The 278,708-nt window shown below is 39.4% G+C and overlaps 10 protein-coding genes across 15 annotated transcripts in view; 4 read left to right on the top strand and 6 right to left on the bottom strand.

Moving 5' to 3' along the window:
* Positions 1-32,270: 32,270 nt before the first annotated feature.
* irs2b (insulin receptor substrate 2b) lies at positions 32,271-47,792 on the bottom strand. 2 transcript variants are annotated; one of them, XM_032566940.1, is made up of 3 exons: positions 44,194-47,792; positions 42,876-42,948; positions 32,271-35,128 (listed from the first exon to the last, which is right to left on the bottom strand). In XM_032566940.1, the coding sequence occupies exons 1-2, from the start codon at positions 47,525-47,527 to the stop codon at positions 42,929-42,931; spliced, it is 3,354 nt and encodes a 1,117-aa protein (XP_032422831.1). In that variant the 5' UTR covers positions 47,528-47,792; the 3' UTR covers positions 32,271-35,128; positions 42,876-42,928. The 2 variants fall into 2 exon arrangements, with proteins under 2 accessions (XP_032422831.1, XP_032422832.1); XM_032566941.1 differs by lacking the exon at positions 42,876-42,948 and having other exon boundaries at positions 44,194-47,791.
* Positions 47,793-72,943: 25,151 nt separating this feature from the next.
* On the bottom strand, positions 72,944-116,283 carry col4a1 (collagen, type IV, alpha 1). Its single transcript, XM_032568326.1, has 52 exons — positions 116,075-116,283; positions 94,735-94,788; positions 92,359-92,448; positions 91,790-91,834; positions 91,636-91,680; positions 91,382-91,444; positions 91,196-91,249; positions 91,051-91,077; positions 90,885-90,959; positions 90,736-90,798; positions 90,614-90,649; positions 90,496-90,534; positions 89,553-89,642; positions 89,423-89,458; positions 89,251-89,310; positions 89,086-89,121; positions 88,943-88,987; positions 88,798-88,830; positions 88,385-88,445; positions 88,207-88,242; positions 87,078-87,224; positions 86,901-86,984; positions 86,645-86,722; positions 85,980-86,050; positions 85,652-85,843; positions 85,083-85,251; positions 84,912-85,004; positions 84,660-84,764; positions 84,432-84,529; positions 83,397-83,547; positions 83,187-83,300; positions 82,746-82,913; positions 82,028-82,117; positions 81,786-81,938; positions 81,606-81,704; positions 81,418-81,507; positions 80,890-81,029; positions 79,153-79,279; positions 78,967-79,047; positions 78,492-78,590; positions 77,728-77,778; positions 77,451-77,636; positions 77,190-77,323; positions 77,002-77,074; positions 76,496-76,567; positions 76,279-76,407; positions 76,082-76,180; positions 75,785-75,997; positions 75,510-75,687; positions 75,308-75,422; positions 74,237-74,409; positions 72,944-73,980 (listed from the first exon to the last, which is right to left on the bottom strand). Exons 1-52 carry the CDS (start codon positions 116,159-116,161, stop codon positions 73,893-73,895), a joined length of 4,935 nt encoding a protein of 1,644 aa, XP_032424217.1. The 5' UTR covers positions 116,162-116,283; the 3' UTR covers positions 72,944-73,892.
* Positions 116,284-116,332: 49 nt separating this feature from the next.
* Positions 116,333-173,725, top strand: col4a2 (collagen, type IV, alpha 2). 2 transcript variants are annotated; one of them, XM_032568323.1, is made up of 48 exons: positions 116,333-116,572; positions 116,792-116,912; positions 116,999-117,050; positions 136,530-136,610; positions 154,645-154,779; positions 154,869-154,913; positions 155,006-155,122; positions 155,216-155,284; positions 155,384-155,419; positions 156,145-156,198; positions 156,281-156,316; positions 156,474-156,515; positions 158,047-158,109; positions 158,206-158,250; positions 158,352-158,408; positions 158,497-158,532; positions 158,613-158,657; positions 159,006-159,060; positions 160,498-160,611; positions 161,490-161,639; positions 161,719-161,790; positions 161,870-162,021; positions 162,110-162,182; positions 162,299-162,405; positions 163,519-163,702; positions 164,070-164,114; positions 164,410-164,484; positions 164,565-164,663; positions 165,725-165,946; positions 166,035-166,196; positions 166,285-166,455; positions 166,558-166,701; positions 166,801-166,917; positions 167,026-167,207; positions 167,590-167,653; positions 167,755-167,829; positions 167,934-168,041; positions 168,123-168,230; positions 168,332-168,403; positions 168,882-169,007; positions 169,105-169,221; positions 169,722-169,883; positions 169,996-170,094; positions 170,674-170,820; positions 170,941-171,057; positions 171,270-171,461; positions 171,979-172,265; positions 172,891-173,725. In XM_032568323.1, exons 2-48 carry the CDS (start codon positions 116,863-116,865, stop codon positions 173,143-173,145), a joined length of 5,016 nt encoding a protein of 1,671 aa, XP_032424214.1. In that variant the 5' UTR covers positions 116,333-116,572; positions 116,792-116,862; the 3' UTR covers positions 173,146-173,725. The 2 variants fall into 2 exon arrangements, with proteins under 2 accessions (XP_032424214.1, XP_032424215.1); XM_032568324.1 differs by lacking the exon at positions 164,070-164,114.
* A 1,215-nt stretch (positions 173,726-174,940) lies between these two features.
* On the bottom strand, positions 174,941-184,544 carry rab20 (RAB20, member RAS oncogene family). Its single transcript, XM_032568327.1, has 3 exons — positions 184,099-184,544; positions 178,362-179,598; positions 174,941-174,976 (listed from the first exon to the last, which is right to left on the bottom strand). Exons 1-2 carry the CDS (start codon positions 184,286-184,288, stop codon positions 178,979-178,981), a joined length of 810 nt encoding a protein of 269 aa, XP_032424218.1. The 5' UTR covers positions 184,289-184,544; the 3' UTR covers positions 174,941-174,976; positions 178,362-178,978.
* Positions 184,545-186,456: 1,912 nt separating this feature from the next.
* Positions 186,457-193,409, top strand: naxd (NAD(P)HX dehydratase). Of its 4 annotated transcripts, XM_032567128.1 has the most exons (12): positions 186,507-186,603; positions 186,701-187,837; positions 188,978-189,460; positions 190,547-190,697; positions 190,789-190,834; positions 190,919-191,007; positions 191,431-191,539; positions 192,327-192,377; positions 192,452-192,556; positions 192,634-192,754; positions 192,845-192,968; positions 193,103-193,409. In XM_032567128.1, exons 2-12 carry the CDS (start codon positions 187,324-187,326, stop codon positions 193,251-193,253), a joined length of 1,944 nt encoding a protein of 647 aa, XP_032423019.1. In that variant the 5' UTR covers positions 186,507-186,603; positions 186,701-187,323; the 3' UTR covers positions 193,254-193,409. The 4 variants fall into 4 exon arrangements, with proteins under 4 accessions (XP_032423021.1, XP_032423020.1, XP_032423019.1 ...); XM_032567132.1 differs by lacking the exon at positions 188,978-189,460 and having other exon boundaries at positions 186,515-186,603; positions 186,701-186,779; XM_032567130.1 differs by lacking the exons at positions 186,701-187,837; positions 188,978-189,460 and having other exon boundaries at positions 186,457-186,603.
* A 679-nt stretch (positions 193,410-194,088) lies between these two features.
* Positions 194,089-199,747, top strand: ing1 (inhibitor of growth family, member 1). The gene is made up of 5 exons (XM_032567133.1): positions 194,089-194,244; positions 195,300-195,474; positions 195,826-195,974; positions 196,917-198,652; positions 199,637-199,747. The coding sequence occupies exons 2-4, from the start codon at positions 195,336-195,338 to the stop codon at positions 197,541-197,543; spliced, it is 915 nt and encodes a 304-aa protein (XP_032423024.1). The 5' UTR covers positions 194,089-194,244; positions 195,300-195,335; the 3' UTR covers positions 197,544-198,652; positions 199,637-199,747.
* A 424-nt stretch (positions 199,748-200,171) lies between these two features.
* On the bottom strand, positions 200,172-204,852 carry ube2al (ubiquitin conjugating enzyme E2 A, like). Its single transcript, XM_032567134.1, has 6 exons — positions 204,638-204,852; positions 202,511-202,591; positions 202,388-202,413; positions 201,968-202,057; positions 201,799-201,887; positions 200,172-200,912 (listed from the first exon to the last, which is right to left on the bottom strand). Exons 1-6 carry the CDS (start codon positions 204,679-204,681, stop codon positions 200,784-200,786), a joined length of 459 nt encoding a protein of 152 aa, XP_032423025.1. The 5' UTR covers positions 204,682-204,852; the 3' UTR covers positions 200,172-200,783.
* Positions 204,853-205,909: 1,057 nt separating this feature from the next.
* On the bottom strand, positions 205,910-222,840 carry ankrd10b (ankyrin repeat domain 10b). Its single transcript, XM_032566804.1, has 6 exons — positions 222,643-222,840; positions 221,821-221,973; positions 220,059-220,150; positions 210,376-210,641; positions 208,312-208,419; positions 205,910-206,415 (listed from the first exon to the last, which is right to left on the bottom strand). The coding sequence occupies exons 1-6, from the start codon at positions 222,838-222,840 to the stop codon at positions 206,225-206,227; spliced, it is 1,008 nt and encodes a 335-aa protein (XP_032422695.1). The 3' UTR covers positions 205,910-206,224.
* Positions 222,841-226,902: 4,062 nt separating this feature from the next.
* Positions 226,903-228,989, bottom strand: LOC116722830 (WEB family protein At5g16730, chloroplastic-like). Its single transcript, XM_032567162.1, has one exon. The coding sequence runs from the start codon at positions 228,987-228,989 to the stop codon at positions 227,085-227,087; it is 1,905 nt and encodes a 634-aa protein (XP_032423053.1). The 3' UTR covers positions 226,903-227,084.
* Positions 228,990-270,599: 41,610 nt separating this feature from the next.
* Positions 270,600-278,708, top strand: part of sik1 (salt-inducible kinase 1) — a 10,592-nt gene continuing 2,483 nt past the window's right edge. Inside the window, exons 1-14 of the mRNA XM_032567585.1 lie at positions 270,600-270,872; positions 271,258-271,457; positions 271,570-271,686; positions 274,522-274,585; positions 274,881-275,042; positions 275,288-275,412; positions 275,494-275,617; positions 275,714-275,934; positions 276,114-276,263; positions 276,356-276,466; positions 276,876-277,098; positions 277,181-277,435; positions 277,522-277,711; positions 278,276-278,708. The exon at positions 278,276-278,708 is cut by the window's right edge and continues 2,483 nt beyond it. Of these exons, the coding sequence (XP_032423476.1) occupies positions 271,305-271,457; positions 271,570-271,686; positions 274,522-274,585; positions 274,881-275,042; positions 275,288-275,412; positions 275,494-275,617; positions 275,714-275,934; positions 276,114-276,263; positions 276,356-276,466; positions 276,876-277,098; positions 277,181-277,435; positions 277,522-277,711; positions 278,276-278,708 (2,328 nt within the window). The 5' untranslated portion in view covers positions 270,600-270,872; positions 271,258-271,304. The remainder of the gene's footprint in view (positions 270,873-271,257; positions 271,458-271,569; positions 271,687-274,521; positions 274,586-274,880; positions 275,043-275,287; positions 275,413-275,493; positions 275,618-275,713; positions 275,935-276,113; positions 276,264-276,355; positions 276,467-276,875; positions 277,099-277,180; positions 277,436-277,521; positions 277,712-278,275) is intronic.

Here is a 278,708-nt window from a genome sequence, read left to right as displayed (position 1 = left end):
TTGATTGTTAAAGACAAAACCTATGAAAGAAAACCACACAGCTGCAATGAAGATTTGGAAAATCGATGAAAAAGTGTGTGAGGACCAATTTCTTTTTGTAAAATATACAAAAACCGTTAAGTATCTCATGTTTTCACAAATAATACAGCGGAAGAAAAATACCTGCCGCCTTTGTATGTATTCTGTGTATTTCTGTCAAACATTTTTCACGTCATTTGGAATAACTATGACATAGTAAATAGTGTACCAAGAAGAAGAGTTAATGAAAACATATTAAATATAAATGAATAAAGTGACACTTTTCCCTTACTGAGCAAATTTTCCATAGATTCAGGGAAAGGATCACCTCCATAAACTAAGTTAGGTCACTAAAATCATCAGTACTCTGGCTCACAGTGAACACAGCTGCTTTCTCTATGCGTAAATGTTCAGAAAACATTGTCCGATATTGGAAAGCAGGGAGCATAAATCTGTACATCAAAACAATTATTAAAGATTCGTACAGTCATTTTCTCACACACTTCTCTGTGTACTTCCTTTCAAGTCTTTCGGTGTGGAATGCATGTGTGAAAACAAGCACATCTTGTCTAAGTGAAGTGACATTTCCCAGAATGATGAGCGACTGCACCTCGGGGCATCACGTACGCCACAGTGGTTTCTGTTCAAAATCAGGTCAAGACAAGCACATCTTAGCCATCTAATTGCTTTAAAGCGAAATAAATTTGCCGCTGTAATTTATTAGAACGCCTCTTCGAGCAGCAGTAGGTCGAACGCGCTGCCTCGCAGTGTGGGAGCCTGTGTTTGAAGTTTATGTCATTGTGTGCCACTGTAAACATCTGCTGCTTCAGGGCACTGAGTCATGCACTGCTGGGTGTGTACAGTGCGTTCTTTGAAGAAACAAAAACAAAAAAAAGGCATTCAGCAGCTTTGATCTGCCAGTACTGTGCCACTGGAATTTTTGAACATTAATATTATTCAAGCTATTTAATCAATGACAGGAGATTAGTAAGGAGTCTGAACAGGACACAGGTAGAACAGATTGTTTCACTGAGGAGGCGGTGTCATGTGGAGTTGTGGTTATTTCAGCAAATAATCAAGAACACTGCGACACCTACACTGCCTTAATATACAGACAGAGCCACAATGGAACAGTTTGGTTCAAAGCATATTTGTCTATCAGAATGGCTCAGTCAAAGTCCAAAATTGAATCTGTACCAAATCTGAAATATTGCTGTACACAGGCACTCTCCATGCAGCTAGACTGAACTTGAGCCATTTTTCAAAAATGAATGGGGGAAAAAAAATAAATCTGTCTCTAGATGTGCAAGAATCCTGAAAGCCTTGAATCTGTACCAAATCTTTAGCATCATTTCACAATGAGTCACAAGAAGCCACGCCAACAAAGGTTGCAAAACTCTGCGGCTTTTCAAATTAAATAAATTAACTCACTCATTGATCTTTACTTTTAAAATATATATATATAAATCATTTTAAGCTGTTGTTTTTCTTTAAAGGGATTGAGAAATTTACCTATATGCCAGTATTTAACGGCCTAAAATACTCCAATATTGGAACAACTACACCTATAGGAAAAAAAATATTTCTTTCTTCCAGATAGCAATAGATGAGAAAAACAGTCTGAATTTTTTTTCAGTAGTCATCAAAGTTGTCCAAAGTTATTACGTTGTACATGTGAATGAAGGAAAACAGCCTTTTTCAGAGGTTTTAGATCAATTAGGCACATGTTAATTGATGTGGTTTATCAGGGTATAATTTAAAATTGTGTGAGAAGAAATCCAGCATAATTACCACAATCACTGAGGTAATGATTCCTCCCCTCCCTTATCTGCCTTTTTTTGTTTGTGATATAATTTTCATTATGTGGATTTTGTAATTACGCATGCATTTATGCATGTGAGCTTGACACATCTCTATGTATGCAAATTTCCCTCCATAGCATTGGTTTTTGTAAACAGGGTCTCCATATTCTCCATTTTCCAATAGATGAATGAAAATTGAAAAAATATTCTGTATTGTAATGTTCTGCTATAAGGTAATGTACATTTATAGAACAGTAATGGTGAAACATAAACAACTCTCCTCTTTGAAAGTGAGATTGTTTAAGTTTTAAAACTATAAACTACTTGTGCAGTTTTGTTAGAATCCCAACTGGTTTCCAACAATCAAATACTTTAAATAGCCTTCTCTGACACATAGATTGTTTTTCTTTCGCTATTTAGGGCTTTCTGTTCTAGATTTGAAGCTCTAGATTCATACATGAATCCGTAGCTTGCTAGTTAACTTTTCGTGGCTACTTGGTCCTTCATGAAATGAAACATTGAGATTTAATAAGGATTAGATTTATGTTGTGTTTATCATCTGACTTCCTTGTGCTAATGTTTATGGATATGTTTTCTGAAATGTTTAAGAAATATTTTCTAACATTTAGATACCCTAGTTAGCGTAATGAGATTAGATAATTGCATTAGGTCATTAGGAGTTCATTTTTCCACTTGCTTTGTTTTTCTCATAATTTGTTTTAGTGTTGTCATGGGAGAAAAACTAGCAAATTTTTCTTGCATTTGATTGTTTCTCTATTTCTCTGTAGAAGAATCCATTTTGATTCATCCCATATTGCTGAAATGTCTTTTATTAAAAATGTTTGTACTGTAAAACTGTAGCAGAGGCGCTGTGGTAGACATAAAACAGTCCACAAAAATCACAACTCTGTTTGTTGGGTTTTAATTCAGACGCCGAGATCGCGTCTATTCATGTATTCATCGATTCATCTATTTGCATATTTGAACAGTTTTTTGTGGACTATTATGTTTTCACATCATTCTCTGAAGCTCATCTTCAGCAATTGTGAAAAATGTTATATTTTCCTTGAGTCGCATTTGTTTTTATGTGTTTTTTTGTTTGTTTGTTTTCTGTGTTTGAAAGAGCGCCTTGGTACCATTTTTGTCAACTAATTGACAGCTGAAGATCCTGATGAGAGGGGATTTTGTAATGCAGTCTGTTCTCTGAAGTGATTTGTTTGAAACTGGTATTTTACAGCATTATAATTTGCCAGATGTTTGATGGCTTCAGCCAGGTGTGAATTGTTTATGAAGATCAGTTGAATGTTAGAAGCTGCTGATTTTGCAATTTGACTTTGAATTTGCATTTAGGTTTATTTCATATTTCATATTTCACATTGAACCATAGTGCTACTCTTACTTGATTACACATTTTTTTTGCAACTCTCCCTAACTCTGAATGCAAGTCATGCAATGTTTAAATAAACTGACTCCAGAGAATATTTACATCAACTTTTCTATCACTTCTTCCTAGGAGAAACCAGGTTGTTGTTCTTCCCAAGAAATGCTGACCTGCCAGGAGGTGAGAAGGGGTGTGTGTGGGTGTGTGGGCGTGCGCGTGTGTGTGTGTGTGTGTGAGCAAGTGCTGAAGAGGGGGGAGCTGCTGTCTGTGGCTGACACAATGAAAAGGAAGAGGCAAAGTATTGATCACATGTGCTTGTTTTGTTTCTGAGGCCACCAGTCCAGAGGGAGTCACACATGGTCCTGTTTGTCCACCAGTCTATGTGCTTGTGTTTGGAAAAAGCAGAAAAAAAATTATTGAGAGAGAATATTTGAAGACTGAGAGAGACCCTGTGTGTGAGGCACATAAGCAGATTGTAAAACACATGTGTAAACACGCCTTCCACCTCTATTGATTCACTCAGCACAGGTTGGAGGGTTGGTTGGTTTGTGTTGACTTGCAAACAGCCGAGGGGACTGGCTTGCTCCAGACTGATCAATGCAGATAGAAAAAGACACATCTGAAGGGTTGTCCCCTAAGCTGTGAGCATTCACAGGTTTTAGAGGCATTTTACTATAAGAACAAGTTACTTGAGCAACAAGCTGCTAAAGGAGCAATAATGTCCGTCATGACTATCACCCTCACCTCTTTTTTGGCTCTCTTCGCTCTTCCTCCACCCACATCTTGTTTTGACTATTCCTCTCTGACCCTGTTGCTGTTCTCACATTCACCTCTTCACCCATTTCTGGTAGTGGCACAGACCTCCTTGCGCCGCTCTCTGTAAGTGTGAAAAATCAATATCATCTCAGCACTGCTTCAATTTTCAATTAACGACTTTTAGGTCAGCTTCCCCAGACACATCCATCACATCGGTTCAGCCTCTACCCCACTAGAGCAAAAGAAAAAACTCAGACAAGGTTGCTCTTCAACTATCACAGCTCATAGGCTGTTTTCACAACGTATAATATGATAAAAAATATGAATCACAATATGAAAATATTCTTGTTTAAGTAGTAGCGAAAATGTCCTAAAAATTAAAGCCTGCCACAGCTCAGCTCTAATTAGTGTTTCAGTATCTTATCGGTTGTTTCTTTGTGGTACTCACTCATAGCTACTGTCAGTGTGGCTTACACAATGATTTTATTAAAATGTTTTTTTTTTAAATGTTTTTACTTGTTATGTTATTCTCCTTTTGATCACAGTCACAGTTACCCTGCAGTGAGAATTTCTCTGGTCCAAATCCTGCCTGAATCCTTCCGATGTGGAGTTTTGCATCGTCTCACCAAAATCTGCTAACATGCGGTTTAATGTTTGGCATGTCTAATAACTTTTTTTCACATGGGTGTAAAAATGAAGACATGACACATTTTGTAAAACATCAAGTCCAGACACCATGAAATCCCTCCTTTGTTTTCCATTTATCCACACAGACTGAGAGGTCAAGACGGGAGCCCAGACATGTCTTCTCAACAACACTTCATTTCCAAAGTGACATGAATTCAAATTTCTTTCTCATTAAACCTAAGACAAGGATTGTCTGTTGTGAAATTAACACGTTGTCAAAAACACCCATCATTTAAATTTTTTTATTTATCGCTTCCCGTGTTTAAAGTCGGTACACTTCCAGTTAACTCTCCTACGCGAACCCACCGTGATCTGATGCTCCCGTTCTTTTAAGAAAGCAAAACAAAGCTGTGGATTAATGACAGCAGATCAGAGGCAGAAAGTGAATCGTATCTGCTCCACCCTCTGTGGATCCAGACTGCAGGAGCTGAATCATCTTCCTTCTGCGTGCCTTTTAGCTAGCAGTCAGCAGACACTGTCTGATACTGTCCATAACGGAGCTAATTAATGTGACAATTAAAGTAGCTCTGCAGAGCTGACGATGTTGGACTGCAACACCCTGCGACATAGGAATTAAAATGCACAAAGAGGCCCAAAGAAAACAAATAATCTGGAACTCGGTTCATTTTTTTTCATAATTGGCGCCATAATGATTTAAATTTTACAGCGGGAGCTTAATTCATCACATAAGTTGTTTGAAGATGGATCCTTCTGAAATGATGCCAACAAACTCACGATTGTTTCCATTTAAATGCTGGCGAGTCTTCTGCAGTAATGTGTGCTTGGGTTATTTCTCATATTAACTTATTTTGCTTCAGTTTGAACAAAATATCAACAATAAATACATGCATAGTTTGACTTGACATTATCCACGCTTTCTCCCAATTTTCAGAAGAAACGTACACGGTGAAAAGTCTGATATGAGCAATGAGCTCTGTTGGCAGTAGAGCCGGATTCGAAGGGAAAATGTCAGATGTTTCTCTGCTCAGTCCCAGGGGTCTTTTCTTTATGTGGTGGCCAAGCTTTTACCCGCTCATTTGTCTCTGCTGTCAGCGGTAAAATGAAAGATTTGAGAAAATCCCTCAACACCACACATTTATACACTTTGTGTCCAAAGGAGACACAATGAGAAATGCAGGAAGGTAAACGCCCCATAATTCTCCTCGGATCCTATAGTCATTTGTTTCGACACAAATAGAGCTGAGAGCCCCGCAAACATCCAGCGGACCATCCCCCCACTCGAAACTGACCATCAACACCACATATTACCGTGACACTTTTTAATCAAGCTTTAGTTAACTAGCTAATCAACCATTTGCCAACCAATTAAATCTTGTAATTGCCCTACTTAAGAGGTGAAAGTAATTTAATTACCATGGCTATCTTCACTTTACAGCTGGAAGAAGAGCTGCTGAGCAGTTCCACTGTACCATAATCATTTACTGTTAAGTCAACTACAGGCCATCTGCATTTACAATCTGTTAAGACTGTAACGCATTAGGATCTGAAATTGCAAACTTGGTACTGTGACTGCGTAAAATGTAGATGTGAATGTTTTCAAACCGGTTTAAAAATACGATTTGACCACATCGATGTTTTTCTCAGTTAATATATTTCCAATTATGAAATTTAAAAATACTTGGTCCATAAATTAAGTTTTCTGTAATAAAGTGGATGTGCTAAAGGCACATGGAAGTCGAGAAAATCAACTAAAATCTTCCAGTATTTAGAAAGCAACGGATGGACGGACGGACAGATGGACAAGATTAGCTTTTATATAGGGGGATTTGATTTACTGATTATCAACTCTTAGATCTCAGCGGCGTGTAGAAGTCTAAGATTATTTCCTCTCCATATTCCCACACAAATCAAAAAGGTTAAGAGAAGGAGCTCCAGACATGGGCGGTCATAAACAGGGGCTGACGGGGGCCAGTGCCCTTGTAAAACTGGTCCCTGCCCTGTTAAGGTTCTTGTACTGAACAGATATTATGAATTCAGTTTCTGATGATGTTTGCTGGGACAGAAGCCATAATTAATTGGTTCCCTGGAACAACCAGCTTCAAAGTTTTACTTAAATAATGAATTAAAAAGTAAGGTGTTGCTCTTTTAGATTTAACAATCTAAAAGATTTATTGCCTTGCTTTTTTGTTCCGTGTCCTCATGGAAAAACAACGAGTCCACCCTGGGTCCTCTGGTAAATGTAGCCTTGAGCTAACACTAGAGAATAAAAACAGACATTAATTTCTTGGTATAGGGGGGAGGTTTTGTAAAGACACTTTAAATGGTAATATTTTTTCTGTAAATTATTGTTTCACTCAATATTTTCTTTTTTGTGGCAGTGTAATGCTGCCTTAAGGGATTGGTGGCATCTTTAGTAGATTTTTCTTATACCGCCCATGAATGTGTGAGGTTATTTCTGGGTACTCTGGGTTCTTCCTCCTTCTGAATGACGTTAGGCATGAGTATGTACACTGCTCAAAAAAATAAAGGGAACACTCAAATAGCACATCCTAGATCTGAATGAAAGAAATATTCTCATTGAATACTTTGTTCTGTACAAAGTTGAATGTGCTGACAACAAAATCACACAAAAATCATCAATGGAAATCAAATTTATTAACCAATGGAGGCCTGGATTTGGAGCCACACACAAAATTAAAGTGAAATAACACTACACGCTGATCCAACTTTAATGTAATGTCCTTAAAACAAGTCAAAATGAGGCTCAGTATTGTGTGTGGCCTCCACGTGCCTGTATGACCTCCCTACAACGCCTGGGCATGCTCCTGATGAGGTGGCGGATGGTCTCCTGAGGGATCTCCTCCCAGACCTGGACTAAAGCATCCGCCAACTCCTGGACAGTCTGTGGTGCAACGTGACGTTGATGGATGGAGCGAGACATGATGTCCCAGATGTGCTCAATCGGATTCAGGTCTGGGGAACGGGCTGGCCAGTCCATAGCTTCAATGCCTTCATCTTGCAGGAACTGCTGACACACTCCAGCCACATGAGGTCTAGCATTGTCCTGCATTAGGAGGAACCCAGGGCCAAGCGCACCAGCATATGGTCTCACAAGGGGTCTGAGGATCTCATCTCAGTACCTAATGGCGGTCAGGCTACCTCTGGTGAGCACATGGAGGGCTGTGCGGCCCTCCAAAGAAATGCCACCCCATACCATTACTGACCCACTGCCAAACCGGTCATGCTGAAGGATGTTGCAGGCAGCAGACCGCTCTCCACGGCGTCTCCAGACTCTGTCACGTCTGTCACATGTGCTCAGTATGAACCTGCTTTCATCTGTGAAGAGCACAAGGCGCCAGTGGCGAATTTGCCAATCCTGGTGTTCTCTGGCAAATGCCAAGCGTCCTGCACGGTGTTGGGCTGTGAGCACAACCCCCATCTGTGGACGTCGGGCCCTCATACCATCCTCATGGAGTCGGTTTCTAACCGTTTGTGCAGACACATGCACATTTGTGGCCTGCTGGAGGTCATTTTGCAGGGCTCTGGCAGTGCTCCTCCTGTTCCTTCTTGCACAAAGGCGGAGGTAGCGGTCCTGCTGCTGGGTTGTTGCCCTCCTACGGCCTCCTCCACGTCTCCTGGTGTACTGGCCTGTCTCCTGGTAGCGCCTCCAGCCTCTGGACACTACGCTGACAGACACAGCAAACCTTCTTGCCACAGCTTGCATTGATGTGCCATCCTGGATGAGCTGCACTACCTGAGCCACTTGTGTGGGTTGTGGAGTCCGTCTCATGCTACCACGAGTGTGAAAGCACCACCAACATTCAAAACTGACCAAAACATCAGCCAGACAGCATAGGTACTGAGAAGTGGTCTGTGGTCCCAACTGCAGAACCACTCCTTTATTGAGTGTGTCTTGCTAATTGCCAATAATTTCCACCTGTTGTCTATTCCATTTGCACAACAGCAGGTGAAATTGATTGTCAATCAGTGTTGCTTCCTAAGTGGACAGTTTGATTTCACAGAAGTTTCATTTACTTGGAGTTATATTGTGTTGTTTAAGTGTTCCCTTTTATTTTTTTGAGCAGTGTATTTCTCTCTGTGGGTCACTGTGTTTACCCAATAAAAGACTGGCAACCTGCTCAGCAGACACCCTGGCTCGCCCTATCAATTAGGGCGAGCTAATCAATACTTGGAACTAAGTCAGGTTCCAAGTATTTGAGGGACACGTCCAGCACCCGCATGAGCATGCATAAGATTAGGTGAGTATAAATAAAGACCTGGATAATGAACATAGCTTGACTAAAATTACAACAAATTAAACCAAGGATTTGAAATGCAGCATGTGTTTATATCAGGGTGTTATATCTGGGTACGCTGTGCTCTCCGTGCAAACTTCACAGCATATCTTTACACACCATGTGATATTAATGACATGATGTAATAGGTGATAGCATCTGTTATGTTATTTCCTTTAGCCATTTATACCTTCATCTGTTCACTCCCCATACTTCTGAGGTATATTCTGTACTGGCATCCGTCCAGCTTAAATTTTCCCTGTTGATAGTTCTAATAACTCGATCCTGTGGGAGTGGACCAATCCTAATGATAACACTTTGCTAGATCTGTGTTTTATTCAACAGGGAGCGTATCACAAAACACTTCTCTGTCCAACAGACTAACAGCACTTCCAAAGATACACTCAGACTGCACGCACTCCTCTATCATCTGATGTTTATCGCGTTGTGATTCCAGCTCTTTGTGGTTTTGTATAAGCAAAATATATAGGAAATGAGCGCAAAAAACTGATTGAGTTCCTGTTTAATTGAAATACTAAATCCGACTGGATGTATCACAAATAATGCGATCGACTAGTGGTGGGGATTTGAGGCTCCACTTTGGTTATACTGTTGAACTTTATAGCCATTACTATTCCACTTGGAGGCTGTAACTAGTGATATAAAGACATTATACATATTTATAAGATGCTGCATTGAGGAATATGTGTGAATAGATCTGAGAGACAGTTAAATATTTGTGAAACATCACAGTTGGTGTTTGGTGATGACTTCCACATCTCAGAAAATGTGCAAAATGGAAGAATGTTGAAGATTAATAAGTGACTCTTTTCCAACGACATGAAATTGTTAAATTATTTAAATAGGGAGCCAAGGTGTTACTGGGAAAAAATTCTCATCAACTCACATCTAAAAATATCTTCTACCTGTCTTCATGGAAATATAGAAATTAAGGAAGCATTTTTGTAATGTTTAGTTTACAAAGAACAAAAAAGGAAGTACATCAATCCTTGTTTGAATTTAAGAGATTTTCTGATTTATGACTGATTTATGCATTGAAATATGTTTAGTTGATGGGAAATTTATCTTTTAGGCAAAGTTATTATCATGGATTTGAATTCACACACTGTAACAATACTGAATGATCAATGTATATTTACAAACATTGCAAGACTATTAATACACCTTAAATTCAAACTGCAATCATCAATGCAAATTAATATGATTTTATGCCTTTTTATTTATTAACCACATTTTTCTCCAACTCAAAACTGCAATAAAGGACATTAGGTTGTTTAAAAATAATACTTCTGATAACTTATTCTTTTCTGCAAGCAGTCTCATAGCAAAGAAATATTCATTTTATGATAAAAAATATTTTCTGATTTTGTTCATTTAGAAACTCCATATTTGCTCATGTACTTATGAGCAAATAAGTACAGTACCATCTGTACTTCATCGCTTGGAACAACTTTACTATTTAGACTGGACAACAAAGGTTTTAAATTTAATAATAATGATGCATTTTATTTGATAGTGCCTTTCAAAACACCCAAGGACACTTTACAACATTAAAAACACAAATTAAACAGTAAAAAAATGACTGCAAGACACAAAACCACAAAATTACTACACAGTTAAAGTGAGAAGGCTAACTTGAACAGATGAGTTTTGAGTTGTGCTTTGAAGGTCAGAAGAGAGTCAATATTATGGAAGTCAGGGGGAAAAGCTTTCCAGATTTGGGGAGCCGAATAAGACGAGGCTCTTTCCCCCGTGGTGCCGAGACGGACAAGAGGCACACAGAGGTGGATGGAAGAAGAAGAATGAAGGAAACATATATGGGTAGTGATAAGCAGAAGATCAGACAAATAAGGAGGAGTAAGGTTGTGAACTGAAGATTGTCAAATTTACATAAGTTTGGAACATTAATAACATTATAAATCATCCTACAGAGTGATTAGAAGAAAACTCTCGAAACGTTGTATATACAGCCTGATAAAGCAGTGGACAATCTGAAGTCTTGAAAAATTGTAGACTTGAGACTTGACTTGGATGTACGACTCAAAAATGTGCGACTTGGATTTAACTTGCTCTTGAAAGACTTGAAACCTAACTTTGACTTGTGACGAAAAGACTTGTGAACATCTATGGATTTTATTCTCTTCGCTTCGCTGTGCTGCATTTATCAGAGCTTTCTGTTTCTTGATGATTTTGTTCACTTCTGTCAGCCATGATTAGTAGCACACATCCTTAGCTTTTATTAGAAAGAAGAAGACTGAACTATCTTCTTTCCACAAATGGCTGACATGAAATTTGTAGGTCACCTTGCCCTGCTTGGATAAGGTGTTGAGAAGAACTCACACTTATATCTGACAGAGTGCCAGGGGTCTCACCGTACTCAGATAGGGAACAGGACGTTATGCAGCTGCAGGCACGTTTAATTTGGGCTGCCTAACACTCTGTCCTCTCCAGAGCTACTAGCAGCACTGAGAAAATGCCTTTGCCTCACCTTAATAGTGAGGAAAAAATAGTAAAAGTTGCTCAGTTGTTCAGAAGAAGTGAATGAAGTAGATTTCTTGCAGATGTAAGAAATCTACATAGGAGGCATCTCTCTACAGCGGGGGAGACACCCTGGACAAACTCAACATTTATTCATGGACAACACAAGGACACCCAGGACAAACCACCATCCACACACACACTTGTAAAGAAGGGCATTTTGGAGTAAACAATTAATCTAACAATCAGTGTTTTCTGACTGCGAGGAACAACAATCCTAAACACATTTGATTATTAAATTCTACCCTTTTCAGATTTCTAGATTTTTGTTTTCTAACACATATCACTTTATCTGTACAGATGACAATAAATAAATAAATCTTCAGTTTGACCACAAATTATTTGTCTATGTTTAAGAAACATTACAGACATTTAAAAAAAAAAAAAAAAGAATAGCTTTCTCTGAGAAAAGATAAGAGACTACAAATATTTCAGGTGATTACCTCATAAAACACAGAGGGAATTCAAGGATCTTTAGGTTTCTGATGGCCTTGAAATGTATTGTTGGGACAAAAGAAAAACCTTTTAAAAATTATTCCAGCAACAATAAAGGAATGAAAAGGAAAAAGAAATGGCATGAATTATGTTGTATAAACCTTTGAATGAGAAAGAAATTCTAATGAAGAACTTGTAATTGAAATCAGTCAATCAATCAATCAAGTTTATTTTTGAAGCAAATTTCAGCAAGAAGGCAGTTCAAAGTGCTTTACATCATAAAAACACAAAAATACGAAGTGAGAACACACAGTCAACTACTGAAACATGACATTTTGTCTGGTGGCATTGTTACACATCAGAATGTTTATCAATGTTTCATTTATAATGTTTCAAAAGCAACTTTAACCAGGTGTGTTTAAGACTTGATTTCAGCTGTTTTGCAGTTTTCAGGACGTTTTTTGCAGATTTGTGCTGCAAAGAATCTGAATGCTGCTTCTCCATGTTTAGTTCTGGTTCTGGGGATACAGAGCAGGCCAGAACCAGAAGACCTAAAAATAAATATATAGAGTAAATAAAATTTTTGTTGTGCCATATAGGACTACAAAATCTGCTGGACACCTCATATAAAGTATGTAAGAATAGCCTGATGATTGCCTTCTTGTGCAGTTCCACTCGATTCTCATCTCCCTTCAGTGCTCCATCTTGGATTTGTCCCATTGAACTCTATTTCGCTGAATTTCAATCGGGTCAGTTAGCGAACAGAAGAAAGAGTTGTGAACGATAATATGAGTTTTCTGCTCTGCTTTAAAACTTGCCAAACTATACCCCTGCACAGGTATTTAGTTTGGCAATGGCCCTTTATTGACAAGTCTATGTATGTATTATTTGAACTATAGATATAATATGTACTATAATGTGTATTTTGAACAAAGAACAACAAATAGTATAAATAGCTGGAATTGAAAAAGTGCAAACTTCTCACGACTTTTTGAAAAAAGCAGCTAAAATGACTGATGATTCACAAAACATTGTTTTGTTTTCTTGTGTGTGTGTTTATACGTATGTGTGCCTGTAAGTATGTATATTTATTCTTGTTTTGCTTTATTATTTCATACAAAGTTGTTCAAAAATAAATAATATCTAAAAAAGACTGGCAGATGTAGCTACTAGTTCTTATTCATTACTATCTAGACCCAAAACACATTTTTTTTGAGGTAGACATAACAAGAGGTGAGAACCCAGCCCCCACAGTCTGCAATGCTCCGCAGACAAAAAGGTCGGCCAGAGTCGTGCACCATAAAGGGAGACCACGGTCAATGAGTTCCTCTAAAGTTCAACCACATTCAGCAGAGGCCCACCCTGTCTCCTCTGTCTCTCTACTCTGTGCTTCCAGAGTTTTGTGCCAACATGTGCTTCATTGTCTTCACGTGTTTGTGTGGGACTCAGCGCCAGAGACAGAAAGAGCAGAAATGACTGAGATTTTAAACATTTTCTTTAATGAACAAAGGAGGTGTTGTCAAGTGGGGGGAAGGGGCTGTATACTGACCCTGAGGCAGAGTGACCCCAGGGTCGGAACAACAGGAAGGAAGTCACATGACACATTGCAAACCCAGTCTGTGAGAGTGTGTGTGCAAAGTGCAGACAAACAGCGAGGGAGCAAAAAGCAGGGGTGACTGGGGGAAGGGGCCGAGTCTGTTCTTTGCACTCTTGTTTTTTTCAGTCTGACGCAGGTGTCTGCAGACATCACTGGCACCGCCCCAGGTGTGGATTACAACATTAAGACCACTGCAAGGGTTTGACGCATGGAGACAAATTTGAAGCAGATAAAAGAAAGAATTGTTTTCTGTAACATTTTTGAATTTTATGCAAAATACATTTTTTCTCTTATCTGCTCAGGTTAATTAGAAAAGCAATGAAACTGCCCACCTATGGTTGCTTTACAACCACCCTCCACAAAACAAATTATAATATGTTTTCACATTTTGACACTATAAACACAAACTTTATTATATTTCATTGTAATACACTAACACAAAGCATTGTTTAACTGCTGTGCATGTAGATTGTTAATGTGCAGCACTAAAATATAAAACCTTCCGTTCCAGCAAAATAAAGCAAAAATACTTTTAACTATAACTAAAGTCTGCTAATTGGCAGCATTAAGATTTTTCATTAATCTACCATGACTGTTACTGCTTTTGCTCCTCTCTGGATGTAATTACTCATCTAAAACAAAGTCAGGCCAAACATAAACATCACTGGTACGAAGAAACATCCAGCAGCCTGCAACTTTCAATGCATCCCAAAGACCTTGAAGGTGTTAACAAATCATACATTGGACTATTTATACATCCAAAGAACTCCAAAATGTAAACACATATTTTCAGTATAAAATGTCAGCTCAGTCTTAGTAAAAAAAAATCCCCAATAACATTAATTACCATTGGATTTATTGTTGTATGATTATTTTAATAACTGACAAATATAAGCTGAATCTCTGGCCTCTTTTCGAAATGTTAGGATATGTTATATAATCAAGCTGTTGTCAGAAAATAGCAAGAAAGTTTATTTTGATTGGACCAAACATGTACTGAGCCATGACTTTCAGCATTGGTGTCTTCAGACATTTTGGGGGTCAAGTGTTTGAGTGGAAAAAAGGACACCTTGTTTGGCACCTGTTTAATAATATTCAACACTCTGCATATCGGTTTCCCGAACAATGAAATTGGCATCAACAGAACACAGTATAGCAATACCACGCTACATGTGTGCATGCCACTGTTGGTCAGTCACATAAAATGAGAATAAAACACAGTGAAGTTCATAGATTTAACATGTCAAAATGTGAAAATACTCAAACATTTTTAAATTTTTTTTACAGTTCCCAGGATACACGCCAGTCAAGAACATGTTTGGGTGTTGGCTTGGGAATTGTATTGGAAGTGTCAGCCTCTTCTTCCATGAGAGACAGAGCATCGCAAGCAGTGGTCATTAATGACAACATTTATTGGTCCCTTGTGTCATAACAGAGCCATGGAATAATGTAGGGTCATATAAAAGCAGGTTGGAGGAAGTGTTGGTTTATTGGAGGGTTATTACACTTTGACTTTTTAATGCATTCTATTACAGAAATCTCTTAGTGACTATTAAGACATTTCACCTAGATATCTGACTTTACTGACATAAAGAGCATTTCTATATAAAAATTATTTCTTGGCTTATCCTGGTTGACAGTGAACCAAATACAGTCAACTTATGTTATTAACAATCTTTAAGGTTCAAAAACCTTCGATGCGAGACCATGATTCTCTACTGTCTAATTGATAGTAGATGTTTACAAGTAGGTAAATATTTCTGGAACAGGGATAACTTACTCAGTAAGTTATTTACAGTTTTTAAATCTAATAAGATACATTTTATCATTATGCATTTCTGTTTTATCTTTTGTATCTTTATTTTTACATATTTTACAGCTACTGCTTGAGCGTTCAATATTATTATTTATTCATTGCAGCACCAAATGGTTGGATAAGATTGTGCCTTGCTACTTATTTAGTTTAAAAGAAAAACCCAATGTATTTTTGGATAATTGTATAACTTTCCTGTGAGAGCTTGTGCAGACTTGAAATTGGTGCTAAACCAATTGCTAAATTGGTTTAGCAACTTAGCTAAATTGCTAAATTTAGCACATTACCTGAGCTCAGGTGATGTGTCAAATCGAATTATGGTGCAATGCACGACATTATCTGCCAAAGAGATGCCAACTCCTCTGCAACAATCCACAACAAAAATATGTTTTTAAAAAAAATGGCTTGGCTTGTATTGTTGAACAATCACTCCACAGCTGTAATCTATTCATTTAAATTGTCATGAAACTATAGGAAACTTACACAAACTGATATTTAATGACCTTTAGAAATATTGTGAGGAATCTCTCGGCCTCGTACGCAGCAGCTGTGTTTGGGTGTCACTATGACTCTGGTCTAGTTTTGCGTATTTACCCTCCGGCTGTTTTATCTCTCCACTCCCTCTGTCGACACTGATAGTGATCAGCGGAAGTCTTTATGACTTCCGTTATGGCTGAATAATCATTGTCCTTGGACTTGCACACGCACGTACTCTCGTGCACGTGCACCCTTCCCACGGAAGGCCCTGCTACTGGCCGCCACGTTCCGTGTCAAATAAAGGAAGGAGGTTATTAGCTTCCTGAAGGGCTGATAGGAGTGGCGAGGACAAGATGGGGTCAGCGGTGTACTGCATAGCCGTTAGTCAAAACACTACCTCCTCCTTGACCTTGATTTTGTTTAAAGCCATTGTTGTAGTTGTAAATCATTGTCTAATCAAGATGAAATATACCCCACCAAAAACATATGTCCATATAGGGAACCAGTGTAGTTGCTGCTGGAGAATGTCCATTTCTGTTTTTCTTGTATTTTCCCCCTCTTTTCATACAATTTCTTATTTACAACTGCTGTATTCTGTTTGACTTATTATGAATCAAAAACTAATCAGATGGAAACCAACAAAAATATAAATTGATTTAAGTTAAAGTTAAAGTAAAGAAGTTAAAGTTTTGGATTGTTGGTAGTATGTATTATTGCCCATGGGATGTTGACTGGTGACAAGTTGAGCTCCTTGCAGCTCAAATGCTAATTTGATGAAGGGCTGCAGTTTATATCTTTCTTCTGGTTTTGCTTTTTTTATTGCATGTAGATGTTTCAGATGATCAAACAAATTTTAATATTAGATATGCATATCAGAATGTTAATACAAAATGTAGTTTTTAAATAAAACCTACATTTATTAAGGGAAACAATCTATTCAAGCAAAACCAAGAGGGGAAATTACATTAAAAAAATGATAGATCATGTCCTTACCTAAAGAAACTCAATAACAGGGAAATTCACTGACATCTATCAGTCTGGAGTAGGTGACAAAATAAAAGTAAGGTCCGAGTTCATGATTCAACAATAAGACAGAGCAAAGTGTGTTTTTAACAGTTTTGGAAGACAAAAAAATGTCCATCTCACATTTCCAATAAAAAAACATCTTCACGATATCTAAAGACTGGACCTGACTGTAATGCTGTAACCTGACCTCAACTGTGATATTCAGCCTCAAAAAAAAAACAAAAAAAAACATCCAGCATCAACAACAAAGGAAGAAATTAACCTCTGGTGTGAATCTGAAAGTATCTTTTTAATTACCAAAAAGTCTTTAGAAATGTGCCTCCTGTCAGAAATTACTTTGGAATTAAGTTTTGAAAATATGCAGCTGTTAAATTAAAACACCCAAACAGGGGATGTCTGACAGACATCATGGAGGCTCCCAAATAACAAGTGGATAGACAGGATAGGAGGTTGAGAGGCTCTCTGAGCAAGGATACGTACATCAGGGCTGAAACACTAAAACATTAAAACTGCCCTGACCTTCAACCTGCCACTGCTGTCAGAGACTGTTGTTTGTATGGATAATCATCAGGGCTTCGGTGCATGTTTGCACATGGACACATGAAAGGCCACCCACCACAACAAACATGTAGCATGCCAATTTTCAAATAACCAAAATATCAAGCCCTCCTTTTTACCATTTGCCCAGTGGCAATTCAATTGTGGGTCTGATTTTATGTGCATGAGTGTGATAGTTGAAAGTGCAACAGGTTCAAATTGTCACGGGTGGTGCATTGTAAAAATGGTACAAAAAATAAAAATTGTGACAAGGTGAACTAAAAAGACAGTTTTTACCTTTAGTTTATGAAGGTGTATGGAAACGCCCCAATACCATTACCACAGGAGAAAAGAAAACTACATACAACACACATGGCACAGAGTCTCATAAACAGAAAACATCCCTTCCACTGTCTCTTTCGCAGAAACACATTTGCCCAATCCTCCCCTCAGCACAGCTTTGTTCCAGCCAGCAAGTGGGTTTAAAAACAAATGACGTGCTCGGCCTTTTATTATGTTCTGGACACTGTTTTTCCCTGAGGCTGGAATGCGGACAGGAATGTGTTGTTGCTCTGCTACCGCTCAAAGGGTGAAAAAACCTACCACGCTATCAAGCTCAAGGAGAAAGACCAGAACCAGCGAGACAAGAGGAGAGAGAAATCAAGTGAGGCGACTTAAAGAGAAGCTGGGGGAAACGCGCACTTGGAGAATAACAATCCATTACTGTTTGAGCGTAAACTGAGGGGGGTAGGGAGCTCTCAGAGTATTTGGAGTTGTCATTGAAGGCTCACTGTTTTCCACTGGTCTACTCTGTCTTTCAGTCAGTCTCTGGCTTTCATTACTGCTGTTGTGATGCTTCGCTCTCAGACCTTGCCAGGCCTTACATAACTCCCTCTGTGTCTTTGGATTGCCCATCTAAGCATTACTCCTGTTATTTTCCCACTTTGTACTCTGTAGTTGTGCATGCTGGATGTACCTCTGCTTCCCAAAGTCTTTGTTGAAACGAGCTTTAATAGTTAGACCAAATCTTTCAATTTATATTGCATAGAAACTCTTGTTACTCTATATAGGCATAATGTCACAAACTTTCTTCTAGTTTGATATTAAATGCGGACACATTCACTCCTGAAGACAGATTAGAGTGAATGTTGAACTTCTATTTTATTTGCCAGTGATAACCCAGAGTATCTACAGAGAGTCCACAGATGCACTGGAAGAACATGCAAAGAACACCCTGCTGCTGGTATTTGAATGAGAACCTTCCAGCTGCAATGCAACTGGAACGGTGCAGTGTTAAAAACTGCACTGTTGTAAAGTTACACTGAAAATTTTGGAAAAAATTCACTTTTAATCACAGTGCATGTATTCCATGGACCATTTCACAATTTTTCTTTCTTTTATTCTCTAGATGGAGCAGAGACAGAGACTTTCTCTCATGTTTTTCTACAAGGTGTACCAACAGATATAGGACTGAAAGAAAGATTATTTTATATTAGGACACTTATTTTTGTTCCAGACATTGTGGATCATTTTTCTGCTGGAAGACCCACTGATGAACACTTTTTTTTTTTGCTTTCTCATAGAAATCACCAGATTTATTGACCCACCATATTAATCAGTGGGCATGAGATCATTTTCCCAAAGCTTTTTCTTGTCATTTCTTCCAAATACCAAATTCGGTTCATAGCTAGTGCCTAGAGGTTGTTATAAACAATTGGTGATTTTGATTTCTTTTACATTCTTGTCGCTGTGTCTGGTGCCAAGATAAAAAATAAGTCCTTGTCCAGATTAGTTTTTCACAGTGTAGGTTTTTTCAAACTTTTTGATTGTCCTATTTCAATGGTATGTTCCCGGGTATTTCCCATTTTTAAGAGAAATGGGTCTGTAAGTGTCAAATCACAAATCGTTAATTTAATGGTTCTACAAAATCTAATCAGCTCAAAAAGTAAAATTTCCATTATAAAAGCTCCAGTTCCATTTATTTTATGGGACTTGTTAGATGTACAGATAAGAAAGACACACACTGATGCTGTGATTTTGTACAGCCAGCCTCATATGAGTGACTGAAGTTCTCTGGAAATCAGAAAAATTACAGGACACTCCAATTAAGACTGTAAAACTTTGTAGGTGAGGCAATGTGTGGATATCCATCAGGCTTTTTAGCATAAACATATTGAGAAAGGGATTACACTAGGTGTTGCAAACAAGTCTTCCCTGCAGTTTCCTCTTTCTCAATGTTTTCCTAAAAGTTTTCTCCAGACTTTCCAGGTGAACTAACATAGATACTGAGATCACTTATGGCAGTGATTTGTGGTTAAAGTTGGACGATCTAGAAAGATTCTTAAATTATGCCTCAAAAACACAGAACAGTTGAATAATGCATTTCTCAATTCTTAAAGGGACACAAGCAAATAGATTTTAAAAAGTCAAAATAAATATCTCAGTTTGCAAAGTAGCTACCAGTTCTCTTTCCTGATTTCTGTGAGACTGCTCAGTCCAGCCAGAAATACAGTATAAAGTTTCTTCCCAGAAGTCATACTTCCCAGAAGTTGTGGTTCGCCACAGCATATAGGATGATGGAATGTTATAGCTTCTCGCTGTAGTAGACACAGGCTGGCCTTACTGGAGTAATAAGGGGAATGTACTTTTCCTACATTTTTAGAAATACAACTCTGTTTATGTTTGTATCTTTTTTCTTTTTCTTTTTTTTTACTGTGGTTAAATTTTAACCATTTATTTCTTCTCATTTATCTAATTTATCAATAAGGAGGATTTTTATGACTAAAAGTATAAAATTCTAGTTTTTGTAATAGATTCATTGAGTTGGAGGTTCTTAATTCCAATCAAAATAACTACTAATACTTCATCAAGTTCCCAAAAGCATTTTGGATAATTTTATGCTTGCAACTTTGTGTGAAGAATAATCTCTTACTGTTCTAACATGACTGCACAGAAACAAGGTCCATAAAGACTGGAGAGAGAAGATTTCATGTGGAAGAGCATTTCTGTGCTGTTCAGAGACGTAATCTCAACCCAGCTGAACAACTTTGAATAAATTCAATAAATAAAATAGAATTGTAACCTTCCAATTGCCTTCAGATTGTAATAAAACCAAGTTTAAAAGCAGAAAAAAACTTTTTATTATATTTTTCCAACTTCAAATTTGACAACTTTTCCTAGATTGACCCCAACATTTTTTATATTCCCATGTAAGCTGTGCAAAAAAAAATATTTCCAATGGGCTACAGTCATATTGCATTGAAGTCATAATCACAAAGTCAATTACACACCACAAAGATGTGAAAATGCTCGAGTTCGACCAAAAATTTGTCAGTACCAGACAAAAATATGACAAATCATGTGGTTTTCTCCAGCTGAAGTCATTGCCTGTACACGGCCTGGATTAAGAGTCAAAGGGATGGCTCTATAGATGAGGGCGTCTCAGAATGTGGGAAATTAGAAACTCACGATCGAAATAACAACATGGCCACCTGGTCAGTATTTGTGCCTTTTTTGTCATTCTCAATGCTTCTGCACCATTCATATAAGTCAGGTGATTGAAAGCAAGGAGAGACCTAAAATATGCAGGGCAGGGGTACTTGAGGATCAGGTTTGGAAACCACTGCTCTGTGTCTCATCAGAATGTCAGAAACTCTGGAAATAGCAGAAACAGCCATGATGGTGCTATAAAGTGAAACTAGGTGAATCAAAGCGTGTGTGAGGCTGGCTGAGGAGGGGAGGATGGTGGGAATGGGGGGGATAGGATGAGGAATGCATGGATGGCCTTTCTTTTGATCCTTCACTGAGTGATGCTTCATTCAGTGTGTTGACTGAGACCACCTGGGGGACCCTAGGGGAGGCTCTGTGTTTGTTTATTGGCACTCGGGGGGGAGGGGATTGGTATCATTCGGCCATAGAAGGCTGTCAGCTCCACGGCCTTCCACATTGAGGTGATTGAAGGAAACCGATGGCCCAGTTCCAGAGAGTGTCAGTGTCTCAGGGGTTCTCACCAAACCTGCTGTGTGATTTCAATGATGGAAACAGCTTTCATTACACAGATATTGGAGAAGCCAAACAAGAGAATCTTTTGTGCCTTTGAGTTTCATTCTGGCATTGTTGCCAATGAAATTAATAGTGAAGTGGGGGGAAATTAATCCACACCTCTGTTAAATGAATGCTTGGGCTCTGCTATCTCTTTGCCTTGAAAACAAGAGACCTTGTGCAGTTCACTTGTGTGTTTCCCTAATTATTTATTTATCTCCCCCTACCACTACCAGTCTCCATCATTCAGCGGATAGGGTGGTAATTCCCAAATGAGAAACCCATCCCCCTATTTGCCTTGTGCCCCTCCACCAAATCCTGTTCAACACCTGAGTGAGCAGCTTTGTGGAAGACTCTCTCAGACCTTATATAAAGGTCATCACTGGCTGAATAAGTTTTTTCGTGACCAGAGGTGAAGTAAATGAGTGTGTAAATAAAAATAATGGGACAATTGTCCTTAACTTCTCTCTTTTTCCGTCTCTCCTCCCATCCCTTTGTGGCTTTCAAACATAGCAACTGTAGAGACGAACATAGAGTTATCTCAAGATTGACTTTTCGAGGACGCCGTCCCAGTGTGGCATAGAAACAGCACGACCTTCATTGACTCTGTGCGTCATACTGAGAGTGGCTGAGATAAGATGCAGACCCTGAGAATTCAGAATATTATCAAAGATTTAAAAAAATGTAGATGAGGAGATGCAGAGACTGGAGAAAGCAAAACCTTTGACATCTATTAACTTGGTAAATAAAAGGAGAGGCAAGAAGTCATGATTCTGCATAGGAACACAAGGAGAAAAAAAAGTTATGTATGGTTATGTAGGTGTGTAGGTATGAAAAACAGGCAGCTCTCCTTGATTCAATTGGCCAGGTACACAATATTCCACTGCACAGTGTTCCTGTTCTCTCCCAAGTAATTATTGAGTAACATTACTAACTGTCTTGTTTGTGTCTCCCTAAAGAATTTCCTGGAAAAAAAAGCTTGTGAAATTTTCCGCAGAGGAACAACACTGCATTCCAAGATGTCTTTTTATAGAAGCTCATTTTCTACCTGAAGTTTTACGCAAAACAAAGACACAACAGCTTCAGTCAGACAACAGTCAAATTATTACTAAGCAAGGGAAAGAGCTCTTTTGCTGCCACTGCTTTTAACAGCGTAATCAACAAACTCCTCACGTTCATTTGCCAAGTAAACATCAGAAGGCAAATACAAGAAGTTCATTTGAGATTATAAAAAAAAAAAACCACAGGCATGACAAACAGAAATGTGTGTGTTTCCATATTTCTCTACAATACTACCTATGGAGATTTCAATTTGTAAGTAGAGTATTGAAAATCAGTTGTGTTTTTCATTCGTTTCAGTTTTGAACTTGTGGTTATAATGCAATAAAATGTGGAAAGCTTCGAGTTACGTCAATTCTTTTGCAAAACATTGTACAGCTTATGCATTTTGCATGTACAAATGCACGTTTTATAGAAGACATTTGCAAAAATGTTGTCAGAGATTGAAAAGAGCAACTAACAAATGAGCAGAATTATACCAGCAGAATATTTACCATGTGCTCGTAGCAGGGGGAAGGAGCGTTGCTAAGTTTTGGAGCATGCTCTTAAAAATTATGCAATACACCACAATATCACATGTCTAAATTGGCATAGACAACCCTTTTATAGTTGAAAATATACTTGTATTTTGTTCGTGTCATGCCCACTGTCACAATGCTCGCCAAGAAGAATTTGACCTTGTACCATTTTAGAGGATGAGGACTGAGACGGTTTTGGAAGATGCTTAATTTTGTGTCAAGAAAACAATTTCTGTGTTGAGTGGGCATTATTTTAAAATGGACCGAAAGTATCAGATCCCTTATCAGACTTAACTAAGGCCCTGAGTACTATCCATCCTTTGTGTTACACCAGACCCACCTGAAATGTTTTGACTTAAGGCTCATTTGACCAATTCACATGGTTTCATGGTTTCAATTATCACAGATAGCAAATGGTTTTCCCCTCATATGCTTCTCAAAATGGTGGACAAATGGTATAAAAAGCTGCCCAATATTTCCTGCCTAATTGTTCCTTAGTATATTTCCTGCAGCTAGCTTTGGATATTTGTTTACACGCTTTGACATCATGACCTCTGTGTGCGGTAGCAAGATTTACTTGGAACCCGATCTGGAATTGGTTGTCAAAGTTATTTCTTTTCCATTTCTCTAACTCTACAGATGGCCAAGTTTAGATAAATAGCCCTTTCCTGACTCACAAAGATCAACACATATCTGCTTCACTTGAATATCATGTTTTTTTGTTTTTTTTTCCTTTCTTGCTCTCGGTGAAGGCGGACGCTTTTTTCCTCTGCTCCCTCCCTGCCCTGCTTGCTCTGATTTTGTCCTGTTTTTTTTTCTATATTTTTGGAGCCTTTCTTTGCACATCCTCCAAATCTACAAATTATGGATCTGGTCAACCGGTCTCTCAATGCAATTGATAAAAAAAATTTCGACAAGAAGACTGGGCACAGGAGAGCCCTCTTGTCCTGCAGTGACACACCAGGTGGGATATGCCCTGGATTTATTCATGATAACAGGATTTCTGCTGTTTGGAGCTTCTGGGTACCTGGCTTCTCGACAAATTTGTGACGGACTTGGCCGAACTAGCGAACACTCAGACTGTTGGTGTGGACAGAGATGCAAGTTGGATGTGAGTCTTGCTGAGACTCACAGCCCAGCTGAGGACTCCAAAACTCACTAATGGGATGCAATCGATCTTGGAGAAGTTGCTAGTTTTGGTTAAGTGGAACGACCAAACTAATTTGGATGATTGGGAACTGAGATGACCAGACTTTAGGGAAGATTGGAATTTAGAATCTACTCGACCTAAGACATTCTGTATCTGTATTGGCTTTCCCCGTGTTGCCTTGGAAGGGCTGCATATTTCCAATCTCCTTGAAGATATGTAAACATAACGCTCCTTCCCACCTCACTCCCTCCTGTTATCCATGCAGCTGTGGAGCTGAGTGCTCCAAGGACATTCCTCGATAACAACATCTTGTCGGACTTCTGCCGGGAGGCTGAGCAACGTGGATTCATGGCCCTGTGATGTCACCGCCTTCACTCATGTCTTTGTGTTGCCCTTTGTTTTGTCTGAGTGTTGCCATTTGCCCCAATGTGTCCTTTCCTCTTTTCTATTTTATTTTGTTAGAAACTGTGGAATACTCACTTTTAACCCAGAAAAGGAATTAGAACAAACTTGGAATCCAGAGACTCTAGTTTATTAGTCACTCTTTAGCTTATTTTTTAGAAACTGTAGAGTACTCACTATTTAGATGGAGAGAGACTCCTATTATTGCACAGAAAAGGAATTAGAACGAACTTAGAATCCAGAAAAAATTCTTCCAGAACAGGAACATTTAGTTTTTATTATTACTTAGATACTGTGGAGTACTCATTACTTTTACAAATTTAGAGCACATTTAGAAAGTTCAGAGAATACTTACTGATTTACACTTATTTAGCAACCCAAAACAGGAATTAGAACTTGGAACCCAGAAAAACTACCTTAGCAATTACTTTTTAGACTCCTATTCTTCCAAACCAAAAAAGGAATTAGACCAAAGGATACTTACTTATACTCATCTACCAACCCTGAATAAGAGCATCTAGTCTATTTACTTTGGAACAACATTATTAGCTTTTTCTTCTTTTGCTCTTTCTTTCAGTTTGTTATTTTGTTTGTATTTCCTTTTAAATCCTGTAAAGCACTTTGTATAATGTCCTATATAAATAAAATTACCTTTACCTTTACTTTTTTTGCCTTTTTCCATTTTGAAAACTAGTTATGAGAAATTAATAAAACACAACCATAGCCAGTTGATCACAAAATGTAAAAACGTTATTCATCTGAGGCAACCAGGAAGAATAAATGAATCCTGAATTTGCAGTATGTGATATAAAACCATCAGAAAATGTTACAGCATCTGAAGCTTCCTTGATTTCTCTTGTCAGTAATCTTGCTAACATTGATAAAAACACAGAATAAAGACAAGATTGCTACAATGTCAGATAAAAGAACGGCAAATACTGACTTATGTTACAGTGTAAACAGGTGACAGTGAATAGATTAAAATGAGTTACTGTCCTTACTGGAGCAAAATGTTTCCCATTGCTCTGGAAAGAAAATGCCAAAATGTTCTTTGATATCTACTTAAAAGGTGATACAAACAAAGGTTTGTCCAAATATTTATACACTTTAAATCTGTCTATTGTCTGTCCAATATAAAATTCTGTCAGCTGTGATAAAGGTATGAGACCAAGGTTAAAAGATGTAATCGCTTAGTGTCCAAACAGAACCTTATTTCCATCTCTGCTTGGGCAAAATCCGAAAAAATATGAAAATAATAATGTAGGTTTTGATTTAAACTCTCTAACGTTAGCATCAAAGTGGATCTGAACCCATTATTCTTTCTCCATGTTGGCCACAAAGAAAACCCCACTGCTGAAAGGCACACCAGCAGATCATGGACACTCAGCAGCCAAGAAAGCAGATGTTGCTGCCTTCTAAGGAACTTGTGGCTGTCCACAGGTTGTGTGCTGTGTCCACTGACCACATCCATCACTTTGAGGCCTAAAGTAGAGAGGGAAAGAGACGGAGAAATGCCTGTCGTACTGTGCTATTCGAGATGTTCTCATTGAGTGTGGTTGCTTTCAAGGGATAACAGACTAAAGAGTTTCCAAATTTAAGACCGTGACATCATAACCTTAGCTTAAAGTTTTCTGAATTTATAGTACTATGCAAAACTCTTTAGCCACAAGATTGATTTTTTTTACTACTACAAAGAGAGGTAGACTTTCTTGGAATATTTAACATTGCCTTATTGAAAAGTTCTTTCAGTTTCGTTCCTAATTTTCACCTTTTTACTGTCTTTGTTTAAATTCCCATTCTTAAAGAGAAGAGTCACAGTTGCGTGTACACATAACAGAAGCAAAACAAAATTCAGAAAACAAAATTCTTGTGTGTTGTCAGTTTTCGTAAATGAGAAATTCCCAAAAAAGATGGTTTGACAAGTAAAATTATTTTTGCTCCAATGCAGTGAGTCATAAAGATGTACACCATTAGCCAAATGCTTGGCACACAGTGGCTTTGCATTTTATTCATTGTGTCCTAAGCTTTCTATACTAAAACTAAATGAGTGGGATAAAAAGCTGTGGTTAGACAAAATAAAATGCTTAAAGCTGTTGAACAGAGCCTGAATTTATATTATGAAAAATTGGGGGGAAATCCAGCAAAGACCAAGAACAAGTATCATCTTTAGTCCATCCATTGTGTGCTGGAACCCCCTCAGAAAGAGTATGACTTTAAAGATTTGGGTTTTGTTTTGCTTTTAGAAAGGAAAACTGAAAGTAACAGGTTTGGTGAAGCAAACAGCCCAATGTTTACTTGGTCTAAAAGGGAAGGGTAACAGGTCGATGGTGGACACCATAAAGCTTTGCTCAGTTCTTGAGCTAATCAAAAAAGGTCTCATGAAGCAGGAGGTTTATAGCTGTTAACTATGCAGAAAGTTGATGCACACTATGCAAAACAACACCCTCCGCTTGGCTCACTCTGGAATATTTAGTGGTTAGGACAGCCAGACACTATTTTATCCCCGTACCATCCTGCAATACACTGACTCATTCTTTCACAAATGTTTGTTTTATACATCTGTGACCAAAGAAGTGATTGAAACAGCTGAATTCAATGACTGGGATGAGTTAGTGACTGCTCATAAGTGAAAAGCATTTTTTTAATTATTATTTTAACAATGTTTGTACATTATTATACCACTGATAAAAAAAATGTCAGTGGTTTGTTTCCTGTTTTCCATCCAAACACTGATAACAAACTGAGTGGTAGCTCAGAACAGGTATTGTATGGCAGAGCATGTTTGTTGAAGCACTTCTCTGTCTTCCTCTCTGCTCTTTCTGATTGTGACTTTGATGATGCCGGCAGGGTTGTAATAAATCTGCAGGAACACTGATGTAATGAAAAGCTCTACCTGTGCTTGAGAAAACATGTTCACCGGCAGAGACACACCCTGAGCTGACCTGCAGCTGTAAACACACGTTCAACGCCACCTGTGAAGTGTGAGTCACACAGAGTGGGCGGAGCCAGAGGACAAACGTGAGCTCATCCTGTTCCTGTACCTTCTCACTGCTTTCTTGTTTTTCCACCTCTCCTGCCTATTCTTTCCATTTCTCCCCTTTACATCACTTCATTTATTTTCTCTACCATTGTGTGTGTCAGTGTGTATTATTCTTTTCCTTTACCCTGTCTTTATTGTGGCTGCCTCTCTATCATCAGTTACAGAAAGGGGTGTGTGAGTGTGGCTTTTGAGTGAGTGTGGCCCAGGTAAATGGCTGGCCAGTCTGTGTGCGTGTCGGCGTGGGCGTGTACGTGTGTGTGCGTGCGTGCGTGCGGGGGTGGGCGTGCGTGCGTGTGTGTGTGTTCATATTGGTAGGGATTACAGCTAAAGCAGCCAGCGTGAGAAACAGGAGATGCACACGAAGCGTGAGAACGCTACCTGGGAAACAGCTGGGAATGTCTTCGGAAGAAGCTGACCATGCACACACTCGTCCACACCAAGGGAGGGATATGAACTGAACACACATTTTCATGCATGTTGAATCGGACCCAGCTGGGTCTTCTTTTGTCAAAAAATCATGCTATCCATAACGCCAGTCATTCTGAACTAACATCAGTAACAATCAAACCCTGTCTTCTCTTGATAATAGTAGCACTACAATACATTGAGGGAAATGAGAGTGCACAGGAAGGATTAATTTGTGTGACAGTCCACATGTAAACACAGAGAGAAAGATATCATCAGAAAGCGGAAAGCATTCTTTGTTTACTCCAGCTTTGCTAGCTTGTAATGAAGTGCAGAGAGGATGATACAACAATGTAAACATGTTCCAGAGCGCCAGCTTGAAGAATCGGGTGTGTGTTATTGTAAAGAAAAAAAAAAAAACAGGAACGAGAAATAACTGTTGACCACTGATTCACAAGTAGGAAGTGGTATTCAAATAGATTTTCATTATTGTCATGTCTGTCAGTCAAACAGGCCTGAGCATTTCTCACCTCCTGAACAGGCTGTGTCTCATTATCTGTTCAACCATTACAGTCAGAACTAACAGGTGCCATGTTTCATTTATGCACAGGCAAGATGAGCTTTAGTACCTTTCAAAAGTATTCAGATTTTTGCTAAAAAAGCCACATAAAGAAAGTTATAATTATAAACCAATATATGAGTGTTCTTTGATCAAAACCCTTCCATTGTGTTGCTGGAAGGCAAACCTCCATCACAGTCTGTAACCTTTTTGTAGACTTTTTGACAAAATGTCCTTTATTTAACTCCATCCATCTTCCCATCGGTTTTGACTGGCTTTCCTGTAACTGCAGAAGAAAAGTGTCATCATAGCATGATGATGCCACCACCAGTGTTTCACAAATGAGGTGGTGTGTTCATGATGGACAGTGTTTGCATGAAGGCCGAAACATTCATTTTCTTGTCTGACCTGAGAAGCTTCTTGTGGACTTCACAACAAGCCCTGCACTAATAACCAGAAATTGATTAAACCTTATAAAATACTTAAACCTTATGGCATATGTGTGCATAAAATAGTTGTGGTTGTGGTTAATGTAATGGGTGACTCAAATTTTAGTCTAATTTCAGGTTAGGCCAGTTGCATTAGTTGTAGCAAGTCATTTAGGTCCTTAAGCAAAGCAGCTCAAGGCCATCACTACCACCAACATGTTTGACTGTTGTTATGGTGTCTTTTTTCTGAAATGCTGTATTAGTTTAACACCACACATAATAGGCTTTTCAAAAGACCGTCGTCTGTCACTTCCATCCACAGAAAACTGTGTCAGATTTCTTAGGGACCATCAAGTTTTTTGGTTAATTGTGAGACCAGAGTATTTTCTGTTAAAAAAATTAACATTAACCTTAACTAAGGGAAGTGAGGTTTAGATGTTTAGATGCTTTAGATGTTGTTCTTGGATTTTTTTTCTATCTTCTTGAAGCAGATTTATGACATCAATCACATCATACTTATTTTCTTTACTTGTGCATGTTTGTGTAAAATGACTATCACAGTGTTTCTTTGGAGTCCTGAAGCTGGAGAAATTACTCTGTAGCCTTTTCTAGACTGATAGATATCTAGAGATTCCAGTATTTGGACCTGGTTACAGATGATGGAGATCATCTGTAACCAGGTCTTTCCAACAGTCATGGTTAATCACAGTTAATTCACAATGCAATAGGGGTGGAGCTAGATTGCCTTGGATGAGCTTTTACCCTGCATAAATAAAATTCTCATTCGAAAGTTCAGATTACCTTTATCTAATATAAGATTTGTTTAATACTCTTAAACATTTTAGTGTGACAAAAACACAAAACAGAAGAAACTTGTGATTCACACCACCAATCCAGTATTATACTGAAAATATGTCAGCTATTAGTGGTCACTCAGGACAACTGAAGGCTGTCTGTTTTGATTGGGTGGTGGGGATGGAGAGTGGGATTTGTGGGGATGTGGAGCGTTACATCCACAAATGGCCACACAGCCTGCTTGCTTTTAAAAGCACACACACACTTATACACTCAGTTGCTAATGTGGTGTCCCAGACAGCTTTTCCGGAAGCGTACCATTTCCTTTGGAACCACTGAAGGTCCCTGTCCATAAGTCGGATGACCCCCTTGGGGCCACAGGCTACTTTATGCTACTCATGTGGACCTCTCCATTCTTACATCTGCCCCAGCCCACCCCCACAAACCCCAGATAACACATATGCTCACTTGTGTAAATGGATACAGGGACTCGTGCACATGCAGACATACAGGCGCTATTCACACACAATGAAGTTCATTGGGTTCGCAATTGCGATTTGCATGGTCTTATCGAGAATGTCTTTATTTGAGTCTAAGGTAAAGTACCACATGTCTTCCATATTTGACTCAGTCAACATAAAGCACTGAAAATATCACTCTTTCAGCAAACAAGCCACGGAACAGGAGACCTGTCAGGACGGAACATGCCTGCAGCGTATTTTCTACACTATATGACATTTTAGCAAACTGAAATAGTCTTAACTTAAACATTAGCAACAAATCAAGCAGGGGATGGACTCAGTAATTAAATAACAGTGACATGATGTTTGTTTTACAGACAATATTTTCCACTTTACTCTCAAGGATTTTGCCCTCGCATTAGCCCTCTATCTGTGCTTCTGGGACATCTGCCTAATGTATGACCTCCACCCCAGGGCTATTATTCTATACCTTCTGCACTGTCAGTCAACCAGCACATCGCTGCGGCTCAACCCGTCTTTTTTCAGCTGCACCAAACAATTCCTCCACAACAGCTACAAAACTTCAAGGACAAATATATCATTTTCAGCTCGAGTGTAGGGCTTCATAAACAGTATTTGCACTACTTTTGAACTTTTTTGAGTATGCTACATCTGTCGATATTGATGATTTTTGTTGGAATTGTTTCTGCTTGCTCAACATGAAAGAGTGCATAATTTTAACGTAGAAGGAACATCTTTTTAAAAGTCTTTTTTATACAAATATGAAAGGTGTTACTTGACCTTACATAAAACCCAGTGCAACCAGTTCTCTGCAGTAATCACCCGGTCAGAGTCCTGTTGTGTGTAATTTAATCTCAATATAAATTCAGATGTTTTTAAAGGCGTCAGAGGTACAGTACATTAGAGAACATGAGAACAGCATCATGAAGAACAATAAACATAGCAGACAGAGCAGGGAGTAAGTATTAGAGAACTTCGAAGCAGGGGTAGAGAATGATAAACCCATCTATCACCTGACCTGAGAGCAGAGCATTAATCAGAGAAGAGCCCCACGTTGTCAGGGCAACGGTTGTGCACTCCTCAAATTCAGCCTTTATGACAACGTGGCATGTTAAAACCACGCTCTCAGTGAAAAAGTGGTGGCAGCATGATGGTTTGAGGATGGTTTTCTTTAGCAGTGACATGAAAACTGCTCAGATTTGATGAAGAAGAGGACAAAGCTAAAAAAAAAAAAAGGATAATCCTGGATGGAAACCTGAAGAAGAATTGCAGCTAGAGGAGAGATTAAGCTTTCATACCACCAGCGATACAATGAAATGGTTTAGGTGAAAGCATGTTGATGGCCCAGTCAAAGTCGAGACAGTAGTGCAACAGAAAATCTGTAGCAAAACTTGGAAATCTGTGTTCATAGATGCGCTAGCCTCAATCTGTCTAACCTTAAGCTGTATTGCCAAAAATGGAATGGGAAACATTTTCTGTCACTTTTATCTCTAAATGTTCAACACTGTTTGAGACATACCAATAAACTAATCAGGGCCAAAGGTGGTTTTGCAAAGTATTAAGACCATTTGCAGATTTTTATTTATAATAAAATAAAATGCAACTAGAAACAATGTTTTGTTTTCCTTCCACTCCCCGTTTATGTTCTACTTTGGTTTGGTTTTAACACAAAAATAATCTTAATAAAATATGTTGAGGTTTATAGTTTTCACCTGACATTATGTGAAAAGTTCAAAGGTGTATAAATATTTCTACAAGTGCACAAAAACGTGGAACCTTGCCTGTCATTCAAACAAAGAATCAGCATGATATTAAATCCCTCCAGCTGTTTCAACATGGCTGGGGGTCTCGACAACCAGGCACAAAAACAATGACAATGCTAATACTGCAACTATTGCTAGATAAGCTCTAAGCCCAAGTTTTAGAGTTATGTTTATAGACGAAGAAAACAAGATGTGCTCAATTTTTATTCTTTTTTTTTCATGAATTAGAACGAGTTGTAAAAACAATCTTTTTGGAGAAGATGATCAAGAAACACAAACCAGTCTTCAATTTTCTTAAATATCATTTATTGCATGTATCTATAAAGAATCAATACAATCTAAAGCAATAAGCTAAGTTTAAATTATCATTTCTTAGTAGCATCACAATGTGCATGATATGAAATATTTACAATGAAGACACAGCAAGGCAAGCCAAAGCCCATGTCGTAACCTTTTTCTGATGCTGAATAAAAACATTTTCCAAAATGCAAAACACTGCTCAAAACGCCAAAAATATTTCATTAGCTAAAAGAAAATGAAAAAAAAAGCCAAAAGGTTTTCCATTTCAAAATTGGAGGACAAAAATTGTACAAATGGCAAACATTTTTGATTTAATTTTTTAAAAACATTATCAACATTATTTCTACATTTGGTTCATCTCTGTAAACTAATTTTTTCGAAAGGTGTAAATATTGCATAGATGCCATGTGTGTCGTACCTAAGTATCAAGAAGTAATTGTGTCAAGTATTAATCATTTTTTTCTTTCTATTTTTTATTTTATATTCCAGAACTACAGCATTAGAAAATGTCCTCATAGTGGCATCCATTTTGCAAGACATGACAGTAAAAAAAAAAAGAAAGAAAAATAATCAAAAGCGAAACCTTGTTGGTCATCGTATAACTTAATTAGTGCTTTTGTTGTCAGGAAAAAAAAATCACTCAAACACATACTATGTACAGTACAAACATATTATTTAACTTAACACCTCTGAAATTTTCTCAGCATTTGCTCAGATGTAATTCTCTGTAACGCCGCACTATCTACAGTATATAGGCGAAGGTACCTGTGATTTGAGATAAATAAAATGCTTCCCTTGGTTTTCGTTCGGCGAGTGTAAGTGTGGTGGTTTCCGGTGAGTACATCTGGATGTTGCCTTGTTGAAGCCTGCGTTCCCAGGCTCAGAACACAGCACGTACTACATTCAGCGTGTCTTGTGTTACAATCTGGAAAGTTTGAAAATGCAGGACTGCGCAGAGAAGCCTAATCAAAGGGCGGGGCCCCGTGGTCCCTGCGAGGCTCGTGTGCCACATTGCTTTGGTGACGGAGCGCTGCAATGAGGCATCACATGAGGGGAAAAATACTATCCTAGGCTGTATAAATCGCTCGCAAACATTCATTCTCCTGACGCTTGTCCTGACTGGCCATGGACCGGTTTCTGTTATCAAGGCTTTCAAAAAGTTGAACTTTTATAGCTGTCAACGTGTTCTGCCACATTTTCGTTTTCAGCGATTGCCACTGCAGGTTAGCTGGCTGAAGAAAGGGTGCCACGGTTTTCCCTCGCTTACTAGAAAGACAGATTCAGCTGTTTGGTTTCGATATTTATGGTTGGCAAAAACAAGGACAGTCATGCTGTGGAAACAGCAGTGTTCATTGCTCTTGTTAAAGTAAAAATATATCTACTGGCAAACTGAGCTATAATTAACCTGCTCATTAATATCTTAGTCTACATAACACACCCTTGAAAATGATCCCAACATTTTATGTTCTTATAATAAAATGTTTGTGTAGCTCTTTGTCAAAATAACTTTAAATGAAAAAATGACAGATAGCATTATTATAATTGTCTCTACATGCTTGATTTAAATAAGAGTATTTTCCTTTAGGGTTTCCTTGGTACAGTGAAACTGGTATTTTTCTCCAAAGTTGTCATCACATTAGAATCTCACGCCGGTCCATGCCCAGTCCAGGTGGGTCATCGTTTCCTGCAGGACTTGTGCAGGATGTCACAGGTGAAATGAGACTTGTGCTCAGACAGGCAGACACAGATCTGATGCTCTGCTGCGTGCGCCTGTGGTGCTACTAAGGTCCTCCTGGCATTAATTCTCTCTGTGTGAAAACACCATGTTATGGATCATAATAAATATATTACTCTGGACTTTGAATACATCACTTTTGTTATAGATGTGGCAAGATAAGGAACTTAATCTCAGAGAGGCTGGCTCTGATAAACATTCAGTCAGTTAAAATGATCAGGTAAATCTTTGATACTGTGTATTTAAAGGTCCAAACTAAAAGGGTCCATCAGAATGAGACTGATGGCTAGAGTAAGGCTTTGGATTGATGTATTTTTTTTTTTTTGTACTTTTTTGCATTTTATTTTAACATTCACCTCTGAAAATAAATATTTCATATATATTTCTACTGTTTGACTCAGTGCTGAGGTAGGGTTTTTTTTTCTTGTGTAAGTAGACATTACCTTTGACTTTTAAATATGCTCACAAATGCCGTCTTCTTTTTGCAGCTCAACCCTGTATGCAGATTCTCACACCCTTTTCATTTAATACATACATACATCATAGATAAATAAATAAATACATGTTATCAGTATTCATGGATACTGATAACATTTTTTTTTTCTTTGCATGTAATTGCGTACGCATGCTCTCCAGGTTTGGTTCACAGGTTTTCAGGTGAGAAAAATCTGACAACTACTTGGCTGAAGCCAAAATAAAATCCGATCCTAAGTCTGTAAATGGAATAAACTACAACAGTAAATGCTCTAATAATGTACTGCAGAAGAGATCGAAGGCCTAGGAAATGAGATAAAGTTACCTATCTAGTGTTAAGAGTTTCATATTCTGTTGGAGTTCTTGGTCTAGCACTACAGCAGCAATGGCACCTGGATGTTTGGGTGCTGAGAAAAAAGGAGAGGAGGGAATTAGGTCAAGGGTCAAATGTCTGTGTTTCCGTGGTTATGGCCGTCTCCAAACTCCCCACAGAGGGCAGCGAAGAGGTTAAGGGACGTCAGCTGTCCAGCTGTTGCAGTGGTGACCTTATCATCTGGATACAGCGGAGTTTCACTTTCACAGGAAGGGGAGGAAGAAGAGGAGGAGAGGCGGGAAGACCCATCAGTCTTCATTCTGGAAGAAGAAGGGAAAAAAAAAAAACTTTATAGAACCAGATGTCATACTGTGATAAAAAACACACGTTTCCATTCAGTATCTTTTTAATGGAGAATGAAAGAAAAAGTCCACAATGGGAAAATGTCAGGTCTGTGTTTTGGGTAGAGCTGTGTCGATACCTCCACAACACCGGAACCACTCGGGTGTTGTTTATTGACTGTGTAAAACTGTGTAAAAAAATAAGAAAAATTGATGATGTGGTACATTGTTTTAAAGAAATACAACCTCTGTTTGTTTAGAGGGGCATTCTTTTTGTTAACAGTAATTAAAAGCTGTTCGGACATATGAGAAACGCCCTGAAATTACACACCAGATCAACTCAAAGTTGTGTCACTTCCTGCTACAATAGCCTGTGCCTTCTGTAGTAAAGAAGCGGTACGTAGAGTTGGAATATGAGTTTATGTATCTTTCAGGCTGTTGCAGGGAATTAAAACAGATCAATTAGTAGATGTGTCCCTTGGTTTATCTCTTATGTTCAGCAATTATAAATGTGGTGGTTCAATCGTCATAATACTGAAGACAGAAGGTATTATCGTTTAGCCTGTCTGGAACTGGGTGAAAACACCTCAAACTCCCAAAACTCATTGATTTGCTTATTACATGCTTTCATTATGTAAAACACTTCAGACTTTCCATTAAGGAAGGTATTTTCTTCCCTCAAAAGAGAGCAAAACCAGGGCAAGGACGTTCAAATCCTCCTTTAGGACACTTCAAAAACAGATGCTAACTTTAGCCTCATCAGTTAGCCAATCACAGATCGCACCTCTCCTTCTGTCACTGTTGCTTTTTTCTACAAAATGCTGCCAGATAATTTAAAAGTGGTAGATACTTCTTCAGTGATTTTTACAACACAATCTGAGAAACATAAATAAGATTTCCAATATTTTGGTGGCAATAGAACCATGTAGTAATTAGAAAAGGGCAAAAATCAAGTTAAACCTGGACTGAATAATTATACAGTGAATGCCCTGGTATTTGTAGGGGTAAAGTATGACAGCAATACAGCAAAAACCTAAAATCTGCAAATACTAGCAATCATTTCTATAAATGCTTATAATTGTTCATTGTTTTTTTAACTTCAGAATCTAGCATCTGCTGTCTGCCTTATTTCCGCTCTGAGAGAACAACCAATCAGTGCCAAGAATCTAAAATATTTTGCTTGTAAACAAACTTTCATCTATTCTTTCCACCTCCATATTTTGAAGTTGCTAATGTTTTCTACCCTTTCTTTTATTTTTTTTTATAAATAATCAGTTTAAAATAAATATTCCTTTGTGTAGACAGGGCTTGATGGTCCCACTTTAAACAACAGTTGCTCTTCGAGGAGTTTGCTTTTGTGCTGTATATGCCTCGGCTGGTGAACACTGAAGTGGCAGGGGGATAAAACAGTGAGGCATTTAACACTATGCTGCTGAAACACGACAAGACTCTCCTGACGACTAAAAGAAGGGAAAATACCAACGCTGTACCTCAACAGAACTTTCATCTGTCCCTCGCACTCAGACAAACGCATGTGCTTCCAAATACTCTGAGAGCACGGTGTTTGACGTCTAGCATGTCTCTCAGTGGAAAGCTGTGCTGACCTTATGCCCCTGTGTACATGTTTGTGAGGTTTCATTTGCATGCAAGGCTATCAGATAGGAGCGGAAGTCTTGGCTGGCTGACACAAACACGCACGCACACACACACGCAGAGATAGTAGCTGCATTTCTTCTCTCGTTCGCTGCCTCCTCTGCTTCTTCCTGGCCGTGAAGAACAAGAGCTGTTTTCACAAAGCTGGATGTGATCATCATTCTCTAAAACAAACCTTTCATTCAGAATTCCTGTATACTCCCCTCCCACCCTTCCTCCACCCCCTTCCCACCATAAACATACAAACACACACACTTCTGTTCTCTATCTCTGCTCTATATATTCTGCCTTGAAGGAAAATGTAGATAGTAATATTAGTTCTAAAGAGGGGGGAAAAAAAGCACAGGGAAGTTGGTTGAGGGGGAGTTGTTGTCCAGGATGCAAAAATATGGATCTGGAAAAGCTCGTTTGAATAACCGGATAATTGATTTTACTCCTGAGGCCACCTGTGCTGGCGGAGAGAGAGGAAAACAGACATGGTGGGGTGGGAAGCGGTGGAAAAACCACAGTAACAGAACGAACCTGACAGAGAGGAACGGGAATGCAGTGAGGTCATGGGACTCGGAGACCATACCGATCCAAATGTGTGTGAGGGGATGGGCTAGTCAGCAGCCTGTAGAGGCAAGCACTTGGGTGAGAATGACTGCGATCTGCCGGGAAGGAGAATTGAATCACCGTACCAGCTCAGATCAACAACCAGGTGTGGCTGCTAAAACCAAAGTGATGCATCACCCCTCTTCTATCTATTTTATTTTGTTTAATTCCTTCTAAGAACAATAATTGCAACGACGGCTATCGGCCACACACAGCGCTTTTCAAACCCAAGAAGATTGTAGCGAAGAAAGGAGTAGGCTGGAAGGTTTGGGAAAGTGGGTGTGTTACTGGGAGGAGGGGATCCAGCAGGGGGGGATGAACCCAGTACCCCCTACCCCTCCTCCTTTTTACAAGCACATGCACACACACCCCCACCTCTCCCTGCAACAAAAAAACCACCCTCCTGCCCCCCACTCCCGGCCCCATATCTGCCCACCCACACCAACACAGACACACACAAGCTCTGTTCATTATTTATTTAGTTCACTCAAGCTAAAATTAGCCCCCTGCTTCATTCAGAGACACAGTTATGTATTAGCAGACTCCTCTCCGGCTCTTCACTGTCTGTTTGCAGATGAATTGCCAGTTTATGTCACCATCTGTCTGAAAAACGGGCCAGTAAACGAAGGAGCGGACAGGTCCGCTTTGTTTACATTCCTGAACCTGGTCAGCTCCTCCCTGATCTACAGCAGCGCTCAGGCCAAACAAACACCGGCTGACCTCCCACACCTCTCTCTGCCTGACCAACAAAACAAAAACAGCAACATCAAGGCAGGCTGTTGTCCCACACCAACTCTCGCAAAAGCACAGAATCAAATTTGAAAAATTTGAATCTTTTTCTTTCCCATTCAACAAATGTGTATAAACAAATTATTGACATCATTAGCAGTCAATAAATTAATATACATTTACTTTAATCTGCATTTGAGCGTAAATATGAATAATTGTTCATCATTTTGACTGGTTCAAAACTTCTCCCTAAAATTAAAGGACCTTACTTTTTTTTTTATTTGTTAAAATATCTGTCCAAAATCAGAATCAGAAAGTCAGACTATTGCAACAGCAAAGCTCAGCTTATCTTTTTTTGCTGAAGCTTGTTGTTAGGTTTCAAGTCCTTGTACGGAAATGCCAAAAAAGAGTCAGACTGATTGGACCTGTCTCCAACTGATCAGAGCAGAGAGGTGCAGCCCCTCACTTATTATTCTATCAATTATTCTGAAAATTAATTGATTAATCTGATAAAAAAGACTGGCACATTTTGCAGGTTTTCCATTTAACCACGTAAGCCTTTATTGTACAATATTAGAAACATATTAAAACATGCAAATAAACAAATAATCTAATACTTTTTTGTAGCAAAGGATGCATCTGCAACTAAAAAAATACTTCCAACATAAATGTGAAAATTTCAGCCATTTCTGCTTTCTACAACGTTTTTAAAAAAATGCTGATATTTTATAATCAAGATTTTTATGGCGCCAGAATCTCATACAGGCAGATGTTTAGTTTGCAGTTATCCAATTAAATTAATACAAAGAAGAAACCCTCAGAGCTGAAATGAGGCAACACCTACTTGTTTGGCTTAGAGTAATTACCTAATCCATCAATCAATTATCACAGCAACATGTGCTCTAATTTTAATTCAGGTGTCTGAGATAATGGATGTGACAGCTCCATTCTCCACTAAAACAAACAACTGGCAGAATTCCAGTCCAGAAACAGAAACAGAAAGTCATCATACACGACTTCAGAACGCCGCATGTTCCTAAACATCAGATATGCGAGCTGTCCTTACATTAGAACCCTCTCACCTGGCGTGTGTTTGGGTACATCACACACACAGAGCCACTGTCACTGCTTCACCTTTCGGAAAACAAGCTACTGAACAATGTCTAATCCTGAAGAGAATGTAATCCGTCTTACCTCCGAGCTAAATTGAGGATACGTGAGGTTAACTTTGTTTTGATCTCGCGCTGGAACATCCCGCCCTACTTTGCTCAGAGTTATGTATCAGAGACGCTGCTTATGTGAGTCTGCAGGCCAGGTGGTGTTGGGGACAGGTGAGGATGCACACAACCCCGTGTCCTAAAACCGAGATGCACGTAATATGAAGGAAATGAGACTGAAATGAGAAGCGGGACCACTTTCAAATGTGCACAAACAACTGCCAGTGACTTGTGTGTAAAACCTAATCAGAGATTCAATAAACAACAACAAGCACCCATGTGCACTGGATGTGTGAATATAAAAAGGTTCAGGGACAGTGGAATCACATGGCTTCTGAAAAACAGAAGAAACAGTTTTGAAGAGCGACAACGAGGAGAAATGGGGGGGGGGAGGACGCACACGAGGAGAGAAAGGGGGGAAGGGTTTCAGGTCGGCTTCTTGAAACTGCTTGGCCACACCCCCACCTCCCCTCTCTATCCCTCTCTCTCACACACACACACACACCCCCTCTCCCTCTGTTGTTGTGGTGGCAGATGGTGGCCAGTCACTGCCGTATTGTCACTCTCCTCGGAGGGGCCAGATAACCAGTGAGTACTGCTTGGCGGGGCAGGTGCAGAAACCCCTGACCCCACCACACCCCCACTACCCACCATCTGCTGATAGCTGTATATCTACGCACATGGTAGTGGCACACAAAGTCAGAATGTGTGACTGGTGGGTGTGTGTATTTTCGAGGATAGGGGGTGGGCGAGCAGTCTGGGCCCACAAATGGAGAGCGTGAGTCAGTTTTCCCCCTCCGTCTGCACCCGTGCAGGACTGCTTTAATTCAAAGAACCAAATGTTGCGTATAAAAAAATAGGAAACAAAAAAAATGGAAAGTTGGGGGTTAGAAATGACAGAAGGATGATGAAGAACGTTAGCAGGTAGTCTACAAAAGGGGAAAACAAAAGGAATAAAGAGAAGGTGTTAAAACACCAGACATGCCTCCTTTACCTGTTCTGACCGAAACATAGAAATTTAAGTGAGTGGATTTCTCATAATCCTTTCAACACAACACCACCTGACACCCAGACGAGTAAATGACAAAAGCTGTGTTTCCATCAGAGTTCACTTCAGGGCATTAGGAAAATCTGACAAAGCAGTCTAAATTTGGCCGAAAGCCTCCTCTACATTTTCAAAACATGTTTTTACGCGTCCTTCAGGTAGATTTAGTCTCTTTTGAAAAAGAGCCGTGGTGCATAAACAAAGGTGGACACACCTCTAAGAGTTCACATCAAAAATTATTCAACTTGCGGTAGGAGGGAATTTTTAGATTCTGCAAAGGAAAGGTCAGTAAATTGAATCTGTAATTGTGTAAGGTAAGGGTTCACTGATCAGGCTTTTCCTGACTGATATGCATCTCCTTTCTTTGACAAAATGGCATTCTGACCTTTCTTTCCAACTAACCCTTATAGGGAGAATGTGCTGCAGGTTCTTTAATAGAGGTGTTTGTTTTGACAAAACAAGTGAATTTAAAGACTAGTTCCCTTTATCTTTAAGTGATTTTTGTATTAAATTCAAAAAATGCATCAAAGTACATGCAATTGTTTGATGTATTTATAGATGGAGAATCATCATCAAGTATTTAGTTTTGAGGTATTTAATCAACAAGAAAAAACAGATTTTTGGTTTGGCTTTTTCTGATCAGGGTAGATAAAGGGAGAATCAATTAGAAAAATTCATTGGTGCCTCTCTAATGTAATAATTTTTAACTACTACTTTCAACAAAACAAAATATCACTCTGTTTTATGCTCATTGCAGGAATTTGAGCGCAAACTTTCCATTGGTACAAAGAGCAAAAATAACATGGTAATTTGACTAATTTGCTTCATCTTTGTGAAAAGTCTGAAAGGGTCAGTCTGAAATTTGCAACACAAATAAAGAGAAATGCGGCTACTGTCCGCAGGCCAATAACGTTTCCAACTGAAACCTGCAGAACTTCCTCCGTGCACTGACAGACAGGAAGTGCTAACAAATTAGCAGCATCTTCCTTCTATGATCTGGGATGACAGATTACAGCAGGTGATGGCCAAATGTACACGAAGAATGGCAGGAATGCAAACAACAGTGTACCCAGCGAACATGGGGAATGTGGCAAAGCCTGTCAACTTGTAGTAAACAGGTGTGGCTTTTTTTTTTTAAAGAAATATTTGCTATTTTGATGCGGAGGTCAATCATCTTTAAATGGGCAAAGACTGATTAACATTTCTCCCTGATTATTTTCTCTGTCTGCTTTCTAGCTAGGCCTTTTATGTTCCATTAATCAATAAAACGTAGTCAAAGCACTAAAGTTTTTTTTTTTTTCTAAGTTACTATTACTCCTACTGCAGTTAAAGTAATATAACATGTTAATTATAATACTGCCACATTTATCAGTAACAGACACATGCAACATTATTCTTACTTTCCTCTGTAAGAATAACAAACTGATATTAACAAGTTAGTCAGGCTACCTGCTCTGGTAGCTGTTTATTTTTAAGTCTATTTTAGTGTTTAAAAAAGCATTGTGTAGATGAAGGTATAACAGTTTTGTTTTCCTACTAGAAACATTTGCAAACAGCAGACTTTCTCATTCTTGTAAAAAAGTTCAAACTGTAGTTCACCTTATTTGACTGCCACTGTGTAGCAACAGGTGGGGGCAAGGCAGTTATTAATGCTCCAATAAACAAACAGGCAGCACATTTCCAGGTCATTTCACCGTTTTGGTAATTTTTTTACCTGACTTTTTGGTATGTGAAATTGTGATGTCTACTGTGAGATGTTCTATCACGTGTCAATTTGTAATTCATTATGTTAATGTCTGTAACATAATAAAGTTAGTTGACTCCAATAAATTATCACTCAATTGGACATTTATTGTGTGAGGAAACAGCTCCAAATGTGGATCAAAACAAATGGAAAAAGACTGTAATACAAAGTTTTCAACTAATAACATTCAACTGAATTAAACATAAAATTTTAGAATCTTTATGACTATTAATCTCTTTATAATTCCAGTAAATAATAATCAATAGAGAAAAGAACTAATACAACTTAGGATGTCTTAAAAACGGGAAAAAAAATTCCTACCAAGCAGTTTGTACACCGAGGCAGGTACCAACTGTCAAAAGGATGAATTTACCCGAAACCATCCCCATACCGGGAGGAGTTTCAATATTTTTGAAAAATCCAGGAACATTTTCAACAGGTCGGAAAGTACACGTTTACAGTGCACGTGTGTCTCTTTCAAGTCAACTATCCCCATACAAAACATGTTTATCAGAGCTTGTTCTTGTAAAAGAACATTTCATTGGCATGTTTGTGAAGTTGCTCACAGAGGGGGAAAAGAAAAGAATCCTCCCATCACCCACTCCTCCTCCTCCTGCTCCTCTAAGTCCATCCCACCAGGTTAGAAAAACAAGTGAGCATTCACCTCTCCCAGCAACCTTTGCACACTGCCCACATTCCAGCTCTGAAACCCAGTACCTGACAATTGATAAACAACTGACTCACTTGTTTTTCTGGGGAACCCGATGACTTGAACTGAGCTCCACGCCGGCTGCGGCTCAGAGAACGAGAGCCTTGGCTGAGACCAGAAAGGGGAGACAAGCCCAGTTGTGAAAGCACAAACACTAATTAAACTCTACTATTTCACCATCAGGAACACAGATTTTTGTGACTCATGATGATCCCGTCTCTCTGTATTTTCTTTTCAGGCAAACAACAACTTCTAACATGCCCCTGCCAGGTCATCAATCTCTGTAAATAAACCCCTTCCATCTACACATGTACGAAAAGCCACTGATGCAACACTGAACAAAATGAGGGGAAAGGTAATATTTTGATGGGGGGGAATACCGCTACTGCCCCTCTCCCAAATGTTAGCCGTTTCATGGTTACAAAACACAGCGCAAGACACTTTAAATAAAACATATTCTAGATCCTTCTACAGTAGGATCGTAATGTGGTGCGTCACTGTATAAGATTAGATTTTTTTTTCTGACATACTGACGTGGTCGAAAACTGCGTCACTGAGGGAGCTCAGAGCAAACCATTCACACAAAACACACGATGGAAGCGTCAAGCCAAACAGAATACAACCATAAGAAGCTCTTTCAAAATAAGATGGCTGCAGAGGAAGAATACAATAAAGTGTGACTCTTCTTAGCTAATTTAGTAAACTAATGAAAGAGCAAAAAGACAATGTGCTGCACCCAAAATAGACACTATTTTCTCCATTTGTATCCTTCGTTTACTTCATAATAGTAATTCAAACTCTCTTATTTGGGAATTGAAATAAAACTGTTTCCAGCACACTAGCTCTGCAGTTTCAAACAAGATAAAAGACTACCTCAGAATCACACAGCCTTGGGATTTTTCAGTGATGGGTGGAACGAGTAGGTGACTAATCCTATCTAAACATCGCAGCCCACACCCAGCAGTCATGTTAATAACTGGTTTACTTCTGTGAGACTTCTGCAGCCTGTGTTTACATATCACTATATTAGCAGTGGAGGAATAAAAAAAGACACAGCTGATGACCGGGTGCTGGTTATTTTCAACACACTATAGAGTCAGAATTATGAGGTTATGAAAGATCTGCAAGGTAAAAAATAATGGCCAAACAAGCTCGATGCAGATGAAGATACATGTTTTGCTGCAGGTAATGTCAACATAAAGAAGTGTAAAAGATGTAGGAAGTGATGTTATGCGTGGCCAATCTCTGGCTCACTGAGGCGGATCATGATCCTACTCTAGCCTTACACCACTCCCTTTATGAATGAAAAACCTACTGAATGAAAGGGCGTGTGCAATAAGGACAAACACTCACCTTTCACAGCAGCAGTAGTAGTCTCCTTGAATCCCAGGCTGGCATAGGGGCTGGCGCTGAACCCATTTAGACCCCCTTTGCAGCCGCAAGTCGTCTTGAACCTCAGGAATTCGTCGCATCTGCCTAACCTGCCCCCTCCGAGGTTCCCTTCCATCAAGTTTAAGGCAATGTAGTTCAGTCCGTTTTGATACCCCGCTGACGTTTCCCTGCACATGGGGCTGGTGTGGTCCTCGCCGGGCTCCTCAGAGCTGTGGACAGAGCGGGACACGTTCTCCACAGATGCGGAGCTGTGCCGCTTGGTGTCATGGGCGAAAGACGGGCACACGGGCGTCACAGTGGTGGTGGAGGAGAAGGTCTCGGAGCTATGGCGGCGACGCCCCTGAGGGTCAGCCCGGATAACCTTGGCCCCCCGGTCTGGATCTACAACACTGAGAGATAACGATGGTGCCCCAAGTAGGAAAGAATCCACTGGCACAGGGGGCACCACATCCACTAAGCTGCTTTCAAGACTGAGTCTCTTCACACATGCAGTGGGGCTGGTGGGGAGAGGGGTGGCATCAGTGGCGCAGAGAACAGATAAAGGAGCAGGTGGACCAAAGGTCATCTCAGTGTAGTCACTTTTGGTAATAGCAGGCTCACTTACAGGACTCCCTTTCTGTCCCATTGTCTTTGTCTCTCCCTCCGTTCTCTTTTCATCCTCCTTCCCTTCAACTCTCTGTGTGTCCTGCTGGTTGCTCACCATGCTGGAGCACATCAAGACTTCAGATGTATGGTTAAGACACCCCGGTGGGTGGGAACCTTCTACTTGGTGTGATTCAAGATGAACCGATGACTTGATGTCAATGTTAGCATAGTTTGACAGAGACAGTGATCCCTCCTCTGTACACATTACGCTTCCAGCCTCTGAGCTCTCCAACAGTGGGACGTCGGCAGAAGTACCAAAATCAATATTGATGTACTCTCCAGGGCTGCGAGGTTCTGAGGGAAGGGGATGCTCACTCATACATGGTAGTGTTCGAAGGGATTCCAGAGCCAGGCGGGTGGGCCGGCACACCCTGCTGCGATGCAACAGGCCTCCATCTGACCGAGTCAGTTTTAGAAGAGAAGGGAGAGAAGATGGAGTGGTTGGCGTACCTGGGGAGCTACTGGTTCCAGATTCTCCAGGTGAGACGGGACCACCATTTGACTCTTCTTCTATCCGTTGTCTCTGTAAACTCATTACAACATACTGGTCGGTGTCAGCAGACCCAGTTCGCTGCAACTGTCCTTTGACTGATCTTGGTAGGGAGCTGTAACAATAAGGCTGTCTGTGGTGGAAGTGTGGGTCTCCTGAGAGGCTGAGAAGGTACTCTGGAGGTGTGAGAGAAACCAGAGCATCAACGGGAGACATGTACAGGTACTCTCCATTGCTTGGCTTTCCATCACTGCTTTCCACTGACATCTTGTGTCCGCACCACATAGGCATGTAGCCATTGTCCTCCAGAGAAATACTCCCAGGGGAGTCTGTGCGTGGGGCTAGCCCTGCGGTGCAGGAGTGTGAACGTGGATTGATGATCTGCTTTGGAGCAGAAACACACATAGGGCTCATGGGCATGTATGGGTCGTCCTTGGACCCTGGAGTCTGGGGTGCAACTCCAGGCATCATTGGCATGTAGCCGCTGTCACCTTGGAGACTGTTAGAGCTGATGTGAACATCCCTGTAATCTTCTAGCCCGCTTCCTTTAGGTGATGCCGTGTGACACCTCAAAGAAGACCGGCTTCCACTGGTGTATGTGGCCCTCATGAGAGTGTATTCATCCAGAGAAGCTGAGGACACCTGAGGGGGTCGCCTCTGCTGACGGGGGGTAGTGAGGGAGTATGTTCGCTTTCGATACACTTTATCCAGCTCTGACAGCCGCCGGTAGCCATTCTGATTTTGCCTCTCCATCACCATGTAGCCATCAAGTTCACTCCCATCCCTGGAGGGAGGGGTTTCTGCTTTCAGAGATTCAGGAGTGTTGCTGCGAAGGGTTAGGGGTAACCTGAGGTCCCGTGCATCAGCAGGGCTGGAGCCATATTCTTCACATGATATAAAGCCTGCATCACTGGGAGAGCCTGAGAATGATGCACTGCAGCTGGAGGGGCGGGGGACACTGCTGTCCACACAGTTGGACACATGTCCTGAGCATGGGTTGGCCACAGGCGGAGAATGAGACAGGGGCATAGACATGGACTTACTATGCTGGAGAGTAGAAGATTCAAAAGTCAAGGAGGGCCGTGTTGTTAGGGTGTGAGACCGGCTCAGGAGGGTCCTGTGGACCCCTGGGCTGAGGGGGCTCCCAGTGACAGACATTGGGCGTGTCATGGTGCCATCGCCCTCGCTGGCCGTGCGTATACGACAAGACAGGCATTTACTACTCACAGGAGATGTGGCAGAGGTGCTGTCAGTACGGGACCTCCGGGGGAGGCCGGTCTGGCTCGGTGGGAGATTATTCAGATGCCTCCTTGTTGGCACAGAGATGGGGTTGGTGCTAGATGACTGACTTTTGCTGCGAGGGCGGAACTCCGACAGCTCCTTCATGGCTTTCATGGCCTCTAGGATAGTTTCGTGGATATTCTGAGCCACTACTGAGTCATCAGCTTGCATCCACAGCTCCCCTGGACCGATGGCTGCAGATCGACCCACCTCGATGAAGAAAAAGCTGTCGGAATGGCCGCACCTTCGGATGTTCATCAGCTGTAGTACGACAGAGGCGACCTCCGAGTTGAGCTTAACGAAGCTGATCATTCGGCTGGAGAGACAGAGCCTGTACACCCCGGTCAGATTCCTACTCTGTCCCAGTCCCCTGGATTTGAGGTTAACCTGCCATACCTCCTTGTAGGCGGCGGCCACCGGCGTTATTACACCGTAACTCGTCTCGTCGAAGCCAACCAGTGAGGACGCAGAGTTGGACGCCGAGCCGTCACACACTTTCCCCTCGGCCATTAGGTCCGTCAGCGCCCGGTACCAGTTCTCCTGTTCTTGCTCGTTTTCCGCCGCCACGGCAAAATACTCGTCCTTGGTGTAAAGAGCAATGAGATACTTGTGTTTCGCGTCCGCTCTCTTGCTGACGTTGAGGCAGCAGTCCAGGGGAACAACTCTCTTAGCGGCGGACTTGTTTCTCCATTTCTTCTCGTTCTCGTAGTACTCCAGCCGGGCAGGGAATCCTTCACACGGCTCCTTTAAAACGAAAAAGCGCTTGTGTCCGTGTTTCTGCTTCTTCAGATATCCACATTTTTTCGCGCTGTTATTGACGTTTGCATTACTAGTGCTGGTCATCAGCGCCTGACCGCCCGTGGTTGGCGGACTCGCCATTCTCGTGTTCCTCCAGACCAGACCAGACCAGACCGCAGCGCTTGAATTTCCAGGAGTCGCTTGAAGAAAAAAAAAAAAGAAAGAAAAACTCCGCGCTTTATTTTTAATCCTCTATTTCCAGAGCCGTACGTGCGCTCGTCTTCTCCCGCAGCCAAGCAATAAATAACACATGCCGGCTGATGTTCAGACTGAAGAGAGGAAACAACATGTGACGATCTACACATCCAGCTTTGGCTTAAAAAAAGGAAGGGAAAAGCGAAGGAGAAAAAACTCACTCACTCACACTCACACACACACCGGCAGTGGGCGGTGCGCCCTGAGCTCATTGTGCTCATTGGTGGAAACGGGATGAATGCTGGAGAGAGAGGAGGAGGAGGAGAAAGCCCTCCTACTATCACTCTGCCCTCTTCCGACTCATTTACGCGTAGTCACACAGCAGCGTAGCTTTATTTATAGCCTCTACTCCCATGATCCATCCAGCCTTTTTTTTTTTTTTTTTTAGCAGGATATGGATCCAAAAAGACAACCGAATAAGATCTTGTTGTATAAATCTTTGGGTGGATTATAAAACACCGACTGATACACGTTTTTTTTATATTATCATTTTTGTAATGATAGTATATTGATAGTATTTTCGCAAAATAAAAGATCAAAACTATGAATTAGACAAAGATCAATTAAATGCTAAGTTGTTTTGTAAACAACCTTGTAGAAACAAAACACCAACATTATGAATCTGGATTGATTAGCCAACATGTGCCTTTTTCTTTGCTATTTAAGTATTTGTATCATTAATATGTTGCATTATATAAAGTAAAGTAAAGACAATTAATTCTGTAACTAGCTAGTTACTTCTTATTTCAGTTTTAGTTTTGAATTTACTTGTGTAAGTGGTTATGTTTTATATGTTATTTAAAATGATGTATTAATATTAACATTAAGGATGAAAAACTAGAATAATATTTGGCAGACAATATTGGAAGTTATTCTTTGGAAATAGTAACATAGTAATAGTATTTAATGTTTTGTTTAAAGATAATACATATCTAATAATCATTTCATAATGTTTTTCTTACATAATTTATGTGTTTTGCATTATTTTGTTTTTAAATAACCTAAATTAGTATTTACAGTATAAATATTAAATGTTACTACAGTTTTGTTTGCAAAAAATAATCCCATTCATATGTAATCAATTTGAAGAATTATTATACATTTTATATAATAACTTTCTGGCACTTGGATGCTGGCACTTGGTCAGAAGTTCATGAAACTCTATGTTATTTTCCCTTCCACTCCAGCTATTACAGGAACTCGTGAAATGTGTGTTGTTGTATAACATAACCTGTTAACCTTCTGCATATTTGTGTTTGCCTGGAGCTGTTCAGAGACAGTCCGTGTCCATCTGCACAAAAAGGCAGGGTAAGGAAGGCTCAAGCATAATTCACATATTCAACATCAAAACAAAATTACTGTGTGCAACTTAAAAAAAAAAAAAAAAAAAAAAACACCCATACATGGTCAAGCTAAAAATGACGCAAAAAATAAATCTCCCCTATTTACTGCGTCACCAGCTGACAGCGTGCGTCATGATGAAATGCAGGAGCCAGCTTGGTGTGCTCTGCTAGTCATGCAGCCTGAGAGAGGCAGAAGTTTGTCAGGCAGCCTGACTTCCTGTGGAGAGGGAGAGAGAAAGAGAGATGCAGCTCATCCTGCTCAGCAGAAGGATGGTGCTGTTTCACTGACGAAAGCAAGTAGTACACTGTGTCCTAACAGTTATGAATGCAGGTCAAACACAGGAAGCAGGGAGAACCGTATTAAAGTAGGGATTCATTTTCATGTTTGTTTTCACTAAAGGTGTGAACAAAACCCAGCCATAATAGACATCATTTTGAACAATAATGATAATGATGAGAACCTGCAATAGTGACAGGTTCTTCAGTGTAGATCATCATCATTTACTGTACATCCAAGGTGCTGGCTCAGCATCTGAGTGTCCTTGGCGAGGCACTGTGCAGGTTAATTAGTCCACCTATTCCCTGATCTTAACCCTTTTTCATTCTTACCTCTATACTTACAAACTTAGGGGTGTTTTGGTAATTTGTTCTGTGACATATGAGTAACAAATTTCAAGGGGTCTTGCAGAAGTATTCATACCCTTTGACATTTTTGCATTTTGTCATATGCCAATCAAAATCTTAACATATTTTATTGTAATTTTACTAGCTAGACAACAAAGTGGTGCACAGCAAGTGAAAGAAAAATAGTAGGGCTGCATGATTTTTTTTTTAATTAAACTGTTCTGCTATTGAGGATAGCAATTTTCAAGAACTGCTAATGATTCTTGATTTGGTTTGGCTGTGGGCTTTGAATTGCTCAGTCTAAAACAGTGATACGCTTTGATCTCTAAACAATTTCACTGGGACTCTGACTGACCGTTGCAGGTTTTCCTTTTGTTTGGTGAACCTCAGTCGAGTCTTTTGCAGCTTTTTACATGATTTGTACCAGCTTTGACTTGTTTTGAGTTTCCATCAACTCCCCATGTAGTCTCATCAGTATCCCCACAGCATAATGTTGCCTCCACCATGTTTGTCAGAGTAGATAGTGTGTTCAGGTGGATGTGTAATGAAAGTGTTTCATTCTTTGCGTGTAGGCTGAAAGGTTGGACTGCATTCACTAATTAGGTTTGAGAATAAAGAGGGATGGATATATGCTATTCTCTACAGATTTTTTTGTCTGAAGCACACACATATGTTTCACAGTTACACGTTCGTGTTTGTGATTGCAACAAAATCTGAAGAATTCAAAGAATGTGAATACTTTTGTGAAGCAGTTTCTAGCAGGCAAATGCTTTCTTGCATGTCACATAGGTAAACTGTTACACACGGTGCAAGCAAAAAAGAACAATATCAGTGTAATGAATATGCTGCTCTACATCAATTTTAGCTTGCTGTATTTTTCTCTTATTAGACTGTCTATGTCAGAAGTATTTCAAGTAGATGAGAACGTGGCTTGTATAATATCATGACCTGACACAGCCAGTATAAACAGAAATACAGTGGGGGTGGTGTGAGGAGAAAGCAGGGGCAGGGAGAATGACTCCTTCCTTTTGCATAATCCATGAAGCATAAGAAATTTAATGTATCTTTAAAATACCAATACAATGTTTATTTGAGTGGCCAGCCCGGTGGTGTCTGTGATACGTCCTTGCCCTTTTCTTAGTTAACTACATGAATATTTATTTCCTTACACTTCATGGCATGGCGCATTAATTTGCAAGTAAATTAAACAGCCAGCCAAACCTGATTTACAAGGCTTGAAATGGGCCATCTCATTGACTCACACAGCTACCTCAAATAGTTTCATTTATTCTGGTTCCCCATCCAAAATATGTGGATATTTTACCTTCTGTTGTTCAAAATCTTATCGCTTATGCAAACAAGCAAACAGCCCTAACCTGTCAAAAGAAAACTGATACGGGAGAAACTTCATCCTGCTGATCTAATTGTGGCTGATGTTCAGATACAAACAGCTGAGTCACGAACACGTAACATTCCAGTCATCCCTCCTGCACTGTCACTGTTTGTAACGATTAGTTTGATAAGCTTTCAAAAAGTAGATTAGAATAGCACGAACTGATGAGATAAGATTAGGGACAAAGTGATGGTTGGAGGAAAGGATTAGACCTGGTCATGCACCACTGACTGCCACATTAGACCCCTCCTCAAATGAGCAGTACAAACATGTATTGTTGGCATCAAAACATCACACACACTCCTCACCCCGCCTCCGCCTCATCTCATTAGTCAAAGCCAAAACAGATTATAGTCGAAGCCTGTGGTGTCTGATTCATATTGTTGTGGCACTGCTGTTTTGATGTTTTTGATCTCAGTATAATCCCCATGTTATTTATTGACTTTTAATTTCTTTCTTTCTTTTTCCTCTGTCTTGTTTGTTACTGACGTTTTGTTTGTTTCTTTTTGGTATCATAACACAAGGGTTTTCTTTTAAAAGCTTTTTTTATAAAAAGAACTTTATTCAACATTACTTAATGTTCATTTAAAAAAAAACAAATGTTTTTGTATTTGGGCAAAATGGAGGGGACTATTTCAAGGAAGTGGTCCTTTCTTGTTAAAGGGATGACCACTTCAAAAGTCCGGTTTCTTGCCTTTGTTATTACTGTTTTTATTTATACAACACACCGACTGTGTGGTTCCCAAACAATAAAGAAGTGAAGCCAATGTCAGCAAAACACAAAGCTGCACAACATGAAAAACATGGACGTAACATTACCGCCGATGACATTACTCTGTTCACATGTCAAGCTTGAGTCGAACATGTTACTTTTTCTGTGAGCATTTACATGCAGTCCCTTGCACACATTACATCCACTAACATTGATGTATTTCACATAAAACAAGTCATAGTTTAAAAGCATCTTACACATACAAATCCCCCAAAAAGGTGCAGGTTTTTATACAGCTATTTCAGTGTCATAAACACATTTTACTGCATCCAGTTGCTTTTTTATTAGAAATTAGAAAAGAGTTCATAAGAGTGTAATGTATCACTCTGGAAACACCCCACAGTGAAACTTGGTAGTGGTAATATAATGCTTAGGGGATGCATTTCTTCAGCAGGCAAAAGAAGCTGAGTAGAGATGATATAAAAATAATTCAAGCTAAATATAGAGCAATTCTAGAAAAAAATATATTAGTTGACTTGAGTCTCAGTCTTGAGACTGGGGCTTTCTGCTGGATAATGTCTCTAAGCATACTTCCAAAGCTGTAATTTTATTGGTTAAAGTATAATCACGTGTTAGAGACATTCTGCAAAAGTCTACAGTTACAGTGATAGTGAAAATAGTACAATGACTCGACCAAACTTTCAGTTTTTTTAAGGAAACAATGTGTCCTTTTCCTTGCACTTCAAAATTTTGCGGTACTTTGTGTTGTTCTGTTACATAAAATGTCTGAAAATACATTGAAGTTTCAAGTTGTAAAATGCAAAACCGTTTAAATGGGTCAAACACTTCCTTATCACCATGTAGCTCCTCAGTAAATCTATAAATTCTGAAAGAAGAAAGCAAGTATTGATAAGTGAAGTAGTTTTTGTGCTCTTAAGCACATATGGATCACCCTGTTCAGTCTCTCATTGTCGCCGGTAATTAACTCAATGCCTGAATCAATGCACCAACATAAAAGTGAAAATTCACCTCTGGTTGATTTTTGAGCTGATTGATCACAACCGGGTTGACTGGCCTGAAGGAAAGATAACATGTGCTGATGGGTGGGATCATTGTTGTTGTTGAACATCTCTGTGGGAGCTCATATTGAACCACAGCACAAGTGAGTGCAGTTTTGATTGCTTTGGCTGACTAACTCATTGGTATGGCTTTGTTCTTTTGCATGTTAAGCTGCTCACTCAACAAAATGAATGCATTGCCAGAAACTCCATTATAGATTGGAGAAGTGTCAGCGATACTGTGCTTTCTTAATGTAATAACAGCTTTGCATGTTTGATTAACTGTGAAGGTGAAGTACTTTATGATACTTTATGATAATCTTTTCCATTCCTTAAAGAGAGGTAATAACCTCCACTCATCTTTTGCTTTGCAGACTTTTAATACTATTAAAATTTCCATTTTACTGATTAATGATTTTGGTGTTTAGTTAATAAGTTCATTGAAAACAGAGAAGAATTATCCCATAACTGTGACTTAAAGAGAAATCGATAACATCATGTAGGTTGAGTATATAAAAATAATTTTCCAGTCTATCCATCCATTATCTATTCCAGTTTTTCCTTGTAGAGTCATGGAGGAGCTGCCCGTCTCCAGCGGTCATTGGGCAAGAGGCAGTTTACACTCTGGACATGTCACCAGCCCATGCACACACACTTATACCTAAGGACAAATTAGAGAGACCAATTAACCTACCAGTTATGTTTTTAGATTGTGGGAGTCTGAGCACCCAGAGAGAAGAATGACGATTCAGAACATGCAAACTGCATGCAGAAAGAAAGAGCTAAGGATTCAAACCCAGGACCTTCATGCTGAAAAATGTCAGCATGTTTGGATGGCACAATAGACATACTTTACACTTTTTGGGAAAGCTGTGTTAAATTTAACCAGTCACACTCAGGTTAGATTACTGTCAGACCTGCAGAGTCAATTTCTTAAACAGGTTCCTTCAGATCACGTGAATCAGATAAAATGATCTCAAAAAGCTACACATAATGCTGGGATCTAACACAATTCAAGAGCAGATGAGGAACAAACTCACTGAAATCCAACTGTTTGGAAAGGGTTACAAACACATGTCCACATCTGGAGGATTAAAAAACACAGCAGTTTCACTGAGTTTAAGTTTGGTCTTTAATCTGACAAATATTTTTGCTCCCTTATTTAATGAAATCATAATTTTAAAAAATCTGGTTTGTACTTCTGAGGTTATCTTTATCTGATATTACCATTTGTTTGAAGCTCTAAAACATTTAAGTGTGGAAAAAAAGGTACAAACATGAGAAATAAGTAAGTAAGGGAGCAAATACTTTATCACAGCACTCTATAGTGACATTTTTTATTTATGGACACTTCTTCTTCAAATGAATTACTCTTGCCCTCCTGGAGAGATATAACAGCACCACAGTCATCTGAATACTCAGCTCAGAGTTGCTGTGATTAAACAGATATGAATGCATGTGATATTCAGGCTCCATAATGCCATCATCCATCATATGTCATAATTATGTGTTATTAGATGTCACATGGTTTGATGTAGATGATAAAAGAGAGGTGGATCTTTTATGCCTGTCTCTGTCAGAACAGGGAGGAAGTTGATGAGTGTGACATGAGGGGGCTCATTAAATATGAAGATCAAGTTTCTCTCTGTTCATACTGAATAATCTTATATTCAGCAAGTGAAAACATAATTTCAAATCTGAGGCGAAGCAGTGAGAGAACCATGAATGATTTAGAGTTATCCTTTCATTTAATTGCATTACATAGGTTTAAAGGCTTCATTTACTATGCAAATAACTAACTAAAAAACAAACAAAAAAGAAAGCAAGCACAACTTTATCAACTTATTGACTAGAAGAGAAACATCCTCTGGCAGTGTTTGGCTCATGGTGGCATTAGCCTCTTAGTCTCCTTATCCTCTGCAGCTTAATGACACTGTGCAGATGTTATTGTGTTGAGTTGCTCCGTTCCGCAAGGCAAGATTAAAGGGAAGTGTGTAGGTGTACATTATTTACAAAGGAATTGTGCAGGTTTTAAAAAGGAACTGTGTAGGAGTGTGTAGGTAGCTACCCATTTCTGTTTGTTTGCGTGTGTGTGTGTGTGTGTGTGTGCGTGTGTGTGTGGGGGTGTGCGTGTGCGTGTTGTGCATTGATTGCTGCTTCTACTTAGTCTGAACTGACCTTCTGATTTAATATTCATTGCTCTCCCTTGTCATTGTGCCATCTTCTCCTATTTGCTGTGGCCAACACAAACATGGACACATTATTTTTTGTGCAGAGAACCCACAAATAAACACAGTTAAATATGCATAATTAGTGCTCTTTTCATATTAGGGGATTATTTCTTCATAAATGTTGTACATTAGTGGTAAAAGCAGTGAGAAGAAACGTGTAGAATTTAAATACTGGTCAAAGGATTTGTAGATATGTGACAATAATAAAAGGTGTTTTGAAAAATGCCATTTTAGAGAATTAAAATGATGCTTAAAAACACAAACTAACAACAATAAGAACCATACAACTTAAAAAAATTTGATTCGTGGCTCTAAAAACAAATTTACAGAGCTGTTCAGAAATTTACATAAACTTGTCATCAGCAAAAATTTCATGGTAATTTTTGGTTATTATAAATGGAATTGAATTGTTCTTTTCCCAGCATGGATTGGTTATAAAATATCAATTAACTTCTATTAATTTTAAAAACTAGAACTGAATGTACAAATGTGAAGGGCCTGTGAATTTTCTCTAATCCAAAGAGGATTGAATATATTTATACACCTTTAAAATATGCCTAATTCTCTCTGACTAAGTTGCAAACAGTCCCTTTAACAGCAATTTTAAAAGTCTGCTGGAACATTTGACAACTCTTAATATCAGAAATGAACAATCTTATTCCAACTGACTGGTTTCCTGGCATTAACCAGCCTATAAAACGCAGTGAGAGGTCAGGGTAATCCCTGAATTTCCCTTCAAGCTTGAATGAAATTTGCAGCTGCCCACATGGAAGAGTCACTTATCTTGTAAGGAAACATTTTATGTCAAGAGACAAATATTCAGCTGGAAACCAATTGATTTATTTCCAGAAAGAAGAAAGATACAACCAAAATAATGCAATTAGTTGTTGTTCATGACAAAAGTGTGTGATTTTTCCACAATTTCTGAGAATATATTTGATCAAATTGAAGTGAACATGTGTGTAAATATTTGAGTGTGTATGGATTCAATCTGAGCCTGTCTAAAGTAGAAAAATTATAGTTTTTAAAGTTGTACACAATTTTTTTTTATTCAGTTAAGTTTTTTGTTGTTGTTGTGGGGCTATTGCCAAAACGAATAATCCAAAAGTGTAATTGGCTTACACTTTTGGATCCAAAAGTGTAATTGGATTACACTTTTGGAATCCAATTGGGGCTTTAATTATTGACCAGAGGGATCAATAATTAAAAACCCCAAAATAAAAGACTTCCATACTGATGATAAGTTTATGTAAACCTCTGACTGGAAGTGTAATGATACCACAACTCCTAATATGAGAAAAATATATTAGGAAAAAATATAATTAAATTTGAAGTATTATCAGAAATACTGCATATATTTCCATTTCATTTTCTACACAGAAATGTGTCCTAGCTGATCAGATTACAAAAGATCAGATCTGATTACAGCAAACAGTTTAGGACTTTCCAAAGAAAGCCTCAAATAGCAACCACTGAGGTCTGAATTGGGCCCAGCAGCCTGTGTGTCCCTGTAATAGGCACAACATGTTTTTTAGGGTGTTTCCAGAGGCCCAGATCAATTTATATTATCTTGCATTGAGCCAAGCCAAACCACAATGACATCTATACACAACAGGCTTACAGGAGGCAGTATCTGAGCAGTTAATGGTTTGACTTTTCACATTTTCACAATCTATTTTAGGCCATGTTTAATGAAATTATGTTCAGGCAGGCCGATTTTCTATGTGGCTGCAAATCTGAAGCGGTATTTTTATTCAGACAAATTTGTTTTCTAAATGATAGAGACACAGGACTTCAGAGCAGTTGTTGCTGTTCAATGCAATCAAGCTGAAAGTCTGTGTTTTTGTACTCCCTTTGGTTTTCTCCTCATGTGACAGCACCCACTGCGACCTGTGACAAATACACCTCCATCCTGTCATCATAGTAAACATGTTGCTGTGCACTGCAGCGGAAAAATACTCACATTATGCCAGCAAAACTTCACTGCATGGGCCTGCTGACAGCAGAGTGAAGCTCAGCTAGCATCACTGTGGAAAAACACCATTTGGCAGTAGGTGTGGAAAGCCTGCATCTCAGACGGCTAACAAGAATATTATTTTTATCTGTTTTATTTTACTTTTGTTTGTGAAATGCAGGAATTACACAATCTCTTCTCCCATCATAAGTAGACTGAATTAGAGATTAAATGTTTCTCATATTTCAGCAGAAAGCTTGCACCAACTTTATTTAATGATTTTAATTGTTAAATAAAGTACTCCGTGTGAGTTTCGAATCTCAATCACCGAAGACTGAGCTTGTCAGTCTCTATAAGTATGAATGGGTCATGAAAAGATTTCCTAATTCATGTTTTTTTTTTTTTAGTCATATATAGTGTTAACCTAATGACAACACTAACATTAAGCCTATTATTAGATGTGTTGCATGTGTTTTTTGCTTTAATTTCAGACAAATCAGTTGTCGACCTCTGTATGGATATGTACTGTATGTGAGTGTTTGTGAATGTTTGCCCATGCAATGAATGTCAGAAAAAAATTTGTTAGTTCAGGCAGTAAAATTCAGCTGTGTTGCTGCCTCAAGTGAGTACTTTCATAAACTTCACAGGACATCAAAAATACTTCAGTTTGAACTATTTAAGCTGCTTGTCATGTCCCAATGTCCTGCTGCTGCTCCCTTCAGGTTTGCTTTATTTTTTCTGTCTCTCCACCACCTCAGCTGCTATCAATAGGCTTCTACATGTCAGAGACTGTCACCTCATTTCAGCAGTGTAGCTGGTCATCTCTCCATCACTCCAACATGCATATGGAGGGCTGAGGTTGGAGCCTAGACGCCAAACCCAGCCTTTACATGTGGGACTGAATATGGATGTCGTGCTGGTCTTCACATTAGGTTATTTATAACCAAAATATGCAACACATTTTCTGGTCCTTTTGAAGCTTTTACAATTTTTTATTTTTCATACATTTTAGTTGTCAAAACGTCACTCACACACACAGGCATTTGACGAGAAAAATCTAACAACAGTAAATGAGTTTTAAGAAAAGCTGGTTCAAGCACAGACATGCTAGGAGCTAGGAAGCAGCATCTGAGGTATATGTTTGCCTTTGCATATGATGTTTCCAGTGTATAATTGCATGCAATTATGGGGGTTAGAAAATTAGCTGCAGTGTGTGTATATGTGTGTGGTTTTGATTTTAATGGGAACAGAAAAGTGGGTGACAGAGGTTGCTTTGTTAAATTATGCATGTTGTTTAATTAGCCAATCAAGTGTTAAAATTAGCTGTTGATGACACCCCCTTAGGTCAAAGAAAAAAACAGATTTACTTTGGATGTAGGCAAGTTTATTTCCACTTACAAAACTCATCTTATTGTAGTTGTGTTAATTTGTGACTTTGTATTTATTGGTTTTCTAACGATGTCATTAGTAAGTTATTACCTGATTTGATTCATGACTTTAATTACATCCCCAACATATTGTATGTGGTAATAGTATATATATATATATATATATATATATATATATATGTATACGCCTAGCAGTTGTAAAGGCACTACAAAACAAATCCCACAGGTTGTGTTAACTGAACCTCCCCCTGAAAAACAATGTGTGAATCTATCGTCAATTTATTGCTGAAAGCTAAATTTGACATAAAAACAAACAAAAAAATGTGGCATTGCAAGGTGTTAGTCAAACAGGATGCAGACATAGAGACGGTAAATTCCCAATTTGTTGTGCTACATAATTAGCATACCACAAGGATTCACAAACTCCCCATGTCCCAGTGGTATCAAGCTTCCAGTGGAAGTGACAATATAACTCTGATCCACTGAGGCCTATTTCAGTGACCCACATCCCAATAAATGCTGTCATTTCTGTTGATTCAACAATAAAATAAAATAAAATAAATGCTTAGAAGCTGATCGTGCCTGCTTTAGTACACCAGGACAAAACAAGCATAGGTTGCTGTTGCAGTTCAGGGCAGAATAGTAAAGGATTATCAAACTCTACATGGAAAAAATATTCTAATGCTTTACACATATGAGATTACATTGAATTATTCATTGCTTGAATTCTTTTTTTTTGGTCATTATTAGATGATTTAATATTACAACACACATGTTCTCATATATATTTTACAGAGATACTGTATATGCTCACAGTGGTTTGTATTAAATGGGAGAGCATTGTTATTAAAAGGCAGATATAGGCAGGGCATACTCTGCAGAGCTTTTTTTACATTAAATGCATACATATTTTGCTCTCTTTCACCTTCTCACTAAAATATACATGTTCCATTAAGGGAATAAAAAAAAAAGAAGAGGGAATTGTAGGAAGATAAAGATCTGTTTTCCTGTAATGTCAGGTGGGATTATTCCTTGTTGGCAAGAGAACCAATTTGAGATTGTAAATATATCCAAACTTGTTTTATGGCACTCATGATCAGTTCATTTAAAACAAATCTGTTGTTTCATTTGTAAAACTTTGAGGCTAATGGATTTTTTGCTTGGTTATTTGTTTTTTTTTTTTGTTTTTTTTTTGTTTCTTTTTGAGAGAGAGAGAAAGAGAGAGAGAGAGAGAGAGAGAGAGAGAGAGAGAGAGAGAGAGAGAGAGAGAGAGAGAACTAGCTCTGACCTGTGTGTATTTACCAATGAGCTTGTGGCTCAAATCTTCCCACACAAAAGGGATGAGATTTTCTTAAATTTACCTAAACCTTTTGCAAAATTTGAGTTGTATTTTCTTCTGAAAATCTTTTTTGTTTAGCAGATTATTATGTGATGCTGTTCCAAAATTTGTAAAAACATATTTCTTTGGTCAAATGATTCAGTTTGCACATAAAATAAGCTGAATTATGATGCCGTTGCATTGCTCTCTTCAGAGAAATAACATTCTCTGAAAATTGATGAAGCTCTGTAAGCTCTTTTCATAGTCAAAGCTTGAGCAAAGAAGTTTGTGAGGAAACAAAATTACACAAAATAAAAATTGTGGAGGAAGAGTGATTTGTTTTTTCTTTACTAACTGACAACTCTACCTTATATGTGAAGAGCATGTTCCCCTTTATGCTTAAATGATTCATAGTTCAGGGTTAAGAGAGACTTCACAAACAAAACAAACATTTTGTTCTTTTTTCTTTTTTTAGAAATTGTCAAGTACTGCCCAAGCAATTTTTTTCTCCAAAAAGAAGCTAGTTCAATGAAAACAAATTAAAAGAACCTTCATAATGCTAGATGACACTTTGTATTATTTTGCTATGTTATTTTGATTTATTTTGAAACTTGGTTTCCTTGCAGGTCATGGTTAGCAAAGAGATTTTTAGAAAAATTAGTCGTTTTTAATGAAAGAAGGGTAAAAGGAGAGAGCGATTTCTATTGTAGCTTCAGCTGGAATCCAGACTCCCAGCCCCATTTGCGCTCTATTTAGTCTACTCAGTGTAATATTAACCCTCCAGACCCACCAGAATTATGCATAGGCCACCTACATTTATTTATTTAGATTTTAGGCCTTCAAAAATTATGACAAAAAATTATTAAGTAAGATATTCTGCTCTTTTTTGAACGCAGCTTCAGCTGTTAGTTATAGCAGTACCAGTTTAAAGGGCAAAACAAACAGAATAATCAATGCCAGAATAATTACACAAATTCTATCTGTGCCGATGGGATGATAAGAGTTTATCATTATTAAAATAACAAAATTCTTAAAATCTTTAATAATTTTGTCCTATATAATTACAAAAAGTGCTGCATCTTCTGTGTTGGGAGGGAATTTTCTAACACTGAGAAATAGTGTACAGTATGATATCCTGTTTCCATAATTTGCACATTTAAAACTGAAGAAAATGTGCAGACTGCAGTTCTTACTGGGCAGAGCTCCAGTTCCCATCAGACTTTTCCATACATTGAATGTGGGCTTGAATGTTTATGAAAATGTACGCAGGGTGTAGAGTGGAATGAATGTGCTGAATGTTTTTAGGAAATTCGTACCAAGTTTATTTATTTATTTATTTTTGGTATAAGTTCTATAATCCAGACATTGTCAACAAGTTAAATATTAACTCAAATATATACATTCACATAAATATTTTAGTAAGGGATACCATTCAGTGTAGAATGTGTTTTACTCTAAAAAGATCAGGATCTATTAACTTCTGGTGACCATGATTGTCTGTGGATGGTGTTTTCTTTTTGTCATGATTACAATTTTTTTTTTGACACATTTCACTGACACTACATCGGGAAAGGTCAAAATTTCTTACTGAGGATCCAAGAATGAGAATTGTAGATTTACTTCATAAAATTCATGGAGTTTATAAAGTCCTTTGGGCCTATTTTGAACAACAGTTTTCTCAGGGGGTAAAAAAGTTTTCGCACAAGTACAAGTTATATAGATGTGTCGCAACTTTCCCAGAGAGCTTAGAGCTAGTAAACAAAATAACAGTTTCCTTCTCCAGAGTGAATGCTTTCAAGCTCAGTTGATATTTCTATCAATCCACACGGGCAAACATAAAAAGGTTTTAGCTGGCAAGAAATATGTTTGACTCGGTCAAGTTGAGGTTTTTAAAAGTAAGCACACCGTGCCAAATATCAAGCATGGTAGTAGGAACGTCATATAAAATGCAAGTGGAATAATAATAAAGAGGGATGGCAACCAATTAAAATCTGTATGCTAACGCAAATAATAATTATATCAAAGTCTTGTCAAAGCTGGAAATGTAACAGACAAGTGAGGCAATTCTTCTGGAATGACCTTCTCAAGACCAGACTTCAACATCACTGAAGATTTGTGATCTCTGTTTAGAATCAGCATTGATGCAAGGAAATCAACCAGATTAAGTCAACTCTACCAATTCTGCCCCAAAGAACGGTCAAAGTTATAACAGAAATTTTGATGTGGTGTAACTTGGGACGTTTAATGCAAGTGTGGGAGCATGTACACATTTGAATCAGTGTGTGTAATCCTGATCCTGTGTGTAAAGTTTTTTTTTTTCTTAATTTGTGTCCTTGAGCACAAGTAAAACAAAAAATATTTGAATTTCACGTCGGTAAAACTGCACTATGTGTAATCTTTTACAATTTATAAATGATCTGTGTATGAGGCTGGAAACTTTCTTACTGGCAGTGCTGCAAAGTAATTTATTTCAATAAATCATACAGATTTTTGTTTGCTATTGAAATTGTATTAGTCAAGCTACATAAGATTCAAACAACACAACTACTTTGCTCAATGACCTACACATTCACACACAGTAGCACCATAAAAGTGCAACAGACTCAAACTTGAGCAGGATGTCTGAGAATTTAGCTTCAGGTAGTAGTTTTAATGATAATGCATCTGTGGGCACACAGACCTGCATGATTTAAATACACACAAGGAGTTTCAAATGCAATCAGTTGCATAAGTTCATGCATGCACAAAGGCTATGCTAATGAAAGCATCAAACATTACGCCATGTCCTAGACAGATTCATAAATACAGTCGTTCACACCCCCGTGGAAGTGCTTAAGCAAAGAATTTGAAAAATGAGAATATTTGCCTTTACATAGCATTAGAAATATTGAGCCCACCCATTCCTGGCAGTGCACAATTAAAGTGGAAGTGATGGATAATATGTACAATCACATGCTGAGTTGCACATGCGCACAATATAACGGCTACACCATCACATGAATATATAATGAGGTCTACAGTGAAATTAGGAGGATGGAGTTTTATATCATTCTACCCACTCCTTCTTCATCATTCTCACTTTTATCCCTCCTCCCCATCTTGTCATTTTCCTCCCCCCATATTGCTCAGAGGCCTCATGCTCCTAAATATTTAACATTTCACAATGAGCTACATCTGTCTCATTTTTCTTTACAGCAAAACAGACAGCTCCTATAAACCCGTGCCATCCATATGGAGCAATAAGTCATCTCAGAGGGTTATCTGCATTCAGTCTAGGATTCGAAGACGTGTCTTTCCAAGCATCTGTTGAGTGGGGATAAAACATGACCACATGTAGGGTGAAACATTCTGTTTGTCTGTGTTTTCCTTAGTCAGATGCTGTCTGTTTGGATTGCTGCTGAATAAATGAAAAAGTGATTGTGGCAGGAAAGTGAGATTGTGCGGAGGGAGTGACCGGGCAGAAAATATCCTCTTCAGAATGTGGATGATCCAAAGTGAGACAGACATCAGTTGTTTTGTATGTGATGCACTAAGAGGTACAATCACAAGCAGAGAAATCTTGCTTTTTCGTCATGCCAGTACCACCATCACAAACTTAAATGTTTAAGGTTTAAAAAAGGCAACTGAAGCTTAACTGACCAAACAACATGTTTGTAGAGCTGGTCCAGGACAAAAACCACACTGCTCTTCCTGAATCTGCGGTTCGACTCTCCAGGATATACCTTGCCAGGGAGGCTTAAGAGTGTGACCCCTCTATAATTAGAGCACACCCTCCAGTCCCCATTTTTGAACAGGGGGACCACCACCCCAGTCTGCCAATCCAGGGGAACTGACCCCGATGTCCATGCAATATTCCAGAATAGTGTCAGCCAACTCAACCCTACAACATCCAGAGCTTTAAGGAACTCTGGGCAGATCTCATCTACCCCTGAAGCCTTGCCACCGAGGAGCTCATTAACCACCTCGGCGACCTCATCCCCTGAGATTGGGGAACCCGACCCAGAATCCCCAGGCTCCACTTCTTCAATATATTATAATGAGGTGTGTAAATATCTGTGTCATCTTGAAAAACCAAGAATTTCCCAATGTGCCTCCCCACCAACTTGTGAGTTTATGCAAATTAATGTTTGGAGTTTTCTCTCAAATTTTTACTGCAAGATGGCAACACTTTGATTTAAGACAACTTTATTTTAAGAATATTTACACATTTTTATAGTGAGTTGAGAATAAATTTAAAGTTTACAGCAGGTGTTATTTTTTTACAGCACATGACCTAGAAAAGATGGCAATTCATTAGATTAGATTAAAAATCCAGGTGTTCAGGGAACTGAAGTCTTTGCGTTATGTGACAGATATAAATGCCATTTGATCAATCTTCCTCTCACAGAATATATTCAATCAAAGTTATATGAATCTTAAGATCTAAATTTGGAAACCTTGGGGATTTGGGAATCACGGTCAGTTCTTAGAAAGACGCCTACACTTACACCAACTCTGCAAAGAGTTTCTATATGCAATACATTGAGTGGCAGATGATCTGTGCTTCAGTGTGTGAAAGGGGCTCAAACAGAAAGATTTGCTTCAACCGTCAGTGGTTTCACTTGTCTTCATCAGCCGTAATGCACTTTCTTCAGTTATACATTGTCACCCTATAATAAATACAGACCAGGAGCAGCACTGATTTGGCACAGTTAATCATCACACATTGCATGTGCAGAAAATAATAAACCAAGGCTCTACTGTTTAGATCTTCTAATTAACGTGAAATGGTCAGATCTATCTCTGCTATGTCTACGTAATGATGCTAAGCCTTTCCTTTTAATTTATTCAAAGGAACATTATACACTGAACATTAATGTGGTGATAAAAAGCATCCTGATGGACAGAATTGTGTATGAGAGACAAAATAATACATTGATGCAAAAGAAAGCTCAAGGTAAACACAGTTCAGGTAATTTTTATAGAGCCTATTTACAACTTTTGTGATCATAATTCACACCAGTTGTAAATAGACACGAATCCTGATCTGGAGTCTTTCTGCATGGAGTTTGGATGTTGTTCCCATGCAGAAATGGGTTATCTCTTGTTTTCTCCAACAGTCCAAAAGCACAACTTTTAATTTCAATTCTCTCTCTGAACTGGTCTTTGGCATAAACATGTATCTGCATGGTTATCCTTTCAGGGTGTTCCTTCTCCGCTGGCTGCCACAGATAGGCAGTATTTGGTGAGTAAGTCCTCATTTTCAAACTATTTGTATTTTTGTGAGACTTCAGACTGTATGCAGTTTAAGACGGCTATGAGGAGAGAAGGTTTGATAAAGAGCAGATTTTAGTCTGGGACTAGTTTACAGGAGTTGGCCTCGGCAACTTTACTTCCAGTGAAAGGATGTCTTTATACTTTTGCTTCTTAAAATATTTTGGTCATTTTCGTGCTCCCATCATTGTGAGAACAGTAGGGTGGCCTACTCTTGGTCCAACATGAAGCAGTAGATCATTAATGAGCATGTTTGGTTTGGAACAACATTGAGCATAGCACTAATGTCAACCCAATATAATACATTTGGGATTAACTCTATTTAGCCAAAGGTACTCATCTAAATCAGGTACTGATTTAGCAAATGTCCTTCAGGAGGAATCGCAGACAGACAAATGGTTTTCTTGCACTATATGCTCAAAAACATAAAACTTTGGGAGAATTTTGTTTATGGTTTGAATGCAAATCCAAACCAGGAATAAACATCTTGTTACCACCATGTTTGTCAAAATCAATCAGTCTACTGGAAAGTTGCAAGCTTCCATACTGAAAGGTCAAAGGCATCCAGTATTTCTCTTGGGTCCTGTATTCTCTCTTGCTAATGAAGATGGAAAAGACTCTTGGAGCAACATTTGAAAGGCCATTGACACGCCTTGCGTTCAGAAAAAGAAAATAATGAATAAAAGCTCCCTTCCTTCCATCCTTCTGTGGCCACAGGGCTGCTGTATGTGATTGCATAGTTAATCTGGAGTCTCTTGAGATGTTGAAGGACAGCCACACTTCTGTAATACTGTTGAGCCAGCATGTGTCGCCATGGTGTAAGCACATTTTCTGACATGCTCAGACCACTGTTGAAAAACAACCATCTCCCATGAGGCCCCCCCCCCACCTCCCGCTCACGCCACCCCCCACTACAGCCACGTGACAGCAATTGTGTCTGTGTGTACGTGTTGCATGCGTTTTCTGTTGATGCAGGTGCTACTTTGGCCTTCACAAAGGCTAATGGAAAGGACCATTAAGAGCACAACAATCCTAATTGTACTGTAAATACTTGGTCTGGTGGTGTAATGATAGCTTTGGTCAATAATTCAGCAGCTGCCGAGAAAACAACAATCCAGCTCTCAGAAAAGAGCAAACAGCATTGTGGACAATGTCATCAGATAGTCAGGGGACGCAACATGCGTGGAGGACAAAACATATTAAAATTCCTTCACATAGCTCCGCATAAATATTTGGAGTTGTTTAACAGAGAAGAAGAATGAAAAAAATCAAAACAATTGAAATAAAATGAAACGGCGTAGTTACTGTGCCGTTGTAGGATGTAGATTATGTGATGCATTTCTGTGGATCTTTGAGCTGCATGGGTTTGAATGAAGATATAAAGTTGCGTTTCAGACAACCTCTGCAGTCTTCAGCCAACAGGAGTAAAACACAAATCAAGAGTCTGTCATAATGTGCTGATCTTCCCAACATGCAGTTTAATAATGTGGCACATCACTTAAACTGATGCAATTTTTTGTCCTCTAACACTGCTCTTACATACTCATATTGTTTTAACAGTTTTAACAAATCTTGGTACGCTACCAAGATTTGTTCAGCATATTTTTGGAACTTATGTTCAAATACAGGCCAGGTATTTGCAACCTTTACAGTCCAAAGAGCAATTTCTGCTTCGAATGTTACTTGACGTTTTGAAAGAAAAAAGAAAACCTATAATTTTTGATACATATTTACTGTAAGAAATTCGTTGTTATTTTTAATGAGCCACCATTTCTAGTTTTTGGTTTTAAAATAAAGAAAACCATGAAAGAGAATAGATACATTTTCTTCCATTATACTGATATTTGTGGAAGATGGAAGGAAGCATATAGTTTCCAACCTAATGACAGGAATACTTACAGAGTCATTTTGTTGTGGCTATTGAGTGAAAATGTTCTATTTAAAAACAATGCTAAAACCTGAATTTGTAATTATATCTACACTATCTATACTCTCCTAATTATGATCAGAGCATTCTGGCCGAGTTAAGGACCATACCTAAACCCAATTGACAATCTGTGGTAAAATTTGAAAGTGAAGTCTGAGACTTGAGCTATTTCGCAGGATTTCACACATTTTAGATAATCATATGTAAAGCAGCTTTGAAAACATTTTATCCTCTACTTTCCAATTATGCACAAATTTATGTTGATCTAACACTTTAAAAATCCCAGTAAAATATTGTAATTTTTGGTCAGTCACAGGTGACAATGTGCTTGGAGAATCTATGTGTTTGCTCACATTAGTTTGCTAAACCAATAACAGCATTTGAATGTGGCTGTTTTCAGGAGCAAAAGCAGACAATTGTACGACAATTGTGGTTTAATCCTCAGTTTCTTCAGTCCACCTGGGGAAATAACGGATGTCACGAGTATCATCAAGGTGTAACCAGACTGTGTGCTGCACAACTCTTGTGTGCATTGAGTGAATGTGGTTTGTACTATAAAGTCCTCTGAGTGGTCAATAAGACTTGGAGAAAAGAAGTGCTACATAAATACTGCCCATTTATCTTCACACTCCTAGCAGCCAGTCCTCACACTTCTCCCACAATCCTCTTCTCACACACATAAAGAACAGATCCTAATCACTATTCCTCCTTGGTGTTAAGTCTCGTCTGTACAGAGTGTACCTTTGTTCTCCTTGTTTAGCACCAAAAACCTGAACCGCATATGTAACCAAAGAACAAAGGCGTGTACACAAACAGCAGGGGTGTTCTTTCCGCTTCAAACACCGCCTGTCAAAAAGGCCAAGAGTCTGTGCTGATAAGCTCACCCCTCATCTCATTAAACATTTGACATCCAAAATAGTTTCTTCCTCTACACATAAATTGTTTGATTTTGTATGTTCAACTATGACATCCAAAGCGTTTGGCTACCCATCTACACTTTTAGTCCCCCGATGTCTCCCTGTTTTTGGATGTCTACAAAGTTTCCTTTGGTCTGACATCCACCTACACAACGTCCCATTCTGTGTTCCCAATACTAGACACGGGTCTACCAATGCCAACCATCTGATTCTGCAGACGGACCAGAAGGACTAGACAGAGCAGCCTGTGGAGACTGCCAGTCATTTTACAGAAATAGTTTTTTTTCAATGTTACTCTTTTTTTCTGTTCTTCAAATTTTGAAATCCCTACGACACCAGGGTTTAACTTTTTAAGTTTTATGTTAAATAATTAGTTGGAAGGTGTAATGCTGGATTGTTGCTACCATGTAACCCAAACAGACATGCTTGCACAAGCAACTTGAAGAGACCAGTGGCCAAAACATGTACATTTTGGACTGAAAGAAGCTAGAGAGAAAGCATGCATGAAACTATGTAAAGCCCAAGCAGAAAGTCACCAAATTTTGGACTTAAACCCAAAACATTTTCACGCAAGACAACAGCGCTCAATAAACCATTCATCCTGTGAGCAAAAGTGAAAAGGTTCAACACTCTGGCATGACAATAGACAGGATTTTGCCATTTTGTTGCAAAAGAACAGGCATGGCATGTGTGCTTACCTTCTAAATCTGACTACAAGAAATTATTTAGGTGTTGTGAATCATAGTTTAAAGAATCAGTGCTAATATTTTAGATTGAGCTTCTCATATTGGGGTGTGTGTGGGGGGGTGTGCGTGCGGGTGTGTAACCTAGTGTTTCTTTGGTTGGGTATGTTTCAGCGTGGAAGAAGACTTATTAATGAAAGACTCATTGGTTTTGAGAAAGGCTGCCATCACTGAGAGTAAAAGATAATTCAGGGTGATTAGCCAGGTAGCACACAGAAGAGGGAAAAAAAAGAGCTGCTGAGGAGAAGAAATTTACCAGAGTACAAAAAAAGACAGATTGAGAGTTGTACTGGAATGCCTCCCACAAAATCACTCCCACTCTTCCTCTCATGCCCACGCACTCTCTGTTACAGTGACGTCCACTCTTCTTTTTAACTCCCACGCCCGGCTATGGAGGCGTTCTGTTCTCCTCTCATTCATGCAGCGGCACACTATCTCCATATTTCTGAGTGGACGCTGGCGTACTGAGTGAAAACAAGAGTGGAGGGAAGAGAAGGCAGAGGAAGAGGAAGGAGGAGGAAGAGCCATGTTTGGCTGCATCCAGACACATCAGATTTCCGATCATGCTGAGATCGTGATCAGACCTTACACAAGTGCCAAGCTCTGCAGATGGAATCAAATTTCCGATGCTCGTGCTGTGTAATGCAATGTAGCTGATTTTACACTCACGGTTATGTCAGCACATCCTTGTGCTGATGGGCCGAGCTAATAATATCCCTGAAATCACTGTCAAAACAAGTTTGTCATTTAATAAATACTTCATGTAATTTGTGATAAATAATCTGCAACTTAGTTGTGAAACACAAATTGATTCTGCAGATAATTATCACTATTCAAGACACATCTAGTTGAAGTTCTTTCACTGAAATAACATAAAACTGTAGATTTAAAATCTTACAAATAAAATTAAGTCTCAGGGTTTCCTTTGTTTTTTTCTTTTAAACATCAATGAAGAAATACCAAACAAAGCATGACCATAAAATAATATCATAAACTAGCAGAATTTCTTTAAAGTAGCTACAACCCTTTGTTAACATCGATATAGATAAAATTGTTTTCAAATTTCTTTTGTAGCCGGTGAGTATGTATGGAATCTGCTGACCTCTGAGTGCTTTGTGCTGTGTGCTGTCTACTCAGGTAATCTGAGTTTGGTCAGGTCAAGAGGGTCAGGAGGATGTGTTTAAAGTGGTGAGCTCAGTATGTGAGCTACTCAGTACAAAACTCATGGAAAGGAGCATATCTTGACCCTTTTCCAATAGGTATTGTAAACAGATCTTGGAAAACAAGGTACCTTCTGAGTTGGATGTGCACTCATGAAGTTTTTGTAATATTTCAACAATAATTTCCCTTTGTCTTAAAATGTAACTTGTAACTATACATATTGTCACTGTATTGTCTATGTAACGTCATGGACAGATTAGTCTACAGTATGAGCACAAAGCTCTTTTAAAGGTGACTGTAATTCTTTGGTCTCAAATTAGCTGTGTTAGAAAACAACCTATAGGATTAAGTTACTTAACCATGTTAAATCTTTGAAAGCTCCTGCAGGCCGTATACCTACAGGCACTGGTCTGATGTCTGGATTTAGACCTAAATACCACTTGTGCTTCATTGTGCATAAAAGCTCTTATCCCATGCCTGTAAAGAATATAGTTAATTAAATTTCTTATTTTGTGAACATTTTATCAAGTGCAGTATTAAATCACTTGACAAAAACTAAAATTTAAAGGAACCATTTTTTTGTATCCACGGCTCATTACAAGGTAACTACAAGATCTGTTACATAATCTTGTTCTTATTCTATATTTTCATTGCTCGTAGCAAAACAACTTCTCCTTAAGCAACAAACACATTGAAAACTCAAGTAATAGACTAATAATGTAATGATATTAGACCTAGTTAATTAGTTAATTATTTGATCTAATTTATTGTGGAACTTAAGTTGAGGTTAAGTGGATTAAGATTCTCTTCTGTTTTATTAGATTAGGTTATTTAGAAACAATGTTCTGAGAAAGCTTTGGAAGGTAGCGAATCTAGGATGATAAACAGATAAGGCTATTGTGACACCAACAATATGCCTGAGCTTATTGTGGTATCTGGCTGCATGACAACAAGTATTACACGTTGTCATGCAGCGTTCCTCTGGTGTCTTTCAAATAGTTTCAAATTCTTCCCCTCTCCACTACAAACGTCAATAAATTTTGTTTGCGTTTTATGTGATTCCTCAACACAAACAAAATCTTGCTTCTAATTTATTGCTTCTAAACATAATTTAGCTCTCAATGCACGTTTAGGGTTGTCGCCCAGATGGAAGGTGAAACCTCAAGTCATTGTCAGCCTCTAACAGCTTTGTGGGAGGATTGTCTTGTGTTTATAACCATCCATCTTCCCATTAACTCTGACCAGCTTCTCTGTTGGGGAAAAGAAAATGCTTTTACCACCAGGTTTCAAAATTGTTATGGTGTGTTCATAACGATTTGAAGTGCAATGCTTTGTTTCCTCTAGTAGTATGATGGTGTTGCTTGGTACGCTATTTTCTGGTTGGAAGGATAGCCTAGTTGGGTTCTCCATAAGGAGGAGAGTTTAACCCAAACGCCTAACATGGCATCACACTAGAGCAACGTCAAACGTGATAAACTTGTATTTTTCATGCTTTTCGCAAGCAGTGACACCATCTTCTACTCATTTGCTGTATCTGTGGTCTGCATTGCTTGTAGCAAACATTTGAAGCAGACGTCTAATGGCACTCTTTTGCAATGTCTTTGTTTCTACTACTCTTCCAAAAAGGCCATATTCATGGAATAGCTAATAGTTTGGTCAACAGGTTCCTCCGACTTGAGCTATGCAGCTCCTTTAGAGTTACTGCGACCTTCTTGGCTGCTTTTTGAATGTTCTCCTTGCTCAGCCTATTAAGTGATGATACATGCATGTCTTGATAGGCTATCAGTTGAGCCATATCCCTTTGATTTTTAGATGATGAATTAAGCAGTGCTCCATAAGACGTTCAAAGCTTGAAATGTTTTCTGATTAAATCCTGCTACAAACATCTCAACAACTTTCTCTCTGATTTATTCCTTGGTCTTCATGATGTTGATTCTTCACTAATGTTTTCTACCTAACCTCTGAGGTTTTCACAGAAAAGCTGGGTTTGTGCTAAGATTAAGTTGCACACAGGTGGAGTCTGTTAAACAGTTGTATGCTATTAGTTGCTCCAAGGTGCTGAATACAAATACGATTAGCACTAAATTTAAAAAGCAAAAATCTTAAAAGAATCTCAAAAACTTATTTCATGATGAAAATAATGTGTCTTTTTCCTTCCATTTCACAATCATGCTCCCATATAATAATCTTGCTTATGAGATCAAATACAATGTTCATGGTTTTCAAAAAGACGAAATGATTTGAAGTAAGGAAAGGCATAAGGATTGTAATTATTTTATTTTTTAATTCTTTTTAAAAATAATAGTTTGTCTTTTTTAGATGGCCATAGAGTCATGAGAGTTTATTTGTCTCTCTTGACTGACCTTTGCTCAGACTGCAGGTATTTGCTCTGTAACATGTCAGACATTTGTCCCTCTGGCTTGTCGATGTCATGCATCCAAACTCACCCCTTTCGTTTGACCTTATGCTCACCGGTCAGAGGGTAAGGCCTCATCAGACGTGTTTATGAAGACAGCCCGGGGGGTCAAGGGCTCTGTTTGCCTCTGCGGTGGCGAAAGCGGAAACAAGGGATATGATTCCGGCAATAAATGAAAGACGAGATCAGACTTGAAAGGCAGGGTTATCTGGTCCTCTGCGGAACAAATCGATCCATTTGTGCATTTGTTGGGGTGAAAGGGTTCATTGGCCACACTCCCGGCAGAAGGGCTGAGGATGCGGCTGCATCATGTTTTAAGCAAGTGATGTTACAAAGTGGCACCTAAAACAGAATTTTTTTCTTATACTTACATGCTGACGAAAGACAATGTTTGAATTAAAATGTCATATTTAAAGGAGAACATAAACACACAGCTGAATCATCCAGTTGGAGAAACTGGAGCAACTTCCAAACAAAATGAGTTGGTGGCGCCCTCTTGTGGCTTTTGCCTGTGGCGTTTCAGCTTCTGCAATTCACAACAGTTCAAACTGATAATTATATTCTTCAAATAATTTTACTACAGTAGTGACACAATATGAGAATATGAGATGGGCTAAAAATGTTTACTAAATGCTTGCAAGTGCTGCAAATCCTGTTTCAACATAAATATGACCTTTAAATAGATATGCAATGAAACAATCTAATAAATGTTTCATTTTTTGCATTTAATAACCATATTATTTTTAACATACTGTAATTCGCCAAGATGTATTTGTTTATGACCAACAACAGGAAAAACGTGGCCACCTGCTGCCACACACAGTCTCCTTTGAAGCCCAATAACTGAGGAAAACTCCCCTTTTCGTAGTTTGTTTTTTTTGTTCATTTATTTTAGATAAAGCAACAAGAAGGGTGTGCAACAATAGTATATGCAAAAAAAAAAACATTAAAACACACACATAATTCCTAATCCATTCAAATTCACTCATATAATGTATGTACACTCATGCACGCACTCCCACACAAGCAAACATTCAACCTTTCAATGCAACTTCAGTGCTGTTTTTTCTATGTTAATATGGCTGTTAAACAAAGAAATATTAATCTTGAATACACTGAATTTCAGATAATCAACCAACATAGTTTTATAAATTTTATAAATAAAAAAATGGGCTTAATGGCACACAAACTGATAGCGAAATAACCTGAGGAGAGTATGTTCGACTGTGGTATACAGGAATGCATTCTATTTACAACAGAGTAATTGGTGTCTGCAACATTTAAGGTGGTTTGAGAAGTGACAGTCGTGTAAGCAGTGGTATGTCCCATAATTTTCAACATTAGTAGATTTAAACAACTTATAACGTGTGAAAAGATATATTATTGTGTGGTTACATGCTTGAATTATGTGGCACTGGAAGAGAAGGAAAATTAAAAGGGGGAAAAAAGTGAAAGGCAGACAATTACAATAGCACCTGTCTTACACAAACAGCCCTTTGAAAGATGAACACCAGTTAACCTTTTTAAGGGGGTTTCAACTCAGTGCAGTGGTAAACCGGGCGCCATTCTTTAGAAACATGCTGTGTGTTGCTTCTAGGAGCAAAAAAAAAAAAAAAAGATTTCAAAAAGCCCCATGGTCTCTGTTTGCTTCATAATGTTCAGTCGCTGGATGTTTTGCGACTCGCGTCTCTTGTTCCTCTCCATTCACACACGATACACAGGGAAATAGCACCATCAGAACAGGAAGTAAAGCTAAGTTGAGGATGTCGATGCATTGCTGTCCATGTTTTAAAAGAAAGGAAGGCCTCTGGTTTTAAGTGAATGTCCTCTTCATGCACACTTGACAGCGGCTTATGTGTGTTCGGAGGCTGCCTGCTTTGAGCGTCGTCGGGACGGGTTTCCTGGAAAGAGGACAGGTGAAAAAATTACCACTGGTCATGACCTTTTGTATCATAAATGAGGATAAAAAGGTGAACATTTCTGTAAAAATAAAGTTGACACTGACACCATGGGAAAAAAAAGAAATTATTAAAAGTGCACGATCAACCTGATCGCGCAGATTCAAAAGGTGCTAAGAATACCAACCACTAGAGGCCAACAAAACCAAAGTTATAGTTTTTTTTCATTATTCTGACAATAAAAAAATATCGGTCTTACGTAAACATGTCCTCTGTCTCGATGGTGGCGAGCCAGAAGCTGTAGGAGTTGGCGTAGTAGTTGCAGGTTCCTCGACCGTGACATTCGATGAATGGGGCGCTGCGAAACTCCTCCAGACAGGAACCAGGAGAGGCCAACGCCTGACCTGAACCCTCAGCACCTGCGCTGGTGTGCTACATAAAAACACACAATGCAGTGCAGATGAGATTACACATAATACTTTGTTGCTTTTTTTGTTGCATTGATTGATACTTCATGGCACAATCTATGGATGCTGTGCAGCTAAAAAAAATAAATAAATAAAATAATAAATAAATAATAATAATAATAATTAAATGCTTTCCCATTCTTGATGTGTAAATAAAATCTAATTGTATTTTTATAATAATCCAAATGTTTTCATTGAGATACCAGCCTAGAGCAAATCATTTATCTGTAACAGTTTGTAGTGCCTTCATATTTTAGTTAACCCATTTAATCCCACATTTTTCCCAGACATGAAAATATTAAAATCAGATGTCATTGATAGCCCTTTGAACTAATCAAGGGGAAATAATTAGAAAAATTGTGGAAAAATATATGAAAAAGTGTGTTTTGTGATCGGTGATAATTGTGACCGGTGGGATAATATGGTGTTCTTACTAAGATGAGCTAAAAGTGCTTTTTCCAAATAGAAAAGGTGATAAAAGGTGAACATTGTTTCTTTATTTGAATATACTGTATGTTGAGGCACAAACAGCATGAAAACATTGTGATGATAGGAGTTTTCTGTACATGCTGTGTCAAAAAAGCAGCAATTTTGAAAAACCTCCATTTTGTGCCGACTTCAAACTATTGTGGAAAAGTGCGTTTATTATTATTCATTCTGATCCACTACATTTGTTGTTGGTCCTGCTGATTAATTTAACAACTCCTGATGGGGTTTTGTGGGGGATTTCTTTCTGCTTGCCTTGACTACGAGTACTACTGATAGTTTTTGCTTTCTTAAATAACAGAAACGTCCCTACATAGTGTTATGTTTATAACACAATTAAAGCTAAGCTTTTAAGCTTTTAAACAAAATTAATTCACCATGACAAAGGAGTAGCCGATCCACAGAGAGTTCCAGCCTTGAGGGCAAGGCGGGATCCTGATTGTCTGGCTGTGGACTGCGATCACCATGGCCGGAGCTTCACATACAACACACCTGCAGTCACATGAGAACAGCAACATGTGTTGTAGATGTGTCATATGACAACATGAAAGCCCCGCGTGGCTGGAGTCGTAAACACACCTGCTGATGAAGGGCCTGATGCTGTCCCCGGTGATGGGCGCCATGCTCATGGGCATTGGCTCCGGTGAGGTGAGCCAGTAGGAGTAATCGTTACGAGACGCAAAGTTGCAAACGTTGTTGATGTTGCAGAACAAGAACGGCATGGGGCTGAACTTTCGGAGGCAACTGCCTGCCGTACCTATAAAAATAAAAGAGAGACAACCAAAACTTTGAATATACTCCTCCAGTACGTCTCCATGTGTCCCCCGGTCTCTTCCTTATTTCCTGCTGCCTACCTAAGTCTTGTCCATGGGAGCGCTCATTGCCTTGCACATAGAGCAACGAGTAGCCATCATATATTTGAGTGGTACCTCCAGGGCACAGTGGCACCTCCACACTTTGGCTGTGGCGTGTTACTAAGAAACCATGGTCCATGGACGACGGGCCAGGCGGACCCACTTGACCTTGAACACCGTCAGGTCCCGGTGGACCTGGATATCCTCTGGGTCCTGAATACACAGAACCATTGATAAATTGGAGAGAAACAGCACAACAGTGAAGATCTCCATTTTCCTTCGCTGTGCCTTTCTCACCTTGTGGCCCCGGCACACCAGGTTCTCCTTTGGCGCCTGACTGACCATCAAATCCATGGATGCCGGTTTCACCTTTTGGACCCTGAATACCCGTCACACCTAAAGGTGAAAAAATTGCAAAAGTTGGAAACGAGGAAAAACTGTAACCAGTGTCCCCAGAACATGACGATCCAGCATTAGAATAGAAAAGACCTCACCTTGCTCTCCTTTCTGCCCAGGAAAGCCCGGTGGTCCCTGAGGTCCAGGGAAACCCTGATCTCCAGGGAGTCCAGTGTCTCCTTTGATGAAGATCTTGGGGCCGGGTGGACCAGGGGGTCCTTCATTACCTGAAGGAAAAAAAGTTATGAATGAAAGACATCCCAAATCTCAACAAGAACATTTTAACATCAAAACATTTAAGGTGATTGCAGTTACCTTTTTCTCCAGGGAAGCCTCTGTCACCCGCTCCGCCTTTAAATCCAGAGTCACCCAGAGTACCTTTTGTGCCTGGATATAGTGAAAATTATTATTACTGATTAAAGTTATTATTATCATTCTTATTTTTAGCATTTTTAACCAAAGTTATTAATAGCCATTAATAACTTTTCAAGCTAGCTATAACTGGTAAATCTTACTCAAGTTGATTGTTCAGAGATTTCTGATTAAATATCAGTTACTGCAGTATTATTGTGTCAAAATATGAAGATGACGTCGCAACTCAATTTGCAACAGTTTGACCCCCAAAAGTCTAGAAAATCCTCAGAAAAAAGCTTAATAAGTAGCATGCTTCATTTGAGAAATATATTTTACCAGATGACAATTACACAGGACACAATTTAAGCGAAATTAACTCTCCATAGTGACTGATGTTAGGCCTTTCAAGCTGTAGAGGATGAATTATAGCTCTGCTCTTTCAAGTATCGTTGTAGGGATTTATTTACCTGGGAAGCCTGCAACTCCCGGTAATCCTCGCTCGCCCTTCTGGCCGTTGATGCCTGGGAGGCCGGGTGGCCCCTGGAACCAGCACATGCAAACACAACAAGCAGTTCTTATTGTCATGCAGCTTATTGTCTAGGTAGGCAACGTGTTTAGCAAAAGGAAGGAGCAGTAAAAGAGTCTGATAACGTACAGGAAATCCAGGAGATCCAGAGTCGCCCTTTTGCCCCGACTCTCCCTGATAACCAGGCCGACCTGCATCACCTTTCTCGCCCTGTTGGCCCTCTCTGCCTGGCACTCCAGCAGGTCCTGGTGCCCCTGGTGTTCCTGTTTTATGTTTTGTTTTGTTTTTTTTACACAACACAATAAATTGTCTCTTATCTGAACACTGTGCAGTGTTTTAGGACGGCTAACACAAAGAACGCTTTAATCAGTGTCATAAAGTTCACGTTACCTGTTCCTCCGGCAGGTCCTGTTGCTCCCTGAACTCCTTTGGGGCCTTCCAGCGAGATGCCGGGAAGACCTCGCTCTCCTGGCTCCCCCTGTTGTCCCTGAGGTCCAGCAAGACCCTTTTCTCCTTTAATACCAGGGACACCTGATTGACCAGGCATGCCGGGAAGACCCGGATCACCTTTATCACCTGGAGACGGAGAGAACAGGCTGCACTGTGGAACGCCATCGGTCGATTGTTACGGTGGGATCACGGGAATCAGTCTGCGACAGATCGTTACCTCTTTCACCGAGAGCTCCAGGACGTCCAGGCACACCAAGACCTGGCAAACCTGCAGTAAGGACAATTTATAATTTAGTCATTGCAATGTTCTTTGGGTTGAAAAATGGCAATATTCCGTTAAAGAAATGATGGACAAAGTAGTAATAGTTATATTTGCAGATAGTCAATTGCTTATCAGGAAAAAAAACTAATCAAATTGCTTAATTTTTTATGCCAAAATGTTATTATTATGTAATTTTTGTAATGGGCAGGATGTTAAATATGTCTTAAAAAATATAAAATATGTTTTTCTCAGCAAGAGCAGGACGATGTTATAGAGAAGCAAAGCAAAAGCAGCCAAAAGCTTTGCAGTGCGGCCCCTAGTGGTCAGATCATATATTACAGCTTCATATTACTGTGCTCATCAAAACATAACGCCATATTTTTCTGCTTGCAAAGTATCTATGACTGTATGTACCATCTATTGTGCAAGTACCATCATGTGATGAGAATTGTTTAAAAATACATTAAAGTTGGAACTTGCATAGCAGGCATAGCAGCCGAATTCATAAATGTGAAGTCAAAGAAAAAATGTTTCAAGATTTTCAAAGTTTTCACAGATAAGTTGTAATCAAGAGCCAAATTCAATAAAACTTTCGCTGAATGCGTAAGAGAGGAACAGTTAAAGAAAAACTGCTCCACTGCTCTCTTTAAATCAACAAACAAATATTTTTGCTCTGGTGAAACAAATCACTTTCTCATTGTTTGTAATAAAGGACTAACCTGGGTCTCCTCTCTCCCCAGAGGATCCAGGGATGCCGTCCTGTCCAGGCTCACCCTTATCTCCGCGGGGACCCGGAGGTCCCTGCCGGCCACCTTCGCCTGAAGAAAAACAGAACAAGTAAATTTACTGTACCTGTTTCACTGCTGTTCAGAATGATACGATCTCTTTTTTTCAGATCTGCTTTGTCATTGTGCTTTCTTAAAACTCCTAATTTACCCCTACAAATGCTTTTTTTTTTATTTGAAAAGTATGAAAAAGTGGGGAATGCAGGCAAAATATACCAACCACTAGAAAAAAAAATAATTATTATAATATAAAATATAATTATTTAGGCTAGAGTAGGAGATCTGTGCCAACTATTTTCACACAAACAATGAAAATAAATGTTTGGGATATCAAATCAAACTTGTATAACTTATAGTATTTTAAATAACCGCTGCTCTTTCTGGCTGAGACAACAGGAAGCCTACATACCAGGGCGACCTTCACGACCGGCCTCTCCGGCAGATCCAGGAAGTCCAGGATTGCCCTTCTCGCCTGGCCTGCCTGACTGACCTGTAGAATACAAAGACACAAACAAGACAAAGCACACTCCTTTAAAAAAATTTTTCAGAGGTCCTGGTGGATAAAAATGATGAAAAGGTCAGTCTAAAATCTAACCTGGGTACCCAGCGCCTCCTTGGTCACCCTTTGGTCCCTGCAGGCCGGGTTTGCCAGGCATTCCCTCATGACCCTTCTCACCCTTGTCTCCACGGTATCCTGGAAGTCCTGGCTCACCTGCCCTGCCCTGGGAGGGCGAAATGATCAGGAGAGTCGGTGATGTGCAACGGCTATGACAATCATCTGATCGACCAACGACGTCTTCCATAATTATTTTAACCCTTTCATGCATGAATTATGATCCTTTGTGTCAGAATTTTGTTTCCATTTTTAAAAAAAAATTTCTTAAGGCATAAAAAAAGGTAGGAAAATTTTTTTGTAAAAATATATATATATATTTTTTATGTGATCAATTGTAATTTTGTCCAAATACAAAGGTGTTATTTGAAAAATACATCAGTAGTATTGTTCCTTAGGGGTCATCTGATGTCACTATATTTTTTTACTTGCAAGAGTCGTCTACAGTAGAAGTAGCGTCGGTTCTCATGCTTTTTTGTCTGTCGGCCATATTGGATTTAACAAAAATAATTTCTTGCATTTGCAGCTGATGGCCAGAAGTTGATGGTATATTTTATGATGCATTAGTGTCCACTTCAGTGGTCTGTGTGCATTTATAACATAAAAATCCACAGGAAGCACAAGAAAATGGCTTTTAGATAGCTGTCCACTGTAGTGACCACTATGCATGAAAGGGTTAAATTTACTTTGTGACTAATTTATTACACATATCAGTGAGGTTATGTGACTAATGTGGTTCATTGGACGTATTTTGATTATGCTTTTGAAACTGTTGGAGAATAAGCATGACATTTTCAGTGTAGTGACTAAGTCGGCTCTAAATTGTAAAGAGACAAGGTGAATCAATGAAACTGCCCGGTTAAGTGTAGTGATGTACACTTGATTGATTTCCCCACAGCATGACAGTACCACCACCGCATTTCAAAATGGGGACGCAGCACTCAAGGAGACTGTATGTGCAGCGTTTTGGAGGCTAAGCAGTTCAGTTTTTCTTTCACCTGACCAGATTACACACTTCCGCATTGTGGCAAAATGCTGAAGAAAATTCTTGTGCGGTCCTCTCAATAAAGTTTTCAATCCTTATACATTAGTCCAAATTTAACCATATTCCAATACTGGAATATTGTTTATATGCCCCAGCCCTGCATTACTTTATGCCTGATATCTCTGTTCTGTTTATTGATGTCCATGAAGCTGCTTGTAATCTACTGATCTTTAAAAACGGCCACAGAGGCCTTCACAGAACAACTGCACACAGTTGGAATCTATTCAATATAATAGGCAACATTTTTTCGTCAAATAGTCACGCTGGAGTTTATTTTGGGGTGCAAAAGTAAGAGAGGGTATAAATCAAAAGGCGCTAGACTTTTCAGAAAATTTTCTGTGAGAAATGGTAAAAATCCTGCAACTTGTTTTTCTCCACTTAAGGATTACAATAGCACTTTGTTGTCTAACACATAAAATCTCAACACAAAACATGGACGTTTGCTTGTAGCCTGACACGGTGTGAAAAAGGTCAGATGACATTAGTAAGTTTTACTAAAATCTCCACAAAATTTAAACGAACACTACTTTGTACATTTCAAAGTTTCATTATTATGTCAGGAAAGACATTGTTCTGTGGTGCTGATAAGTTTGGGCTTGTTCAGATCAACTCTTGTCACGTCAAAGAACTCGGTGTACGATGGGAAGCATTGCCAGTTTCATCCGGTGGGTTACCTTGTCTCCTGGAAATCCAGGGACACCAATACCCGGCTCGCCAGGTAGTCCTGGGTCTCCTTTTTCACCATCTGTGCCTCTGAACCCAGGATGACCCGCTGTACCGATGTCTCCTTTGGTACCTTTTGGACCAACTGGACCTGCACAACCACACATAAAAGTAAAACAAATGACTCATGAAGCATTCGTTTGTGTAGAAGTGTAGCCCACTGTCCTGCAGCCAACTTTTGCTTGCAATACGTTGTTACAATTTAATGATATCAGTTGATAGGAATTTTAGATGTACCAAACTTTTTATAAAATTTAAATTTTTCACAAATGAGTTCATGTTAATGTGGTTATCTATGTAAACATATGTTTAAGATCTTCTGGAGGGTTTCCTTGGTGAACTCAAATTCAGAGAAATTACAACATCATGGAGTCTCGTTAAAACATTTCTTGAAACTTTTGGTGCTGTTGTACCTGTGCAAAAATAACCATTATGAACATTATGAATAAACATTTTAGGTGTTTTATCAATGCATTTACCTGGTATTCCCATCTCCCCTACGCCGCCTTTTGGCCCTGGAGGTCCCATGTTACCAGGATCTCCAGGAAAACCGGGATCTCCTTTCTGACCTGTGAAACAGACGCAAAACACAAACACCCACATGTAGACACCCGCATCTCAAAACTATTGCAATTAAAATGAACTGAAGTTGAGTTGTCTAAGCTACCTGGCTGGCCAGGTGATCCAGGTTCACCGTCTTTGCCAGCCATTCCCTGTTCTCCTCGAATGCCAGGGTGGCCCCTCTCTCCGGCAGAACCACGGTCACCTTGCCGGTGGAGAATTTACGTTAAAATAGGAAAAGAAAAATAACAGCAAAAGGTCAATGCCTCCTTTGCCGAGTATATACCTGGGTCTCCAATGTCTCCCTTTTCCCCTTTCATATGCTCCATGTCAGTTTGAGTGAGGTTTCCTGGAGGACCTGGCGGACCCTCCTCTCCCCTTTCACCTTTCTCTCCTTCTTTCCCAGACTCTCCTCTCGGTCCAGTAACACCAGGATCCCCTAGGATGAAATGTCACACAGGATTACAGCTGAGGAAACCAAAACAGGGACCAGTAACTCGCTTAGAGTCATTATTCCGTATGCCTCACCTCTCAGACCAGGCGACCCAGGTTGCCCGGGTGGTCCTGGGAATCCCGGCGTTCCTGGAATTCCCATAACCCCCATTTCACCTTTGGGACCTACAGCAGTTACAGACAAACAGTCTTGAAAAACCACAACTGTTGACAGATTCTTAAATGAGTTGAAGATGCTTTTCGTACACATATATAAAAGGATCATAGCTGGTGTTTTTAATCATAACAGTCATTTTATGTAACTAGTTATTACTAGTTGAAAGAAAAACTAGTATTTCGAAGAAGCTTAATGGCTAAGCTACAGGTACATTTAGGCTAAACCAGAAAATCCAGCTGGCCAGCAGGGGGCAGGAGAATGAAGAGTTTTGGAGATGAAATATCAACATCCAAACAGTATAACTTAGCATTTAATAATTGAAGCGTAAATAAATCTGCTGGAGTTCCTTCCTGCTGGTCACTGCTGGTACTGCAATTAAAGCCACATAAAAAACAGCCAAAAATCTGACGAGTCTCAGTCTGCTCGTTGAACACTGAAACATGTTTCCAGATTTAAGTTTGAAGCTAATAGATTAGACCAAGAGGAAGAAATGTTTACATGAGATTAGATGCGACTGTCCCAAATACACATTTGAGAACGAAGTCATAGCACAGCCGATGTTTGCGTAAATAAGTTGGAAAAATAACATTTTCAAGATGTATTAGCTCTGAGTGCACTTCTGATTGATTCTCTCACCTTGGTACCCTATTAACCCGTCTCGGCCGGGTACGCCTGGCAGACCCGGCAGTCCTTTGGTACCAGGGTCTCCTGGGAAGCCAGCGGCTCCTTTGTCTCCCTGAGGTCCCGGCATATCGAGGCCTGGAGAGCCAGGGTAGCCCTTTTCTCCTTTTATACCTTCTCTCCCTGTAGAAAGCATATGCATTTTTTTTTTCTTTACATTTTTCAAGATCAGAAACATGCATCAAAGCTGAAGACACCTATTGCAAGCTAACATTTAGGCTTATATAGGAGCGAACTTATTTGAAGGATTGTATTTTAGAATGTATTTCCAGGATCATAAATTATTCTCACTCTGACAGAGTTAAAAATTCAAACAAAATTTTTGTTTTTTTCAACTGTAAAATAACAAAATACCTTTCATGAAAAAAAAAAACTATGAGCTACATTTGTGCTTACCATGAGGTCCTGTTTCTCCACGTGGTCCTTGAGGTCCTTGTGGTCCAGGCAAACCTTTCCCCGGAGCACCCGATTGGCCGATCTGACCGGGTGGTCCCGGAGGTCCGACGTCACCTTTTTTTAATCAGATGAAATAGTTTAATGATAGTTGGTTCACAACATTGACAAAATGTAATGAAGTTCAACTGAAGAGTTTCCTCTTCTTGTTACCTTTAACTCCCTGAGGTCCCGGAGGACCTGTGTGTCCTTCTGAGCCGGGAATACCTGGGAGTCCCATGCCACCCTTATCTCCAGGAAAACCTGTGATTCCTTGGTGGCCCTGCGCACCTTTCGGTCCTGGAAGACCCCGTCCAGGCTCACCCTGAAATGGTTGGAAAACTGTCAGATATCGAAAAGTAGTTTTATATCACAACAAGAAAAAATCTCCAGGAATATTGTTTCAGCTAAAAAAAAATATGGATGAAGTACTTGTGAATTGTTTTACAGCACAATTTTAGTAGGATGATTGATTTTATTTTTAGGTTTAGTGCACAATTCTTTTACCTTTTCACATGTTTTACCGTATAATATTAGTGCCTAATGTGTCTCTTGCAGCACCTTTCTTTTTTTACAACCACTTTTCTTTCATTTAATTAGATTAATTCAATTCCAAAAGAATATTCAAATCTGACCAGAATGATAAATATTTGGTTTGTTTGTTTTTTTATGATAATCACTTCCATTATTATTCAGAATCCTTGGCCTTCTAACTGCTCCATTAAAATAAATGTAAAGGAAGCATATTTGTAATTGATGCTTCACTTTTTTCAAAATGGATCAGTGTGTGTCAAGGAACTTGTAGTTTGAAATCCATCACTTTCCCCCCTGCAGTAAAACACACGACATGAAGAAGAGGCTAATTTCCATACGTCACGTTCCAACATGTGGAAAACAAGAAAACCCGGCGTTAAAACTCTGATCATACCGGCAATAAAACATACGTAGCTGCTCACTTAAACGTCTTTCTAGTTACAGTAAAAAAAAAAACCAACATAACTGGAGCTGCTTATCAACAGATCCAGATAAATCAGGTTTAGCTTTCAGATTAAGTGTAAAAAAAAAAAAGAAATCTCTGCATGGATTTCTGAAATTATTTTTACTTTGCCCAGTTTTAGGGAACCACAGCAAACCGTCTTGTCCACATCTTTACCCAGAGTTTATGAACAGCACTGGATGCAACACAAACACATGTCGACAAATACACACCTTTTGTCCAGGTGGACCAGCTTTTCCAGTTGAGCCGTCCTGTCCTGGTCTCCCTGGCTCTCCAGGGACTCCTGGGGCTCCAGGGATTCCACTGATACCTACAAACACATACAACACATTTTCTCTGGGCTCCTTTTTCAATTCCCAAAGTGGACGTGATCAGTATAAATACTTTTAGTGTACTGTTGGGTTTTTTTTTTTTTTTGGTTTTTGGGTCACGAGACTCACCTTTGACACCCGCTGGGCCAGGAAAGCCGATTCCAGGTGGTCCTTGTTCTCCCTTTACTCCAGGAAAGCCTGGCAGACCTTGGACACCTGTTTCACCTCTGTCACCTACAAGAAAGACATTTTTCACGATAAATTTAACAAAGTTCAGGGACTGGATTAGAATCCGAGACTCAAATATGAAGAAAGCACATTGATATCAACACAGAATGACTTCAGATGAATGATGATGATGATGACGATGCTGTTACTGACCTTGAAGTCCAGGGAAGCCACTAGCTCCCCTTGGTCCAGGCTGCCCCGGGGGTCCCGGAGTGCTAATACCTTTACCTGGCTCTCCTTTCAGACCTATTATAAAGCAAAACGTTCAGTAAAACGCTGCAGAAATTGGACAATTGGGTTTGAATTGATTGTTTCTATGGTTACCGGGCTGTCCTGGACTTCCTGGACGGCCTGACTGTCCCTGACTTCCTTTCTCTCCTGGACCACCTGGCCGGCCAAACCCTGGAACACCAGGGGGTCCCCTTTCTCCAGGAGGCCCCATGAGGCCGGGGTCACCGTCTGGGCCACGTTCACCTTTAATGCCTTCTTTGGCCTCGAAGACATAAAAGAAAAGAAATTAAAAGTTTTTAAGAAATACTTTGCCATTAAAAAAAATTATAATTCTTTCAAATAAATCCAAATTAAACGTTTATCAGATTCTGTTTTCAAGACATGCATGGTCCATCTTTTTGCTTGTCTTGTAAATCTTCACAAATTTCTTCTCTTTATGAGGATTTGTCTAGTCATGTTCTATAATTTTACTTCAATAACATTGCTATCAGTAACCTAAGGTATTATGAAATTAATTATTAATGTTTAAACCTTAATAAAGTATGAGATTATTTTGCATTGTGCTCCTTGAACACTATGAATGGTAAAATAATCAGAATTTACTGAAGAAGGATTTCATGAGACTATTTAACGGTGTGTATTTACTGTTTTAATGCACTCACAGGTTCTCCTTTGAGGCCCGGTTGACCCGGGAGTCCGTCTCTCCCTGGCTGTCCTTCCCTGCCAGGTTGTCCCTGTAATCCAGGACGTCCAGAAATACCTTTCTCCCCTTTATAACCAGGTGCTATGAAAATGTCTCCAGGTTCCCCTACAGCACCAGGAGCCCCCATCAGTCCAGGAGATCCTGAAGAACCCTGCACAAAAAAGTATACAGTACATACTATCAGTTTAGATACTGACATCACTTGAATATTCATTCTGAACCGTCTTCTCTCTTTGGATTTGTCCATCTGTTACGTTGCTGATATGCAGACGCCATTTTATACTCACAGGTGTTCCAGGTTCTCCAGGTAGACCAGAGCGACCCTTTTCTCCTTTACCTCCAACTGCGCCTGGAGGTCCTGTCAAATAAAATGGGTGATCACACGGAAAACTTTAAAGTCAGACACTAGTTTGCAAACATCCTATTAGACAAAAGCTAAGTGCAGTTATATATGAAAACAGTCTTGTACTTATACTTTTTTATTTAAATGAGCCACATACTACTGTATGTAACCAAAATAACTGTATAATTGCTCCTTTTTTTCTAAATCGACAACAATTGTGTGTATGCAGTATAAACATATTCATGAAATTAGAATAGGTGTCCTGAGGAGGATCATTTGTCAGATTAAAAGCAGGAATAAAACATACTTCTCATTAAGTCCATATTTATGTTTTCTTTGGTAACTACTTTTTATTAGTCTACAAATTAGCTGTAAGCAAAAATATTTTATAATTAACAGAAATAAAGGCTTTAAATGTAATCTATGTAATTCAGTTACCGAAATAAATGATTTTTTTCAAGATCGTTTCATATTTACTAAGCGTGATGAAATTTACATGCTCACCAACAATTAACAAATGTTCAATTGTAAGCAGAAGTTTTACACTGAAATGTGGACATTTTTGTGGAACTGCTTTCTTGCGTATATGCAGCTCCAAACTACACCTACCTTGCTCTCCTTTAACGCCTGCAGGGCCAGGTGGTCCAGGTTGACCATCACAACTAACACAAGCTTCTCCTTTATCACCTGGAATTAGGCAAAGGAGCGTAATTTAATAATCTGTGGTATGACTAAACGAGGTTATAAAGTCAAGCAGCAGGAGTGCTGAATGTCACCAAACACATAAATACTGTTGTTTTATAGAGATAAATGTATTTATTTCTTGATTTTAATAGATCTGGAGTAACATTACTGCTGTCCTTACCTTTTTGTCCCTCCTCCCCTGATAATCCAGGAGATCCAGGTGGACCGGGGTTTCCTTTCTCCATATTACACTCTTCAGGGTCAGCTAGGAAGGCAACATACGCCGTTAGATGGGTTTAATGATCAAAACATTTTGTGGAGGTGCAATTAAGTAAATTAAAGCATTACTTAGACCTACGTGCTAATCCTGGTGGCCCCGGGGGTCCGACGGGCCCTGGTCTTCCCGGTGGCCCAGCAAGAGATTCTCCATCTCTGCCTCTGTCACCTTTCTCACCCGTTTCTCCTTTCTTCCCAGGTTCTCCACGAGAACCCTCGATGAAGCGGCCTGCGATGCACAACAGTAAAATTAGAGAACAAAAGGCTATTCTCACAATTCACAAATTCCTAAGATTTTTTTTTTTTTTTTACTCCCTTCAAAGTTTTGAGTAGATGTGTGCGAAGAGGCGTCAACTAAATGGGAATTTAGCCTCATAGGTAAAGATTTCAGTTATTGTCTCCAAAACTCCCTCTCAATATATGATTTAAAGGTGGCCTATTATGTTAAGATGAGGCTATACAAAACATGTTAATTAAATTTTTTGATAAAATCCTTCTTAGTTAATGAGATTTTAGCTAAGAAGGCTCAGTTCTGCCAGTTTTCAGTTCCTTTCAAAACAAGATGCTTAGAGCCTCTTGTCACTTTAAATCTGGCCACGCCCCCCAACTCAAATTTTACACTCGCACATGAAAATGGATGCAAACAGATGGGCTATTACACAGTTATACATGTTTGAAAAAGTTCCTCCTGTTCAACCAACAAGAATGCAGCGAGTGATTTATTATGGATGGAAGTCGATAACAAAACACTTTTCTTTTCCAGCAGCTCTGTTGGGGTTGCTAGGTGACGAGTTGGGTTTTGCCAGGGTTGCCAGGTAACGGGCTGGGCTTCGCTTCGCTGTTGTTGCTAGGTGAGAGGTAGAGCCTGCTGATTTGTGACGTTAAATTCTGAAAATTATTGCCAAAAGACGCCTAGGTGTTTTGGGCTGTTTTTACTTTACATAAAACGTCCCCTTCAACATAAACATGGTGACAAATTTGCTAATAACTCCAAAGCAACAACATTCTAATCCCAGGATTTTATTAAAGTATCTGAAATCCTGCATTATTTAATAGGCTTCTATTATGAACTGCCTCTGTTTGATTAAAGCTAATTTCACAGAGTCAATCCAAGTTACACGAAATATTAAAGAAAAATCAGAATAGTAAAATGCACTCAAATGAAGTGCTGCATCACTGCTCACAACAATTGTCTACCCATCATATTTTACCTGGTGGGCCAGCCTCTCCCTGAGGGCCAGGAAAACCTGAAGATTAGATTTGAGAAATAAATGAAAACCACAGATGATGTTCGGAGTGATCACACGTGTCTGAAAGCTTGTGGAACAAGATGCTCTTGCTAAAACTAAAAACACAAGTATTTTTCAGAAAATAATAACATATCTCTACCTTTTTCTCCCGATTTCCCTGGGAGACCAGGTGGGCCAGGAGGGCCAGGTGGACCTTCAGCCTACAGTGGAGAGATTAAATCAGACTTTTTAAGTTTTATACTAAATTTCTACAAGAGCACTGATCATTCAGCGGCCATGTCGGCATCTGCTCCGGTCTTCATTGATCAGTGTCAGATGTCTAAAGCTTAAAGTTGTCTTGGTTACTGAATGTAATTGACATTAAATCTGTCTAAATGATTGAATTATTATTATGATTAGTAGTAGTAGTATCTATATAGCTATATTTATTTACAAATTGCGATGGTTTTTGATTGTAGAGTGCTGTGAAATGGCATTTGTTGTGAACTGACACTACATAAAGAAACTTAATGAATCGAAAACGTAAAAACACAATTGAGAGGAATTACTTACATAACCCGGTGGTCCTTTTTCTCCTTTATCGCCCTAAAACCAGATGAAAAAAATTAGCCTGTGTTTCGTCAGTCTGTTTAACATACATGAAATGTCATTTTAATTAGAATTAGAATATGAAAGCCTTTAAGCTTTGAGTTGTTACCGACAAACCAGGGAATCCAGGAACTCCTGAGGAACCTTTTTCTCCCTGCAGGAGAATAGGTTGCACATTAATTATAGATAAAAACGATTAAAGAAAGCTCCTGTTGGAGAGCTTTGCAGATAGATAATAAATATCAGCATTACCTTTATCCCAAACTCTCCATCTTTACCAGGTTTACCCTAAACACAGACATAAAATTTGTTGTTTAATTTTACCATAAAATAATAAATAAATCCTCTGGGAGGATAAAACATAAATTAATTTCTTGTTTAGTTACTATTTTGTAGATAAGATTGACAGAAACTCACTCTTGGTCCAGGTGGGCCTTGTTCACCTTTGATTCCTTTCTGATGAGGGAGACAGAAGCCCTAAAAAAAAAAGAAGAAAAGAAACCAAGAGTTTTATTACAGATTAATGAGAGAAAACATTCTTTCTCTATTACAAATCTCATGCCACATCATATGATGATAAAATACTAACTTTCTCGCCTCTGTCACCCTTCAGTCCTTTCTCCCCCTATGGGAACATAAAGCGAACAGAAGATAATTAATAACACATATTGTAAACTGTTTTTTTTTTAAATTTAATCTTTGAAGCACTGAATGATCACCCGTGGTCCCGGTACAAGAACTGTGGTCTGTCCTATCACTTCTTCAGGTGGTCCAGGGGGCCCAGGTGGGCCTCTGAGTCCTCGTTCACCCTGCAAATACATATCAAGTCACTAAAACTGTCAAGGGTAAAAGCAATTTTAATGAAAAAAAAGCTACATTTATACCTATTAAAACACATAATACTTAATATGCTTTGTTAGACATGGGGGGGGGGGGGGGAATGATTTAGATTAAGAAAGTCATTGTGGACAGTAAAGAGAGGTGCACCTATAAACGGACCAAATTCAGATGTGTTTGTTTTTTTTAAAATCTTTTTTGGGGCCCAATTTACAATTGTTTTCTGTTGGGTGACGCCACCATGCAATATTCCTGACAACAATAGTCTTTGGTGAGGATGCCAGTATTGCTGGAATGAGACTCCATACTGTGACAGATAAAAAGTTGTACCATATTAAAAAATACTGCACATGTATAGAGAAACTTTGATGGTGAGAGTGGCCGTCATTCACAGTAATCGGACAGGAAACAAGCAAATGTCCAAAGATTGGGACTCGACTGAGCCACAGATAAAACTGGCCTCCACTGTTGTGATCTCTGCTATGACGTTGTGCCACACTCTGCCCTAAACGACGTGACTTTAAGTACAAATAATGCATAATAATACAAATAAATAAATAATACAAATAAGTAAATAACACAAATAATGCATTGCCAAACTGTCATGTATCTCAACCCTTAAACATTTTTTGCTGTTGAGGATAAACATACTGTAACAATTGAATAAAAAGAAGAAAAAAAATTGCTTTTAATATTTTTTCAAGTAGGTCTACAGTGAGTTTGTATTTAAGATATCCTTGCTATGTTTGCAGAATGGATGTAGGAAAACGACACAAGAACATAAATGCATCTAAAAATCCTGTCAAACTCTTACAAAGCTCTCACCTTATCTCCTTTTTCACTCACAAAGGCCAACCTGTCACCCTGGAGACAAATAAAAACAAAGTTACTGATAAAACGTAGTCAAACAACCACACTGAAGAATGACGGTGACTGATCTTACTTTCTCTCCTGGAGGGCCGGGAGGTCCAGAATCCCCCTGTGAATCAGTTAAAGGTAGTTAAAAAATGAGTCTGTCAGGAGATATTGAGTTTTTATTGATGCTTTGACTTGTTTTGGACTCACTTTAAATCCTGGGTATCCTCTGGGTCCCGGAGGTCCAATTGGTCCAAAGATTCCAGGTGGCCCCTGGGGGAGAGAGACAAATGGAGGACAGACGGTATTACATTGCCTAAGGTATGCATGTCCTCAAACAAACGCTATGTAGTACTAACAGGTCGTCCAGGTGAGCCAGGAACCCCTCTGTCTCCTTTAAGGGGGTTAATCCCAATCACACCACCAGGATCTCCCTGTAAAAGACATTAGGTCATCAGCATGTTATTACAACGGAAGATTTAGGAAACTATCCAGGGCAAAAATATGAAAGCTCTATGAACTTACTTTCATTCCTTCCAGACCTGGGAGGCCCTGAAAGACAGAAGAAGAAATAAAAGAGGCTTATTAGCATAGACAGCAATAAAAACTAAGTCTGTCTGATTAAGGCGATTGTTCTCTGGTGAGTACAGAACAATCGCTGGTTGCTTACAGGCGGCCCTTGAAGTCCTGGAAAACCATTAATGCCATCCATTCCTCTTTCGCCCTGAAACACAGACATCAGACCATCAGCAATTAAAAATAACAGTTATGAGAACAACATAAACATGCAAAAAGTGTCCAAAATCCTCAAAGCAACAATGTTCTTCAAAATCCAGGAGAAAAAGATGTAGCTTACTTTGGTCCCATTGCATCCTGGGATTCCAGGCGCACCTGGCGGACCGTCGTTTCCATTGAGGCCCTGTATGGTTAGTTGATAGTTAATAATCAAGTCACCAAAAGTAGTCCACATAAATACCATCTAACATTCAAAGTGGACTACAACACGTGTATAATATTTCGTTGATAAAATCCATTGATGGAAGCGTTCTTCCATCAATTGACTGAATTATTTCAGCATGTGGGGCAGGTTGCCAGACAAAATGTACTTACTGGTAGCCCTGGGTTCCCTGGAAACCCTGGCAGACCAGGAGGACCCTGTAAAATACCAAGCATGTCCGGTTAATACAAAACTAGAGCTAGAAGATTTATGGAAAAAATTAGGTTTGAGTGGCGTCTTTTTTGTAACGGATGGGTAATTACTCACTCGCACTCCTTTTAGTCCCGGAGCTCCAGGTGCTCCTAAATCTCCCTGTGGAATAAATTATAGAATGATTAGTTTTAAAATATTTATTTATTTAAGAGCTAAAAATGTCCATAAAAAAATTTAAAATGTGTATATGTATATAATGAAAATGTGCCATATGAGCAATTAGTTTTATTACAACAGCAACAACAAGGAAAATATATATAAAAGCAGCATAAATAATTCACTGTAAAATGCTGCGCATATTCACTTCTGTGCACCCCACTTACAAATATGTATGAATGAGAACACACATAAAAGCAAATAAATAAAAATAAAACAATAATATGAGCTGTTTGAACACAGATCTTTGATTTATAAAGACAAGAACTTATGCTTTGCTATTTTAAAACAAGAATGGCAAAAGTTTGGCTTCTTTTATGAATGAAATGGATATTTTGGTGAAGTTGAATTTTTAGCACAAGTTTTGGAGATTTGGTGAACTTTTTTTTATTTCAACAATTAAAAAAAAAAAACACTAAAACAAGCAGTTTACTTTTAAATGGGTGTTACTGAACATGTTCATCTACCTTGGGGCCCATTGGCCCAGGAGGGCCCTCATGCCCCTGCATTCCTGGGAATCCCATATTACCCTGAAGGCCAGGAAATCCACGCTCACCCTGTGATAAACATGACAAGAGAGCAGAAAATACATGTTGTCATCACTAAACTTTGTTTACAATAAAAGGAGATAAAACACAGAACATGTGACTGAATGAGATCAGACAGTTCAGTCAGTGCAACCTCACAGTTTTTGTTGAAGTTGTGAGAACAACTCAGTCTCTAAGGGTCAAATTCAATGGTGGTCAGAACCTGTGTTTGCACATCTTGCTTATTCTAAAACAAGATGCAGAGGATGGCTCTGGACCAAGCAGTCTTATTTCCCTTTTTAAATACAGTTAACAGGATGGAATAAACATAGCGATAGTCAGTAGAGCTTAATTCTAGACTACTTGTAAAACCTTTAAAAGCAAAAACCTATATAATCACAATTAATGCTTTCTATCCCTAAATTAAGCATCTAAATGAATGGATTATGCCACTGTCTACAAAAATGTGCAACATCACTGATGAATTTGGAGAAAATTTCCAACCTAATTCTTCCAGACAGATATGTTTAAGGGTTTGAAAAAAAGCTTAATCTGGTCTAATAAAATGTAAATATTGAAGAAAATGAATGTTTTCCCTATTTAAGGAATCTGATTGCAAATTGTCCCAATCAGTAACAGATGTGATGTCATGCATTTAGTGGAATCTGATTCATGAAATAAAGCACATAGTGGAAGCAAAGCAGCTGAGAAAAATGGAGGAAATAGCTTTGCTTTACGAACTGCCTCTGAGTTTCTTAAAACATCTATTTTACTGATACTCTTTCTTATAATTCTTATAATAATTTCTTATAATACAATACAATTCTTGTATTCTTAATAGTGTCTTGTTTTATGTGTGTTTTTACTTATTTATTTAGCCCTGTGATGTCCTGGTGACCTGTTCAGGATGCACCTTGAATCTCCCTCACTGATTCATGTAAGGATGAATGGATACTGACAATTGCTGGATGGATTTATCCAGACAGTGACCTCCTGAACTGACTTAGAGCTATCCCACTGTGAGACACCAGATGGCAGCATCATCCTAAGGTAAGACTATTTTTTTTAAAAAGCCAGAGGAAAACATTCATGTTAAAGCTATTATTTTAGGGTTGATTCCCACAACACCAGGCTTGCATCAGTCAAGAGAAACATTGCACCCGTGTGGATTAACTCTGTGTTACCATGGCAACTACATTTGTACAACAAAAGGAAGAAATGACATCACTGTTAGAAACAATCACATGTCGACGCCTTTCGGTGGATGTCAAAACACAGAGGAGCTTTGAGATCACAGCGACTGGCTGAACTCCACAAAAAACAAAGCGATGTGAGGATTTTTTGTGCAGTGATGTTTGGCTTCTGCTGTTGTTAGAATCTGAAAAACCAAGAGACTAAAACACTCTGCAGGGATCTGATAAAAGAACAATAGTGTGCAGCTCCTCTAAAGCAGAAGGAGCTCATTTACTGAGTAAATCAGCTGAACGTCTACAATGTTGAATCAGTAGACTTCTCTAACTCCTGGCTAATACCCTGACAGCATAAAAACATAAATATAACATCATAACATAATTAGGAACACATTAACAGATCATTAAGCACACCCTTACTGTGCTTATGGACCAGTTTCTATTTTAATCTTTCACAAAAGGAACTGAATACTCTCATTAAAAGTAATTAAAGGAAAATCTGTAGCAACCTTTGCAGTGTCTAACGGGAAAATGTATTTCAAACAAACTTCCTCTGACCTATTGAGCTGATATCCTTCTCTTATGTTCCTGTTTAATGATTATCACTAATCTCAGAGTGCTGACAGAAGAACAGCTCACTGGTGTGTTGTGGCCTCTGTGTGTCTGTAACTGTAAGCTTCCCTCCATCTGATGGGATTAAGACCTGTAACCCAGCTGTGTGCGCCGACATGCTCTAATTGAAACTGATCTCTGTTCGCGTCTGGCTCTCTGTTCCGCATCCAAACCCACTGCAGGTTTACCTATAGGTTCAACTTTGGTTTTAAACTCTCACAAAGTTTTGTTGTGTGATTTATTTATTTTCATCTGACCAGAGCTGCTTGTTTTATGTGTCTCCTCCATGGCTTGAGGGAAGCTGCAAACAGGACTTAAGATGTTTCTTATTTCTCAAAATATTTAAGACCATTTATAGTATTTTCTTTGCACTTGAAAGTTACACACTGCAGTAAAATGTACTGAAGCTTGTGGTTGTGACAAAATGTGAAAAAGCACAGGGATAATAATAAATTTGCAAGAAGCATGCAGGTGAAATACCACAATAATAAACAGGTAAACATGGAAGTCTTACCTTGGCTCCCTTCACTCCACTGCAGTCACATTTTCCACATGAAGCTCCACAACCCTGAAAATAAAAAGAAACAAATAAAATTTCAACGCTAGAGGAAAAAGCGCATTTTGGCCACATGAGGGCAGTAGAGGCATGTTATGAATCCCTTTTAGCTTTTATGATCTGCTGTTGATTGGAATATGTTTGTTCAGCCAGATATTTAATGAACCATATTAATTATGTTTAATACAAATTTTCTATCACAGAATATGGAGATCACTAGAGGAAAGGAAATTAACCAAACGTTTTCAGCTAAAAAGTGAGGAATTTATTACTAAATTTACAGGTTGATTCATTTTATCTCTTGTGGGTTTCATTTCTCACCTTGTCACCACTAAAGCCCATGCAAGGAATCACCTACATGTAGCCAGAAGGGCTTGAATGCAGCTGGTTTCTACCTTCCACCGCCCTCCAACACCCACCCTGCTTCCTTTCCTCTGTGGTCTCTGGAGGCTGGAGCCTGGGAACTGGCCTGTACTGTCTTGGCTCTGTCTTTCCACATTGCTGTTCTCTTCCTTTTACTCTCCCTCTTCCAGCTGTTGCCAGACTCACGTGTAAGGCTTCCAGCCAAGATGCTGTCAGAGAGAGGGGAGGCTCTGCACGATTGGGAAGAGAAGTACACAGCTCCTCTCACCACATGTATTTCTGCCTCTCTCCAGTTCTCACAGACAAATAATCAACTCTTCTAATAATAATAACAATAACTCATCGACTTTCCAACCTGGGGAAACACGCAGAATTTCACCCGACGGTTTATCACACCTTAACTTCCAACTCAGTTACTTATAATTGCTGCTGCAGTCCAGCATGCCTGCTAATTGAATCAATATGCAGGCCTGTAAAGCATGCAGAGCCACAGCAATCCCAGGTCTTTTTGCAGCCTATCCCAGTGCACTTGTTCTCCTTGTTTTACTGCATGCATGTGCCCTACAACATTTGTGTTTTCTCAAATCCAGCTCTTTAAAACACTTCTCACTCACTCGAATCTCACCTCCCCGCTTCCAGTTACCTAATTGCTTTGTTTTTCCAGTCATCCTGCAGGACAACCTAGAAAACACCTGCTTCAGAGCAAACTAAAGCCACAATGGAGAGAGTGGGGAAACAAATACTGACTGTGTGAAAGCGGAACATGTGGGTTTTATTTTGGAAAACTCTGTCACACCAGTAAAAAGTCCTGCTGTTTGATCAGACTCAGCTAAACTAAGCAGACATGCCTGCATGATGGAGTGTGTGGCAGGGGGCTCCCCAACCTCACCCCACTCTGTGATGTCTGCTGGATCTCTAAGCAGAGCTTGCTAATCTGCAGGTAGATAAGAACAATGGCTTTCTTTGATATCCCCCCATCTTCATCCTTTACACATCTTCTTCACAAACCCAAACAGCAGCTGGATCGCGAAGGCTCAAAGGCTCATAGGACATCTGCACAAAACGCATGTCTTGTTCATGACTCTTGGAATCGTAGATTAGATCGGTGTGATTTGGGTTCTGAGTCATATTTTTAAGGAGATTTAAAGTGGATCTTATCACGCAATTCCCCAGGTAAATAAAGAAGCTACAATGCTGAAGGGCAGGAGTGGCTTAAATGTGAGAACTAGTTCATATGGAGATTAAAAGCTAAGACAGAAATGTTTTTACATGCATGTTCAACTCTGTGGACTTTTCTGTTATGTGTGCATCAGAAACTTTGTGTTGTTCAACTTTCCTCCACAGGTTCTGGAGGACCTGTATCTGTCAGATAGAGCCAATTAATTGTCAGGAAACTAATTTGTTACATCTTTACAGGGACATGTGTGTCCTACAAGAGCAAAAAATTAACCGTTTAAATTACATTAATGTATATTTAAGTTTATGCTTGATAAACTAACACATACAGCGCTATGAAAAAGTGTTTACCAATTATTTCTTCTGTTTTTAAGTCTTTAATATTTGAACTCAAACTGATTTTAAAATTAGGTAAATATAGAAAATAAGCATAGTAAATAAAATAAGCTGTTTTCGGGTGTTTTCATTTATAAAGATAAACTTGCCATTCAAATAAAATGTGATTTTATTTTAAATCACATTAAGAACGAAATGTGATTTAGTCACATTATGTCACAATTTATCTATTACAAACTGAATTTACTGTAGATTTATTTAGCTATAATCTGAAGTCATGGTGTAATTTTTAAGGGCTTCTACTTTTAGATTTTTACTTGTGACTTCCACCTCGTCTCTGACATCCAACCACTTAAGAATAATTTTCAGCTTAGAAAATTATTTGTTGGAAAAACAAATAATTTATTTGTTCCTAAATGAGAACAAATAAATCTGATTGGATTTCCTCTCATTCCAGCATTTTTGTCTCATTTCTATTCATTAATGATGTCAGCCATCTCAACATTTCCACCCCTAAGTCATACTGCTCTCTCAATAATAATAATAATAATAATTAACTCTGATTATGACATTAAGCTGGATGGGGGTACAGTTGGCTGCATTGCAGCAAAAATGTCCTGGTTTGAATCCCAGCAACATTTAACTATTCTGTTTTGTAGAACAGAATAGTGAGAAACTATAAGTACATTTAATGTGAAAGTCCTCAAAGCTTTTTCTGAAATATATTTTTTTAAAGATGCCGTCATTTGTGCAGGAACATCGAACTGGAGGCGGTGAGAAAGTAGGAAAATGAAGATGATATGACTCTGCTCAGGCAACATGATCTTCCCCAGAGCAAACAGACCCAAAGCTCAGGCCCAGCAGCAACGAATGTTAATGTCCACAGTGAGTATTCAGTGGCTGGTGAGACAGTGAGCTCTGTATCAGATCCAGTAAACCTCTGCAGCAGATGACCTCACGTGTTCCCAGACAAGTGTTTGTTTCACAGCCGAGTCAGGATGGCAGGTCGTCTGGATGTCTCCAAACTGTGAAAATCACCATGGCGAGTGTTGGCAGGTTGCTTACATTTGCTGGATGCTGCACAAAACAGTGCCTTATCATGACTGTGTGTATATGACAGTGTTTGTGATTGTTTACTGTGGCTGGAGCTGGCAGGGAAACACCGAGCTGAAAGTTTGTTTTAAAAGACAATGTTATAGATACAAAAAGGGCCGACAGCAAATAGATAGAGGAGTGGGTGTAGCTGTATCTGTGGCACGCTCACAGACGTGCCACAGAAAGAAGTCTCTGATTGCGGATGTGTGTCAGAGGCGCTGCAGATCACATGTGATGAAGAATCTTCCGAAAAGATGTTTGATCAACAGCCTGTTGATACGTCTGACATCATGGGACAGAACGCAACAGTTGAGACAATCCCTGGAGAGGAAGTGATGAGTAATGTTTGCTCTGGAGATAAGAGGTGTCAGTCTGCAGGGAGTACTGGTCGAAAGATGCTGACATGAAGTCAGGAAACATGTCAGTCCAAATGAAAATCAGGACTGACTGACTGACTGACTGACGGACTGGGCTTTATTAAATCAGATGCTAATTAGAAATGTGGTAAATGCAGTAAATTTAAGACAGGAGGAAGAATAGAAGGTCAAGGCACATATTCGACTTTAATCAGGTTTTGCTATAGATCTTTCTTTAAAATCTACTTTAAGCTTAACAGATGGACTTCAGCTGCCAGTGTTCAAGTTTTAAAAGCTTGGTAATCAAACGAGCCACTGACAACTTTAATTTTGCAGTTTTTTCGTCTAATCAAACAATCATGCATTGCAGTTAAACTAGAACTGACATTTTCTAAGAAAGGTTTAAGCCATGAGAATTTTGGCAAGGAAATATCTTACTTCTGGTTTTTATCTATATTAAATAGCTGGCTTTACACTGAAATAAAAGCTCATGACCCACTGGATCAGTTCCACATGTTTTAATGTAAAAAAAAAAAAAAGTATATGTGCATTTTCATTGTACTTTCATTTTTAACTTGCTTGAAATACTCTGTTTTAGGTTTTTACGGAGCCCCTAAGAGAACATGGAGAAATGGAGGCTCCATAGGTTTTGTTCATGTATGGGGTCAGGCTTTTTTAAAGTGGGGGTTTGTTAAAGGTTTATAACAGGATTTTTGGGAGTTTTTTATGCTGTCATGTTGTACAGGAGCAGGGAGAGGGAAAGATTGTGTATTTCATGGTAGCAGAGCCTTAAAGATAAACAAAATTACATCTGAATAAATCAATACATAGACTGCATCAAGCAGTTAATCTGACTCAAAATGCTTCACTTTTCCCAGTACAAGACATTAATTATTAGTATTAAGACAATAGAAGGTAATTTTTCTCATGGGATCTCTTGATCTAGCTAGCTATCAAATTATCTGGATTTTTATAAATAAAGACACATGCTATCGATTACAGGAAAGATACTAACTACTTTTGACAGAACCCGAGTTCAACCATTATGATAATCCCTTTAAAACATCATATAAGAAAGGATAAACTCTGTTTTAAAAGGTGTAAAAACACCCCAACATTCACATCTTAGCCCATACACAGTTATTACACAAGAATACTACTGTATAATGACAACATTTGAGTGTATTCTTTGGTGAAAAGAAAAACTCTCTGTGGTGTTTAGTTTGTACTTTGAAACTTTCCAGACCGCGTACGGTACTACGCAAAAACATGTTGCACAATTTAAATGGCAAACTGTTTAACCTAGAAAGTACGTGTGACTCAGTACTTCTAAAGCTACAAAACACTCCACAATTTTACTCACAGAGGAGAAAGAAACAATATTCTCACACTAATTAAAATAGTTTGCTGTTGTAGCTCCCCACAGACCAGATTTCCTGTTCATAAGTTACTAACAATGAAGTGTAAGGTGTAAAATATCTAGTTCTAATTCTTTCTCAGGAGAATAAGCCATTAAATTTGATCTTTTTTTTTTTTCGTTGTATGACTCAGATCTTCTGTTCTTTCCAGAGTGGCTAAAATTACTCATCAGGAGCAACAGCTAACATCCCATAACAGTACAAATAAGTTCCCTTCATTTTCCCTGAGTGCAATTGTTATTTTACTTAACATGTTTCCACTCTCGTTTTTTTTTTTCCCACAGGAGGGCAGAACCATTCCCATCCCAGCAGCTGCTCCAAACGGACTGTACATGCAGCACAACAGCTGGAGCTGTTTGCCTGCATCTCTTGCACCATGTTAAAGGAAGCAGAAGATCACACAAACATCTGGCCAGTGTCTTCAGCAGGTTTTGCGTTAAATCAACACCACATTCCCAGCACATTCCTCATGCTACAACCTCGTACCACTGCTGAAGTCAACACGCAGCTCCAAACCACACATATGAAGGCAAAGATCTTAGGATCCGTCTGAAACAGTGAAAAAAAAAAAATTAAACATGCTTTATTGTTACTTAAGCAGAACCCTGGCATTCTGGAATGGAGTTTTTGCTATTCTCTCTGTTATCTCCACTGCTCAAAGAGTCGAGGAGCCTTCCTTCCACACTGATACGGATTTCACTGATAAATAAGGCAAATAAATCAGCCGCACATTTTAACTGCTGCTGAGCATGCCAGAGATTCCTCACGCAACTCCACTGTAGCATCCACACAATAGGCTTCCTTGTGTCACGCAGTCAAAGGGTAAGCCAGATTTTTCCAGATCAGTCCTAACAGAATAGTTGCATGCTTTTTTATTAGCAGACCCACTGATTTTTATAGAGTAGGCTGTACTTACAGTGCAGTTTGATGCATTGCTACTGGAAACTTTAATGAATTTCATTGGGCTATTTTAATAATTGGTATAATTTGGACAATTGTATATGGTTGTCTGTACTCACCCCCCTTTACAGAGATGCCCAAAGGAAACCCTGTGGAAAATACAAATAATTGTCCTTCCACTTTAGAAATATGTGATTGAAATTTATAGTCGGTCACATTCATTTCCATTAAAACACACCAACATTCTGTGTTTGTAACTTGATGTATTTGAAAAGGTTCAGGTTCACGTTGAAATGTTCAGGTTCACGTTTAAATGTTCCAAAATTTCAACATTTTGGAACTCCAAATTCCAAAATTCTCCGAGTCTGTTTCTGTTTAAGCTTTACATGAAAGCTGCATTTGATAGGCGTGGATCCATACTATAGGAGGGGGACAAAACTAAATTTAAAACATTCCTGCAATCTAGACTGTCACAATCCCTCTAAATACAGATTTGCCTTGCGAGGTTAGCCATATTATTGCTTCACTCAGTTTTTGTGTTTATATTTTTGCGCTGTGTTTTGGGCGTTTGGCTGTTTGGGTTCTCAAGTTGGCTCATCTAATTACATTTGATGACATCCGATGAGATTTTAGTTCTGTGTCCCAACAGTAAACATTGTGCAACCTTGCTAAGTTGTTAACATATCTGAACTTTTACAGAAACATCTGGGTCCTCTTGCAGACTGACTGCAGTAACAAGTCCAGTTACACAGCACATTTTCTTCTTCTTACATGTGCCAAAGTGGCGCTAACAGGCTCCCGTCTTCTCTCAGGCGCAGATAAAATTCCTGAAAGACAATTACAAGGCAATCTACTGAATCACCATTATGAGCCACAAAATGGGATCCTGCTCCGTCACAGCCAATTTACAGCACTAACATACATGTTTGGCTTGTTGAAGTCATCCATATAAATGTACTGACTGCATTAAGTCACAGATTATAGCTTCCATATGGAGACTATTAGGATAGCTTTACCATATAAATGTCTGTAGGTCCCAACATAGCAGCAGGACTCGTTAGGGAAAGACAAATGGGACATTTGTTGGGGATTAAACCGTAATATGACTGCAATCATCATGATGTGTAGATAAGAGGACCCAAATGCAGAGCGGCAGAGACATAGAGAAGATGATGAATGGAAAATGAAGGACAAAACTTACAAAAATCACAGACACAGGGAGGCAAAACTCAGGACAAGACAACAGGGGAACTAGCAAGGAGGAACTGAGAATGAGTTGTATATATATATATATATAAACTGGGAAGGTCAATTACTGAACAGGAAGAGATGGCTGATTAGAAACAAGTTGCAGGTGTGAGGGGAGAGAGAGAGAGTAAGGAAGTAGGAAATGAATCTAACGCTAAAGAATAACTAGACCTATAAAACATAACCAGAGTAACAAAGAATAACTAGACAGAAGAAATAAACATAATCAGAATCACTGAGGAAGGGCTGAACTAAAGTAAAACAGAAACAAGACCGATCTAATCAAAGAAAGAGACTAATAAACAAACCCCAAAACAACCCAAGATCCTGACAGCAATACCACAAGTTTAACTATATAATATACAACCTTTCTTTGCTTTTGCTCATAAGTAAAACTAATTGCATATTTTCTTAACATATATAAAGACTAAAATGGAGGAAAACAGAAACAGTAAAAGCATAGCAGAGGGTGATTGATCTTTTTTTTTTTTTTTTTTTTTGGTCAGCGCTGGATGAACTGTGCCACCCTAACATTCCTGGCCTTCTCTGGGTCTGAGGCCAGGGGAGAGAGAATAGCAGCGGAGGAGGGGATTTTTCTGTCTGACTGCCATACTTGGAAGACAAGGGTTCTGGTCCAAGTGGCTCTGTAAACAAACATGCATGTGTGTGTGCGTGTCTATGTGTGGGTAGCTGCATCCAGCAAAGGAGATCAAACAACAAATCTTGTTGAGATCATAAAACAAATCTGGCTTTGTTTAATGATACAAGAAACAAACTTGATTTTATAAGCAAAGTCTTTAAGAAGGATTTTTTTTTTATAGTGCTGACTTACAGATAGATCAGAAATCTGTAATATGTGATCTATCTAAACCAACTGCTAATGCGTTCCTACTTATCTAATAGCTTCTGTGGTTAAACCAAATCATATGGAAGCCAAACCAAACAGTGAATGAAATACAAAACCTACATCAAGAGGAACTGGTGAGGATGGCTTTAACCTATAGCAACAATCATGCTTAACTAGAGATGAAGGTTTGTGTAATTCTGCAGCCACCTTAAAAACTTCCTTTTACACCATCTGCACAATCTGTACAAGCAACCATGTGTAGTGAGAAACACTCATGAGGTCATGCTAGACCCCCATTTAACCTAACCTGCATGTTTGTTGACTGAATAACCAAAGTACTAAAGAAAACAAAACGTGCAGAAAACGCTGAGCTACCGTAGTCCAAAACAACAACCACTCTGTTTACACAAGTGTTGACACAGTCTGAACAAACGTGGAGAAGTATTACATTTTCTAGCTCTGAAATAAGTATGAAAACAAATACATGCAGAGTGTAATATTTGTATTTCTAGTCTTAATTTTTTCTGTCTTTTATAACTTTAGATTTCTAAATACCAGTTGCTCCAACTAGTGTCCTTTTATACCAATACTATAGAAAAGATTCACACAAAACAATTACCTTCATGTCAGTTTTTATCATTTCCTCCTGGACATGTTGCGTTTTGGAGTTACTGACTGAAACATCATATATGTTCTCACTTCTAAACTCCTCTAAAGGGTTCATGGATAACCAATTAGAGCCATGCAATCTTTTACTCTAGTCTGTCCTCTCTCACAACTGCTCTAATTAAAACCTATATATCAAGCACATACTAACCACTGCTGCTTGGTCCCTGCAGGGTCCTTGTGTGAATCTCCAGTGGTCAGTAGTGTTCACTGTGGATGGATCAACAGTGTCCAAATAAAGGCAAAAATCAAGCTTTCAAATTAAAAAATAGCCCTTCTTTTATCTCATTCCAAATTATGTCCAAAAAGGCAATATTGTGTTTTTATAGGTGATATAAAATAAAATGTTCTGTAGGCTAAATGCTTCTCCTAAGCTAACAAACTCTAGAGATGAATTTCAAATATGTCAAATTCCAATTTTATTTTATTTTAAATTTATAGAATAATAAATCATACTTGTATGCATAATTTTAACTTCTCCATCGCTGCACAGACTGCTTATGCCTCTGGCTGACTCTGTGTTAGATTCCGTAGTTATCCAGTGAGATTCCTGATGGGACCAAGATGAGGCTATTGGACCTGAAAGCTAATATATTTTCATCCTGCAATAAAACAAATCTGTTGAACAGCACTTTAACAGCTCCGATTAGTTTAATGTAAAACATGTTCAGCTCTGCGGCTGGCAGCAGGTAATTATCCACAGCACAGATGCAGCTGAAGGCTTCTGAAACCAATAGCAGATTATTGTACACAAAGATGTTCTCACAAACATGGACTCCGCCCATACCTGCTCTAATTAAAACCACATACATGCAATGGATGTAAACAAGATTAAATCCAGGCACAGTGAAAGTCTGCAGATTCGTATTTGTTTTGCAAGATTAATGGTGTTTGTTTTATTATGGGAAAATACAAGAGATGACAACTTCTAGGCGCAGGGGAAGAGGTTAACAAGGAAATAGTTTAAGGATAATAATGAATAAATAATTGGATGTTATGTTAACAAACAAAATACACAGCTATTCTTTTTAAGCAATGTTACTTATCTGGCTTTAGCAAAAGAAAAACAACTGGGTTACAAGAATCACTGAGTAAATAAACAAATGTGAAAACCTGTGGACAGATGGTGTCAGGGTCTGACTGAACCAGACCCAGCCCACCTAGTTTTTCTCTCATAAAATTCACAAATGATTTCTCTGTTTCTCATTATTGTTTCCCCCTCTTTCATTTTCTTGACAGCTAGTGTTTATTACTAAACTGGTAAAGATCGGACCTTCCCTTACACTTTACTATGTACAGAGGGTCTGGGCTCTCAGCTATTGACAAACGATTGTTTCCTGGTGGCGTGGACTGTGTTCAAGATTTAAACTTTATCCAATCAATAAAGGTTTGGCCATGAGGAATATAATACACCATTTCGACCCTATGAAGCTTGACGGATTTTCTCTGCGCTCTTAACCACCGTCCCCACAGTAAAGAGAGAAATGCCGAGCTGAATGAGATGCTCAGATGTTAAATATTTCAATATTTGGAAATGTGGCCAACACAGACTGAATGGCTTCGTTCACTTCCTCTGCTGCCACTGAAAAAACTACAGGCAGACTAGATTTCTAAAACAGCTCAGAAAATTAACATCATCATTCACAACTTCTCCTTCTGTTCAGTGATTGGCCCGGTTGAAATTCAACATGAGAAATCAAAGACAATGGGAGAAAACCCAGACGGGGCACTGAGAGATGAGAATCAAGTGGAATTGCATATGAAGGCAGTGGACACTACAGGCAGACACATTCATTTAGGCATTTTAATGTATAAAAGCAGGGATTCAAAAACCCATACCTGTTCTAATATGTCTCACCTGGCACTAGCATCTAATCCTCTGCCACACCCATCTGATATCCGTCTGTCTATCTCCATCTGAACCGAATCCAGTAAACTATTTGGTATGGCGTGAGAAAATCCTTTTATAAATTTTCCCAGGTGTTGTTGCTTAGTACTGTGTTTGGGTGTATGTGTGCTTGTAAATGCAAAAAATCTGAAAGGAAGCTATAATTATCCCCCCCGGATAGATGGATGGATGCATGGATAGGGCAGATAGATTTATACTCCACTTGAGTATTAATATATATGGTTCTATTTGACGTTCACGTTACTGCTGGTACACCTGAATTTCCCCTACTGTAGGGCAATAAAAGATATTTGTATTCTATTCAATTTCTGTTCTGAGCAGAAATTTTTACACAGTAATAAACCCAAAGAGTCAGAATGTCTGCTGTGGTTCAAAGAAAATCAACAACACACATGTATAATTCATTATCATGCGTTGCTTGAAAGGACCCATTCCAAGCACAGATGGTTTTCTTTAAGCCCTGGCACATTTTGAAGTTCACCAACATGTTATTGTTTCAGACAACTTCTCTATAAACTCCCTTCATTGTATAATAAAGAGAACTGACCTTCCTTAAATCAGATTGTCCAATGGCATCCCATCATGACCAGTTAAATGACCCTCACCGGATCATCTTGTTGGCCTGCGACCTCTGTCCAGACAATTAGAAAGGGATTTCACTTAAAGGTTATTGATAACTTTGTCCACTTCCTTTTAGAGAGTAAGTGTGCACATTAAGATGTGTCTGTGGATGAAATGTTGCCCTGTTAGCAAATTACAGCTGACTTCTGCAACTCATTTGGTCTCAGCGGGGATTTCCCAGCTCCATCCACTGCACAAACAAATTCCACCCATATCCCAAAGCTAGCTCCCTGCCTAGGAAAGAAATCATATATTTTGTCAACTCATAAAATTTACAATTCAAATATATTAGAATCCTAGCAATCTAACTCTGAGGTATAGCCAGCATTGACTTTGTAAAGTTTGTTGAGAGGCTATTCTGTTTCTTTGCAGAGGTCTGTTTATGCATCCACAAACCACAGACCTGGCTACTAATTATTCCACATGAATACAAAGATAAAGTCCTTTGCACAACTGCTAAATTGCTCAAAATGTAGCTTTACTTGCACTTCTTCCTCTACAATTACACATAAGCTTAGTTGTATGAATGTATATGTTGAAGGCAATGAGTAAAACATTGCCTGTATTGAAATCACGTTCTGCTACTGCGATCAATTCTCCTATTTATTTGTATAAATTCCAGTAAAAATACAGTGAGTTAGAGTTTGCACAGTTATGATATGGAGTCTCCAAAGGATGGATTTAAGCTACGTTCAGGTGAAGGAAATAAAAAGTTAAAAGCTCAAACTGGGTATTGAGGGCAACGATTAATTCTTACTGTCCTAAAGAATTTGACTGTATGAGCCACAAGCTTCCGTGTGAATGTGCCGGACTCTGGCACCGGAAATAGGATTGAGGAAGTCGTTCTTTCTCCAAGGAGGAAGGCCTCTTCCTCGCCTTTTATGCTAACAAAGACAAGAAGGGGCTGGGCTCGAGTGGGTCTCAAGGGTGTAGAAGTATCTGGAAGTAATGTCAGCACGTGAAGACAAGGAATGACCTATGTGACTTTCTGACTCAATACTTCCATCCTGGACATTTCTCACATAAAATTAACACATAGAAGGAATGTTAAAAGTCTTGAGAGATCCTGTGTAAAGTTTTGTCAAGTTCTGCATATGACCCTGACCACACGTTTATTATGATGACGCATGGTGATCATGCTGTGGGAGTGCTTTTTCTTGCAAAAACGTGAAATGGAGGTTATCCTTCTGCAGAATAATGATCCTAAACTACAAAGCTACAATAGAATGACTTAGATCAAGAACATGTATTTGTTCAATTTGTCATAAACGCAATTCTTTCCCATGCATGCCACTCTTTTTAGATCTCTAATTGTACAGTTATTTTTAAAACTATGTACCGTTCACTTTTCTGTCCTTGGTGCATTAAAAAAAATCAGAGGAAAAGGCAGCATAAGAGAGGAAATAAAACTGGAAGGAGCGAATAAAGGTTTTCATGAGTGAATTTCACATTCTATCAATGACAAAGGCTCCAACGTTATACACTGCATTTCATTGTAGGACTTTTCACTGTAAAGCTGCCTCCTTTTGATCAATAGTTTCATACATTTGCTTTGTCTAACTTCCAGATTTGACTTCCACAAGTTCCTACAAGAATCCTGAAGAAAGCTCTACATCGCATCAACTTAATTTTTCCTCATTTAACTCCTCAATCCAGATGAAGAGATTAGAAGGTATCTTCTTCCTCTGAGGTAAAAACCCTCCATGTGACCGGCTTAACTTGTTTCCTCTATAGAGTTATCTGATTAAGCCTTTCAGAAAACAGCTATTAAACAGTGTTGTGCAGAGGCAGCAACAGGAAAGAAAGACAAGGATGAATAAAGCATCTGTTCTGTCAGGAAGGCGCTTCAAGGCTGTTGCAATAGATAAACAGGTCATCTCAGGTTATCTGAATTACAGCTGTATTGGAATCACGTTCTGCTACTGCGATCAATTATCCTATTTATTTGTACCAATTCCAGTAAAAATACAGTGAGTTAGAGTTTGCACAGTTATGATATGGAGTCTCCAAAGGATGGGTTTAAGCTACGTTCAGGTGAAGGAAATAAAACCCGCCTTCAATGATCTGTACTGACTTGTTGAAAGGTTAAAAAAAACACACACACAAAAATCAGAAACTAAATTAACCATAAATGATTTAATTTATGGGATGAATATAAAGCATGTGCCTCTCAAATGTGTACCATTAGGATCTATTAGTCATTTTAACCCATCACACAGCTGACCATTATTGTTCTTTCCAATTTATTCCCACTTCTTTGCCAACTTTGAGCATGAATCTTGTTGAGTGTCTGTGGAGGAGGAAGGAAGTGAACTCCATCTTTAAAACAAACTGAACCACTTGTGACATTTGTCAGACCATTTTACAGAACGTCCTGACACGACAACCTGCCTTCCACTTCAAGCTATTTTAATCAGGCATTGGCAAGATTAAAGCCACGTCTGTCACAGGCACCTGCTACAGGCAAAAATGTGCAATTAATAACAGGAGAAAGCAACATAATTTTGCAAGTCTGTGTCATGTTTAGCCAAAACTGTGGAATCCGATATTGAATACAGTTAAATAAGACATTTTTACAGGCCAAGCATGTTTGTATTTGTTCCAGAGAGGTTCAAAACTGTGAAAATTTGAAAAACAAAATGCAAAGTTTAATATTCAATATTATCTTTAATTTGTACTTTAAATTGACATTTAGCCAGCTTTGCAGCTGAAACTATATGTTTACATACAGTGTTTATAAAATACATCTTTGATAAATATTTTATGTTGTGAGTCAGCTAGATTACTAAAACTATTTGCTAAATGCCAGAAGACTAGGAGTGAGATTTTTTTTTAAAAACATAACCTTGAACAAGGCTTAACTGGAATGCTGCAGCACGATTCTGTGGTTTGTCAGACTCTAATGATGTTAAGTGATCGTCTCATTTTCAGCTTAGGTACGTTCAGTTCTCACTGAATTAACTGGTCAAGTCATGCAAGTTTGATTACAACTTTGTTTAGCTAATTTTTCCTTTTTACTAGAACAAACTGCTCTGTAGTTGCAGTATAACCTTTTCGTTTTCAACTTCTTCATTTTAAACAAAGCAGTAAAACTACGCTTACACAAAAACTCACATAATTTCCTTTTCTTTACAGAAGTTGCAGTCTTCTGTGTGCTTAGGTGCAATGGTGAGATTGTGGAAACTGTGATCATTTAGAAGATTTAACATGATCTCTGACTCCAGATCACGTCAGAGTCAAAGCTTCAACCTCTCTGGGTAAAGTAAGAAGAAAACTAGACCATCAGTTCAACTGAGGAAGAACAAATAAAGAGCTTAAGGTCCAACTCTTTCATTCATAATTAAGAATACAAAATGTCCCATGTACTATTTAAATACAGTTTCAAAAAGTTCACTTTTGGTTTAGTGAAACCTTCACAGAGCAGTAACGAGATAAACCCAGTTAGATTAAAATGATGCTTAAAGCATCACACTGAAACATCTTATAGGAACTGATCTGAAACATTTTATAGTCTTATCTTTCTGACACATAAAATGCTTTAAACAACAGGTTTTTATTAATACTCTGACTTGATCTATAGTGAAAGAGAAAGGTGTAGCACCAATATTTAGTTGGAATATTTAAACACACTCAGCAGCCTTAAACAGCTTTGTAAGTCTGCTTATCGGGGTGGTCACCATTAAGCACTAATAATTTCAATCTTTCCAGTTAATTTGTGCGTTAAATTGTTCTAATTTGGAATCATTTTATGGTTTAAGCAACTTGAAGCATTTATCCTGTGGTAAACATTAACTCTGCAAGAAGGCTGAACCTTATACGGGGCACGGCTAACGCAGCGCTTGGCTACAGATTTTCGACACAGTTTACCTTTTTCTGACCAAAACCTATTCACCTTAAATCTCAAGTTTAAGGAAAAAGGGCAACATAACCTGAGACAAACATAGAACAAAAGCATAAAGATCATTTCACTGTTGTGATTTTTAGCATAGAAAGCAATAGAGGGAATGTAAATGGGATTCTTTGCTGTAGTTTCTAATAATCTCTATACATAAACTACACATGTATAAACAAAAAGCAGAGTTTTTAAAAGTCTGTTGCAAAACATCCATGCTAGTGTGGACAGGGCCACAGTTGTGATATTTTATGTGAATGACTCTAATTCAAACTTTTAGTAACAAACTGCATGGTTTTATGTTCTCACCTATTCTGATTAGGTTAATCTTCAGCCTAAAGGACGAAGTGTGATGCTGGATGCTGATAGAAAAGAAACAGCAGAGTTCATCTAAGAGCAAGATTAAAGCCAGCATGTGTGGAATTATCCTTCAGTTCATCTTTAACATCATAGACGAGGTCAGCGTCTGGAAATAATGAGCAGTAAAAGCCTCATCAGCCAGCTGATAGTAGAGCACCTATGTCACAAAGGAAAAACTCCAACTATTTCTGCTTGAAAAGACCAGAAAATTGTTAGCAATCAAGGATTGATTCTAACCACTGAACGAAACCTTAAACAACTGCTATTTAAATTGCATAAGCATGATCTGAGGTTTCCATTAGATTTTACTTGGCAAAGGTTGCTATCACACATGTATGAAAGACTGAATATTGCTGTCAGGTTTATGTCCGTTTGCTCCAGTCCATGTAGATCAGGAGAGGGCTTACAACCATCTCCCATGGGCCTTTAGAGGGGGATGACTTTAAGGTTTATGTGGTCCTTCTACGTATAAACAAAGCAAGAAGTGTGTCCACATTTTCAACACAAATTTAAACTTATTCCCATTGCAGGTTGGTTTCTATGAAGGCTATTCATCATCATCCGGTTTGTTTTGCTGATGGACAGGGTTCTAAGTTTTAGTCATGGAGAGAAAGGCTTCTGGTTCAGGAAACTCTGGGTTTCATCTTTGCTTTTGCACATGATGTAATTCTCTTGGCATCTACATGCCATGGCTATCAGCAAGCACTAGAGCAGTGGTGAAGCTGTCAGGATAAGACCCAGTTCATCTACATCTGAGGCTGTGATTCATAAACTAAATAGGGTAGAGTACTTGGTTTGGGCTGACGGTCAGTCTTTCACTCAACTGGAGAACAATCTTGAGGTACTTTTTAAAACCGATGGTATGATGGAGCAGGTGACTGATATATTAATTGGAGACAAATCTGTCAAAATACAGTTGTTGCATTTGTTGTGGCAAAGAAGAAATTGACCAAAAGGCAAGGTTCTTTAAACACCCCCATCTGTGAGACTCCAAAACAACAAAATTAAGGCTACACTCAGCTGAAACGCGCTTCCTCTACATCAGAAGGACTCGGTCGTGGTTCCTCAGGCAACTGATAAGGAAGCCTCTATACCTCCCTTGAGAGGTTTTCCAGGCCCATCCCACAGAGGCACATCTACAACCTGCTGGAGGGCTATATATGTCCCTTCAGGTTTGTGAATACCTTGGATTCACCAGAATAAGCAGAAGATTGTCATTAGACAGAGGAATATATGGATATGTGAAAATGCTACTCCAACGGTCTGATCTCTAATAGAGATAATTGGATGAATGAATTCCAAATGTTTTTTTCACATGAGAAAGAAGACTGGTTCCAAATGCAGAATTTGTTCATCTCCTAAACTGCACCAATTTGACAGAAATTACATCAATATTGACAAAAAGATAAGTTGTTCCCAATATTCTGCCTGCATTCTTCTGGAAAAGCCATTAAAACACAATCAAGGCATTTCTGTTTACCAGAAATCTTGTCTAAACACCTTATCAACGCAAAATCATTCCTATTGAAAAATGAACAACTGGAAGACAAACCAAGCGAGATTTATACAGCATATAAAAGGAAAGGATCCTCATAAATCTAAAGATACAATCGGCACCGTTTTATATTCCATCATTTGGACAATTTGGCAGCAAAAGATGGAAGTTCAGGTCAAGGACCACAAAGTGAGACTAAAAGATTTGTCACGGCATATCATCACCGGCTCCAACACACATTCTTTCACTTTAGGGGCTCAAAATCTTCTCTCCTTCTCCTCCTCCTCATGTTCTTCTAGCAGCCTTCCGCCCCATCACTCTTCACTTCCCACCTCCATGTCAGATGGATGTATCCATTCCAAAATCTCTGTCCAAACCACAAAGGTCATTTATGACTCACTAATTACACACTGGAATAGCTCAAATGAATTTTCAACACTGTAACGCACCACAGGATATTAACCAATCCCAAGGATCAAGTCTGTCTTAAGAGTGGAAAATATTATTGTGGAGAACAGAACAGGTGTTTTGGGGGGTATAGGAGAAAACAGCAGCTAAGACAGATCTGAATAAAATGCATCCCTCACGTTGCACGAGTTGGAACTGAGAGGGGATTTACAACTTTTAGGCTACTTATTTAATCTTCTCTGTGACAGAACAGACTCTCAGGCTGCTCTGAAAATAGGACATACCTGCCACAGTTCCTTGAGTAACAAGGTCAGGGGAGAGTTATCTTTGTTCTCCAGAGGCGCCTGTTAAAATAAGGAGACTAAAAGATGGGCACAATTCTTCCAAATGTAGACATTTTTACAACAGGCAGGTCGTGGATTCCCATTGCTTGGTTGGTGGTCAGTCACAGGGACAGATTCAGCTGTTGCCTGTGTGGGGGGGCTGTCTATAGGACCAGGCCTGTCAAAGCGTACGGACAGCAAGAACAACAAATCAACTCTTAGATTTCAACAAGCTGTTTAAGGAGGATAGATGCTGCCTCTGTCAGTCATGTTAGGGTTGTGTTGAACATCAGAGGCAAGTTTTAAACTGGATAGCGGAAAGAAACTTGACTTTCCCAATAGCTGCAATGGTCCATCCATCTAACATCCCACACACAAACATTTATTCCAGGAATTTGTTGATTTGCCCTCTGCTTCTTTTAGGAAATACTCTTGCTTCTTTCTGACCAGATTAAATGCCTGACTCCATGTTTTGAGTAGCAAACAAATTCTTGAGAAATTTCCTTAGGATATTGCCTCTTATCGTTGCCTTTTCCTATGTCAGCCTGACCAGCTATGGGTCAAAGGTTATCATATTTTTGGGTACATCTTTGCTTGACCCTGATTTGTTTCATCAGAAAGTTCTGATCTTCCATCAGTGTCACGTGTCTCTACATCTACATTGACAAAGTCAAACTAGATGTAGCCCTTTATGGAAATTACAAGAATCATATTAGATGTTCTGCTAAATTTAACACCAGCTTGTGAGCTTAGTTAGGTCTGAGACAACCATCCCACTGTGCAGGAGAGCAGCTCAGGATTGATGAGAGGCCTGAGTGGATCACAAACCTCCTGCTGTGGACCTCCCATGGGTGGATGGGAACACATTCAGCTCATAACAATAAATCCAGAATGTGAAAATACTCCAGTTTCACTGCTGTCGTCTGATTAGCAACAAGTTGTTTGGCCGGATATTATTGTCTGTCCAGATGTTCTGTATCTGTTGCATGTTTGTGGATCTAAATATAAACCTGTAGTGGATAAAACAAAAGAACTGCTCTTTGCCACTTGATATGTTTTATTACTTTAGTCTGTCAGGAATTCAAATGGATTATCATAATTGATGTCTATGATGATTCAAAGGTCAGCATTCAGTCTTTTGAGTCTGTAAATTATAGTGAAATGTTATTAACTCGAATTAAAAGTTCAGCTGTTCTAGTTGGATTTTCCTGACTTTTCATCCGTAAGCTTCAGTTTGCAGAGAGTTTACAATATTAAACTATTTCCAGTGTAACAGTGGACCACCTGCAAGGAGCTGAAATCTGCGAATATTTGAGACCCTCTTAAGGAGGGATTATCACTGCCTATGTTAGTTGTTCAAACACCAAATATATTTTAATATGAAGTAATAGACACAATGGAAGCCATCTTAGTATTAAACTAATGTACAAGTCTTCCTTATCTCTGATCCTGTATAGCCAATCAGCAGCAACAAATACAAATGCCACTCTGGATTGGCTGATTTGCAAACGTCAGTCAATGGTTTGTCAAGTAGCATTGTGTCTGGGAATTTCAGCTACCCAAGCTGCATTTTATTTTGAACATTTTCTATATCGTCTACATGAAATAAAATCGCCAAATAGGTAGATTTTCCATGAATAATTTTGAATTAAGTTCCACATAAAAATACTGAACTGTGAATAGGGGGCCAGGGATCCATGCAACACAGTTTTGCAACCAGGCATATTGACCTTTTTATTCTTTAGATTATGCCTTCTTGAAGGTTTATTTGTTTTTCAGATGAACTGTGCAGAACAAATGTTGTATTATTTGTGGCAATTGACCAAAACCAATTAATTCACTGCAAGTAATAGGGACAAATACATCATGTGGTAAGAACTAAATATGGCATCCTGTGTTCTACATGCTGTTATTCATGTTTCAGAGGGAATGGGGTGAATTTTCCCTCTTCTTCCCCCATTACTTTATTTACTCAGTTTAATTAATTTTCTTCCCAGAGCAGAGAACAATTCTTCTCCTTCCAGGAAAAAGTTTGGATAAGGAAGACTTGTGAGATAGCTCTTGGCATCGTGTCCAACTTATTCAGAGTTGTGTTCAAAGGTTGAAGCAGAGGCAGTTTGAGAAATGGGCTTTCTACCTTCTTCTATGTGACCAAAGAGGAAGCCATGAAGACAGATAAAATGCTACCTTTTGTGTTGCTTATTTGTATGCCTACTAAACAGAAATGTGTGTTTACCTGCCCTTCCATTTCTGTCCAAAAATATAGAAATATTTTAATACTTTCTTAATGAGTCTGGATATATTTTTAACATCTGTAGTTCAATGTGCTACATACTTGGACTGGCTAGACAATTCAAGATTAAGACAAACTTTTTTTTTTTTTTTCACATTACAGCTAAGATTGAAGCATTTTTTTCTGATTCATTGTTACACATGGGCACAGAATGGGCATTGTTGAGGAGGAGGTTGATGCATTGTTATGTGCAGAAGGTGGGCCTCAGCAGGGCACCGGTCAAGGGCAGTTCTTGTATGAATGGGGCCTGGTTGTAACCACTGTATCCTACCATGAAAAAGATATTTGTTTTATCACAATTTTACATGGATTTCATGAATACCAAACTGTCTTAAGTAAACTCTTGGACATGCAGTAGGATTTCTTGTTGTCAGCTTAAAAAGGCCCAATTGTGAATTGAACAAATGTAAGTAAAAGTGATCTAAGGCCCATTTATTTTACATGGGAAGTGGAATATCATCAATGCTAACCTCTGTCTTTAAAAAATCTGCTATGTAGCACATAAGGACTAGAGCTTATATTTTGAACTAGCGATGATCAAAATAAGTAAAAAACTGTGTTAAAAACTGTGAAATAAACTTTTAGTGTTGCACCAAATCAAAAGCTTTGAATCAGATAGCATCATTGTCACTGCCATATTTTCTTCTACCGCTTACTCTCCGCATAAAACATGGAGGCAAATCATTCTCATTGAATGCAAATAAAACAAGAGCAATAAGAACAATGATTTGGGGCACAGCTGACTCAGAACCAAGCTAAAAATGAGCGCTCCTGGCACCCCTCAACAGCATGGCACCCTAAGTGGGAAGAAGAAACACTGCTGGTACTGTTCGTGAAAGAACTACCACTCAGTGTAAGCACTGGATCTAAACTATGAACTATAAAAGCTACACAGAACTTTGCTTCAATTCATATTATTTCTATAGCACAAATTCACAACCAATCAACATAATGTAAAACAAACATTTACACAGAGCTAATCACTCCATGCCAGCTAATAAGAAGGAAGGATAACTTGCACTAAATCTAAATTATCTGAACATCATAGCACAGAGCAATAGGGTAATTTATTTATTTATTCTACAGTATATCCAAGATCAAAACATCCAAAAAAGAATTGAATTATCCCCAAACAACAACAGTCAGATCTGCACACAATTTTCTGCGTCTCTTATTGCTTTGCCAGACTTTTCTACAGAACAATCTAGTCCCACACAGAAACTTCAGCTACTGGAGGCGTTTGCCCCACCCTCTGCCCTCCTCCTCCTTCTCTCTGGTTCCCTCCAACAGAGGTGGAGGAGCCAGAACGCAATAGATCTCACAAAGTTTCACAACAGTAAAACGAAGCATGTTGCTAACATAATAACTCTGTTGTATTTTGTATAAAATGGCCATACACTTCTGTACACAAATATGATTTTAGTATTGAGGGCCCCTAAAGTGAAACAACTGAATGCCCCTTAAATGGAGCTTTGAAGTGATGGGAGCATGTTGCTTGATATAAAAGCTTTAATGTAGACTTAAATGATGCCAGTTACTATTTTTCAGCACAGGTTTCCATCTAAGTTCAGCACAAACTTGCATGCACTCACCTCAGCCCGCGTCAGGTCTAAGCTGCAGTAGAGAGCCGCCAGCAGCAGCAGCAGCAGCGGCGGCAGCGCGCCGGACGGTGACAGCATCGTGGAAACTGCGGCGCGCTCAATCAGCCCCTTTCACCCGCTCCTCTGCCTCTGTCCTCGGTTAACTCGCGGTTTATCTGCGGAGCACGAACGGTGCGTTCAGCTGCATCTTTGTCCGAGACGATGTGAACTTCTGATCAATGCAACTTGCTCTTGTTCCCGCTGCACCACACCTCCCACCTTCCTCCAAAACGACCACCCTCTCGTCCGGAGAGACAGAGTCTAAACCTTGTTGTTACAAACACTTTGACTTTTCTCTGTACGGAGAGGAACTGCTCGGGATACTTTGGGGCTTTTTTGCGGGATTTTTTGGGGCAGTTTTTGTCACTTTGGTGACGGGGCCGGTGACTTCTCTGGCTCTGGAACCGGAGCATCTCTCCAGCCCGTGATACCTCCATTTCATTACGCGCCGTAAGTTGTGCAGGTTTATAAAACTGTTTATTTATACCACTGGATTAAATAAAACGTGCATATCTTTCGCGTTATTGCAATCTAGAGTGCTTGTTTTTGCACCGGGGAGCAGTTGAGAGATGATTGGACTAAGAGATAAATGTTTCTGACTGCTTATATTTGTGGATATTATGCATTTTTATACAATTTGTAAACACTAGTTGCTTGTGCCTGCAACAGGTTGAGTAAACATGCTTTAAGTGAGCGTTCAAAAGTGAAGAAGCGGCGCGGGACTTGAGTTTGCGCACCGCATGAGTGCGACCATGCAAAGGCAGCAGGATAGAGCGCATACAAATCTGAGGTAAGCGCATCATTAACAACTTCCAGAGTTCAAAATAAACGCAATATTTTTCATTGGGTTTCATAAGAGTGTGTTTTAATCAACAGGGTGCTGCTTCTCTGCCTCTTCCTCGCCGCCCTCGCCTCGACAGTGCAGGCTGTAAGTTTTATTTCCCACATATTCATGGTTTTTCACAAAAATGCTGCCTGGTTGCAGTTACGACAGAAAATCAATCCCATCCCTCTGGGTTGGGTTTGTCCTGGTTGGAACTGTTCAGATTTTGCAGCGTGTGTTGCCAGTGGGAGTGTCTGGTGTGGTCTGGGTTGGGGAGTTCCTTCTGTAGGAGGGCTCTTCTGTTTCTTCTTGGCATGACTGGTTCAGAAAGCATCAACAAAAGATAAAAGTTGCTGCAAAAGTGAGTCACTTTGCCGTTCAGCATCAGAATATTGTAATTTTGAGGTTCTTAACAAGACAAAGAAAAAAAAAACTAAAATGAGATCCTGCAGGGTGGTTATGTTGTGCCATTCCTGACCTCTTGGCCTGGCACAGAGGGGGGTGAAGGGGAGGTCATGACCTCTGCCTCCTGCTTGGTAACTTGATGAGTTTTTTAGTGTATGGATTCTAGACGGTAAATGAAGACTTTTAAATAAAATTTATTTCCATTCTCTTTTCCTTTAGATCCTTTGAAAATAATAATAATAATAATAATAATAATAATAAAAATACCACAACACTTTTGAAATAACTTTGTAAAGGTTTGACCTTAAATTTAATCAAGAGGCTGTTGTATGACTTTAAACTTGCTGTTTGTTGTTTAATACTGGAAAATGTTGCTGAAATAAAACAATTGTGTTTAATTACCTCTTTATCAATTAACCTCTACAAGGTTCTACAAGACACTAGAAACTGGAGTTTGAGATGTCTGATCTACAGCATGGACATTACGTTGTGTCTTCAGTTAATACTAGCACTAGCTTCATAAGAGTTATATGACCATAACTCAGGTCAGAAACACAACCAATAAAAACAAGATCTAACATAAAATGGTACAATTTAGGGAAAATAAGCCTCAATCAAACCTTGTATTGTATTGAGGGGAAATGTTTTACATACATCAATAAAATGTGTTGAAAAAATGGTAGACTTGTGAATTATTTCCAAACCTGGAGAGTAAAATGCCAGGTGCTGCCATTTTGAGTTTATATAAATCATCTGATTCATTATCTCTATATCTATTTCTCTGTGGTGCAAAGGAAAGAGTAGACATCTTGCAATATAAAAGTTGTTGGTTCCATTTTAGCGTCTTCCTGTCACATGCTGATGTGTCTCTGGACAAAGCATGTCAGGACAACTTTCCTACCAATTTGTGTATCAGTTTATCAATATGCATGTGTGTTTGTGAGTGTGATTGGGTAGATCTGACTGGAGTGTGAAGCGTTTTGAGTGTTTGGTGTGACTAAAAAAGCTTTATATATTCAGATAAATGACCCGAATAAGCATTTGTAAGCTTTGCATTTATTTTTTTAAATGCAAAACTTATTCAGGCATAACAAAAAGCAGAGAGCTTGCATCCCATATTTCAGGGGAATACCTCAAAACTATATGTGCAAATAAGATCTTGCCTATGAAGACATTGTGTTATTTTTTGTCAAAACGAAGTCTGTCTTATTAAGTACTAATCATTTATTGTCAGGAGAGAAATAGTCCCTGAGTTGCCCAGTTAGGTTGACAAAAATTGACCGGATGACACTCAGTTATAACAGGATGAAACAAACATGACTAAGCAAACAATACTTCCAATAATTTGGAAGTACTTTGAGAATAATGCAGCTGGATAGTTTTACACTAAGCCTGCTGAAACATGGACTCTATTTTGCTCAGATCCTGTAGAACACAATTTGTAAAAAAATAAAACATATATTTCTACTGTTCCCTGGAATGTGGTTAAAATATACCTCCTTCCAATAAACCCAAACCTCACCTCATGAACTGGCTGCGTTGTATCGCCCCTCACTATAAAAATAGATTGTAAAATGGAGACATGCTCAAAAATTTACATTTTTAAGATTACTTCTATATATTTGACTTCCTATTGCACTGTAATAAAATAAAAGAGTTAGTTTGACTCCCTTTTGTCCTGTAGCTTTTATTAACTTTGTTCGTCTGCATCATCAAGCTCAACGTGACGCAGAAGTCCATGTGTGCTTTGTGTACTGACTAGCACCATGTGAATGTATTTTCTGTTTATTTGTGTCGGGTGTCAGCTGTCTGGTTGCTCTCCAAGTTATTTAATATCATACCCAAGGCTCTCAGATGAAAACGTATTTTCTTGAGTCTGATGAAAAGGCCTGTTGTCCCCGGCTCTTATCAAATTTGCCTAGCTCTTGATTAGAAGCATGTGACACAGCGCAGCTCCTCTGTGTGTTGTGTAGCTTCTCTTTAGCACACCGGGGGTCAACTGGCTAAATTTACTTTAGCATAACTCGTGCTCTTTACTGTCAAATGGATGATTATGAAAAAAGCTTAAGAATAGCTTCGTTTGTTATTCAACGAACGTACGTACGAACGTTTGTACAATGAACGTACATCTGCATCATGTATCTTGTAATTGTACGTTACAAGATACGTGATGCAGTTAGACAAACTGTCAGGAGAAACAATGCGTCTTCTTTGATGATTCCTGTCTGGCTCAGAATTGCTCACTTTGAAAGCTCCCCTTTTGAAATATGTTTCCGTTTAATATCAGACTTTAAATCTGACTCATGGGACAGCTTCACTTCTTTGAACCAAGCCAGTGTACAACCATTTCCCACCATTTGTTTCTGTGTGACGATTTAAATCTGGAATTCATGCTCTCACTGAAGCTGCAGTTCTCTTTCTCATATCGTTCTCATGGCTATTCTAGCTGTTTGTCCACGATCATTAAAATCCCTGAGTTAGCAGGTGAGCGTCTAGACAGATGTTTTAGTTGCTTCATCAAAATATTAGGTCTGTTGATCTTCATAGAGACTGATAAACTTTAAAACATTTAAATAAGATGCCACAGAGACTGCCATTTGTGCTGTTGCAGTTGATTTTTGACACTAAAAAATGAAACGGTAGTTGTTAAAAGATCAAAAATCAGTTTTCAGTTTTTCTGTTGCAGATAAATTATCAGTGCAGGAGAATATTCGGTATGATATCGACATCCACTGACAGACCAAAGAGAACGTTGATGAAATCTGAACTTCTTCGGCAATCTTTTTAAAAAAGCTGCCATTCATTGGTAGCCTTCCTGGTGCTCTTTGGATGGCTGGTTGCTAAATGAAATAAATCCCAATCCTCAAATATTCCGTGATTTCACCTGATCAACTTGGATGATGCAAATGACACAAATATCCATAAAAGTGGTTTTCTTGCAAACCAGATTTTTCCCCTTTTTCCTGATCCTATTTTTACAATGTAAACATACCTTTTCACCTGAAAGTATCAAGTTTTAATTGTTGAATACAAAAGTAATTAAAATTTGATGGGCAAAATAAAAGCACACTTTGACTTTAGTATTTTTGTATTTAACTCCTAAATTTGTCACACCCATCCAAGCAGATTACTTCAAATAAACAGATCAAGCTGAAGTGGCTCATTCGATCTTCATTTTCTTACTTCTAGGTAAACTTGTTCATGGAAGTCAACATTTGTTGTTAGCACAGACATTGTAAAAACCCCTCTGTTGTGTTTTTCAGTGATTTCTTTAGTTTGCTTTTGGCTGGTGAAGTTGAAAACCGACACCTGAGACAAGGTCAAGTTTATCTTTAGTGATTAAAGAATCCAGTTTTGTTCTAATTCAATGCAATTCATTCCAGTGGAATCCAATAACATAGTTCTATACAGATCAAATTACTGTCTAAATTATAGGACGATGCAGTCAAATTCAGTCGATCATCAAATGCCAAAGTTTCAGATGACTTATTTCATTGTTTTTGCAGCAATCCCTCCTCTGAGGAAGTACGAGACCTTTTTTTGCACTGTGAATGTTTTTCTCACACTTTTCTGAACCTGCTGTTTGAAGTATGCTGACCCTTTCAGCCTGATTCAATTTACACTGTTTTCTGTATCTACACTGTGGTGTAAAAACAGAATTATCAGACTCACAACGCTAAAACTTGATTGCATGTATGTACACTGCTCAAAAAAATAAAGGGAACACTTAAACAGGTGTTTAACACTTAAAGTGTTCCCTTTATTTTTTTTGAGCAGTATATTTAACTCCCACCCGCAATTCACACACAAACAACATGCAGAAAAATATCGTTTATCAGCATCTGTTGGCAGAGGAAGGAAGGCTCTCGAGAAAGAAATGCTAACAGGATGCTTCATAAAGTTTTGAGAGGCTTTGATGTGATTTCATGTGTTTGCGAATAGATTTCAAAATGTGCGTGAGAGTGTGTGTGGTGGAATTTGGGAGGCGATGCTAGCAGGGGACGTGTGACTGTGGAGATTTAGTCTGAGGAAGAGACATTTTTGGCTGCGGTTTTCTACCTGGAAGCCTCGCAGCGACGTCTGCTTAAACAATTAGCCTCCTCCCTCGTCTCTAAGTGGATGATTGTGATGGATGTTGTTCCTGCATGTGCAGTTTTTGCTGCCATATATATTGCAAAACATGGTGAAAATAAATGCAGATCAGAGTGGGGTTCTTTTTGTTGTTTTTGAGGCCTTCGATGGTGAAGGTTTAAATCTCTCTCGGTGTGTGAATGAGAGATGTTCAAGCGATAGCCTCACCCAGTGGAAAGCAGACACGTGACTGACCTGTTGAGTGTGACTGTTTTATCGGGGAGAAAGGGTCACCTCCGGGGCGAGGGGGAGATGTCTGCTTATGATAAGAAAATGGAAACATGGCCAGAGCAGTGGCTGTCACAATCAAGGGAAGAACCCATTGTGCTGCTATGCAGGAAGCTGCTGCCTGGGATGAGAACAGTAGGGCTTCCCTGACATTGATGTGTGGGCGTGTGTGTGTGTGTGTGTGTGGGTGTGTGTGTGTGTGTGCTAAACGCATCAATCCGTGTGTTGCACTGCAAGAGGCTGAAGCCTGGCAATTTGTTTCCACTCATGTATTTGGCCACTCGTCAGAGACAAACCCTGTGACCTCTCTGCATTTTTGCCTTTTTGATAAGTAGGCATGCGCTTGGATGTGTGTACAACTACACACAATATGTGTCTTTTGTTTGCATGTATCGTTAGCTCAGAGGTAACCTTTATTGTTTGGTAAAACATGACTTTCTGGTGCTGATTGTTTGATTAGTCTCTGCTGCAGTACTGCATTGTAAATGAGAGGAAAGGCTTGTTGCACTTGGCCGCCTGCCCCACCGGTGTACAAATATCCTTCTTAAACAAGAATGCATGTGAGACGATGAACACCAAGTGCTACGGTGTAGATTGAAAAGGGCAAATAATGTGCATTTGTATTGTTGGCTACTAAAAGAACAGAATTAGAAGTGGCTCTTCCTCATTAGCAGGATGCGTGAACCTCATTTTCCTCCTTGCACGTGCAGAAGCTGTGGTATGTGTGATTAAGTGTTTGGGCTCAGTGATGTTCAGCTTTATGGGAAACATCTTGAGTGCATGCAGAAATGTGCTAAAAGAAAATTGATTATTCATAGGGGGCTACTAAACAGGAAAAGGAAGAGGGGCGCGGTTACAGTCAGGCAGGAGCCCTGGTCAGTATTTACTACGCCGTACATATATAGTGTAATCTCTGCCCAGTGAGTGCTTTAGACCATGTTTCAGATGTTAAAGTGCAAAAGAAATCTCACTATTTTAACTTTTTCCCATCTCCTCATATTATGTACATTAGTGAACAAACAGCATTACTGTGCCTCAAGACATAACCTTATCATTGTTGTGGCTAAAATCCTGTATTTTAGGCTATTGGTTGCTGTTCCTGGTAGGCGTTGGTTTGTAGTGCTAATCTTCACTTTGACTTATAATAAAGTCATTTATTTTCCGTACAATATCCATTGTCTTACTATTTCCATTTAGATCCACATCAATCCGACATAAATCCAAATCAAGCACAGTAGAAAACTGTTCCCATTACCAACACCTGAACAGAATCACGCTTGACCTTAAATAATCCAACCCCCTTCAGACGCACTCTCAACTCAAAATGAAAAACACCCCCTGGTGGCCATAAACACAAGAAAAGATAAATGGCTCCTACAATCATGGATAAAGTTACGTAGAAGCTTAAAGTAGGTTTAGGTCAGGGGTCTCAAACTCCAGTCCTCAAGGGCCGCTGTCCTGCAGTTTTTAGATGTGCCACAGGTACAAAACGCTGGAATGAAATGGCTTAATTACCTCCTTCTTGTGTAGATCAGTTCTCCAGAGCCTTAATGACCTAATTATTCTATTCAGGTGTGGTGCAGCAGAGGCACATCTAAAGGTTGCAGGACACCGGCCCTCGAGGACTGGAGTTTGAGACCCCTGGTTTAGGTCATATAACAATATGCTACGCTTTTAGAAATCTCATGGCCCAGTGATCAATCGATCATCTGAAAATATGACACAACTACAAACCTACCGAGACACAGCAGTCCATCTAAACCAGGAGTCTGCAACACATTTCTCAGTTCAAATAAAACTCTTGCAAAAACATGATGACCCATGAAAATCTGATCAAAATATTGATTACTGGTACACATAGTCATTCTGTTTTGAAAATTCAGCACAAACTCGCATTTGTTATTATATCTACAATTAAAACATCAATTAGTTCTTTATCAATTTAAGCAAATGTTATTAGAAGACTCAGAAGATTCACTTTCATCACTTGTTGCTGCAGAACCACAGGCTGCAGACCTCTGACCTAAACTGACAGGCGACAAGAGGAGCACTAATCAGATTAATCACTAATCTGAAGCCAATGTTGGATGAAAATCACAAGAAGTCCCATTTGTAGTTTTACATAAACCATGTTGGGCATAAAGCAAACATGATGTTTCCTTTTGAGTCTCAAGGCTTATGAAAAATCTTGCTTGCTTGAAACTCCATCATGTTCTTTTTTTTTTTTGCTGAGGCTAACAAGATAATATCATCTAAAGAAGGCACCTCATAAGCCTGAAGTTGCTAAACTAACAGCACCAAACCACAAAATCAGCAACAAATTGCAGCCCTTGACTGAATTAGTATTTAATATTCTTAAAACATGTAACATTATAAAGGTGTATTAAGATCTCTAGATAATGTTGTACTGTCTTGTTAGGCAATGGATAGACTTCTTATTATGCATGTCCACATCTAGGTAACCAGCTTATGACACCCATAATAATCAACCTCTGCTATAAACCTTTTAGAGTGACAACGCCAATTTTTTTGAAGAGATTTATTTTTGTTATTTCTATATCTCTCAGTGTTAAAGAAGCGATACAGTAATATTTTGGAGCTTTATGTTTGGTTTTGTCCATGTTTATTTCCAGTAATGCGTGAGAAGGACCAGCCCCAGAAGTCTTTATTTGACTTGGAGTGACGTTTGGATGTAAAATTAGTGGTTCTCAGTGGAAAATCCCTCTCTGCTACCTACACTGTATATCCGCTGCTGTCTTTTCCTCTTATTCGCTCTATGCTGCAGTGATTAATGAAGGGACACAGGGGTCCCATCAGACGGCGTAGAAAGAATTCCAAAGTCTCCGTCCTCCCAAGCTTCAAGTCTTTCAGTGCCGCTCTGTCCCTCACTTCCTTTTATAGCCTCATTCCTCCGCTGGTTTGTCTCTGTGTCGTATTGTGTCCCCTCGCGTTCTCCGTGTATCCCTGAAGAGGAGACTTGGCAGACACTCTGTCCTCCCTCTTCCTCTCCCAGCTTGTCCTCTTCACATTTCAGCGGCCTCCTTTTCCGCGTGCCCTCCTCGAACACGTGTGTTTCTGTCTGCCTTTCGCTCTGTCCTCAGTGGAGGTGAGACTCTTGGGTGAGCTCAGATGGAAGGATTGCTTGAGCTGCGTTTACAGAAAGACAATCCACACTCTGTTCTCACAAAACGCCTGGATTTTCTCACCCGGCTTCAACAGGTGCTTGCACACTGATTTCATTCCTGTAATTTGTTTGAGACTGACTCACGGTGATACTGCACTAAAACAGGATCTTCATTTCAGCTTATGAGACATAAGAACTTTAATCAGGACAAAGCAATAATGACTCATCAGGACAGGGCACTCACTGCTGGCATTGTTCTTTTCACAATGTTCTCTTCCCTGGAAGAATGACAAAAACCACTACTTTCCATCCCAGCTGTGGCCTAATTGATGGGAATGAATTATTTCTTGTCGTGGGAGGAATGTTGTAATGCACACTTTGTGATAACATTACCATGTCCCATTTCTCTCTCGCTCTTTTTTTTCCCTTAGACGTCTGTTACCACTTCAGCCCAGACAGTTATATCTCTGAAGCTATTTAATGATCTGTCATGATACTTTGGGCCAGACATTCATGCTGCCAAGAAAATTAACTCTTCTCCATCATACAAACAGCTGAATCTTGCACACAGTGGCAGCTCTCAGTATAGCCCATGTGGGCGGTTGCCCAGGGCACCATTAGAAAGGGGCAGACAAACACCATTAAAAAAATAACATTTATTATTTTGTTGGTTATGCACTGAACATTGGGAGATTGTTGTTTGTTTCCATAAATGGCACTCAGGGTGCCGATGACATCTTCTTTTTCTTTAGATATCTTGGGGCAACTTTTCACTATTCACTATTCTCAACCGTGTCTCAGTCGGCGTGTCCTTGTTTCGAGGTTATGGATTTGTTCAATTTGAGCGCCTTGAGGAGGCTGAAGCTGCGAGAGCAGCTCTAAAGGGCAGAATATATGAACTAGTACAAACTAGAAGACAAACTAGCATATTTGAGAAATTACGTCCTCACAAGCTGGGATAATTTCTACAGATGTTTTTATTGTAAATGTGACGACAAAAGCAAGAAAATAATAGGGAAGTCCCAGTGGATACACAACTGCAGGGGACTTGATACATGATATGCCTAAGAACAACAAAGGATATTTCAAGATTTTTGAGACAGCTATATTCGCAGTTATTTTGTTTTTCCAGAATAAAAGTATCCATAATCAACTTTCTTTAATCTGTAATCAGTGTACAGTAATGCATCTTATCTTTAACCAGACCACATGTTTCAGTTTCAGTGCTTAACTCAGTTAGAAGATGTCCAAATCCTTTTGCTGTTTTTGCTTAAAATAAAGGCTTTATACATCTTAAAGAAATTTTCTTCAGTCTTGGTGTACAGGCTTGACAAGTCAAGATATTTTAGATTTTAAACTATAAGTGTTCAAGTGCAATTATTAGACTACTGTGAACTAGCCCTTTTGTGTGGAGTAATGATATTTTTGTTTTGTTTTACGATGCTGCACAACACACACACATTCACTTTGATAAAAAAACGTTGTGATGTTTAGTACCGCCCCCACTGATTCCTATTCCTAAAATGCTCTTTGTTGCCAATCAAAATCTCTAAGTCTATCCTAGTTTAGCCAGATCATCTTTTAGACTTTTATTGTTTTAGGACGAGCACAGTGGTTCTCAAACCTCTCATGTTTTCACATAACACAAATAAGTCCCATCTGTCATGGATCATCTTATTAACGTTGTGAGCAGAGGGACTATCAAAATGAAAATGTCTCAAGCTGGTCTGGTTGCATCCGAGTCCAGAGCACAAACGTGACTAATCCCAGGTTGAATTAGTGCAGTTTGTAGCAGGAAGTCCTGATTAAAAGAGTGGCCCACAGGGATCTTGAGTGAAGTCTCTGTTCGACCTGAGGCCAGTTATGGAGAAGGAAGGTCGAGCCTTGTCAGCCTGGGGCAGAAACCAGAGCCATGTTTATGCTGGAGCTCAGCCACTGGAGCACGTTGGGAGTTTCTGCTCTGCCCTGTCTTTGAGGACCCTCTGCTCCGGTTCATGTTCTCCTTTAGAGTCCTGCACCCTGCAGAGTGACCTAACCCACTGACCCTGCTCTTCCCTTTTCCTTTCTGCTCTGCTTAGATTTCAGAACATATACTATGTTTCTGTGGTGTACCTTGTTCTAGGCTTGCAAACAATATTCCCTAGAATTTCTGGCAACAGAGACAGCCACTTTGTAAAAGTATTGCAACTCCTTGAACACAGGCACAATATCCTGAACCCACCATCTCCACAGCGAAATGTTGTTGTTGCAACACCAGGCCGTGATTGTGCTTTTGTTCAGCAGGAACAGCGAACCTGATCAGAGATGATGCATGCAGCTGAATGTAGGACAATCCTGGAAGAAATCCAGTTGAAACTGGGGAAAAGTTTCCCCTCCCAGCAGGACAATGACTCTAAACAGAGCCAGAGCAACAGTACATCAAATCGTTGTGACGTTCGGATGGAATATTCACCAAGCAGACCTTAATTGAGAATCAGTGGCTATAATTGGAAATTAACAACTATAGACTCTTTCCCTATATCTCAATAAGCTTGAGGTAGTTTGCAAAAAAGATATGACCAAGACATACAAAAACCTTTCTGTAACTATTTTATATTTGTGGAAAATGTTTCACAAATATAAAATGACACCCGGTGTCAAATATGTTGATAGTAGTAAATAGTAACTATTTTATATTTGTGAAACATTTTCCAAAAACTTTTTATTTCAAGTTGATGCTTGTAACTTGACAAAATGTGAGCAAGTGTGAGTACAAATCCTTTTGCAAAACAACTTTTCGATAAACTTCTTCCTCCTTTGTCCTTCTTGGTCCAAGTCTCAGTAAGGGTAACAGCTCTTGTCTTCTGTAGGTAGATTGGGACACAAAGAGACAGCAGCTCCTAAACTTTCCAAGAAGAGAAGAGAAGAGAGGCTTTAGTAGGAAGCTGAAGGAGTTTTGCTGCTTATCAAGAGAAAAAAAATGTGAAAGCTTATTATGGGTTCCACAAGATTTCCACCATAAGAAGGCATTTAGACAGCTCCCATGTGTTTATCAAGATTTGCTCAATTTTAAGTAGGCCAACGCAAACATGCTGATGTTTGATGTTTCGGTTGGGGTGTAGGTGTGTGTGGGTGTGGGTGTGTGTGTGCGCGCTGAGGTTAAAATCTGATTATTTGATAAAGCTCACTGTAGATCAATTGCCGGAAGGAAAACATGAGCAGAAAGTATTAACTCACCCTTCTGACTTGCTGCCCCATTTTTCAGCCAGTTTTAAAATGTAGTTTCTGCATTTGTGTTTTTGTTCTATTTTCCCTTTTGGCTTTTGAGAATAATGTTTCATGACTAAACAAACCTGAAAGCATGTTCCAACCTCCCTGTGAAGAATATATTCACTGAAAAAAAAGAAATCATTTCAATTGTTATTTTACATACAGTAGTTGAGACCAAGCATCTGCACAAGACTTGCACTGTGATGGAAACAATTACCCCCACCCACATATGAAGAACTTGCCCAGAAAACAACAGCAACCAGCATTATTTTCTCAGAATGCTTCTGATGTTGTTCTGGATTTACTCTGAACATAAGGAATCTATCAACCGCCTCAAGAACTTTAAGTAGGATTGCTTATTTGCACATTATGAATTATTCGCTTTTTACAGGTGAAGAAATGGAAAGCAGCTACAAAATGCTCAAAGTGCTACAAATAGGTCTGTGGGTAGCGATATGTTGCATGACTAAAAATGTTCCTTCTAATAATTTCCACCATTTACGTAAAATCATTCTTGAGATAGATACCCGCTCCCCTTTTTACCCTGCAAGAATAAACATGTTCAGAAAAAGGATGGATGGACGGACATAAAATAATTTTACAGAGATGGCTTTCAGCTGGCAAAGGGAGTATCAACCAGCGGATGATATAGTGCAGAAGTCCGTCTGGTCAAATGTAAGACCATGCCTCCATCACAGATGTGTTACAAACACTGTGACACCTCTCAGAGCTTTATGTAGCCCAGGTGTTTCCAATTGAACTGTCCTGCTTGTTCTCTTTGACATCTGTCTCATTAGTGTGATGGAGGGCAGCTGGGACCCTGGCACATTATAACCCTGACAAATGGACTGATACTTTTCTGTACAAAAGCATAAGAACCTCTACAGACACATTGAGATGGAAGTTGCAAAAGCTTAGTCTCAGCATTACATGCATTCTCCTCACAAAATAAAAAGGCACTCCATGCAGTTCTGTCTTTTTAAGCCGATATTACACAGTTTCAGATCTTGCCATGAATGTTGGTGTATCAAAAAATGCAGGTTGCATTGGTCTAAAAGTGGGACGATGAAGAACAGTTTTTGGGACTTGATGTCTTGTGTCTGAAGTATTTATATCTTTGTTAATACCTTTTGTTTTGTATTGCAATACACAGTTTAATGTTTGCTGTGCTTAACTACATCAGGACAAGGTATACATTACTTTTGCACTGACATCACCACCTTATTTTCCTCCCTCATGTTTAAAAATCTACTTACCATTTGGGGATGAATGTCCCCAGATTGGCCGGGTGATTGTTAGCTGATTTAACCAGAAAGTAGGTCAAACTGCCTTGAGTTTGAGCATTTTTACATTTCTCTAAGCCTCTGTAAGCATTCAGCATGCTGAGGTGGGTGAAACTTCATCAGCATACGCAGAATGTCTGTTTAACAAGATTTAAGCTGTTCTCACACTGTTTCTAGTCGGATGAAATTCAATGTTCATCTGATTGTACAGCTGCCAGACATCATCATGTTTAATGATTAACTTTCTGGGATTTGAAAAAAGTAGCTGAATGAATGAATATCTAACCACCATATCTTTGTGTTTAGATATTTATTAGCCAAATTATTAAAATGGTTTCAGTTCCAAGGTGAGGTGAGTGAATTTTCATCCTCACAACAGAGCACAAGAGAAAGAAATACTTTGTTTCAGTTAAGGTTTTGGACGAAAAGACAGACAGACAGACATATTAAATGCTCAAGAGCCATTGTCTTGTATAAATATTAAATATTTCTTTAAACTTTGACCTTCACTGGCTGTTTGTGTACTATGAAATAGTCGTTAGTAGTTTGTGTCTTGTTCAGAAGTGATTGCTGGGTGGATTTATAAACAGATACATGAATTTTTTATCTCATCTGTTGTATTATAGACACAAAAAGAAAATCTCTTGATTTATTGCCTTCACCTTTCAATAGCAACGTCTGCCTTTGATTTTGGTGTAAAATTCGTCTTACTGTGAGCTAGTGCTATCTTCCCCTCATTTCAGCTCCTTTTGTAAATAAATTGTGAGTTTGCTCATGTCTGGGTTTTATTTTTTCAGTTTCTCTGAATCTACTACACACAGCAAATCATGAGTGGAGCCTTAAAACCACACATTCCTCAGAGTCAAAGTTGAAGTTTAAAGGTTAAAAGTCGGAAGTGTGGTTAATGGCAGACAGCTAAAGGGAGAAACTACTTATGGACCCTTTCGTGTGATTTAGTGTCTTTTGTGGCCTTGACTCATCATTGCAGAAATATTTTACACCTTTCATGTGTCTAATTCATCATAGTGTGTGTTGTGGAAGTTCAGAAAGTCATTCTCACAGACAGCAGTCTGTGATCTCCGTCCATCTGATAGCCTGCACACAAAGACTCACACTCAATCTGTGATTATGCTTCCCTATCTAGTTTCATGTGTGAAAACTGAAAAACCAGCTCATCGTTCTCATCATTTCAGACTCACATGTGCTAACAAGGCTGATCTGTGACCATTTAGACAGTGAAATGTGGCGTTATCTGTGTTACAAACAGGAATCCTGAAAATTTCAGTCACAAGATCTGCTGGTGGAGATTGTAGTTTGTGAAAAATGTCATCCTGTAAAGTTAATCTGTCTTCATCGGGATCCTCACAGTCAGGAACCGCTTCAAGGGTGTTCATGTTTCTAGGATGTGTTTTCGAGTTCGACGGCTATATCTCCTGTAGGATGTTTTAAAATTTTCAAGGGTAGCTGAGAAATGTGCAACTTTGTGTCGACTTGATGGATTCACATCTGTCTATCTTTGTCTGGTTTATGACTCATGGTTTTATGTCTAACTCTCTTTATTTTTGCAAATTGTATCAACTATGCGAAGATTACAAATCTGTTATCTAATCATGTCAGGGATCCTTGTATGGCATTCTGGATTCACTTGACCTACAATAAATCTTCTTGTTTTGGGAATCTTTGAGACAAATTTGAAGTCATGGGAGTCAAAGGAAATTCTCTAAATTTAGGTCCTAGACCAGGGGTATTCAAGAAAACTGTGAGGAGGTCCAGTTCAAAGAAATTTCCTCAAGCAGAGGTCCGCAATATCGTCTATTTGCAGTATGACAATATCGGAATACATGGTGTTAAAAATAATAATAATACAGGTTAAAATAATTTCAAAGAAGTTTATTAGCACTGAAACACAGGATAACATTGTGTGGCTGCAGTTTAAATTAAAAATAACTAAATTATGTATTCAAAAATAAAGAAAGTGCTTAAGAAAAAATAGCAGCTTCAGTTTCCTTTTGTTTGAACAATCTCAATATTTCTGCTCAACAAAACAACTCTCAAAACACCTGAACTATTTCTCTTACAGATTTCTCTTACATCTGTCTTCCCCCAATTTCCCTTGCTCAGTGTGAGAATTGAGCTTTGGCTTGCCCTGCCAACATTTTAAATCTGGGCTTGAAGGAGGTCAGGGCCATTCTCATGCACATGTGCAGATGCTCATTGGTGAGCTTGGAACGATATTTTTGTTGTGTATGTTTGTTGTGCGCTGAAAGCACGGCTTAATACCCTGGTGGACTGATCATATTGGGCAGTGAGACTTCGAATTTCCTGCGTCCGGAGTTCGGACTTAGGGGGGTATGATTGGTCAAATGCTTTGTGCTTAGTCTCATAGTGACGCTTGACATTGGCACTTTTAATAAGTGCCACGGTTTCGGAGCATATGAGGCACACTGGTTTCGTGCTCGCGGGTGGAAGAATGAACATGTATGCATCCGTCCATTCCGTGTTGAACGCTCGATTTTCGGCATCTACTTTTCTCTTTTTAGAAAGCGCCATAGTGTTTGCACCTCTTCTGACTGTAATTCACGCCCTGTCTTCCTGTATCACCTCCCTGCGTTTCTCGCTTCAATCGCTTTTTGCTCGCCTTTCACCTCCTCTTCCTTATATCACACTGCGTGGATGTCTGTGCCTGGCTACAAACCTCTGCTTCGGTTTGCTCATACAACTCGCGCTGAGTTCAAGCTGGCGATTTGATTCGCTAGTTGAACCACGTGGTTAGTATGACTCGCACGCGATTGGTTTGTAGCTTCCAATCCTTGCTCAGTGCAGTGCTGGTAAAAGCACTTGTGTCAGATAGGGAAAAAAATAAATGCTCCGGTTTAAAATTAATTCTCCCGTCAAAATTAACAAATATTTTAACAATTTATTCCGGGTCCGGATGGGATGGCATATGGGTCCGTATCCGGACCGAGGTCCGTTGGTTGCGGACCACGGTCCTAGACAATAATGATCCTGCTTTTTACATCTTTCGAGTTTGTTTTGTCTGTAAATGTTCTGTTTGTGGGTTGCTTGTCTTGTCATCATCCTGTCCATCCACCTGAGTCTCGTTGTCGTTTTTGGCTGCATTTTGACTCTAAAAGGAAGTGGTGGGAAGTGGTTTTGTCTGTGGTCAACCTAATCTACACAGTTTGCAGTGATTCATGTACCCACAGTGACTGAAACTCACCACAGGCAATCCACACAAACCAGCTGTCATTATGGCTGTTTGTATTGTACAGCACCAAGAAAAAAGATAAATGTAGAAGAATGATATTATTTTAAAGTAAATATGAGTCATTTTTTTCTTTCCTATTTATGGTCCTATTTATGCCCAACAACCCAAAGAGAGTACATTTTGGAGAATTGGAAATATTGGCATCGACTCCGCTGGTTTTATTCTTGTAGTTGTGCATCAGTGCAGCCATAAAGAGCTGGGAAGTAATGAAAACAAAATGAATCCAAACAGCATGAGCACTTCCAAAAAGCACAAAAAATGTAGGCTATCCTCACAAAACAAGTTGTTACTACTTAAGGAACCAAAGCTTGGGAACTACATATGAAATGGCAAATACGGGCAGATGCATTTACACTTAAACACACATACAAGGCCATAGAGACATACACAGCCTACAGCAGTAATTTAATTTAATCATAGCCTACTTTTAAATCATAAATCCTAGTTGTTTAATTTTTTAAATCATTATTTAAGACAGTATATTCTATGTAGTTGTTGTGAGACTGTAATCAGCTAAATCTATCAAATTCTGTTGTGTTTCTTCAGAGGAAATGGTTGATTTCCTCTGAATGATATGTGTCTTAGTTGCTTTCTGTACTGACACTCACTTTCCTTTTAATGAGTCTGATGTTTTGTAGTAAAGGATATAATGACCGACGCATGTTAGCATTTGTTATCTGTTCTGATACCAGACTTAATGTATTTATGTGATTATTGTCCTGTAAAGCATTCGACTCTGTCCCAGTTTGGAATAATCAAACCCCCCAGCATGACACTAGCACCCCCATACTTCACATTTGATAGTGTTCTTGTGTTTGAAAGCTCATCATTCTTGTCTTTGTGGTGAAAAAGCTCCATCTTTGTTCTCACTTGAGCGTAAAACGTTTCATCAGAAAACATTTGGCCTCTCCGTGTGAATCGCAACAGATGTTTATCGAGCATAAAAGCACCAATTTGCACCAGTGCCTTATTTCTTCCTTGTCGAGATTGTCCACGTTGAAGTTCAGGTTCACAGAGAGTGACACTGGTGTCTGCTGTTGGGAAGCAGAGCATGCTTCATGGGAAGAAGTTATAATCACAGCAGGATCCCATTGTAAACCAGATGATGTAGATGAAGAGTCTAAGTAAATCCGATCATAGGTCATTGTTGCTTTCTGACAGCCAGGAACACATTTTCTCTTATCGTCTCAAAATCTGTCTGACGATAAAAAGAATGTTATTTATATATAATAAAATAATACAGTCTCATCTGGTAGATTTGTCGGGTTTCCTTTGTTTAGACTGCGATTTGGTCCTTTGTTATTACAGTTTGACATGCAGGACTGCTGGTGCCAGATTTATGACAGCGTTCTGAAAGTCCCGTGGCTTGGTGGCCTACATCTACTGTTCAATTCCTCTGAAGCAGTAGTTTATTAAACTTATAAACTTTTAAACTTTGTAAATAAATAAAATAGAGATAAAAAATAAGATTAACTGCAAAAAAAAAAGACAAATTATTGAGAGTTAAATCAGTCCATATTTAAAGGTCACAGAACTGCTACTCTTAAAGAAGTACAAGTACTTAAAAAGTCTCAGACAAGAGTTTGAGAACTCTAAGTGCTGTAGAATAGCTTCCCAGTGATTTAATAGTTTCCAGAAATCCTGCAGAGCGTCAAGACACAAATGTTTGCATGCCTTGTTTTAATTTAAAAAAAATTTTATGGGGGGAGAATTTATTAAAGTTTCGGTATGTCTGTGCCATCATGTCATACCTAAAGCATGGAAAAGGTGACTTTATCAAAAGTCAGGTTGTTGTGCCTCTGGATGCGGAGACAGGATGCTGCTGCCCAGTCCCATTGTCTTCTGGTGAGACTTTCATGAGCTATTCTGAGCTCGTAAACTGTAATGCTGAATTGATGTCGCATTTTTTGGTGAAGCATAATTGCTTCTATGGGAGCTGGTTCTTTGTGTGTCCGTTCGGGAGTGACTCAGTCTATTGTCTGTGTTTTGGATTTCCACCTCAGTATGGAGAAAGGTCATGACGTGACTGCCTTACATCCTTACTGCGATGAGGTGACCATTATTCTTTTTTTTTTATCTCCCACCACAGATAATCGTTTTTTAGCTTTTTCACCAAATACCCAATCAAAAATCCATTTTGAGAAGATAAAATGACTCCTTTTTGTTGACATCAGTGACTCAGGCTAAATTTGAACCATATAATTCTTAGTTTTATCTAACAGCATCATGAAAAGAAGTCTTCAGACGCAACGAGAGAGGAAAAAACTAAATGGCGTGTTGTGCATTCCATAAGAAGAGGAAGAGGGTCTTTTGTTGGAGATCTGGGATCATTAAGGACGATGGCTGTGCAGCAAAAAGAGGTTTTTGTGCTCTTCAATGTGGTCTTTGTACGTGGAGGCCGAGGAGGGAGAATTATTCTGATTCTTTATCTTCCACTTTGTTGCCACTGTGAGCATAAAGTGGCCATTTAGATTTTATAAACAAGGAAGAGGAGAAGGTATTTGAGTATTTTCTGTCTAAGGAGGCTCCGGTATGGGTGTGTAGGTGGAGGGTGCAAGAGGGAGAACATTTCTGTGACGTCTGCAATTAAAGCTTTACTCTCACATCACGTTCAAAACACTGCACGGTCTTGTCTCTTCTCCTTAGACAAAGATGTGAAAGAGTTATTTTGATGTATGTATGTAATATTAATATTCTCTGTCTGGCATCACTAGTAGAAAATGTAAGAGAACAATTTAAAAGTATGCAAAGCATTCTTTGCACTAGTGTCACAAATGGAAATGGTAGCGATTCTGCACTCACAAAGTAATACAAGTTTAATTTGGTAGATTGATTTAAACATCTTATTGAGACAACATTGATATATCCAATTTACTAATTTAGTGTGAAAACCGATTAAATCAAACACTTGGAAACAGTTTAATGTAGCTCTACATAAAGGCATTTAAGGTGTCCATAATTGTTTGGAACTAAAAATCTAAAAAAAAAAAATTCAAAGAGCTCCCCAGTAACTCAAAAATCTGATTGAAAATGTTTATCCTAATTTGATTTTAATCAATATGTTGATTATGTTTGTGTTCTCTGATTGTTTCAGCTTGTTGATTATTTATTATGTTGCTCGTCTTGTCCTGGAAACTTTTGAAATAACGATTTTCAATCTCATTTGGCATTTTCCTGGTTAAATAAAGTTTACGTAACAAAGCCTAAAGCAGCACAGGCTGTTCGTCACCTGTGCATTATTATCTCATTATCAAACACACAACTGGGTATTATCAGATTTCTGAATCAGTATTCAGAATGGAAGTAAATGAGCACTAGACTCGTTTCCATCTGGGTTTTCATCTCCAGTGATCTCAGCTGCATTAAGGTCTTGACTCCCTTGACCTTCAGGTTCCTGTGACTGATTTCTTTGATCATGTCATGTCTACACAGACCCCAGGCTCTGTGCGTGTGTATGTGTGTGTGACGTCTCACACAGATCAGCCTGTGATGGTGGGTGGTTTGGTTGGAATGCAGACATCTAAGGAGGAATTGTCCCCGTCTGTCACCATGCTAGTCCTGTTTCTTAGCATCACAACAAACCAAAATTTCTATGATATCGTCATGACTCATTTGAGCCACACCAAAACATTCTCTCACCACTTCAAACTAACAAGTGTGCAGACGGCGGTGTGACAATCAGCCGCTCTGATGCAGCAGAGAGACATTTGTGAACCGCAGAGCTCACGAGCACAGCTGTTCACACCAACAGTTCACCCCCGGGCTGCGTCCCGTCGCACATAAAGACGGATCACTGCAGATGTGGTAAACAGGAACATGCGGCGGTGATGTGAATATGTGAAATTTCTGCTCTGAGCTGCAAAAAGCCCTAATGTTGTCTGCTTTGTGTCTGACAGGGTGGGAAGAAGCACAGTGGCCCATGTGGGGGAAGAGACTGCAGCGGTGGTTGTAAATGCTTTCCAGAGAAGGGTGCCAGGGTAAGTCCCGTTCTGTACAGCTCTGCAAACATCCCTCTGCTTCTCTTTCTTCCCATTGCTTACTTCAAGGCAGCGTTAACCGTCACCAGCTTTTGGCTTTCAGTCTGGAGAACCAAATAAGGTTCACACACACACACACAACTCTTGGAAGTTTTATGGAAGGTTGATTGGAAAATAATGCGTTCTTCTTCAAATACAAGCCAGGTATTTACAGAGCCCTGGAAACAGATTTATAGCCCATGAGGTTTTTCTCACTTTATCACTCCACAAATGAAACCTTCAACAGACCAACACAAATTGGTGCATATTGGTCCAAGACGAAGAAAAAGGATTAACGGTTTACAAAAGTGGAAAAAAGCAGATGCAAATTTGAATGTTTTGCATTTGTATTAAGCCCCTCTGAAACAATGCTTTCTAGAACCAACTTTACACCTGACATTTTATGTGATATTTCTATTTCAGCTCTTCACATCTGAAATTTTTGCACATTCATTCACAAAATGGCTCAGGCTCTGCCACAGTTTCAAGTCTTGCCATAGAGCCTCAGTTGGATTCAAGTCTTATCTTTGACTGGGCCATTTTAACACAACCAATATAAACTGATCTAAACCATTCCAGTGGTTAGATCTCGTTGCATCTGAAGACTTCTTTTCTGATGGATGTCCTTTTGGACCTCTTCCCCATTATCGCTGTTAGAGGCCTATTTTTCAGCCTCTAACAAATTATTATTATAGTTAATCCTTTGGACTTGATATGATTTTTAATTGCCTTCTTTTTATAAAAAACAAGATTTGTGGAAGTCCTCACTGACATCTTTTCTATATTTTATTTAGCGTTATCAGAGTGCAGGGGGCTTAATACAACTGTACACCACAATTTTCAGATTTCAAGTTGTAAAAAAAAAATTTAAATAAAGTTTATTTTCCTCTCACTTCACAATTATGCACTACTTTTACGCTGGTTCATCACATAAAATCCAAAAAAAAATGTTGATTGTGGTTTCAACGTGACAAAATAAAAAAGATAATGAGTTCATGACAACACATTTCAATTTAATCTACTTTGAATGTGCATGACAGTTTCAGAAACTATATTTAATGCTGAAAATCAATAATCACAATAACCTATTGTAAACGTGTTGAGCAATGAGAATCTATCCAGCTGCTTCGGATGTGCTGGGAAATTGAAAACTATTTGAGTAAAGTCAATAATGTGACACTGTGAAAAGTGTTGAAATTCACAGCATTAAACCTTATGAAATAAAATAAGGATCACTGCAGGACCATCTGGAGTTTGGGAGACTGATGATGGGGGAAAAATGTAAGAGCAAAAAAAGAAAGTACATTTCAAATCAGACAGACAGACGTAGACTAAACATATTCAGATAACAAGCTTAGAGTGAGTAATGGAGGTTCTGCATGACTAAAGGCTGTGTTTTGATTCAGACACGTACTTCATCAGATTATTGGACTTTAAGTTTCCCTTCCTTGAAGACTTTTCAACACCACGATCTACTTTCTGCACCAATTCACCCCCTGCATAATGAGTTTGAAAAAAAAAAAATGCTTCTATATCCAATGCAGATGTTTCCCTTTAAAGAATAAACTGAAATTATTGACCTTTAGATATCATTTCTCAAAAGTTCTTCTTCCTGTTATTCTAACAGTGATTCAATGTATCTGGCTCATGTATGTATGAGCAGATGGCTTCCTGATTTAGAAATCCCATCCCAAATCAGGTTTTTATTTCTTATTGATGCAGCGACATGAGTTGTGGTGTAGCTTTTTATTCATTTAAACTTGGTGAGAGAAAACATGCTCTCTTCTATTTTTTTTACATGCTGCTTTTGGCAGAACTTTACATTTGAATCCTGACCTGAGGATACTTTAAACTTGATCCAAAAAATTCCCAAACTTAAGTGTATCTGTGCTTTTATATCATTAAAAAGCACAGATACACTTCATAGAACAATTCTCATTGTTTTGTGACTGAGAAGCTTTGAAAATAAGGAATAGATTGATGCACAAAAACAGAAATTTTGTTGATACTGTATTTATACTGCGCTAATAAATAAAGTATAAATTGTATTGAATTGTTGTCTTGCACTCCTTCTGGACGAAAACAATAGACAGTCGCTTGCGTTGTACCGTTGACTTCACAGTAAGTCCTAAAACTGAGCATGCATGTAGCGACAGTGGAGAGGAAAAAGATAACAGCAGGAGAGGGACATTAATAGTTGGCAGCAGTATCTCAGCTCTCAGAACCCGGCTCGGTGTGAGCAGACTTCTACGAAAAACAGGGCATAAAGCAAACTTAATGTGATTTAAAAGTATATTTCCATCTATCGGCTGATGAGATTTGTTTGATAAATAAATCACAACAATGAAAACAGCACACAACAATGTCTATGCATTTATATGCACACCATGCCCTGTGGAAATTGTGAGGTTGTTGTATAAATTCTCAAAAAACGGCGTCATACAGTAAAGAGATAACAGTGATGAGCTGGGGTAATAAGTCTAGTTTAAGAAAAGTAAAGCTTTCATAAACATAAAAAATTAGAAAAAGTTTTTGTTTTCTGTCCTCCTTCCTCCAAAACATGTTATTTCATCCATCTTTGATTTAAGTTTGAACTCTTTAACTGGAGTCTAGAACTGAGTTAAATGTTTACCCATCCTAAGTTTAAAACAGGCAAAAGACAAGCTGTCCTGATGACAAATTTGTCCCATTTCCTTTGTTTCTCTTATCCTGTGAACAATGCTCATGGAAACTGTAAATGTCTCAGTTCAGACGTAAGACGCTGTAAACTCGAGTGTGAAATCAACATGCGTTAGAACAGCTCCTGTGAGAGATTCTCTCTAAAACGACAGGAGGGAAGGTAGGAATGTCTTCCAAATGCACCTTGTCATCCACTGAGAGTTTACTGGACACTTGCCAGTGAGTCTGACCTTTGAAGTGCGCTCTGGGCATGTATACAGGAAGCTCCTGTTCAGAGACACAGAGACAGGAGTGAGGAAGTTTTACATTCCACATCTGAAAGGCACAGAAGTCTTGTAATGAGGTCATCAGTCCACCTATCTCTTCCTTCCTCCGTATTCGTGACTATAGCCCAGAATTGGCCAGAAACAAAGGGAAATATTTTTTCAGTCGTTCAGTAACAATGGGCGAGAGTGAGGCTTTATTGTTAGCAAGAATTTGTGTTTCATGTATAAAAACAAAAATTGGTTCCTGCATCCTGTTACATTCAAGATTAGCCAGAAATTTTCATTTTTCTTCAGTTTTACACAACTTGTGTCCTCTTTATAAGGTTTTTTTTTTACGCTATCTCCTTGTTCAGATTGGCAAACGAAATAGGTTCTAAATTTTTCTCACTGTTTTTTCTCAACCGTGTCTTGTTGAAAATATCTCCATCGGGGGAGAGATATGGAGATGTGGGCTTCACTGGACGTTTAATACTGATCCACTGCAGATGTCTGGATTGGCTGAGATTTTCTACAGCTGTTGCAGAAAGTGGTTGCTTGTTAATAGGTCCACTATGTGGTTTTGATCACTACATGGAAACATTTAGACCGAATGTTGCCTGTCTTACCAGATAACCTAAAAACAGAGTATATACAGATATGTACAGATAATCGAATATCATATTATTTTACTGTTATTAAACTCCCGTCTCTCTTTTGCTCTACTTTGTTACTTTTACATCATCTACATTGTAAGAGCCACCAGCTCCTACAAAAACATGACAGAATGAGCAAATTGTTTGCAAATGCATTTGTGTTTGTCTCCATCCTGTTTGAAAACAATTCTGGCTTAAAAATCATCATTTTGACTATCAAAAGAGTCAGATTTTGAAAGTGTTTCAACGTTGTCAAAGGCCAAAGTCGTCCAAGTGGAAGCTCTATGACAATAGTTCCCCATTAAATGCTCGGCTTTATTTTACAGCGACGCAGGTGTGACAAGAAAAGTGCCTGACAGATTAATTTTGAAAAACAATGATTTCAAATGGGGCAGCAACATTTTGGCTGGAAATGTAAGATTCATTATAACGTTCTCAAATATCCACGATTTTTGTGAAAAAACATCAAAAGTCTAAACGGTGGAAGAGAAACAAACATAGAGCATCAGAGAGACTAAAACAATGAAGCCGATTCATTGCTGAGGAACAAATATCTTATTTTGACGAAGTTTTCTGCTTTAGGCCTGAAAACAGAGACTTTGGCCGCCTGACTCTTCTCTCTCTGCCAGCCTGCAGAAAAACATCAGCTACCCCTCTGTCCTCTCCCAAAGCCGCCATTGTTTCCCTTCATCATTAGTGGGTTGAATTCATGATCGACAGACAGTAAAAAGAAGGAACCGCGCACTGAGATGGAGACAATGATTAAAGCAGTTTAGAAGTTTGTTTTATAGCTGAGAAACACAAGTTTAACAGAGCTGGCATCGTTACAGACAAAGTAAAGTGAAAGATTCACGAGCTCTGCAAGGTGGGCGGTTCAATGAAACTGAGCTTTTCGTGGTTTCTGAAGCCTCGAAACTGGAAAGGAAAGAACATGAACAGCATATCAACATGAATCATCGCTAATAACCTGAACTGCAGATTGTTCCTTTTCAAGCCTTTATGGGAGAACACAGTTACCGGCTTTATGCTGAAAACAATAAGCCTCACTTGCATCCTGTGGATGAGCTCAGTGAACATGAAGAGAAAAACAAACTCTAAAAAAGAAACAGAGGAAAAAACATGGCACCTATTATAGACACCGTCCAGAAGGGGGGATGCCGCCTCTTTTCTACCATGGGAAATGCTTCCTCGGGTGATGCAGGACAGGGAAAGACAGGAAGTCACGCACAATGACGGTCTACTGATCTGCTTTTCATATAGTCACCCTCTGTTTTGTGGGAACAAGATTGTATGTAAGTTTGACCTTTGCTATAAATGGCCCATTTCCTTGTTCCATTAAAAGCAAATCTATATAATCTGAGTGGCACACTAAAGGCTGACAATAGCTGTATATACAGTACAGACCAAAAGTTTGGACACACCTTCTAATTCAATGGGTTTTCTTTATTTTCATGACTATTTATAAGGCAAGAAATCCCACTTATTAACCTGACAGGGCACACCTATGAAGTGAAAACCATTTCAGGTGACTACCTCTTGAAGCTCATCAAGAAAATGCAGAGTGTGTGCAAAGCAGTAATCACAGCAAAAGGTTGCTACTTTGAAGAAACTAGAATATAAGGGGTATTTTCAGTTGTTTTACACTTTTTTGTTTAGTGCATATTTCCACATGTGTTATTCATAGTTTTGATGCCTTCAGTGTGAATCTACAATGTCAATAGTCATGAAAATAAAGGAAACTCATTGAATTAAAAGGTGTGTCCAAACTTTTGGTCTGTACTGTATGTGCATAGATCTTGGAAACTATAAGTAAATAAGGACAGTGAATGTAGCGCAGATTCAATACACAAAATAGTGAAATAATGTTGCAGCAGATGCAGCTTTGAATGAACTGATTTTGCAGTGATGATTGCAGGTCAATGGTTGTGCAGCTTTAAGCTGTGAGATCCCGTTCATTCCTGCAGATGTCTGGTCAGGTTAAATATGCCAGGGAAGACTAAACTGATTTAAAAAAAGCAAAGAAAACAAAAAGGATTCATGCATGTGAGGCTGTGGGAGGGCAGCGGAGCAACAACCTGCTGCTATCATTAAAACATTTGGAAGGGAGGATTTTCTCTTCCCGAGACGGTTGGAAAGAGGAATTCAGTGGGGATCTCGGGGCTGGCAGAGTCCTGTGTGAAAATAAGTCTGTGGATTTGGAGGGAATGTGACAGAGGATGCTCAAACTGACGGACAGAAAGCAGCTGTTTGTTGCAAGATGGAAAGGTTTGTGAAAAGATGAAGCGGTAAATAACATTTAAAAAAACTCACAATAATGATTAAATTACGTGGGATATGGTCAGAAATTGTCCTAATTACACCCACAGTGTATGAATCAAAGGTTGGCATAGCAGCATTAAACAACAATTTGTTTACATTTTGTTCAGACCGTTTAGAAGTCTAAATATTAAGTCATGTAACTCAGCTAATTAACAGAAACAGAAAGTTTGGTCTTTTTAAGTGGACGTTTCATATTGTGTTTGGGGGAAAAAAATATGAATTATGATTTGTTTTTATTCAGAGTTTTGTCCTTTAGGCTGGGTCACAATCATGATCCAGAACTGGAAAAAGGAGCAGCTCTGACCTCTCATGTGCATCAGCAGGTCTAAACTTTTAAACTTTTAGCATTTTAGTATTTTATTCACAAGGAGCCACTTTGTTATTGTACTTCTCTGAATTACATCAATGGGAATGTGGAGACAACTGAAACATGATTCTTTTTCCATCTCTATGACTTTCCTTTTCCATTTAAACAGGAAACACCCACTAATGTATGTTGCAGATCCCTCCTTGTTTTGTGGTATTCAGTGGGATCGAGGAGAACATTTTTATTTTATTTTTTTAAGTATCAGGAGCAGCCATTTAAATTCAAGTTCTCAATACACAATCACAGTAGCTGTGTTTTGGTGGGAGAAAAAAAAAACAGTTTTTAAACAATTGAAACATGTGTGTATCTGTCTGGGGCCTTTGTTGCACAGCAACAACTAAGATGACCAACACACAGCACCATATGCTTCTCATATTTGATGTAGCAAACATCACAAGAGCATATTATCCTGCTCCAGATCTAGCTCAGGCCAACGCAGAAATCAGTAGTTCTGCTTCACGTTTCTCTTGTTGCTGTCTGGTTTGACCAGCCAAAGTCCATCTTTAGGGGCCTTTAAAACTGTCAGATCTTCATAGTTTAGAAGATGGATGTTGTCTAGGAACAAGATGACTATTGTTTGCATAGAAAAAGGAGGACCTGTTTTCACTGCCGATTCAAAGAAACACAACACTCCCCAGAAGATGGCTGCACTGACTTTGGACTTAATAAACAAAACGAGACCAAGAGCAGCAGATGGCAGGTTGAGGGAGCGGTGTAGTGATGACCTACAGATTATACAATCGGCCAGATGCAGGATCTAAAAGTCTCAAAAAGTTTCATCAATCATTTTACAGCAGAAGAGGAAGAAGATCAGATGTATAATTTAAATTTGAATCATTTGCTCAGACAAGACACTACTTCCACACAACTTTCTTGTAGCTGTTTGTGAATGCCCAGCTTCTTTAAGAATGACCTTGTCTGCTGGAAAGTAATTGTGTCTCAAGTCAGTACTGTAATGTAGTGTTATTACTAATTGCATAAAATTCATAATTTTCTGAGAAATTGTATTGAGCTTTTATTAGCCATAAGCCATAATCATCAAAATTAACAGAAAATCAATCATTTTTGAAGATGTAACTTTCATTTATGTTGATTTATTGAGACATATCTGCAAAGAAAGATGCTATGATAGTTATCTACTGCAGGTAGGACAATATTTTTATACTTTCTTAAAAGAATTTTAACAGAACCTCCCTTCAAAGGCCTTGAACTATAATGTCTTCACATACCGATGCAAAGCCTTTCGGCACACACGTAGCTGATAAAAAACATATCTGCAATCTTTTGAATGGCCTTGCCGTTTTGAATGAGGCTGAAACAAACATTAAGGAGCTGATAAATTTTGGTTGCAACAGTTATTCTGCACAAAGTTCAGAAATCCTGTTTGTGTCTTCCTCAGTCTAAACACAACAATGGAGAGCTGTAAATCTAAAGCTGTTGTTTTCCACTGCGTCTGTGTCATTTCAGAGCAGAAAGCATGACAGGCATACAGTAACAATATTTTCCAAAGGAAGGAAGGCGAATTGTTTGAACAGATGTGTGTGCGTTTTGGTGTGCGTGTGTGTGTGTGTGGTCAGGAGTAGAGCGCACATGAAAAGTGGCGATTTTGTGTTTTTGTATCCTGAAGTCGTTCAATGACCCTGACTGTGACCTTGTCTCTATTACAGTAGGGAAAAGGTTTAGCGGTTCAGTATTTAACAGGGTGTGTATCTACACACACAGACCCTGACCTTCTTACCATCTGTAGTCTGCTTGTGTTATCATCATCTCAGAGCACAGGGTGTAAGTAGTGTGTAAGCAAGGACAGGTGAAATGATGATGACCAGAGTATAGGAGCTTAAATATTTCATTTGATGTTGTGGCTGCAGCTCTGAATGTCAGTGTTCCTTTATCATAATCCCTCAAAAATAATGAATTAAGGTCAGTTTTATTTTATTCCTCATAACCTACATTCCAGTTTTCTGAAGGGTTTTTTCACTGTTTTCTGGAGGACACCTCCTGGTACCATCTATCCTCCCCCATGTTTCATTTAAAAACACACACACACACACCGCATGCTTTATCACCGTTTAATCTGTCTGGTCTGTAAAACATGAGAGCTTTGGTGAAAACGCCGTTATCTCTGCTCATCTCCATTCACAGCATCGGTGCTTTTTATTTGCAGTCAGAAAGAAGTTTAACGTTTGAAGGCAAACTGCGAGCTCCATGTTCACCATCAGGGACTATGATGGAAACCCACATCAGGGTGAAGAAAACAATCAGACTCTCACATTAGACAGTCTCCTCTAAGACTGGCATGATGCGAGATTTGAGTTTATCCCACATGCCGACACGTTATAGGTGCTCAGTTATTACGTAAATGTTTCATAGGGCTGTTTAGCTGTGAAATAATTAGTATTTTGATAGTTATTTAAAATGATTACTTGCTGGCTTTGGGGGCGAGGGGAAACGCTCAAGTGACAATGTCTTCATATTCACGTTCGTACAGTATATACAATTTTAAAATAAAATAAAAAATCAGCAATATACTGTGTTTCAATTGTCTTTGAAAAATAAAATACTTAATAAATAAATTAAAACCATATATAGAAGTAGAAAATCAAAACAGAAAAAATGAATGAAATATCAATTAAATTATACTGTAAATGTTTAACAAAATAAGAAAAAGAATATGCTAATATTGGCAATGTTACATAACAAGGCTTTTTGCCGTACAAATGAGCTTACAACAAACAAAACTGCTGAAAAATCCTCAATCAATATTTCCATAATAGCTAGTTACTAACAGGTCATTCACAGTTTAAATTTCAGGCGGTTTCACAGATTTGTTGTGTTGTTGGTTGTAAACGCAAATTATTTTTTTATTTTAATAACATGTCTTGATCCACCTCTCTGTCTTTATATCCACGGTGTTCCCTCAGAAATGAGCTGACATTTCCTTATTTGGTTACTAAAAAGTGCAGCTCTTCCTCTCCTCTTTTTGGCAGCTTTGCTTGTGCTGACGTTTCATAATTCAACTCGACATAATTCAATAATTCAAAAGCGATATCAGTCTGCCCACAAAAACGTAATGAACACATACTGGGTGTACTTGAATATGCCAAAAACATTACATATTTTTGATGATTAGGATCTTTTATGTGATTGATTGGAGGAAAAAGCAAAGTTTAAGGAGTAATTTAATGAATCAGGCACTGAGTTGGTATGCAGCAGGTTCAGAGGCTTTAGTCTCCAACATTGTTATCCTGGGTTTGATTTTCCTGGGTCATTTGCTGCATGATTGGTCAGTGAAGACCACCATATACTGAATTGTATTTCTCCAATGACTAATATGAGGGGGAACCGTTTATTTTTTTTTAACCTTATTAGTGACGTGATTGTGAATGTTCTAGAACTGCAGCGACGGTTCCCTTGTGAGAAAACATTTCCTCGTCCAGTCCGGCCAGTGGGTCAGCCGCGTGGTTTCAGACGAAGTTCCTGAGGATTACAAGGACAATCCCTGGTGCTCAACTTATTGGATTTTATCAATGTAAATTGGGTCCAACATAACAGCTGCACGTTCACAAACTTCTCAAGCCGAGCCCCGCTTCTGAGGAACAAAAACTGTCAAATTTCCCATCCAAGAAATAATGTGGGTCCGGTTTTTATTTACGTTAAGGAAAAAAGAAAGTTTAAATTTTTCCCTCAAATTGCTGACATTTCAATACCTTATTGATAATAAATGAGAGAAGCAGCAGAGACAATTTCTACATGCAATGGCCAGTAATTACAACCTTGATATCCTTCATTCCTCAACATTCACAAACATTCCCAAAACAAAAACTAGCTTTTCCTCTCTACTCTTCTTCCCTTCTCACCCTGAAATACCTGTAAGGAAACTATCTACGTTATGTAGCACAAATGGTTTCCCTCAACCTCACACGATTACTCAACAAAATCTGAAAACAAAAATCAGTGGTGATATAAAGCATTTTAATTTGAGCGATAAATGTCACAGAGGGATTACCGAGGCGACCCACCGATGGCGGAACTCATTATCCACTCAGACATGCAGACACACCTTTCAGACACGCAGGTGGTTGATCTCCAAGGAGAAGGCAACACCTCATTTCTTGCTCTCTCTCTTTCTCTCACACACGCGCACACACACAGACTGCAGCTGCAACCTCCTAAGGCCTAAGTGTGCTCGGAACGTAGGCTCAAGATGTCTCATTCCTCTGACGTGAGGCAATATCGCAGGTGTCGGGCCCCAGAGACCCCTGGGATAGTTGGACAACCAGGCCGTTCTGTTCTCAGGCTGGCATCTCCCCCTCGAGTTTTGATCACTACAACAGAGACAGACACGCTTTATTCAAACGGGTCATTAGCAGCTCTCCGTTTCAGTCTGAACTCTGTCACATTTCTGGCTCGTGTGTGTTCACGTGCAGAAGTTAGAGCTTAAACACATGAATTCAAATGTACACAAATGTCTTTGTGCTGAATGATTAAACAAAGATCTGCATGGGAAGCAACCCTAGCGGCAACAAACGACTGATGCTGCTCTGCACGTCGTCAGCTTTTGCCCCCTGACTCCTTCCCTCTGTTGCGGAACAAGAAATGTTTCCGAGACATGACTCAGAAGTACTGGTTGCAGTTCATGAAAGCGTTGAGTTTAGGTTTTGCTTGTTTCCATGGCAAAAATACAGAAAAAATATCAACTTTCTCACGGAAAAGCCTTCATTAGACACTATTTTTCCATCTTTATCTCATGTGACCAACTTGCCTCCTCTTCACTTCCAGAGTATCTTTTTTTTTTTTTTATCTGATTCATGACGACCATCCGGGATTTCCAGAACATTCTCAGAACTCTCAGAAAACTGACCTTCCTGGCTGCAGACGGCGGATCTAAACACACACTAATATATATCTAAACATCATCTGCAGATGTTTATTTACCCTCCTTAGGGGATCCAGTTGACTGCCCCGTTTGCCCTCCGAGCAGAACCTTTCTGGCCTGCCTCTAAACCCAATCTCCCTCCGACCAGTCATCCGGGAAGGGGGTGCAGAGTCCTGTTTTCTTCTCCGAGTATCAAGCATGCGGGACGCGGCTCTTCAGGAAATGAGTCCAGGAAAAATGCGTCCAAGAAAAACAGATGAGATAGGTCGCAAAGCAGCAGTACTAAGTGGACCAAAGCGTCTGGGTCCAACTGGGGGAGTCAAAGAAGAAGCAGACGTTCAGTGTTTGCGTTTTCCTTCGTGGTGGTCACTTCTTATTGTTCCGTTCTGGTCTTTTTCTGCTCATAAATTTATCCGTCGTGTTTTTAATTGATTAAAAAATGTAAATACTCATTTCCTCATGTCTTTACAGCACTTTCAACTTAAAGAAATTTGTCACAATTTTCAATGACAGGAGCAGACATTTCATAAAACTTTGTTTGAGCTTTGTTTGAACTTCAAAAAATATTTCTGACTTTAGATGTAATGCAAGCTTCAGAGATATAGCATCAAAAGGCTTTTTTTTTGCAAAAAAAGAAAAATTAGATTTTTAAAAGCATTTAAAAATGGGTTAATTAGGTTTTATAAAGCTGCTGTAGTGTTTAAACATCACATACGCTTTATTAAATGTGAATCTCACTATGAGGGCTCTGTGAAGGGAGATGCTAACTGATGTGCTAGGCCAGGCATGTCCAAAGTCCGGCCCGGGGGCCAATCACGGCCCGCGGTCAGATTTCATACGGCCCGCAGCTTCGGTCTTATAATGTATTATTTATAGCCCGCCTGCACTGTGAAACAGAATAAATAAATCATAAAACTTGAAACTGTAATTCCTCCTTTCACCAAATGGTGGCAGCACCACTTTAATACCATCAGTCTCTGCCTCGGTGCAGCGAACCCCTCTCCACTCATTTCTGCCATGGCCACTGCAAAGAAAACGAGGAAAGTTTACAGTGAGGGCCGCCGCTTTCAAGAGAGATGGGAATTACAATACTTCTTTTCTGAAAATCAAGGCAATTATGCTTGTCTAATTTGTAATGAGACGGTTGCCTTGTTTAAGGATTTTGACGTAAAGATACACTACCAGAGTAAACATGCTAACAAGCTAACAACAACAAGCTAACAGGGAGTGACCATGCTGAAAAACTGAAGCAGCTCCAAGCTGCACTGGCATCACAACAGCGATTTCTTTAGGCCTGAGTCAAAAGAAAATACCACCAAAGCAAGCTACGATGTTAATGTTAATAGCTAAACATGGCAAACCTTTTACTGAAGATACATTTATCAAAACTGTGTTATGAAAATGGTGGAGAACATTTGCCCTGAGAAGAAGCAAGAATTTGCAAATGTTTGCCCGGCACGTAACAGTGTGGCACTGAGAGTTGAGGACATGAAACTGAGTGTTTTGAACGATAACCGTCTGTCACTATCAGCAGTGAAAAGTCAAAAGAACATTTATGCACCTGGATTTATGGCACTTATTTTTATTAAACTCTTGAGTAAGATTTGGTTATGAACCTGTAGATGTGATACAAACTATTACTTTCTGAAAGATATTGTAAATGACGAGCAAAATTCACTTGTTTTAAGATTTAATAATAACAGACAACTTTGCATTACTTATAACTCCTGTTTAAAATGTTCTTGAGGCAAAGATATTTTTAAACTCATGTAAATTTAAGGTATTTCATACAGTTTGTTCAATGTTATCTGACTCTCCAGATATGAAAGAAAAGCAGAATTTGTGTTTTTAGAGTTGTTCTCATCTGCCTGAGTGGCTTATATTTGGTTATTTTGTCATTTGAAAAATAAAGATAATTGTGACAATGAAAATAGTTTTATAACAGAGTGTATTTGCATGACACTTTTGTAGTTAAAAAATGTCCGAACAAACTATTGGCCCCCGCGCATCTTGACTTTATCAAATCTGGCCCTCTTTGCAAAAAGTTTGGACACCCCTGTGCTAGGCTAAAACTAGGCCCTGACCTCTCAATTTTGATAAGACTTATTGATTTTTAGATGCAGTCCCAATTAATCTTGTGAGGAGAGACAAAGTGATTTTGCCTGTACTAAAGCAGTGCTTTACTTTATCCCCATTGTGATGGAGAATGTAAAGGGTGGCGCTGAGATTTAAAGAAACGCGAGACCAAATTAGCAAATTCAGTGATTTTCCTTTTTTTCTTTCAAATTTCATGATTCTGGTCCTTATTTTCCATGTCATGGACATTTTATTGTGCCTGGATTTTATTGTGCATTCTTTTCGTGGTTGTGTCCTTTCATTCTAACTCACTTCATCTTGATTAATTGTGTTTTAATAAGTCTCCCTGGCCTTTTCTAAATAGTTACAACATGTCTTATGAAGTCCACAGTATCTGCAGTCACAGACTCATGAAATAACAGAGCGGGTTTCCGGTCAGTTGTTTATTAATTTATATTATTCCTCTCGCAGGTCAGAGGTTTGCCCTTTGGGCTTTGAGTTCCCATCCTGCTTTTTGTGAACTTTCCCAAACTGGCCACCCCACGGGACAGTCTGGTCCTAGGTTAAATTTATGATGTCAGGCAGTGGGAACTTTAAATAGTTTTGTGTTTTCTGGATGACTAAAAATCCCACATGCTCACAATGAGAGCACCCAGATTAAATTTTGTAGTTCATGTCATACAGAATGAGGGGATTAGAGATTTTCTCATTGTTTGTTTGTTTTTAGTTTGTTTTATAAGAGCCATGATGTGTAAAGAGAAACGATAAAACAGAAATCCAAAAGGTCAAACAAATATGTGTCCTTGCTAGATTTATGAGCATCAAAAAAATAATGTAAGGTAATGAATAAATACATTTAAAGCTCTTTGCAAAGATTTACTAGAGATGTGGTGAATGACAAAAATTCATAAATGAATGACTACTAATTGTAGCAATTGATCAGGACACTTCATTCTGTTTATGTATTAAAATATTAATATTATTTCTTAAATCTTTGTCTCTACTGAGTCATTCAGTAAACTTTAATATCTTAGATAGAGGAAGAAGATAAACATAAGAGTATGAATGACATTTCAGGTGGTTATGGTGGAACCATTCACCTTTGGCATCAGGGATTACACACTAATATATCTTAATGATTAAATAATTGAAGAATCAAAAACATAACAAACATGAAATTTAACACAAAGATAAATCATAGAAATACTGAATGTTCTTGGATGTGTCAAAGTTTGAAAGAGGGAAGGAAAATGAATAAACTTAGAGTGAATTACAGCGGATCCATTAACTCTGTTCACTTCCAAAACAAATTAGACAAGGCATCGCAAGAAACAACACCATGTAGACCAAATTTATTGTGATATAATCTGACAGGTCACTGATGACGTTTAACCCAATCTGTCAAAATATATGATAGGTTCCATCCTATGGTGGAACATTATTCTCAAGAAGCTTGCTAGACTCGTTTGAGTGAGATCTGTCTCACAGGAATTCTGCATAAAATGTTTAAGTTGGTTTGTTTGGATAAGAAAACTGAGCCGCAACCAGCTCCATTGGTGACATAAGAGAAGACTTAAAGAGGTCACGTAGTTACAGCTGACACAAACTACAGCTTGGCTGCACCACTTGCCTCCAGGGCTTCATCAGCCAAAATTATGACCAGCCTTGAAAGACAGAGGAATTCAGAGCGAACAGGAAAGCCTGTGTTCATTGACCTGTAGGGAATCCAAGATATCTGTTTAACGAGGACCCAGCTCCTCTGATCTCAGGCTCCCTCGTCAGAACTGTCATATAATAGATCGCTATTAGCGTTGATGCTTTACTCCCATAGCTTCACTCTGCTAGCCAGTGGTAACATAGCAACCGCCTGGCTAGTTTGAGTGCATTGTTCACCTAGTGGAGGCTTTAGAAATGAAGACAAAAAAGATGTGAGAGCCCTTGAGAACTTGGTGAGGAGAGGAGGAAGTGCTTGATGGAAGTAGAGAGCAGGTAACAACCAGAGTACGCCTTTAGACAGAAGCAGCGCTGTGAAGTAGGGATGTGTGAATGGGAAGGACTGCAGGGAGATTTCTGCTCAGGAACAATGAGTTTTACTGAAACGGATCCCTTCAGGTTTCATCTACCAGTTACGATTGGGAGGATTTAGACAAAATTCAGTTTTTGTCATCTTTGAAACTCAGTACACAGTGATAATATGAAAGTGCTTATACATTTAGTTAAATTAGAACTTGAAGACTCATTGTTGGGATTTTATAAATGTGAAGTGGAAGGACAGTTATAAATGGTTATCTAAATCTAAAAAGTCTGTCATTCAATCTATGCAGCCTCTGACTCAATACTTTGCAAATTAAGTGTTGGTGTGATTGTAGCTGCAAGTCATTTGGAACTAGCTTTATATAACTAGAAAATACTGTACATTTATTAGCAATTTATTTTTGCTAAATAAAAAAAAGAATCCTTCTACCACCATATTTTACCAGAGGAATTAATTTGACCAGAACAAAGTAAAGTTACAAACAAATAAACTCTGTTCTCTGTGTAATTAATTAGTTATATGGTCTGGGTTTTATTTAGGGGTATTAAAGTAAATGGGACTGAATAAAAATCTACTCCACATTTCATGTTTTCTTCCTGCAAAAAAAATTAGAAACCATGTAGCATTTTTCTTCCATTACACAGTTAAATGCATGACTTGTGTTGGTCTGTCACATGAAATCCCAATGGACCAGCTCCATGTTGCAATGTAAGAAAATGTGGATGAGTTTGGGTCGTGCAAATACTTTTGCAGAAGACTTTTTAGTGGAAAAATATCAGCTATGCATCTTATCACTACAAGGATAGCGGCCGTTTATCAGTTTTAAGACATCCATGTTTAGTTTGACTTATTTTGACATAACCTCTGTCTGTTGTTCAGTATTGATGCTGAGCACAAACAAACAGCTCCGGGTTCACATGCTGTATGAGCAAGTTAACTTACATTTAGCAGTCAGCTACCTAACTTTAACCATCTCACTGTGTGTTTGGAGCATGATTAGGTTGTAGTTCAACATGGTTTTTAGAAACTTGGCTTTAGTATCTACAATATAGTCCAAAGCATTTCTGGCAGGGAACTAACAAAACAATGGTTGTTGTTGGGTCTCACAGGAACCAACTCAAACCTCTAGAGTCATCACTGCCTGACCGTAAAAGTCCTCCAGTTACATGAATTTGTCCACATTCCTCTATGTTTGCTGACCCTATAAAATTATTCTCTTGTGATTTTGGTTCGCCTCACATCCTCAGGATCTCTCTTGGCTGTTTTAGTTACAGTGTTTACAAAGTGTTATGGTTTTTGTTTGTTTGTTTGTTTGTTTGGCTCTAAAGAAGGTTTGTTTCACTTTTTTAAAAATCCACCTATAAAACTGACCTGCTTCAGGTCAGTTTGCATTTCCACACTTCCTTAAAGAAGAGGGAACATGGCTTTTAATCACCTAACCTTGCCTCTTGTCTTCTTTCTTTCATTTCTTTCATCAAGTTTGTCATAATCATATTGTTATATTTAATTTACATATTCAATCTAAACTCCATTACCTTATTTACAGCTAAACAATATTAATTTCAATTTATTTTATTTATTGATTCTCTCTCTGGAAAAAGGTAAAGACATTATAATTATTTCACTTTTAAAAGCATTTTAATCTTTTTTATTAGTTTTGTTTAAGTGTTGTAATTAACTAATTGATCAAAAATTAGAAAAGTGCAATATACGGTTTGGCCACTAGATGGGAATAGAGAACGAGGAGAGCTGAGTACTATATAAAAAGAAAGTTTCTTGTCTCCCTCTGGCGGATTAAATAAGAAGTGCAAGCAAAATGTAATCCTTCCACGCATTTGTCTCAGAACCTCTCTCAGGATTTTAACTCTTGTTGAAATAATAATAATAATAATAATAATAATAATAATAATAATAATAATAATAATAATAATAATAATAATAAAGTTAAGGTTCATTTCAAAAAAAGTTTTTTCAGATGTTGACTCAAGTGGACGTTCCGAATTTGAAATATGTAAATAAAACAATAAAACACACAAAAAACATTTGTTGATAAACACTTGACAAAAAATGATTCAACTACCTCGTTGATACAGAAGCCTAATAACCACAATCTGTCAGTGCAGTTAAACAACACAAAACCAAAGCGACCACATTAAATCTGGTTCCTTTTCAGCGTTCAGTGCCTGATGTGTCATTTTTATTTGCAATTAAATTCTAATAATATCTTTACCTTTTTCATCAGCTTCAGCTATTTCTGAGAGAAGACTTATTAGCATTCTTTCTGACTTAGACATTGCTTTGACTACCCAACCAGTGGGTTGTTAATGCATGTAAATTTTGCCTTTAATATTTAAAACACACCGACCTTACCGCACACGTCTTAACAAGTCTGCAGAAATGCAAAGAATCTTTTTATGACACTAAGTTTCCGCCTAATATTTTTAACTACCGCTATCGAAGTATTCCCAAGTACTTTCATATCGTTTGCACTTACTATGGTTGTCCACTAGATGTCAGTGTATTTGAGTCACACTCGAAAGCACCAACACCTGCAAATATACAAGAAATCTGCTTTAAAATAGCTGTCACAAAAAGTGTCACTTATTTTGCTACCCCAGGCGTGACTGCTGTTGTCATTATTGAACAATTCATTTATAAAATTGCATAAATAGCAGAACTTTGAATTTACTTGTTTATTTGTTATTTATATTGTTTTCCTCTTTTTAATAACCTTCCCACTCTCAGGGTCTTCCAGGGCTTCTTGGTCCTCAGGGCCCACAGGGGCCCCCAGGGCGACCAGGGGATCCTGGTATTCAAGGACACAAGGGACAGAAAGGTGACCAAGGAACTGGTGGCTTCATAGGGCCAAAAGGCAGCACGGTAAAAACACTTATGGCTCTTTTGTAAAGAACAAGAGAGTAGCAGATTAACCTGCTTTGTTAAATACATGAAACCGTTTCACCCTGAAGGGAATGACTGGTGTACCTGGGTTCTCTGGAAACGACGGCATCCCTGTGAGTAAACGTCACATCGTTTCTAAATCTACAGCTCAAACTCTGTGTATGCTGACAGGATGTTTGATCCTGGTGTGTTATTCCCTCTGCAGGGCCACCCAGGACAAGCTGGGTCCAGAGGGAAACCAGGAGCAGACGGTTGTAACGGGACCAAAGGAGAACTTGGATTCCCAGGATTACCTGGTTTCGACGGGGGCCCTGGAAATCCCGTGTGTAACTCTTCATCTACCCAGAAATCTGTGATTACATCTATGTTCGTGCAAATTGTAATTTTTTTTTTACTGCTGTTGTTTCAATTCCAGGGTGTAAAAGGCAGGAAGGGAGAGAAGGGGGATTCTCTGGAGGTCAGCGTTTTCATGAAGCGCTTCAGGGTGAGAATCAAACATGCATCATGGTTACAAAAGCAACTATCTCTTTATTCACTGCCATAGAGTAGATTTTACAGAATTGCTTTGAACATCTTTCCTTAGGGAGATCCAGGGAGACCAGGAGAGGACGGATTTCCGGTAAGACACATTTAATTCAACTTAATCCGGTTAAATATGATGGGTATGCGCTCACACCTGGCTGATACATTTGGTCTGCTTTAAACAGAGCAGAGTTATTTTCCCCTTTTGGTCTGGACCAAATGTGTTAGGTGTGAATACATTCAATTGAATCCTCAAGTGAGCCAAATAACTGGACCAAGACCCACTTTTTGAGGTGGGCTCGGTCCGCTTCCAAACAAACTCCGGTTTGCTTCATGTGTGAAGCCCCTAAACGAAGCAACTATAGGAATTATGTCTTTATGGACTTAGTGGTAAAATTAAGCTAACACTGTATGTGCTGAAATCCTACCTGATCCTCCGTTTTCTGCTTAGCAACGCTGCTGCCAGCATTTTGTGCATCGGGGGGCCCAGAGCATGTCTACTCATTCAGTTTACAGCTGAATTTGCCAATATCACATCACAAAACCTGTGTGTAATGAGCTGCTCTTTACATTCAAAACTGGACTTCCAAAGTTTGTTTTTCTGGGACTGTCATCAGTCCCAGAAATGATCATTTCTGCCGGATCGGAGCGATGATCGTCACTCGCGTGGCTTTGTTTGTAAATTTTATTCCGCTGGCAAAAAAGCACAATTTGAATGCAAACAGCACCAAACGAGTAAAAAAAAGTCGGCTTTTGGTCCAGACTAAAATACTTTTCTTTTACAATTCCTTACCTCTCAACTGTAATTTGCTTTTTCTTCAGGGGCCTCCAGGACCACAAGGACAGGAAGGTAGCAGAGGCCCTGTAGGACCCAAGGTAAGGGTCTCTGAGTCTGACCCTGAGTATCTTATCAAACTGACTGTTTTTTGAGGAATATGCTGTACTTGTCTTCTGACAGGGTCCTCCAGGTCCTCCAGGGCCACGTGGACCAAAGGTAAAGCATCACCAAAAAATTTTATGTATTTCATTATATATGTGTGTTAATTCCTCTCTGTGCGTCCGGAGATAATAGCCATACTCTGACTCTATAGCTAACAGCAGGAAGACATTTGAAAGTGTGAAAGCTGCTTGAAGTGTTTCCTTCTTTTCAGGGCACCATGACCAAAGTGTTGAAGGGAGTCAAAGGAGAAACAGTGAGTACCCACACTGATGTTGTTTGTCTGAAGCTTTGCAAAACAAATCATCAAGCTGACTCTTATTGACATAGAGAAGGTGTATTTTAGATTTCTTTTTAACCCTCCTGCAGACTTAAAAGACGGGGTCATTTAGACCCCATGAGTTTTTCAATCTGTGCGCAGCCCGGCGGGGTCGCACTGACTCTGTGTGTGCTTTTACAAAGTTTTTTCCTTTTTTTGTATGTGTGTGTGGTTTCGGAAACTGGTGGTCTGACGGGTCCTCCGCTTCCTGCACTAGGATTGTGTGGGGGTTAATACAACAATATGAAGATTACAGTGAAATAAATAAGTGTTTGATCCCCAAAGGAAAAATATCAATGTCCACCATTTATGTTAGATTCAATTTGGGGCAGAAAGACAGTTGTAACCAATAATCTTGAAACTTAATTTGCACCTTGATGATTTAAATCAGGGGTTTCCAAGTCAAATCCATGATTGCTACTATCCTGCAGCTTTTCGATGCATCCATTCTCCAACCCACCAGTTTCAAATCATCTGAATTCCCTCATCAGCATTTCATTCAGCTCTGCAGAGGTCTGGTAACAAGCCACACATTTGATTCATGTGTGTTGGAAAAAGGGATGCATCTAAAAGTTGGAGGCTAGTAGTAACCCCTGAGTTAAATGAATGACTGACCCACTACGACGCACAAGAGTGGTTGTACTGACTTGCTGCAAACAGATCAACCAGTCAGTCACTTATAGATGCTTCTGGTCTCAGTTTGTGAATCTCTATACATTGGAATATTGATTATATAGATCCATCACACGAAGAGTAATATGTAACAGGCATTTGTTGTTGTTAACTTTCACGGTTGTGCTTTACAGCTAGTGAAACTCAAAATTCTGTTTCTCACAAAAATATAAATATTACATGAGACAAATAAATAGGAATTATAATCCCTGATCATATAGAAAATACGGAATGGATCGTTGTCACTTGAGCTGCAAAAGGTAATTACTGAAAAAGCTTGCTGTAAATAGATTGCTGTATCAAAGGATGTGGGCTGGAAAGTTGAGAGGAAGGAAAATGTTTTGCAGGAAAAGGCCTGCAAGCATGGATAACTAAAGCCCAGGGTTGTAGAGCAAAGCCCATTCAAGAGTTTGAGTAAGATTCACAAAGTAAGGGCTCCAGCTGGAGTCGGCACTTCCACCACACACAGATGTTTCCAGGACATGAGCTGCACATGTTCTGTTCCTTTTGTTAAGCTGAACTAGAGACAATGTCATGCTCTCACAGAGACAAAGGACAAACAGGACTGGACTGTTCCTCAGTGTTTTCTAGTCAGGAACAGAATCTCAACCGCTTGTGGTCCGGTGGGGAGTTTCCACAGTCAATAATGAAGTGGGTCTGCATGGATTCTGCTGGTGCTGGTCTGGTGTGTTTTAGTCCAGAGCAAGTCCAGTCATTAGAGCATTTCATAGTTGCTAAATGTGTCCTTAATAATGATGCTCTCAAGTCTAAGTTGCACTCTCTGCATTGACCACAGGGGGACATCGGACCACAGGGCCTACCAGGAAACTACACTACTCAGCAACGTCAGCCTATTACTGTAATCAATAATATTGCTTGTTTTTTTTATCCACATACCTGCTCTGATAACATTTTTAAACAAAACTTTACCAGATAATATTTCGAATCATTTTAGGGACCTTCTGGATTCCCAGGTGACAAAGGAGAAAGAGGAGATCTGGTATGCGATCACTCATTAGCCTGCATCACATAATAATTATTTTCAAATTTGGAAATGGAAATACGGGCTCCTGTGCTAATTGTGTGATCGGTTTATTTCAGGCAGACAACTTAGATGGCAAAGGAGAAACTGGTATAATGGGAATGCCTGGCCCTCGGGTAAGCATGGTTGCATTTTCACTAATCACCTTTTAACGCTCCTCCTTTTACATGTCTTACATTTATTCTGTTTGGAATCTTGTTTCAGGGCGAAAGTGGTGCAAATGGACCTCCGGGTCGAAAGGTTTGATGATGTTACTCTGTTTAATCTTGCATTAAAATCAAAACAAGATTTTCTGACTTGTCATGAAAACATTGTTTCAGGGTGAGCCTGGTTATCCAGGGCTGAACGGCAGAGACGGTCCTAAGGTGAGACAGCAGAATCAATGAATGCATGGATCCTGTTTTTAAGTGATCAGCCAATGACTAATCAAGTTAGCGACTGATATCATCAAGAGCCGACATCCTCGTTCTCTTATTTATAGCTTTAGAGTTTGAGAACACAGTGGCTATGCAGTTTAATTTAACACTTAGACAGATTTTGTTGTCTTGACACTAAATTTGCCAACTCTAATAATGTAAAATTTAAAAAGAAATATGTAAAAAGCTGTTTTAGAACTACTTGAATTAAATATATTGCATTGAGTGAAATACAAAATCACATCTGGATTGTTGTGCGATTAAAATCAGTAAAAAATATAATTTTCTCTGTTTCAGGGAGGCATAGGTGATCCAGGGGAGCTAATTTCATCAGGATTTCCCTGGTCTGCGGGTAAGGTGATTAATGACTGAACAAACAGTTAAATTTGAGCGCCACAGGTCTAAAATGTCCTAAAGATGTTCTGGGTTGTCTGGTTAAAAGGCACTAATATGTCCTGAAGATAAGATAATAAATGTGAATAAGCAGCAAATCTGCCAGAGATCATGCTGTTTCATTATCTTCTCTCCTGAGCTGTGTGTTTCCTTTTTTATTCATACATTGAGAATGATATAATATCAAGACACAAACAGTAATCAGATGCAGCAACATCCTTATTTATAGAGATAGAAGATGACTTCAAATATCTGCACTTTGACACATACATTTTTATGTTCCACATTTGAAAACAGCTGAATAATGAGGGTGAAAGGTCACATGAATCACAACTGACTTATTGTGAAACTGTGTGTGGAAATGACGGGCACTACTCAAAGTGAAAAATGAATGTTAGTGGCACAAATGAACTTCCTTCGGAAAACCCAAAGTGAAACGTTTAAAACCAGTAGACGAACAACTGATTAAGATTCTGATCCTGGGAAAATTTTCTTAGCATGCTAATTTTTTCTCTCCTTTAACATCGTTGCTTTTTTCAGAATCATCTTTTTTATGCGATTTGCAGTTCATACATCTGAGAAGCTGAGACAGACAAAAGTGGGACCTGTGCTTCTGAAGAAGCACCACTAAAGTACCAGTTCATCATTGGAGATTCCATGTATTGAACTCGAGTTAATTTGGGGGAAGAATGAAAAGAAACTGAATATACTCAAAGTATAACTAGAAGAGAATAAGAAAAGAGACAGATGCAGTTGTCCAAAATATTAAATCTGTGCAAGAATTCAGAATAAGCAATCATTTGTTGAATTTTCCAAGCTTAAATTGGGTCCAGGTTCCGATATTCATATGAGAATATATTGTATAGTGCTCCAGTATAATTTATATCTTAATAATGTTCTGATAGTAATATAAATTATGTTAATCGCTTCAAATACTGGTGGTACATCAAATTATTTGTCAACGGTGCTTTACAGAATAATCTGTAAAGTTGTGAGAAACAGAAGAAAAGCTGCATTTTGTGGCTCTTTTTGGACTCCAATGGAAAAAGACAAATAATCGTAAGCAAGTGTTACACCGTTCCTTCAACCCAACTCAAACTATTGCACATCTGCTTTGCCTGTGTGGCTTTATTGATAATAACAACTTAGCAATTTACACATCTGACACTAAAGCATTTGCATTGTAGTCTCTTCACACGACATTAAGATTAGGATTACATTAGATCGATAAAAATTAAAAAACATTTTTAACACAGAAATGGGGACTTAATGAAAAGCATGCTCTATCGTTTTGCTGGAATGTTGACAGTTCATTTGTTATTGGTTGAGAGACTGTGACGCATCAACTAGAAAGCACCTGGTTAAAGTTTTCTCTACCTGTCTGAACTTTTTTAAGGTGGTCTTCCTGGGCCCCGGGGTGAGACGGGTCCAGATGGAGAGAGAGGTCGGATCGGAGACCAAGGCAGCCCCGGACCACCTGGACGTCCTGCCTCTGACACACAGCAACAAAGTTCGTAAACTGAATACATAAATGGAGAGTAATTTGCTCTCATTATTTGAGGTCTGATGTGTTACTGCACAGTTCTTGTCGTGCTACATTGCTAAGCTAATTCAGCAGTGACATATCATTGCACTGCTGAATTGTGGCCTCTTTGCAGATAATAAAACTTTTGGCTCCCTGGCCAAAATGGACTTTTACAATATTCTGATACAGGTTTGGTTTCAACACTTTTTTATATCACTGAACCGTCTAAGATAAAACAAAGTGGTTACATTTTTATAAGGCTTTATTATATAACTTTGAACTTTATATGCTCTACTTCGACATTGAAAAGGCTTGTGTCTTCGATAAGGTTTTGTGTTCAGTTCACTGACTGACTTGTCTCTCATCTGTTCTTGTATTTCATAAGATCCAGATGTGATGTGTGAATTTTTTTAGGCCTTTTTGTCTCCTTCATGTTGTCAGAGAAATGTTATTAAAATGATTTCTTGTTTCAGCTGGTTGAACAACAATCAGGTCTGGGCATATTGTGCTTAATCCTGATAATTCATGATTTTACAATGAGGAGGGGTAATAATATTGTCACATAGTAATAGGTTAGTTTGGATAGCTTTTTATCCTTAATTAAATAAGTTACTGCTTTTTTTCTTTTTTCTTTATCTATTCAAGTTATCTTGTTGTGGTATTAAAATTTGAATCTGACAAAATATGTAAAAGGGTAAATACTTGTTACGATTCCTTTCCTTTATTCCACAATACAAACTCCAAACGCATTTCTATGACATCATTCAGCTTTGAACTGAAGATGATAAAGACAACCTGTTCACAAAGAAAAGCTTTTAGCATGGACGGTAACCTATTTAAATTGCTGTATTTCTTTTTGTTAGTTTGGGATTTCTTCGGCCCTTTTGGTGCAAAGGGGGAGCAAGGAGACAAGGGTCTACCAGGAGACCAAGGAAGACCGGCTGTCTTTCCGGGACCCAAAGGATCTGATGGAAGTCCGGGGAGCAGAGGCCCTCCGGGACCCAGAGGATCATGTGAGTGTTTGTGTGTGTTGAGCGAGTGATTCCAGTTTCATCCCCGCGTTTCTTTTCTTTAACTTGTGTTTACCTGTAGGGAAAGAGTTCTTTAAAGGAGATGAAGGGCCGAGGGGAAGACCTGGCAATGCGGGGGCTAAAGGATTTAAAGGTGCTCTACTCACGTGCAGAGAATCTTATTCTTAGCCCGATTCTCCGAAATCCCACCTGAATGTGTTTTGTGAAAACAGGGAATCATGGAGAATGTCAGTGCAGTGGTGAAAATTTCCGCCCCGGTTTACCTGGTCCTGCCGGTGAGCGCGGAGATCCTGGGATGACTGGAGAGTTTGGATACGAAGGGGACATGGGAGACCAGGGTCCCCGAGGCGCCGATGGGTTTCCTGTAAGGAAATAATGGCTGCAGTCTTTTTATTTAAAATCCTCTGTAATATTTACTCCCTCACACTTGACCGTATCGTGTTGCTTTGAAGGGATTTGCTGGACTCGATGGTTTTCCAGGGCCCAAAGGGCGAAAAGGAGAAACACGTTTTGCGAGAGAAAAAGGTGCATAGTTTGTTATTCTATTATTATTTCTAATCATTGAAAGAATTACAAATTGGTTTGTTTTCAGGGTTATGTGTTTTAGAAGTTTACCCATGTACTTTCCTCGGTACCCTCAGGATACCCTGGAGAGCCTGGAGACCCCGGAATTGATGGAGTGGTAGGATTACACGGTTCTCCAGGCCCGAATGGTCTTCATGGTCTCTCTGGTAACCGCGGTCCTCCAGTGAGTCCATCATTGCGGTCTTTAATGTTTCTTTTTAAATTTGATTAGCTTGCTCATTTGGATTATATTTCTTTGGAATTGAATTAGATTTTTTATGGTACTTCATAAATACAAGCCAAGTATTTATAGTTTTGTGATTCATGAATAAACACTAGCAGAACTCAAAGGTTTTGGGCCTTTATCATATTGCTTAACTTTCTGTTTTTGGAATGCTGATATTGACATTTATAAAACACGTTATTTTACTTCATGATATCTTTTGAATGCACAGGGATTGTCAGGCAGCAGACACTCTGAGATGCTCTTAGCAAGAGCTTACCAAGGCATGTTTTGGTTTAGTTTGAGCATTCGATCTGCTTGAGTTTCTATCTGCTATCAATTACAATGGATCTTATAAACCTGGAAAAGCTGCAATTGTCCCAGCAGGAGTTTCCTGTTCTTATCCAGCAATATTTAAGCACCATGGATCAGTGAAGGAACTTAACAATAATTGGAGAAACATGGAAAAACAAAGAAATTACAAAACATAGAAAGACAAGACAGAGACTGGTCAGAGAGGCTGCCAAAAGCCAGATATTTTGGACTAAGGAAGGACTGTTTCCTTCTACAGAAACTTCCATTTCCGCAAAACTTTGTGAGAAGACGTTTTATGGTGTGATGAAATAAAATGTGAACTTTTAGGTCAAAGTTTCTAAAGGTGTTTGGCACAAAAACAACTGTCCCAATGTGGAAGAAGTTATAAAACCTAAAACCGAGAAGATGAAGAAGAATATTATCTTTCAGCATCACAGTAAGCTCAAGTCCAAATAAAACAAACGTCTTTATGATAGGATAATTAAAAGATCTTTAGAATAATCTCGCCAGAGTCCAGAATCAAGTTTGACAGAAAATCTGTGGGGTTGTGTGAACTGGGATGTGGACGAGAGACGTTCCCATAAACTGATAGATTTGGAGAACGTTTTGCTAAGTCAGGATGCTGACCGACTCCTTCTTGATAAAAGATTTACAGATTTTCCACTTGAATAGCACAGAATCTCTGTGGAAAAGGTTTAGAAGGGATTTATCAGGGTCTCATTTTTTAAAAATTACATACTTGGCATTTTTCCCTGGCAGGGCGAAGGACCGTGGGGAGAGCGTGGAGACAAAGGGTTCCCCGGATGGCCCGGTAGACCTGGTTCTGCTGGGTTAGTGGGAACACCAGGTGAAAACTTTGTAGGTATCAAAGGACAGCACGGTCCACCCGGTGATGACGGCCTCGCAGGCTATGACGGAGTTCAGGGAACGCCTGGAAGTCCCGGTAAGGAGCAGCTGACGGCCTGGTTTCCTTGCTTATATTCATTCCTGTTTTTGAGTTGGATATTTTTTGTTTGAAGATTTTTATTTTTTTGTCTGTTTTTGCTTTATATAATTTTCACCTCTCTTTCAAAGGGCTCTCTTGCGTAATCCATTACAAAGCAGTGAATTTGGAATGAACGTTAATGATTTTTGGTTAAAAAAGAAAGAAGCATGACCAGACGTTTGCTTCTCTTCCTTCTCCTGTTTACTTAAAGCAAACGCTGCATCCCTCAAACCAGCTGAGCTTGTTTGAGACCAAGCTTGTGCTTTTGAGTAACTCTTGTTCCGAATGCATTTCTCTTTCATTCTCCCTCCTTTTCAACTGAAAGGCGACTGTATTCCACATGGAGCTGGAGGACAGGTGGATGTGACAGGTAGCTGGTATAACAACGTTTTTAATTTGTTGCTCTTCTTTGTAACTTCTCTGTTGTGCTTTGCCTCTGACTTATTTAACTTGTTTGCATGAGAACTGAAGTGTTTACGCTTTAAAATGTACTTTATTGAAGCAGCAGCTAATGTAATAAAAATAATGTCTGATCGTAGAAAACCTTCACGCTGGGCAGAAGTCAAACATCACTGGCACCCAAACAGTTATTCATAAACAGCCACTTTATCAAAACGCTTTGACATTGTCCTGAAGGCTGTGTGTGTCGTATCATTTCCTCTCAGGTGGTTGTGAACCTATCCCAGGTCCTCCTGGTCAGCCTGGACCTCCTGGACTCAGTGGAATATCAGGTTTTCCAGGTAGCTTTTCCGACTGACTTGTGTTAAGTCCCATATGTAGGATGGCTTCTTAATGCATTGCTCTGCTTTTGATCCAACAGGAGCTCCTGGCCCAAGAGGTTTCTCAGGTCCGCAAGGAGTCAATGGAGAGAAAGGAGAACAAGGAGAGCTCGGCAGAGGCGGCACTCCTGGACCACGAGGTAAGAAGTGACGATATGACATTATGCAAAGGTTTAATGCACAGAAAAGGGGTGGCATGGGCAAGTATCAGAGTCTGAGACGATGTCCGGTGACAGTGAACAAAGAGTCATAAAACTTGACCATGTGCTCTGGCCTAACCTTATGTCAGGTTAGAACCGTGGCTTTGGGGGCTCGGTACAACAACGGAGTGAATGTCATTGGATTCAAATTTGTCTGGATCCAGACAGTCTCTTACATGTGGCAACTTTAAACCAGAACAGCAGCAAAATATCATGGTAGCATCGTAGCATATAATCATCAGTGGCGGCTGTGGCTCAGGAGGGATTAGTTCGTCCTGTAGCCAGTTAGAATCCCTTTTCTGTTCATGTCAGTTTTTGTGATCTTGGGCACGACGCTTCACCCCATGACCTCTGGTGGAGGTCGTGCATGGCAGCCTTGCATCTTTCAGTTTGCCATACGGAAATGTAGCTTAATACCATCAAAGTGCGAATGAGAGTATGATTGGGTGAATGACTTGAATGTAATATAAAGAGCTTTGGAGTTCTTGGACTTGATAAAAGGCCATTTGCCATCTACATCAAACGTTGGTAGCATTATTATCTGAAACCCACCAGTGCGTCTACCTCTGTATGGTTCAAAAAGTAAATGGAAGGTTTTGGGTTGGTGTATTTGGGCCCAAATCCAACTGAGACTTACCTTTAATTGATCATTTATGCTGTGAGTTAAAACACAGTGGTCAAGGAAGAGTGGGTCTTCCTTAATCCACTCTGCAAGGAAGAGTGGGTCAACACTCCTCCACAGAAATTTAAAAGACTCATTGGCTTTTATTGAATATACTTAAATACATTGCCACCACAAAGAGTGGCACAACCGGTATTTAGGACAAAGAGGCATTATTTGTCACTTTGGGTCAGGTTGGTTTGAAAAGTTTGGGCTTAGTTTGAATTCAATTTAGGCCCAAACACTGAAGGTCTATAGTGTTTCAAGGAGTTGCCACAGTTATTCTGTTGAGTTGCTACTGTAATAAAATTGTCTTTAACTTCCTTTTTTCTTATTGCAGGTTTTCCTGGTCCCCGTGGAGACTTGGGGACTCCTGGCAGTAAAGGCTCTTTAGGGAATCCTGGTGTTCCGGGTATGCCTGGCCGATACGGATCTCAAGGGGAAAAAGGTCCTCATGGAGAAGTAATGGGAGCATCGCCTGGCTCTCCAGGTGACCCAGGACTACCTGGCCTGCGAGGGCATAAGGGCCATCTTGGAGATCAAGGGCAGCCAGGGTTTTCAGGTCAGCTTATCTTTTCAACCTGGTCAAAGTGTGGAGTAAAGAGCGTTTGATATTTTCTGGAATATCTTTGTTCAACCAATGTTTTCAGGAATCAACGGGATGCCTGGCATGATTGGCTTCAGGGGACTGAAAGGAGCCCCAGGCCTGCCAGGGGAAGAGGGAAGACCCGGGCCAGCTGGGAAGTATGGCTTCCCTGGGGATCCTGGCAGGTCAGGCCCACCTGGTCCGGCAGGGACAACTGGAGAGCCAGGTTAGAGAAGCAGACACACGGGAATATTCTTTAAAGATCAAAATTGATTTTTCACTGCTCCTACTTGCAAACTGTTTTACCTCATCAGGAAGAACTGGAGAGAGAGGAACAGAAGGTGACTCAGGTCCTCCAGGTCCAATAGGATTAAAAGGAATGCCAGGTGCTTATGGAGATGATGGTGTGATTGGAGCGCGTGGCCTGCCAGGTGACCCTGGACAACCAGGTGCAACCGGACAACCAGGCCTTCAAGGACTCAAAGGTCAGTTCCTTAAAAGGTTGACTGTCGATGACATAAAAAACTTGACTATTTGTCAAACTGTCTAAGCTAAAATCTTGTTTTTCTGTAATCTTTTCTTCTCAGGAAAAAAAGGTAGTCATGGAACGTCTGGTTTTGAGGGAGTCACAGGACATTCTGGTCTGAAGGGCTTTGGGGGACAAAGAGGGGGGCCTGGAACGCCTGGAGAAGTTGGCCTGAAAGGACTGTCAGGATCAAAGGGAGAGAGAGGTAGGACTCAAGTCATTCTCTGGTGTCACTGCTGTGATGGAACTGGTACCTTACAAGCCCTTTATTGCCCTGTTCATTAACTTTTCCCACTGCTTGCAGGCGAACAAGGTCTGCAAGGTAAACCGGGGGTGATGTCACCAAAAATGCTTATCCACATAAAGGGAACCAAAGGAGAGCACGGACACCAGGGCACTCCGGGTTTTACCGGACCAAGAGGTTTGTATCTCTAATCCCATATCAGAGTGTTGATCCGTTCTAAGGTCTCTGTTCCCTCCTCTCTCATTTCATATACGGTAAATCCTTCCCGTCCCCCCCCCCCGTCAGGTACCAAAGGTGACCAGGGTGTGCCAGGCTATGATGGAACTCACGGTCTTCCAGGGGACCCCAGCAATGAAAAAGGAGTTGATGGAGATCCAGGTGCACAGGGCCTGCCAGGCATTAAGGGGATGCCAGGGACACCTGGAAACAGAGGCATTCAAGGCTTTGACGGAATGCATGGCGACAAGGTGAGCAAAGTTGCCATAGCAACGTGCTTGCTTAGGAAGTGCAGCAGCTTAGGAAGTGATGCTTTGCATCCAAATAATTCAACTTGGCTCTCCAATGGGATTCATTATTTTCTTAGAGAATCGGCGTCTTTTACCATTGATGTGTGTATATTTGAGAGCCACTGTATTATAATAGGTATATTACACAGAGGTAAAATATAAACCTCAGATCAATTCAAAACCTTTTTAAAGTAACCATATTTCTCACCTTACTTAAATAAGTTGTTCCCTGTGAATTTAATGTGTTGATCCAGTTTAGCTTTTTTTTTTTGCAGTAGCCTGTCAAATCCCTAAATAAATTTTAAATCATTTGGCCAAATGTTTACACTGAGTTATGTTTCAGGGGGGCAAAGGAAGCCCTGGTGCCTATGGTCATTCAGGAGTGCAAGGAAAGAAAGGAGGAAAAGGTGAAAAAATCTAATTCAACCATTGAACTACCATTTGGTCCCAGCATGATGTAAATATGTGGAAGTTCTACTCTATTATTAAGTACAGTAAAATATGACAGGTGACAAGGGCATTCGAGTGGACCTTCCAGGATCTCCAGGACTGAGAGGAGAGGATGGATTTACAGGAGAACCAGGTACAAACTGACCTCATACTGGTGTTGCTTCTTCTTCACTGGAGCCAATCGACACTGGTAAACCGGGAGTTGCTGACTTGAAAGGTTTGATATTTCTCCCATAGGTCTGAAAGGTCTACTTGGACCAATCGGGGACCTTGGTATTACCGGATTTGACGGCATTGAAGGGGTAAAGGGAGTAGCCGGGAATCTGGGAATAGAAGGATACCCAGGTAAAAATACTATCTTTACCCTGTTCATTACACATTCTCACAGATCTGTGTTCAATTGACGAGATTCTGATTATTTTCTAGGGTTGGATGGGCAGAGAGGAACTCCGGGGAACCAAGGTCAAAAGGGTTTTCCTGGAATTCCCGGGGAAGATGGACTACCAGGCGTTCCTGGCTTCTCCGGAAGTAAAGGTAAAACAAAAGGGCCACTGCACTTTTGTCATTTATCTGAAATAAGCTCTGCATTTAAAAAAATAAAATAAAATTCTTAAATGTATTTTAAATGTGTGCAGGTTACCCCGGCCTACAGGGTCTTTATGGATTAGATGGACTGAAAGGACAGAAGGGTGTCTCAGGAACACCAGGTAACAAACCTAACAATCGCAAAGAAATCATTACACACAGATAGATCAAAATTACTTTTAAAGTGACTTCTGAAGAAACTTTGTTGCATTGAATTGTATTAGTTTATCAAAGTAGAGGGGGCTGGGTGTAAATGTGAAGCACATCTTTTAGATTTTTATCTGCAAAAGTTTTATAAGCTTGTATTATTTTTCTTCCGTGTCACAGTTGTGCACTACTTTGTGTTGGTCTATCATGTAAAAGCCCAATAAAATACATTGAAGTTTGTGATTGTAGGGTGACAAAATGTGACAAAGTTCATGAAGATAAAACATTTTTGGCAATATACGTACAGATGTCTATTTTGCAGATGTAGAGTTCATGGAAATTGTGTAACAGCTTGCTGACTTGAGCTTTGTAAACATTTTAAGTTTTTGTTCTTTTTTTTCCCCCTAAGTGTGATCTTTGTCTTTTAAAGAGTGCTCTGTTTGGTCACATCAGGTCTGGACATTATTGGACCTGCTGGAGAAACTGGAGTTAAAGGAAGAAAAGGAGAAAGCGGTATTCCCAACAGCCAGCCAGGTTCTCCAGGTCCATCAGGGCTGAAAGGCTTCCAGGGAAATCTGGGTGAGCCAAAGACTTTTACCTGCTCTACATGCTACATGGGCACATTTCTGTGGGACTTCACTTGCATAAAGCTTGACACCATGTTTCATTTATTCAGGTGACTTTGGTCAACCTGGACTGCCAGGATTACGTGGCCTTCAGGGACCAGGTGGGATCCCAGACATACCGGGAAAGAGGGGGGATCCCGGCTTCCCAGGACCTCGAGGATCCCAAGGTTGGCAGAAAGCAACATTTCTGAATCTCCTTTCTTTCTTAAGCACTTTATTAATTGTGCTTTATTGTTAGTTGTAAACAAAACCCCCAATATAACTGGCAGTTGAATACTTCTGCGTGTACTATCATGATTAGTTGTTTTTTTCCATTTTTATTGTTATTTTATTGAAGTATTTTTCAGTTTTCAAGCATTTTATTTCCATGTTGAGATAAAGGCTTACTACATGTTTTACTGAACAGAATCAGAAGCTCCAATTATTTGGGTTAAATATCTCACTCTCTTCACTTGAAAACAACAGTTTTTGATGTTTGGAGAATTAAGTGGCTGACAAGAAATAACCTTAATATTAGAAAACTGTGGGTTTTTTTCTGTATGCTAAAAAAAATAATACTCCTCCCATCCTTCTGTTTTGACTATTCTAACATTAGAAGTCAATATTTGTTCATTTGAACAAATAACTCTTTTTGATTTATTTGTTCATTTGAATTGCTGTTTCCCAGGTTATCCTGGAACAAGTGGACCGCCTGGACTGGATGCTTTCCCAGGAGAGAAAGGTGTACCAGGCGAAAATGGGTTCCCCGGCCCCACTGGGACGAGGGGATCTCGAGGAGATTCAGGTCCAGCAGGCTACAGGGGCCCTGATGGAATCTCTGGGAAGAAAGGTAAGAGAGATCTCAAGAAAACATCTTTGACCAGACCTTGTGATTACAAATTATTTACAGTAGGTCTCTATGTTGTTTCTTCTTATTTATATGTGTGTATTTTTTTTAACAGGACCAAAGGGAGACCAAGGTCACATGGGAATTCCTGGACAGACTGGCTTACAGGGAGAGAGAGGACCAGTGGGCCCGAAAGGAGACACTGGATTGCCAGGTCAGATATGGGCTTCTAATAAACTGGCAACCACTGGTCTAGAAAAGATAGATGTTTGTCGCAAGGCTCTTTACAGTTTGTTTGTTTGTGTTTTTGTATATTCAATCAAACGCTCTACAATTATTTGTCTTATGTATATCTGAAAAATGATTTCTCATATCACTTCTTTAGTCTGAGACAGGTTTTGATATGGATGATAAGGCTAACTACCCAGGACACTATTCTGTCTTGATGCTCAAAAAGATATTCAAAACAAATTTTATTTGTTTTTCATGTAGGACAGACTCTGTGGTGTTTTGTACACAATCTAGGCAAGATAAAGGCAGTACAGCTAACTACTAAATCTGAAGTTAGTATCTGATTAGTAGTTTTCTGTTTAGTGCTAGGCTTTTTCTCTTGCTGAGGGATACATACTGCTTTTTACCAAATGTAGTTTAAAAATTTAAAATGCTTAGTTTAACACAATAATGAAAGCCACAAAATGTCAAACTGGTCGAACTGGACTTCACAAAAATCACAAGAATATGTGAACGGCAGCTACTTCACCCTGAGTCACTGAACAAGCAATCGACCCCACAGGTTTTCCTGGAGTGCCTGGCAGCCAGGGCCGTCCTCCACCTTCCATTACAATCCCAGGAGAAAGAGGCCTTCGAGGACTGCGAGGTATCCAAGGCCCGAAAGGGACTTCAGGGGGGCCAGGACCGCGAGGCCCACCTGGAGATCCAGGTTAGTTTACAGTTTTTCATACCAACCCATTTTTACCAATTGAGTATTAAAGTATTTCATTGGTAATGTACACAAAGTACAAGAAAAGCACTGCGACAGATTTATTCTGTTTCTGAACAGGGTTCATGGGACCTGTTGGACTTAAAGGCATGCCTGGGATTAGTGGTACTCCAGGAGTGCCAGGTTACCGCGGCGAGGTGGGCAATGTGGGGCACCCTGGTCTCCAAGGCATGGAAGGTACGTCTCACACTGCGGGGCAGTTTGGGATTAGGGTTACAATCCCTGATTAAAAGATTTAAAGTAAGTGGGGGTTAAGACAAAAAAAAAAAAACAAGCAATTTTGAAGGTTCAAATATTGTTTTTGTTGAAAAAGCGTCTTAGTAAAATAGATATAAATCGAACCCAATGACAACAACAGATGGCTAACTGAATCCATGATTCCCCAATAGGTCAAAGAGGCAGGCCCGGCGGCCCAGGATTACCTGGCATGGCCGGCCGCAGTATCAGCGTGGGCTACCTGCTGGTGAAACACAGTCAGTCAGAACAGACGCCAATGTGTCCGGTGGGAATGTCTAAACTGTGGGACGGTTACAGTCTGCTGTACCTGGAGGGCCAAGAGAAGGCCCACAACCAGGACCTCGGTGAGTCAGTGTGAATAATAAAAGAAACTAAGTTGACTCTTCTCTTAGCATTAGATGATGTTGCTGGTTTTACTAACATTAATCGTATTATCTTGTCATAAAAGGTCTTGTAAAAGTAGGAGATGAAACCCACAAAGTCTCAGAAACCTCCTGCGTTGTCTATTATTTGTGTCCTTTGCCAGGACAGAATCCTTCCCAGCACTTGTTCTCTGATCTTCCCAGTCTGATTCAGTTGCTTTGAGGATTTTTAATTAAATAATTTAATTTTGTTCCTAAGAGAAATTGGGTTTTCAAAGAGGCAGAATTTGCCAAAATCCGATAAAAATCAAAAAACCTCTGAGAAAATTCTCGTAAATTCTAATCTACTTTATTTTCCACTGGATCTTGCTTGTTTGAAAACTCAAAATACTTGAGAGGTGAAGCAGGAAACATGGCAGGGAAAAAAAAAAACAGAAAGCATAACAATTTTAAGCCATTTAATCTTTAAACTCATTTTTCCGATGTTTGTTCCCAACAGGTTTGGCTGGTTCCTGCCTCCCACGGTTCAGCACCATGCCCTTTCTGTACTGCAACCCTGGGGACATTTGCTACTATGCCAGCAGAAACGATAAGTCCTACTGGCTGTCAACCACTGCTCCCCTCCCCATGATGCCTGTAGAAGAAAAAGAAATCCAGCCGTACATCAGCCGTTGCTCGGTCTGCGAGGCTCCGTCAGTTGCTATTGCAGTTCACAGTCAGGACATCACCATCCCACAGTGTCCTGTGGGCTGGAGGAGCCTGTGGATTGGCTACTCCTTCCTCATGGTGAGTTCCTGTTTTGGGTGGAAAAATAAAAGCGCCTGACTTCAGTTCATTTACATTGTGTTGCAAAAGTTTTTGCAAACCCCTTCAATCATTTTCACATCTTCTTTGGTGTGTTTGGCAACAGTTTTATGTGAGATAACATAAAACTGCACATAATAGCACATAATTGCTAGGTGAAAGACAAATAGTTTTTATGTAGACATTGATATTTTTGCAAAATACCACAAACTCAGAGTGAATGGACAGAGAGAGTCATCAACATCAGTTTACAAGTGTTTACAAGACGCTCATTTGGATTTACACCAGAACATTGACTCAGGGTGTGTGTTTAGCATTGCCGTCCCTCTGAAAGGTGAACCTCTGCAGCAGTCTCAAATCTTTTGTAGCCTCTAATAGATTTTCTTCCAGGATTGTCTTGCATTTAGCTCCATCCATTGTCTAAAAACATAGACAAGCGTCACCGTAACTGGTGAAGAAAAGTATTCCAAGTAGGAATAATATGTTCAGGATTATGTGCAGTGGTAGATTTGTGGATTACAAAATGACACCCCATTTCACAACACTAGATTACCTTTTATTTCTAACTGGTCTGACTTACAAGCACTCTCACCTTTCTTTCCCGCAGCATACGGCAGCAGGAAACGAAGGCGGCGGTCAGTCCCTGTCATCGCCCGGGTCCTGCCTGGAGGACTTCCGCACAACGCCGTTCATTGAGTGTAATGGAGCCAAGGGCACATGCCACTACTTTGCTAACAAACACAGCTTCTGGCTGACATCCATAGACCAGTCGTTCCATACTCAGCCATCATCGGAGACACTAAAAGCAGGCCAGCTCCTTTCACGCATCAGTCGCTGTCAGGTCTGCATGAAGAACCTGTGAGGAACTCTGCAGCAGCGCCGACAGACAGACCTGAAGTTCTTACCTGAGTCGACGCCAACGAGTAACTTTCTCGAAAGGCGCAGAGCTCAGATGTGCAATGACTGTGCAATTCTTTGAGCTTTAATGTGCACTGTAGATACAGCAAGGAAAGCCATAAAATAAGAACAACTACATCATGGAACAACTGTATGTTTATCTGTAATTTTGTGTGTTAAATTTGACTTGGTGCTTACTTTTTAACTTATTACCTCAGTTATTATGACACATTGTTAACCATCAAAGACCACAAAGTACAGCTGAACCAAAGATGCTTTTCTTTAACTTTGTATTTCTGTGGCTGAGCTGCAGCAGCCCCACCTTAAAGCCACTAACACTGTCTCCCAGCCAGCTGAGGGTCTATTTTTGCATATCCTGTATCATTTTATTTGCTTGTACAAAGCCTATTTTTCTATATTTACAGCAAGCTGTGCTCTTTTTTTAATGCATGTATCAACTACTGTTAGCTCATCTGTTTTTCATATGTTCACACAAATGCACTGATTCTGTTTAGACATTTAAATAAAATAAATTTGACCCTCTCTCTAGGTGTTTCAATGCATAGTATTGTCAGAAAATATTTTACAGCACTCATATTTTGCTTCCAAGAAGTCAGACCTAACTAAAACATGTCAGGGCAGGACACAGGTCCAAACTCTGTCATTCAGGACGTAGCAATTATAGCTAACTGATTTTGCTAGTATTTGTATCTAAGTTATGTGAATTTTTTGTGGGTTTTTTTTCTGTAAGCTACTGATATTTCGCCTAAACTCAATCATAGCTTTCATTTGCCCTGACCACTTTGTTTCACTTTGATTTTGGGTAATACTAATTTGTAGTATTTGTACTATTTAATCCAAAGCTGTTGAAGGATGCTGGGTGTGGTATTGAAGATCTTTTCCAATAGACTTCCTACTTTCCTTCAGATCATGAATTGGGGCTTAAGGGCATATAGTTGTTGTTAGGACAATCACATTTATCATTTTGTTGATTCCTACTTCCATTTCCTACCTGCAAAACCACCTTTTTTGTAATTATTTTTTCTTAAATTATGGGGGATTTGCTTTTAATTTGTTGTTGCTGTGTTCTGCAAGAACAAATTATGTTTCTGCTTTTTTTTTATCAACAAGCAAGGCAAAGATTATCTGAATAAAAGCAAAACAGTTTTCAAAAGATGATTTTATGTATTGAGGGAAAACTGCTATTCAAATCAACCTGAGCTTATGTGAAAAAGCCTCAGCCCTGTAAACATTTGTGCTATAATTTTATCTGGAGTGGCAAAATGTTCTGCATGACAGTTTTAATTCCGCCACATTGAAGGACTTTAGCACAAGAATGGCCCATCACAAAATGATCACACTCCAGCAGTTGAATTTAAGTCCAGATTTTCTGTAAACCATCTCCAACTTGCTTTCTTTTGCTTTCTACCCATTCAAAGGTGGATTCGCTGATGTGCATTGGATCAATGTCCAACTGCATAACCCAACTGTGCTAAATCTAAGGTTATGAATTGACAGCTGGACATTATACTTCCAGATTGTCTGACAGAAAGTAGGATTTATGGTTCCATCAGTCTTTCTAATTCATCCAGGTCCTAAGGCAGCTCCAGATAACCACACTGCCAATACCATGTTTGGGGGTAGATACCTCTCCCAAAACAAATACTTCTTCACAGCATTGTATTTTCTTATGGATTTGCTAAGTGCTCAACTCTCAATTAATGCAATTCATATTATTTAAGAACATTTTATTCCATTCAATTTAATTTTTTATTAAATAAAAAGGTAAAATTCACCTCCATGGGCTGCCACCTTATCGTGGTGGAGGGGTTTGAGTGTCCCAATGATCCTAGTAGCTATGCTGTCTGGGGCTTCATGCCCCTGGTAGGGTCACCCAAGGCAGACAGGTCCTAGGTGAGGGACCAGACAAAGAGCAGCCCGAAGACCCCAATGATGAAGGAAAACTTTGGACTTGGTGTTCCCTCGCCCGGACGCGGGTCACCGGGGCCCCACTCTGGAGCCAGGCCTGGAGGGGGGGCACGATGGCGAGCGTCTGGTGGCCGGGCTTTTACCCATGGAGCCCGGCCGGGCTCAGCCCGAAGAGGAAACATGGGCCCCCCCTCCCATGGGCCCACCACCCGTGGGAGGGGCCAAAGGGGTCGGGTGCAGTGTGGGATGGGTGGCAGCAGAGGGAGGGGACCCTGGCGGTCCGATCCTCGGTTGCAGAAACTGGCTCTTGGGACGTGGAATGTCACCTCTCTGGTGGGGAAGGAGCCGGAGCTAGTGCGTGAGGTCGAGAGGTTCCGGCTAGAAATAGTCGGTCTCACCTCGACGCACGGCTCTGGTTCTGGAACCAGTCTCCTTGAGAGGGGCTGGACATACTTCCACTCTGGAGTTGCCCAAGGTGAGAGGCGTCGGGCAGGAGTGGGCATACTTGTTGCTCCCCATCTCGGCGCCTGTACGTTGGGGTTTACCCCGGTGAACGAGAGGGTAGCATCCCTCCGCCTACGGGTGGGGGGACGGGTTCTGACTGTCGTTTGTGCTTACGGGCCGAACGACAGTTCAGATTACCCACCCTTTTTGGAGTCCTTAGAGGGGGTACTGGAGAGTGCTCCTCCTGGGGACTCCCTTGTTCTGCTGGGGGACTTCAACGCTCACGTGGGCAATGACAGTGAGACCTGGAGGGGCGTGGTTGAGAGGAACGGCCCGCCCGACCTGAACTCGAGCGGTGTTCTGTTGCTGGACTTCTGTGCTCGCCATGGATTGTCCATAACGAACACCATGTTCAAGCATAAGGGTGTCCATATGTGCACTTGGCACCAGGACACCCTAGGCCGCAGTTCGATGATCGACTTTGTCATCGTTTCATCGGATCTGCGGCCGTATGTCTTGGACACTCGGGTGAAGAGAGGTGCGGAGCTGTCCACTGACCACTACCTGGTGGTGAGTTGGCTCCGGTGGTGGGGGCGAAAGCCGGTCAGACCTGGCAGGCCCAAACGTGTTGTGAGGGTCTGCTGGGAACGTCTGGCGGAATCCCCTGTGAGACGGAGCTTTAACTCCCATCTCCGGCAAAACTTCGAACACGTCCCGGAGAGGTGGGGGACATGGAGTCTGAGTGGACCGTGTTCCGTGCCTCCATTGTCGAGGCAGCCGATCAGAGCTGTGGCCGCAAGGTTGTCGGTGCCTGTCGCGGCGGCAACCCTCGAACCCGCTGGTGGACACCTTCGGTGAGGGATGCCGTCAGGCTGAAGAAGGAGTCCTATCGGGCCTTTTTGGCCTGTGGGACTCCGGAAGCAGCTGATGGGTACCGGCGGGCGAAGCGGCATGCGGCTCGGGCGGTTGCTGAGGCAAAAACTCGGGCGTGGGAGGAGTTTGGAGAGGCCATGGAGAAAGACTTCCGTACGGCTTCGAGGCGATTCTGGTCCGCCATCCGGCGTCTCAGGGGGGGGAAGCGGTGCAGCACCAACACTGTTTATAGTGGGGATGGTGTGCTGCTGACCTCTACTCGGGACGTTGTGGGCCGGTGGGCAGAGTACTTCGAAGACCTCCTCAATCCCACCAACATGCCTTCCACTGAGGAAGCGGAGCCTGGGGACTCTGGGTTGGGCTCTCCAATCTCTGGGGGCGAGGTCGCCGAGGTGGTTAAAAAGCTCCTCGGTGGCAGGGCCCCGGGGGTGGATGAGATCCGCCCGGAGTTCCTTAAGGCTCTGGATGTTGTAGGGTTGTGTTGGTTGACGCGACTCTGCAATGTCGCATGGACATCGGGGGCAGTTCCCCTGGATTGGCAGACTGGGGTGGTGGTCCCCCTGTTCAAAAAGGGGGACCGGAGGGTGTGCTCCAATTATAGAGGGGTCACACTCTTAAGCCTCCCTGGCAAGGTCTATTCAGGGGTCCTGGAGAGGAGGGTCCGTCGGATAGTCGAACCTCGGATTCAGGAAGAGCAGTGTGGTTTTCGTCCTGGTCGTGGAACGCTGGACCAGCTCTACACCCTCGGCAGGGTCCTGGAGGGTGCATGGGAGTTCGCCCAACCAGTCTACATGTGTTTTGTGGACTTGGAGAAGGCGTTCGACCGTGTCCCTCGGGGAGCCCTGTGGGGGGTTCTCCGGGAGTATGGGGTACCGGGCCCTTTGATACGGGCTGTCAGGTCCCTGTATGACCGGTGTCAGAGTCTGGTCCGCATTGCCGGCAGTAAGTCGGGCTCGTTTCCAGTGAGAGTTGGACTCCGCCAGGGCTGCCCTTTGTCACCGATTCTGTTCATCACTTTCATGGACAGAATTTCTAGGCGCAGCCAAGGTGTTGAGGGGATCCGATTTGGTGGCCTTAGGATCTCATCTCTGCTTTTCGCAGACGATGTGGTCCTTTTGGCTTCATCAGATCGTGATCTGCAGCTCTCGCTGGAGCGGTTCGCAGCCGAGTGTGAAGCGGCCGGGATGGGGATCAGTGCCTCCAAATCCGAGGCCATGGTCTTGAGCCGGAAAAGGGTAGAGTGCCTTCTCCGGGTCAGGGGGGGTGTCCTGCCCCAAGTGGAGGAGTTTAAGTATCTCGGGATCTTGTTCACGAATGGGGGAAGAAGGGAGCGGGAGATCGACAGGCGGATTGGCGCAGCGTCTGCTGTCAAGCGGGCGCTGTACCGGTCCGTCGTGGTGAAGAGAGAGCTGAGCCAAAAAGCGAAGCTCTCGATTTACCGGTCGATCTACGTTCCCACCCTCATCTATGGTCATGAGCTTTGGGTCATGACCGAAAGAACGAGATCGCGGATACAAGCGGCCGAAATGGGTTTTCTCCGTAGGGTGGCTGGGCTCTCCCTTAGAGATAGGGTGAGAAGCTCAGTCATCCGGGAGGGACTCAGAGTAGAGCCGCTGCTCCTTCACATCGAGAGGAGCCAGTTGAGGTGGCTCGGGCATCTGGTCAGGATGCCTCCTGGACGCCTCCCTGGTGAGGTGTTCCGGGCACGTCCCACCGGGAGGAGGCCCCGGGGAAGACCCAGGACACGCTGGAGGGACTATGTCTCTCGGCTGGCCTGGGAACGCCTCGGGATTCCCCCGGAGGAGCTAGAAGAAGTGGCTGGGGAGAGGGAAGTCTGGGCCTCCCTTCTGAAGCTGCTACCCCCGCGACCCGACCTCGGATAAGCGGAAGAAGATGGATGGATGGATGGATGGATGGATGGATGGTAAAATTCACATGAATATGACATTTGATTCAATATTTTCATTCTTCTGATGAAGTAACATATCCAAGAATGCAGACAAACCTGAAAATAAATTTCTTTATTATATTTTATAAAATTATATTTAAAAAAATTAAACACTGATATTTTCATCATTCACTTAATTTTAATAAAATATAAAGACAAACATCAATATTTGTAAAAAAGAAAAAAGAATGGTTTGATTAAAGTGAAATGTGATCAAGATTGTACAATAAACAGTGAAATGAATGATTAGTGCAGTTCATTTAGTGGCAGTACATAGTAAAACATTTACAGCAGTAATTTACTTTTCTTTTCTTAATGTGTTCTTTTGGGCCACAGGCAAATCTTTGGAATATTTAAGCGCAGTTTGAGTTATTAAAGTAGGAGGTCTATTGCATAAAGTGATATTTCCCTTCCTATTAAAATGTCTCTACCTGGATCTGCACTCATACAAATCTTCACATCAATGGGAAATGTGTTTGTTATCGAGTCACAGTCAAGGCAAACACAAAACAGTACCGTCACAGTGTGGATTTAATGCTCAGTCAAACACACCGACTGATAAAAACGAGTCTGCAGCTGGGAGCCTCGGTGATGCTTCAGATCTTTAACAGCAGCTGGATTTGCCCCGCTTCCCACTGACCTTCCTCCAGTCCTCCAGATCTACGGTAGGAGACGCCTGGTTCTCATGTCTCTTACTCAGGATGGCGGGCACCACCATATCGAACAGCGTCTCAAAAAGGACGTCCACATTGTACCCGGTCTTGGCGCTCGTCTCGAAGCACATCTTGTCTGCCGGGAGGCTGCTCTTCTCGTCCAGGCCTTTGTATCGCAGTATTCTCCCGTAAAGGGCCACCGCGTCCTCCCGCGCCACCTGCTTGTGAAGCAGCAAACCGGAGAGGGATGCGGGTTGCTGTCCCACTCCACCTGTCCCAGGAGGAGTGGGACAGGTGGACAACACGTGCGGTTCTGTCCTCTCCTCCTCGCACTCGGCTCGGTCCTCGGGGAGTCCGTCCGAGTCCTGGCAATGGTGGGCTTTGGAGTCAGTCAGGTCGGCCTTGTTTCCCACTAAGGCGTAGATGCAGTCATGGTTGGCGGTATCGGTGAGTGACAGGAAGCGCTCCTCCAGTTCAGCGAGGCTCTGCCAGTTAGTGACGTCGTAGGTCAGGATGACGGCGGCTGCTCCTCGGCAGTACATGGAACCTAGACCGTGGAACTGCTCCCGACCTGGAAAGACGGGAAAAGTTACTGCTTTATGAATGTTACCTCAGTCTGACTGCATCAAGAGCATCTGAACAGAGAATAGGAAATCCAGTTACCGATTCTCAATCAGATTTAGGTTTGGACTTTGGCTGGACCATTTTAATATGAATATCCTGTGATAGAAAACATCCCATTCAATTGTAGTTAGTCATTTTAGGTCTCTATCTGGTTTTCTTCTAGTATTGCCCTGTATTTAGCTCCATTCATCACCCCAACTGGCACTGAAAACCAATCCTACTACAAAGTGTTCATCTCTAATGTGTGAATTATAGACCTTCTCTAGCAGTCAAAATTTATATATCCAAGAAAATGAAGACATTTTGAACAACTGTTGAATTAGTTTGGATACAAGACTGCAAACAGGTTTCACTATATGTAGCGTATTTTGCTAGACAATCGAGTCCTTGTTACTCATTGCGGATCAATTTGTTTGGTGTAAACAGTCCGGGAAAAACCATCTGCAACACTTTATTTGAAGAAAAAGCTCTGAAGTCTTTGTCAGGCCACACAGACCTGGCAATTTGTCTCTTTCCTGAGGGAAACTGAAGAATCTTAGCAAGAGAAGAAAAAGGAATTGACCAAAGGCCTTTCAAACAGAAGAGGCTTGAAGTGCTTCAGTAGAAATCTAGTTTTCTTTCAATGTTAAACCCTCAAACGTGTAACAGTAAAGAAAGCGATAAAGCCAGAAAATTTGAGTCAAGTAAGGAGTCTTTACAACCATTTTTTTTTTACAAGCAGTGTAGTAGAAAGATAAACCAGAGTGTTTTATGCAAGACAGTCAGCAGCTTAAAAACAAAAAAAAGCTTTGTTGTCGGGATATGAAGGGGAACATTGTGTGTAGAAATACATTCCACTGGGGACGTTGCATTTAGTTGTTTAGTAATTCAATACGCCCAGCTACAACAAATGATTAGTGATCAATCACATATTTTTGGACAAAAATAACCCTGTACAGTGAACCCCTGGTATTTGCAGGAGTTAGAGACCTCAGTGAATAGCTAAAATCAGCAAATACTTCAGATATCCTTATAACTGCCAATTTTAAAAGTTCAAACACCAAATATACCTTATTATGAATCAATGCACACAGTGGAAACAGTCTTAGCACAGTAGCAGAAGCTAATAGCTGCAGTTTTTCTTATTTTCGCTCTTGGCGTTACAGCCAATCAGCAGTAAAGAAAATAAATGGTGCTGATGGCTGGTTTATAAAGACCAGCCAACAGTGTGGCAAGAAGTGCAGCATCTAGGTATTTCAGCTTGCCAAGCAGGATTTCCTTTCCAGTATCATAGATATGCCTTACAAAAAAATCTAAATAGGAGGGAGTTTCCAGGAGCAATTTGGAGTTCTGTTTCACCAAAGAATGTACGAATGCTGAACTCCAAATAGACGTGTATCCACTGCAGTTGAATAAACACAGATAATTTCTTAGTTTGGCTTCACTTGAACTGAAATCCAAGCAAATAAAAAAAAAAAAGTTAGAAACTATGCATCATACTTGACCCCCCAAAAAACAAGGAAGAAAATAAAAACAAGCATGTCATTTCTACTGGAATGGAACAGTCAAAAAACAATTCACCCTGCATTACTCTATGCTCCTCTACAGCCTGAGAAAACTCCGGTCACTTCAAGTCGCTCTGGCATCATAGAAAGTCTATGATGGTAAATGTCAGTGGCCTTGGTTAGCCAATATTTCATCTGGACATAGGTGAAGTTGTGCCAGTGACACTGCTTTCACTCAAATCTGAAATGTAACCAATTTTCTACCTACAAATTCAACATAACACATTTGGGGTTTTTTTTAAACTGTCAGTTTTATGACCAAGAGAAGTGTGTTGTATTTGTGGAAATACTGCTGTGTGTGAAACTTTGGAAAAGACAGGATGAAGCAGGGAGAGCCGCGACTCATCATGTGACTGAAGAGGAACTGGGTCGAGTTTCTGTTTAAAAGCCAGGCCTGAACATCACACTTGAACTGAAAAAATATATTAAAAATGGGGTAGATTTCGCCGGGTGCAACGTGACTGATGGCCGTCCAAAAACTACAATGACCCCTCCGACTGCTGCTGCTTCCACAGCTCTGTGGTCAGTGCTGATAGATATGCAACCATAGCTTTACTAAACGGTGACTCAATAGCGCTGATCTGGTATTTTGAGGCCATGTTGCATCAACAGATGCAACATGGGACCACAGAGGTCACGGACAGAAGGGTCACAGGCAGAAAATGGCTCACTGGTGACAAGGCCAGTTTTTCCCTCATCTCTGTGGCTCACTACCTCAACTGAATCTTGGATTGTGTTTGATTAAAATGGTTTCCTATTAATCATATTTACACAATACTGGAATGCTATTCTGAGATTATCACGAAGTAGCAATATCCAGGTCAAGGCAAGAGGATAAGGTGAATAAAAGCCATTAAAACCTTAAAAAAAAGAAAGAAGAAGCCGGCATGGTCTCTTTATAAATCACAAGTGTTTTAGGTCCTAGTTAAAGATCTACAGTAGTTGCAGACCTGGTCATAGTCTTCATCAACCCTCACACTTTCTTACTGTAAGGGAAAGTCATGCAGGTGTTTAATAGCAGCTTAGTTGATTTTCACACCTTTGCGATGATGGATAAAAACAATTTCATATGCAAGTATCAGCCGATCTACTATCACAAAAAAAATTAAGGAAATCAAGGCTGATTTATTGGTGCACCCCTACTTTCCTTCAATGTCTGCCAAGATATGATGCTCAGCTGACTGTGACGGTGAAACAGCAAACGTAAGATCAGCGATCCTTTGCCAACAATGTGAACTCTGTATTTCTGAATGGTTTTGTCTGACTTTCCACAAAATGTTAACTTAAAATAAACCAACTATCAGAGACCACATATGGTTGCACTCTACCTCCAGACCTGTAGAGTCAAAACACAACACATCATACACAGATTTCAATGATATCCATCAGTCTGGAAGCAGACTGACAGACTGGTTTGGTTTTCAATCAAACCACTGATGTAATCAACTTTTGCTTTGACAATACCTAAACTGATAAAACATCTTAGACCAACTTAAAAGTGCCCAGACTTTTAAAAGCAGATAGAGTTAATCAATTTCTGAAGGCTCTCCTTCAAACGGCACCAACAATTGTTGAATTAAAAGCAGATGGGAGAGTATGTGAACAGATGCGAACCCACACAGTGATGGGAAATGCTTTGATTGGATCACATTACTACAACATTGAGCAACACAGCACATGACGGGCAAAACAGTGATTCTATGACACACCAAGCAGGAACGACTGAAATTACTTCACAAGTAGTATGACTGATTAGCATTCTGACCAAAAAAAAAGCAAAAATAAGAGAGAGACAATAGTGTTACATCATGATAACATATTTGGCTTTTATAAATATGTCAACAGGATGTAAAGAGTTCACCAAAGTAAAACATTTATCAGTAACCTTTGACTCCAAGTATCATACCAAAAGACGAAGTTGTGACAAAGCAGAAACTAAAAAAAGTCTTGATTAATGACAAAACGAAACTATATCAGCATTTGAGGGAGTATGAATGACTGTAAACTCTTTTTTTTTTAATGCAACAGACAACTAAACTTGCATTTTTTTGTTAAGTGATGCTCTGGAAAACACCTTTACTACAAACTCAAACTGAGTTAGTTCACTTACCGGCACATCAAACTCTCAGAACCGATAAAACGTTTTGTCACACCACATCTATGTTTTAACATCTTTACCAGAGAAAGTGCATAAATGATCCAAAGTTTCTTTGGTTCCTTGGACTAAGAAGTAACAGCACCACCCTTTCCCCCACCTGTTGTGCGCGATACCTGTCATATGGTTAAAATACAAATATTACACTTTCCCTGTAAAATGTGGCTATTTGGAAAGATTTTCAGTTGAAAAACGTGGACAGAAATGTTGTGGAAACTAATAAAACTCTTTATATGGCAGTGCTGTTTGGGATACAAACAGTTGGGGATGTTTAAAAAAAAAAAAGGAAGTGTTAAAAGTAAACACAGTGATGGTTTAACATTATATTTCCTTTACTCAAAGTTAAAGCTTGAGAATCTATCACGGTGCAACTTTGATGGATAAAAATGTTTATCTACCCACTCAAACATGCAATAAAGCCTAATCTTTATTCTTGTTTGTGAGAGAAAGCTGGTATCTGACTGGCTGGACCTCATTGTGTTGGATTATCGGATTGTTTTCCTCCTGTCTGACCTGAAAAGATTGGATTGTGCCAGGCTTTACATGAGCAGCTCTGGTTGTTCCCAACAGGCAGGGGGGGGAAAGCTTCCAGGCCACGGTTCCCATGAAGAAGGCCGCCTGGCTGTGACCACTGAGCGGTCACATGCTGCTGATTGCCTCGGGTGGCGGACAGCATGTCTCCTCAGGTAAACTTTGACAATGAAGCACACACAAACTAGCCACGTCAGAAAACAAGCGGATGTATTACCAGCTGTGTCCCAGATTGATATGTTGTACGGTCCCCACTGTTTGAGGAAAAAAGCCCCTCCGACGGTGCTAATGGTGTCTTTGAACTTCCTCTCCATGTATCTGTGGAGCAGCGACGTCTTCCCCACGTTCATGTCGCCCAGGAAAACAAGCTTCACGTCGGGCTTCTTCATCCTCGACAGGTCGGGCATGGTGATGGTTCTTCAGTCTACAAGTGTTATCTATTTACGCTCAAACCCCGACGAGGAGACGCGGTCTAACTCAGGAAAATAACCTCACGAAGGTACCGACTTTCTGCAGCGAAAAGCATTTTATGAACTAAAATACGATATTTCTTCTTCACTGTGTGACAGTGACCCTTCAGCACACTCTTGCTGAGTGAGTCTGAACTTCAAAAAAGTAACTGAGGTGAAACAGGAAGGAGGTGGGAAACCAAAGCGCGAGGAGGAGTTTTTTCTCCCACGGTACTGTCTTACAGGCTCAATTAACGGAATCTTAACGGCGTCTTTTAAAGGTACCATCCAGTGGTGATTTTCTTTTTTTTTTTTTTTTTAAATATCTTGTACGCTAATAAAGTGACTGCAGTCAAGTAATAAAGTATTTATTTCAACTGCAGGACGTTATAGGAATACAATATGTTTTAAATCGCACAGAAGGCGACAAGTTCAACTGCTTTGTGTATTTGGGGTGACGACGTCACAAAAGTGGAAAATCACTCATCAGATCTTATATACGACCAATATGACAGTCGAGCGATTATTGAATATTTCAGGAACATGTGAAGTTTTAGGAAACAACTTTTAGTTGTTTAGGACTTCATCAGAGTCACCGACTCCTAAAGTACCTTAGCAGGCACTTTGGGAGTGGGTGAAGTACCAGAAACATTATTCATAATAATAATAATAATAATAAGCTATTATATAAGGTTGGCTTAACACTTCTTCTGCCTATGACTACATGTTCTAAGTCATGTTTGTTTATTTTTTTTCTTCCTCTCCTCCCCCAACTAAAAAAAGCAACTAAGAAGCAACTAAAAATCTTCCTTTAAAGATACTAAATATTATTTTCTCAATATAATAACTTTTGATTAAAATGTTTTTATCAATACCAGAGATCAATATGTGGATATTTTTGACAATAATAATAACAATAACTGCAATAATATTTAAAAAAAAAATTAAACGCTACAACGATCATTCTGATTGTACTAGCCTTTGCTCTAGTTCTTCTGAGTGTGATGTATTTTTACCCACAAGACAAAACTCGGGGCAGAAATGACACCTCACCCGGCCATTAACACATCAGGTCCTCCTGACAGGCAGTTGCACTTTTTAATCTAAACTTATCTGACTCACCAAAATTTCCACAATGAAGAAGTAGTATTACAAATATGAAATTAAAAGTATGTCGTGATGCTCGCACTTTGTATTTGCATAATAAATAAACGTTAAAAATAACTTCTTACCAAGATTTATGAATACATATTTATATGTAAATAATAAAAATAATAGTAGTAAGTTAAAAGATAAATTAATTCTGTATTTAGCCTACCGTGTAACTCCAGTCATAATTGTCTTCCATATTTATTTCATAAGTCACATATCTACAAAAATCTATACTTTGGACGTAACACAGAAAAAAATGCAGAGAATCATGCTAATCTATTCTCCCTCACCCTAGTCTTAAAACAATACGATTTTGTGAATTCAGAGAATATTTTGTTACTAAAATGTATTTTTGCCCAAACGTTTACACATGAAAGACAGTGTCTGTGACTTTTAACAATTTTTGGAACCATAAATTCTGCATTCTGAAGGAGAATATTCTGTTTCAGAACTCTGTGTAAGCATACTTTAAAGTTCTTCAGGACCAACATTATTAGAAGCATGTAAACACAAACATATTTAAGTTGCTTAGAGGAAAAACTAAAGATTTGTGTGCGTTCTAGTCAAAGTTTTGATGTTTTACAGGCTGCTCCTGTGTGAAACATCTCTAAACAATTCTCAAATGGGCCAAATTTTCTCCACAAAGATGAAAAAGACCCATTGTCAGCCTCCTCAAACACATTTCTAAAAATGGCTTGTTTGTCATTTTAATGATAAAAAATCAGAAAAAAAATGTTTTGTGTTTGGTAGCTCCCTGATGATGCATCACAGCCTTATCTATCAACAGAAATCATTAACAGGCACACCACTAATAAATATGTTTATTTGCCAAAAGACAAAGGGAAAGCTTTCTGAAATTTGTACTAGCTTAAATTTCTGATTACATTTTTGTGAACTGCTACCTGCTTACTACCCCACATTACCCCATGACCCCCAGTGACAGCGGTGTAACGTCACTAGTGTACTCCATATACGTGTGGCGCTTTGACACTGGAGTGTCCGAGCAGTCTTTAAAAGCATCACTGCCATTTCTTTCCTGTGCTGCTATCCTGGGTCAGACCGCCTCATGATCCGGAGGTCTTGTGCGCACTTCCCAGCGTTCAAGCGCGTTTTCCGTTTAGGTAAGAAGGACTGCGAACAACCCGAGGGGTCTTCCACGCGTGGGGAAGCTCCGTGGTTCAATGGCTGACATTTTGCAAAACAATGGTTCCTCAACAGACGCAGACACAGCTCTGCTTGTGGTTGGTCACAGTTGCTCTATCGGTTGTCGCCACGTTCGTCTGTTTTAACCAAAAAGGTAACGTGAAGGGGATTTTCTTCCGAGGTGCTATTGTATTTTTAACACAACCATGACTGTAGCATGTCTGTAAGCTGCATTTGACTGCAGCCTTTGTAAGCGCGGTGTTTAGGACCCCGCGGACACCTACCAGGGCGGAGGACCCAAGCGCACATAGGTAACATTAACCTCAGCGGACTGATCAGAGGTCGGTTTGGAAAACTGCCCGCTAAAGCTAATGGTTCCGCAAAGTCCTGCGGAAGCTGACCCGTATTCAGTTGGCCCAAAAATAATTCGCTACGCACTTTTACAGCGACGAGAGCGGATAAACAGAGGCGGCTAGCAAACAACTAGTTGACCCTATACGTCGTTTTGTTATGAAGCTAAAGTTTTGGACTACATTCTTAAGCCCTTCCGAGCTATCAAAATGGCCACTGAACGGTGTCTGGGCTAGCTGCGCCGCGCCGCTTCGATGCGGCCAGACCCGACAATCCTCGCAGTCTGCGGTGTAAACGTCTCCATTCAACTCCGATTGGTAGGGGTCACGCTGTAAACCGGACCAGCTATGCAGTCCAACACGACGCGGGGCTTCTTGTGGTCGGACATAGAGACCAGGACCCTGCTGAACATCTGGGGGGAGCAGGACATCCAGACGGCGCTGGATGGAAACTTCCGAAACAGCTTCGTCTACCGAGACGTTTCCCGCAGGCTGGGGGCCATGGGCTTCGAGCGGACCCCGGAGCAATGCAGGGTCCGCATCAAGAGCCTCAAGAGGCAGTACCTGCTGGCAAAGGAGGGCAACCTGCGAAACAACGGGCAGTACCACAAGATCTGCAAGTTTTATGACATCATGGAGAGTATTTTGAGCAACCGGACGGTTCTGGACCCGCAGGAGCTGATGGACAGCGGGGTCGGAGGGGAGGAGGCCGGAGATGGGCTGGAGGAGGACGGAGAGGATGCTCAGGATAGATACTCTGAGAGCACAGGAGAGTGTCCCTATCCTGCTGAGACTGAAGTCAAGCTGGAATACCCTGCTGTCCCCATCCCCATCCCAGTCAAAGTCACAGTTGGCAATAACAGTAAGTAAATCTCTTCCTCTACCCCTCTGGGTCACGTTTTCTGCACCCATCAGCCTTTATCTGGCCTGTACCACTCTGATGAACCCATACATTTAGTTTTATTGTACTAATGCATACAGTTTGCATCTCAATTCCCCCCCCCCCCCCCCCCCCCCCCCCCCCCCCCCATCTCAAATCAAAAACTGTAACGCTCACTGCAAAAACACAAAACATTGAGTCATTTTGGTCTAGTTTCAAGCACAAATATATTTAGCACTCTTGAAATGAGCTGGAATTCAAAAGTACTTTATTGACCCCAAAGGGAAATTAAATAAAAACTAAGCTTACTTACAAGTAACTTCTCAGCATGATACAGCAGCTTGTTTTAAGTCAATAATTTCTTAATGATGAAAAAGTACTAACTACAAATGAAATAGTGGAACAAGACAGTTATAACTTATAATATGGGAAAACAAGGTTGTTCCACTGACAGATTATTTCACTCATAATTAGTACTTTATCATCAATATCAAGACTTAAAACAAGCTCTTATATCATGCTGAAAAGTTACTTGTAAGTTAGTTGTGTCTTACTTCAAGTGCACTAAGTGTAGTAGAAAGTAGGCCAGTAATACTTTTGTAAGATTTTGTTTTTGCAGTGGATATGATGCAAAAAATACTAGCATTGTCCCGCTGTTTACTGTAGGACAATGCTACAATTGTCCTACAATGAGTTTCTGATGCTATATACATTTATTGAAATTCACCTGGTGCAACAAATAAAAGGGGATCAAATATGCTGCAGCTTCTTTGATCAAGCTAATGAGATGAAAGTAGTAGCTTTGAATCAATCAGATAGGAATTGCAAGATTATTCCTGTTTATGCATCAAAACAGGGATAATCATCTCAATAACCGCTACGTTCTCCTTTAAAGTCAAAAATGAAGAACGAGCTGTTGATTGATACAATGGGAGTGCAAAATTTTGTTGCATGTAATAAATAACAAGGGAGAAAACAGTTTTGTCAGTATTTGCTAATCAAGGGACAATTAGCCAATTCTGAGTCCTGGTAGACTGGTTGATGTGTCTGTTTAAAAAAATTGTTACAGTCTTAAGATATATTTATGCTTGCTCACTTAAGGTTTTGAATTTCTCTTTCTAGGCACCTCTGCAAATCCGCCGAACAGTTGCAAAGTAGCTGGCAATTTGCCGGCCAGACCTCCAAAGCGGCCCAGAAAGCGGCGTTCCAACTTCCCCATGGAGAAGCTAATGGAGCAGTTCCTGGAGCAGAGCGCTCAGGCCGAGGAGAACTTCTACCGCGTGGAAGAGCAGCGCCTGCAGGCGGAGGACCGGCGTCGAGAAGCGGAGCACGCCAGAGAGCTGCACATGCTCCAGATGCTGGCGCAGGTGTTCTCCTCAGGCAGACCCGCATCGTCCTCGTCCGCTCCCTCCAAGCCGTCCCCTCCAGCCCGACCTCCGGTCATCTCCAGCACTCCCGTGTCGCAGCACACCCGTGGCCCGCCGGGGCACCTCAAGCGCCCTGCGTCCCAGACGGACTCTTTCAGCCAGCCTCCGAGCACAGATCCTCAGGCGTTAGGTGTCAGGTGTGGCGGCGTGTGTGAAGAGAAACTAAAAGGCGGCGCAGGTGTGATGTAAACACTCGGCAGTGATCGCCCTTGTTATCCATTTTATAATAAATTTTCTCAGTGTGTTTCCTGGTTATTCACTAAACCCCAGTGCTGGTCAGAAGTTTTCATTCACTCTTTAGAGACATGAATGTCAGTAATTTGGGGCTTTTAATGGAGTTTTTCATGATGGACTCATAATTCAAGAAACAAATTTAACGATTTTTAAACCCCAAGTTTGGATTGATTATGGATTTTCTGTAAGACAGTCACATTGGTATTTTCCGGCAGTGATATTTTCTACATTATTATTATTTCAAAGACTACAAGTCCTTTGAAATGTAAACTTGTTCCTGTAAACTTCAGGAATTTGAGGAGTTTTGGGTGGAATTTGTTATAAAAACTATCAATCAAGTCTTATGATAAATGTATCATGATAATTGAAACGATGTGATAAATGCTCACCCCCAATGTCCACAAAGGATGTGTATTTTTAGTTGCCAAGATGCTAGCACTCACAAAATAGTTTTGGGGGCGTTGCATCGCAGAAACCTGAATAACAATATTGCATTATTCAGCAATACTGTTGCAATTACATGTTTTCCTTATATCATGCAGCACTAGTGTAAATTACACATATATTTTCAAATTTACACATACAAATTCCAACTGTTTGTGTTGATTTGAAGTGGATTTGGAGGCCTTCTCCTTCTTAGTCCATTTATCCAAATGGAACAGTACCACTGGCAATGTCAGTCTTTGTGGTTTCTGGGTTGTTCCCGAACATCTAATCATTTTGTTTTCATCCCTGTCCAGCCGGATTCAGCTACTGCCTAAGAAAGCCTCGGCCAAATGTTAGAGTGGGTTGTAGGTTTATATTTGAGCCTGTGTGGATTATAGAAAATCCTAAATAAATCCAAACTTGTGAACCCATTTCTTTTTTTTTTTAATTCAATCATACGTATGTCCACCATTGAAAAATAAGAGTAAAAATGCTCCAATTAAAGACAAAATAATTTTAATGCAAATGATGAATGAAATATCACACGTACAACTGTTATAAATCCACTCTTAAAATCTCTTGGCTTTTTTTTTTCGCCCCTCAGCGTTTGAGCGATACTACAGCTTGGGCTCTTCATCACTCGGAGGCATGGACGACGACATCGTCTCGCTAGTAAAGAGTATAGTTCCTCCACTCACCTCCAAGAAGCACAAAGGACAAGACGGCCGTATTGGGATCATCGGGGGATGCAAAGAGTAACGTCACTTGAAGACCAACTCCTCACGTTAACATTTTATGATAATCTACACAAAACCGTCCTAAATCTTCCCATCTTTTACTCTGTAGTTATACTGGAGCTCCATACTTTGCTGCTATCTCTGCTCTGAAAGTGGTAAGCTGTAAATCTAGTAACTAATGTTGCACATTCATTGTAAATTTGAGGTAGCTACTTGGTTTTTTTGTTGTTTTTCTTAAGGGGGGTGACCTGTCGCATGTATTCTGCACCAAAGATGCTGCTACGGTGATAAAATCCTACAGCCCTGAGCTCATAGTGCACCCTGTTCTGTAAGTACATCAGCTGGGCACTGCATTCACAAAGAGCAGATAATATGTGATAAAAGCTGCTATGCATTACCAGAGCAATCTTGTTGTTATAATGTGACAGGAATCTCATATTAGGATTGGAGCAGAAATAAGTAATCGGATTAATCCGGATGAAAGGATTTTTGAAATAATCGTCAACTAATTTAGCAATCGATTAATTAACTATGAAAAAGAGAAACGTATTCACAGCAGTAATTAATCCAAAGCTGTTCAAAAAATACATATGAGGAAAAATCTACCAAAATTGTTGTAATTTAGTTGTTTTTTTTTTTTTTAAAGGAATGCTATGTTCACATGGTCTTCATTTTATCTTTGGCCTGCATGTGTTTGGGATTCTATTTGTCCGTGTTAAATAACGTTTCTCTCTGTTTTGTGTGTATGAAGGGACAGCCCCAATGCTGTGGAGGAAATAGAAAAGTGGCTCCCAAGACTCCATGGCCTTGTTGTGGGACCAGGTCTGGGCAGGGAAGACCTCTTACTGAAAACAGCCAAGGCATGTAGAAAATATTCACTCACATAAACATTCAACCCCGGCATTGAAATGTACCCTGAGTGGTCGAAACACTGCCTTACATGCTAATTAACACACGGCCATGATGTCACACGATGGGCCAACAACACTCAGATGATCTTTCTATAAATAACATTCATACATTCAATTTATTCATCTAGCATTTTCAGGGATTGATATCTGCTTGACAAGTTAAACTATGCTGTTTAATAAAGCCAATATCAGAGCAACAAAGAACTGAAAATGTGACTATGGAGGTCAGCTCAGCACACAGATGCTAAAGATTTTAATCCCGCTGCAATAAATACCTCACCCATCAGCTGTTCTGCATTGTTTTATAATTAAGGAAACAAGCGGCATATTGCTGTAGAATTCCCATTTTTATATGTGATTAAAATGGGAAATTTAACAAAACAGCTACAATCAGAATAAACGTCACACTACAGAGGAACACTGCCCACAAACCACCCCCTATAATCCACTGGTAAATAGAATCTAAGTTGTGTCCGAATGTCTTTCTTTTTCCCACTGAAGACAGTTCCAATAAGTTCACAATAACCTTCTACTCAAAAACAAGAAATTCTCTATAATTTTCCCTCAGAATGCTGTTTGTCTCTGGTTTCGCTGTGTTTTCTTTTTTCACTCTTTACTTTTCAAACAAAATAAATTTGCAGTGACGGTTTGCTTCTCTTGCACGAAATGTAGACTGTCTTACAGTAAAATCATTAAATCTTTACAAATACCTGCTGTGCCTTGTTCTTTCTTTCAGGAAGTGATTGAGAGGTCTAAAGCCAGGGATATTCCTATAGTCATTGATGCAGTAAGTCTGGATCAAAATCAAAAGTCCAGCAGTCCTGGACGTTAAAACCTCATTCAGGCTTTGCTTTCCAACAGGACGGACTGTGGCTCGTCACACACCAACCAGCGGTCATTCAAGGCTACCAGAAGGGCATCCTTACTCCTAACTTCATGGAGTTCACCAGACTGTTTGAGGCACTTGTGAGTTTTGTTTGAATAAAATGGTCACGAATTCTTCGCCTGTTGAGTTCACCCGTGTTTCCGTCATGCTGTTCCAGCACCATGAGCCCATGAACAGCAGCGACCACCAGCGGAGCGTCATGCAGCTCAGTGCAGCTATGGGCAACCTCACCTTGGTGCTAAAGGGGGAGCAGGATCTCATCTCAGACGGCAGTAAAGGTTCGTATCCAAACATCCGCCGTCACTCCAGACTCGTCCTTTCTTTATTGTGAAAGTTTGTAACCTCTTGTTATGGGTCGCTGTTTTTAGTCTACTCATGCAGTGTTGAGGGCAGTGGGAGAAGATGTGGAGGACAAGGAGATCTCCTGTCCGGATCGATGGGAGTCATGGCACACTGGGCTCATGCTGCTTCAACAGCAGGACTGATTAGAGGGTGAAGATCTGCTATATTTGTATGCCAGGAGCTACATTACTGCTGGTTATTTATTGGAAAGAATCACAGAGATAGTGCCAAAACATGCTGAGCTGATCCTCCATATCCTTCTGCTTCTTCTTCTTCTCTCTCAGTATGAACCCATCAGTGGTCGCAGCGTTCGGCGCCTGCTCGCTGACCAGACAGTGCAACAATCAGGCGTTCCAGCGGCACGGCAGGTCCACCACCACCTCAGACATGATCCAGGAGATCGGTCCGGCCTTCAGGAAGCTGTTTGAAAGCTGAAACGATAAAACAACCAGAAATATCACAAATACTTAGTCTTAAAATTAACTTACTTCAGCTATGCTTTAAGGGAGGGGGTGGGAGTTTGGGGGAGGAATATACTGTACATGATCACATTGTTTTAAATGTTTTGAATAAACCAGAAGTGAAATTTGACAAGCGCTTGATTTTGTTCTTAAAGCTGTGTAAAAACAAATTTTTTCACACCAAAAATGAAGCCAAATTATTTGGTTTACACAGAAGCCTGAGTTAGCTGCATCAAATCAACAAATCAGTTTTTTAAATATATTTTTAATAATAGCAAATTTAACTTTATGTATATTTGTTAAAAGTTATGCTTTCAGTGTCAGAGTAAGTTTTTGCAGTAGAAAGTATTTAATTACAATTTGTTAATAATTTTGTTAAGCAAAAAAGATCTAGTTTAGGATTATTTAAGTACAATTACAAAAATAAGAAAATTTGAACTTCATAGGGACTCGCAGCTTGTGGCACAGTACTCCTACAAAAATCCACAAATTCACCTTTACTTGTTGAAACTTAGCCTCACATTGATGTCACTGAAAGAAATTTTCTAATGAAATGGAAAAATCAAATCTTAAAATGGTATCAACCTGGTCCATAATGGAGCGTCTTTACACTGCAAAACAAAGCCTAATATGATTCTGTAAAGGAGTGGGATCCACTTATACAAGTCAGAAAATTATGAAATAGTGTTCTATCCAATGCAAGTTGTGTTGCATTGAGGGGAAGGTGTTGCTGCCGTAATTTCAGGGTCTTTATTCTACAGACTGCAGCAGTCAACATTCTCCCATTCTGGCTACAGGAAGGGTTGCGCATGCGCACATCTGAAACTATTTAGGTTCGTTGTTGGTTTTTGAGGAGGGACGCTCCTCTACTCTCCTCAACTCTGTAGTTACACATAACCTGGTGTTAGCAACACGGTACCATCAAGGAGACGAGGCTACCAGCGGAAAACCAAGCATATCCAGAGGTACGGTTTTCTGCGCCGCGTTTATAAGGCAGATACGACGGAGCTGCGTGGTTTTTGTCCGTGTTTGTGCCACGCTTCGTTTAGTAACGGTTTAAGCTAGCAGGCTAACTTAGCTAACAGTTACACAAAAAAAGAGAGTGGATACGCAAATATTCATTTACGGGGATTGTTTATGTAGCATTATATAAATCTATCCGTATTTAAGTTGCTGTGCAGTTTAATACAGTGTAGGTTTTGCTGAACGTTGCGGTATGTGATTATAATTACATGAGCTATAGCGCTTTAAGCTAGCCTTTTAAAGCTTTCTCTCGATTGAAATCGAAATTAATTTTGATGCCATGCTGAGTTAAATCCAAGTTTCATCTTACTAATAGTGAAGACGCTTTAACGTTACATTGAATAGGCGATGGGAGATCACATCATCGATTACCATTCAGTACCTTCGACCAAATCTCAGATTAAAACATATTCATTTCATGTCTGTTTCTGGTTCAAAGTGAGACAGCGTAAGAGTACAATCTTACGTATATTTTACTTCATTTACACAAATGTATTATTCCTAAATACATCTGAAGGCGGGGCTTTTGTTCGTAATATTGACTGATCTAATATTCCATTGATTAGTTGTTAGATTATTGGCAGATTAGGGCTAATTTCAGTCATGAGTGCAAATCTAAAAAAAAAAAATAAAATAAATTTGTCTATTATGCCATTCAAAAACTGTATTATGACATCTCCATGTAACATATAGTCATGAAATGTTCATATGATTTTGTCTTGCTTAAATGTTATTCATTAAGATATTAATACCTTAAACGTTTGATGTGTTTAAAAAGGGGGAAGAGTAAAACTGATATGGTTGGTTTTATGAGGTCTGTACATGAACAGACCAACGAAGTGTGGACTCAGATTCTTTTAGCATTTATTTAGGGGCAAATAAAAATGGAGTCCAAGCTTCTCTTTGCCATATTGACGTTGCACACAGTGATGTTGCACCGACGCTAAACATTCGCGGTGAAGAAGAGTGTGCCAAGAATGATTTTTTGTGTTTGCAGGTGTAGGAGCGTCTTTTGGGGTGAAAAGGAGTCGCGATGTTGAACCCGAGCAACGGTGACCCAGGCCACGTTGTGGTGAATTATGTCGAGGAGTACTTGGACCTGGTGGAGTCTCTGCCTTTCGACTTGCAGAGGAGCGTGTCCCTCATGAGGGAAATAGATGCCAAGTATCAAGGTGAAGAGCCCCCACGAAATGAATTGTTCAGGCTTGTTTTTGCACATTTATTTGTGAGCTGTGTACAAAAGACATCGTAACAAACATTCTAAAATATACTTTACTAAGAGTGCTTTAAGTAATTTATCAAACTGGCGCAAAAAAGATTTGTTTAAACTTTCTGTCACAGTAACATTTTAGCATGAACTGAGTAAATCTACATGAAAGTAGAAGCGCGTATCTAAAATGTTGTGCAAATTTAAAAGTTTCTGTACCTGACAATGCCCCTCTATGATAACTAACATGCAGGAAGCATGTTTTGTGTGATTTCATTTTCTTATCTGTTCTTTTTTTTTTTTTTTTTTTCCCCAGATGCACTCAAGGAGCTTGATGATGCGTATGAACGCTACCGCCGAGAATTGGACTCGCTTCAGCGGCGCAAGCTGCAGTTATCCATCCAGAGGGCGTTGATCCGCAGTCAGGAGCTTGGAGACGAAAAGATCCAGATTGCTGGTCAAATGGTACGTTTAAAGAAGAGCTTCAGTTGTTGGGAGGTGGCCACTCTGTGGAAAATTCCCAAACCTGGCTGTGTTCAGCTGATAAAGACAGAGCAGCATCTGCATGTCAGTGTGGTGCTAATCTGCTTCAAGTGCATGTGGATGTCGTTCTTATAATCTAGAAACTATGAAAAAAGAGGAAAGCTTTGGAACTCTGTTCTTCATCCTGACTCAAAAGAGAATTTCTAGTAGCTCGCCAAAACGACCAGTTTTTACAAATTAAATGTAAATAAAAATGAGGCTACATTAATGTCACATTTTACAGAATTTCTGCTGATGCATATAAAGTTATACATATAAAGTTATTCATTGTAAGTGTTAAGTTTTTCTTTGAACATGCCTGCAACATTTAGAGTACTGAGATTTTATGTTCCTTAGCGCACATAAATAATGCACACCCTCACAGTAGGGAGAAAAAATTAGGTGACTTATTTTAAGCTTGTGCGTTTAATTATTAATTAGATATAAGAAATTAAATTCCTTCTACTGAAAAGTTTGAAATATTAAAATCAGAGTTAATTTGAAGTTTGTACAATTATCTAAGTTGCTTCTATCATTTTCCATGAGTGGATAAGTATCAGACATTTTTTAAGGGCATTTTTCTCTGGGTAAAAAAGTTCATAGTCAAACTATAATAAAGGTTAAAGCAATAGTTTATTGAAGTAAACATGATGTAGGGTAATTTGGAAACTTGTAACACCAATTGCAACCTTTATAAATGCCAAGTCTATCATTGTGTTGCCAGTAAAGACTTTGCCCACAAAAGATAGATTTAAAATAAACTATCCTTGTTTAATTGAGCAAAACATTGCTCCATCATGACATAAAAAGAAAAATGATTTCATACAACTTAAAGATTTGTGTGTTTCATTTAGTTAAACGTTTTTACCATGCCCATCGTTTCAGGTGGAGTTGGTGGAGAACCGAACCCGACAAATGGAGTGGCATTCTGAGCTTCTCCTCTCCTCCCAAGAAGTGCAAGAGAGTCACATTACTACGACGACGCCTATGACGACCGCTTCTGTGTCCCTGATGTCGGCCTCTTCGGCGACAGTCACTCCGGGCAAATCCGGCCACCACGACAAGAAGCGAGACGAAGTCACCCCGGGTTCGGTTGGTGGAGACAAAGCGGGAGGGAAGCGCTCGAGGCGTCAGAAGAACGGAGAAAACCGCGAGTGCTACGGGGGTCTGGATCAGTCGGAGGAAGTGGGGGCATCTCGGGAAAAGAGGCCCAAAACGTCTTCCAAGAAGAAGAAACGATCTAAAGGGAAGTCGGAGAGAGAAGTGTCGCCTCCTGACCTGCCCATAGATCCAGACGAGCCGACGTACTGCTTGTGTGAGCAGGTTTCCTACGGAGAGATGATTGGCTGCGACAACGACGAATGTCCAATAGAGTGGTTTCATTTCTCCTGCGTTGGGCTCCATCACAAGCCCAAAGGCAAGTGGTACTGCCCCAAGTGTCGGGGAGAGAACGAAAAGACCATGGACAAAGCCCTGGAGAGGGCCAAAAAGGAGAGAGCTTATAACAGGTAGCTTGCTTTGCTTGGCCCAGTGAACTCTGAATAAAAGCTACAATTTTATGTGTTTGTTTTCATTTAACACTTATGAAGTATTGTACCGATGAAAAGGGTCAGTTAAAAAGTTATTTTTGTAGCCGCTGCAGAGCTGAGGAACAAGATGCACCTCCGACTGGCTTCTAGCATTTGTAAAAACATTAATAGTAAGAAAAGAACAGGTCCGTGTGCATGTTTTAGGAGCTTCTCTACACTCGCATCGCTTTTTGTTCTCATCATACATTAAACCCAAGTTCAAGTATATCTGCTCATTTAACAAATAAAACATTTCTAAACTAATAACCTATGGTGTCTGGTATAACGGCTGTCTCGGAGAGCTTGGTTTGTAGTTCAGCTGGCTGTAAGTTGTAGTTTATTAAAGTTAACGTGTTTGTATATATATATGTGTGTATGTATCCTTTGTTTAACCAGGTATGTTTCATTGAGATTAAAAATCTCTTTTTCAAGAGAGACCAGTAAATGATGATTACAAATACTAACTACAAAACTACAGACATCAAAATCCAACATGAATAATAGGAAGAAAAATAACAAAGAGGAAACGCAGTCTAAAATTAAGAGATACGACTAGAATACAATTCTGTATTAGTCAAAGCATTTATCATTCACTCATGGCTGATGGCTAAATAAATACCAAGGCCCTTCCAGTCTTTTACAGCTTGTAAAATATGGACTTAAATGTTCGGGATCTTATTTTGAAAGAACCCTTATAATGGTTGAGTGAGGGTACAATTTTTCCTCAGAAAAAGAAACAAAAATTGATAAGTGCGGCATGCTTTTAGAATTGCTCAGTAGGACCCATTTTGATGTAATAACAGCTGCTCTTTTGTCTTATATCTGCACCACTTTTGCACAACTAGAGACTGAAATTTGTCTTCATTTTTTTCCAAAATAGCTTTAGCTCAATGATTTGTATAGATAGCATATGTGATCAGTTTAGAATCGTGGATTTAGGTCTGGACTTTGACTGGGCCATTCTAACACGAATGTGCTTTAATCTGAACCATTGGAGCTCTGGTTAAGAGTTACCGTTATTCTGCCCGAGTCTTTGTGTTCACCAGTTTTTATGTCAATGTCAATGTCAAATTTATTTATATAGCACCTTACAGCAGACAAGACTGCACCAAAGTGCTGCACAAAACAATAACACAAAAACAACAACACAATGACAAAACAGAACACACATCATTTAAATGCCAAAGAGTAAAAATGAGTTTTAAGAAGCGATTTAAAATGGTCCAGGCTGTGGGCAGATCTAATCTGGAAAGGTAAGTTATTCCATAAAACAGGGGCAACAACAGAAAAAGCTCGATCTCCTTTCCTCTTAAGTCGAGTTCGAGGAACTGTAAGTAATAACTGATTATTTGATCGTAGCGTTCTGGACACAGACTGGAAATTTAAAAGGTCCCGAAGATAAGGGGGGGCTAACCCATTTAAAACTTTAAAAGTTAACAAAAGAATCTTAAAATCTATTCGATAAAAAACAGGCAGCCAGTGTAAAGATGCCAGAGTTGGCCTTATGTGGTCATGCTTCCTGGTTCCTGTGAGAAGCCGTGCTGCTGCGTTATGGATCATTTGAAGTCGCTGAATCTGTGATTTTTCCATCCCTCTATATAAAGAGTTGCAGTAATCCAGTCGAGTTGTTATGAAGGCATGGATAAGTCTTTCAAAGTCCTTAAAACCGAAATAAGATTTGACTTTTGCTAAAAGCCGAAGGTGGTAAAAACTCGATTTAACGACAGAACTAACTTGTTTATGTAGCTTTAGAGAGCTGTCAAAAGTGAAACCAAGATTCCTAGCAGAGGTCTGATAAGAGCGAGCTAAAGAACCAAGAATCTGATCTGGATTTGTAGTCTGAAGTTTCTGACCAAATAATAGAACTTGAGTTTTGCTTTCATTGAGGTGAAGAAAGTTTTTTTCCAACCATAATTTAACTTCAGCTAAACAGTTTAGCAACAGCTGAAGAGAATCAGTTGTACCATTTTGCAATTTAAGGGGCAAATAAATCTGGATATCATCTGCAAAACAATGAAAGGAAAGAGGAGTTTTTAGTTGAATCCATCAACCTTTACAATCTTCCTGCACCATCAGGGTAGTGTATTCAGAGTGATGTGCAGTTTTTGTGTTTTGCATGTAGGTCAATAAATCATTTTGGTCTCATGACTGATTTGCCTTTACCTGTTTGTTGCACCTCCCTCATTAGCTTGTGAAAAATTTTAAATTATACTTTATACAGCTTAATGTAATGATCATTTAATATAAAACTATACATTTCACTGGGTAGTGTGCAATTTGGACAGCTCTCAAACTATCGCATACGGTGAATTTAAAGAGTCAGAATTGTGTAGAATTGTGAAAAAACTTTGCAAAAGTTGGGCAAAACAATATTTCACATGTAAAGAAAGGTTAGCATGAATACTAAATATATGGCCTAGTTATCAAAGGCAGAACAGGCATCTGAAATTTTCAATACTTCTCAATTCTTCTACCTCTACTTAAAATTAATTACAAAAACAGAATGCCTCCATCTCTTAGAATAATAGCATTATGAGTAAAAAAGAAAAAAAAAAAAAAAAAGAGTCAAACATTCCCTGTTAAGGATGACTGTTTATTTACAAGAACTGGAAAAAGTGACATGTGGGACAACCAGTGCAAAATCTGTACATAATTTCAGTTGCAGGTTTCTTTATATACACGAGAACGCAACAGGATTGTGAATACACTATGTCATGCATGTAACAGTTCACAACACAGCAAAGGACGTGGTGTAGAGATGTTTGGTTTAGCTGTAGCAGGTGATGCTCAGGCTGCTCATTATTCCACTGCATTGTGAAAACTGACTAAACCAATCAGGTTTAGTCAGAGAAGAACCCATGACCTAAATGATGCACCCTTGTAGACTTTTACCATAACAAGTCATGGGAAGTTATTAAAGCAAGTAAGAACACACCAGATTTTTTTTTTTCTTGTTTAGCTTAATGGCCCGTTTCCCCTGGTCGACTAGAAAAGGAGGGAACCAAATAAAAAGAAACTCTCGCTGGGCCGACAGAAAAACCTTGTTGGGGAAGTTGAGGGTAAAGTGCATAAAAGCGTAAAAGTAAAAGATGGGAGCAAAAAGGTTTAAAAATTCAGTTACTCCACTACAACTTGCAGTACACACAGCTTAACGATGGAGCGAGCAGCTGTCGGGATTGTCAGGTCAACTGTCCCTCCAGCTTTGTTCAACAATAGCCGACACGCGCTTCTCGTACTCCCGCTTGTTCTCCTGGTACAGCTGGGCTGCTTGGCTGTTGGCAGGACTGTTGGGGTTTGGTTCGTCAAGCAGAGACTGGAGGGGCAAAAACAATAATATGTTACAAATTTCTTAGTTCAAGTTTATTGTTTTTCTGCAGCTGTTTACTTAAAAACCTCACATTTGTATGTTTCCAGTAATATTTAATCCAAGCAACAGTTTAGTTAGGCCATACAGCAAGCATAAAGAAAGTGACTTTTGGGCAAAAAATGTAAACAGAAACTGAATGTCACATTCACAGCTTTCAAGTTAGAGAGTTTCTGCAAGTTTCATTCTGGATTGCAGTACCTGTCGGCTAATATATTCAAAGTGTTATAAATTCACACCATTTTAAGGCCATTAGAAATGAAATTTTAGCACCTTTAAAAATCAAAATATATTTAAAAAGATGAAGTTAAATATGATTTTCTCAACTGAAGTGTTTTTTTAGCCATAGAATGAGACTCAGTGATATTAACATTTTTTAATCAATTTTTTCAATATACAGTAAGCTTCGATAGAGATATTGAGAACAAGATTAGTGGCTTACTCTTTCCTATGATGAAGTAGCAGGTAGCTTAATTTTTTTAATTATTTTAATAGCTTTAACATACAATAAGCCAGTTCAGAAACTGAATTAGTTTGAAGGTTTCCAGAACTGGCCAATCATCCTCAAAACAAGGCAAAATGTTGATGGTAAAACCAAGTATTGAACATCATATCAATTCAAGATGCAACTAAAAAAAGACTAAAGAAAAGCTGGTTTTACTCCGGAACTTTCAGAAATGTTGCCTTAACAGCAACTAGATTATTTTTGTTTATTTTGACATTTTGAAACGGTTTACACACTCGGGTTGTAGTCCAGTTGTTTGTCCTTTCTTTGAACAAAATGGGTAAGAAGACTAAATCTACGTCTGTGCTTTGTTATGTTGATATTTCTTACCTGAATGGAAGTAAGTATAGAGGACACATCATAAGTAGGACTCCATCGGTTTTGTAGAATGTCTAAACATATACTGCCATCTGCGTAGACTGTGGACAAAAACACATTGAGAAACGGCCCACAACAATCACTAATGAAGTAATGTGACCACAGGTTACAATCCTCCTACCGTTTGGATGAAACATCTTTGAGACAAATCGCACTGTGGGTGGTTTGTTGGGATATTCTTCTGTGAACTCTACAATTAGTTTAAATGTACCTGAGAGGGAAAAACAAAAAAATATAAAGGTTAAAGGATGAAGGAAACAGAACAACAAGCTGTGACCTGACATATTAATTAGAAAGAATACAAGTTACAAATGACAATAACCTACTACAGGTAGAAAAGAACAAAACAAATAAAACTAAGAATAACATGGTTTTATTGCAAATGCCTTTTTAATTAAAAATAATATTTAACTAGTACTCTTCAATCAATCTACATCAGTGAAAAATGAAAAACAGAATTTGTATCAGGAACTGCATTTCAAGTTTGCACCCATTAAACCTTGAAATTCATTCTAGACCGAAAATAAAACCAGATACGTACCATCCTCAAAGGGAGTTCCCTCAGGGCTGTCAAAATAAAACAAATACACATTTTTTCCTTCTTTTTTTTTTTTTTTACATTTTATATTGAAATTTTCTAGCTAAGTACGTTTTACATTCTTACCCAAAGATGACTGCATTCCACACCATTATGTTGTTTTCAGAAGGGGCACCACTGACACCAGCTGGAGGATCTTCTTGTAGCCTTTCAATCAGAAAAGGAAATATATGGTTGGACCAAAGCTCTTTAAGGCAAGAATCAAGATTTGGCCATTCATGCAGTAAAGCTGTATTTCCAACATGCTTTACTTGCTGTTTAAATCATATTTAATCCAAATCTATATATTATCTCAGCAAAATACAAATGCGCCTTTTCATTTCAGCAAATGAAAACATAAATTTATGGTAACTAGGGGTGAATCAGTTCCCCAATTATAGCTCAAGTAATTTACCTACTTGGCAAATGTGGAAAATTACAAAAGATCATCATCCCTACTGAATTGCTACTAGCATTGCAAGTAGCAAGACTCCTTCCATCAAAGGCTGCCTACCGGTTTTAGTTCTTTAGCTAAAACAGCTTAGCTTAGTCCAAAGCTAAGCTGTCTTAGCTTGGACGCACGAGGAGCACATTTGACTGGTTTCCCTCATCAGAAAATCGACCTGCTACTGTTTCAGTTTAGAATTACTCTTGGTAGTTATTGCTTAAAATTATTTTGGGGTTTTGTTTTGGTTAAGAGAAGGGGGACTCTTATGGCTCAGCCCTTTCTTTCTCCTAGAAAAAAAAAATCCACTAAAGTTACATAGGATTTAGAACAACCATACAATTCTTGCAAAATTGAAAAAAAAAAAAAAAAATGTGTTCAGGATTTTCTTTGTCAGTAGGCGTCTATATCTTTTCTCCTCTTTAGCTTCACCTTCCAGGTGATCATACACAAAATATGCTTGATCTTTTGGCGATAGATGTCTAGCTCGTACACAAGGTCGGACCTCCTCTATCCAATCCATAACTACAATCCCAACATTACCTCTGAAAACAGGACATTTACATTCCCTTGGGATGTAAAAGAGCCGCTCTATGACTGGCACCTTATCCAAAGATGACTGCATTCCACACCATTATGATGTTTTCAGAAGGGGCATATTAATTAAACTACAATTAGTTTAAATGTACCCGAGAGGGGAAAACGGAACCCGGCTGAGGAGACGGGTTAGAGATTCTTTCCTGTCTCACTAACTTTTGCTGTTTTAAATACCAAACATGTCATTTCACTGTAACAAACTTGAATTTTTGCATGAGTAAACAAAACATTGCAAGTAAACTACCTACCAAAACAATAAATAGGTAGACGTTTTATGCCAAAACCTAATACACTGTTGAAATTGAGCATTTTTTAAAATTTATTTTGGGTTGAAACTTTATACAAGTTGCAGTACAATGTTGAGGCTATTTGAAACGAAATCCTCAACTCAAAAGATTCCCCAATATTAACGTTCTGCCAAAGAACCCTGAAATGAACAGACTATCTAGATATGCGTTTTTGGACGCAGTGAAGCTTGCTTTAAATACAGAAACAACTCTTTTCGTGGACAAAATGTTCCTGTACAGTCAGAACAATAATTCTCTTAGCTTCTCCCTTCACAGAATGCAGCCACCGCTTGTTCGTGACTTCCTTCGTCACTTCCTTCGTCACTAAAGTCAATCTTCAGGGAATTGCGGGATTGTATGGTCACCTCACATTGCAAAACTTATTCAGTTCCGGCAATGAAAATATTACTTAAATGAACTTTAATAAACTGTTATTACAGGGCTATAAAACAAACGAATTTATCAACAACTACGCTATTTGAGTTTATTGTCAAGAGGAGGGAAGATTTAATCGAACGTTAGTTTTCAAAAAAGTGTCAATCTGGTTACTTCTGTCGGACATTTAAATGGTGGCTAGTTAAGGGTTAGCCAGCAGTTACAAACTGCAACAGTAAACCAAGTCGGCTAGCCTACTAGCACTGTTCGCTTTTCCGGCGTTTCTCGCTCTTTGTTATTTAACAATACTTACCTGCATCACACAGGCTCTTAAATACAGATTTTAACCAAAAGCTATCGGTGTTAAAGACGTAATAACCCAAGAAGCTCAAATTGGCCGTTTTTTGTAAAATATCATCGCTAGCGCTAACAAGCTGACGTAAGCTAGGCTAACGTTAGCTGTTTTGAAAAAAACGGCTAACCCAGCGGTATTTCAGACCGTGAACTTACCGTTTAAAATCTCTCATAAGTCTTCGTCTGGCCGGAGTGGACATGTTTTAGCCTATTAAATTCTTACTGGTTGTCGAACTATACTAACGGGGACCTTTTCCCTTTAAAACTAAATTAATATATTATACTTCTGGTTATTTTTTGACAAGAACGGCCCGTAACTTGACACCGCGGCCGACGTTTTACGTCGTTCTCTAGAAAACCCTGACTCCCAGCTTAGCCCAGATAGATTTAAAGGGCCATACCACCCTTATGGGAGGAGGGCAAGTGTAAAATGTTAACCATTTGTAAGCAGTATGTAGCCTTTGAATGTAAATTTATATTAAATATAATAAACAAAACATACATATAATCACTGTTAATACGGATTTCACACAGGATATGTGAATCTTATGGAATACTATTTTAAATAACTTCCATCCACACCCCCGCCATTATGGTTGATACCATCTGCTGTCAGGAGGCGTGGCCACAGAAACGTGAAGTTAGTGCAGCGCAGTGATGATGACGTTCGCTCCCACTGGCAGGTATGGTGTGTCCTTACACGTGAACCTATTGATTATCTGCTGTTTCACATGTGAATCAGGATTTCAGTTCATGAGCTGGCCAGGACCAGAACAGTCATTAATTTATTTAACCATTTAAATAAGCATTATTGTGCTCTGGGCAAAAACTGGAAAGCTTAGAACGAAAAATCAATCAATAAAATACTCTGTTGGTATTTGAATAGTAAAGGTTAAGTACCAGGAAACTTTTTTTTTTTGGTATATTATGACCTCAGTATATTGTAACATAGTCTGGGCTAGTATTTTGCCCCAAATCCTTTACAGAATTTTGGTCCTTTAGAAAGTTTTATGTATTTATATTATTTTCCAGAAGTGTTAAAAACAAAACACAAATATACAAAGTATTCCCAGGTTTTTCAAACAATAATCCATACCAATCTCACTTGAACAACTATTTACTAAAAACATTTTTAAGACATGAAAACTTAACTGGCAGTATTAGGTGAAATAAACCTGTACCAACAGGAAAACATGCTGAAAAAAGTAAAGCAGTCGAGCAAATTTTATATAAAAGGTTAAGGATTGTAAGTTATGCTTGTGCTATAAATGTACATTTGTGGTATTTCTTAGGCTTCACCCATTTCAGTTCATTATTTCCTCTACTCTAAATGTTGGTACTTACTGTATTGCACCAAACTAAACCTAATTAATCTAAAAATCGTTCATCTTTAAACAATCTAAAAAATAAATCGGGGAAGAAAACATAAACGTTTGGAAAACTCTTTAATTCTGAATTGATATACAATTTATGTATTTAAACTGGTTTAGGTAACATCAACTTGAAACAAATCTATCTGTAGTGTTGGCAGTGCTTCATCATGGATCCTTTAGTTTTATGAAGACCATAGGCAACATAACCAAACAAATAGGCTCAACAACCTTGACAAAAAAAAAATTATGATTCATTCATGTGTCCATATACATCCTGTTTACAAAAAAAAAAAAAAAACACAACAAAAACTTGACCACTCAGTGGCTTCAAGGCAGATGAATGCTTAAAATCAATTACATTCTTATCACTTTAGCATCCGTGGTAAAGAAGCATGGTGCTGTAGAGGGTATGGTCATACATCTGCTCTGCTTTGACAGACTTCTGATGCTCCACCTGGCTGCCAACACTGCTACTGAGCTCACTGTAGATTTGCTGACCAAGGAGCATTCCTGCTGTTGGGCTACTTGAGGAAAAATCCCCGCAGTGTCTCTCACCTGCCACTGTAAACAAAAACAGTTATCAAAAATAAACCAAATACACATTGATTAAACCTGCTCATTACATATGATGCGGGTGAAATCTGGACTGATTTTGTTTTGCACAACTTTAAAACAAAATAGTATTCGAGTACAGGCAGCCAGTTATAAAATTAGACTAGCAAGTGACCCAGTTTCAAAGCACTAAAAAAAAGCTGTTCTGTAACTTTCTGGATTCCACACAAAATATGATCAATAAGTTGCAAAATACACCCAAGATCCTGACGCAACTCGACAAGCTTTGACCAGAGACTTTGGTGAAAGTGAGTCATGTTCACATGAACAGTCAGTCCTTGCTTTGCATGACTGAATTTATTGAAATTTCCCAAAAAGGTTTATTAAAATCCTGGCAATCCACAAAGCATCGGGAGCGAAGCATCTAATTAGCATTAGAGAAAATGCATGTCATTTTTTCTTATGTTTAAAAGCTATTTTTTTAAAATGGTTTAAAAAAAATACAATGAATGATTTGAAGCATGAAAAAAAACAAAGGCAAACACCATCATGTTTATAAAAACCATCCACATTTAATGCTTTCACACAATCAAGTACAAAGCTAAACCTGCCAAGTACAAAGAACTGCATTTTCAAAATACACTCACCTCTTTCATATAAAAGTATAAACAGAAAACACCACCAGCATGGAGAACAGCAGACAATAGTGAAAGAAAAAACTTTTCATCTATAAAAAGGGGAGCAATAATGGATAGGATTTTTTTTTTTAAACTTGAACAAAAGCTCAGGATGTAAGGCTTTGTGAAAACCATGCAATCTTCCTTGAGCTGCTTTAAAACAACTGTAAAACAGACGACTAAATTTGATAATTACATAAGATATTCTGTGACATAATGACACGCACAAATAAGCCCTGCTGACTGAATAAAAACACAACACAGAATATACAGTATGTAGTATTTAAACCAGATCAGAAACAACAAGAGGGATCAAGCCCAAGTAGCATTTGAAAAGCTACCAACTACAAAAGGCAGGAGGATTATTTATCTTTTAAAGCTACATTCATGTTGGGATATGCTTTGGCTGAAATTATAAAATAGTTTAGGTTAGTTTATAATATCATCAGAGATTGCTCTATCAATAATACATATGTCTAACAGTGACCGAGCAATACATTTATTTAAAACTTGTACTTACAAATTTTGTAAATGACAACAAATTAAATGTAAATCTGCATTTCCCCCCCTAAGCTGTTGTGTGAGTAAACACAAGTTTTATCCCTCTTTAAAAGTCAAATTTGTAAATCCAAGAACAGATGCTAAAATTCCCAAAAGTTTACTTGAGGAAAAAAAAAAACTCTCAAGGTATCATAAAGTACTTATTAATCTGACACATACTGTACTCTTCTAGATGGGCACAAGTACTTCCCTAAAATTGTGCAAAACAAAATCAGACTTTAAATATAAACCTAGAGGATTACATGCAGGTAAACTGGAAAGAAATATAAATTTATAAGATGTACAATTAGAAAAAAAAGTTATATTCATCCAAATATTATCAGTTACATAGATAAGTATGAAACATACCACACACACACACACTTCTACACATCTTTCCAATTTAAGTCATTCTCTTGTGTGTGAACCACAGAACAGGTAGATCTGATAATACAAATTTATATTAGTGGACCAGTACATACACACGCACACAGCTCCCTCTACAGGTAGGCATAAGAGTTAGTGCAACGACATGGAGTCTGCATTGACGCCACAGTGATGACCTCCAGCTCTTTAGCAGCAGGGCTCGACTCGTCCTGCGGCCCCTGGTTCACACACTGATCCACCGGCCACGGCCCCTGAGGCGGGGCAAACCCATTCAGCCCAAATGCAAAGCTTCCAGGCCCACCTGAGGTTACAGCTGGTGCCATCTCCATGTTCATGCTCTCCATCTGGGCTTCGCCGGGGCCACCTGGTGGCCCGCTCCCGTTCTGCGGTCCAGCTGCCATGGACAGTCCTGGGAACAGACGGAGTTGCTTTTTAGAAATTAAATCTTAACTTGTATTTTTCTGATAGCCTACTGATTTTAAGACCTGTTCTTCAGAAATTATGTTAATTGACTTTCTTTCTCTTTTTAGGGACGACATACTGATTCATTTTTGTGCAATGCAAAAATTCTGAGCTGATAAAATTCATAAAACAAATAAAATGTGACTTATTGCATAATAAAAAAAAGTGTCACAGCTGGTTTTGATTAAAAACATCACAGTTGTCATATGGCTTTACGATGTTGTTCACACTATATGTCTGTGATTGTTTATCCAACTGATTTTGAATCGGTGGTGCTACATTTTCAGTTTATAATGCAGCAGTGTCCAAACTTTATCATAATCATTAAATAAAAGAGCTTTTTTAGTTTTTTATTAAAAAGACAGCCAAATTTAGGGTTTTCTTCCTGCACAACAAACGACCTATACAATATATTAGTGAAACAAATGAAGCTGTCACTTCGTGACAAAGGGGTAAATCATTGTAGATAAAAAGAAAAAACAAAAAAAGGATTTGGTTCATTTGTCTTATTACAAGAAAGCTAGACACTTTACTTTTTATTTTCTTAAAAGAGTACATTTATTAAATGCCGATTTTTGCACAAATCAGGAATGCTTTTGAGTACAAGTGAAAATGAAAACTGATCTTCCATTTTAATGTTTCAATTTCTGGAAAAAAATATTTTTTAGTCATCAAAAATATATCTATCTATCTATCGCAGGGGTCTCAAACTCAATTTACCCGGGGGCCGCTGGAGGTAGAGTCTGGGTGAGGCTGGGCCGCATTCACACACACGGTCTCCTCAGCCGAACCTTTCTGATTGCCTATTACCATATTTGGCTGTAGTCAGGCGCTGTAACAGCCGTAATTGTGTAGTGTCTCTTTAAGATACTCTAGTATTGCTAATGATGTCAGAAGTATGCGCCACGGCTTCTCTGTAGAGAGCGTGGGAGAAACGTGCTAGACGGACATGTTAGCTCCCTAACTTTTTAGTAATGTTACGGGTTGTTTGGACGCTGCTCAATTTTCATGTCTGATAATATAGCAGCCGTTCAACCGGCTTTGTAAGGTTGGTGAAGAGCGTATTTATTAAAGGACAACACTGTGGAATTCCCAGTACCAGTGTGGTTGTGAGTTTTTAACCGTCCTGACGAATCTGCCGCCTCCTCTCCTCCCTTAAACACAACCCAAGCGTTACAGCGCCTAACCTTAATTACGTTACACTGATCAGCAACTTCCGGGTCTAGACTGGATGCTGAAGCACGTGAAGCGGGAGCGGCTGCGGAAATTGCGCATGTACCGCATGCAAATAATGACAAATAGAAAATGCAAATAGGCCCGGCCGATGTCCCGCCCCCGAGAGCAATATACTCCACCTTGATTGGTAAGTTCGTTCAGCTTCGCACACAACACTGAAAAGTGCCAATTATATCAAACTCGCGGGCCGCACTAACATTAAACTTTCATATTAAGGCGGGGGCCACAAACTATTGTCCCGAGGGCCGCAGTTGGCCCGCGGGTTTGGCACCCCTGATCTATCGGCATCAACTTCCTGTACTGCAAGACAGATTTGTACTGTTCTAGAATTGTTGTCTGGAGCCACACAAAGTTAATCGGGCCCCGGACCATACTTTGAACATCCGTGGTTTAAAAGAAGACACTTACGTAACGCTTACAAGCCTTTTTGTCATATTTATGAAAGAAACTTAAGAACCTGTCAAATGTTTTTGCAGTAGTGAAAACTTGCTTCCTGAATTATTAGAAATAATTTTTGGGAGAACTGAATTGTAAATTGTTTGGGGATTTCTGCAGATTAAATTTTTACCACATAATGCACAGTGATAACACGCATTTATATTAATATATTTGTATATTTCTCAAAAAGTAACCCAAAGCAACAGAAACATTCGTTGAGTGATCTCACCGTTGGGTCTGGACTTTTTCAATGGGTTCGCCTCGATGCCTTCGAAGGACCTCTTCCTGTTGGGTACACCATTCAAGAAGCTGCGTCCCTGGATGGCGGCGTGAGCATGGCCCCCGTTTTGGGTCACGCCATTCAAAAAAGCCCCGTTAAGGGACTGCGCCATGTTTTGCTGTAGGTTCTGGGCATTGGCGAGCATTTGAGCGCACTCCTGGAATCCCTGTGCGTGGGCCAGGTCAGCAGCCGTCAGCCCATTGGCATTCCTCATGCTGCACAACGGGAAGAGGGAGTGTCAGAAACACTCACTGCACGTTTGAGTTACACAAATAAAAACAAAAACACATAAGACAACATGAGACAAGCCCAAGCGCACGCATACATACCCGCACGCACACCAACAAACAGCATTTCAGCAGATATTCACACAGACATTCATAGATGTGGAAAATTAGCCTGTTCTGCTCTTCCCTGTCTCATACTGTTCGTCATCTTCATGAGAGATGACGACTGATCCTCTTCGGATCAATTGCACTTTACATAGAAGTTCGTTCATTTCCCAGTTTCCACAGAACTAGGGAAACTTATCTGCTGCCAAAGGACATGATTAGAACAACTGGGGACATTTTTATGCTCAGTTTGTGTCTCCAAAGCGAACGAGGGGACTGAAGACGATGAATACACGTTGCGTCAAATCAGTCACCGCTTCAAAAGGAGAACATTTCTGGAGACAGGCTTCGTTGCAAGAGATGAAAAAGTTATCAAGGAACTGAATGAAACTCCATTTTCTTGTTTCTGACGATGATTATGATGCTCAAGAGGCTCTGCATCCAAATTCCTTTGAAGCGTTCCCAACAAGAAAAGCTGTGAAGGCAAAGGATTCTTCAAAGATGATCAAGACTCGGAAATGTCTACAGATCATTCATAAGGATCATTTCCTTCGACAAGTCTCTCCACCGGAGGGAGGAAGGGAATAAAACAAGATAAAAGTTAAATCGTCAAGCATGAAGGATTCTGACATCTTCTCTCCGGCTGAGGAAGTCTAATTTAAAGCCTCTTAAGACAAGAGAACAAGGGAACAACAAGAGTCATACCTGTATATTAATAATTTAAATTACAGTCTGTGTGCTGTAAGCAGTTGTGTTAATCATGTCCAGCTGCAGCAGATATAAAGGAATTTTCTGAGTGCAATAATGAATGGACAAACAGTGCTGTGCCAGAAATGTCCTCCAATTTTCAGACAAAAGGTTTGTGCCCCTAAAGTATGGAAGCAATGTAAAAACTAAAACTAAAATCTAAGGCATAATTTGTGTCCTTTTATAGGGAGGACTTTAGAAAAACAATTATTTTGTCCACCGGTTAGGCTGGACGGCTATATAAAGGTAAATAACTCATGTGCATCTATTCTAAATAAAATTACTGTTAGTATAATTTCAGCTTAATAATTGGGATTTCTTTGCTCTGTTTGAGAAAATAAAACTATAGCGCACTTGTTCTGTGCCTACGTATCAAAGCAGGTTCTCTGAGAAAATAAATGGCTCTTAGTTAAAAAATCAGAACTATATCTACCTCCATCCCATTATTATTATTTAAAATGTAAAGGCACTACAGGAAAACTTTACAAACAGCACTAGTGACGTATAACCTGTGTAAGCTAACTCTAACAATATTTACATTGGCTTCCACACGAAGCAGAATTTAAGGCACAGTTACTGTTTCTTCATTCATTTCCGATTAGAAATAACTCATTCTCTGCATTCTTATCTAAACAGTAGTGCAAAATGAAACAGTTCAAAAGCTAGTGCATATGATAAAACATTTTGCAATGAATTCAAGATTTAACAAAAAAAAAAAAAATCACAAAAACTTGCTGCACATTACCCGACCCCATTTAAAATTAACGCTTCCGAGACAAGATCAGATTTAACCAAGAAATACTCGGGTAGATGGACCGGTCTCACACCAGGAATACAAACTCTCTACTGACATCCACTACTGCTTTAAGCCACTCTATCCTGTAATGTGCAGTTAAATTTAACTATAAACGTAAGTGGCATCATCTTTTAAAATGGCTACTCTTTTCTTTGAAAAATGTATTTGTCATTGCAAGCTGCAATACAATTGAAACATTTCAGTAAGTATTTCTGTTCTGGTAAAATAGCTTTTAAGCTTGTAGCGCTCATTATAAATCCACGCTCAAATCAGGTTTTCATCAGCATATAAAGAATTCCTATTTAATACACTGTAATAAATATTAATTAGCTAGCATTTGTTACAATGTTTTAAAACATGCAACCCAAAGAGTATCTGAAAAGCTTTAAGTATTTACATTTTACAGAAATTAAGAAAATGCACGTCAGGAATTTCTAGTATGAGAAATTTCATATTCTTTTCCATATTAGATGCTGCAGTTTTATGTCCAACATTACTTTGTTGTTAAGTTTTATGTCAAACATTAACTTGATCTTGTATGCCCTTCAAACTAAATTTAGCTTCACCCTTTTGGTTTAAACTGGTATTCCTTTAGTGAGACCTCACATCTACGGAAAACACTGATAGAACAAGGTGGATAACAATACACACCAATAATCCAGATTTGGATAAGAAATTTTTAAAAAAGGGAAGCGTTAATTCTTTGTAAATGCCTGGTATGCTTTGCTTTTCAGTCCTAAGCACACAATATGCATCTTCGCTAACTATTGTCTAACCTCCCAGAGGCAGCCTACGGTCATGCTACATCTTGACATGGGACTCACGTGATTAAACCTGTCCATATAAAGGACTCTTATGGTTAGTTCAAAAACAAATTATAAAAATAAAAAAAAAACTGTCTAAGTATAGGAACAATCATGGATAAATAAGCAAAGCATGCAGGTCTAAAAAAAACAAACAACAACTTTAGTTTTGATTCATTAAAAAAACCTAGCATTAAAACCAATCACCGCAAGAAATACCTCAACAGTTTGCCAGTGTGTAGATAGGAAGCGATAGTGAGAACACTCAATGCCACAACAGTGCGGCTATCCCAGGGAACGGGGCAGACTCAGCAGTGTCTATTCTCCCCCTTTCAAGGATTACTTGAAAAAACCAAGTCATTTCCAATTCAATGGCTGCAAAACATTAAGATGTATGGTTCTGTTTTTGTTAACATTATAGCAAACGTTTCTCTTCTGTAACTTATTGTCACTTTCATAAAGGAAAAGGTGACAAAGATTAGATGTCAAAACAGACTGATATTATATAGGGTTAATACTGTGACAGACAAAAGAAAACATTTCTGTGTATAAAGGAAGACATCTGGTACAGTGAAATGACAATGAATAACCATAGCAACAGGATGATGTTAGCATTAAACAGGTCAGTACATGATGCTCATCTCACTCAGCTGCTCTAAACTCGTCACTGGCAGCCTCTCAGCACTGTCCTGCCTGCAGCTAGCTCATTACTGAACCAACCCTAATACTCTGAGGCTCATGACAAATACAAACTATGACTCTGATCACTTTCTAAACCGTTTTTAATCCAATTCGAGTTGGGAGTTCTGGCAGTGACACAAATGTGTTTTTGCAATCTTAATTTTTGTGAAGAGACTGCATGTCGTTTCCAACATATTAAGTGGAGCGATCCAACAAATATAGTCATTTTCAAGAGCTTTATTGAATTTTAGCAAAATCTTTAACTGAAAAGCTGAGAAAGAGTCCAGCTGAAATCACTTCAAGTTTTATAAAAAAAAAAGTCGCAAAAAAATTAGCATCGTCTTATTTAAGTTGCGGTTCCCTCCAACAAAAATGATGCTGCAGTCGTGCCACCATTTTCTAAAACTTGAAAAACTTTGAGGTAAGAGGTTCAGCTTGAACACCAGCAGGCAGGAATGAATGGATCCACACACAGAGGAAGGCTTCGGGTGGAAGGTTTTTTTTGACAAAGAGGACAAAGAAATCCGTGACAATCAGGAGGTACAAGAGTGGACATAAGAAGATGAATTGTTAAGGTAGCCTTAATTTATTGAGGCAAAATCTGCCTGAGGTGCCTGGAAACTAACATGGTATCCTTCTTGTGGTTTGGAAGAGCTTGAAACTATTTGACCCAAGAAGAAAAGGTGAAGGGCTCCCATGTGTTCTGTCTCCGTCATGCCAACACTGAAGTATCTTGGTACAATCTAAATCTGGGCCTGGCTTAGTCACATTTCTGCCCGGCAACCCAGCAGAATAAAGTGTGGGATGAAGTGTAACTTCTTTCATCGGTTCAGGAACAAAGTTGTGGTCGTTTTGTTTGTCAGCATGATGATAATAATTAAAGTGGTTAAAGCTTATGAGGTTGAAATGTTGGACCTGTGGCCAGAAAACCTCAAAAAGTCTCGACTGCTGTGAGAACCTCTGGGTAACTCAGGGTGAGCGGAGAAGCCAGAGTGAAAAACTCTGATCTTCTTCAAGCACTTAGGAGTAGATATGTCCAAGGGAAGTTCAGGAATTATGAAGAAAACAACTTTGATTTACTAACATGTGACATGATTATTGGTATTCCAGTAATCAAGATGCAAAATATTTGTTTCACTGCCAAAATCTTTGTTCAGGATTGTAGGGATTTTACTGATATTACAATAGATAACACAAAGTTGTTCCAGCTTGCCTTATGCATTCAGATTTTTATGATTTATTGTGCTATAATACAAGTTATGTGATATAAAATTACAAGTCTAAAGATTTTTTAAACACCTCAAAGCTTCCATAGTACTTAAAATAAAAGCCGATTATGTAGTAAGAATGTACTTCCTGCTTAATTTCTTTGTTTACAAAGGCTTTATCTTCGCAGCAGTGCCCCCTACGGTTCAATGTTGAGATGAATGACTAATCTGCTCTTCAGTGCACAAACTACTTAAATTAACATAGCATAATTAAGTATCTTTCTTTTTTTATTACATTTCAAAAACAAAAGGATTTGGTGAAGTTAAGGTTACTTGTGTAGGACTTTGTCCAATAAATACAGGATGTGTGAAGACAAAATCTTAATTATATTCAACTCTTACTTCTTCTAAGAAGCTTATTATAAAGCTTACCAAGCCCAAAGACAAATCTCTTTGTCAGGAAAATATTACAGAAAACTAAATTTGTAGATATTTTAACAATAGAGATATATTAGGTTTATTAAAGGATTCCTTAGAACTCATATTGACCATGTTTTTGTTGTGGCTTTTTCAGTTTTACTATAGCAAAGGTTTTATTAAAATATATTTAATAAAATTCTTAAGCATGGGCGTGCCGTGGTGGCGGAGGGGTTAGCGCGACCCACATTCAGAGGGAACGTGTCCTCAACGCGGCTGTCGCGGGTTCGACTCCCGGACCCGACGACGTTTACCGCATGTCTTCCCCCCTCTTCTTCCCCCTTTCCTGTCAGCCTACTTTGAAAAAGGGACACTAGAGCCCACAAAAAGACCCCTTGCGGGGCGATTAAAAAAAAAAAAAAAAAAAAAAAAAATTCTTAAGCATAAAATCAGAGCCCTTAGAGCAGCTCAGCATCACCCATTAGGTGCCGTTTGAAAAGACCCTCACTACTGAATTCATGTCAGAGGAATCTTACAAATTTTAACATGGTGTCTTAATAAAAATCTAATCAATTTAATTCATATTTTTTTGTATTTTCTTTTCCTCCAACATCAAGAGGCTAAGTTTGTGAACATTCTTTATCAAGGCATACAATGAATCATTTATTGATATAAAAAGGTGAATTGTTTCTTCTTGTGAATTCACAAGTCAGATGGTTGATTGCAGGCTTTGAAGATTAATAAGCACATGAAGAGAAAAAATTGAGACCAAAGGTTGTTTACTCAGGAATCTAGAACAATGTCAAGTGTTGCAATAAAACTGAGGCAAGAAGTCCTGCACAAGGGCAATGATAGAAACACAACAGCCTGAGTTTCAGTGGTTTTTAAAGTGTGTGAACGCCTCTCTGGCTGGCACAATGGATACGAACCGAATGTGTTAATCCTCCTACTGGTGGGAGCCTCAGTATGGTGCATGTAAGATTTGTGTTTGTGTGATGCAATAAATTGCTCTGTTTAATAAATTGCTGTTGGAGCAACATCAGGTGGGTCCAACTATTTGACGGTTTTCTGGTGTTAAACCAAAACAAAAGCTATGGACGAGTTCCTGGAATAAAGCGGAAAGTATTTGCTGACTGATAAATATTTAAATATGTGTTATCATAGAAATTTATGCAGAGAATCAATAAAAGACTTGAAATAAAGAATTTTTTTCAAAATGTTCATCCTGACAAAAATGTATTGGTTTACATAAAATTGTATTAACATGTAAATAATGTTGTTTAATAATATTCTGAGATCTTTCTAGCTCTCAAACAGAATTTGTTTTTGAGGATATTACCTAAACAGACCCATCTTAGACGTTTCATGTCTGATATTTAACAGAACTACATTAAATTAAGTTACTGAGTGTTTCCAATATTTAAATCTCATTTAAAAAAATGATTTGTCATGAGCCTCATTCCCACCTTGTGTGCTGTAGTGTTCCTCCCAGTTTTCCCCCACTATAATCTTCAATCATAAATAAAAATAAAAAATAAAACAGAAGACAGACTTCATAATAGACTGAACTAAATATCTGTGATCTGCAGGGGAAAAAAGAATAACATTTTAATCATAAATAAAACTCATCAACTGATGACCAAATGCACATAACACTAGGCTGAAAACATTTGAACGAATGCACATTTTTCTGGCTAAAATAATCTAAGCAACCAGGCGGGTTTAGAGTAACTGGAACATGAAAATTAAGCATTGGAGAAAAAGGTAAATCTCAATTAGTTTGGTCATATGTCAATGTAAATAAATGTATTATAATTTAGGTGTCAAAAGCTTAAAAAACAAACAAACAAAAACACCTGTATGTCTACAACCTTTTAACAAGAAATGTTTCCATAACTTATATTTCTTATCTGTACTCAAAAAAAGAAGGAACAAAAGACTCAACATGATCAAATTATATTGATGCCAAAGGTTATTTTTTTGGCCTCTTTGCAGCAAATCTCCAATAACAGCCAATTCTCTACTCTGCAGTGTTTTCTTATATTTGGCGAATTATTAAAGAAGTTCAGCAATATTAGACCTCTAAAGGTGCATAAGCAGAACTGTTCCCTCTGTAAACCCCCTGGTAGCTTCAAGTTATTATACTGTAATGTGTCTTCAAAGCAAAAAAGCTGAACATTTGTTGCAGAAAATGAAAGAGCAGGTCAAAAAAACACTTCAGAAGAAGAAAGAAAGATTAAATAAACAGAATGCATCCATCAAACGAACAGAGCAGAGATGAAAATCTTATTTAATGTTACCCATTATGTTCTTAAAGGAATGCAGACAGACTTGCTACTAAAGCTAAAACATTTATTAAAACCTGGCTGAGTGACAAGAAACACATTTTCCTTGCTGCATTTCAAGAAATTAAAATGCTGCAAACCTGTTTTTTTTTTTTTTAATCACCTTTACATAAGGAGAAAAAACTTATATTGTAAAATAATTTAATTGCTTCCCTGCAGGTCTTCGATTTAATTGCAGGAAGAAATAAAAAACTAGGTGTGCCTTTTTCTTCATTCTTCGGCTACATCAATCACTAAATGAAAATGACGGTTCCTTTCCAATGAAAGGAACCGTCTTGGCACAAGGTGTGGTTTTGATGACGACAATCAGCGTTATCTATATTTTTTTTCTCCTTTCAACACAAAACAATGACAGTCTTTGTGTTTCTAAGCACTTGAAGGGAATTAACCAGCGGCTCAATTAGTTTTATCTCTGCAATTTCATCTCGTGCAACAAAAAGCCTGCAACGTTTTAAGAAATTAGGAGTAAAACTGCTTAAAAGAAAAGAATGTGCATTTGGTCATCCAGTCAAAGTTGTGTATGTAAGACACTAGAAAAACAATGTTAAATAAAACCACACTCTTAATTTAACAAATGTCATGCAACATAATCTAAGAGATAATCAACAGTTTATCAACCTTTACATTAAGTTGTCCTTTTCTTTGTGCAATGACTGCGCTGCAATTATAAATCCTTCATTAAGATCAAAGGTGCAGGTGAAACTTAATATTCTAGTTTTACTTGGGTTTATTTCTCAAAATTCAGAAGATGTTTTTTCTTCCTTTAAGCATTTAAAAATGCAATTTTTAAACTTTACTGATTATATTAATCTATGTTAGTTTATATTAATATTTCACAAAAGACAACTTAATGCCAATTGTTATAAACAGCAATTTTAAGGAATAACAAAATACATCACATTTCCAAGGGAGCAACATCAGCTCTATGTTAATGAGCAACAAATCTCATGATCAATCTGGAGATGATAACGATTTAAAAAATCTCAGACCAAAGCAATATTTCAACTCTTCATCAAATGTAAAGATGTGCTGTTTACTACTGTGCTATAAACCTTCAGCACATCTTAGAAAGACCTTCACCACAGTCTAATTTCAGTATCTGCTACTGAACTGAACTCACTGTAGCAGATCAAAGTGGTATTTTAGAGCTTAAAAAATGTATATCTTTTTACAAAAAAAAGAAGATATTACCGTATTTTCCGCACTGTAAGGCGCACCACATTATAAGGCGCACCTTCAATGAATGGCCTATTTTAAAACTTTTTTCACATATAAGGCGCACCGCATTATAAGGCGCATAGAATAGACGCTACAGTAGAGGCTGGGGTTACGTTATGCATCCATTAGATGGAGCTGCGCTAAAGGGAATGTCAACAAAATAGTCAGATAGGTCAGTCAAACTTTATTAATAGATTACAAGCCAGCGTTCTGAAAACTCCGTTCATTCCCAAAATGAATAAACAGCTGTTTGATTATTTTCCCCGAGGTAAAGTAAGTGACGTGGTATTTTCGTGACACAGTTTATCTTTTAACAACAGCAAGGTATAACATATAGTGGAGGGGAACTTTTCCTCGATTCAATAAACACGTAAAAAAACAGTCTGATACTGTTACGGTAAATCAAACGCTAGTGCAATCACAATATATATCCACTTGCTGCTCTATTCCCGTGTTCTACTGCGTCACTGATCGCCTTGAGCTTAAACTCTGCGTCGTAAGCGTGTCTCTTAATAGGAGCCATTTTGGCTCTTTACACAAACACACAAATGGAAATGAAACGGCACGCTTCACGCAGCCATATATCTCGGCATGCACCACGCGCTTCTTCTTCTACGGGGGAAAATGAAGTCGGCGGCTGCATACCGTGGTTGCGAGACCTGTTGTGGCTCAACATTGGTCCATATATAAGGCGCACCGGATTATAAGGCGCACGCTCGGCTTTTGAGAAAATTGAAGGTTTTTAGGTGCGCCTTATAGTGCGGAAAATACGGTACTTGAATGTGTCACACATTCAATATCAAATAGATTTAACATAAGACGTTTAAATAGAGATTCTCACTTTCAGTCAAGTGCTGCATTTCACTAACAAATGCAATTTGTTGGCAAAACCTTTATTCAAATCTGTAGATTCTTTCATTTATCTAGTTGCACTCGTATCTTTAAGAACTAATGCAAAAATGTAATCTTCCAAAATGTTGCCATCTTGAATTTAAATGTAATGGTGGTCCCTTGTAAAGGTGCAACCGAAATGTTGGATATTAAAGAGGAAAAGAAACGTGGACGAGACTGATGTCAGGACTTACTCAGCTTTCGCTCCCTGAATCAAGAGAGCATTGATGCAATCCAGACTGCCCGCTCGAGCAGCCTTGTGGATGGGCGTCTCGCCCACATAGTCCTAAAAAATGACAAGAGAAGCTCTATTAGAAGAGATCAGACTCTGGACAATTAATGGCATCCAGTAGGTTTAAAAAGTGACTTTAACTGTATTTTTTAAGGGCTAAAAAAAGTGGATTTTGGACTTAATATTAGATGATTGCCTATTTTAAAACAACAGAGGCTAGAGTGATAAGTATGTTGAATAGTAAACTGAAGCTTCACTACCTGAGCAGGTAGCCCGGCAAATTACCCAGATAACGCCAGCAGGTCATGGTTCCAGTATTACAGATTATGTGGGTTTTATGTAGCAGTTCCAACCCATTAATTTTTTTATATTTTTTTTGGGGGGGGAGGGTTACCCCTAAATACTGCACATCTAAAATCACTTTTATTTTAGTTTAATAATTAAAATCTGACCATGAAAGAAATATGTGTGGAAGGTTTCTTGACGGAGGCAGTAGTTTTATTTCAAAATTAAACAACTTAAAAAATTATACCCTACTTCAGCACATGTTCCTTCCTTTAATTTTTCATTTAATTTAAAAAAGTAGATCAACAACATTAGTGGTGGGACTCTCTAAGCACATTGATTATGATTCAGAAGGCTAGCATGTGATTATAAATTGATTATGTAGCAATCAAAAGATTTTCTTTCAGTGTCACACATCGTGAGCAAGGCATGGATCTTATTCAACAGTTTTTTTTTTTCTTTGCATGCAATATTCACCACAATCTGTTTTGGTAGCCGCAATGACACACTTCGGCGGGAGTTCCCCGCCTTCTGCATTTCTCAAATTAGGACATCAAAAAACATTATGATAGTGATTTTTACAACACCTATTTCTTACCATCTCTGACAAACTGAGGAAAATTTGACTAATTGGTAGGTAGACCTCTATCCGTACATGCTTTCTGGAATCCTCCCTCTACACATCTGAGAACATGCTCCAAAAATGATAGTAGTGCGTGACTCGGCAGAGCTGCGTCTGAACTTTTCACCCAGACATCAACACCGCCCACACACATTTACAGTTACATTTGTCAGCTTGCGAATGGAGGAAGGGAAACAGACTCTTTCAGAGGGCTTGCCACTAACCACAATGCAATGTAGGCCACACTCTTGATACTTTTCCATTCCGCTTCCCAGTAGCAGTCAGCTGAAACAAACACCTTAAATCCAAACCTCAAACTCTTAAAAGGTTGATTCAACAAAAATGCAGAGGAATTTCAAGGGCTAACAAGATCAGCGGGCTTCATGATGACGACAATATGTTATGTCATTGTGACCTACTAATTCAATCTCTTCTCAGTAGAGCGGCAGAGCATAAAATGTAGCCTGAGTGCATAAAAGTCCCACAGAGAGTAGAGGAACAAAGCAAAACGCAAAAGTGCCCGATAGGAATTTGTGTTGCAGAAAATGTGACAAACACTCATTCATGTTAATATAGGTCAAGTGTGGAGTAAGTAGAAATACTTCCAAGGCAATGATCCCCGAGTTGGGATTATCCTCTCTGATGGGATCATCTAAGATCTGCTCTGCTCTTTTCATTCACTTCATTTCTCCTACTGACTATTCTCTGGGGCTACTTTGCAACACACATTTTCAGGAAATGAGAGCTGTAAATGTGAACTGAACAAACTGCAAATCTATGTATCCATGGTGTGCGATGTGTGCATCTGGCGTCATACCTGTCTGTTAATATCTGCACCAGCTTGAAGTAGCCATAGCAAACACTCAGGGTGGCCCCCGAAGGCAGCGATGTGAGTGGGCGTCTGTGCAAACCTGGAGGTGACGGAGTTCACGCCGCAGCCGACTTGAACCAGACGCATCACACACTCCAGCTGTGCAATGAAAAGAAGGTTAGATTGCACGGAGAAACCTGTGCACTGCTTTCTAAGACACTGGGCAGGTGTGGACAAGTGCGATACTATCTGTGGAGCCTAGATGGATTTGGGCACGCAGCCAGGCCCTGTTATTGTAAATGCAAATCTGAGCACAGATTCATGACTAAATGTACAGAAATTAGCGATATAGCATTACACGTAGCCTTAAAAGACGCTTTAATGTGTTGTTGTGTTAATCAAATTAATCCTTCTACATAAATAAAATGAAAAGTGCTTCATAATGTGGATAATGTTAAGTAAAAGTTAGTCATTGTCGGTCATGTTAGCTAACTGTAATGTTTTCCACAATTTTACATCTTAACGAGCAGATGTTTAGGTTTTCCCGCCTAGTCTCTATTTATTTACCATTACTAAATACAAAACGGACACGAAATGTAAAACATTTCAGAAAAAAAAAAACAGCTGGGAAAGCGTTAGCTAGTGAGCACTATTTTTTTTTTTTTTTTCTTGCTCCGATTAACGATGGCTTCGTTCAATTCAAACACCAGGAAATGGCCGAGAAATGTGAGTCTCTCCGTCACGGAGTTCAAACAACCAGTCACTTTTTTTTTTTCCATTTATAGACAACCTACTCAATCAGATCGGTTATTTGTTCGCTACTTCTACCTTTCCGAAGTGAGCGGCCCAGTGTATGGGCGTCCAGCCGTAGAAAGTGTCCTCAACCGTAAGGTCGGCTGGGTTTGAGGCGCAGTGAAGGAGCGAGCACAAGGCACCAACGTCTCCATCTCTGCAAGCTCGGTGGAGAGGGAAGCGGCTGTTCAGCACCTCCTCGCTCGAGAATCCAGACTCCACTCCCAGAGACATGGTAACAAAACGGGGGTAAAAAAAGAAAAAAAGAAAAAGAAAGTGACTGACAGTAGCCAGCTACTTGAGAGAAAACGGGAGAAATTTCTAGCTATTGTCTAATTGTGTGAGCTGCCGGGGTGCCCGTCTGAGCACACGCGCCACCCTGACTACTGAGTGTTTCTGCCTGACAACACAAAGAGCTCAGCACCCGCCGGAGTGAAACTTGAGAAGCCCGGAGAGAGCTGCAAATTCTGGACTGGATTTCTGGGCCGGATTTCTCCTCACAGGCTTCCTCTTCCACCGGAGCGGCTTAGTTCTTGTGTGCTTGGCGCTCTGGGCCTCCTGGGCAAGTCCCTTCATTGAGTATAAATAATATTTTCCGTCATCTCAGGGCGCGGCATTAAAGCAACTGGGAAAATAAAATCCTATTATCGATCATTTACGTCTGAAAAAATTGAATATTTATATCTTCTGGAGCACATTTCAAGAAGTTGTTTACAAATTCATTACACAGAGTGAAAGATTGACTATTAGGGCCTAAATATAGTAAAAACAAATAATTCAGTGTCTCAGAAAAATAGTTAAACATTAGAATTGTATTCTGTCCTTATCAGCTAATTAAGTCAAAGCATGTGCAAAGGTTTCCATCCATCCATTTTCTAACACCCTTGTCCCTGGTGGAGTTGGGAGGGGTGCTGGTGCCTATGTCCAGTTAACGTTCTGGGCCAGAGGCAGGGTACAGGTCGCCAGAGACAGACAGGACAAACAACCATGCACACTCACACCTAGGGAGAATTTAGAGAGACCAATTACCGTAATTTCCGGACTATAAACCGCGACTTTTGTCTCATGCTTTCAACCCTGCGGCTTATACAATGATGCGGCTAATTTATGCATTTTTTTTCTAACGGCCGCCAAGGGCGCTGGAGCAGAAAAGGTAAGAGTGAGACAGGCGGAATATATGTGTCGAGGAAGACGCAAGTTTAATGTAACTTTGCGCTTTGTGCGTGAATAAAATTAGCATGAACAGACCTTCATCATGGAAAATGCAAGAAGAAATGCATATGACGCAGCTTTCGAGTTAAAAGCAATCGAGCTGGCCGATAAAGAAGGAAACAGAGCTGCAGCCTGCACGTAAACTTGGCATGAATGAATCCATGGTGAGATGCTGGAAACGGCAGCGGGAAGAACTGGGAAGAATGTAAAAAGACGAAAAAAGCTTTCAGAGGTAAGAATGGTTTCAGGGCACAGGAGGAAGATGAAGACGGCTCTCAGTGACTTTTACCGGTATGTTTTTTTTTTAACCAGCACTGTTAGTGCTGTGCTACCGTGTTGCTGCTGTGTTACTGCCGCGTCACAGGCACTATTTGGAAAGAAAAGCTAAGGTACAGTACAGACCAAAAGTTTGGACACACCTTTTAATCCAATGAGTTTCCTTTATTTTCATGACTATTGACATTGTAGATTCACACTGAAGGCATCAAAACTATGAATAACACATGTGGAAATATGCACTAAACAAAAAAGTGTAAAACAACTGAAAATACCCCTTATATTCTAGTTTCTTCAAAGTAGCAACCTTTTGCTGTGATTACTGCTTTGCACACACTCTGCATTTTCTTGATGAGCTTCAAGAGGTAGTCACCTGAAATGGTTTTCACTTCATAGGTGCCCTGTCAGGTTAATAAGTGGGATTTCTTGCCTTATAAATAGTCATGAAAATAAAGAAAACCCATTGAATTAGAAGGTGTGTCCAAACTTTTGGTCTGTACTGTATAACATTAAAACTTTGAAAACTCTTTCTGTGTACCGTCTTTCTTTGTAAATGTTCAATGTAGGCACATGTGGCTTATAGAAAGGTGCGGCTTATGTATGTAAAAAATGGTTTTTCTTTTAAAAATGTACTGGGTGCGGCTTATAATCAGGTGCGCTCTATAGTCCGGAAATTGCGGTAACCTAACAGTCATGTTTTTGGACTGTGGGAGGAAACCAGAGTACCCGGAGAGGACCCAAGCATGCACAGGGAGAACATGCAAACTCCGTGCAGAAAGACCCCGGGCTGGGAATCGAACCCAGGACCTTCTTGCTGCAAGGCAACAGTGCGCCACTGTGCCTCTAAAATGTTCTCAGTGTATCAGAAGTCACCGTTACTTAAGCCCGGCCACCAGGCCCTCGCCAACGTGCCCCAACCCCAGGCCTGGCTCCAGAGTGGGACCTCAGGTAGGGGCGAGTACAACCCCTGTTTCCAACGGTCGTATTCATCATAAGGGATCTTTGGGCTGCACTTGGTTCTGGTTCCTCACCTTGGATCTGTCTGCATTGGGTGGCCCAACCAGAGGCATGAAGCCCGGACAGCATAACTCCTAGGATCACTGGGACACTCAAACCCCCCCACCACGATAAGGTGGCAGCCCATGGAGGGGACGTGTAAATGTGTGCATGTATGTGTGTATGTGTATGTATATTGAGTAGCCTATTAATTATGTAAGAAAGGGAGAAAATGAGAGAGAGAGGAAGAAAGTTGGTTTTTAACATGTGGTGGTAAGCATATTCTGACTTTTGGTCAGTTTGCAAGCTCCTCCACTTGTGAAGTGAAAAGTATTTTTTAGTTTTTTAAAGTTTTTTAGGCTCTAATAAAGTTTTTTAGGCCGTTATTTAACAGGTTGAACTGGAAATTGGGAGGAGAGAGAAGGGAAAGACATGCAGCAGATTCCCCAGGACTGGGAATTAAACCCAGGTTGACAAACCAAACCTATAAGTAACATCCTAAAAAAACCATAACTTGCAGTCTTATTGTAAAACTGGTTAAAAATGACTGGATTAGGCATTTCTTAGCCCCTTTTTCTTCTCTTTTATACCAGCAGACAACACATAAGCTCAACAACACAAAAGCTTTATATTTATTACAAATAAATATAATTCATCTCAGAATTGATTTCTTCCTGTGATGGAAATTATTTCTGATTTAGTTCTCTATAGTTCTAGTACTTTCATGGATTGTTCTTTTTTCTCTTTTCTACAGTTTTTCATGTTAAATTGCACTTTTTTGTTAAGTTTGTTATAATATCTTGAATCTGTTATTCTAAATAAAGACTAACAGAAAGATCACACAGTAACTTTTATTTCTGATAAAACCTGTTTTTTTCTTATAACAAACAAACCAGATATAACAACTTTGGGCTCCTTCAGGGTCCGGAGTATTAAATTATGATTACAATTATCATCTAATATTATGTATAAATTTAATTCTAATCTTAATTTAACACCTGGAACCTGATGAAGTCCAAACGTGTTAAATCAGCTTTTTTATGTTTGGTATGAAAAGAAACAGGATTTATCAAAGAAAGAAAAGTAAATGGACTGAACTGATGTAACGCCTTGCTAGTCATGTTGACCATTCAAAGGGCTTCACACTACAGTCACACTCACATTTACACCCACATGCAGGTTGGGGGGCAACTTGCCGCTAAGTGCCCTGCCCCGGGGCACCTCAACCTGTGGCTCAGGAAGCTGAAATCGAACTTACAACCTTCTGGTCACAAGACGACCACTCTACCACCGAGCCAGTCGCCCTAAAAAAGCCACTGCATGATCCTTTTGCTAATCTTCTTTAAAATACAGAATAACGAGCTACAATTCAGTGCAATTTAATATAAAAAGTGAGTAGAAAAGGTAAACTAAAGGACAAACCATAAAAGCACAAGTACAGTGAAAATAAACAGAAATCATTAGTATTAAAAGGAGAAATTTTAATTCTTAAATCAATACGTTGCTATAAAAATTGAGTCGAGTGTTGCGGCACTGAGCCGTCGGCCACTAAACTTTACAAGTTTAACAATAATACTGGACATGTTTGGAGTTTCTTAAACTCTTCTGGGGTCAATTTGCAGTGACCAACTGACCTGACCTACATGTTTTAGGAGATGTGGGGGGAACCGGAGCACCCGGAGAAAACCCACGCAAACACGGGGAGAACATGCAAACTCCACACAGATGGTCTCTGTGAAGACGCAGCGCTAACCGCTGCACCACCGTGCTGCCCACGTTTTTTTCAATTGGTTTGGGAAGGGATCTATTTTCTAGTTTGTCGATGGGGGAAAAATCTTTGCCTTTTTAAATTCTCTATTGACGGAGCGTGGCATGGCGCCCCTTTCACAGAGGCTACAACCTTCAAGCGTTCGATTCCTCGGTTCCTCTCTTGCACGTCTTTCTCCTTCTTTAAATATCAAAATCAAGAGCATTAAACATGTTCTTGATTGTCTTTACTCTTGCTTTTTCTTTGGCTTCTTCAATCGCAGAATGTTTCGTATTGTCTTCCAAAATGAAAATTTAGATTTCTTCTTTTTACCATCCTGCGTGGTTTTAGTATCTGGATTGTTTAAATCCTCCTGGATGGTTTCTCCAGCGAGAAACGGTTTCTCGATCTCTTCCGGGGATTCCGGATCCGTGGAACAACCTGGTAATGTTTCTCCTGGGAGTTCCTCCTCTGAAGAAACCTCTTGATTTAAAACTTTAACCAGGTCCACTTGGTTCTGTGAATCTTCCTCCTGTTCTTGGAAAACTGCGATCTGTTTCTGTTGGAAATCTTCGTTCTCAGATCTCAGAGTGTCGGGCAGCAGTAAATCCTCTTTAACTCTTTCCAAATCATTTTTCATATAACTTATCTCCTGCTGGTATTGTTGTTTCAGTGCACTGACTTCGGTTTCGTACCGACGGTTTAGCTCCAGGTACAAACCATTAACCGTCTCCAACTCAGCCAGTGCACTCCTTTCTTTCTCCTGCAGGAATTGAATCTCTTTGGTTGTTTTTTCTTGGAGGACAGTATTCTCAGCTCTCATCTTTTCAAGTAGCTCCATGTCCTCCTCTGATTTATCCACATTAGTTTTTCTCTCTTGAATTAATTGCAAATTAAGTCTTTCAACTCGTTCTAGCAGAGCAGAATAGTTTATTTCATGGGTCAGATTCTCTTTCTTTTCTCTAGAAAGAGCGGTTTCCCCCTGTTGTATCTTCTGCTGGTATGTTTCCACATCTTGTTTTAGTCCAATAACTTCACTTTCATATTTGCAGTTCAGTTCATTGTATGAACTTTTGACGTGATTTAATTCTTCCTTCAAAAGTTTCTTGCTGGCCTGCAGGAATTGAATCTCTCTGGTTGTTTTTTCTTGGAGGACAGTGTTCTCAGCTCTCATCTTTTCAAGTAGCTCCATGTCCTTCTTTGATTTCTCCACATTTGTTTTTCTTTCTTGATTTAGCTGTAAATTAAGTCTTTCAACTCGTTCTAGCAGAGCAGAATAGTTTATTACATGGATCAGATTCTCTTTCTTTTCTTTAGAAAGAGCTGTTTCCTCCTGTTGTATCATCTGCTGGAATGTTTCCACATCTTGTTTTAGTCCAGAAATGTCACTTTCATATTTGCAGTTCAGTTCATTGTATGAACTTTTGATCTGATTTAATTCTTCCTGCAAAAGTCTCTCGCTGTCTTGCAGGAATGTGATCTTTTGTGACATTTCTTGGAACTTGTCGTCCTTCTCAGCTCTCCCATTCTCCAGGAGTCGTTCCTCACTAAGCCGCTCTTCATCAAACGTTTGTGTCTCGGCCTCCTGCCTCACCAGAGCATCGTCTGCTTCGTACTTAGAGCGCAGCTCCTCGTAGGAAGTCTGCAGTTCGTCCAGTTCTTCTTGGAGGGCCTGACTTTTCACTTTCTCATCATGTATTTCAGCTCTAAATGCTTCCTGGCTGAGGAGGTGGGCCACCTTTAAATCCACATATTCTTGTTGCAAGGGCTTCATCTTCATGTCTTTCACATCTTTGTAAGCCTTGGAAGCAGTGATCACAGCTTTAATGACTTCTGGATCACTGAACCTCTCTAGTCTCTCAAGTTCCCTCTTTGCGTCTTCGGCCTGGCTGATAAGCGTTTCTTTGATATCTGTCTGCCTTTGTAACTGGAGTTTCATCTCTTCCAACTCCTCCTTCAGGTGGGCCAGTCTTTGGTTGTCTTCAAACCTTCCGGCTCTCTCTATTTCTAGAAGGGAGTTCAGTCTTTGGATTTCCCAGTGTAAGGCATTCGGGTTTGCAGGAGGGAACCTGCCTTCGGGGTTTTCCTGGACTCCCCTTCTCGCATGGGGTCCCATCATCCCACTGTGGTATCTCGGCGTATGATGAGACATTTTCTCCTAAATACAATCAGTAAAATAGTCGATTGGTAAACTACCTGAACGGTCGATCGGAACGAGCTTTGAACGTCTGAACTGGTCAGTGATATTGCAAGCAATGAAAAATATGCAGAATTGTGTTACATACAATTCTGCAGTTGATGACATCACAGACTGCATCGCCGGTGACATCACAGAATCTTCCTTTGCTGGCGGTGTGACATCATTCCACCACCAAGTATCTTACTCTTCATTCTTGTTTACATTCAAAATAGTCCAGGATTCACTTGTTTTTATCCCAAATATCAGGGCATCAAACTCATTTCCATTTGGGCCAAATCAAAAATCAGGATGTTCTTAAAGGGCCTGTTGGGCCGAAACGAATTGATAAAAACCAATTCAATTGTTAAAATATCAATAAGTGTTTCAGCATTCAGTAAGTGTTTCTTAAAATAACATAATATTGAACATCTTTTCACACTAATCAGTCCATCCAGGATTGTTTTTGTGGTTCTCTGCAATCAACATCACAGATTTTGTGGTGCAAATTTAGAAATATTTGTAATTTGTTAGGAATTTTTTCGATATTCGCGCTAATATATGATGTTAAATGTGACCTTTTATTAATTGCTCTATCAGTCATGGACTATAACTTGACATCAAGTCAGGCTGAAACAGCAGCCACTGGAACCCAAATGGTTTCGGCCAATTTTGAGAAAAAAAAAATGTTGCTAAAATCAGAAAAAAAATGTGGGGATCTGTTGATTTTTGTGTGAATTTTGCAGTTATTAAAACTGGAAGGGCCTATTGCTATAATTTGGAGTCTAGAACAATTTTTGGCTCAGTTTCTAGTGCAAATATCTTAGTACATTTGAAATAAGACAAACTTTAACTTAAAGGTAACTTTTCAGCAAGATATGTGAGTTTTTTTTTAAATGAAAGTAACTCATAATTTATTTTGTAAGTGCTAGTTTCACTAGCAGATTATTTTACTTACAAGATATTTTTCTCAAGTTACAAGTGAAATAATCCACCAGTGGAGCTAATACTTTTTCATCAATATTAATGAATTATTGACTTAAAACAAGCTCCAATATATTTCTGAAAAGTCACTTGCAAGTTAGTTTGAGCTTATTTAACTAGATAACTAGATACAATGCTTAGTAAGATTTTGTGTTTTTGCAGCACAATTATGGTAAGGACTGTTGATTTGATAGTTGTCTTCTCTTCAAAGTTAACAGAAACCAATAAATGAGAAACTTCATAAATGTTTTTATAGCAAAGTTGTTCTGCTGAATCATTTTTGTTGGCCTGCATAGTAGATCAGCTGAATGTAGATGTCATATAAAGCTAGAGAGCTAGCGGAGCACACCGTGCCTTTCAGAAAATATTCTTACCACTGAGCTTTTAGTGGTAAGCTAATCACTTAAACACTGAGCTCAGTGTCTGAGCAGACTCACAGAGTGAGTCACTGACGCTTTTCACAAGGTCACAGAAGATCATTGCTAAAGGACCTGGTTGCTCAAAGAGTGATGTTTTTTTAAGCAACAATTCAAATTTATTTTGTTATCAGTGGGTATTTCTTTGCAAGTCTTATGCATTCAGTTTGTGTAATCCATAAAGACTTTCAATCCTGAATTGGCTCTTTTTAGGCTAGCAGCTGGAAAGGATCAGCTCAGATGACCTTTTTGCCCTATATTAACTACATTAAATATGTTTTATTTCACTCTTCTTCCTTAACTTTCCTGATGATGGTTTTCTTTTGAATCTGTTAGTTTATGTCTTGCTGTCATCTGCACCTTGACTTTTTCCATGAAGAAATGCCGTATCTCAATGTTTCCATTGTCTGTGGACTCCTTCACATTTCCATTTCCGCAGTTGCTTCATTCTGATTGGTCCTCTTTGCTCCCATGACCAAATGGTGACTGCGCATGTCTGTTTAACTGACCACATCGCTCTATGACTGCGCATGTCTGTTTCCCTGGCAACACTCTCTGCCTGTCCATTTGTTTTCTCACCCTGCAGGGCAGGCAGAACCTTTCCGTTCTAATCAGATTGAAATGACACAATCCCAAGCTCATTGCAGTCCCTTGTTTGTTATTTTAGGCAATATTTTTATTATCCTCTAATGTCATGTGTACTTCCTCAAATTGTAAGCCCTAAAGTTGATGGTGGGAACTTTACTTCCATCATACAATTTGACTGTACACCTGCTATTTCCAAAAATGAAGAATAAAAAAAAAACCCTCTAAATCTAAACTTATACCATTTAATTGTAGTTCAGTTATTTTTTGACACTTTGACACTACAAATATCATCAAATCCCTGGACTGGTGTAAAGAGTAATCAAGAGGGGAAGGAAAACAGAATAACTAAAAATTGAGATACAAGATTTTTGCCCAACAACTACGACATCTAGAATGGCTAAGTCACATTTTGTTGTTGGTGTAAAATCAGCCTCTCTCTCTCTTTTTTTAAGTTTGCTTGAAAACATCCTTTGTCAACTCAACTCATCTTACAGATCTTGCAGATAATGTAACACCCCTTTGCTTAAATTCACTTCAGTTTCTTCTAAAAGTCAGATTTTTTTGATAGGTTGTCTCTCTTGCTATCCTCCTCGTTATGTTTATCAAGTTGATTTAGAGATTTTAATTATTTCTCTGACTCTAGATAGAAATGTTTTTGATAAGTAGCTATTTTACTGTAGTCATTTCTTTATGTAGAATGATATAAACACATCTGGTTTAGTCTTCAATTGCTATTTAAAACTTCCAAAATACATTAAGTAAAACAAATTAAGGATAAATTAAAAACAATGTCAGTCACATTTTACTTTTTGGAAACAAATTAGAGGTGGCAATCAGTGTGGCACTGATAATGTTTTAAAAAATAAAGGAAGGAAGGAAAATAATTTCTTAGTTTTTTTCTCCACCGAATTGTTAATCACTTAAATGATTAACAATTAATTGTATTTTGTGAATTTATTCTAAATCTTTTTTACACATCTTTACCAGGGGGAGCGAAAATGGTAAAAGATAACAGGGATAAAATTGTGTTATTAAACCAAGATGGGTCTCAATTAGCATTTTATTTAAAAGTTGCCAAATGTAAACTGAAGGATAATGTATATGATGGACAGAAAATGAGTGAAAAAGATCTACCTCGCCACACCCCGTGTGTATCTTGCAACTGAAACGCTGTCTTGACTTTCTCTGCTGGCAGTAATGAACATTCCCCAATATGGCGGAATGACTGGGGAAATTTATTATGTTTTCTTTCCACCACCAGATGGCAGCATACACCAAGAATTGGAATCAGACAATCAACCAGCACCGACCGAGGAAATCACACCAAAGTAACTGCTCTTTAAAAATCTTTTCAATATATAAATGTAAGATTTAAAATGTAGTTTTCTTATTGACAATGAACTTAATAAAGTCGAGCTTTTGTATTTGAGCGATTTGCGTTTTGTACACTAGAGGGAGTTAAAGACCGCAGCAGATCACCATTAAACATGACGTAATGTGAAAGAACCACCTGAGGTGATGGTCAAGGATTATTATCAGGTTTGTTCATAACAGATTCAGCAAATTCTGGAGCATCCTTCTAGAGCTAACCTTTTCATTTAGTTGAGTTTAATGAGCTAAACCTTTTTCTGCAAACAATCATTTTGATGGTATCACGTTGGAGAAAATAATTTAGAAATGGACATTGGGTAAATTCAATCTTCCTGCAATTCACTTTTCAAATAGTCTATAAATCATTGTCAGAATATGTTCCTACACTAGTCATGTGGGATTATTTGGATTATTCACTATTCAAACTGTGCTCCTCACCAGTTTTGTATAACCAAATGCAATGTGTAAAAACTTGTTCGTTGATTTTTATTTTTCTTTGCTTTTCAATTGTAGCGTATTCTGGGATCATTAATGCTCATTAACGAACGCAGAGCAGCATCCTCCTCTGACCAGAGAAGTGAAGCTAGTGTGAACAGCTTGTTTTCTTACTCTCAACATGAACAGTTATATTCTCAGTGGGCAGCTTGTAAATCTGCTTCTGAATGTAAACTAAATTTGAGCTGTAAGCTGTCTCTTGGCATGCAGCACAAAGATCTGGAGCTGTTTTCTGTCATGAGCAGAGCTGTGAATGCAGAGAATGTTAATGAACCTTGATGAGGTGCGTCATCCTCAAACCGTTCCGATGATGTCATGCTCCACTCCAACCATTCAGCATCCTCTGAGCAGGGTCCTCGTAACCCAGTTTCCCAAAGTCACCCCCGGAGGCTGTGGCATTAGGATTTATGTATGTGGACATTATTTATTATGTGACAAAGTGACTGTGTGGAAGACTTTTAAAGCTGATCGAGGTTGATTCAGAGGGAAAAAAACACACTACTGCCATTTTTTTCCAATGTCCCTGGTCCTTTTCATGTGAAAAGGTGTCTAGTACACACACACACACACACACCCCCACACACACACACACTATATTGAATATGGATGAAATAGACAATCCACTGATGTTTCAAACATAGGACACAGCTAGTCCTTCATTAAATGTACAAGAATTTGATTTTAATTAATTGTAATCAACACTCTAAGTCATAAAACATATTTCAGATATTCCTTATAAACACTTAAGAACATCTCTTATTTAATGCATCAAAAAATCTTAGAAAGCAAATTTTTACACTTATACAAAAAAATAATAAAAGTTGCATTTAGGGTTTTTTTGGAGTAAAAGAGTGTTGGGGGGGGGGGGGGAAGCTAAATGTCAGTCCTCCCATACCAAATTTGAAATAATTTCAAAAGCTGGGTTTGAATTCTGGACTGGGGTCGTTCTGGATGTAGCATGGGTTCTCTTTGAGTACTCTTGCTTCCGCTCACAGTCCAAAAATATGACTACTAGGTTAATTGGTTCATCTAAATTGCAATTATGTATCAACGAATGTGTGTTTGTCCTGCATAGGATGAACTGACGACCTGTCCAGGTATGCCCTGCCTCTTGCCCATTGATTGGTGGAGATCGGCACCAGCCTCATCATATCCCTGCATGTTTAATCAGGGATAGGGTTTGCTACCATTTAGCTTCTACGTCACAGTTATGCACTGTTTTGTGTTGGTTTGTCACTTAAAATGTAACACAGAAGAGACTTTACAAATCTCATAAGGATTCTAAAAACCTTAAATTGGACGCTCTAGATTCACTCTTAGTCAACAAAGAATTTGTTATCATGCGTTTTGGTTTTAAAAGACACAGAATCAATTAGTTCACTTTGTTGTTTAGTTGTCCCACGCAAAGGTTCAAAAAGCGACGCTGCTCTTCACCGTGAATCTGTAAGTAAGGGAAATACTGGTTTCAATGGATAACAACCTCACTATTCAGTCAGTGATTTAAAACATCCCATGTCCTGAGATGGCTTTGCTGTTTTCGTCAGATCAAAGAGCCTTGTGAACATCAATGGCATTCCTATTGCTCAATATGTTTATGTGAGAATACCAGAGAAGTTCAGTAAAAATTAAAATAAAAAAATCTCCTACATTTAAATTGCAAATGCTTTGTTGTCTCATGCAGTGCTACCAAACAGGATAGCAACAATTAGACTAACTTTTCCAGATCATGTATATGTGTTTGTGTGAACAAGTACTGATGTGGATGTTAGTGGAATATTTTTTACATTTTTGCTTTATGTGTGTGACGCTGATCAACACACAATTAGCATGTTTTTCAGCTTCGATCTTTGGAAGCTTAACAGAAAGACATGCAAAAGACAAGATATAGAGTTATTTTTTTCACTTTAACTTTTATAAATAAGGATAAACTGCTCCTTAAGCTTGACGAGTCCATTAGTTTAACACTGTATGCTGTGGTATTTACAGATTAAAGGTGAATCACTGACTTATGTCCTCCATTTGTTGGTGAATCACATCCAGAAGTGTTGAATGTCACTCTCTAATGAGTAACATGTCTCTTCATGCGTCACTCCAAAGCGAATTTATGGACCTGTTGTCAGATCCTGTGTCTTGATCCCTGCTGACCTTCACTACACACACATACAGGAATGTCTGCTGATAACGTATCAGCCCGGGTCAATAACCCACCTAACTACTGTCTGTGTGCTGGGAGAAGGCCAACTCCATCTTTAAGTGCTCTTTTGTCTTCCATTAGATCTGCTCGGCTCCTCACAAGACCAAACTATGGTTAGACTGTGTGAGCACTTTGCTGTATTTAGTGTTTTCCTTTTGCATTTCATAAGGTTAGGCGAATCCTTTTATGCATACATGCAGTTTAGATCTATACAGTCCTGACACTACGTGTTAACTTCATGTTCTTTCAGGTTCAGGTTTCAGAAGTACAAAAGATTATTTGCTGATGTCTGATAACTAACCTCTGAGCCAGTTCCACACTGAGAAAAGAGGAATGATGCAAAGGTGTTGGGTATCACTTAGATCAGGGGTGGGCACTCCTGGTCCTCGAGGGCCGGTGTCCTGCAACTTTTAGATGCATCTCTACTTCAACACACCTGAGTCAAATAATGAGGTCGTTAGCAGGACTCTGGAGAACTTGACTGCACGTAGGAGGTGATTCAGCTGTTGGATTCAGATGTGTTGGACCAGGGAGACATCTAAGAGTTGCAGGACACCGGCCCTCGAGGACCAGGATTGCCCACCCCTGACTTAGATAAACAGCAAGCAGGGTGGAAGGAGGGAGAGGGAGGCATGGAAGTGGAACTAACTTGGAGATGAATAAGTCTTGCAGGCTAAAACTGACTTCCTGCTCTTCTTTATGTTCCTGGGAATGTCCTGTTCTTCCTTTGGTAAACACACTCTTCAGACTCATGATCCAAATATGCTGCTTTCACAACCACTGTCAGTCCATTGTTGCTTAATTAAATTAGTCTTTGACATTTAATTAGATACACAGAGTCCTTGGTTTTAAACAAAAGAACCTGTTTTCTGATTTACAAGCTTGGAATTACATTCCAACACTGAGATTACGAGGTAAGATGTAAGATGCCTTAAATAATAACTTTTTAAAAGTTACATTTTAGAATCACCAAACAGTTATGTAAGTGTTAATTTGAAACAATATAATCATCAGAAACTGACTAAATTCTGAGTTTCAGATTGAGATCCCCCTAGTGGTGGGGTCGTCACAATAGCGACCATAAAATTCACTGTAGTCACAGGGCAGCGGTATTGAACTACTGTATGTTCAAGGGCAAAAGTTCTGCAACTTCCTGATGTGTCCTGGTCCAACACACCTGAATCGAATGGCTGAATTACCTCCTCAGGTTCTAAGTTCTCCAGAGTGCTGCTATGGACCAGATTATTTCACTGGTGTGTTGAAGCATGAGACATCTAAAAGTTGCAAGAGATTGGACCATGGAGTACTGGAGTTGCAGACCCTTGTCGTAGGAGTTTTGTAGAATAATTGCAAGCAGCTAGGTGATACAAAGATATGAGGTTCAGAGTGATTTGTTAAGTTCAGTAAACACTTTCCAGACAAGTGCTTTTTGGACAGATTTTGACGTAGACTGAATCATTTTCCTCCAGTTAGATTGACAACTTCCATGAAGAATTCAATTGTAACAGAGGTCCAGTTGACAAAAGTCCAGCTTTGTATGTCTAATAAAACAAAAATGTGACTAATGATCCATGAAGATTGATGAACGGCAACATGGTCATTAAGGCTGAAACAAGAGGTGACGAGGATGACCGATTTTTGTGCACCTTCGCCACTCTCAGTCCTGGAATCCAATGGACGAGTCTCGACTTAACGTCAGCCAGCCTTGTAAAAGCCTTGTTCTGTCAACATGCACATCTACTAAAAGTGTTCACTGATTGAAATAATTAAATTTCAGTATTTCAAATCACGTTCATGTCCACAGGTGTGTAAAATCCAGCACCAAGGTGCTCCAATGTTTCAAGAGTTTTCTAAGAGAAAAGTACAGTCCAGTGCAATACTGATAAGATGCCACTACTGCAAAGAGTCCAGTCATGAAATACTCCACATGCTAACTATTAGCGGAGTTATAAAAAGTGGAAGTGGAAATTCAAAATGAAAGTAACTGAGCTGCCAAGAGTAGAGCTACACAAATTCACAGAGCAGAGCGGAATAATGTTTCCAACTTTCTGCTGAGTCAATAACTACACACTGGTTTTAGCCTTCAGGCTAGCTCAAGAATAGAGTGCAGAGAGCTTCATGGATTGGGTTTCCATGGTTGAGCAGCTGCATCCCAGTATGTCACCAACAACTGTAGAGAAAAGCATGCCACCACTTGTCTCTGTAGCAGAAGAGACATTATTATCTTGGGTGATACATCTCTCTTTCTGGCAACTCAATTGATGCATCTATGTAAGTTGTCGGTACGTACATGACTGCACTGTGTCTAGAGTAAAATTGGATGCAGAAGGGCTGTCTTTCAGAAGTTGGTCTCTACCAGTACTATTTCATCACAACAAGATATTTTTGACAATGTTATACCCAAGACATTGTTGCAACAATGTCTTGTTACAACAATGTCTTGGGTATAACATTGTTATACCCATTGTTACAACCTCCTTCCTTCTTAAACTTGACTCTTTACCACTTAGCAACATCTAAACACATGGTGTGCAAGAACTTGACTGACCTGCCTTGTGGTCCAGCATCAGTATCTAGTAACCTCCCCAATGTGCTTTGAGAAAATTGGTCAAAAATTCCCATAAACACACTCCTGAACATTGTGCAATGCCTTGCCAGAACATGTGAAACTGCAAAAAGTGCAGAGACTACATCTTGTGTTAAACCCGGTGGAAAAAGAGTGAGCTATCACTCAGGTTCAGATGAGTGTGAAAGTAAACAAATTAATACTGTAAACATGTTTGTAACGAAGGGAAAAGTAGTTGTGTCATATGCTTAATACCATCCTATGGACATATATCAAGATTTGTAGCAATGTAAAACAACATAAGTCCTTCATCACATACTTTTAGCCCCTTCTTGTATGAAACTTCAGTAACTGGGAAAAATAAAGTCGATCTTTTTCTAGTTTGTTCAGTCAGTACAATTTATCCTGTTTGTGTGATAATGTTTATAGAAAATATTTCATTATTTCCACATTTATAAAATAAAACATGGAAATGTAATTCTTTTTTATGCATACGTAGTGACGACACTGTTCCAAGTTAATTTCAAGTAAACATTAGTGGTGCTGTCACAAACACTTTGCTTGTAATCACGCATGTTGACATGTATTGTGAGCACTAACAAGCACTTAAACACGGAACAAATGTACTGTAATAATCTGGGACATGTGTTGCAACATGTCCTCCTAGTATTTCCTGCAGTATTTCAGTCTTCCTGCCTTTCTTTATATAGGCCAAAGGTAAAAATACGTGCGAGAAGGCCCCAGCGTTATCCTGCTGTAAATCCATTCCCAGCTTCAGAGTGTACTGTGCTGTAAGTGCTAGCGTCACACATAGTTAAACTCCAGACTCCTGAACAGACTGACAGATTAAAGTCCTCATGCGTCAGGTCATGGCTGAGGGGGAAGATTTGGCGCCATGCACCTCAACTTGTAAACATAAACATGTTATTAACACATATGTGGAATTATAGATTTACATTTCTAAATCACGTCCACCAAAGATATTAGAGTACTTCGTTTTTACCCACACAAATTAAAATAAGACAAAAATCATTTTCACTTTCCTCACTTTGATGCTATCAGAGTGAGATTCCAGCACATCAGCTGCCTCTGTTTGGGTCACTTGTGCTAACCTCTATCCTCAGATTTGCAAGGGGAATTTTCTGCTTAAGGTTTATCTTCACTCAAAGCATTTGCACAGTTCATGCTGAAGTTAAAAACAGATTAACATTAGCTGAATTCTGCAGCAGGGCCTTAATAAAGAAAATTTCAGCACACAAGCCACAATACAGGCATAAGGCTGGAATCATGAAACGAGTTTGAGGTTGGAGAAAGATTCATGATGAATGGTTTGATCATGAAAGCTGCAGCATAAAACAAAGGAAAAGGGGGCAGTGGCTTTAAAATGCACATGATTTGTGTTATGACAAGGAGATGAACCATATCTGTCAGGATGAAGATTTAATACCTTATGTTTACAACGCAAAGAAACATCACTCCCAAATGATTCATTCATCTTGGTGCTGTATGTGCTTAGACCCTTTACGTAATATCTGCATGTGAACTCCAAAACAAGCCGGCTCCTAACGTGATCATAAAGATCTAAACTAAACTGAAATGACGACAGTGAGAGCATTAATCAATTGAAATGACTGATATTTGAGCAAATAAAAAAACTTCCCAAGTACAGTTATTGAATTTAAAGAAAAATGGACCTCCACATCGTGTCATGTTTAAGCCTCAGCAAAGAGGAAATCACAGATTATTCATTAAAAGACCAACAATCTGATAAAATGTTACAAAACCACAATTTACAAAAATGGTTCTGTTGCAATTGCTTTACAGAAATTGTTAGGAGTGCCAGGGATCTTGTTAGAAATTATTTGCTCGCCCCGCCTCACTGTACTGAACAAACATATTCAATGTAAATGTTGAACTTTTATAGTGAGATTATGCAACTGCAATAACAGTCTTACATGTCTGAAAAGACCAGTATCTTTATGCACAATTGACTTTATGTCTTTAGTAACCACTTCCATTTTAGCAGGAGTGGCTCTGTTGAAGATTGAAATGCTCATATCTGCCAGGCAAAGGCAAACAAAGAAAGATGACGTCCCTTATTTGCATAATGAGGCACAAATGTATTCAGTGATGGGAAGAGGAGCAAGAGGACTGAAAACACTGAAACAATAGAACTTCAGCGTGTATATATATATATATATTGTTAAGAAAAAGGATTAATTTTACTGCTTAAATACAGTTAATCTACGACATGTGTAACAGTTATGTATAATACTCTTATTTGGAACAGGTCTCGTCGGAGATGCGGTAAGCAGACAAAGCAGGGCCCTTTTTCCTCCCCGCTGACACCACAGCAATAAAATTTAAATTCCAATGGGAGAAGGGACTTCGGAGGTGTCTGTGAAATCTCATCTTAGGACGTTTGGCGCCAGGGATCTTCCGTATCAGGCAGCGATGGGCACGAAGTGGTCCGCCCTCTTACTCAGATAAAAACCAGACATCTGAGCTGTAATGAGGGGAGTTTCCAAGTTTCTTTGGGGGGCCGAACAGGTCTCTGAGTGGTCGAACAACAGAACGCCTTCTTTGCATACATTAAATAGGGAAACACCTCTTTCATTTAAAAGTACAGGTCAGCAAGCCCCCAGAGAGTTTTTTTCCATCTTTTCTCCACGTGGGCGCCTTTGTCTGTCTTTGTGTTCGTTTGTCTTCCCTTGTGTGTCTTATTTTGTGATAAAATGCATATCTCTGTACCTCTGCAGCTTTGTTAACTGATACATGCGTGGCTTTGTATGAATTAAATTCTGTGATCTGTGACGTCAACACGCTTTGTTGTTGTTTCGTTTTAGCGGCACGCCGTCGCTGCACGTTGCCCACGGAGAACGTCACTCGCCGATCCCGGGCAAAATTAAAAGAGGAAAAAGGAGCCAAACATTTTGTCCAAAGTTAGCGTTAAATGATCCTCTTTTTAATAATATGCAGATATATATATATAGTTGCAATATATATATACAGTGTATATATATTTATGAAAAGATGCACAAATATGGTAAATTTTAAAATTTAGATTTGAGTTTGGTTTTATTTATTTCTCTGGGTGACAAAAGGTTAATTTCCTGTGTTGAATTTCCATTTATTTTTAATTTTTTATCATAAATTGATCAAACTTCTTTAATGCCTTAGACTGCAATTAGTCATTATAAACTGTATTAAGTCCTCTGCTCTTCAAAGAAGAGGGAAATCTGGTTTCTTAGGTTTTTACAAATCTTCTCTGTTCTTACAAGTTTTTTTCCCCCCATGCAAAGAGCTTACTAAAAGAAAAAAAAAAAGCACTATTTCTGTGCGTAAGTATAAGATCCCAGTCTGATAATGTAAATATCACTGAATTATTTTGGTGCAAAACAAATTAAATTTATTGAGTTTGACTGAATGAGTAATGTGATGTTAATATCATTAGCTCACAATAACCTCAAACAAGGTAATAAGATTAGGAAAACACTGCAACCGATTCAGTTGTCAGGACACAAACATTCTGGAGCTAAGTTAATACATGATATTCTGTTGCTGTTTAAAATGTACATTACTTTTAACATGGCGTTGTCTACACTTTTTGTAATGAGGGACAAAATTCGACAAGTTAAAAGTATTTGAGGGCCACAAAAGACTATCTTCAAAAGATTTGTTTTCTTTTTTTCCTGGGAATCTCAGACTACGAGCTGAAGAGTAAGGCTGAAACAAATCACAGATGTAGGGAGGGACCTGCCCATGCTATACTTTGAATGTCAAAACCAGGATTTTGTAATTTTTACCATATGTTACAGAGAGTCAGCTAAGAGATTTTAAGACGAGGGTAATGTGAGCTTTTCTGTTAGTGTGCGTCAGGATCCTCCCAGCAGAGTTTTTTATCAGTTGTAGACAGACCGGGTCCTTTTTGTTTAGACAAGTGAACAAGCCATTTCAGCAGTGTAAACGTGACGAAACAAAAGCATAAATCAAGCCAAGTCCATCTGTCACACAGGCATTGAAAGGATGTATATATAAGGTAATGTGTTGGTTCACCGTCGGTAATAAAAGCCTTTGTTGGATGTTGGCAAATTGTAGGTTCTGGTATTTTTTTGTCTTCGTGCATTATCCTGCAGAAAACTTCCTGGATTTGATTCCAGAACTGTTTTGTTTGATGTGACAAGGAAGAGCATCATGCTGGAGGAGGACATTAGACATTTATACTTCACTGAAATCTATTTTTTATTGTCATTTCTAATGCCATATGGGTTCTTTTGTGATTCATTGGATCATATGCGTTTCTTGTGATTCATTGCGCCACTGCAGAGAGGAAGTATGCTATGCTGCTACACACAGTCAAACCATCTGCTGTTTGGCCATGAATTGTTCGTGGCTCCTTTACCTCATTGTCAAATTGTCTGCATGCAGCAATCTTTGTCAACAATAGACTGCAGTGCATTCTGGAGCGCAGCGTGTATTCACTGGATTACTGCAGATATGATTCTGCATCTGCCTTTGATTATCTCTAACGCACAGGACAGCTGAGATAAAGCTGAAGGAGGAGGCCATTAGTCACTCGTGTAGTCAGTGTGGTGCCCTTCAGGGAGAAGCAGGGCAGTCATAAGACCCTGCAGCGACGCAGCCTTTTCAGAAACGAGCGAGGATGGGGTGGGGACAGCTTCGCAGGTGACATCAGCCGCTTGTGACGGCAGCACTGAAACAGCTCTTCCTCTGTTTACCAAAAGTTTATTTTCCGGTTGTGGTTTTCTCTAGTATAGAGTGTCACAAACTCCAAACATTTTCCCTTTTTGTCTCTAAAAGGATGAGAAGGAAATCTTTTGGAAACAAAACTTATAAACAACACCAGTTCAGTAAAAGCAAATGACCGTGCTGTCTGGTAAAGTAGCAGCTTAGTACCAAATGAGGAAGGGGCTATTTAAAATACTTAAAGCACATGATTAGTGATGGTGGAAGTTGAACCCAGATGCAGACACTGTTTGAGGCATAAGAGCCTTTTTAATGAAAATAAATGCATCAGATGAGGAGCTTGTTTGCTATAGGCACTTGATTACTGGATGAGAAACAGGTGGCTGATTGGGAACAAGGTGCAGCTGAGTGGAGAGACCAAGCAGGAGGTAAATGAACACAGAACTGAGGAAGAAATACTCAACACTCAAGGGAAAACACTGGGCCAAAGGAAAATCAAAGACTACAAAGAAAAGTACAAGGAATAAATAAACAAGAATAAACTAAGCAGATACAAAAGAGTAAAGCAATGAGATCTTGGCTCATGAAAACATCCAAATCAAACCAAACACACCCAGGATATGACAAAAGCATTTTTATCGTAACACATTTTAAAGTTATGAGGTCAACTTTAATGTTGGGCAGTCAAAAACTCCTGCCCTTCCTGACACTCCACCCTTAGGAAGACATTTCAACACCGCTCCGTTATTAACCTTTTAACAATGTTTTGACCAGAGTTGCACTGAGAAGTGGCTCATATAAAGAGCTCAGCAGATGTGTAGATTCACTAGGTGTTTGCTAATTGTTGCTGGCTAGTCTGAAGAAACTGAAGGGCTGCTCTGTAACTTTGCAGCATGCCTCTTTAAGTCATATTGTATATTTGCAGCATTTTTATAACTACTGAAGGTAACGCAGTTACTTGGCAGTGACTATATGGCTGGAAAGCCTTGCCCCTTTAAATATTGTTTATGTTCTTTGACTATGTGTGGAAATAATAGGATTTGAAGCATAATATAGCTTTAGACTTTTTTATTTATTTATTATAAAAAATAAATAAATGAAACCTTTCCTCCAGAAGCCTAACATGGCGATTTTTACTTTCAAAATTTATGGGAATAATTTTGATAATGAACCAGGATTATAATAGATTTGGGTTTTCCTTTATAGTTTAGTTTTATTTCATTGAGACTTTATGCTTGTCTAAATAATTTCAAATTAGTTTTTATTGTGAGTTTGCCAAAACACACACTAGTTTTTTTTAGTTATTAGTTCAGTATTGTTTAGTTTTTATTAGTTGTAGTATTTTGAGTTTTTCCAGACAATTTTAGGTTCAGAATTCAAAAGATCAAAGTATTACCGATTGGATAATGAATACTCAAAAGAAGATACAATTTTCAAAATATGCATCCAGTCATCACTGAACAACTAGCCGACGTTTCCTCCAAAACTTTGCTGTCTCTATTTTGCAGACTAAGTGCTGCTAAGGAGGTTTATGGAGTGCCGTAATTTGCGAACGGCTGACGGGGAATCAGTTTCACATCAGTTCAAAAAGCTAGTAAATAGATTCATAAACACAAAAACAAAGGACATTTCAGGATGTTTAGCTTTGTAAACACAAAATATAGTTCAGTTAGTTGTAGCTTTTCCCTATTAATTACTGCTTTTATTTATTTCAGTTGACAAAAATGTTTTCTCACTTTCAGTTTTTGTTATTTCATTAGTTTTAGTCAACCATAATAACCTCATAAAGAGCAGTATTAACACATCAGTTGGTGCGTAAGCATCAATCCTACAATGTGTGCAGAACCCTGTGCTGAATTGGAGTTGACCCAGTGAGAAAACTGCTTTTCCATTGCCTTTAATGGACACACATGTGTGCTTGCACACATCAGTGATTCTGACAGCAGAGACAATGGACCCCAGGCTCTGAGCTCCCACATGACTCTGGTTTTCCATCAGAGAGAGGAACATAAGTCAACACTAAGGAGAGAAATGTTAGAACTGATGATGCAGATAACTTTCGTTGAAACGGAAAATGTTCCTGGTAATTCCTGTCCTATAAAAACTCCTGACCTTTAGCAGCACATTGTGTTTATTCTCAAACTTTTCCACAAATGAAAAGTAGGAAGGACAAACCAAGTAGAAAGTCTGAAAACGTCACTCCGTGCTCTGCCTAATTAAAGCAATAAACATCATTTATGACTCTGCAGCCGAATAATTTCACACCCTCATGCATTCTTGCATTAGCAACTAGACACATGCAGGCTAAAGTCAGACTAACTCAGTTTTAAACATGGCATGACACCTGTTATAATCACTCTGCTGTGTGCGCTAAATGCCAAGCAGGATTATAGCAGATGTCATGGATTATGGGCGGTTTAGGTATAGGCTACGTGTGCGTGTGCGGATTTTTTTATGGGCACCTCCGCGGAAATGCCATGAGCAACCACTTAAAGCTCGTTTGTGTGTCTGTGTGCTGAGTGCATGCATTGTGGCGCCTATCAGCAGGTCTGCAAATGCAAACATTTCCTTGTTTTTCTGTCCCTGTCTTAAGGCTGAGCTGGCCGGCTTCCATGCTATTGAAAAAGGGTTGGGGGGGGGTGGAGGAGGGAGGATGGACCACAGCTGCTGTCTGACGTAAATGCAGCACAAACGCTCTGTGTGTGCGGTCACAGCCGCTTTGACAGCTCTAACCAGCTAATGGGTTACCTCACAGTCCCCCCCCCCCCTCCGGCCCCCCGACTCGCTGCTGCTGGGCTGCAAGCTTACAGTCGAGCCTCAGCAGACGCTGGGAGCCCAGTGACGATCAGCGTGCAAAACAGCAACTGTCATCTGTCTGGAAGTTTTCCGTTTAAGGTCACGAAGTGCGTCCGAGTTTGAGTTGTGCGTTCAAGATTCCAACGCAGAAGTTCTCGCAGAAGCAGCTTTTACAAAGAAGGTTTAGCCTCATTTTAAGGAGGATTATTAAGCCTATTAAAATAGCAGCTCTGATGTCATCAGATCTTAAGTTGTAGGATGAGTAAGATGATCATTACTCTATATCTCAAACAGAACTTTTGCATATTGAACTACATTAAGTGAGAAAAAAACAGAAAAAATTAAAATAGCCTGGATCATTCTGCACAAGTTAAAGATTTTCTAAGATATAGATTGCAAATAGTGAAACATTTACCCTATTTGTGAAAAAAATGCAATGATGGTGACTTTTACCCAAAATAGCACTAAAATCTAGCCTCATTTCCACAAAACCTTGTATCATATCTCAAGAGATGGATTTCTTTAAAACTCTAAGCAGAAATACCTAGGACCTTATGCATTGTGCAACCAAACTTTGAATCATGTTAACTAAAAACAAAAGGAAAGCCACACACAAATTCTGTTTTCAGAAATTAGTACATTTTTGGGTGAACTAGGAGTTTATTTTGACAAGATAAACAAAAGAAATTCTGCTGGCCAGCCAATGTGATTGCAGAAAAATAGAGTCTGGAGGTAAAAGGCCAAAACTAAAGTTTGAATTTAAATGTTTCTGTTTGCTGGTTGGGGAGCAAAAAATTCCTAAACAGAGGATTTGAGGTTGAGAGCAACACAGACATAGTTGTAAACTGAAGCAGGTTCCTTGGATTAAGAATAAAAGCGGATCTCACAGCTTATGCTATTGCTACTATTGCCTAATAGTAGCAACTTTTAGTTTTGATTCGATTGATCGGTCAGTTTTGTAATAATTGTGTTTCAGTGTTCTGGGAATGAACCCGCAGCGTCTAAAATGAAATTGAACACCATCAACTCGTTCAAACGGCCTCTATGCTTTGAACAAACAAATCTAATTACTGGCCTCATTGACGTCTTTCTGCCCACCCCAACAGCTTCGAAACAAAACTTGTGTTGTTACACTGAGGTCAGTGTTTATGCCACGCTGTGATGCAGTCAAATATAAATGCAAACCACACTCTAGATGAGTCATTTCACTGAAACACCCAACAACTAGGAGTTTATTGTCCCAGACAACCGTTTCTGTCTGGGACCAGAGTGGATATTCAAGAGGAAATGTGCACCGTGATGCAAAAAATTGCTTCTGTCCGACTCCTTTCTTCCTCTCCTAGAAGTCATGACCTGTGACCTGTGACCTGTGAGGGGGGACAAGTGGTGGATTTGTGCAGCCAGACCAAAGCAAAGAGGATTCAGTCACCTCAACAGGCAAAACCAACAGCTAACCCCAGTAACGATCAATTTCAAGGATGCAAACTGCTTTTCCTGACAGCTGCATGTTTGTGTTTGTCTGTGAGGCCACGCCTACGCTCGGCCTCACACACACGTCTGCATATGTGTAACTCATGGTCTCTACATCTCTGCTTCTCTCAAAATCAAGCAGGAGAGGGAAATGGACGTGCATGCACAGAAATTCACCGCCGGCGGTGCAGATTTGATTACCGTGCAGCGATGTCGATCGCAGGCTCCGTTTGGTTAAGGGGATTGTAAACGCTCCCCCGAGGTTCTGACGCAGGCTGCTGACATCACTGCCTATACCTCCCTTTGACCAAGCAGCCTGCTTGCCGGTCACTTTCAGAGAGAGAGAGAGAGAGAAAGAGAGAGCGAGAGGACAATTATAGAGGCACGTCTAATGCAGGTGTGTGGAGCTCAATTTGCACATTTGAAAAATAAAACACAAAAATGTCAAAAAAAGGAGGCAGCTCACTCATGCTACCAGGATATTTAAATGTTCCACTGGTGCAAGAATATACCACCCCCCACCCACTTTTTTCTTCAAACCTGCTCCAGCATCATTAACCATCCAGGAATGCCATCGTATGCATGACACTAATTACACACAAGGAATATCAAGCTGGGATAATGATACTTGGCTCATACTGTGGGAGGTAGGCATCATGAACAAGAGAAGCTCTCTGCTGCAGAGACCTGCATAGGTACGACAAAGTTATTCTGACGTCATATCGCTCCAGGTGGTAAGGACTGGACGACCACAAAGAATACAAAGCTAATGTTGACGAGCACTGTGGTATTTATGATAATTGTATCATGAAGTGCTCTCTAAATACGCTCGCCGCCAGACAAAGCATAGGTTTGACTGCGGCTCCTCAAGCTAAATAAACAGGTTATAAATTTTGCCGCTGTGACATTTACTGACTGAAAAGAAGGCAGAGGAAACTGGGAAAGAGGAAAAAGGGCTCGTGGGAGGGCAGAGAAAACAGGGGGGGGTCTTTGTGCTGCAGTTTATCTTGGGTTAATCATTAAAGTGGGTGGTCGGGTGTCGGGTGAAGAGAGCAGGTCAAGTTGGACGAGGAACAGAGAGGGAGTTGTGTCAAATTATCTTTTCGTTGCTTTTATCTCACAAGAGCCATGGCAACAAAACGAAACACGGAGCAAAACATCCACACAACAGAGCCGGCTGTGTTCTGGCAGACTTCGTGTCATTCAGCAGTCAGGCAACATGTCAAAGCAAAATGTTGGCTCAAAATTTTTTAATTAATCGCAAATGGGGATGTCCAAATCCAGATTCAAACAAATTGAATCACTTATGAATCTCTTTCCCATTCGTCTCTGAAATCAAAGTTTGTTTTAAAAATCAGTAGCTTGCTCATTTTCTATAAGGTCTCAGTGATAATGACAAGTTTCTACAACAGGTAAGACCCTCAGTTCCAATCATTTGAACAAACCTTAACATTCATGATTCAACCAGAAGAAAAAACTGGACAAAAATGGCTACCTTTGGGAACGTCAAGGAGGAAAACCACAACTGAACACTTCCCAAAAAGATTTTCATCATGATCCTTTTGGACATTTGGGAAATTATTACGAGGACTGATGAGACAAAAGAAAAATATTTTCAAAAGTATGTGTTTTTAGAAAAATATTACAGTCAAATGGTGGTTGGTGGTTGTGTGATTTTGCTGCTTCAGAACCTGGACAACTTGCCGCAAGTCTGGCAGAAAATCTTAAATGAGAATGTCCAGCCATGTGTTTATTACCTTAAATTCAAGTTACTTTGGGTTATGCAGCAGGACGATAAGTCAAAGTACATTTTATCTTTGTGTCGCTTTTATGAGTCATCTTTTTGGGCATAAAAGATGAACTCTCATTATTCCAAAAGCAATAACGCATCAAAAAAACATTTGTCCTCAATGTTCTGCCAGGTCAAGGACTAAGACAGTATTTGTTTTGTTGTTGTATTTTGGTTTAATTGATTTTCAATTAACGTTTAGATAGGTATCCAGATGTTGGGACCACAAATCTGCTACAACGTAATTCTGTGGGTGTGAAAGGCTGCAGTTTTGGTGCGACTGGGTTAGCCTACATCGTTTGGAGAGAAATTATGCTTGAAACCTCCAGTCTCAAAATGAGCTCCCTGGATTTCAGACGTCAACAACCATTTTTTTTTTCTTTTAAATCCAACAATCTACCACCAAATGTTGCAGAGTAATACTCACAATCAAGCAGAAAGAACTCCACATGCATGCTGGCCAAAACTTGGACTGCATGTGTTCAGTTTGATCCCCTAAATCGTAGCAATCCCACTGAGCTCTTGCAACAAAATTGAATTTGACAAAAAAAAACCAACGCATGCAGGACTAAGTGGTCCCACATTCTTGTGGCTCCACAGGAAATTTCTGGATTTCTTGTTCTGGCACATACTAAACACTGACGTACAAGAAAAGAGCAGTAAACAATGTGCACAACCAGTCACTGTGGGGGTGTGTGTGTGTGTGTGTGTTTGCAATGATTACAAAATTGATCTCTTGCTGGGGGAAAGGCAGAAGTGGACGACAAATGATTTGTGTTAAGGCCAAGACAATGAGTGTCTGTTTAGCTGCTTCAGTTATCTGAAACAATGTTTGTAATTAACCGAACAATTATGCTGGATTTTAACAACGAACAATAGACAATGCAGCTGATTTAGAGGAAAATAAGTTTGTAATTTAACTGGCCTGGCAGTATGTTGTTAGGAAATGATCCCGGGGCAAAAATAATGAACCCAGCAGTATTTCTAGCTGCTTTTTGATTGTTATGAGGATAATTATGGCAGCTGTGAAACACAAACTTCTTCATCCAACAGAATCCACTTCAATTATTGCTCTGACTGTTTGACAAGTTCTTTATCTAAACAAACTTTTACTTTATCCCAACTAGGACCGTGCTTCTGACGATAGCCATTGTGTGGAAACGGAGAACTCAGAACAATTTATCATCATGGAAAACACACCACAGCACTTCTTATCCTACGAACTGTTACGGCTGACCTTTTGACATCCACTCTGGCTTTCCTTTTTTGGCTTGGTTGCAGAAGATCAACAGCCACTGCCCTCCCCTCCCTGTCTGGAAGCTCCTGAACTCACATGGTTGGATCAGGCAAGTGCACAGATGTCCTCAGCGCTGTTTTATGACGCCTTCTTTCACCCAGCTTAGTTCCTCTAATCCGTGTTTAGCTGTTCCTTTCACCGACAGACTTCGCTCAAAACTGCCCTCCACTGAATCGCAAATGCGTCATGTTTCTGTCCAACCTGTTGCCCCGTCTGCGCTCAACAAATGGTGCAAGGAATATATGAAAAAAAAGGAAAGGGGTGAAAATATATAGTTAACTTAGAGTAAGTATAATGGTGCAGTTAATAATAGGCAGAGGGCTTAAAACAGTCTGTGCAAGTTGGATTATTTGGAGATGCATTCATGGCTACCGTCTTCTTTTTTCACCCAATTTCTAAACATGTGCTTGGATTTTTGTTTCGTGGCTTCCACTGGAGAGTTGAGGTCTGTTATCCGGCTTTAGGGTTCAGCTGCGAGGCCATATGGACATTTAGTGAAAAGATTAGGAGCACAAGATGCACAGCCACCTGCAGGGATAAAACTCACAACTTTCTTTCCATCTGGACTCTTGCGGTGACACTTCAGCGCCTGGTACATAAATGAAGCATATGTGAATCAATATGCTTTATATGACAACTGTTGTCTGAGGAAAGACTTTCCAAGATGACTGTGTTGTCAGAAGGACAAATCCTTTTCTGATTAAGACAGCGTCTTAGAAAAAAAGTCCTCACACCCCTTGAACCTTTTCACATTTTGTCTGGACTTCAAAGTGTTTTATTAGCAGTTTAGATGATGCAGCAATCTGAAGTAGTGTAATTGTAAGGCAGAAGAAAACTGATACATGCACATGTATTCAGCCCCCAGAGTCTGATACCCCTAGATAAAATCTGGTGCAACCAATTGTCTTTAGATGTCACCCAATTATCAAACTCGTGTGAGTGTAAATTAACCTTAGCGTGAATCCAGCTGTTTTGCTGAAGGCCTTAGAGATTTGTTAGAGAATAAATCACATAATGAAAACCAAGAGACATAAGTATGAATAACCAAAGCTCTGAACATTTCAGATCTGAAAATGGAAATGGTATAGCAAAAATACAAACTGCAAAATAAAAATAAGACATTATAGATTATGACATTTCATTTTAACAATAAAACAATATATAAAATACAAAAATGTGAGCTTGATGAAAGGTTTTTAACACCTGTGTGAAGATTGTTTTCAGAAAACACTTTTGATATGACAAACGAATGCATATTCAGATTTATTGAATATAACTTTGTGCATGCATACAGAATTTTTTGTAGAAAAACAAAGTAACCATGACTCCTCCAATGAACAATTATGCAACTCTTTGTGTTGACCTATTGCATTAAAGCACAATGAAATACTGCATGAAGATTATGGTGGTGAGTAGGTGTGTAAAACCTCAAGGAGTGTTAATAGTTTTGTAAGACACTGTTGCTGCCATGACGTATTTAGTGGTGAAAATATTAAATGGACTGACATCTTTGGGTGGAGATTCGATGACTTCATTTGCTTTAATCATGATTTTAATCAGGTCTTTCTGCTGAATCTTCTCTGCCTTTTAATCCATTTAATCACAAGCGATTCAGTTTATCCGATGTTACGTGTTTGCGTGTCGTTGTGATTGTGCTGAACCAGACATGTTTTATCTATTCGTTGTGTATTTGAGTAATAAACGAAAACACTATCTGACTCAGTCAGCTCTTTCCTCTCCATTTCCTTTCCCATTCTCCATCCAATGCTCCATTTTCCTGACAGCTTTTTATTCCTCCCAGCTTCATCTAATCATTGACTGCAGCTGCTGTCATCGTGCTGTATCTGCTCTCCCTGTCAAGCTCCGTATCGCCTTTCTGGGTACCCTAGCGCTCCCTTCTCCTGCCACCCTCAGCTCTGGATAGTAGGCTGATCTCTGGTATGACGCACATGGCTCCGTCTCCTGAGGGGCTTTTGCGCACACAAGCATTCATAAAGGCTCTGTGAGTGGTCTGGTGTTCAGACACAAGCCCCAGCCAGGTATTTACATCTCCAGATAACCGACACTGCAGGATTACTGTATCAGCAGACCTGTTGTTTGCACAATAGGTGGCATTCTTAAGAATTCAAGGCTTTTGTTACGAATGGAGATCATAAAAACTGATTAACGTGTGGCTGCCAGATTTTGGGAGGAAAGAATGTTGTTGAAGATCAGCTCACTATTATCTTAAGTCTCAGATTTGAACTATTGCTCTGGAACCTGCAGGCACAAAAAGGACAAAGGAAATATAATCCTCAGCTTTTATATCACATTATTCAGGTCACAGGAGGTTCAACTGTGAATGAAAGACCACATGAAAGCTTGACTCAACATGATACTCTCAATCCTCTGTTCGGATGAAATGAAATCCAAGCTAACTTTTATGCAATCGTTTCTCCTGAAAGTGGTAATGAGTTATGTTCCAAAGACAAAAAAGGAGATTTAGTGGAAATGGCCACTCATTCGTGCCTTTCTACACTAATTGGCCACTTTACCAGACACACCTCGCTAGTAAAGGGCTGGTTCTCTTTTGGCTGTAGAGTTGAGATCTACTGCAGAGATTATTAGAGTACAGTGAACTCCTTGTTATGCTTGATAAACCAGTTTGAGGATTTAAGCTTTGTAATATTATCCTGATTGAAGTGACCATCAGAAGATGGGGGGCGTCTTTTATGAATCCGTCTCTTCAGCTGAAAAATTTGACATTTTGAACCGAGTAAAGTTAGGAAGTTGAGTTTTCCTTGTATAACGACATTAAATCAAATTGTGGGTCCTAAGCTTAGTGTGATAGAATCGTTCTCAACTTAGCTTCACAAAGCAGAGTCTTGGTTGGGACCCTCCAGCTCAACTTAACCATCGATCAGCTCTTTGTTTGCCTCCATTAGACAGTATAAGTTTTTATGAGCTACATAGCTGCTGAGCTCCAGGATAGACAAAATAATTCAAATCCTTCATGTGGAAGAACTCTAGTGCATTTGGTTGAATCTCTGAAAAACCTTTGTCCAAGTCTTTCTGGGCTAAAGCTGAATATTTTCCCATTTACTGACATTTTACACTGCCTTCTGGATGTTGAATATAACAACAAAACTCTCCTGAAAAAGCTTTAAGCACTTTTTCCTTACAGCAAGAAAGTTCTGGGTTTCAATCCAGGCAACCTGCCCAATATGGACTCAGACTTTCACCCTAAGGCTGTTTGAGATAGGTACTAGCTCCCTGAATATGTTTGCTTGTTCAAATAAAAGTTAAAGGCTTGATCAACCAATCACATTTTGATTTGTAGTCAGTGGGTGTTTCCTGGACCAGATCAGGATATTCTAGCTGGTCTAATGACTAATAAGGTAAGAGATGAAGCTGTCGCTCATCATGGATGTTCATTAACACTGAGAAGGCCTTCAGGGGCTCCTAAAAACGTTTGTGTTATATATGTTTGGTTAGGGATTGGAAAGGATGAACTCAGCTCAAATACATATTTTATAGTTTGGTTCAGAAGATTCTGGTTCTGGAACTAAAACCTGTGGACACAAGAAGCTGAATAGACCTGGAAAGACTGAGAAACATAGATGTTTAATTAAATTTACTTTATCCTAAGATAATTATCTTAATATAGTGACATATTTGGTTTCAATTAAGCAGCCCTGGAACTAAAAAAAACAACAACATTATTTAGTTTTATCAGCTGCTTCTACTACTTTTACTAAGACGTGTAGCCTATCTTGTTGAACCTGTTTATTCTCAAAGCTTGTCTTCAAATTGTTTTCCTGCTGATTTGATAGTTCACATCTTCTACAGGGTGATAACTGAATAGATGAGACATTTGTCAAAATTAGATAAACTCCAGGTGGTCTGTATGAGTTCAATTATATTGTGATTATTAATATAGGAACATCAGTAGGTTAGTTGTGTGGTTGTGCTGTCAGTTTACCACAAGTCTGCTGCAGATGTGATTTTCTTCTGTTTCTCTGTCAGCTATGTGCATGTATGGTTTGGGTCAACTGGGTTTCAGGTACTGGTTTGCTAGAGAAAGCCCAACTGTTTAAGGCACAACTTACCACTGGTTGAAACTAACCTCAGTGTAAGCTGACCAAGCATACTAATGCTAAAGTTGGCATGCTAATTGTAACATCCACGGTAGTTTAATGGGATTTCCTGGCTTGCTGAAAATGTCAAAAGACAGACGTCGTACCAGGAATCTCCATATTTGCCTAACACAGGGAATTTGATGAAATATTTAGACAATGTGGAAAAGAAACTACATTTGAAACTTTGTGGTGATATCCAAGCAATGAAGATGCAAGCAACGTAAAAAGTAAACTACTTTTATTGCAATTGCTCCCAAATGAATTATTTGTAAAACAGGCTAAGAAATATCCACAGCTTCTCATGAATAATGATGGAAATCTTTCAATTATGAAGGTTACAACTTAAGTCTATGGTTGTGACTCGATGCTTAGCTGGCAAAAGTTTCTCATGATCATAAAGATTGTATTTAAATTGATGCACTTTAAGCCAAAACTAAAACAATCTTTTTGTCTGTTGCCTCAAGCACAGACATGCAGTCCAATGTATTCTACTGAGCTTTCAAAAAAGTGGAAAGAGCTGTAAATACTGAGCGTAGGCTGTGAAAATAAAAAAAGGAAGAAAAAATATGACTATGTCATTCAACTACGTAGCTTTCTGTAAGGCGACCATGACGTATTGAGTGCCTGAAAGGGATTTTGAACAGAGTTACAGTTTGCTTTTGTGCCAGGAGTAACAGTGGGTCTGTCATGAGTCATTAGGTGTCGACTGTAATCCTGCCAATTAGCTCCTCATTTAATGTCAGTCCGTCTGTTTTCAAAATCCCGTCTCTCTCTGCTCTCTCTGTCTTTTATAAAATTTAAGTTTTTACTTTCATCACACATTAACCTAAAGCACTTAAGCACGATTCTTTTACTGATTTATGGTTAAACTCTGCAAAGGATGCATTCGTCCCTCCCAATCTCAGACTTTGTTAGGTATTTGTTTTCACTGCAGTCACAGAGTTATTCTAAATGTGTTTGGTGATAAATTTATTGCCACTCAAGTCAGGAAGCAGGCCTGCGTGGTTCCAACAAATTGCCTGACATCTGAACAAAACCTCTGATTACACTTGCGTCATCCCGACCCCGCACTGGACTTTCTCACACTCTCAGGCAGGTTTTCTTGCTCCAATAGATGCAGCTTTTACACTGTTGCTACATTCTGGGCTCGCATGAAAAGCCTGTTGGTGTAGAGGATTTAAAAATCAAGCAACAGTTACGCAAAAGTAGTTGTGGCAGCGTGACCAGGTCAGAATGCACCTCTGTTGTTGTGCTGCAGAAATCAGGTTGTGTGAGTCTTACAGATTTTATGGGGAGGAAAAGGGGAAATGTTACAGAATAGAGACACCTTGAAAAAGAAAAATAAAAGGTCAGAAAATGTTTTTATTTTTTACAAGAAGCAGTGAAAATCACTTAACCAGGTAACTTTAAAATGCCCTGGCTGGACCTTACATGTTATCATGAAACAGGGAATAAAAGCTTCTAAGGCAGCACAGTGAAATGATTTTTCAATATTTAGCTTTATTAGAAACACTGCAGTATGAAAACCAATGGTTGTTCAAAACTATATGTTGAAATTTGTAAAACTGATTTCATATTGAAAAAAACTTGCTAGGAGTTCATGAGACTATGCAAAGACATTTAGCTGTATTTAAAATACTGTAACAAAAGTACAATGGTTGTTCAAAAACATACTTGGACTAAACTTTAAAGTCTTGTTTGAGTTTTAGCAGCTTCAGTAAGCAACATGCTGAGATAAAAAAAAAAATCTGCCTACTGAATCAAATTAGTTTTATTAATAATAAACTCAAGTCTTAATTGTGTTGATTAAAACTTCCACATGATTCTTATTGTAACAATACTTTATCTGTAAAAAAAAAAAAAAATCACTCAATGTCAATAATTTATTCTTCAGATGGCTTTAAGGTGATTTAAATAATTTACATTTCCAAATACATACATCAGAAATGACAAAATGTTGATTTGAGTCAGACAATATGGTTTAAATATTGACAAACAACCACATAAACTCTAGGTTTCTGGGTAAGGAGAGGGGAAAGTAGAGCAGTCTCAAATGAGTCTGCTCCTCGCATCTGTAAACCATAAACCATATCATAACAGAAACAACCACAGGCAAACATTGCCAGGTCAAGCCGTCACTGCAGTAAAATGAAAAGCCCAACTGTTTCCCCTCAGTAAGCATGTGGTGACATGGGAAGGAAAAACTACTTAACCGACAGAGAGTGCCAGCAGATTTCTGTTTGCCTTGAAGCCTGAAGCGAGACGAAGCTGCTTCAAAAGCAGATGGAGAAATCATGAAGAGATAAATGTGAAAACGGAGGAACTTGAGGAACGGTCCTTCTCGGAACAATTTTTTTTTTTTTTAAAGCTAAACTCTAAAACAGCAGCTTAATCTTATTCATTTGCGTTATTGTGGCACACAGGCCATGTTGACGGAATAGTCGAGGTAAATGAATACTGTTTTGTGTGTGTCATTTACTATTTGTGTCGCAGTTTGACGTGACTGCGCAGGGGGGTCAGTATCACTTTGCCGTTGCTAGGAGACGACGGTTGTGGGAACGGATGTTTTCTTTTTCTAACGGCTGTGTAGCGATACTGCTAACGGAGTTACTTTATAACAATTATTAAATTAAAATGTTGCTTACTCAATCACAACATCTCGCTTGATTGTTTGCCACCGTTACATTGTACCTCATATTTTTTTTAAAGTTAACTAAATTATCTGTCCTCATATTTATTTTCTTATGGCTTAAAAACTCCCCATTTTCTGTATGAAAAAGTTGTGAAAATTGGAAGTGGAATACTCATAACAAAGGGTTTCAATCTGTGTTGCAGTCATCATATTTTATGATAAACGTTTCTTGTCTGCAGCTGCAGAACAAAGCACAGATTAATCTCACATACAGGAAACAAGAAAGGTAGACTCAGAGAAACCAAGAATGATGAGGTCCATATTGAGCTAATGTACCAGCAGCTGAACCTAAGCAGCTCCTCCTTGAGTTATTACAGCAGCTGATCAATGGTGACATACATTCAATAGAGCAATATTGATCTTGGTAAGTTATTGTATATAGTTTTTTTTCATTCCAAATGTGTAATTCTTTGTGTACGGAGCTCTGACTGTGAAGATTATAAATATTCACCCTTCGGGAATCAAACATCTGGGTGCAGCATATTCAGTATTTCCAGCCTAGAAGCTGTTTCACTCTCAAAGCTACCTTTCTGTATCTTTACTCTAGTTTGATCATCGTTAGAGTTATTTGCATGGTTTGTCTTATTTTCATGTCGATGCCAAACTGGTTCATTTCCATCCTATCAGAAAGTGTACAACAAGTAAAATTAAACCGCCTTGTTTGACGACATCTAGAGGTAAAATGCACAGACAGCAGAGTACTTAGCTACTCTTGATCAAATCCTCCAAGGGCCAAAAGCCAGAGAGACATTCCTAATATAGCAAAATATGCAGGATGTTTGATCTTTCTCCATCTCATTTCTATCTGTGTCCATTTATTTTCACTTTCAGCACAGTAACTACAGAGGAACAGAGATTTGCGTCTACCACAGTTGTTTCATGACAGTCTCATGCATGCTGCACTGATTTCAGGTATCTGAGCAAAATACAAATGATCTGTTAGTAGTAACAACCTAGCATCATGCATAACCCATTACCTGATGTGAAAATCGTTGGTGTTGAAGTCTCCTTGAGGCTTTAACACCAACTGCAGCAGCAGATAACCACCCAGCTGATTTTTCAGTGAGTTTCCTGTCGAGAGAAATAATATACGGCCATGAAATTATCGCCACCATTCTTTGTCTAACAGGATTCCCATTTGAAACTGAATTGTGTAACTTCTGGCTTTCTCCGATGATTCAGACGGTTGTAATACCTGTGGGAATTGTTTGTTGTGGTGTGGAGAGGCCTCACAGACCAGGCGAGAGTTTCCCGCTGACCATCCTGGCTGATAGGTTGACGCACAAGCTCACGAGGACCAAAGTCAACAAGCGTAGACAGATCACCCTTAATTATCAAAAAAGAATGGTACCACTGTGCTGTGCAGGGCACATTGACACCAAATGATCGCACAAAGGAGCTTTTCATTGACTGCTGGGGTTTGCAAAAGCACGAAGCAAAACAAGAGGACAAGCAGGTTGAGGTCAGTGACTAGGACACGGACTGTGTGTTCTGTTCGTTAGTGTGTTACGATGCCAAATGATCCAGAGGTGAAGTACAAACAAGGACAAAGCTGTGATATTGACAGAACAGACATATTGTTAACATATCTTAGCTGTTCGTATGTCTTGCTTCAGTAACAAGTTCTCTTTTTTTATGTGAGAAACGGAAAAGTGTGGTGTCATTATTTCAGCCTAGTGATCTGCTGGATGCAGCAACAAGTGGGGAGGGGAATGCTGTGCAGAGAAAACTTCGACTACTGTATGCACTTTAGCATACCTTAATACTGATGACGTCCTCATGCGTATTACAGGATGTTGTTTGGTTTTGTCATGTTTTTCCATTTGGTTGGTTTCAGCATTTGTAGTCCACTGAATATTGTGGTTCGTGAAATAAGCAGGTAGATATTCTTTAACTAGTCTTAAACTTTTAATTTTCTTTTTTTCCGCTCATTCTAGTTTTGCATAAAGCCTAGAGCACTTTCTACAGAGAAGAGAAAAGGCAAGATGACCTTTAGTTTCTTGCCAGAAAGTGCATTTTTAAGGTCAGTTAATTTTATTATTCAGTTTAATGTTTTATTTTGCTTTGCAAAAGTTTAAAAAAATATATATAGAATTTAAGTCAAAAATGCAACAGATTAAGATTGTAGCATTGTGGTTAACCAGGTTTTTACATTATTGTTTGAGGAGTTGAGTTGGTAGTTGGTGGTTCAACACAGTTAATGTGTAGGCAGTCAGAGTTTATATGGTTCTTCATACACGGTGTTCCAAATTATTATTCAAATTGCATTTAAGTGTCATAAAGATTACATTTTTTGTTGTGCTATTAAATTTATAGATGGTATTGTGTATCAGGGCTCTTTGAATCACTATAATTAATTTCAGAGAGCTGGGTTGATTAGTTTGTCTGGTGAGCTCAATTAAAGAAAATCTACTTAAGAAGATGTTCCACATTATTAAGCAGGCCTCAGGTTTCAAGCAATATGGGATAGAGAAAGAATCTCTGCTGATGAAAATCATCAGATAGTGTAGTGCCAAATGACAAGGTATGAAAACTTTAGATATTTAACGAAAACTGAAGCGTTATCGTACTGTGAAGAGATTTGTGGCTGATTCAGAACAAAGATGGGTTTGTACAGATAAAAGCATAATGAGGAAGGTTTCTGTTAGACAAATTCATCGGATTAAGAGAGCAGCTGTTAAAATGCCCTTACAAAGCAGCAAACAGTTATCTGAAGCTGCTGGTGCCTCTGGAACCTCAAGATGGAGGATCCTCCAGAGGCTTGTGGTGCATGAACCTATCGGCCTCCACTGACCAGAGCTCACAAGCAGAAACGGTCGCAGTGGGCCCAGCTGTACATGAAGATTAATTTTCAAACAGACTTGTTCACTGATGACTGCTGTGCAACCCTGGATGGTCCAGATGGACGCAGTAGTGGATTGGTGGTGGATGGCCACCACGTCCCAACACGGCTGTGACGTCAGCAAGGAGGTGGTGGAGTCATGCTTTGGGCTGAAATCATGGGGAGAGAATAATTGGTCGGCCCTTCAAAGTCCCTGAAGGTGTGAAAACGACCTCAGCAAAGTATATGGACTTTCTGACTGATCACTTTCTGTCATGGTTCAAAAAGAAGAGCCGTACCTTCAGTAGCAAAATTATCTTCATGCATGACAATGCACCATCTCATGCTGCAAGGAATACCACTGTGTCATTGGCTGCTATGATCATAAAAGGGGAGAAACTCATGGTGTAGTCACCATCCTCCTCTGACCTCTGACCTCAACCCTGTTGAGAACCTTTGGAGTTTCCTCAAGCAGAAGATCTGAGGGTGGAATGCAGTTCATATCAAAACAGCAGCTCTGGGAAGGTTTTCTGACATCCTGCAAAAAAATTCAAGCAGAAACTTTCCACAAACTCACAAGTTCAATGGATGCAAGAATTGTGCTGTGATATCAAAGAAGGGCTCCTATGTTAACATGTAACTCTGTCTGTTAAGATGTTTTCATTGAAATAGCTTTTGATTTTAGTACATGTGACCACTTAATGCTGCATATTCAAAGAATGACTGTTTGTAGTTCTTTATAATCCATAAAATGTTTAGAAAATCTGCTATGCATAATAATTTGGAACAGAGCATTTTGAGTTTTTTATTTTTGAAATAAACACTGTTCTCATGGGGAGCTTTGTTCAGTAAAATTTGATTTATACTGTAATAGTTCATGACTTGAAAATTATACTGACCATCCTTTGCATTGACCATTTAAGAAAATCTGAGAAAATATCACTTGCATAATAATTTGGAACATGGTGTAAACTGCATAGAGATTGACCCAAAGTTTTATTGTTGTCCTTCCTCATTGATCCACAGAGTTAAGGAGAGTCTCCAGCAAGGCCGTGTGCCAGACTTTAATAAAGAAAATCTGCTGTTGCTTGGAGCAGTCGTTTCTGGAAAGAATACTGTACTTAACACTAATTAACTTTTCATCAATGTTTTAATTCTCATTTGCTTCGGAAAATCTAAAGGAAATAACAATTAACAAAGCCACTGCATAAATGAGTCAATTGTACAGTTTTGCCGAAGGATGTTTTTTTTTTTTTTACATATACAGTACAGACCAAAAGTTTGGACACACTTTCTCGAAGGTGTGTCCAAACTTTTGGTCTGAACTGTATATGTAACCAAACATCAAGAAAACAAAAGTGAAACTTCTGTAAAATTGCTAAATTTATGATGCAACGTCTTGGTTGAAGAACGTCATGTGGCATCATAAACTAAACCACGTTATAATTCAGTTCCCACAATCAAAACTGAAATATTTTAATTCAATATTCATTCATCAGTGTTTTATGAGACAAATCATAATCTAAGGCTGAGAATTTATAGCAAATTTCGGCACCATAATACAATATTGTCACTTTACTGTTATCCTTTTGCAAACACCTTTATTTCTCTTCCTTCCTTTCCTCCTGTACTGTACTTTAGTTTGGGCAAAGTCTCGCATAAAGTGTTTTACTGACATAGTTTTTTCCATTTCCCCCTTGATAGAAAGTAACAAAAGGCCTAAAATTAAATCGCACAAAACATTTTTACACAAGGTCAGTTTGAAAGCTCCAGGAGATGAAACTTCAACAAGTCCTGATTTTATTTCAGCTAAATAAAATAAACACTTAAGAATTGAAGACAACCTATGTGACATAATGAGATATGCAGTGTTTAATAAGTATTTGTTAAATAAATTAGTGCATTTACTACACTAATAAACAGTGGAAGTAGTAATTTGTACCACTGTGTTAGTAATGTAATCAACACATCACTGTCAAATATTCAGTCTACAGATTTGACATGCATGTGTTGGCGAGGCCTCTGCTTGGTCCACCTCTATTATAAGCCCAGAAAGTTTAAATTATTAGTTCAATAATCCAAAAATATGTTTTATGGAAACATTTTGATACTTTTTAAACCTTAAAAGTGTTATAAAAGAAGATATTATAGCACATATATGTAACAGCCTGACTGTGTGGGTAAAAAAAAAGCCACGCCACACAAATATTTTTCTAAAAGTACAGATACTAATATTGCCACTATAATTTAAAAGTGTTCATGCACAAACATCTGCTGGAGAGGTCCAATCCTTTCTGTAGTAAAAACAGCAAAACTGGATTAATTATTTGCTTTTCTCTCAAACAATCTTTACACAATGAGAAACTCAAGCTCAAACATTTTCCACAGTGTCTCTTTTATACATGTCACAGCACATTGCAAATGCCACTCCTGTTCTTTCAGCTACTTCTTTCAGGTCAAGTTTTATTGAGCTGACATTTTTGCAATTCTATTTTGCTCACACCCTGTTCCTGAAATTGGCTTTAAACGATTAAGTCTCATGACATTCACAATGACTAATCATACGAAACTTTGGAGAACTTGTCCCTTAATTTCTTTCCAGTTTTACAAGTTTTTCTCTTTTTTTATGGTATGGAAACAATAGTCTGAAGCTGAAAGCAGAAACTGAAAAAGGAGCAGTCCAACATGTTACAGGAAGTTGTGTTTTACTTCCCCCTGTGATTGGTGCATGCTCTAAACTCTACAATACTGCACTGAGCTGTACCTTGTAAAGTATTCACACTCCTCCTTATCACATTTTGCCACCTCACAAGCGCAAACTTTAATGCAGCTACTTCATGGGGATTTTATACAAACTAACACAAAGAAGCACATAATTGTAAAGAAAAAGTACCTTTTTTTTTTAGACAAAAATCTGAGAAGTGTGGCATGGTTTGTATTCAGCCCCCAAATTTAAGTATCCTATACAAGTTGTGTGGTAGAAAACTAGCACTGCACCCCACTCTAAAAACACAATCCTCACTGTGAAACACGGTGATGTGAGGATCATACTGTGGGCATGCTTTTCTGAAGCAGCGGCAATGATGCTAATCAGCCCTGATGGGAAGATGGACGACATAAATACAGTTCAGAAAGTGAAAATGTTGCAGGCAGCAAAAGACTTGAAACTGGTTCTTTTGCTAGTCTGGAGATCTAGAAATAGATTCTCGAATACAGTTGAGGCAAAACTTACAGATCTTGAACAATTTCTATCCAGTCTGATCAAACTTGAGCAGATTTGTGAAGAATTTCTTTTTTTAGAAATTTCAGTCTCGCACAATAATACCCCCAACATCTTAAAACTGTAATGCCAGTGAAAGATAGTTTTACAAAATATTTACTGAAAATGAATACATGACACATTCTTCAGATTTTATGTATAGAAAGAAAAGTAAAACATTGTGTATTTTTGTTTCAACTCCACAATTCTGTTTAGCCATGTTGTTGCTCTATGACATATTGAAGTTTGCTGCTGTATAATGAGACAAAATGGGAAAAAGCTAGAGGAGCACAGCTCTTTTTCCACTGTAAGAAGGATTTAAATTATAGACTAAAGTGTCCCAGGTTATAGCTAGTGATAAATATTGAGCTCTGCTGGCATGCACAGTCAGAGTTAATTCACATGTTGCACCAAGAACTCAGGGTTAAATTTGTGTTTCAAGACGAGACCTGGCTTTTGGAGCATACATCACACCTCGTGCTGTGAGGTGTGAGACTGAAGTCAGTTCAGTCGTTGGAGAGAGGTCTTTGAAAGGACAATTTGTTTGATCCCAGCAGGAAAACACAAACTTTTTTAACAGCTACAGCACAATCACACGGAACAAGATAAACAGAAGTTGATGTTTGAGCTCCACGTTCAAGCCTTCCCATCGTTTCTCCTCTCTTGAAGCTTCAGTTTCTGCTCATGCTCACGTTGTCAAACATTTGGGCAACACATAGAGTAGAAAAAAAACCAACCTGTAACCTGAACTGAGCAAACTGAAACTTCTCAGGTCACATTTGTGACTCATCACGTCCTATCAGACGCCCTCTGCTAACTGTCAGGCTGCAAAATTTAAGGAAGGGGTTGAAATACCCTTCTGGGGTGACCTTTTTTCACCCATGTTAGTCTAAAGGTCATAAGGAGTGGGGGTGGAGTGGGGAGGAGAAACACGTGTCGTTCTTTGTATTTGCTCACCACACTGTGCAACATGGAGCAATAGTCACTTCTGTTTGTCGCTGCTGTTCAAGACGAACGCAGAGACGTTCAGCAGTTTGTGACAATTTTCTGAAGTTATCCTGCTGCATTCAGAGCAGGAAATCCAACATGATTGTTTTTTGGCATTCAGAGGAAGAAGAAAAAACATGTCAACATCGATTTCAACTCAGAGCTGAATATTAGCAGCTGCTTTTACTAATATATACAATCAGACAGAGCAGTGGGCCGGGAGGCGGTGACTAAACAGTGAGTGTTATAAGAGGTCATGGAGGCCTCTGTGTTTGTCTGACAGTGTCAGAACGAGAGGAAGGGTGAGAATGAGAGAGAGACAACTTATTGTCGTATGGTTGACTTGGGTTGAATTATTCAGCACATTTATTCACTCTGTTATTAATAGTAGTTCTCCCGTTTCTGTATTACTAATCACTTTCGGAAATGTAGCTTCCTACAGACATGGTATAATTTCCACGATACATCAAGTTTGAGTAAATAAAACATTATACAACATTTATATAAGATGTTTTAGTTTGTTCCCAGGTTCAACACACCTGAGTCAAATATTGGTTCGTTAGCAGGACTCTGCAGGAGAGAGGAAGTAGATGGAGCAGCTGTGTTGGAGCAGAGACGCTTTGAAAAATGGTAGAAATGGTGGAGAGATTTTCTTTAATTCACACTCATTCAAAATGAATCAAACTCAGATAGAACTAAGTTACATCTCAACCACGTGATATCTCACAGAAGACTGCCTATAGTTGTCAATGCTGCAGACAGCGTCACAAATTGTAGAAGTACATTTGTAGATAGCGTACATTGGATAATCATGACATGTACATGTTACAGGTGGAAATATTTAAACTGTGTAAGGTACTGAGACAGAAATCCACAATGCATATATTATAAAAATTGAACAGCCTGAGAGGCGCAGAGAGGCGGCCACAATAACACCACACAAGGGAAACATAGGAATAGAGGCTGGTAATGTAACAAGAGTGAGAGACTGAGAAAGACTGACGCAGGAGAGTTGATTACTGAACCAGGAGGAGGTGGCTGATTAGAAACTAGGTGCAGCTGTGAGGAAAGGTAAGTCACTGAAGAAGTTGATCAGAGAAAATTGGAGAAATGTCTGTTAGAAGAAAGGAGATCATCTAAATACACACAGAGCTGCATCCCAAAGCTCAAACAACCCCGAATCACACCAGCATCCACCTCCAGCTCCTTTTCAAATTGAATATGAAGGTTTTATTTTACATTTGATTATTGCTCCCGTTTTATTACTTCTTTTCTCCTGACATTGTTGTGCATATGTGATTGAAATAAAGATTTTATTCATTCATTCGGGTGTGATTCTAGCTGGATGTTGACCATCCCTCTCTGTGGAAATAGAACTTATTCAAAACTGGCTGGTTTCCTCTCAGTGCCAGGTATCTGGCTTTTAAGTAACATCTTCAAAATTTTCTGTTTTCCAAAAGTCAATCTTGAATAAAAACAACCTTTGTCCAGCTCAGGGGTTTGGTAGGTTTGATCTGTCAACACCATATTTTGAGAGTGTATTACATCACCAGAAATGTAAATGGCTCATGTGCTGGCGTAAACAGGAAATATAGGATTTGCTGCTTTGTTGTGTAAACACTTGATAGGGGCGTATAGGGGAAAGGGTTGGAAGTGGCTGATAAGACCTGACCGAGCAGCAAACCGAGGAGTTTGCGTCAATGTTTCTAAACAACTCGTGTTCCTTGTTTGCAAGTTTTTGTATGTCTCAAATGTGGAAGGAGACGTCTTACAAAAAATATGCTAAACAACATAATTTGAAAAAAAGTTAAAGAACGCAGTTGTCCTAGCAAATATACATATTTGTTTTTGTTTTGTTTTGTTTTTTAGAAATTTGATAAATTACATTTAGACTCAAACTCTGAGTGAATTCCCAAAACACATCATTGGATTTTTTTTTTTTTTTTGTGCTAGAAACATAGCTGCTTTCAGAAGCTGACTAAGGCAACTTTGTGTGCTTTGCCCACACAGGAAATACAACAGTTGCAGAATGCAAGGGGGTGCTCACATTCAAATGGCAGCAGACATTTGGTTATGAAAAAAAAAGCATGACAAGATACTCTGTGGGCCGTGCGGTTTTGTTGCAAGCGTGCATCAAAACACTGTGTGACCTTTGAGTTGTGACATTTTGCATGTGATTTGCATTCCTTTAACATTTCAGAGTGTGGCAGAACACAATTAGGAGTTTGCTGTTTGCAATTTACAGTGACTTTTCTCCTGCGGACGTCACGCAGTGTTACAGCAACACGCTGTCCCCTTGTCTGTGATTTGTGCCACTCACTCAGCAGCCCAGAAAGCTCTGACATATTTTGCTGACTTTTATCTTTGGACAGTTTGTATTTGTTCCCAAATTGATAATCGGAGACAGAACTGAACATAATTAAGCCTTTTGAGGGGAATTTATCATACATGCTGTGGGTGTGTGGCGATAAAAAAAAGTCAAGTGAAAGCAAGTGGAGTGATTCTGCCAATACAGATAAGATCGAGTATTTGTAAAATGCTGATGTCCTTGTTGATGTGTAATCTGCAACGACTTGCAAGCAGTCTAAAGGACAAGTTGCAAACAATACAAAAAAAAAGTACAGAAAAGCTTTCTTTCACTATCCTGAGAACAAACAACCTATAAACTGTATTTCAAAGTTAAGCCGCTCAGTTCACCTCTGAATGATCAAATTCAGTGATAGATTATTAAATTATCTTAATACAACAAAAGACGAACATTCACTTCCACAAACCCGAAACCAGACATGCAGAAGCAGTGAGTAAAAAAGCAACTGTTTCACTTTTCCTGCTTTTAGAAAATGCGTGCGATTAACTCAAAACTGGAAAATAAGCAAAAAAGAGAAATGTCTCCAGTTTTGCTGTTTGGCAAAGTTGTTTTGCAACTTCAGTACATGTTCAGAGTCTACAGCAAGAACTTTTATGTTTACCACTGTGTAAAGCCATCAAATGGCTGGCCAGCTTGGTTTAAAATGGGTCAGCAACAGGATATTGATTCTAAACACAGCAGCAAATCTATATCCTAATGGCTGAGAATGAAAAATATTGAGGTGCTGTAATGAGCCAGTGGAATAATCAGTTCGATTTGTCCTTGGGAGTTGAAATCCCCCATTTCCAAATCAGGAAAATGAATAAAATGGCCTCTAGAATAAAAATCCTGCTCTGGAAAGCCAGGAATAAATTCAACATGGCTGAAAATGATCAACATGTAGGCTATAAACGTTTGTTTCTATATTTGAAAGACTGTGCCAATCAAATCCAGGAAGCAAATTGCTATGCAACATCTATTTGTGAAATTACTGTTAGTTTTGTTGTGCATAAAGTGGAGATTTTTGTAGCTCTTTTTGATAATAGTACTCATTGAATACAAAAACTGAAAAATTACTCTACTTGATTTGGGTGTGAGATCATCACTAAGTTTCAACATTCAGAAACATGAAGCAGACTTCAAACCAAATAAAAAGCTGTCAAAAGAAGACTTAAAGTGAAATATGCTTAAACAAAGACCTGCAAACCTTAAGCATTAAGCAACAAAAGAACTATAACAAGAAGAGCAACCTCTCACCACAACCTTGCAGGAGAGATAAGATCTTACAGGAGATAATTGCTACATGTCTACGTTGCTAATTGTGCTCATAAAAATGTTGCATCAAGAAACACAAAAACTGACTCTCAAGACACTAATTAATTCACAGACGTAAACATTTCACTATTCCAAGACTATTTAAAAAAAAAGGTCTTCAGGTAACATTTGTTTCGGCTGAAAAGAATCTCTTGACATTGTCAAGACGAAATGCTAATTATAAAGTGTATTACTTTATTATAAAGTGCTATGTGGATGCATTTTTGAGTTAATGCTCTTTGAAGTTAATGGTAAATTACAAAGCTGTGTATTTTCAAAGTGTTTGTGGTTCCCACCACACAGCAAATCAAGTAGATAGGCTGAGTAGAAACAAGTTTGCTCCACTTAGTTAAAATTTGATTGTGTCATTTTTATTTTCATTCTTTGATCTTCCAGGGGGATCTTTTTTTTTTTCTTTTTTTAACTAATAGCAATTAGGTTTGGTTTGGTTTTGCTTAAGGCCATCCGACGGCCTTCCAGCCTCAGAGTAAACTTCCCAGTCTGACTGTGAGCCACTGCTGACAATCCTTTTGATGCCAAAGAAGTAAAACGCATCTGTAATCAGTTTGAGATTATTCAAGGTTGAGCCGAAATAGGTTTTGGATCTGCCTATGACTTTTACAAACAAATCCTTGAAATTGAAAGAGAATTCATTTAGCTTCATAACAGGATCGTAGCAGTTTCCCAGCATTTACAAAGTCAGTATGTACACGCCTTGGTGTTGCAAAGATTGTTTCTTTTTATTTTCCACCACATCAGCCATGTCATGGTTAATGAACTATTTCTTGCTGTTTCTTCATGGGAGGTGTGTGACCCCTGCGGACTGAACCTTTTTTTTTAAACTGAGCAACATGTAAGCTGCTTAAAAAGCATGCCAAGGAAGTTTGTCATGCACCAGATAGGGTTTAATGCAACTAACGTGATGCATATGACTGAAAATGAACCAGGATATTCATTAATTATACAGTTAATCACCAGAAAATTAGCTAAAAATGTATTCATCTACTATTTGCTGTATTGTTTTTCTTTAACAGTGAACGTTTTATGTTTTCCATTCAGCGCAAGAAATCCATTTCATCCATTTTTTTTTAGACCAATAAACAAAAATTAATTGCTGAATTTAAAAAAAACACAGTTGATCTACTTACATTTAAAAAATTGTGTTATTACAAATAATACTTTCTGAATTAAGAGTCATTTTTATTCCAATACTTATACATTTTAAACAAGATATTTAAATATATGTAAATTGACTGGCATTAAATCAGACTATTTTAGATAAATTAATATGATCAAAATTCTTTCACATTTTTCAAAAGCAGTAATAATAATACACATTCCTAACATACACTAAGATTATTCTGGTTCTAAACAATGTGGGAAAGCCCAGATGCTGTCATGGTTTGTTCTAACAGGTTAGTTCACAGCATTTGAGTTACCACAGATTCTCTAGATGCCTGAAGATGTCACGTTCATTTCTGCTCAAACTACAGCATTATGCAAACAACACACACGTCCAGACATCACACTATTTAAGAAGGAGAAATGTTCTGGGTCACAGAGTTGAATGCTCTTCAATGTGAATTGTGCAGAACAAATGCAAAAGATCTTGTGAAAATACTGACCTGGGCCAAAAGATCACTCAGAGAATGACCCTTTAATCCAGACATTTCAAGAAAATGCAAGATTGCAGTTTGGAAATTAAAATTTAAGTGCGTGGCCACAATGACCATTGTTATATTTAGAGCAGGAGGGGGGAAGCAAGGTGGAAAATGTCATTACAAATGTGTAATACGGGGGTAGAAGCATCTTAGTATGTGGGTGTTCACAAACCTGGTGAACACGCACAGGAGGAACTGGTGTGCTTCACAAACCTGTGGCAATATGACGACAGAACATTGTGTCAAAATAAAATCTATTTGTGTCAAACCAGGAAGTTAAACCTTGGAGTCAAAGAGGCCTGTAAGATGGAAGATGCCCCAATTATTCTGCCAAATAATTCAGTACATTACATCACATTCACATGAAGGAAAACAATGATTTGGAGAAACCATCAAAAACTCTGGATCTCCGTCCCACAGTGTTCATAAGTGGTCTGTGTGAGCAAGGTGCCCTGCAAACCTGACTACATCAGTTCTGTCCGGAATTGTGTATTTACACATCAGGGCTTTAAATGCTTTATACCCGTAATAAACTTGCCATTTCCATAAATGTTTGGAAATATTGCATATTAACTTTATAGGAATGTTTTGACCCTATCTCCTGGGATTAACTCCTTAACTTTGCTGGCATGCATTGCTATCCTTTTCCTATGCAACACCACAGCATACAAATCCTAAAGTACAGTGTAGTTATTGCAACTGTCCCTATGTAACTCTTTACAAGAACTCATACATCTCTGTGAACTTGGTATTTGTTTTGTAATATAGTACTGATTATTTTCCTTGTGCACTAACTGCCTGTTGCATAATTGAAACATCCATCAATCCATCCATTATTCATACAGGCTTCGTTTTGCAGGTTTGCTGGAGGCCGGTGCACGTCTCCAGCTGTCATTGGGCAAAAGGACAAGTTATAGACTGGACAAGTCACCAGTCTATCACAGGACGACTGAGAGAAGCAGCACAAACAAAGCATGCACATATACGCCCTCCCAAATCAGCAATTTAGCGTAAAGTAACCTAAAAGTCATGCTTTTGGACTGTGGGTGGAAGCTGTAGAGAACCAACACATGCCCAGGGAGAAGTTGCAGACTTCATACAGAAACACTCAGGCTGGGATCCGAACTCAGTACTTCCTCGCTGCAGGGCAAAAGTTTTATAATTGCAACATGCACTCTGTAATTATCTTCTGAAAAGGATATATATATATATATATATTTAAAAAAAATAATAATAATACGTTTACTTGCATCCTAAGGGTGTTTAAATGTTGCTGCATGTGGAGGAATACTTCAGAATAAAAGTTTCAGATTTAAATTTATTTAATTTGACGATAATTTAGAGTTGAGTAGCTGAGAGCAGCGAAACCAGCCCGCTTTCTGTTTCTGTTCCTGCTGAGGATGCGCGCGCTCCCGCTCCGGCGAAGCGCGAGATGGAGAGCCCGTGAGCAGCCAGCCCGGCGGACGGAAACATCACGTGGTGACACATCTTTACGACTGACGTCACCGTTCCCATCTCCAAGCAACCTCTTCATCAGCATTCGCGTCACCGAGCGCCCTAGCCGAGCGGTTGCCCAGCAACCCGTGCGTCGCGCTCGGGTCCGGCCTTGCCTCGCACCCAGCTCGGAGCTCTGACGCGGGTGTGACGTTAATGAGGTGGGTATCAATTTGTTATGGTGGCTGGGGAGCGAGCGGGGGGAGGAAAGGAAGGAAGGGAGGGAGGGAGGAGTTCCCTCTGCGAGTGCCGAAGCCCTCAGCTCTGCATTCCGGCGGAGCTTTCAGGCGCACACCGACCGCAGCGCAGTCCCGGGCCGAAAGCCTTCCTGTGAGCTCAGAGAGAAGAGCTGAAGGGAAAAGTTGCATCGCGCGTGGTTCCCGCAGTTTTTCCTTCTTTGATGCGTTTGTTTTTCGGAGCTGTGGTGGAATGGTTCACTTTTCGTCACACAGCAGTCTGAACTGTGAGAGAAGGCGCTTTATGTCTTTCTAAGGTAAGACTTTGTCACTTTTCGTTGCTTAATATTTGGTTTATAGTCCGTCGTCGCCAAAAACAAACAAACAATAGAAGTGCGCGAATGAGTAAATAAATATTTTGGCTACTTTCGTCAAGTGCGATAATTTCTCATTTTACTTTTTAGCCACTTTTAGTTGATTAGAGATTGTTCGGTGTTTGATTTGTGGGACAAGGATGATTTACAATAAAATATCAGACTTCTTTAACAAAATATTTATATCTATTTTGAATAATAATATTTCCAATAATAATAATAATAGTAATATATTTTTTACATCTTTTTCGTTGATTTTCTAGGTCTGTGTAGGTTTAATAGAGATTACGGTATATTAAATGAGTAATTGTTTTGCTTGTTTTTACAGGTACAAGCCTCCCTTTGTCTAAGCATTGCTACTACATTTGGTGCACCATGGTGATCATGACAGACACCAGCAGGGCTGCTCAGCCCAGCCCTGCGCAGGGGAGGCCACTTCAGGTCGGCTTCTATGAGATCATCCGCACCCTGGGGAAAGGAAACTTTGCAGTGGTGAAACTGGCCAAGCACAAAGTCACCAAAACACAGGTCAGCAGCCTTTCTTCTACCATGTAGTTAATTTAAAATGCATGCCTTTATTTATTTATATATTTTTTTATTTATTGCATGCTAATTCTTTTTCATGCATTTAATTTCCCAGGTGGCAATAAAAATCATTGATAAGACCAGACTGAGCCCCTCTAACCTGGAGAAAATTTACAGAGAGGTGCAGATAATGAAGCTGCTGAACCATCCCCATATCATCAAGCTCTACCAGGTGTGTGTCGTATCTTGTCTCTTCTCTGCTGCGGTTTTGCATGGGGTGCAACAGTACGTGTGCAGATTACTGGAAGGCGTGCGGTTTCTGAGTTTCCCTCTCTATGTTTGGGAGTTTGTCTAAGTTTGTGTGGAAAACTTTGCACATTTAACAGTGCTGGACTGCAGAGCACTGTGCGTCATTATTGCACACATCAGGAAATAGCAGTGGCAATAAGTAAGAAGGAAATAAGGGGCATTTGGCATGAAAGTGGTTTTCACCAGCTGGTGGTGCGCTGCTGATTCTCAGAGTACTCTAAATCATAAGTACAGCACAACAGCATTAGTACAATCCTATTTGACCTCGCTCGCTATCGCTCTCGCTCTGTGCAAGGACATTTATGGGCACCATTGTGGAAACAATGCATTTGTAGCATGTTTTTTGGTTATGTAATGATATGTTGGCTGAGGAAATGAGGGCTTAAGAGTAGTCAGGTGAGTGCTGGTGAAGGAAGTGTGCAGTATCAGAACATTAAGTCCAATTAGCACTTGTTAAAGCCAAGTGCAATGTGTCTGCTCGTCACGTGAAAGCCTCCTCACAAAGCGCTGCTTTACTCCTAATCAAATTGAAGACTTAGCGAGAAGAATCCGCTTTTACCATCTCAGCTGACCTTGCAGGCACGTTGGCACACGTCTGGCAACAAACACACAAACAAATACCCCTGGGAACAAGCAAACAAGCGCTGTTTTATTATTATTCACTCTCTTTTTGTTTTGCTGCCTTTGTGGATTACTTTACATCTGATTGTAAGTTCTGAGCAAGACATTATTTCTGGGAATCCCCCCTCCAAACATTACTTCTCCTCATATGCAGAGGTACATATTAAATCAATATTAATCTATACTCATAATTAGCGGAATGATAGCAATCTAATGTACTTCTTTAGTGTGTTTTTACAATTGAATTAACAGTAATTCTCTAATTATCTTATTTTCTTTGCCAGCAGTTTTATGTGCAGCTCAGAATAATTTTTGCTTACACCCTCGATAGAAAATGCAGAAAATCATTATGCATTTCAAAACTGTGATGAAATGATGATGAGATGTCTGGGATGACATGCTGGTATTAATTTTGCACAAGTTGCATCTTAGTTGGATTTATCTGACTGAATAGTTAAAATAACTAACTCTAGTAAAACATACCATGGTTTACCTGTATTCACCCAGACATTCACAGCTAAAATGAATATGATGTTCATAATTAACAGAAAATTAATTATATGTTATGTATAGCATTCATTCATTCATTATCTTTTTATTTGATACATAAAATACAGAAACAACACTCACTAATATTCACAGTATTTTTTTAAAGTAAATCTGCTTGTAGCCCAAAACATATCTATTTTTTTCTTCTCTTCTCTTTGTAGAGTAGTACAACTCAAATGCCCAGTCTTAACTAGCAAACACTAAGCCCTCTCTGTAAATGGATTGACATGATTCAACCTGTGAGGAATCTGAAGATGATTAATGTCTGAACGCTGTGGCTCCAGCAGGCTGACGAACCGATTGATGTTCTGCGCATTTTGTTTCAGAGCAGCTGAAGTAATTTCATTTGGTTAATTAGTCATGAATCTAGTAAGTGATGATAAAGGGTGTTGTTACATCACTCCGATGGGTCTTGTGTTTGTGTCTAGCCTCTTTGTGACCTAGCCTCTGGCTGTTGGCTTGATGGAGATGATGCTAGTCACATAATCCTCTCCTTCCTGTACAAAGGAAGGAATCTGGCATAAGGCAGTCTTATGATCTTTGTATCTGGGCTGTCTTTTTTTTGCTTTGCTGCTGCTTTCACTCTCCTAGCATCATCATGGGAACAAGATGCATTTTCCCCTTGTAACATCAACAATAGCTGACCTTTCTTTGTCGTTTCATCCAAGCCCCTAGGGTTCAGAAATACCCCAAAGGTGGGGCACTGAGCGTAAACTTAGCCGATCTCCTGTAATGTAAGCAAAAATGAAGGTAAAGGTTTTTCTATGAGGCTTTTCGAATGTAAAATATGGCTGAATGGGGGCCTTTAAAGCAGCAGTATGACGTTAGCATCACCTCAAGGTGACTGAGCTCCAGAGAATGGCTCTATCTTACAGATAAACACTGTTTTCCTCTGCACTGAGTATTCACTCACCACCCTTTGGTTTTCTAAAGGGTCTGGACAAAATAAAACTCCTCCATTCAGTGGAATTTGGTGACATTCAGTTCAAAACCGGCCGGCGGCATTATCCGTACGGGCTTTTTGTCATCTGACGGAAAATTGCTTTGTTGTGCAACCTTTCAGCTGAAACTACTCCGTCCCCGGGGGCCTCAGAGGAAACGGAGGCCCTCTGTGAGCTCCAGGGAAAGACTGGGACTTTTACCGCACGTACGCTGCTTTTAATACAAAAGACAGGCCCCTTGTGAGCAAGCCTGTGTGAAACTGTTGCACTTTCTTCGCCGTAAGGAGGCTGGGGAATTGTGAAATTAAACACTAGCGTCTGTTGCCAACCGGTGCTAGCCACTGGGTAACACCCCCAATCATTTAAGTAGCTGGTCTGTAAGTGAATGTTAAGAATTTTAGTTAGGGTTTGTGTTGACGTGTGTAAACTGGTGTTTAAAACATGATAAAAATGTGTTCAGGAAATTGGTCGGCTCATGTAATGCGATGGAAAGCCTTTGGTATTTTTGCAACGAGTGGAACAAGTTTATGGAGAAGTATGTGAAGGAGGTTTTGGTGGTTAGGAAATGTCTCGCGGCTGCACAGGAATTCTTGGAACAAGTTTTGCACTTGACTCAGTCATTTAAATCTCGCTTTTCTCTCTCCTAGGTCATGGAGACCAAAGACATGCTGTACATTGTCACAGAGTATGCAAAGAACGGTGAGATGTTCGGTAAGTTCTCATCTGATCCGGATAGTTTGACATAAAACCCTTTGACTTTAATATTAAGCATGCAAAAGTGTGGAATTCGCTTTTAAAATTTTCCAGCTCTGGATAAATATGGAAAAAAGGAAAGTAATAATGAAAAACATTAGAATATTTGAGGCTTTTTAAAATTTTCTAAAGAACAAAATCCTAACTATGCTAATAATAATTAAGTCGTCTGTTAAATTTGTAATTAAATGTCATGCTTTATCTCAGATTAGCCACTAAACTGTCCGCTCTCTTTCTCCCTCCCTTTCTGCAGACCACCTGACCTCAAACGGCCGCATGAGTGAAGACGAGGCACGGAAGAAGTTCTGGCAGATCCTCACGGCCGTGGACTACTGCCACCGGCATCACATCGTTCACCGCGACCTCAAAACCGAGAACCTGCTGCTGGATGCCAACATGAACATCAAACTGGCCGGTAGGTCTACAACATAAACCTCTCGCTGCTCTCATATTTACTGGGAAGCAAAGTGCGAGACAAAGTTAATTGGTTTAAGAGTATTTGCAGCCGCTCTGGGATTTCTAAACGGCTGTCATTAAATCAGTGCTGATTGAATGTGAACGGTTGAGTCGGTGCACTAGGAGTGATATTAAGCAGTGAGCATGTTTCTCAGGATGTTCCTCAGATTTAAAGTGATGGATGCGTTTGTGTGTGCCTTGTAGACTTTGGATTTGGGAACTTCTACAACGCAGGGGAGCCTCTGTCTACGTGGTGCGGCAGCCCGCCTTACGCCGCTCCCGAAGTGTTTGAGGGGAAAGAGTATGAGGGACCACAGCTTGACATTTGGGTAAGCACACAATGGATAAAAGCAAAACAACTAACTGGAAGTTTAAAGCATAAATTAATCCTTTCTCTTTTCTGCTCACAGAGCCTCGGTGTAGTGCTTTACGTTCTGGTCTGCGGCTCTCTTCCGTTCGATGCACCCAGCCTTCCCGCTCTCAGACAGAGAGTCACAGAGGGACGATTCAGGATTCCCTTCTTCATGTCCCAAGGTACACACCTCTGTTTTTTTTTGTTTTTTTTGACAAAATCTGAAAGTGAACTACCCAGAACCAGTCGGGCTCATCGCATTTTTCTACCCTCAATAGACTGTGAAAATCTGATCCGTAAGATGCTTGTGGTGGACCCGGCCAAAAGGATCAGCGTAACCCAGATCAAGCAGCACCGCTGGATGCTGGCCGACCCGTCGGCTGCCCACCAGACCCTCAGCCATTCCCTCACAGAGTACAACTCCAACCTGGGCGATTACAGCGAACCGGTGCTGGGCATCATGAACACGCTGGGCATCGATCGCCAGAGGACAATCGAGGTGAGAAAAAGAGCTTCTCACTCATCTGCAGTGCCTCGTGAATATATTTACGCTCTTGCTGTTATTTGAGTTTCAAGTCCCTCCTTGGAAAAAGTCACACCACAACACGATGCTGCAGATTAAGCAGTCAACTGAAGTGTTTCATTTCTGTCACTAATCTGCTGTTCCTTTTCCCACAGTCTCTGCAGAGCAGCAGCTATAATCACTTTTCCGCCATCTACTACCTGCTGCTGGAGCGAGTGCAAGAGCATCGCGCTCAGCAACTGAGTCGTCAGTGTGGGACCTGGAGCCAGAGGCCCCGCAGTACGTCCGACTCCGCCTGCCCAGAGGTCAGTGCTCCTTCAGGATGTACAAAACTCAGTCCTGTTTTCATTTAAAGCTCAAGTCCAAAGCTGATTTTTATTGTTGGTCTTTTCTCTAGGTCATCATGGAGTCCAGTGAGCGTTTTAGATCTACTCCTTTCTCACTCCCATCCAAAAACACTCCTCCTGTGTACTCCGAGGTGGAGTGCGACCAAGGTGGACTATTCCAGGTAAATTGAAAACCTGACTTCCTTCATCAGCTCGCTGTCATTGCTAAAGGACCATGTGTGTTGTGGCCATTTATGTTTAGGTTTTGTGAATCAAAAATCCCATTTAAGTTAGAATATACTCTGTGGATGTTTTTTGTTTGTCAAAATGTCCGGTGTGACGACGGGGAGTTTTTAAAAATTATTTTGCGACTTCTTAGCTATTATTTTATTCTATATTCTATATTCTATATTTTTGCTAGAAATAAACGACATAAACTTTTCAAATAATCAAGTCGGAAGTGCTTTCATGAAACGAACAACCCGTCGCCACCCACAACCTTTTCTTGGAATAATTTCGCTTTTGGAGCTTAGAGAGCCGTGACAACAACCAGTCTCCATCAACAACCGCCTTGCTCCTTCTGCTTTTCAGCGGGTGGTGTTCCCGGTGGAGGCCAGCCTGAACAGACTCCTCTGGAACCGCTCCATCTCACCCAACAGCCTGCTGGAGACCAGCATCAGCGAGGAGGTGCGTCCCAGGGACCTGGAGGAGGAGGAGGCCACGCAGAGCCTCGGGCCCTTGCTTCCGCCCACAACGTCCCGCAGACACACTGTGGCCGAGGTCTCCGCCCGTTTCCACCAGTGCAACCCTCCATGTCAGTATTCATTGTAAGCACAACTACACGTTTCACTCTGCCAGGTCAGGATGCTAAAACTTCCTCTGCTCTGTCTCTGTAGGTATTGTGGTGAGTCCCTCAGACGGAGCGTCGTCAGACAGCTGTCTGAAGTCCTCATGCAGTCCCGCTCCCACACTGCAGTCTGCTGTGGGGGAGATGTCAACACTTCTGGCCTCCAGGGCTGAAGGTGGAACTGGGCTTCCTGCCGGAGCTCCTCTGGCTCTCTCTTCCCACCTGGTTCCCCAAGCTCAGAGCAGCCTGCCCGCTGTCAGCTTCCAGGAAGGCCGCAGGGCCTCCGACACCTCCCTCACACAAGGTACGCACTCACACCACCGCCTCCGGAACGACTCGACCTGCTGTGTGTTTGCACCGTGTAACCTTAAGGTTTCTGTGTTCCTGTAGGCCTCAAAGCTTTCCGCCAACAGCTGAGGAAAAACACGCGCACCAAAGGCCTTCTGGGGTTGAATAAGATCAAAGGTCTGACCAGGCAGGTCGTTCCCCCGCCCACCTCCAACCGTGGCAGCCGAGGCTCCCTCGGCCCGGCCTTCTCCGAGCATCGCAGCATGCTGGAGGAGGTGCTGCACCAGCAAAGGTGAGACTCCTTGCAACAATTTGATCCTTCAAATGAAGTTTTTTTTAAAGCAAACCTTTCATTTTCTTGAAGTTTCTAAGAGGAATTAGTCCTGCAGAGGAATTCACTGAAAAAAATACAAAATTTAGCCAAGTAGTTTTGGTCTAGTTTCTAGTACACTTAAAATAAGACAAAACTATCTTACTAGAAACTTTTCAGCTAGATATAGTACTAGTACTTGTACTTTTTCATCAGTGTTAATGTATTATTGACTTAAAGCAAGCGCCTATATCTTGCTGAAAAGTTACTTTTGTCTTTATTTTAAGTTTACTAAGATATTTACATGAAAATCTAGACCAGAGATACTTGGTATGATTTTGTTGTTTTTGGAGCGAAGTAGTTTTTAATTCATCAGAACGTGACGCAATCACAGAATAATCCTAAAAAGTAAATTAAAGTGCTTGTCTTTAAAGAGAAGAAATTGTTCTTAGTTGTGTTGTCTGAAAATGTGATCAGTAGAAATTTGAAGGGTAGATTTGTATCCTGACGTTAGAGCAGCATCTAATTCTTTGCATCTGTTTCCAGGATGCTGCAGATTCAGCACCAACCTCAACCCCAGGTCCAGGCCCCCCAGACCGGACCTACCCAGAACCCCCTGCTCTTCCTGGCCCAGCAGCAGTCGCCCTCTCCTCCACCCTCATCCACGTTTTCCCCTTCCTCCATCTTTGATGCTCCCGCCGTCCAGCCCGCCCTGCCTCCTCCTCCTCCTCAGCAGCCGGCTCCGGCGGGCCTCTGGCATCAAACCCTGGAGTCCTCCTCCTTCTCTGGCTGCTCCTCGCCTACGTCCAGCTGCTACTCCTCCTCCATGTCCCCCGTGGCCTCCGCCGCCTACATGCTCGAGGCGCGCCTGCACATCAGCCAGCAGCCCCAGCCTCTCCCCTTCGCCGTCCTGCAGCAGCCTCAGTCCGCAGCACAAAGCCCCTTCCCCGTCCCGTCCAAGCTGGCTGTGTGGAGCATG

This window comes from Xiphophorus hellerii, chromosome 7, assembly GCF_003331165.1.
Source record: "Xiphophorus hellerii strain 12219 chromosome 7, Xiphophorus_hellerii-4.1, whole genome shotgun sequence".
Taxonomy (NCBI): Eukaryota; Metazoa; Chordata; class Actinopteri; order Cyprinodontiformes; family Poeciliidae; genus Xiphophorus; species Xiphophorus hellerii.
Note: the sequence above shows the minus strand (reverse complement) of the source record. Positions and strands in the feature narration are given on the sequence as shown.

Excerpts from the sequence above, each read along its gene's own strand:
- ing1 (XM_032567133.1), top strand. The coding sequence starts at position 195,336 with ATGTTGAACCCGAGCAACGGTGACCCAGGCCACGTTGTGGTGAATTAT. Across the intron at positions 195,475-195,825 it reads AATAGATGCCAAGTATCAAG|ATGCACTCAAGGAGCTTGAT; the intron begins GTGAAGAGCCCC and ends TTTTTTCCCCAG. Across the intron at positions 195,975-196,916 it reads TCCAGATTGCTGGTCAAATG|GTGGAGTTGGTGGAGAACCG; the intron begins GTACGTTTAAAG and ends CCATCGTTTCAG.
- naxd (XM_032567128.1), top strand. The coding sequence starts at position 187,324 with ATGCAGTCCAACACGACGCGGGGCTTCTTGTGGTCGGACATAGAGACC. Across the intron at positions 190,698-190,788 it reads ATCATCGGGGGATGCAAAGA|TTATACTGGAGCTCCATACT; the intron begins GTAACGTCACTT and ends TTTACTCTGTAG. Across the intron at positions 192,755-192,844 it reads CATCTCAGACGGCAGTAAAG|TCTACTCATGCAGTGTTGAG; the intron begins GTTCGTATCCAA and ends CGCTGTTTTTAG.
- ube2al (XM_032567134.1), bottom strand. The coding sequence starts at position 204,681 with ATGTCCACTCCGGCCAGACGAAGACTTATGAGAGATTTTAAACG. Across the intron at positions 202,592-204,637 it reads CTTATGAGAGATTTTAAACG|GCTACAAGAAGATCCTCCAG; the intron begins GTAAGTTCACGG and ends TCTGATTGAAAG. Across the intron at positions 201,888-201,967 it reads AAAGATGTTTCATCCAAACG|TCTACGCAGATGGCAGTATA; the intron begins GTAGGAGGATTG and ends TTTTGTCCACAG.
- ankrd10b (XM_032566804.1), bottom strand. The coding sequence starts at position 222,840 with ATGTCTCTGGGAGTGGAGTCTGGATTCTCGAGCGAGGAGGTGCTGAAC. Across the intron at positions 220,151-221,820 it reads GTGCAGATATTAACAGACAG|GACTATGTGGGCGAGACGCC; the intron begins GTATGACGCCAG and ends GTCATTTTTTAG. Across the intron at positions 208,420-210,375 it reads GAAAAAGTCCAGACCCAACG|GACTGTCCATGGCAGCTGGA; the intron begins GTGAGATCACTC and ends GTCTGTTCCCAG.
- LOC116722830 (XM_032567162.1), bottom strand. The coding sequence starts at position 228,989 with ATGTCTCATCATACGCCGAGATACCACAGTGGGATGATGGGACCCCAT.
- col4a1 (XM_032568326.1), bottom strand. The coding sequence starts at position 116,161 with ATGCTGTCACCGTCCGGCGCGCTGCCGCCGCTGCTGCTGCTGCTGCTG. Across the intron at positions 85,844-85,979 it reads CTGGAGAACCTGGAACACCT|GGTTCTTCAGGATCTCCTGG; the intron begins GTGAGTATAAAA and ends TTTTTTGTGCAG. Across the intron at positions 77,075-77,189 it reads CTGGATCTCCTGGATTTCCT|GGGCCACCCGGCCTCCCAGG; the intron begins GTACGTTATCAG and ends TGCTGGTTCCAG.
- rab20 (XM_032568327.1), bottom strand. The coding sequence starts at position 184,288 with ATGCCCGACCTGTCGAGGATGAAGAAGCCCGACGTGAAGCTTGTTTTC. Across the intron at positions 179,599-184,098 it reads ATCAATCTGGGACACAGCTG|GTCGGGAGCAGTTCCACGGT; the intron begins GTAATACATCCG and ends CCGTCTTTCCAG.
- col4a2 (XM_032568323.1), top strand. The coding sequence starts at position 116,863 with ATGAGTGCGACCATGCAAAGGCAGCAGGATAGAGCGCATACAAATCTG. Across the intron at positions 158,251-158,351 it reads AAGGAGAAAGAGGAGATCTG|GCAGACAACTTAGATGGCAA; the intron begins GTATGCGATCAC and ends GGTTTATTTCAG. Across the intron at positions 168,231-168,331 it reads TGGCTTCTCCGGAAGTAAAG|GTTACCCCGGCCTACAGGGT; the intron begins GTAAAACAAAAG and ends AAATGTGTGCAG.
- irs2b (XM_032566940.1), bottom strand. The coding sequence starts at position 47,527 with ATGGCGAGTCCGCCAACCACGGGCGGTCAGGCGCTGATGACCAGCACT. Across the intron at positions 42,949-44,193 it reads TACTACTGCTGCTGTGAAAG|CCAAGGCTCTCGTTCTCTGA; the intron begins GTGAGTGTTTGT and ends TTCTGGTCTCAG.